Here is a 288,358-nt window from a genome sequence, read left to right as displayed (position 1 = left end):
CTGCTCTGTTTCCCTGAGGAACCCCGGTTCACGTACCTTGCCATGGGACTGTGACTTGGGGGCCCGGCACCATGTTTTCTGCTTAGAGTCACCCAGACAGATCCTCCTCCTAGTCGCTGGGCCCAGGCCAGTCCTTGCTCTGGGCAGCCCTTCTGGTGACAGAATCACCATGTGCCCAGGCTCCCGTGTTCCAGCTCTCAGGGGCACTCTGTCAGCTCCACAATGTGGGAGGAGTCAAGATGAGCCCGTGTGTCTGGACTGGTCCTGCGGGTGGACAGTGGCGTTGCTTACGCAAAGAGGACACCCAGGGCCAGGGGCAGGTGTGGGGAGGAGCAAGTGCTGAGTTCGAGGTGCCAGAGGGAGCCGGGGCGCCTGGTGAAGAGCTGGAGACCAGGGCTTGAGATCGAGCTGACCATTAGGCCTGAGAGCGTGTCGGGGTCACAGAGCCCGCGGGCTGAGCCATCCGAGTGCTGAGGTCCCCAGAGGCAGCTCCCAATCCAGTTCCCAGGGCCCAGGAGCTTACACAGTGTGGGGTGGGGAGGTGCTTCTCAAGAAATGACCGTGAAAACTAAAGTGCAAAGCCGTCCTCGGGCCTGGGAGGGACCCACGCAAGTAAGGACACTGAAATGCGGCTGCGTGATCTTCCCAGGAAATCGGCCCTGAGGAGGGGACGAAGACGCAGGCACGTCACAGCAGATGACTTCGGTCTCCATTGCTGGGGTGAGATGGACTCAAGCTCTGCAATCACGTCAGGGTTGCCTGGGGCCCAGAGCCTTGGACTGCAGGGTACTCGGTGGGGACAGGGGTGCCACAGAATGGCTGGATGAGCTCAGGAGGGGAAATGCAGCTGCTGGGCTTCGGGCCTCAAGGTCCTCCCACCAGTGCTTCGATTCTGAATTCAAGAAACTCTGGGTGATCCCCGCTGGTGGCCCCGCACGGTCACCCTGAGCAGTTAGGTAAAGAGATCCTGCAAAAGCGCTCTCCGAGCCCGCCCGTCAGCCGTCCACAGCACACCTTGTGCTTTCCAAGGTCTCCGGGAGCCGACGCCCCTGCAGAACCCAGCAGCTGGGATACAGGAAGCGCAGTGCTTACCCTCCATCCTCCAAAACCTCGATGCCCAGAACAGGCTCAAGGCAGATCTCCATCTCTGGCTGCATAACAAGCAGCCCCAAGTCCTAGCAGCTAGAAACTCCACCCCGTCATGGCTTCCGGGGTCAGAAATCCAGGCCCAGCTTAGTTCTACCTCACGCCTCTGACTGGATGCCACAAGGTCCTGCTCAGGGGCCATGGTGTTCCTAAGGCTCTGGGAGAGCGGGGTGCACTCACTCAGTGGTGGAGGCAGCCTCGGCTCCTGGTGGCTGTGATGAGGCCTCAGCTCCTCCGGGAGGTTAGCCGTAGTAGGCCCCGTGTCTCCGTGTGGGCCTCCCACACCCCTGGCTTCACCAAAGGGGCCAGCCGTGAGCCTGCCAGGGAGATGGGAGGCTCCGTCTTAGAGCCCACCACAGAGGAGGCGTCCCAGCGTTCCGCCAGGTTTCTGGTTCGGAGTGACCCCTGGGTGCAGTCTCCCAGGGCTATGGTGTCTATGTGGTGAACTCCAGGAGGTGGAGATCGTCGGGGACTTCTCTGGGAGTCACCTACTGCATGTGCTGAGCCAACACTTGGTGGAACCTCAGTGGGAAGGGCAAGGGCAAGAGGAAAGGAGCCTGCTGTCTGTCCAGGGGAACCACCTGCCACCCTCCCTGAACTTCCCGTGGTCACGGATCCTGATGGCATCGCTGGCTGAGTCCCCAGAGGTGGCCAGAGTGTACAGTTGGAGGACAGAAGCGGACCCTTGACTGGATCCCCTGCATGTACTGGGAGTGGAGAGGCAACCACCAGGTGGGCCCCCCGTGTGCGTCAGCTGGGTGGCACGACATCGCTGGTCTCAGTTTGACTCAATTTTGCTTTTGCTCCTCAAGATCTCCCCTGACCTCTTACCCATGCTACAACCTGGGGGTCTCTGTCCTGGGTGGTTGTGACAGAGGCCTGCACTAGGGCCTGCACTAGGCAATGGGAAGAGCCAGGAGGAGCTGAGTGAGCAAGACCCAGCCTGAACCCAAGGCCCCTGGGGCTCTGGTGCCACACGGAGGTTGACCAGAGGAGTGGGGGCCGCAGTCCTGCCCTCCAGCCCAGAGACACCAAAGGGCTTCCACTGTTGAGTCAGAAGAGGGAACAGATACCAGGCAGATGCCCGTGCCTCTCCTCGGGCAAATCGGGGGCCCTGGGGGTGACAGGCAGAAGCAGATCCATGAGATTAGGGAGGGAGCGGCCTTTCCAGGTGAGCACCACTCCAACCTCCCCAAATTTGGATAAAGAACACCAAAGGACTTAAAAGTAACATACTAAGGGGACACAGCCACATCAATGTTTATAGCAGCACAATTCACAGTAGCTAAACTGTGGAACCAACCTAGATGCCCTTCAATAGATAAATGGATAAAAAAAATGTGGCATATTTATACAATGGAATATTACTCAGCAATAAAAGATAATAAAATCATGGCATTTGCAGGTAAATAGATGGAGTTAGAGAAGACAATGCTTAAGTGAAGTTAGCCAATCCCCCAAAAACCAAAAGCCCAAATGTTTTCTCTGATATGTGGATGCTGATCCATAATGGGGTGGGTCCTGGGAGGAATGGAGGAACTTTAGACAGGACAAAGGGAGGGTGGGGAGGGAAGGGAACAGTGGGGTGAAAAGATGGTGGAGTGAGAGGGACTTCATTACCCTAGGTATGTGTGCGAAGACATGAGTGGTGTGACTCTGCTTTGTGTACAACCAGAGACGTGAAAGATTGTGCCCTGTGTGTGTACTCGAATTGAAATGCATTCTGCTGTCATGTATAGCAAATTAGAATAAGTAAACTTTTTAAAAAATAACTCATTTTAGTCTTGGTCTACACTGGGGAAAAGCCGTTAAAAGCAGCTATCCTTAAAGGGCAGACAAGGACGGTGCCTGCGGGCAGGGTCAGGTAGCCTCCTGCCTGCGAACTTGCCTCATGCCATCCTGGAGTCCCAGCCTGTGACCCATGGGCACCCACCCTCCTGAGGAGCCTGCGGTGTGTGTGGGCTGGGTCCCCGCCTGGGGCTGTCCTAGGAGGCTGCCTCCCTCAGGCCTCCCAGAGGCCAGGAGGAAAGAAAGGTGCATGTGAGATTCTGGGGTTCTCCAAGAACCAAGCGCCCCAATCAATTTGTGAGCGACAGGGAGAGAGGTGACTCCTGGCTTGAAAGGAGCCAGGGAGGGGGACATGGGAGAGGACAGAACCCCGAGAGGCCCCAAAGGGGGTGCCTCCAGACGGGAAGCAGCACCACAGGCCACAGAGCCACAGAAACAGGGTCACAAAGCGAAGGATGGAGGCAGGGAAAGGAGACGCGGGGCTGCGGGGGGCCGCCGAGGCGGGGCCGGAGGAGCGGGCACAGGGGACATTCCAGAGAAGGTTCAGGCTTTTCCAGGAGACCCTAGGAGAGAGCCAACCGAGCCGGCCCAGGGGTCCTGGGGCAGCCTGTGTCCTCGCCCGGGGCTGGCTATTTCCCCCCTGTCTCAGGGGGTTCTTCTCTAAAGCCCTGCACCCACCCGTCCAGCCTCGTCCTGGGACAGCTTCCGACAGAGGCGTCATGGCAACTGCTCTTTCATACTTGTTCCAACCGAGACTGAAGTGGAACAGGATGGGGGGAGAGGCCAGACCTGGAGCAGACAGCGTGTCCTCTTAGGGACTGACTCTGTCCCCTAAAACTCAGTTGCAACCCTGACCCCAATGCAAGCGCCTCCAACACAGGCCCTCAGGAGGTCATTACGATTAAATGAGCTCCTAAGGGTGGACCCCCCATCCACAGGACAAGGGGGACTAGGCACCAGGGCTGCTGCGTCCCTGAGGAGAGGACACATGAGGACACATAAGGAGGCGGTCATCTGCAAGCCAGGGCAAGCGCCCTCAGAAGGACTTTGATTGAACTTCCAGCCTCCAGAATTGTGGGACAATAGATTTCTGTTGTTCGAGCCGCCCAGCCCGGCACGTTGCTACGGCAGCCTGAGCTGACCACTACAGGCCCCTCTGCCAGCTCCGCCACTAGCCACTGTGTGACCTTGGACACTTGCTCAACCTCTCTGTGCCTTTGTTTCCTCAAGTGTAAAATGGAGACAGGAACAGCAGCCTCCTTCCTAGGGTCGACGTGAAGCGTCTGAGTTAATACATACAAAGTGTGAGGCGCCCCAGCACGTAGCGAGAGCCGAAAGAGGGTTATTTATTAATTTAGTGACTGGCCCAGGGTCACACAGGGGTCAGCTTATGGAGCAGAAACAAACTTCTAGCCTGTCACAGCAGCACGGCCTCCTGAGCCCAGGTGAGGGTGGTGAGCTAGAGGCGCCAGGTCGCGCTCTGTGCCCCTCCGCCCTGCGCACACTCCTGCCAGCCCGGGAAGGGCCCTGCAGCAGCTGCTCTTCCTTCAGCGGTGACATAAGTGAGTGCACAGAGGGGCAGAGCCACCCGCCCAGCTCAGCGGGGCCCAGCGTGAATCAGAACAGCCACGTGAGCCTGTCCTGAACACGCTGCCCAAGTGACCTGCCCATGAGGAGTCGTTGATACCAACGAGGCCCCGGGCTTTGCTGTGCTCGTTATGCAGCATAATCAGGTGGTGGCTGATGACACAGGACACCAAGTGGCCTTAGAAGTGGCTGCACATCAGCACCCAGGGCTTCCTGTGGCAGTCATCACTCCTGCTGTGGCCCCGGGGGGAAGAAAGCCCCCCACCTTCATGGTTAAACCATAGTAATAAAAAGAATCCAGGTGGCTCGGCAGCTGAAAGCAGATGGCATTCAAATCCACACTTTACCACTCACTCCTGAGTGACCTTGGACAGGTGACCTAACCTCTCTATTCCCCAGTTACTGACTAATATGATAATTTAGGTACAATTATCATCTGGATGATAATTGTACCTGAATCATAGAACTGTGAGGGTTGAGTGAGTTTGTGTGTGCACAGCACTTCCGTAGGAGTTGGTGCATGTTATGAGCTACTGCCATGCATTGAGCACCTCCTGCATACCAGACTTCAGGCTGCGGTCCTCCCTCCATCATTGCCTCGCCTCCCAACAGATCTCCTCTCAGCTGTGCGCCCATCAGCCCCAAATGTTCCTCCATCGGGTTCTCTCTCTGCACTTGACCTACAGGTCGTAATGTGGATGTTCCTCCTCCAGGACCTCTCCCTGGCTTCCCCAGACCTCAGCTCAGCTGTCACATCTTCAAGGCCATCTCCCCAGCTTCCCTGCGCAGCCCATGCCCCTGGCACACCCTGGCACAGCGCCAGGCACCTCCCTATCTGCGCTGCCGTGTCAGCATAGGCCGCATTCTGCTGCAGTAACAAAGCACGCCTAGGGTCCCAGGGGCTCACGGAGGTCTGCTCCCCCCTGCCGTATGTCTGCCGAGCAATGCCGGGAGGAACGTGAGGGGGTGAGTCACTGAGCACTGGGGACCCAGGCCCGGCAGACCTCACCCTGGCACGTGCCTCCCTCTTCCGCAGCAGGGGAGGGAGCGTGGCCACGGTGCTGGCTTGTGCGGCTCCCGCACTTCACGGACACAGATGACCCTCGTGCTCTGTTTCACTGCTGAACAAGTCGTGGCCGCGGCCAACTTTGAGGGAGGTGGGGAGGTGGGACCCAAATGTGTGCCCAACAGGGTGAGGTCAGAACTCCAGAGGACAGGGCTCCTAACCCACACGTACCTGTGTCATGGTTAATGCCAACCTATCTCCTCAGGCTACAGAGCCGGGGAAGGGCCCCTGTTTGTCTCGTCCTCAAGCCATCCTGCGGTAAGATCTGAACCTGAACCACATCACCCAACAGAACCACATCACCAACATCACCCTGTCACTATACCAGTGTGCACGCCGTCGGTTTGGATTATACTGACTATGGCTACACGGGACCTCCTCTTTTGAACTGAGTTTAATTCTGAAAGGGTGAAGGTAGGAATAGGGAAATCAATTCACAACTCCGTGGGAGTTAGTTCAAGCTTATTGGGGGTCTGTCCCTCAAAACCTGGCTTAGCTCTACCTCCGACGCTAAGTCTGGGGCCTAGGAGGTGAGAGAAGGCACAGTTCGAACAAGATCAGGAGGAAGAACGGGGGTGGGGGGGCAGAGTTCGTTTGGGAACCTGAGCCCCTGGCAACATTGGGACATGGGCTGACTATAAAGGACAGTTTTTGAACATGGTCACAAAAAGTATACAGTCCCAGTTGAATACCATGTATATTCCTTTTTTAGAAGGTACTTGCCCAAAGACACTAAGTCATCCATGCAAATTGGGTATACAAGTAAAACAAGGAATGTGCACAAATATAAATTTCTCTTTTCTTAATTGTATAGCCAGAAGTAACTTTGCCAAGAGTTAGCAGGCATTTGGAATGAAGTACTTTTTAAAAAATTCACCCCCTACAACAAACACCCTGTGATTTGGGCATTGGGGTACCACAGCGCCCTCTTGTGTAGAACCTGGGAACTGCAAGTCCACCACGGTCACTGGAAATTACTTGTCTTGCAAAAGGGAGCCCACGTTTGGGGAAAAAGATTTCCTAAAACCTCTTCTTTTGTTATCAGTCTCGAGCACATCAAACTCAACGCTGAATGGTTAATGGGTCCTGAAACCTGGATTTTCATGGGTGTGGGAGAAGTGAATGACAAAGGGCAGCACTGATATTGCTAGAACCTGACCTGGGAATCCTGGAAAAGGTTGGCAAGGCCCTTTCTGGAAAGTTCTGGCTCTTTGTGGGAAGTCCTGAAAATGTCCTGCTGAAGCAGTCTGTAGAGGCTCAGGGGAAGATGTGGACTCCCGGGGGGAATGCTGTCCCCTGTGCCGACAGCGTGTCCATGGTAACGATAGTGACGTTACTATTGTTACTAGCCCTTCCTCTTCGCCAGCCTGGATGGGACAGTGGAAGTCTCTGGGGTGTTTTGTTTCACCTGTTTTCTGGTGTGCTGGATGTCAATCCCAGAGCCTCCTAGGTGAGGTCCTCCGCTGACCTGCGCCCTCAGCCCCTCTCTCTTTAAGAAAAAGAGGTGACACCCTGGGGGAATGAGTGGCTGAGCTAGGGTGGGGTGGGCGTGGGAAGCCTTAATGCAGCACAGGCATTTTTGCCTAAGAATCTAAAAAATTCAGCAGAGACTTTTTCAAAGACCAATAAAGGTTTACTCCTGAAGCTGGAGTAAACTGCAACCTCGTTTTACATCTGGGTCTCCAGATACGGCACACACTGGAATGGCTTTTAAATTTAGCCGGAGAGTTCGACCTCTGAAATCCACTTCTGCAGACTTTACTCTTCATGGCTCAGAAGAACTAATCTCAGTGAAAGAGGGTCTTTAACCAGGAAGACAAGGCCCTTCTAATGATCTCATTTAAATCTGAGGTCATTTAAATCTTGAGTCCCCGGAAGATACCTGCACACAAACCCCAGGGCTTGCTTGCAACCCAGGTTGGGTCGAAGCCCTCTCCTGTAGGGATGTCCTGCTGTCCTGCAGAATGAATGATGCTTCCCAGCTCAAAATGCCAAAGCTCTTATCAAGTCGGAGCTTCACAGTACAGAGAGGAAAGCAAGACAACTGGAAAGACTTAGGACAAACAGAAGCCCATCCATAAAGAATCCATAATTGTCTGGCACAGTGACACGTGCCTATAATCCCAGTGGCTCTGGAGGCTGAGGTGAGAGGATTGTGAGTTCAAAGGCAGCCTCAGCAACTTAGCAAGGCCCTAAGCAACTTAGCAAGACCCTGTCTCTAAATAAATTATAAAAGGGGGGTGTGGGTGTGTAACTCTGTGGTTAAGTGCCCCTGGTTAAATCCCCATACCAAAAAAAAAAAAAATTCCATAATTGCCAGCAATGCAGGACCAAGAAACAAGAGAAAAAGAGTTTTGTTGTTGTTGTTGTTTAAAGAATAAGACATGGAGGAATAAACTTGAGAAGTGTGGGGAAGAGAGAAGGAGGTAAGATGGTAACCAGGGTGGATGAGCCTCAGAACTTTGGCTGTCTGCAGCCCTCTCTCAGGATGCTCCCTGCATGAGGACAGCTGTGACCCTGGCACCCATGCAGACTCATAACCCTAGCTTTGGGAATGAAGTTTGCTCCCAGGAGAAGACAGAACTTAATGGTCCTCTGAGGGTTGAGTTGAGCACCCTCTGGAAAGTTCTGGAAATATTCCCTGAAGCTGACTCTACCCTATGGGATCAGGGGAAGACATGGGCTTTCAGAGGGCAGACACTGGCCTGCCTTGACCCTATCTTCTTTTATCCAAATGCCATATGAAAAGAAAACTGAAATTGCCCAAATTTGGAGGGGGCAGGATATTGAGGATTGAAACCTGGGCCTCTCTTGCTCTTTCGCCACGTTAGATCCCTGACCCCTTCTTTCTCTATGTTATTCTCCGGACAGCATCTTGCTAAACTGCACAGGCTGGCCCTGAACTCGTGATCCTCCTGCCTCAGCATCTGGAGCAGCTGGGATTACAGGAGTGCACCTCCCCACCTGCTTTTTTAGGTCAGAGGGGCCGGAAGAACTGAAATAGCCCCAGCACTCCTGACCACAGAGAGTTCTTCAGCAAGGGAGCACAGGTGGTGGTCAGTAGTGTTCGCTTCCAACGTCTGGGTGCTGGTGGCAATCGACTCCCCGTGGCAGCTGGAAGCCAAAGGCTTGTCCAGAGGTACAAACCCAGGAAGCGTTCCCATCGCTGGCTCTTCCCACGTGCAGCGCTTCCGGCTTGGTCCTAAGCTATCCTCTCTAAGGGCTTCTAGGTGCCCACTGGACTGATACTGAAACTGCCCTCAAAGCAAACAGGGGGCAGCGAGTGCTCATCCATCCATCCACCTGTCCATCCATCCACCATCCTCCACCCAACCGTGGATGGACAGGCGGGTAGATGGCTGAGTGGATGGACAGTTGGGTGGATCCCCAGGCTCCTTGGGATGCACGTCTCAGGGGCTGGAGTTGTTGGGACAGCCCAGCCTCTGGCAGAGTCTGAACTTGTCAGCTTTGGAACATGAACATCCATACTCTATGGCAGGAAACTTTTCTCTTTGTTGTGTTTTTAACTGAGAAACTAGTTTTTAAAAGATCCAATTATCTGTTAAGTCAGTTAGGGGCCTGTTACCTCCAACTTCACCTTGGATACCATTTAGACCTAAAGTGCTTTCTCCCCCCTCCCATTATTTATTTCATTTATTTGAGATGGTGCCTCCTCTTATGCCTACTATAAAGAGACTTCTAGGGAATTCATACAGGTAAATGTTATAGTTGTTTTCTGGTTTTACCATCCGAATGTGCCCATACAATGTACCTATCACTTAAACTTACATTAAAACACACACAACCCCCAAATCTTCCCTTACAAACTCCAAGACAATATGAGAATGCCAGGTCATGCAAAATGAGCTGTCGGTCATTGTACATGACTCCTAATTCTCTTTGCTCCAGACCCAAATGCTATCTGAAAAGGGTGAGAAGCTCAGGATCCCCCTTCTCCAAGCAACACCCTCAAAGCCGTAAGGATCGCAGGCAACATCACCTGCCCAGCACAAACCAAAGCAGAACAGCACACTGGGGGAGTAAAGCTTCACAGTAAAGGTTGAAAGTATTTTCATAACATGGCGCAGACCAGGGCTGAGCAGAGGGAGGCAGTGTGATCTCCACGGAAAAGACAGACTGACTGGACAAACTTCCAAACGCCGGAGCCCTGGGCTGGGGAGCAGGGGGTGACACAGAGATGGACATAAAAACGGAACAAAGTGTTGTGCTGCCGATTAAGAGGATTCCATGGGGACAAAAGGCAGAAACATATTCACAATATGTTAGTCTCTACTATTCTGCTATATTGTAAATTACCTGTGAGTAGCTCCAAGGAGACTGGAACTTGAGATGTAGAAAGAATGGGTGGATGATGTGTGAGTGGATGGATGGATGGATGAATGGATGGAAGGATGGACAGGTGGGTGGATGGATGGATGGATGGATGGATGGACAGGTGGGTGGATGCATGGATGGGTGGACAGGTGGGTGGATGGATGAGTAAATGGACAGTTGGGTGGATGGATGGTGGATGGATGGACAGGTGGGTGGATGAATAGTGGATAGATGGAGTTTGGGGAGTTGGATGGAAGGCTGAGTGGGGATAGACCAGTAGGTGGGTGGGTGAACAGATACATAGGTGAGTGGGCAGGTAGGACAGTGACCAGGTGGATATGAATATGTGACGGTGGACAAAAGGAAGGGTGAGTGAATAAATAGGTAGGTGAATAGATGGATAGGTGAATGGAAAAATGGGTAGGTGGGTGGATAAATAGATGAGTGGATTTGTAGGTAAATAAAATTTTAAAATTCCTGATTTTATTACACATTCCCCCTTCAACAATCACAGGTATTTCATTTTAAAAACTGCTGTCAAGTGATAAACACAGTGAAAATTGGTCTTCATACATCCACTGCCAAGTAGGAATACCATTGGTACAACCTTTCCAGATGTTAAAGTTTATCAAGAATCTTCAAAAATTGGTACACACCACTGTTGACAGCAGCCTTATTCACAATAGCCCAGTGTTTATGGACAGATGAATGGATAAACAAAACACAGTAATGTCATTGTTATTTTTTTTCAGCCTTATTATTCAGCCTTGAATTAGAAGGAAATTCTGGTACATGCTACAACACAAATGACCCTTGAGAACATGATGGTAAGTGAAGTAAGTTAGCCACAAAAAAGGACACATACTGTATGAGTCCACTCCTATGGGGTCCCTAGAATAGCCAGGAGCTGACACAGAGGGTAGATAGTGGTTAATGTCGCAGAGTTTCAGTTTGGGAAGATAAATAAGTTCTGATGCTTACACAGCAATGACAATGTGCTTCATGCCATGCACTGTGCACTGAAAAATGTTAACCTAGTAACTTTTAAAATATATATGCACAATTTTAAAAAAAGACAGATTGATGCTCTCTGACCTCTTGTAATGCTAATTAGAGTGATCCATCCTTACGACATACATCAAAATGCAGAGAGAGCTGGGTGTGGTTGTGCATGCCCTTAATCCCAGCAACTCAGGAGGCTGAGGCAGGAGGATCACGAGTTCAAAGGCAGTCTCAGCGACTTAGCAAGGCCTTAAGCAATTCAGTGAGACTATGTCTCTAAATAAAATATAAAGAGGGCTGGGTTGTGGCTGGCAAAGCACCCCTGGGTTCAATCCCCAGTTCCAAAAAAAAAAAAAAGCAGAAAGAGAATGAAACACAATTATGTTCATTACCCAGTTGCTCACTGAAAACAACCTAAATATTGAAAGTTGGGAACTAGTTAAGAAAAGATGTTCGTCCATACCACAAGCTATTTTGCAACTACTAAAAGTGATATTTACAAAACTGTCTTAAGTGAATGAATAATATGTAAGCTCATTTTAAATTCTAAATTCTAAGTTGCATGTATAAACTATTAATAAACTCATAAAGAAAAATAGACTATTGGAAATAACTTAAAATACAACTCTCATCCTCTGAGTAATGGGATAGTGAATAGTAGCTTTTCTGCCTTTTATAATGTCATGTTCTCTCTAAGTTCCCCACAGTATGACTGTGTTCCTATGATGACGGGTGGAGTGAAGTAATTAGAGGGAAGGAAGACAGTGGGGAATCTGCTGAACAAAGTCATTTTCAAATTAACTTGGTGGGGAGGGAACTTGATCTGAATGGGCACTGGAACTGTTTGTGCAGAGAAATGTGTCATTAGCTGCAACCAGAAAGGAGAGTCCACGCAGCATGTGGGAGCCCCTAAATGGGAGATGAGGTGGGCGTGGTCACAAAGGAAGAATGGCAGTGGCCAGGGAGAAGTGGGCGTGGTCCTGCCGTGTCGACGGAAGGGCATGGTCAGGGGTGGTGGGCGTGGTCCGGAAGATCTCGGCGAGGCCACCAGGAGGGAGGGGTATGGTCCCTCAGACTACTAATCCCTGCTCTACAGGATGGTCCAGCAGCCCTCAGAGCAAGGATGCTCTTACAGATTCCTTCGTCTTGTAATGAACAGGGTGGTGGGAGGTTTATGGAAGGTCAAAGGAAATGACTGGGAGGCTAAGAGCTTTTCAGAACTGAATATGTATTTTAAATAATCCATGGGGTTTTCTGTGCTGAAGAGGCGGGATTGAGTGGGGAGCAGTTGTTCTGGAGGACAGACCCAAGCCTTCTCCTCAAGAAAAGCTGCCAATGGCCAGGCACGGTAGTGCACACCTAATCCCAGCGACTCGGGAGGCTGAGGTAGGAGGATGGCAGTTCAAGGCCAATCTCAGCAATTTGGAAAGGCCCGAAGCAACTCCGCGAGACCCTGTCTCAAAATAAAAAGAAGGGCTGGGGATGTGGCTCAGTACCAAAAAAAAAAAAAAAAAAAAAAGAATTAAAAAAGAAAGCTGCCCATGAGGTACAGCTTTACCCATTAATTGGACAAATAGTTTGAGCACCTCCTATGAAGGCTCTGAGGCTGGATAGGTCCACAAACAGACAATAGCCCCTGCCCTCATGAAGCTTGCATTCTAGTGCGAACAGTAGGCAGTAAGGACAAGAAACATGCCCAAAACAGTGCACGCACTGTGTGCCTGGTGCTATTCTGTGGGCAATGAGGAGCTCAGGGGTGTCTACTGAGTCTGCCTTCCGTCTGCATACCTCACACCAGTGCCTCCCAGTCAAAGAGCAGCATTCAAATGACAAAGAGCCCACGACTTAGAATACTGCCCATGGCCTAAAGCAATGTGCAGTATATGGCAGCTGCACAGTACACTTCCACCAATCAACGGAGGTTTCCAATGGCCAGAGAATGAACGCATGCTTCAATCATCAACTATTGACTGGGAGGGCGGAAAAATGATTCTAGAGAGAAATCTGTACCAGGAAGGAGGGGCGTGCTAGACACTCCCCCTCCACATCAGACAGGTCCAGACAAACCTGAGCAAACCAGTTTTGTGCCCGCCCACTGCCCTCCTGACACCTAGGGAGTCAGAGCTGGAGTCCAGCTCTGCCCACTCCGTCCACCCCTCAGTCACCCAGTTCTCTTCTTGCTCCAAATCACAACTTAGAGAATTCCGAGGAGTCAGAAGTATCTGTGGCCCCGCGACTCGAGTTGGTGCCTGAGATTGGCCCTAGCACATCATTATCTAATAAAGTCAGAGAGTCCCTTCTGACGGGCTTGGTCTGTGGGTGTTCCCCACAGTTTTACAAATTGCTGTCAATAAATTCAGGACCTCATGTAGTCCTGGGGACTGGATGGGTTGAAATTCCATTGCAGAGGACTTTGAAGGAGCAGTTTCAAGTCCTCTGAAGGGGGCTGGAAGGTGCTGGGAGCCCAGCAGACACCTGGCCCGGACCCCCCACCCACAGCGAGCCCTGCGCTCTCCTGGGCTGACAGCAAGAGCTTTTCCATGGACGCGCTGAGCCCTGGAGGTGCTTTTCCGCTCATCGTGACCCTGAGGCTGGCAAACCAAGATGCAGTTTGGAGGAGGCTGTAAATCAGGCCTGGAATGTTTCAGGATAAACATCTTCAGGATTTATTTCTGCAGCTGCTCCCATGAGTGTTGGTTTCAGAGTAACCGTGAGGCCCGGACGAGATGGTCCTGCACGAGGCCTGTGCACTGGGAGCCTAGGAGAGCCACTTCCCCTGCCCTCCCAGAGCCCTTGTAGCCGCAGGCTCCCTCTGAGATGGATGTTTTCACTCCAGGGCGGTGACTGCTCCGGCCCAGGAAGCCTCCCGAGCTCCTGGCGGCCCTGTCAGACTTCTCAGCAAGTCTTTTTCTTCTACGGGTCCTCCTTCGGCACTTAGCTCCAGCAATGTCCAGAGCAGGCAGAGAGCTGGGATGTGGGGCGCTGTGAGGGCACCCAGGGGCCAACTAGGGGTACAGAGCAATTCTGTGTGTCTCTCAGCCTCAAGGCTTCATTTGTACAATGGAAATGAGTGAGTGGGAGATCTCCACGTTCCTGCTGGTGTCTGCACAGGTTTGGTAGCTGTCAAAGCCAAGTCCCTAAAACCACAAAGCTCAAATCCCAGATCCAGGTGAGGCAGCACCAGGTCTTCCCGAGGCCCGGCTCAGAACAGCCTCTGCCCTCTGTGTCCCCAGTGGCCTCTGCGTGTGTGGCATCCTAATCCCTTATGGGGCCGGTCATTCTGGGTTAGGGCCCCTCTTAAAGCCCTCTTTTTACCTTAGCGACCCATGTAAAGGCCTGTACTCAAAACCAGCCACAGGATCTGAGGTGCCGGGTGGGCACTTCAACATGTGGATTTGGGGAGACAGGATTCAGCCCGTAACAGGGTCCCAGCTGCCCTTCCTCAGCAGCAACCCCACTGGACATTGTAAAAGCTACGTTTCCCCAGGAAGGGAAAGACCCAGGCCCCTGAGCACTTCCTGTGTGCCAGACTCTGCCGAGGAACTCTGTTCTTCTGGGGTGGGGTGGGGGCAGCAGAGGGCTCTGGGGCCTTGACTCCTCCCCACCCCACAGAGGAACAGCCTGCCTCCTCCATCCCCCAGCAGGATCCCGGAGGGCTCAATGTGAAATTCAAGGCCGCCTCAGCTGGAGATTTTTGCAAGTGGCTCAATGAAGGCCCCTGACCTGAGTGCAGGCTGTGGCACAAGAAGGTGATGGGCACCTGGGCACTGGCTGGAACCGGAGGACAGCCCAGTCCTCAACGGGCTTCACACATCAGAAAGGGCAAGAGGTGGAACCCAGCCCAGCAGAGCCCTGAGCCCCCAGTTCCGACGCTAGGAACAGGAGGGACGACACTGAAGGAGCAGCTCATGGGGACAAGCCAGCTCTCTGTGTGGACCTCAGTGCCCAGCCAGCTCTTCCAGGCACAGTGTTCCACAAGAGCATCAGGACGCCGTGTGGCTCAGTCAGGAGTGTGAATGTGTTTGAATCCATGGCAGCTACAGTGAGTTGTGGCCCCCAAACCCCCTGTTGCCGTGCTGATCCAGGTACCTCACAGTGTGATCAGATCTGGAGGCGATTAAGTTCTGCTTTAGAAAAAGAGATGAGAGGCCCATGCTTGTGATCCCAGCGACTCCAGAGGCTGAGGCAGGAGGATCTCAAGTTTGAGGCCAGCCCATCAACTTAGTAAGACCCAGAATCAAAATTAAAATGGTCAGAGGTGTGACTCAGTGGTAAGGCACTCCTGGGTTCAATCCCCGGTACAAAGGAGAAGGAGAGGTCAGGGCATGGAGAGAGGACCAGGGAGGACACAGAGAGAGGAAAGCCATGAGCAAGCCGAGGAGAGGCCTCCCTTTGGCCCTGGGCTTCCAGCCTCCAGAACTGTGAGGGCGTTTAACCACCCTGTCTGGGCTACTGCGGTAAGCTCACAGAGTGGCCAGAGTTTGTGAATCAGGAGATTGCACGTAGAAGTTCAGATTTCCATTTTCTCTTTAAAACTGAGAAGTCATAACCTCTCCTGGTCACATTCCCTGCAGGTGGTAGCTGTCCACCTCAGACGCAGTCTCCCCGCCTAGCCTCACCACGATGACAGGCGTGAGGACTGCTCAGCGTTACTTAATCATATGCTCACTAGGAACCCCCCACTGTGCAAATCAGGACATGGAGGCTCAGTGAGCTGAGGCCACTCACCCGAAGTCACACGGCTGATCAGTGGCAGAACCAGGATATTCTTACACCCTTTTAGTGATGGGACCTGAGGCCCAGGACACTAGAGCAGGTTGGCTGAGCCTTTGAGGCTGGGAGGCTGGTCAGAGAGGAAGCCAGGTCCACTGGACCACCACACCCTGGGCTTCTCACTGTTAGGTCCCTGCCTCTCAAATGCAGTCATCGTCACTGCCACACTGAGGGACAGTTCTTCCCTGAAGGCGTCTGCTGTGGCAGAGCTCAGGCCTGGGCCTGGAAGGAGCCAGCACCCGGCTCTGGGTGCCAGATGTCCGGACCAGGGCACCAGCTGGGCAGATGCTGAGTGACACCCACAAGGCCAGGGCAGCTTCCTCCTCTCCTGGGCTCATTCATTCCACCCACAGTGTTTACTGAGTGGCTGCAAAAGAACTGGGCTCTGGGAAGACAGCTAAGAGCAGCCGGCAAGCAGTCCAGCCTCCTGGAGCCTTCGAGGAACTGGGCACTTGGACAACGAAAAGGAAATGGGAGCTCCGCGTGCGGCCAGCGATCAGCTCCACCCAGGAAAAGCCAGGCAGGCCAGGGTCACCTTGGTAAGGTGGTCAGGCAAGGCCTTCTGTGGGAGGGCACTGGGGGAGACCTAAAGGGGGTGAGAAGGGGCAGGTGTGGTGCATTCGGGGCAGAGAGAAGGCAGAGGGAGGGAGGCGTCCGAAGAGGAGCCCTTGAGAGCAGAGAGCACTCCTGTGCGGGAGGAGAGGGCGGGAGCAGCCAATGTGGACAGGACAGCAGCGACACAGGCTTCTCCATGCAGGGGCGTTTGGCGCCCCGACCGCTGGGGGCCCTGAGGGCTCTGGAGAAGGACAGATCTAGAGCGTGTGTGAGCCCAGACGGCTGGTGGAGGACAGCTGTCCACCAGCGCCTGCCTTCGGGGCGGCGAGGTTAGGATGGCTGCTGTGGCTGTGGGCGGGTGACTGACAGGCCCAGCAGACGGGAGGACACCTCCCTCCCCGGGTCTTCAGGAGAGAAACTAATGGGAGCCAAGTCCTCACAACGGCCTAAGATAGTGACAGGTACAGTTCACCTGAGGTCCCATGCAGGTGAGGGGCAGAACCTCAGCCAGGTAGTGACAGAAAGGATGCTTAAAGAACTAGAAGAGAGAAATCCAAAGTTTCCCAGCACACACACACACACACACACAAAGGCTAAATTAGTTCAAGGAGATGGAAATGCAAAGGACCTTGATTTGACGTTGCGCCTGTAACAGGTGTTGAATGATCACACTGCTCTCCACCAATACGTACAATTAAAAACAAAACAATAAATTTGAAAAAGTAAAACGGGATAAAATGTTAACTTTAAGAGCAATAAAGATTAATAATAAAATATCAAAACAACAAAAGGTACCCTTTATTTACATCACTTGCTTATGTTCGATCCTTTTATAGTACTGTGTAGGGTAAATATTAGCATTTCCGCTTTACAGATGGGGAAACAAGCCAAAGAGAGATTAAATAACATGTCCAAGGACACACAGCAGGTAAAGACGCCCTAGAACCTTGTTTATTCAATCCCATAAGAAATGCCTTCTTACACTTTCTCTGTCCGGAGGGGACCTACCTCACCATCCCTTACCTGCAAATAGGTCACTGTCGTGCAATGGAGTAAGTGACCATGCAGAGATGCAAGGTGCAGAAGGGGAACTAGGGGGAAAGGGAGGCTGCCTGGAGGAGGAGGCAACACCAGGGCAGAGCTGAGAAAATGTGCAGGAAAGAGCTCAGAGAACAGGAAACAGGGGCACCTGGGCCAGGAACAGCCAGGTGAGCAGCAGCACTTCAAGCCACGCCTTCTTCTGCCCTGGAACAGACCCTTTCCAGGCCTGGACACGCCAAAATGGCTCTCCTCTCAGGGCCCTGCCTCCCGACTGTGGAGAGAAGAGCAGGTCCGGGGCTGGGATGTGGGGTGAGACTCGGTGCTGAAGTGCCTACCTAATTTGTGCTGGGACCTGGGATCACTAAAAAAAAAAAAAAAGTCAACCCAGGATGGGGTGCTGGCCTTGGTGCTACCACCCTCAAGTCACGTCACTTCAGGAGGGGAAAGTCCTACCAAGCCTCAGGTCCCATGGAGGTGGCTGGTCGATGGTTCTGGATGGTAGTTTTCAAAGGGGAGGGGGAGAAGGAGGAGGAGGAAGAAAATCCCAGAAATCCTACCAAACCAGGAAATTAGTCTCTCTGCTCTATCGTTGAAGCTGGAGGCATGGACATACACGGTTTATGGTATCAGTGTGTCTAAAGCAAAATGTGAGTTTGAATGTGTCCTCCCCAGACCAACAGCATCAGCATGACGGGGGCTTACTAGAGTGCAGATTCCCAGGTCCCACTCCAGACCCGTGGAATCAGGCCCTCTGGGGCTGGGGCCCGGAATCTGCAGCCCTGCACATGGTATTTCCTCCCCCAGGCCAGGTGCCGTCGCTGCCTGAGAGGTTAGAAATACCTGAGCTCAGTCCTCGAGGACCTGCGAGTCGGAATCTGCATCCACCAGCTCCCCAGGGGTCGGTGTGCACATTAACATGTAACAAGCGCAGCCCTCGGGCTGAGTGACATCCAGAGTCTGAGTGACACCTCCCCGGCAGCCATAAAACTCTATCAGGAACTCTTGGGAAAATCAGCCGACCTTTCATTTCTCTTTCTGCGAAAACTCCCAGGCGGGAGGGAAGCCTGTCGGGCTCAATTAGGGCTGCGAGTCCCTTTGATCCATTCCAATCTCCCGATAAGGACGCAGGCCAGGGGCGCTGGGGGCAGGCCTCTCCCTAAAGGGCAAAGCACTGCCCTCCAGGAGGCAGGAAGCTGAGCCGCGCTCTTCTGCCAGCCCAGCCCAGGAATGCCCCCTTCCTGGAGCCTCTGGAATTGGGAAGAAATTCCTCGCGAATTCCGCGGCCATCCCTCGCCAGTGCGAAAACACAAGAGCAGCCCAATGCGGTGGGGCCTCTCCAAACGAGTTCAAAACAATTACCGGGCAACATGTGTTTCCCATGAAGGGCGCAAGTGTTAAAGCAGATTTCATTTTCTTTTGTAAATAAAGAGGCCCATCCAGACTGGCCTGTTTATCTCCCTGGGAGAGATGAAAGTGTTTCATCTGCCAGTAGCCTCTGCCGGCTGCGGAGGTGGGGGGCAGTTATCTGGACCCCATGTGTTCTCTATCTGGGGATCCGAAGGCATCGCGGCCATGTGGAACTGTTTGAGCCCACGAGGTCTCTTCTCAAAGTCTTCCTTTTAGTTATCTGCAAGGCCGAGCCTCTCCGCCCCCGCCCTAAACATATTAGTGATTCATAAACAGTAAAATTAGTCTGCTAGGGGCTAGTGGAGGTATTCATCCTGGTGGCGCCTGCTTTCCTGGGTTAGTAGTTAAAATAAATCATTGCTGTCACAATGGAATTCAGGCCTAAAAATCACCTGTAGGAATCCTTACCCCCCCACACACACCACCTCCTGCAGACCCCAGAGCACCAAGGATCAAAGCCATCTCCTCACTCCAGCTGAGGGGGAGAGGAGGGAGGAGGAGGAGGGCGGAGAGGAGGAGGAGGAGGAGGAGGAGGAGGATCCCAGAAGTTATACCAAACCCGGAAATTAATGTCTCCGCTCTATTGTTGAATCTGGAAGCACAAAAGTAGGAGGCCAATTTATGATATTAGTGTTTCTTAAGCAAAATATGATCAACCACTTCATTATGTAGAGTTGTGTTTCCACTTAACCTCTTTGCACTGCATCCAGAACTCATCTTTTTTTTTTTTTTTCAAACTGCAAATTTAATAAATTCCAACATGCCCAAACTTCCTGCCTTCCACCGTCCACAGCTGCTGTCTTTGGAAACTTCAGTGGCGGGAGATAACGTGCAGTCTGCTCAGCCTACCTTCACGGCGCTCCCGTAATCCGGGATCAGGCAAATAAGCTTTCATCTTCGCGGCACTTAAGTTCATTACATGGAGGCTGGTGGAGGCCCCAGCATCGGTTCTGTGCACAGCCCTCCCAAAGCCAGACATCATAGGATCCAGATGCAAACCCTTGGCAACTTAAGCCCAACAAATTTCCTTTGTCAAGAAATGCAAACAGCCAAACACTGAAGCACAGGCTACCTCAGTGAGTCAGCCTCCTGGGGGCCGGGCAGGGCCCAGACTCACAGCCAGGCCAGAAGCCATTAAAGGCAGGAGTGGTCTGGACTAGCTGGTTCCCAGGGGGACCCGGGGCTGTTCGGTTTTGTTTTGGATGGGTCACCCATCAAAATGTACGGTTGCTTCCTTTCTAGGGACACAAGGTGTGCTGAGACCTCGAGGGGAATTCATCCAGGAGCTAGAACGAGGGGCTCTTCCTACCTGGCTGGGTGCCTGCTGCCGACTTTCTTCCAAGACTTCTGAACTCTTCTCCCCGCTCTGGCACCTGCGGGGAGAATTGTCCCTCTTCTTGGACCCCATGGACCACCCCAGGGGTGATTGGGAGGTCTTTCCCTATTCTCCACCTGCTGCACAGAGCATGCCCACCCTGGCCGTGTGGGATCTTTCCCTTCAGGCACCTTCCTTCCCTGACCTGGCGTTCCCTGTCCCATTAGAATGACGTTCCTGGCTTCTCCATCTCCTCCTGCAAGGCAGGTTGGTGTGGGCTGGGGAGTGATTCTGTCTGATCCTCGGGGACGCCCAGAGGAAACCTGTAGTACAGCGCAAGCCAGACACATCGGCCAACAGTGGCTTTTCTAAACCACAAAGCTCAAGGTTTGAGTCTGCCCACCTGACTTCAGTGGATCTAAAGCTCAAGTGGATTCAGAGAAGAGAATTATATTATTAGCACCCCAATGGTGTTGAGTGGGGTCCTCCAAGAAGGTATGTCGAAGGCTTACCGTGGAAACAGGGCCCCGCAGATGTAGCCAAGGTGGAATGAGGTCGTGTTAGGTTAGGTGGCCCCTAGTTCAATGACTGCTATCTGCAGGAAGAGGGATGTCTGAACCCAGAGACACAGGGAAGCAGGATGTGTGGAGACAGGAGGAAAGAGAGCGTAGGTCTAGCCCGTGGCTCGTGTGAGTCCAGCCAGCTTCACTGACCTGGAGGACCCAGCTAAGGGGTCTTGGCTCCAAGGCCCTGAGAGCATTTCCTGGTTCCCAGGGGGACCAAGGGCCCTCGTCCAGCCTGGCTCAGAGCCACCTGTATCCCCATACCCCTGTCCCTAGCATCTGACACACTGCATATCCTTGTCCATGCATAGCCCAGGGACTTCTGTATCTGCAGGCTCCCTCCCCATGATTCCGCCCACTGCAGGGGACAAATCAGGACATGACACCTGTGTCTGTACTGAACCTGTGCTTTCCTCCCCTTGTCACCATTCCCTAAATGACGCAGTAAAACAATGTCCATCACAGGGTGCCGTGTGTAATCTGGAGGTGATGTCACCCCACAGGAGGCTGCACTCAGGTCTGGGGGGATACCACACATGGTAGACGAGGGGCCTGGGCACCCACAGAGGTTGGTATCTGCAGGAGGCCTGATCCCCCATACTGAGAGACGACTGTGTCACTCACAGCACCTGAGGGCATGAGCCACCGGAGCCACCCCCTCAGGGACAGGCTGTCCGCCAGCTCTTGCAGTGGGCTGTGCATTGACCAAAAGCCTTGCTAAATAAACCAGGGGGTCCCACACTGCCCCAGCATGTGCCCCACAGGAAATTCACCTTCCCAGGAAGACCTGGGCCCCATGCAGGAAGAAAAGTAGGGAGAACCCCAGCATGGCCTGACGGGCCCTAGGAGATAAAGACAGGGGAGACACCCTTGGTCCCCTGAGCTGAGTTCCTAGACCCTCGTCCAGCCTGGCTCAGGGCTCCGAGCCTCCCTTTGGGCATGTGCGTGTTGGTGGATTCTGCTTATTCCAGCTTCCACTCCCCCGCTCCACGGGTCTCCAGCCCCCCATCGGCCCGCACTGCTGACGGTTCCTCTCCTGAGTGAGTGTCCTGGTCGGGGAGTGGAGACACGATGAATTTCCTGGAGGCAATTTAGCTTGAAAGAACCCAGAGACCTCCCTGGAAAACAGTGAGCTGAGAAGAAAATCCCAGAGGTGGGTGGAGTGGAACCTCTGACCACTGAAAGGACGTGGCCAAGTCCAAAGGCGGAGAAAAAGCTCTATAAAGGTCAAGCCGCCAATACCGCCATACTCCCTCTGCAATCCCTGATGCGCTCGGAGTCAGAAGAAGGGAGGTTGGACGGGGGCTGTGTCTACACGGGAAGGCCGCCCCTTCCGTTGAACTTGCCACGCGTGGAATACAGGGCTCTGTGGCTCCCTGCCGCAGGGCCCTCCCCACCTGCTTTGGCCCCTGCAGGTCTTAGGTTAAATGTCATCTCCTCAGGGTCCTGCCGGACCCTCCTGCAGGACCAAGGCTGTGACCACAGGTCCCTAGGAGAGGGTCACCATCTGCCTTGTCCCCGCTGTACCTGGCGTGGATTGGGGTCCACAGCCAGAGGGACCACAGCAAGGCTCCCCCTCACAGCACCTGTTCTAGGGAAGCCACACTCTGCAGAAAGGCAGAAACCAAGGGCCACCAGCCATCGGGGCTCGGCAGCTCTCAGGGACCTGGACTTGAGTAGTTTAACAAGGAAACGACCAGTTTTTCTGAGGCTTCCTTGATCTTCTTGCTTCATCTTATAGGAATCTTCTACCTCGTGGCCCAAGATAGTCCCCCCAGAAACTGCCCTTGCATCCACTTCAGCCAATGAGAAGAAAGGAGGCAGGGGGGACAGGCCTGGAGTCACCTGCAGCACCCTGCTCACAGTTCACCCACCAGAACTTGGTCAGAAGGCCACCCCTGGCTGCAAGGGAGTCTGAGAAGTAGTCGCTGGATGGCCTGTCATGTGCCCAGTGACATCATTACCATGTAGGTAGGACACGTGGAAACAAGGGGACAGGGAGCCCACTCTGCCACCCCCGGTCACCCCAGCAGCTCTTACTTTCCCCACACACATTTCTCTGGCCGTTACCTGTCCTCCTCCTCTGATTTGAACCTGCCATATGCATTTTGCTCTTCCTCCCTTAGGACCTGCCACCAATGCCACAGCCACCTCTGCCTGCCCCTGCTGCTCTCCTCATTGAGTGTCTACCTGGGGCAACCCTGTGGGGGGCAGTCAGAAACACATCAAAATGGCACACCCACAACGCCTAGTGGCAGCGATTCTGTCCCCAGGGCTGCACTCTCCATCCTACCACACTGCTCCAGGCTCGGGTGCCGTGCTGTGGACCACAGCCCTGGCCTAACGGGGAGCTCTGAGGGGACTGTGAGCGCATCTCCTGCACCAGTAACGGAGGCCCTCCCCATTCCCCAAACAACAACAAAGCAGTATCCTATGCTCCCATAAGAAAGACCCTCCAGATACATTCTGAGGACTCAGACCAACGGCAGAATAGAAGGCACCGAAAATCCACACAGATGCAGTCACCTCAACAAAAGTGCCCAAAACCACCGTCACCATCATCACCATCATCATCATCACCATCACTATCATCACCACCATCATCATCACCATGTTCACCACCATCATTACCACCACCACCACCATCATCATCACCACCATCATCACCACTATCACCACCATCATCATCACCATCATCACCATCATCACTATCACGATCATTGTCACCATCACCATCATCACTACCATCATCATCACCATCACCATCATCACCATCATCATCATCACCGTCACTATCACCACCACCATCATCATCACCATCTTCACCACCATTATCACCATTACCACCATCATCATCACCACCATCACCACCTTCATCATCATCACCATCATCATCACCACCATCAACACCATCATCATCACCACCAACACACCATCACCACCATCATATATCACCATCATCACCATCAATATCACCATCATCACTATCATGATCATTGTCACCATCACCATCATCACCACCATCATCACCACCATCATCACCATCATCATCACCATCATCACCATCAATATCACCATTATCACCATCATCACTATCATGATCATTGTCACCATCATCACCATCATCACCACCATCATCACCATCATCACCACCATCACCACCATCATCACCATCATCACCATCAATATCACCATCATCATCACCACCATCAACATCATCACCACCATCATCACCACCATCATCACCAGCATCATCACCATCATCACCATCAATATCACCATCATCACCATCATCACCATCAATATCACCATCATCACCATCAATATCACCATTATCACCATCATCACCATCAATATCACCATTATCACCATCATCACTATCATGATCATTGTCACCATCATCACCATCATCACCACCATCATCACCATCATCACCATCAATATCACCATCATCACCATCAATATCACCATCATCACCATCATCTCTGTACCTTTGCTCCAGCTGTTCCTTCTGCTGAATTGCTGTTCCTGGCATTCTGGGCCGGCTCAGTCTGCAGGACAGCCACAGCCTGGGGAGCTGAGCTCCACGGGTCAGAGTCCAGCTCTACTGCCCGCCAGCTGGGCCATCCTCACTGGGCCTCGGCAAGCCTCATCTTTGCCGTCCACCTGTGTGTGTAGCTGGCACCCGGTCAGGCCCCGTAAAGGGGATAGAGGGAGCCTGGTGGAAAGAGCTCCTCCTTTGTCTCCATTTATTTTGGAGCTAGAAAAAGTCAGTGCTTGTTCCCTTGACCTCCCCGAGGTCAGGCATGGCTACATGACTCGCTCTGGCCAGGGCAGAGGCTCCTTACCTGCCCCTGAGCAGCAACCTGCCCCGTGACCTCAGAGCCTAGGTAAAGCCTTCTGGAATCTTGGGAAGGCTCAGACTTTTCTAGTGGCAGCTTTCAGAAGTTGGTGGTGCTGTCTGCTTGCCCCTTTCTTCCTTGAACAGGGTCGTGATGGCCAGAGCTGCAGTCGCCATCTTGCACCATGAGAGATGGACTGTGAGAAAAGCAGCCATACCGGCCCCATGCCCGTGAACTGCCAAATCAACACCTACCTTCGGGTTTCTTATTCATGAGAAAAATAAAGCCATTTATTCCTAACCAAATCGTATCCAATGCAAGTGGGCGTTTTGGAATAAGACAGAATGGAGGTGAGTCTCCTTTGGGGGCTAGGAATCTGCTCTCTCTACTTTGGGGACAATGACACCCAGGAGGATCACTGAAAGACATGTGTGGGCATTCGTGTGGGTCCCTGACTCCTTCTGTCACACTCCTTCACCTCCTCAACCCGTGGCTTCCAACTTGGTCATCTGGGGCATAGGCGAGCCGTGGAGATCCGGAGGCCACGTCTGCACTCTAGAATGAATGGGGAGGAAGGAAGGAACGGAGGTAGGGAGGATCTCCCCGCTGCCTTAGGGAGGTCCTTCTACAAGTCCCACCCACACTCCCTCTTTCATGTCATCATCACCACCATCACCACCATCATCATCACCACACGATCACAGTGACCTGCACCAGAGCCCCGGAGATAGCCCTTGAGCTGGCCCCTGGCCGCCCTGGGCTCGTCAGGTTCTGTACTGAGGGAAAGTGACCGTGGATGGGGGTGGGCAGCCTCTGCACCAACTGGGCCTCTGCCTACCCTATCTTCCTCCACCTCCCTCTGCTTCCTGCCCTGCAAGTTCCCTGCAAGGGCTGTCCCCTTACTAGCCTGGTTGTGACAAGCTGTGCCTTTTAAGTCCCTTCCCTCCCACAGCCCCAGAGTGTGCTGCTGTTGCTGATAGTGGGCTTCAAGAAGGGAAGAGTGGCAGAAAGGAATGGCGCGTTCCTGCTAAGCCTTCAGTCTTGGCCCAGTTGTGCTGCTGTAACAAAACACCAGAGAGTGGGCCGTTTATGAAGAACAGAAACTCACCTTTCACATTCTGGAGGCTGGAGTCTAAGGTCAAGGCACCAGCAGGTTCCGTGTCTGGAGAGAACTGCTCTCTGCTGCCAAGATGGTGCCGCCTTGTGCTGCATCCTCTGGGGAAAGGAGCATGTGTCCCCATGTGGCATAAGGGATGAGGGCAAAGGGGAAAATGCTGTGTGGAGTGTCATTTATAAGGGTGCCGATGCCATTGGTGAGGGGACCCCTCATGGTCTAGCCTCCCCCGAAAGGCCCCCCCAGCACCATCGTGTTGGCGATGAAGGTTCAACGTAGGAATTCGGGGGCCACGTTTTGACGGCAGCACTTCTAAGGCCAGGTGACAGGTGGTTTCCTTAAAACCCACAATCTCGGCCTCTCTCCTTCCTCCCCTGGGCCTTTGCTGCTACACCCACCCTGCAAAGTCCTTTCCCCCGGGGGCAGGAGGCTTCCGCACACCCCTGCCACGTCCTGCTGTTCCCTGTGCCCCCACGGTTGGTTTTTAAGGTGAGAGTGTCCTCCGCACCCCCTGGGCTCCCGGGAGAGGACTCATTCTCCCACCCCAGGGGCAGAGGACCCACGGGGCAGGCGCACACCAGAGGGACTTTTCTTATGACAGAGGCAACAGCGCGGCAGGACATGCCACCAGCCACTTCCCTACGTGGGTTTCAGTTAGACCTAAAGGAGCCCGGCCACTCTAGCTGGCCTGCTTGACAGAGACAGGGGCCCAGGGCCTCGCCTCACCTCCTCCTCATCACCCCATGGCCCAGGACTAAGGTTTGGGTCCCTCCTGTCAACCCAAGCTGACCGCAGCCTTGGAACTGAGGCTCCAGAAGACAGGATTAATTTAAAGTCAGTTAAGATTCCAAACACGGGGCTGGGCTGGGTCAGTGGTAGAGCTCGCCTGGTACGTGCGAGGGCTGGGTCAGATCCTCAGCACCACCTAAAAATAAATAAATAAAATAAAGGTACTGTGTCCAACTACAACTAAAATAAAAAATTAAAAAGAGATACCCAGACAATTATGGCCACCTACGTATGTCAACAGTGGCAATGCAGTTGACCTGACAGCCTCGTGGGGAAAACCAGAGTGGACTGCACCCCACACCATGCCTAAAAGCCGATCCTAGAAGGAGTGTAGATCTCAATGTGGAAAGTAAACACTAATGGCTCAGAGGAAACAGGAGAACCTCCTCCTCATCTCTGAGAGGAGATTCCTAAACTCAAAAGGCACCAACTATAAGATTTAGAATTAATTAAATGGGATATATTAAAATTAAGAACTCAAGCCACCGAAACTCCTATTAAGAGAGTGCAGCCCACCAAAGGTATTCCCAGACACACACCTGACCAAGGATGAGTGTACAGAATATATGAAGAACTCTTATCAACTAATAAGAAAAGGACCAATGTAACTAAAGTGGGCAAAAGACTTGGACGGAGACATGAAGAGATATTCAAAGAGCTGATAGACATGTCACCTGACATATCCGACTCTCAACTTGATATCAGTCATTAGGGAAGTGCACTGAAATCGCTTCTTGTTATAATCACATCCACCAGCAGAATAAAATGGAAAAAGACACACAGCACCACGCGTGGGCAGGAGGCAGAATCCATGGGTCTGTCACATGCTGTCGTGGAAGTGTAAGTGGCCCCAGCCATTTGGGGACATGTTGAGCAATAATCTAACGTTGAGTGGACACAGAGTCAAAGACCCTGCAATTCCACTCATTAATAGAGCCACCAGATAAAATCCAAGGCATCCGAGTTAAATCAGAATTTCAGATAAACAACAAATACTGTTTTTAGTGAATGTCTCAATTTATCTTTGCTAAATCTGGCATCTCTATTCTAGTACAAAGATGTGTACTAGAATGTTCACGGAAGCAGTATTTATATCAGCGTCCACTGGAGAACCCCCAGATTCCCGCCAACCACAGGGTGAACGGACCCAGACAATGGCCCTCTACGCAGTAAGAATGAGGGACCCACAACCTACAAGACAGGAAGGAGCAGAATCTCACCAACACAATGTGGAGTGAAGAACATTCCTGGTGACTCAAGACACATAAAACATAAAAGGGGGCAAAGCCCTGTGAGTGGACAGAGGAGAGGGTGCGGCCACCCTCGGGAGGGGTGGGGGAACTGCTGTCCTCTGACACGAGCGTCTTCAGTGCACACAGTCAGTCACGGATGTAATGAAGCAGCTGCAAGCCCAGGGAGCTCCACTCAATGCGCACACGAGCGTCGCCGGGCGAGGGGACGGGAGAGCAGGATGGACGGTGCTGGCCGGGAGGGCGTGGGTCTCGTGCTGTTCCTTCAAGGTCCGTTCCTGTCCCAGGTCTCCCCTGTTTTCAGTCTTTGTGAAGCCCCAGGCCTGGAACTCGGCACCTCCTCTCCCACGGCAGCGTGATGGGGGCCAGCGAGGGGTGCTGCTCAGAGGCGGGCGGCTTGGGGTCAGCTGCCCACCTCGGCACTCCCTGCTGCCATCCGTGAGGCTTTGTGAGCTGCTTCACTGACCCAGGAGTCCCTGAGGAACCAGGGGACATCGGGATCCCTGAGGCAGAGTGGCAGGTGGGGCTGCCGGGGTTCCAGCGCAGGGCCACCCAGCCCCCGTAAAGGCACGTTCCCCTGGCCCAGTGCAGCCTGTGCCACCTTGCCAGGCACATGGAAGACAGGGGACATCTGAGGACCACGGAGTCCACCCATCAGCCACACCCACTGGAGGGACGCAGGGCCAGGATCCCTCCTTTGCTCTTCTCCTGATGCGAATCTCGTTCACTCATCAGATGTCTCTTTGACGACCTGCTCCAGGTGCTATTTCAGGGGTGGTGGGTGCAGGGTTGGGCCTGCAACAGGGCCGTGTGCCCAGGAGGCTGCCTTTCTGCTGGAGAGGGGCCCACAGTGAACAGGGAGCATGTGGTGTGGAGTATGATCTGATGGAAAGGGGAGCAGGGCCAAGGGGTGGGGACTCTGGCTGTACCCAGTGGCCAGGAAGGCTGCTCTGAGGCCGGCCAGGGCTTGGATCGCAGTGAGCAGTGAGCATCTCTGGAAATGATCATCCCAGGTAGACAGGCAGCACATGCGAAGGTCCTGAGGTGGAGTGGGTTTGCTGTGTTTAAGGAAGAACAAGAAAACCAAGTGGCCAGAGCAGAGTGGCAGGAGCTAAGCAAAGAGAGATGGCCAGGGTCTCAATCCCATTCTCTGAGACTGTCAGGAAGCCTAGATTTTAGTCAAAGTGAGGTGCAGGCCATGGGGCTTTGAGCTTGGGAGCGGCAGGCGGGGGAGCTTGAAGGGGCCGCCTGAGTTTCGTGGAGCTGCTGTCACAGACAGCTGGGTGGCTTAATGGGACAGAAATGGAGTCTCTCCCAGTGCTGGAAGCCAGCAGCCCAAACCAAGGTGAGCTGGGCTGTTTCCTCCGGAGGCTCTGAGGGCAGACGTGGCTGCTGCTCCTTGGCCTGCAGAGGGTCACTCCGACCTCAGCCTCCTCTTCCCACGGCCTCCCCTCTGAGCCTCTTCCCTTCTCTTGTGAGGACAGTTTCTACTGGATGTGGGCCCCACCTGGGAAATCCAGGGCGTTCTCATTTCAAGGTCCTTAACGTAATGACATCTGTGAAGATCCTTTCACAAATAGGGTCACGGTCACAGGTTGTAGGTGGTGCTCCCCCCACGGGGAGCAGGGAAGGGGACCCCACAGGGAGATCTGTTATCACCCAGGTGTGCGATGTTGGTGGCCTGGACCAGGCGGCAGGAGTCAGCGCTATCAGCAGGTGGAATCAAATCACTTCACCAATGACAAGTGCAGAGTCCAGAGAGAGGGAGAGCACCGGCAGGGTCAGGCTTAAGCAACCAGGTGGATCATGATACAAAAAAAAAAAAAAAAGATCTTCACCTTTTCCAGCTCCGCCCACAGAGTCTATCCCCCTGGTTCCAACCTGCCCAGGGCCCCTCACATCTTGCCAACGGACCCGGCTCTCCACAGAGTTTCTAAGGCAACAGGCTCCAGGAAGCCCCAGCAGCCTGTCCCGTGGTCACTAAGTGATTGCTTTTTGACTCTAAAACTAATTAAGGAATGGCACCAATTTCCCTAAGTGTAATGCCATTAAATCCACTGGCTTGGAAAATCATCTGTGATAAACTGAAGCAATGACAGATCAAGCCCCAGGGAACCGGGCCGCGTCTGGCATGGGGGACGGTGTCTGGGGCCTTTCTCTGCAGGGCTGGCCTCAGTGGGCTGGGTACGGCTGCAGAGGTGGCAGGGATGGAGAGCAGAAGGGCAGCGGCCAGGCTGGATGGCCAGGGCAGGGCAGAGCCTGGGGTGCCACCTGTGGGGACTAGGGCCAAGGGAGGGAGTCCAGCAGCCAGGCAGGTAAATCTTGACCCTGGCCCAGGCGGTCAGAAGCAGCTCGGCCTCGGGTCAAGAGGCAGATAAAGAAGCAGCTTGGCAGCAGGGCTCCAGGGACACAGCTGGCCACCAGCAGAGGCAGCCAAGTCAGCTCCCAGGCAAGAGTGGTGAGCAGAACCCTGGCCTCAGAGTCCAGGAGGGAGACCAGCCAGCAGGAGTCGGGCCCCTTTGACACGTTCTGTGGAGCCGGAGCCTCGGGGACAGGCTGCCTGCTGACCACGGAGACCTGAGACCACCTGTGCTGCTTGTGTGTGACAAAGAGGACCTGAGCCAGAGAGGGGGCTCTGGGCTCCAGTCCTGGCCCTGACATCCTGGACAAGCTGCTGACTCCTCTGAGTCTGTCCCTTCCCGTGGAGGGAGCAACCCCCACTCCCGGCAAGCACCGCGGGGAGGGGTGGGCACCAGGCTCCAGGCACCTGGAGGGCCGCGAGGTGGGCGGAGGCTTCCTTCCCAGGATCCACCCAGCTGCCCTCACGTCCTGGGCCTTCTCCCTCCCTGGACCCCGGCTCCTACTCTTCATGACAACATTAAGCCGCCCTCGTGGGGCCTCAGGGATGAAATTGCTGAGCATGGGCCGGGCGAGGACAGAGCCGGTCGTGGGGACGCTCTAGGCCTGCGGAGGCCCCTCCCGCTGTCACCCCACAGCACAGAAGCAGCACAAACAGGAAAGGGGCAAAAGAAAGAAAGACCCCCCCCCCCCAGCAGGGCCATTGTCCTCCCGGGAGGAACTGACGGCTTTCAACAGGCGCAGTGTTAATTTTTTGAAGTTTCTCTTTGGCTTTCAGGGACTGATCACGGTTCGCACTGGCTGGGGCCCGTCTTTATCCCCTGCTTTACTCTTTCTTGTGCACATCCTTTCCGTGGCTGCCCAACTGCGTGTGGTATTGCCACCACAGTTCAGTGGATCAGCTGCTGCTGGGTGGCTGAGGAGCAGGCTCCCGTCACTCCAGGCTCCTGTCACTCCCACCACCTCGATTCCAGCCCAGGCCTTGGTGGCTGAATGCAGCCCCCAGGATGCTGCTCTCCAGCGGCCCCAGAGCCACAGCCGCGCTGACTTCTCTCGCTGCCCCTCCCAGCTCCCACGGCACTGCTCCACCCCGTCCTACTCCACACCTCGACAGCTCTCCTCGCCGCTGTCCCAGTCTCAGTCCTACCCGTCTTTCAAACACAGCCCAAGTTCATTCCTGGCACCAAACACAACTCTGCTGCTCCCTTGTGTCACTTAGGATCAGATTCAACTGAAACGAAACAAGACCCAGTTACATAACGTGACATAAACATTCTCTCTTGTTGGAAAGATGACCAGAGGTAGATGATCCAGGAGCTGGTGTGGTGGCTCTTCAGTTATCAGGGACCCAGGCTGCTTCTGGCTTTCCTCTGCCATTTGTAGAGTACCTCATAATCTAAGATAGTTGCTGTAGCTCCAGACATTGCATCCACATTTCTGAGAGAAGGTTTTTGAGAGTGAGGGGACTGAGCATAGGTTCTTTCTTTCAGAAGGCCTCCAAGAAGTACTACAGAAGACTTATGTTTACATCTGCTTAGCCGGAACTTGCTCCCTTGGTCACCAAGTTGCAAAAAATGCTGGTAGATGTAGTGATACACCCATCAATAAGAAGGGACAGAATGAGAGATGCTGGGGACAAGCCAGCTTTCCACAGCTGGACGTGATAGCTCCCCCTCCCAGTTCACAGTGCGTCTCCTGGGGTCTCCCATAACACCCAGCTGTTACTCCAGGAGGTGGCAGGGGGCAGGGACAGGCCCAGGCTGCACAGGAAAGCAGACCTGGACCTGGGCCCTGGCCAGGCACTCCCCGCTGGACAGTTTAGGCAAGTTGTTCTGAATCTCTGTTAGGAAGGGGAGGGGAGAGGAGAGGAGGGAAGGAGAGGAGGATATCTGGGGCAGCACCCTACAGGCCTGAAGAGGACCCCAGTGACCACCTCTGTTCGTGTCATGCTGTCTACATCCCTGTGTCCACCCGCTGTAGCACTGGCTGCTGGGAGTCCAGGCACCAGGCAGGGGTGAGGAGTCTCAGTAATATTTGCTGCATTGATTTGAACCCATTCGGCCCCACCCTTCTCCTAGGTTCAGCCTGACCCTACCTGGGCTGGTGGACTCAAGGCCATAGGACCCAGCACATGAGACTCGGCAGCTGGTGCTGCTGCCAGCTGGGCCTCCCGGGCTTTGGCTGGGGCACCGTGGCCTCTCCATGTGGGCTACCTGGGCTTCCCAAAGGCGAGTCGGGTTTGAGATGCAGCCTGGAAGCCACTTTAGATCTCAGCCCTGCAGGTTGCTGGGCCAGACCCTACCTCCTTCCCCCTGATCCCATGAGCTCTGGTCCCAGTGCTGAGCATGTGGCAGCCCTTCAGTCAGTTAGTGCCTGTCACCATGGTGGCCGTGTTCCTCCTAGTTACTGTTGCTGAGTGGCTACGGAGCCCTGAGCCATAGGGCTCCACAGTCGCTTGACCCCATGGGTGGTTCTTGGGCCAGACTGTGAGAAGGGTCCTCCTCTGCTCCTGGCATGGGGGACTCAGCAAGGAGACTGAGGATGGGTGGCCTGGGGTGGCACCATCCACAGGTGCGGATCTCACTCCACGCCGTGCTGCGGTCAGCTGAGACCCAGCTGCACTCTTGGCCCTCCTGGGCTTCCTGGCCACACCGTAAGAACATGTGGCATGGGGGCTACTGTGGCACATCCTCTGCCACAGGGAACAGTCAGCGGCACCTCGTCCAGGTCTTGCTCATCTGGGCCAACACGGCTCCGGCTTTGCCGTCAACAAACCTCAGCTCTCACCAGCCGGTGGCGGTGAATGAGGCCCTTCCCTTTCCTCCGATTCGTGACGTGGGGAGTCTCCTTCCTTCCCGGGGCTGTTGGGAGTCTGAACATGAGACACACAGAAGGTTCCAGGGCCTGACAGGCTCGAGGCACAGGCTCTTCTCGGTCCTGTGTCCGGGGCTCTCTGCAGATATTGCTGCAGCCCCAGGAGGCCTGGGCCAGGGTCAGGGCGGAGGTCTGCCCTGTGTCTTTAGAGGACCATTGCTGGCCCTTCAACCTCAGCTTCCAGAAACATCCCGCGATGCCCTCGGTGGTTGGATCTCTCCCCAGAGTCCCGTGAGATACTGGGTTGGTGAGGTGTCTGGAAAGATCCACAGGAGAGACGTGCACTATCTTCCGAGCCCCGTCCTCCAAGGAGAGGCCATGTTTGGAGTGAAAACAGAGCGGCTTTATCGCCAGGCCTGGTGCGATCTTTCCAAAGCTGAGTAAACAGCTCCAGCCCCTCTGGCCCGGCTCAGCTCAGGAACCCACTGGCCTTATCTGGGGCCTGCCTTTCGCCAGGGCACGTCCCACCCCTTCTCTGAGGCTCACTCTGAGTCCCAGGGTGGCCCCATGGGCTGGGAGGCTCCTCAGGTCTCCCCCCACATGGAGCCTCCATTTCTTCACCTGAAGAGTCGGGGTGACCTTGGCAGCAGCGATCCTGCGACAGCTGACTGCTGCAGAGAGGTGGGTTGACTAGACCAGCACAGCGGGCACTTCAGACCCCAGGCATTTTTTAAATTACAACGGTGTTTGTAACTAATTCATTACATTCACCTAAGGCAGGGATCCTGTTATAAATCGCCTCTCCCCACCTCGTCACAGTCACACAGCGCAGCTACTCAGGTGTTTACAGAGGGAATCCTCTCAGTTTTTTTAGTTCATTTCAATATTTCTTTTTTAGTTATAGGTGGACACAATATCTTTATTTTATTTTTATGTGGAGCTGAGGATCGAACCCAGGGCCTCACGCATTCTAGGCAAGCACTCTACCTCTTGAGCCACAACCCCAGCCCCAGTTCATTGCTACTTTTGATCGGCATTTTTATTGGACTCATGGTAGACCTGTGGGCACTGGAGACCGTCACACAGAGGGGCCTTCTGGACTCTGCCTGCTTCACCCGTGGGAACGTTTTGCAAAACTACAGCGGATGTCACAACAAGCACATGCGCATTGGCACAGCCCGCTGAGGTCTGAGCTTGCTGGGGTCTCCCCATTTGACTTCACTGCTCTGTGCATGTGGGTGGAGACTGAGGTCTGCGTATCTCCTGGCCCTTTGGCCTCATGGATCCACGGTTGAACAGATCCAACACACCGAGCTCCTCACAGTGGACTCCTAGGTTTCTAAAGCCTCGTTTGACTGTGTGTGTGTGTGTGTGTGTGTGTGTGTCTGTGCACAAAAGCATGCATGAGCACTTGCACTAGGGTTGGAACCCAGGACTCCACCACTGAACTACGCCCAGACCCTGTTTGACTTTGAGGGTGGGAAGGGGCTCAGGGTCTGCTCAGCGGGGGTCAGACCCAGCTTGACAGCCCACAGCAGTGGGACAGGCCCTCCGAGGGGTTTCCTTGCTGTCAAGGGGGAACAGTATCCCACTCAATAGCATGTCACAAACTTAAGCTGTAGGTTCTGGGCTGAGACCAACACCTGGAAGTGGTGATTGAGAGGCCGGTGCAGAGGCCAAGACACCTCTGGAGATGGCCTGAGCGCATGGGGGGCTGGGTGCCTAGCGGTCAAGGCCCAGGCCCTGAGGATGCCAGCCGAGAGTCCCCATACTGACTGAGAGTCTCCCTGCCGGGTCTCCTGGGTGGCCAGAGGGAGGGCAGTCAGGCTGCGGTAGGGAGGGAGTGGATGGCGGGACAGAGACGCAGGAGACAATGGGGGAGCCCATTGTCTACTGCAAGCCAGACGCTCCTCCAATGGAGTGTCAGGATCTTAACTGATTTTTTTAAACTAAAAGTTCTGTAGGGAACGCTCTGGGCTGGGTGAAGGGACTGGGTGAAGGGACGTGGGCGTGGGGATCTCCACCTAGAAGAGTGGTGGCCGAAGGTTATCTGGGAATGGAGCTCGCTCTCAGAGGGGACAAACCAACCCAGCAGAGGACCTGAGCAGCACGGGGTCCTCGGCTCTGGGCACAGCTCAGCGCCTCAGTCTCCCTCCTGGCTGGATCAACCAGCTCCTGAAGACTGAACTTGTGATCCCGCCTCAGGGCCTCGTGAGAGCTCATTTCCCAACACACACAACTTGCCATCTCCTCTCCCCCAAGATCAAAGGGAGCATTTGGGCCTTTAAGATAACATTCATTTGCGGAGAGATGGTAATATATAAGATTAATGGAAATTAACATGATCCCTCGGAGTAGAAGAGCCTTTGTTCAGTCGTTTGTCCTGCTGTTAATCATGCGTTAGGTGGTGATAAATGCCTTAAATCAAGCGGTGCCCTGAGAACCATTTAAATGATTTTCACCTAATTAGGTTCCTTGCCTGGTTCTCAGCCGGGGGACCCCTCCCCAGCGAGACCCCTGCTTGTGATAAGAGCAGGGAACCCGGACCCCGAGCCCAGAAGAGCCCCTTCTGGCTCCTTGGCTCTGACCCACCCAACACGCTCTCTGCTGCTTCAATTTTCTTTTCTTTTTTTCCCCTTTTCCCAGAGTGGCTTTGCACGTCTGAGATCAAAGGAAAATTTATCAGTTTCTGTCTCTCTTCAACCAATTCCAGCCAGACTTTGTGACAAGACCCTGTTGGCCTTAAGGTTGAGGAGGCCCCAGCTCGGAGGGGGACAGGGAGAAAGAGAAGCCCCGGTGGACTGTCACTGTCAGATCGGGGTGGAAATTTCTGAGAGACACCCAGCAGGACCAGGAAGAGGGGGTGGGGTGGCAGAGGCTGGGCTGGAGAGGATGCCCACTGGTTTGCGCACCCCAAAGACCTGGGGTGCCAGAGTCACAAAGGCCCCCACTCTGCTGCTCCCTCTGAAGTGGAAATATTATCTGCACATCTTAAACTGCTAAAGGTGACCGACAATCAATCTGGAGGGGACCGGAGGGTTGGGGCGAGTGAGGAACAATGAACCTCCCAGATAGCAGGGCCCCAGGCATGCACAGACCAGAACTCTGGCCATTCAGGTGCAAGTTTAGGAAGCGTGACTCCACCCCCCCCCCCATCCCAGCCTCCAGGATTGGAACTCAGCTCACTCCCACTGGGGGACTTGTCTCTCCAGTCTCCACCAGTCTTTCTTGTCAGGATATTTGGACAGCAGAAGACAACTCCCCGGCTGGGTGGCACTGGTAAGTTGCTCAGCCTCTCTGATCCTCCCCATTCCTAAGACTGTAAGACCATGCAGCCCGAGGCCCAGCATCCAGACCCGATTCTCTGATTCAATGAAGAGTCCCAGGCAAAGCCAGTGTGTCTGTGGGTTCCCCATATTTCTCAGTTTCCATCGGGCCATAGAATCACAAGGGCAGCCTGTGATTGGAATGAAAATCCCTCAGGAGTCAGCCCCAGCCAGGTCCTGCTGGAAGCGGGAGTCGTCCTCAGAACCTCCCTTTCCATCTTTCCATCTCAGGCAATTTGTCCATTTGCAATGGGGAGATCTGCAGAAGCCCCCGAGGTTGTAATTACCCTGACGCTTTGGGAGCATGGTTGGGGTTTGTGTGTTAAGGGTCCCAAGGACTCATTCTGAATCGGTTCCTCTTTTAAAGGGCAGTTTGGATTCCCGTTCGGGGCAGACCCCAATGCCACAGCCTCTGCCTTCACACTAAATGAACTCTTTAGAGGTTCCAGATGATGCTGGAACCAGACGGGGGAAGCCAGCCCGAGAGGTCAGCTCCCAGGGACGGTGCCCTCAGAGGGAAGCATTTCAGAAATGCCTTTGACGCCCCCGGCTGCCCACGGCCTTGCAAGTCTCCGCGGGAGCCCGTGGGATATTGAGTCCCAGAGGCCAGGAGGTCGAGGTCGCAGCTTCTGGCCCTCTGACATGGCCCTCTGCAGCCCGCACACTCCCTGCTCCAGAGGACAGCCCCTGGCCTCCCCGACCCTTCCTCGCTCTCCCCTCCACACGCTCTTTGTGTAGAGAGGTAAAACAAACATAAACCCATCATCTCCACTTGTTTTAAAAGAGCCGCTCTTGGCATTAGGCGCTGCCTCGTTGCCGTGTGAGCCTCACCACGGGCACCCAGAGCGCTTTTATCTTCCGACTGAAGCTCTGCCCCAGGACCTGCCCCGTTGGATCTCCCAGTGCGGTGCGTGTCCTCTGGTATCTGGCTTCTTTCACTGAACGTAATGACCTCGAGGTCCATCCTGCCAGAACACCCTTTCTCCAGGCCGAGCCCTTCCACCTGGGCACTGACAGCGCCCTGTCTATCCATTCATAGCCAGTGGGTGCTCTCGGTCCCTCCTTGTGGGGGTAGAACACTCCTGCTGAGGACAGGGGCTTGCGCACACCTGCTGAGTAGCGGTCCTCACTGTGGGGCACTGGAAGTGGGATCGCTGGATCTCAGGGTGAAGTACTGTTTTCCCCAGCGGCTGCACCTGCTTCGGGGTCCCACCAGAGAGGCATCCTCACCAACACTTGCTGTTGTCTGTTCTTACTCAGGTCCTTTCCCAGGGATGTCACAAATGGCATCTCATCATGGTTTTGACTCTCATTTTCCTGATGCTTGGAGATGTCGGGCATCATTTCGAGTGCTATTGACCGTTTGTATGTTTTCTTTAGAGAAATACCTATGCATGGTCTTTGCCCATTTCTTACTTGGGTTTTGTTGTTGTTGTTGAGTTATATTCTGGATACCAGATCCTTATCAGATACATGATCTGCAGACATTTTCCCTCATCCAGCGGGTTGGGTTGTATTTTTGTTGTGTTCATGGTGTCCTTTGATGGCCAGAAGCATTTAATTTTGATGTAGTGCTGTTTATTTTTTTATTTTGTCACCTATGCTTCTTAATTTTATTTTTTAATTAACTTGTTTATTTTGCCATGTGGGGATTGAACCATGGCCCTTGTGCATGCCAGGCAAGAGCTCTACCAGCTGAGCTACCCCACAGTCCAATTAACCTTGCCTCAATTTTTACCTGTTCCCTCATCCCAAAATGCTCTTCTTTTACCTAGTATCTGGGCTAACTCCTCTTGACTCTCAAGTTTAAGAGCCACCTCCTCTAGGAGGATGTCTCAGATAGTCCTCAGCTGGGATAGGTGCCCTCTCTCTATGTCACCGTGAGTCATTCTGTGGCTCCACATGTTTTTATCAGGAAGACTCAACAGTACCACACACATCTTAACCTGATAGAAAGTGTATTTCCTTATTTATGGAAATCAAGAATATCTATGACAGAAATAGAAAGGTCTTAAGATAACTGTGCTTCGTCATAGTCCCGAGGCATCAGAGTCCTGCCGTCTACAACGATCGAGGTTTGACTGGGATTTTTTTTCTCTTGCACAGGGGATGGAACCAGGGCCTTGTGCCCACTAGGCAAGCAGCCTATCCCTGAGCTCTATCCCCAGCACCGTCGGCCTGGGAATTCCAAGACTCCTGGTGACTTTGCAGTTTCCTTGCCTGCCCTCTTCATAGAATCCCGGGCCCACGGGTTGGAAACAACCACCAATTTTATCAATGGGAAAATCAAGCCTCAAAAGTGACTGCTGATGGAATGTTCCAAAATACCAGCTGCAAGAATCCTGCCCTGTTCTCTCCCAAGCACATCTCGCTTTGTCGGACTCGTGACGACCGTGGCTGGTCGTGGCTGTGGGTCCCTGATCTGAATGTCCCGGGCTCCCTTGCAGGTGGGTTGGGCACTAAAGGGCTGAGTCATGGACAACGTCGTCGAAATAAAGCAGAAGCTGTGTGGGCCACTCACATCCTGGGTCCTTAAAAGGCATCGTGTTGACTCTGGCCTTCCCTTCTCCTTCAGTGTGACCTCAGCAGCCAGGTGTTTAAGACAAGGGTGGCCCAAGGTGGAAGACGCCTGGATCCTAGGTCACCACCTCCAGGAGGGCAGCGTGTGAGGCCAAGGGGGGACGCCCGTTCTGTGGTGCGCTCTGAGGTCTCCAGTCCTCTCACAGCCTCGGGGGCTGCTGCAGCCACTCTGCGATCCAGTGTCACCTGTGGGGGAGGGGCCTCTCGGGCCCCCAGACCCCAGGCTCCCGCCCAGTGCTGTCTGCAGCCCATAATCTCCCTCAGAGTCTGTATAATGGGATGGAGATAGGGTACCTTTCCCTGACCACCCCCCAAAAGGTCCAAGCAAAGACCGCCCAGGGACACACCCTTCAATTCAAGGGAAAGCCAAATCTCCTGGGAGAATTCAGAAGGAGAAAAGACAGACACCCAGTTTCAGAGTCCCACGGGTCTGTTCCTCCCTTGGCCACTGAGTGACTAAGTCCCTGGGCCTCTGTTTCCTCATTTGTAAAGCAGGAAACTAATAATCAGCGATGATAAACACACACCTCTCCCTGCTGGAAGAACTGGCTGAGGGGTGTGACGCTCCGGGGATCCTTGGGTTCTGGGGGCCACCTCTGTAGTCCTGGTCTTCCGTGGCCTCCCAGCCCCAGGATGGAGACCAGAACCACAGGAGGCAAGACGAGAGGTGCTTTGTCCACTGTCTCCACCTTGTACATGAAGCAGCTCAGAAAGGCTCCCTCCACCCGTGAGAGGACAGTTCATGAGGGAGGAGCAGAGACCCAGGCCCAACACTCCTGTCCCCACGTGTGGCTTCTAGGCAGGGATGTCTGAAATCCAATCAGAGGTGCTGGTGGAGATGAGGGAGCCCCCTGTGCCCCTGTCGCTCCCCCAGTACCCAGACGGGGGACTGTCGAGTTCTTCTGGTCCTGGCCACCTCCAGCTTCATCTTGCCCGCTGCCCTCAGTCCTCCCAACCCCAGGTACACGCCTACCTCAGGGCCTTTGGATTGGCTGTGCCCCCTGCCTGGAATGTCCTTGGCCCCAAGCTCACCCTCTTGCCTCATTCCTGGCTCTACTCAAATCCAGAGAGAGGACCGCCCTGTCTCCACTGTACCCTCACCTCCTGCCCTTATCCGCAGTGTTTACCCGTGAGGAGCTCACAGGGTTCTGGCTTGGGTTGGCTTCCCTTCCCTGCCATCTCACCAAGGCACCTTGGCGGCCGGGATTTCTGTTCTGGTAAATTAGCTGCTATTTCCCATCACCTGGAACAGCACCTGGAGCAATGTGCTAGTATCCATTAAAAACTCAGTGAGTGAATAGATGAGAGAAGGAATAGGTGAGCCAACCAGGAAGGCCCCGGCCATCGTACAGCATCTCAGCTGTCTTCCCTCGCGGGCCAGGAGCCAGGAGGCAGGAGGCAGACGTGGCTCAGCCCTGCTGCCTCTGGCTGCTGAGCGGGGTCCTGGGCCCGTGGAGGGCACCCCCAAATGAGGGGCTTAATTGTCAACTTGTGTAGCAAAAAATGGTTCCCTAAAGTTCCGGACTTCAAAGAAGCAGGTGGGCCCTGAGCTTGGCTGTGGGTGTGCTGCAGGTGTCACTTTACAGTCTCTGTAGCTCCTCAGGAGTAAACTAGGTGCAGGGGTCCCACTTGCCCAGAAGATCCCTAGCCGTGGATGCAGGGATTGATTCAGGGCTGGGGAGTCTACTTGCCGTGTAACTGAGCAAGCTACACCTCTTACGAAAACATCTAATAGCTTAATGTGACTGATGAACAAGATCCCAAGGGTGAGGATGACACTCTGGAGACATTTAGAACTCTGTCTTTATGAATGGCGGTGGGAAGGAATTGGCCTGCAAGTTTTGTCCCATCTCAGAAACTAGAGACCAAGGGTTTCTGTGATATTAAATTTAAGCCGACCCCCCCTCCTGTCTAGGCAAGGTCTCTGCACTCCGGGCCCCTGTGGCCACGGAATGTCAACGGTGTCACCTTACCAGCAAGACACCTGGAGATTGGAAAAGGGCTCATTATAATCAAATTCTTCTGTCCCAGGCTGATCTAATTAAGTTGTGACATCTTTTCTTTTCATTTTAACCAAAGTTGAATCCAAGGCTTGGCTTTTATTTCTATTTCAGCCTTTAGAAGATCATTTCCAGGAACAGGAAATTGATGCTTACACAGACTCAAGGGACACTGCTCTGTTGGCCCTGGCACATGGACACAGACTTTTCCTAACGATCACGATCAGCTGCTTTTCCACAGGACTGGGACCAGGGCAAGGAGTGTTCTCCTGTATCCCTGCATCTAACCCTGGGCACTGCTGGACCGGGCAGGAGGCTGCTCGCTCATCTTGCAGGTGTCAGTTCGATATGACCCACATTTACTGGGCCCAGCTACGTGCCAGGTCCCTGCCTCAAGGAGCTGCCGTCTAGTCAGGGAAGGGGCGCATGCACAGACCCTGCTGTCATGGAGAAAAGCTGCCATTTGCTGGCCACTCGCACGTGCACGTACTGTCCCCAGGGCTTCATGTGTCATTCTGACAAGTGGACAAGCCAGGTCCTAGGAGGACCATCCCCATCAGACAGCTGAGGAGGTCCCCCTGGGCCCCAGGAAGCACCTCTCAGCTCTGAGAAGGCCGCTGGCCCAGCGGGGGCCACCAGGAGGCTTCCAGGAGACCGAGCTGAGCTGTGGGGAGGGCAGAGGAGAGAGCCAAGGGAGGGAGGGGTCCTGGGCGGAGGGAGCAGCACACACGGGACAGGGAGAGGAGGACCTAGGATGGACCGCTGTGGTGAACCCTGAGGCTCAGAGACGGGAGGCCGTGGCAGGACCCAAGGACTGGGGTCCACCCATCTGTGTCCACACCCACCCCTTCCACTTCAGCCGTTCCTGCACACCAGGGTCCTCACTCGTCCAGTTGGCAGCCGGAGTCCCTAGTCCCTAAGATCTTACGGGGACAAATGATAAAACAGCAAAAGTGATATTTACACTCGACCTAAGAGGTTCTTGTCAGTGAAGAGGAACCTGTCCCCACCCCAGACTTCCACCTTTTGGTCCTTTCCACCATTCCTACTTGTTGTACTCCAGGTGGTGTTAGGATGGATCAATTCAGAGAGTGGCCACGTAGGAGAAGAGCAAAAGGGGAATCGTCAGGCCGGGAGACATCAAGGGGACTCAGAGAAAATCCAACTGTAATAGTTGGGGTAATGTTGCTCCTGTAATAAATTCACCCCAAATTTCAGTGACTTAAGAAAGTGTTTCTCAGTCCCTGACCGTCCCCTGTAGCTCTACCTGTCTACTGGACATGGGGTCTGCTCTCTTCCACAGGGTCATTCAGGAGCTCAGGCTGGAGGGGACTCTGTCACCTCTCCCACAGCCAACCTGGGCTTTGACCTCTGGCTGGGAGGTCGGAGAAGATGGTGAAGGGTATGTGCCAGAAGGTTTTCAGGACAGGCCTGTGGGTGGCCAGTCACTTCCTTCCGGTCATACTCCAGCGATGCAGGCCTGGGGCCCCGGCTAACTGTGTGGGGAAAAAGAACCAGGTTTGATATCCAGCTCCCTGTCTCTGCCAACTGACTGTGCCCTCCCTCTTCAGTACCATCAAACGAATAAAATACTTAGAAATCAATGTAACCAAAGCAAAAAAATAGATAAGTTGAACGTCACTAGAATTTAAAGCTGTTTCTACATCTAAGGACTCTAAAAAGTAAATGAAATGAATCCCCCAGAATAGGAGGAAACACTTGGAAATCTACATCTGATGAGGGTCTAGAATTCCAGATACATAAGGAGATCTTATACCTTGTTGGACGTGGGGGCAACACCTGTAATCCCAGCTACTCCGGGGCCGAGGCAGGTGGGCAGCCAGCTGGGCAACTTAGCAAGATCCTGTCTCAAAATAAAGAATAAAAAGAGCTAGAGGTGTAGCTCAGTGGTAGTGTTGAATCCCAGTGAAACACGTGTGTGTGTATGCACGCACACACACACACACACACACAGCCTTTGCTCCTTCAAGGGGACCCTCTTTCCCAAGGCCTGCAGGCACAGGGACTCTAACGCAGAGAATAAGCCCCAGACCACCTGCATTTCCAAATGTGGAGGCAGGAACTGAAATTCAAATTAGATGCCTTCCCACCAGGCTCAGATTCCTGTCTCCCCTCCAGCCAATCAGGAGCAACCCCCACTTGTTCATGCAGAACACGTTTCTCCTAAACGAACACCAATCAGCAAACCTTCCAATAAACTTCACCACTCTGCTGTGCTGGCGGGAAGGGCAGGGGCTGTCTCCCTGCTGTCTGTCTCCCTTTTAGAGAGTGGAGGAGAAGGGGCCCAGAAAGACCCCTCCTGCTGATGCTCTGCATAGGCGCTGGGGCCTGCCAGGAGCCGCCTGGAGCCCAGTTGAGCCCAGCTCACTGGGCGGGCTCCCCTGCTCTGGCCCGGAGCTGCAGGGCGGGGTGCAGCAGGGTGCTCAGGGACTCTAGCCTGCTCACAGTGTGTCTCGGGCCCTGAAACAGGGAGCCGGGGCCTGGCCAGACTGGGCTGGGCTTCCTGGACACGGGAGGCTCAGGCACGAGAGTTCAGGGGCTGTGGGTGCAGGTGGCTCCTCAGGGCCGGCAGCACCCTGCAGCTTCTCTTGTCACAGTAGCAGTGACGCTTTCGTGTGTGACACCCTTACACATACTGTCAGTTCTCCCTCCATATATGTGGGTTCCTCGTCCACAGAGCCAAGCAACTGTGGGTGGAAAATATTTGGAAAAAATATTGTGAGTGCACCAAACACGTCGTTATTCCCTGAACCCTGCACCATGACAGCTATTCACAGAGCACTCACGTCACCGCTAGGTCACCAGGTTTTCTAGGTAACCTACAGGTGACTTAAAGGACGGCAGAGAATGTGCACAGTTCTGTGCAAGCACAGTGCCTTTTCTACAAGAGACTTGAGCGGCCACCTGTGGTGCCTGCGGAGGGTGGGGACAGCGGGTACGAGGCACAGCTGCATTTCATGATTTAACCTCTAAAGTGGGTGCTGTTAGTATTCCCACTTTCCAGATGAAGACCCAAGACTGAAGCCACTTGCACCAGGCCCCAAACCCAGTGAGCGGCTGAAAGACTCTAACCGGGTCCCATTAACACCCTATTCCACTGCCTGCTGGGGTGACCTACGGTGCAACGTGCCTGGGGCTGAGGGCTTGTGTTATTTGTATCCCACAGGTAGAGGGAGTTAGGAACTTTGATTCTGCTGCATTGATATGCGGGTTGACACTGGTGCCCAGAAGCCCACCATGTGTGTGGTGAGTCCAAGTAGGAATGAGAGTCCACACCCAGTCTGGGGGACTTGGCCCCGATGGCCACCTACCATCAGCCAGTTCAGCCAAGTGCAGCTACCTGGGTCCAGCAAAGTGAGTTCGCAACTTTGTATTATGTAATTAGTTACAGGAACCCCCACTGGACCCACAGCTGCACAAAATTCCTGCAAAGAAAGGAGGGGCTGAAGTGGAAGATAATACTAAACATGGGAGCCGGAGAGAACAAGAGAACTCAGATCTGCCACTTCTCCAAATATGAGCGCGTTGTCATCCCTTGGGTAAAACCCCGACAACCCCTCAGAGGCAACAACATTCGAGAGAGAGAAGAATTCATCATGAAAAGGAGCAAGCCAGGCACAGTGGCACATGCCTGTAATCCCAGAGACTCAGGAGGCTAAGGCAGGAGGATTGCAAGTTTGAGGTGAGCCTTAGCAACTTAGTGAGTCCCCAAGCAACTTACTGAGTGAGACTCTGTCTCAAAAAAAAAAAAAAAAACCAGGCTGGGGATGTGGCTCAGTGGTTGAGGCCCCCCGGGTTCAATCCCCTGTATCAAAAAAGAAGCAAAATATGGATTTGCACCCAATCATTAGCAACAACCATCTTTATCAACATTTACTTATGGTGCCTGGAGATATAGTTAAAGGTTATGTGAAATAAAATATCCTTTTTAAAAAAGCATACAAAATACTCCTATAGATGGACAAAATACAAATATAAATTTCAAGAATCTTATTTAATATTTTTATAAGTCCTCTTTGGAATTTGTTTTTGCACAGGGTTTGTAACAGTGGTGGTATATTTGTAGTTATTATACATATTGAAGTCATAGATAAATATATGGAATACATGCCAAATTTTTTATTAGGTCAACAATCTTTTTGAAGGCTGGAGACCACAGCAGTCGAGGCTTCGAGACTCAGTGATAAGAAGGCCCAGAGGTTGTGGGCGCCAGCCGAGCGAGGCCCCATCCGTCCTTTACTGAGAGGACTCCGTTCTTCCTGGTGGCGTAACGTGCTGCCGACACTGTCCACTCCCAGCCGTGCTGCAGTCAGAGGTCACCCTGTGGCCCACACCTGACGTGACACACTGTGGCTGTCTGTTACAATGTGACCAGCCAGCCCCGAGCTGGGACTTCAGCAGCAGCCCCTACCTGGTGGCTTCACCAGCTGGATGTGGCAGGGCTCCGGGGCAGGACCAGCTCAGAGCATCTCTGCTCTACAGTGGCACCTGCTGGGGCAGCTCTGCTGGGACCGGCAGCTGTGTCTCCAAGGAGCGTCCCTCACGTGGCTGGCAGCTTGGTGCCAGAGCTGCAGGCGGGTGCTCTGCTCCTCTCCGCGGGGGGACTTGGGTTTCCTTACCGTGGTGACAGAGTTCCGGGAACAAGGGTCCTAAGTGATAAAAAGCAGAAGCTGCTGCTTTCCTGAACCCTTGACCTGGAAGTTGGCAATGAGCATGGAGAGCGTCCCCCAAAAGCCCAGGTGTGAAGGGCTTGTCCCCCGAGAGGTGCTATTGGAACATGTTGTTGACCTTTAAGAGGAAAGGACTAGGGAGAGGTCTTAGGTCACTGAGGCATGCCCTGAAAGGAGATCACAGGACCCCAGGGTCTTTCTCTCGCTTCCCATCTTGTGATATCAGCAGTTAGCTCTGACGCACATCCAGCCCAAAGCAATGGGGCTGCCTGATCTTAGAACTAAAGCCTCCAAAAATGTGAGATAGATAAACCTTTTATCTTCATAAGTTAATTGTCCCAGGTATTTTATTGTAGTAACACGAAGCTGACTACTACAGCCTCCCTTCTGTTGTATTTTATTGGCCAAGCAGTCACAGGGTTCACCACATCCAAGGGGAGAGGACACAGGTCTTACCCCCCTCATTAATGGCGGTTCCCATCTTTGATCTACCATTGCCTGTAAGTAAAGTTTGGTGGGGATCCCTAGGAAAGTAGTTACATCCTTTTTGTTTTATTTTGTTTTGTTTGAGTTTTCGATTTCATCGTCTTTTTTTATTTGTTCTTTTTAGATATATGTGACAGAGTGTATTCTGACATGTCACACATACTTGGAGTATTGCTCCCTATTCTTGTGGTCTTACATGACGAGGTGTTACACTGGGGCAGCCTTCTTTACTGTAGTTTTCTTCTTCCTTTCCCTAGAATTCACGGTGGAGACTGGGGGTTGAGCTCCATTTTATGAGCAGGAAGCAGCCATAGGGCCCAGAGATGGAGGAGCGAAGACAGACCAGCCGAGCTGCAGCACCCCGGGACTGCCCACTTGCAGACTGACTGCTGCAAAAAGCACGTGGTTCAGCCTCATGACCCGCCTGCGCTCCTCGCAGCCACCACAGCCTAACTCCCGCCCAGTGTCGGGTGCTCAAGGGATGAGGGGGCTTCACAGGCGATGCCTGAGCCTGGTCCTGAAGGGGGGACAAGGCATTTCCCACAGGCAAAGGCGCAGGGTGTGCCCTGGGGGTGCGGTGACTGTGCGCCCTAGGACCACACCCCGCCTCACCAGAGACCAAGAGCCTGGACTTTGGCCAACTAAACAAGCCATCAGCGTCCCACACTGTGTCCCCCCCACTGCTACCGGGGCACGCAGCCCTGGCCCATGAGCAGCACACGTATCACACCAGCCTCACGAGGAAAGGGGAAGAGCAGGAATTAGACACTGACCTTTGTGTCCCCCAAACTGCCCCCAGGGTGATGGCACCTGGAGGTGGGGACCTTGGAAGGTGACTAGGTTATGACAAGGGGACCCTCATGGATGGCATTAGTGCCCTTCTAAAGAGGCCTGACAGCCACCTGGCCACTTCCACCAGGAGAGGCCAAGCACAAAGCTGCCCCATGAGCCAGGAAGCAGGACTCACGGACACCCAGTCAGCCAGGGTGCAGCCTTGGATTCCAGCCTCTGGACCAGGAGAAACAGTCCACGGCATCCGCTGCCCAAGGGGACTGACAGCCCCTAAGGAGCTGCTACAACATAGACCTTGGCCAAGAACCTGGCCCTGCTCAGTGCTGCACACCTGTGACCTCACCCAACTCTCACAACCACCCAAGATAAGGACATGTGGCCAAACGTCACAGGGGCAGGGAAGACTGAGGCCCAGAGAGGTCCCCAGCAGTGAGGGAGGTAGCTTGGCACGAGCTCAGGCCACCCATGTCCCTCCCAGGCAGGCTTCCATTCCCGTCCACGTTCTGCTGCAGGAGCCTGGAGTTCAACTCCCAGCTCAGACGCCTGCGCTCTAGGGGGCTTTAATGAACCTATTTTGCCCCTTTGAGCCTTGGTTTATCCATCTCTGTGATGAGATGGTTCTGGGGCTAAGTAGGAGCTCTCAAAGAAGGCTTCCACCCCCAGGATCCTTTGATGCCACGCACATTCAGATACCATCAAGGTTTGTAAAAACAAATCATCATCAAATGAGCCTGTAATAAAATTCCAAAGCAATATGTAGGCGGGATAAGGGCTGTAAATCCACAGGATGTCGATTCCAAGTTGAATACAATTTACAAGAACATGGTTCAAATATCACAAGGTCAAAACAATTTTGAGCTTTCCATTATTTACAAACATACCTCACTTCATAAACCCTCCCAATCTCTGCCGCCCCATGGATACACAGGAGGGCCCATTTTTAAACGATCCTATTTAATTTGATGTGGCTTTAAGCGGGGTCTGTTGGAAATGTGCTACTAATTTTGGACTTTTGTGTTTAGGAGGAAATGCGATTGAAGCTTAATCCAATTTTCTAACACCCCAAAACAGCCACAAGGAAAACAGGCACGGGGGGCCAATGCAGTCTGGCCCCAGGAAGGGCCTCCTGGCCGCTAAGTGGTCCTGCCGGAAAGTTCCAGGCCAGTAAAGTGCTACCCTCCCGCAGGGGGAACGTTCAGGCCCTGAGGAGGGGTCACAGTGGAGCAGGGATCCCAGAGGATCAGTGTAACTCGTCCAGCTGCTCTAAAGAAGCTTTCTGGAAGATTCTCCCTACCTAGCCACATAGAGGGTTCTTGGCGTCTCCACTCAGGCTTAGAAGTCGCTGGCCAGTCACAGCAACGTTGCTCATGCGTTGAGCAGCTCTGGAAGCCGACACCGCAGGCTGCTGCATGCTGCTGCCCATTTCCTCCAGGGCCTTCCCCGTTGCCACTCTGACAAATCCAGAGGGATCCCAGATAAATCTAGCGTTCCCATCATTTTTGTCACCTCCTGTTAGGAGGAAAGCTGTGTGGCAGACTGTACCCTCCAGAAATAGCTGCTCCAGCCTCTCCCCCATCCTGCATGCTCTTCCGTTGAGGGTCCTGTTTATGGCAGTTCAACTTAAAGTGGTTCAACTAACAATTTTCAGCTGCATGATGGTGCAGAAGAGATGAGCACGAGGTGGTTTCTCAGTGAAGTACAATAGCAACTACACTTTGGTTCTGAATTTTGATCTTATCCCAGGCTCCAATATGTCGGTCCTCTCTGGGGCTCCCAGTCGGCCAAGTGATAAGCACCAACAGCCAATGCTCCGAGTATCCTGTGCTGCTGGACGTTTGGTAGGCTAGGTGCACGGGATGTGTGACTGTTTTCATCTTATGACGGGCTTATCAGGACCTAACCCCATCGTAACTGAGGAGCGTCTGTGTATGACTTGGACACTCCTGTTGAGAGGCAAGAGGTCTAGCACCTCCCTTTGAATTTGGGCAATGTGATTTATGGAAACAAAGCAGAGTACAGGTACAGGTACAGAGTACAGGTCACAAAGCAGAGTACAGTTTCCACCCAGTTCTCAGGAGGTGGTGCCACCATATGTGAACAAGTCCAGAGAGCCCATGGAGAGGACCATGGCACACAGCACAGTTCCATCAAGAGTCAGCAACTTGCCAGCCATGTGAATGAGCCATCTTGATATTAGATTTCTAGCTCCCAATTGACCTCCCCACCACACACACACCACTTACACATGGACAAAGTCAAGTTATCCTTGCTAAGTCCTGCCCAAAATGCACATCTATAAGCAAAATAAAATGATTGTTATGGTTACAAGTCACTACATTTTGGGATAACTTGTTATGACACAGTGATACCCAGAACTTGTGAGCAGCTCTCGCAAATGACTTGAGGGAGAGTCTGACGGGGGCCATTCGGGAAGTGTTTTACTCTGCAGAAGAAATGCACAGGAAAGAAATGTCCTTTCTCAGCCTTTGGACATAGTATGAGGTAAGTGGCTGCAGCAGCCATTTTGCAACCATGAGGGGAGCTAGAGAATACAACGAGGATGGCAGAGAGGCAAGATGGAAAGAGCCCAGGCTCTGTCAACGTTGCCGAGCTACTGAGTCAGCCAGTGCTGGGACATCCCCACCTCCCTTCCACTTGAGACAGCAAGGCGGTTGATTACTGGTTTAGCCAGTTGAGGAGAATTGCCTCAAATGCATCCTGATGCTGTAGTGTGTACTACACTGTGTTCTGTTTATTTGTGACAATCCTGAGTGATAAGTATTAATGTTACCAATTTTGGATTGAAGAGACAGACTTAATGAAGTAAAGCAAATTCTCCCAGGGTCACTTATCAGAAATGGGGGAACCAGAATTCACCCTTAGGTCTGACTCCAAAGCCCAGGCTCCCCACACCACCCCAAATCACCCCACGTCTCCTTGACATCACCTAGGGGAACAAGCATTGAACGAGGAATTGGAGTTCTGGAGTTGAAATTGACTTTTCACTAATTTCCTTTGTGACTTTGAGAAGTCACTTCACCTCTATCTATGAGCCCCTGGTCCTTCTTACTTAAGTCCCGTAGGGCTGCTGAGACCCAAGGGATCATTTCACCTACTGTAGCATGAGTGGTATTTGGATTATGATAGATCATTTTTCATCCTCTCTACCTTACTGTAAACCTTGTTGTCTGTGAGCCATTCTGCCTCAGAGCCTCAGCGAGCAGAAGAACAAGAAGAGGTTTGACCTAGGGAAGTCCTTGCTAGACAGGAAAGAGCTAAATACAACCCATCTGGCTCTCTAGAGGAGGGAGAACGAGGTCGGCCAAAAGTGGCCTGCCCGAGACCTTGAGGAAGAAATATCTGAATAATTCGGGGAGAACTGGAGAGCATCATGCTCATGGCCCAGTCACCCAGAAGAACTGCAGGAGGCTACTGGCCTCGGGAGAAGCTGCACACTGACAATGTGCAGCATCCAATATGGCGGCCAAGAGCAGGGCGCGGCTTGAGCAGAGGGACTGTCTGTTTGCAGCCCAGGAGGTGCTGCCCTTTTCCCATGATCAACGAGCATTCAGTCTTCCAAATGCCTTAGCAAACCAAGAGGGGACCAGGGGTCAGCAGGGCCCAAGTCAAAAGCCAGGAGCCCCAGAATGCGTGGGCTCTGAGGACAGCTGCTGATGGCCACAGCTGTTTACAGTGAAGGCCCAGAGCCCAGCTGCCCCTCCCTGGACTCCACATGGACACAGAGACCAGATCACACCAAACTGGGCATGCCAGAAGAGAGCCAAGGAAATGCAGGGACAGCCCAACACCCTGCAGGCCCAGGGGCTGCTCCTCATCTCCTCCTCTGTGGGGCGAGGGGGCCTTGCTTCCCCTCCCCATGGCCGCCGTGTTGCAGAAGAGGAGAGCTCTGCACGTCCGAGCACGTGCCTGAGAGTGACCCTGCACCTTAAGGAGATGTTTCTTTGAGACTGAGGCACCATGACCATGGAATGGTGTCTCTCCACTGTCCAGAGCTGCCCAAGAGCGTGGGTTAGGTCACCTGTGGAAGGCAGAGCTTCATTTCTGCACCTGAGTGTGGAGCGAGGTGAGGTGTGTGACCCCACTTCTACCTGTCACTAGTTCTGCTCTGTCCTGTGACTGCTGTTCTAACTTATCTTCACAGGTTGCCACGCAGCCTGCCCCCACCTCAACTCCCAAGACTTCCCAGCCACATGCAGGCACCCAACACCCAGCAACACCAAGATACTCCAGGTGCAAACTCTACTGTGCTGTCTTGAGGCCACACTCTGCTCTGCCAGTCCCTGTGCTCAGAATGTAAGCCTGCGCCCCATCCCTGCACCCGGTGAAGCCCCTCCTCTCCAAGCCCAGCTTCCTGGTCATCTCCTCCCCGATCCCCTCCCTGACCTCAGTCTCAACAGCATCCCCTCTCTCTGCTCTAGGGTCAGTGAAGGCACAGCTGCAAGCTTCTAGAATTTTCATGGTTCTTCTAGAACCTTCCTGAGCACTCCAGGACCAAGACAGGGCAGCTGCTCGCTCAGAGCTCAGCTAACAAACAGGTGGATGAAGGGATGAAGAGATCAGGAGACTTCCCCCTAAAGCACGGGCCCTGGAGTCAGGGTGAGGCAGGCAGGCAATCGCGGCCATTTAGGGCTGTGGAAGCAAGTTCTGCTTAAGGTGTCAAAGTCTCGCGATGGTTAGGAAGTGGCACCACCACCCTGGTGTTCTTGGCAGCGGCTGCCAAACCCAGTGGCACTGCCCCACCCATCTAGCCGCAGGCTCCCTGTAAGGCCAGGCGACTGAGCGTGGAGTTTGCTGGTCACGTGGCAGGGACTCGGTTCACCGTCCTGGAGGGAGGCAACTGGCAAATGCCTCTCCAGGTCCCACTCATGTGGAGGGGTCGTGGAGACTCCAAGGAGCCCAGTGTGCACAGGAGTATGTCACGGGGTTTGCAGGATGACGGCATCCTCACCGCGAGGACAGATCTGATTCAGAAGTGCATTGATAAGTCCTTCATCCCCGTCCAGAAACAATGAGTTTGCTTTCTCCCCTTTTTTTTTATACAAAAATAAAAATATAACACACACTTAAAACTCCTTTTTCCTAAATACCATTGTGTGATTTATGTTACTGGGCAACTTAGGAGCAGCTTGTTTTACTTAATATGTAAAAGCAGCCCTCCAGATAACTGCCCAGAAATCTCATTTCTAAAAGATACTCCAAAAAAGCGAGTACAACTCATTTAACCTTCCCAGTCCCAACAGACCCTCAGATTGCTTCCAGGTTTTTGCCGCCACAGTGTGGCAATCAACATCCTGTTTCGATGTCCTTGCGTTCTGGGGTTTTCATTTCTGAGGGACGGATTCCCAGAAGCGGGCTTGCTGGATCAAAGGGAATGTGTGTTTTAAATGTTAATAGATACGTGCAGACTCCATTCCCAAGAGGTTTTTGGCAATTCGCAAGGACCCTGAGCCTGGGTCCCACGAGTAAAATGCAGTATCAGAAAGAACACTCCCCGGTGCATAGGTCACAGAGCCAGCCAGCCCTGTGGAGAGGAGGGCTCTGGGGTGGAGGCCAGCGGCTGGATCTCAGGCTCCACTGGGCGCCTGTGAGCGTCCCCCAGCCCTGCAGAGCCTGGTCTCATCCACAGAAGGACCTCCCCGGCCCAGCCTACCATCCCAGCACTTGGCTGGTGAGAGCAGACTCAGGCCAGACATGCTACACACTGGGAATGAGTATTGTGTCAGCTGCAATTGAGACCTGGCCAGACGGTGGAGGGCTGCTGCCCTGGCCACTTGGTGCTGTATGGACCAGGTTCAGCCCGCCCACCCTTCTTCCACACGGGCTCCACACACCCCGCTCTCCACCAGGTCTGCCCTGAGGACTCAAGAATGAGCTCCATTTGTCTTCCCTTCCCCTTTCCCATCCCACCCGTACCCCAACACGGGTCCTCAGACACTCTCTGCCAGACCACAGAGTTGGTGATTCTGCCCCAGATGGCATTTGTTGAATGTTTGCCATGTGCCAGACACTGTTCTTGATGGGCACTTATTCATCTGTTCCTCAAAGTAACCACTGCGGTCCACTTCACAGGTGAGGAGCCCACGCTCGGCAGATGGCACATCATCAGTTAGCACCTGAAGCCTCAGTCAATCTTCTGTGGATTTCCCAAGACCCAGGACCTGCCTGGTCAGGGCATCTATGTGCCCTGAGTGGAGAACTGGGCTCACCCGGGTTCCCCTGGGAGGCCAGATTGCACTGGACCTCATTTTAGACAATCTGGGGGACACCCTTGTTTTGGTCAGCTTTTTTGCTGCTATGACTAAAAGATATGACCAGAATAATTGAAGAGGAGGAAAAATTTATTGGGGGGCTCACGGTTTTAGAGGTCTCAGTCCTTAGACAGCAGGCTCCCTTCCTCGGGGCTCAAGGTGAGACTGGACACCATGGAGGAAGAGTGTGGTGACAGGAAGCAGCCCACATGATGGTCAGCCAGCAGAGAGGGACTCCACTCTCCTGATACAAACGTACTCCCCTGAGGCACATCCCCAATGACCCACCTCCTCAGCCACACCCTACCCACCTCTAACTACCACTCAGTTAATCCCATCAGGGATTCATCCACTGATTGGGTTCAAACTCTCACAGTCAAATAATTTCTCCTCTGAACCTTCTTGCTCTATCTCGCACATGAGCTTTTGGGGGACACCTCATATCAAACCATAACAACCCGGTCTGTTCCAGGCTGGACCCCAAATCCAAGTGGGGTCATTCCACTGCTGCAGGTCCAGCCACACAGGAGGCCCCAGCCAAACACCCGTGAGCTCACGTCTGGAGTCTGCCCTCATCTGGAGCACCAGTTATGTGCTAGGCGCTGGAGAAATGGAGCTAAGCCAGTGCCTGCCTCAGATGGAGTCCAGAGAGGGACAGATGGGGACACCACAATGTGCCCTGGACTTCAGGGCCACTGACAGGCCCTTGAGCCAGCCTGAGCCACATGGGAAGATGCCAGGAAGTGAGAATCAGGGAAGAGGCGAGAGGGACGTGCCAGCCAAGGCCAAGCGAGGGTGAGGCCTGAGCTCCTCCAGAAGAGGCCGTGAACTCATGGCCACTGGGCACTGGACATGCTCCGAGGCCCAAATTTCTGAGACGGTCACTCTGATTCCTCAGAACGGGCCTGGCTTGGGGAGGAGACACTCCTCACTTCTTGAGCCTGGAATTAGAATTACAGTCACGGCTGCCTCTGACATCTGCTCAAACCAATTCGTTATCATTAGGAAATGAATCCCTAATGAATTTCTGCAGCCATTAAGTCTGATTTACAGCAATGGTAATCACCCTTGGAAGCAGACGCTCTTCCCTCTGATTAATAATCTTCACTTATCAGCTGGCCTAATGATCATGGGACAAAAAAATGCAAGGAAACCTCCAAACTCAGCCCGGGCTGCCCCACTTCACCCTTGGGAATGGGGAGAGAAGGGCTGGGTCCTGTGAAAAAGTGGTCAGGGACCTCAGTGGCCAGCTGTGAGGGCAGCTGACCACACTCATCCTCCCCTCGGACCTTCTGCATCAGCAGACAGTTGTGCCCGCAGAGCCCTGGGCAGGCGGGTCATGGACAGCCCCTGCCAGGTCAGGGTCCCTCTAGATTCACCATGTCCTCTCACCTGGTCTCCTTGCCTCCAGACCCACCCACGAGGGCCAGGCGCCTCTCCCTGCTGCAGTCAAGCTGAGCAAGCCGCTGCTGCCAGGAGCTCTCTGCTGCAGTGCCTGAAGGGTGACCTGTACCTCAGGACAAAGACCCCGCGCTCATGTCCCGCTCATCCTAAACCCACCCCTTCTTCCCCACAGCCAGCATCCCTGCCCGCCACCTCCCTCTCCTCCCAGACACCTGGCCCTCCGCAACGCCCACCTCTTTCTGGAACGGCCTTCCGGCCTCCCTCTGCCTGGCACACACCCCTGCCCGTCTCCCTTCTCTGCCAGAAGCCTGAGCAGTTTGGACCATGAGATCTCTGTGCATCTGGGCAGGCAGGTGGGCACATCAGCAAGCCACTTGAGCCCAACAGGAGGAGCCAGCGTCACGTGGGAGACACAGAGAGACCCAGTAGGTAGCCAGGGAGGGCTCTCCTGTTGAGGGTTTACCTGAGCTGGGGACCGAAGGGCAAATTTTATGAGATTAACATGAAAACCCTCCATTTATTCACTAGGTACTGAGCACATTGCCCAGAGGATCTCAAGTGAAGGCCACACCAACGCTAAGAGCTAAGTATCATCACCCCCATCTGGTAACTGAGAAAACTCAGGTCCAGAGAGGTTAACTATGCCCATGAAGGGCAGTGCTGACCCTGAAGGTCTGTCCAAGGCGCACACCGCCCACGTCCACGTGCTGCAGTCTCAGAGCAGCCTTGGTCCTAAAGCAGGACGGAGCACACACAGATCTTATCTAGTGGCTCACCACAGTCACCACGCAGGCTGCTTCAGCCAGAAGCAACTGGCGGCTCGGGTCTCCGCCCACTCCAAGGGCTGTCAGCTCAGCATCTTGACCCAACTCGGCTCTCTCTGCTCAGGTTGCCATAACAAAGCAGGACAGACTTGGAGGCTAAAGCAACAGAGACATTTTCTCAGTCCTGAAGGCCAGACGTCCAAGGCCAGGGTGCCAGTGTGTTCAGGTCCTGGGGGATCTCTCGCTGTTGCAGATGGCCACCTCTCTCTGTGTCCTCCTATGATGTGGAGAGAAGCAAGCTCCCCAGTGTCTCTCTTTATAAGGGCACTAATCTTGTCATGAGAACCCTCCCAAACCTCATCTGAAACTCATCACTTCCCGAGATTTTCACCTGCACACCACCAACACAGGGATTTTGGAAGGATATCATTCAGTAGACAGCACTCACAGGACGGATGGTGGTGTTCCTGAGTGGCACGGCTTGCCCGGGAGCTAGTGATGGACCATCTGTGGGATTCAAATCCTGGCTGTTATGGTTTGTCCCCAGAGAGCTCATGTGTTAGGCAATGTAGCATGGTTCAGTGGTCAAACATTGGGTTGTACCAGATGTGGTGGGGCACGCCTGTAATCCCAGCAGCTCAGAAGGCTGAGACAGGAGGATCACAAGTCCAAGGCCAGCCTCAGACTTAGCAAGGCCCCAAGCAACTTAGTAAGACCCTGTTTCAAAATAAAAATTAAAAAGTGCTGGGAATGTGGCTCAGTGATTAAGCACCTTCTGGGTTCAATCCCTGGGACCCCCACAAAAAAGGTTGGATTTTGAGAGCTATGATCTCATCAGTGGATTAAATCATCTGATGGACTAATAATCTGAATGGACTACTGGGTGATAACCGTAGGCATGTGAGGCAAGGCCAGAGGAAGTGGGCCCTGGGGTGTGGCCTTGGGCTCTATCTTGTCCTCGGCCCATCTCTTTTTCTCTCTGCTTCTAGGCTGCCGAGAGCTGAGCATCTTCCTCGCACCCTGCACGGTAATGTTCTGCCTCACCTCAGGTCCCGAGCAATGATCAGCCCACTGTGGACTGAACCTCCAAAACCATGAGCCCCAAATAAACTCCTCCTGCCCTAGTCATCTTTGTCAAGGATTTTCCAAAAAGTTGACTAACTCACCGGCTCAACCCCTTCCAGTGTTGAGAGACACTGGGGCACCTTAGATTTCCCTATCTAAATATGGGGATGCCAATAGTACCTACCTCGTACAGTTCTGGAAAGGATTAAATGAGTCAAACAACGTAAGATGTTCACAGTGTGTAAGATATTGGAATGCCCATAAGCATTTGGAAATGTTAGCTGAATATTATTATTATTATTATCATCATCATCATTAATTATTATATCAACTGGAAGATCCATCCCGCTCTTAGCAAAAAATCTGGTCAAAAACACACACACACACACACAAAAAAAAAAAGCTCAGAGTTTGGTGCTGAAAGATGAGGTGAATACGAAAATATTTAGAGCATTTAAAGAGAGAGAAAGACAACAGAAAGGATGGAATTTGAGATAATGACCTAAGCTTTTCCAACAGGCTGACTCAACATGCCATTGCCCTCCTAAAACTCCTGGGCTTCAGAGGTTCCAGCCGGCAGCATCCATGCTGTTTCCCAGCACGCTGAGCCCTGCCCACGTGTCTGGATTCATCCCCCCCTCTTCCCCAGTGCCGTGGGATCCAGCAGACCCACACGGAGCACCCTCACACACCTGCACAGAAACCAGCCAGCTCTAGGCTCAGGGGTATGCCCCTGCGTTCCTCCCTCCCTCACCAGCCCCCGCTCTGACTCCCCTTGACGACACTCCAGCCAGAAGCCTCTGCTGGCCTCCCAGGCCACGCGGCAGGTGCCCCTCCCGTGGGCCCCGCCGCCCCTGCCCCCCACTGCAGCACTGAACTTGCCTGCTCGACACACACTGTAAATCTTTAGAGGCTGCCCGGACGGTGCTCGAGGACATGAACTCTGGAACCCAGCTTTCTCCTTGCTGGCTGCACCGTGGTGAGCGGAGTACTTTGACCTCTCCATGCCCCAGCAGTAAACGGGGATACGGAGAGTGGGCCTCCCTCCTGGGACCCCGTTAGGATTATATGGGCTGAGGCATACCGGGGTCTGAGAACAGCCCAGCGGGCGCCCCTTCAAGAGTTCATTATTGTTTACAAAACCATACCCCCCACCAATTTTGTGGGGGTCCTCACTGCCCAGCAGGGTGATTGAGACTTAGTAGGCGCTCAATAAATATTTGTTGAGTTGAATTATCCCCACAAAATGGAAACAGAGCTTGGCTCACAGAGAGAGCCACCACTCATATTACACATTAGGTGGATTTTCCGGAGTGCATCATGCCAAATATTGTACATTCTTTATTATGGCAAGGGCGGTGATATTCATTAAAGGGTAGCGCAGTTTCATTAGAAACCCTTATTTTCGGAATTTTATAACTCAGCCACAAAAATTCACTCCAGGCAAAACACTAACTTACGTCTGGAAGTAAATGGGTTTATTTTATAAATTTTTATGCATTTTCCACACATAAACAAATGGCCAGATAAACCGTTCTTTAATGGAAGGATTGCAGGAGGAAAACTTGATATTCTGGTATATGAGACATAAAGACCCACAGTGGGGTGAGTAGGGGTGGGGCGCCTGGTTCGCGGCACACTTGGCGCCCTCTGAGCCCTTCAGAGAGAACCACCACGCTGGTGAGGGCTTCCCCAGGCCGGCTGCTGTTCTAAGGGTTTTACGTGTTTTAACTAATTCCCCAAGCTGCATTCTCCCTCCTCCTAAAGGGTTGGTGTAGTGGGTTCAGCAAGTGTCCAATGTCCCCAAATTTATTTCTACTTAGACCTCGAAATGTGACCTTATTGGAAACAGGGATTGGCAAGGTGAAGTCACAGGGGATCAGGGTGAACCCTCAATCCAACGGCTGCTGTGTTTGTGAAGGAAAGGAGGAGATCTGGACTACAGAGACACACCAAGGGAAGATAGCCACACAACAAGGGCAGAAACGGGAGTGACCCGCTGCACGCCAAGGGACGTCCACAATGCCCAAGCCCCCGATCTGGAAGCAGAGGGAGGGCCTCCCGGAGCCTCTGCAGGCACGTGCCCTGCTCACATCTTGATTTTGGATCTCTGTTCCACACAACCAGGAGAGAACACATCTCTGTTGTGCTGAGGTCCCTGGTGTGTGACCATGTGTGTAGCAGTCACACGGAACTAATTCAATGAGAAACTGAGGCAACCAGTCAGGGTGTGTTCGGCTGGCAAGCAGAGCTCAGGTTTCCACCCTGGCAGTGGGCTCCCGGGTCTAGACTCTGCCCCAACCCTCTGCCCATCAGCAGATGGACACACGGAGACATCCGGTGAGCCTGCTCCTGGGTGACCACCCCCTGAGTGCTCCCAAAGGCCTCTGGGAATAAGTGGAGGAAAGCCCACCAAGGCAAAGCTCTCCTGGGGATTCCTACGCATCCAGGCCTCTTTCTATCCACTCAACAGCTGTCATATATTCATTCCTACAGCAGCCAGAGTAGGTCCTCACAGAGAACATCTAGAACAGTCAAAAGAAAAAGGGATTCAACGGACTGCTTCAGGGATGGAATTCCACCCTTTGTCCTCAGCCAGGGGAGTCTCTGTCCTTCCCTCCTGCACACCCTAACCTAGATGCCCAGCAACAAGGGAGTGACAGGTAGGAGGTATCCGGGGCAATGAACCCCTGTGCAGCAACTTAAGATTGACGCTGGGCTATATTTAGACATGGAAATGTGTGCCCAATGTGTTCTAAAGTGTAAAGAGAGGCGATAGCCTGGTGTGTGTAGAGTACAAATCATTCTGAATATAAAAACTAACAAGGCACATATGGGTGGATGGGTGGGATGGGCACATAGGAAAGAACGGAAAACCTTGATACAATGTTCAGCATGGTTAGCTACCAAGACACCAAGGTCATTTTGCCCCTTTATGATTTTACTTCTTGTCTGAATCATTTTCAAATAATATGCTTTTATTGTGTCATTAGAAAAATAAATAGCAAACTCCTTACATTCAGGGCAGGCCCGGAGGCCGACAAGCTCAGGGTATTGGCGGGTGGCCTCCTCCTGCTGGGTGGGTCCACACCCTCCCAGGCTGGCCCTCAAAGGGCTGGCCAGTAGCTCACACAGGAAGAACTTCTCTGAGAGCTTCCACAGCACAGGTGGAGTCGGATTTCCACTCTCTGGGCTCCCACAGCCATCCAAGGTCAGCAGGCCTTTCCTATCTAAAGTGCAGGCAGATTCCCCAAGGTGGATCACCCTCCTGTCCCAGGGAGCAAGGAAATAACAAGGGACTCCCTGAAACCCAGGGGGCCCCATGCAGGGTCTGAGCCCTTGCAGTTAAGGGGACCGGCCCTTGAGGGGAGTGGCCCGAGTGCTCCAGGGAGGAAGCAGGGTCAGCAACCCCCTGGAGGGGTAGGACAGCTATCCATAGGAGACGGTGCTAGAGCCCTGTGTCCACTTAGGAGTGACCACCAATTGGGCAGCAAGGAACAGCAGGCGTCTATTCTCTCACAGCTCACGAGTCCAGACACCAAAGTCTAGGTGTTCAAGGCCACAGTCCCTCCAAAGCTGTCCTCAGCAATTCGGGCTTTCGGTGGCTCCAGGTGTCCTTGGCTTGTGGCTGCACGCTCCGGGCTCTGTGGTCATGTTCACATGGCTGTCCTCTGCATATCTGAAGCCATCACTCATTAGGACACCATCCTCAGAGGTAGGGCCCAGCCTAATCCAGGACAATCTCATGTAACCTCTGCCAAGACCTTATTTCCCAATAAGATCATGCTCTGAGGTTCTGGATGGACATGAAGTTTTAGGGTGTGCTACTCATCCTAGAGATATGCCCATGTTTCTGGGACTCTGGTTACTCTCAACCCACCCTGAGATAGTCCATCCCAAATCCCACATCCCAACAGTACCTGATATTCAATAGAACTGTCCCTTTGAGCAGCTGGTCACCAATTTTGCAGCAGGTGACTGTTCACTGAGCATGGCCAAAGGACAGCCACGGCATTAGGATGGACACCCAGGTGTAACTTGACTGGGTCCCAGGCGGCCCAGATATTTGGTCAAACATTGTTTCTGGATGTGTCTATGAGGGTGTTTCTGGGTGAGAAACAAAGCGTCATGTTTGCCTCTGTCTGTATGAAGTACCCAGGACAGGCAAATCCCTAGAGAAGGCAAGCAGGCTAGTGGCCTCAGGAGCCCGAGGAGAGGGAACGGAAGTGACTGCCCAGTGAACTCCCCTGGGGTAACCAAACGAGCCGGAGCTAGATCCGGTATGTGGTGGGGGGGTACTGAACGTGACTGAATCGTCCACTTTGAAACAGTTAATTTTATGCTAAGTTCAGTTTACTTAATCAAGAAAATCTAACAGCAGATACAACTGCAGCTGTCTCCTGGCACCCCTGTGGAGTTGCATTCTAATTAGGGGTGCCTTGTATTGGGGAGTTAGGGGAAGAAAGGGAGAAAATCATTACAATAGGGAGAAAATCACCTTATTAGACGTAAGCCTTTTGTATAGAGCCATGTGTGGTTGTCCAGGCTGTGCACTGCATGACAGGAACCGCTCAGGAGTCTGGAACTCGGTTCATACTCCATGCCCAAACCACATGTCTTTCGGGAGGCTGCAGCAGCCCAGAGTCTCACCTCCCTCATTCTCACTGAAGCCCTACAACTACAGCTACTCTCCTTCCAGCCAGCCGACTGTGGTCAGCCCAAACAACCACCAGTTCTCCCAGGGAGAACCTGGGCTACTCCGCTGCCCTCAGCCTGAGCGCTGAGCCCCTGCCTCTCCTGCCCCTGCTGCTCCAGATGGCCTGCTGCTGCTCCTTTGGACTGGACAATGGCCCACGCCCTTTGGCATGGCCCTTGGCTCCCCTGCACCTGCCCTCAACCCCAGGGTGGCTCCCCGTCCCAGCCAAGCCCGGCTCTCTGCCTGCATCCTGCTTCATGGGACCTGTTGTCTGTCCCAACAAAAGCCATGTGTGTTTGAGTTCAAACCCGGGATGGGGCCTAGAGGATCCTGGGCAAGAGGAGGTGGAAGACAAACCGCCATTTCGCCATCGAGGTCCTCGGCCAGAGTGTGGTCTCCCCCTGGCCCATCCCTCCCAGGCCTGCGCGGCTGCAGCGTCGGTCTCATTCTGCAAGGAGGGAAGGAGGAGGGCCAGAGGCCTGGGACTAGATTTGCAGAAATCATCAGGCACAAAGCAGGTCTCGCCCCAGCTCTGTCACTTTGCCACCTGGGCTCAGAAGTCCCCTGTCACCATGGGTCTCCATCATTTCATCTGCAAAATGAGCATCAATAGGCGAAGTCCTCACCAAGGGCCCTTACAGCAAATGAACACCAGGTTTACAAGATGCTCCTTGACTGATGTGGGGTTCCATCTGGATAAGCCCCTCACAAATATCCTAAGTCGAAAGTGACTACTGACCACCCCTGACCTGCTGCGGGCCACAGCCTCGCTCGCCTGCCTCAAACCCCCAGACCACTCCCGGCAGCCTACGGTGGGGCAAAGTCGTCTAACACAGGCTGCTGCAGGATCCGACGGTGATCACGTAACTCGCTGAATATCTGTATCCGAGCAACCCTGGTGACACGGGACACGGTAGAGTGTGGGTCGTCAGCCCGTCCTTGCTGACCCGGTAAGGAGGATCCCCCCTGGAGAGAAAGAACCTCTGCATAGCACTCCTGGTAAAAGGCCCAACTCTAAATCTGAAGGATGTTTCTGTTGCGTGGACGCTGCTTTGTACCATCCTTGAGCTAAGAACCTGTGAGTGAGGGGAACTGTTAAGGTCTGTAAACAAGTCAGGGTGGCGCCTGGCACTTTGCCAGAGGGAGTGGTTTGTGAAGTAACGCCAGCGAGCCGTTAAGTGTGGAGGTTCCTTATTGGTTGACTGCTGTATCTAGTTTATGCTAATTAGATAAGCTGTGTGGAATGTATATATACCCCTCCTGTCCTTCAATAAACAGCTCCCACTCCTGCTGTATCAACATATACAAGTTGCTCGTCACCCCCCGGTTATTTTGCCCAGCCAGCCGGACTGCGGCAGGGAACCTCGGTCCCTTAGGGAGCCCTGCACCCGTGCCAGGGTAGGAATCTGGTATTTCTCCCAAAAGCTCCTGTGTTGAAGGCATGGCCTGCGTGCAGCCGCGTTCAGAGGTGGAGGAGATTGGATCACGAGGGCTCTGACCTACGCAGTGGATCAGTTCATTGATGGACTCATGACCTGATGAGCTACTGGCCGGCAGTGAGAACGGTAGGAGGAGGGCCCAGACAGAGGAAGTAGGCCCCTGGGGAATGCCTTTGAAGAGTGTATCTTGTCCCCTACCCCCTTCTCTCTCCTCTCTCTCTTTCTGCTTCCTGGCCACCATGAGGTGAGCAGCTTCCTCTACCATGTGCTCCCTGTCCCTCCACAGGCCCAGAAACAATGGGGGCCGAGTGACCACAAACCAAAATCTCCTCCTTGGAGTTGATTTTCTCAGGTATTTTGTTACAGCAACAGAAAGCACACTGACACAGCCTGTGAATGAATGTGGCGTGGTAGACACTTCATAAATGCTAGCCTGAGCATGAGAAGCTAAGGGACCTCATGAGGGTGTATGCATGTTCCCATTGTCCAGGAGGTGTAGTCCCAGGAAAGGAAGCTGACCCCTCACACAGGCAGTTCATGGGACAGTCCACTCTGCCTGCCAATGTACTGTGGCTCAGACAGGTGTGGACATAGGAGTGTGACTGCAAGGTCTCAGGTGAGAAGCACACAGCTGATGTCTGAACAGACCTGTGGAAACCAATCGTGTTCTGTATGTGACATATTTTGGGGAAATTTGTTACGCAGCCACTGATAGCAGCTCTATCAGTTCTCACCTCGTAGGCCAAGTTGTTTACCCTCTGTGCTTTCCTTCTTTTTGTTTTCCTTCCTATGTAGCAACCGATTGAGAATACTCCTTCCCCTCTCACTGCACTTCAGGAAAACTAGGGGAAAGATTTTGTCCATTCTTAGTAAGACATCTACAGGGAAAGACAGGCCATTTTGACATGCTGCAGAGGGGGGTGGGTTCAAAAGCCAGAAATGCAAAGAATTTAGAACAAGGGCTTCTCCTCCATGGCAAACTCTGGCAGAGTCCTGGTTGAATTCACCGAGGCGGGTGGATTCAACTCTTTCTGCTTCCTGGCCACCATGAGGTGAGTGGCTTCCTCCACCACGGGCTCCCTGTCCCTCCGAGGACCAGAAACAATGGGGCCGAGTGACCACAAACCAAAATTCCCTGGGATCTGCACGTTCAGGGCACCAGCAGGAACCGCGTGAGCGTTCAGACTAACTCCACGAGGAGCGTTTCAGTGAGCAGAAGCAGAGCGGGGCTGGAGCCCAGGCACAGCCCTGGCCAAGGAGTCCGCCTGGGAGAGGAGCCAGGAAAGGAAGCAGGAGAAGAGGACAGGAAGTGGGAAGGCCTGGGAGGAAGGCCTCTTTTTTACCAGACCCGGCAGGGGAGCAGGGCTTGTTAATTGGGAAGAGAGAGGGAGACAAGGGTGGAGAGCACCAGCCCCCCAGGGCCCCAGAAGGAAGGAGGCCCTCTGTCCGTCCAGCAGAGGAGGCCTCCAGGCCTGGCCGGTCCGACCGCCTGGACTGCCCGTGAGCTGTGGTGAGGCGCACACCTTCCTCGCGGGGAGCAGCCTCCCCTCGGCTTCCCGTCTCCCCACAAGGCTCATCTCCAGAAGGCCGAGCGCTGGTTTAGCAGGACCACGGCTGTCCCTGCCCACCTTCCCTTCCCAGCTGGTGTGCCTTTGTCTCTGCCCTCTCTGTCTTTGTGGGAACACTGAGGCCGAAAGAGGGATGGCGCGGCCGGGCTCGGAGCGCTGAAATGTCCCCGAGGAAGTGCGCCATCATCTGCAGTGAGTCGAGGACAATGAGGAGGTGTCTCATTACATAATTGAGGAGACAATGTCCTTTATCCTCAGACTGGTTCACTTTTCACACTGAATTAATCTTAATAAGCATCTGCTCCGAGTAAAGGAAGTTCTGTGATAATTCAACCGTAACCTCTGTAGCCGTCCAAACGGTCCCACTCGGGTCCCTCAGCCCCAGTCGCCTGTTGAAATGCTCGTCTTTATTTCATGATCATCAGCGTGTTAACCTGAGCTGATTAATCCCATCAGCCTGACTACACAGATCGGACGCAGCCCAGGGCGACGACATCATTAGCATTGGGACTCAAGCTCACAGGACGGCGGGCTGGGCCGGTCAGCTGGTCCCCCTGGGTCATTTGATCAGCCTCCTTGTTTCTGAGAATTAAAAGCAGATTCTCCCTCTGGCTTGTTCTCTGGTTCCAAAATCCAGGTAAATTGTCCCAACAGTGGCGCCACTCGAGCCACGTGGTCCAGGGGCCTGCTGGGCCGCATCTCCACGGGAGCACTTGTGGCCAGACCCCTGGACACTCAGCCGGCTCTTAGCAACCTGTGGGTCTGATGACCACGGTCCCTGCCAGCTTCTCTCTGGCTTCCTCTGTTATTTCTTTTTTGGTACCAGGGACTGAACTCAGGGACACTGGACCACTGAGCCACATCCCAGCCCTATTTTGTAGTTTATTTAGACACAAGATCTCTCTTTTACAGAGGCTGGCTTTGGACTCATGAGCCTCCTGCCTCAGCCTCCCCCTCTGGAGCTGCTGGGATTATAGGCCTGCCCTACCACACCCAGCTCCCTCTGTTATTTCTGAGTGCACCTTCCTCATGGATGGATTAGGTCTCTACAAACAAATAATATGGCAAATAACTTTTTTTTGGGGGGGGGGGCACTGGGGATTGAACCCAGGGGCACTCTAGCACTGAGCCACACCCCAAGCCCTTTTTATTTTCTATTTGGAGACAGGGTCTTGTTAAGCTGTTGAGTGTCTCACTAGGTTGCTGAGGCTGACTGAACTTGTGATCCTCCTGCCTCAGCCTCCTGAGTCCCTGAGGCTAAAGACACACCCATCACATCCAGCTTTGTGTTGCTGGTGGCAATTTGTCATAGCTGCCACAGGATGCTCACACAGCCACTCTCTCCCTCCCCTGGACTTCTTGAGCAGAAGGATGGTGCACAGGAGAGGAGCTCGGGCCAACTGCGAGTCGCTGTTCTTTGCAGTAGGCACCATTCCTTAGCCTCTTCCTCAGCCTCCCCTCAGTGCCGAGAAGAGTGAAGGTGTCTCCCAAGAGCTTGTCCCTGTGCTGTGTGGGCCAGAGCCAGTGTTGGTTGCTTGTACCCAAGGGCCTCGTCTCCCACCCTTCCAAAGTGCAGGCTTGAGGGCTGACAGGAGCAGTAATAGCTAATACTGAGTCCAGGGCTGACTGTGCCAGGCACCAACCTCTCCGACTTACCAGGGTGCCCGAGCCTGGTTGACCTACCCCACAGCAACACACGGAGGTGGGTGCTACCATGGCCTCACAGAAAAAAGAAAAATGATGATTTTGTTGAACCCTCTCAAGGGTTCAGTTGCAATGACCACAACAGACAGACCCCTATAACAATGACAGACTGACAAGAGGGAAACAGAAGTTTATTCACGTGTATATTCTGTGGGAGACACTAGGGAATCCCCGCTCATGCCGCATCTTCAACAAGAACAACTACTTTTTGGAGAACTAACAAGTCAGAGCGAAAGGTCTGTGAGTCTCTAGGGGCAGGACCTTGTGAGAAGGCAAGTGCGTGGCAGGTAAAGGCTGTGAGTAAGGCCCATAGTGTCAGATGCTCCGGTTGTCCCGTAGCCCAGGAGGGTCTGAAGTTGTCCTCATGGTTGGCTTCTGCTCTCCCCGACAGGGTGGCCTGTCTTTCCCCTCATAAGCCTCTGTCCTGCTTCTAGGTAAACAGTGGGGTGGGGCACAGAGAGCGCCCTGCACCTGCCTCCCTTCATTGCCGTGGGCTCAGCCATCCTTCATATTTTGGGGCGACGCATTCTGGTCTCTCACCCTCCCCTTTACAGACAAGGAAGCAGGTAGAGAGGTGTTCAGGGTCTTGCCCAAGGTCCCACAGCTCTCCTGGCTCAAAGCAGCCCAGGCCAGCGTGGACTCAGGCATGCCTGGTGCTTCCCAGGAGCCCCTGTCCCACCTCCAGCAAGGACCGTGATACCCGGGGGAGGGCGAGCCTGAGCCTGAAAGTCAAAGGCTGCAGTGAGCGTGGCAGGTCGGCAGCAGGGAGCACCAGCCCCTCGTGGGTCCCTCCCCGTGAGAAACCAGCCAGACCAAGCCATGCCCACGGGAGAGCAGGATGGTCTAACCCTACTCTGGAAGCGGAAGAACTTTTTTCTTAACATTGTAAGGAGCATTTCACCTTCATTATTATTCTGAATTCTAACTCGGGTATGAAGGCATGAGCTAATCTGGCCCCCTTGCATGGGGTAGAGGGCTGGAAGATGGTCGCGTCAGCCACAAAAACTGTCGTGAGCCTCCCCAACACACACCCCAGCATCACAAAGGAAGTGGGGTGGAGGACGCAGGAATGCAGGAGGCCCGCAGCCCCAGCCCAGCCCACAGCCTGCCCAGCCCTGCAGATGGCTGTGACTTCTCTTCCTCAGCCGCTGACTCCCTGACTCACAGATCTGCTGCCTTTTCTGGGGTTTTAGCGAGGAGTGAAGGAAGCCACCCAGGGCCCCAGCCCACCCTCACCACCAGCTCACCATGTGGCTATGGTGGCGTCATTGGCTCAGCTGGCCTCCGGTCTTCCATTTAGGGAAGGGAAGAAGTTTATATGGAGAGATGGCCACTAGAGCCCCTGGGTTTACTGTACTCCGTGGGCTATTCACTGAGCCAGTACTATGTAAGCACAGAAGCTGTGGGTGTGAGAGGGCACGTCCTTCCAGACAGGAGCTCGTCCTTGGGGTCAGGAAGGCAGTGAGGGTGTCCCATCTTCAGCCTGAGACTGTCACTAACCAGGATCTTTGACAGCTCTTCTGCTATGGGTTGTGTGGTGTTCCCCCAGAATTCATATGTTGAGCCCTGACGCCCAGAACTTTGGATGTGACTATGATTGGAGACAGTGTTACCGCTGTTGACCGGTGACGAGTCCTTGCTTCCCCAATGTTGAAGAATAACACCAAAGAAGCACGCCGAGGCAAGGTCAGAGTAGAAATTAGAAGTTTATTAAAGGACAGCAGAAAAGACTTCTCCCGGAGGAAGAAGGGGACCCAAGAGGTGGAATCCGTGGAAGGGATGTTGTCTCCCCTTTTTATAGTTCTTTCAGTGATGGAATGTAGGTGGGAAGGCCCCAGGGGTGGGACACAGGTGGGCCAAAGAAGTAATCTGGTCAGGAAGGACTTCTGAGTCAGCACCTTTTTGCTGGGGGCTGTTCATTAACATTTCTTTGAGGTGGACTTTGGCCTAGGGCCTTTTCGGGACTTCCATGAGTTGTCCTGTGTTTTCCCTGAGTCATTCTCCGCCTGGTCTCCTCCATTTTAGATTTCACTCGATATTAGACCCGGATTTATCTAACTACACTGACTACCTAACTTTAAATCTGGCTTCAACAGGACCTCTAAATTGGTAGTGAAGGCCAAATGAGGCCATAAGGGTGGGGACCTAGAATCCAGGAGACACCAGAAAGCTCTCCCCACGTGCACGGAGGAAAGGCCTGTGAGGACACAGGAGGGCAGATGGCACCTCCTCTCGCAGGTGCCTCTGCTGCTCAGGTCACCTCCTCCTTCTCAGCCTTCCTGTCTCAAGGACACTTCAGGTGCCTGCAGACATGTACGTGAAGGCAGAGTCAAACTTTGCTTGCAGTTTTGAGCCATCTGTGAGAGGGTCCTTGAACCCAGCTGGGCTCTGTAGTTCCCATCAGTCTCAGTGTGTCACACCCTGGTCCTAGACAAAAAGCACTTAATGGGGCAGGACAAAGAACTCTCCCCATTTGCTCTCAAGCGGGCGCTTCCTTTGGAGGCAATGAGGACAATCATGTGCCTTAAAAAAAAATGGAGGCTGTAGTTGAATCTTGATTGTCCTCCAAAGGCCGGAGTGTTAGAGACTTGGTCCCCAGCTTGGTGCCATGGCAGGAGGCAGAACCCTGAAGGGCCTCGTGGGAGGTTTTAGGTCACTGGGGTATGTCAGTGGACCCCGTCCCTTTCTCTTCCTCTCTTTTTTTCACTTCCTGGCCATGAGGGGGATGGCTTTTTCACCACGTGCCCCTGCTGTGATGTGCTGCCTTCCCCATCCAACAACAATAGGTGTGCATAGTCACAGACCAAAACCTCTAAATCTGTGAACCAAAATAAACTTCTTATCTCCAATATTTTGTTACAGTAACAGAAAGCTGACTAGTATGGTCCAAGAACACTCGGATCTCTCCCTCACTGTCCAGACAAGTATTGATCTTTCCCATCAGGGAAGAGAACCCACGTGAGCAAGAAATGTTCTAGGTGCCAAGACTCATGCAAAACTGAGCAAGACTTCTGCTTCTGCTAAAGATAAGTAGCTGGAATCAGACTTAACTTTCCACTGAGAATAACTGTGACATGCGAATTTCTTTTTAAGGCTACTGAAGGCTTCAGAGCAAATCTCAAGCAGGCTGAAAGGATCAAGACACAGTATGTGAGCACTGCGTCCCCTGTAGGTTTATGGTCTGCAGGGTTTCAATGCATCCCTCAAAAAGCATGTGTTGGAACTAAATAGCCAGTGCGACAGGGTGGGGTGGGGCCTAGTGGGGGGTGCTTTGGTCGCCAGGGCCCAGCCTCATGCCTGGGTGAGTGCCAGTTATCGAAGCATGGCAGGCTGTGAGGTTGATCTCTTGACTTCCTCCCTCCTCCCTTGGGAAGACACAGCAAGAAGGCCCTCCTCAAGTGCAGGGAAAGCCAGCACCAAGCCCTCCGACTTCCCAGCCTCCAGAACCGTGGGTCAAATAAATCTCTGATTGTTACGAATTATCTCGTCTCAGGTATTCTGTTACAACACTCCGGGAAAGACTAAGACAAAGACTAAGACATATCCCTTGAGGTCTACTTCACAGTGTAGGTCACAGAGGCCAAGCTGAAAGTGATCATCTAGAGCATAAGGAAGCATCTTACTGAGATAAGAATCATCATCTTAGTCTGTGTGGGCTGTTATCACTTAGATGTGAGATGTCCCCCAAAAGTTCATGTGTGAGACAATGCAAGAAAGTTTAGAGGTGAGTGATTGGGTTATAAGAGCCTGAACCCAATCACTGAGTTAAAGCTGATAGGGATTAACTGGGTGGTAACTGTATGCAGGTAGTGAGTCCGAATAAAGCAGGTCCCTAGAGGCATGCCTTTGGGGTTGATTTTCTCTCTCTCTCTCTCTCTCTCTCTCCCCCCACCCCCCTTCCTGGTGCCACGTCCTGAGCTGCCGCAATGTTCAGCCTCACCTTGGGCCCAGAGCCATGGAGTCAGCAATCTATGACCTGAGACCTCTGAAACCTTGAGCCCCAAGTAAACTTTTCCCCCTTTAAAATTGTTCTTGAGTGTCTTTTGGTCACAGCAGCAAAAAACACACAGACAAAAAAAAAAAAAAAAAAAAAAAAACACAACCTGACTAAAACAGGGCACTTTAACAAAAATTCAAGACTAGCTGGCTTCTAGATGCCAACATTTATTTCTCTTTGTTCTGAAAGCGGGAAGATTAAGATCAGAATGCAATGTGGTTGGGCTCTAGGGAGGACCCTCTCTGGGTTGCATATGGTGGGTTTCTTATAGCATCCCGACATGCAGAGAGCTAGTGTGCTCTCTGGCCTCTTCCTACGAGGGCACCGTCTCAAGTTGGGAGAGCTTTACTTCCTGACTGATTACCTCAAAGGCCCCACCTCCAAATGCCAAGCATTGGGATTATGGTTTCAGCATGTGAATTTCAAGGGGACATGAATGTTCACTCCATTACATTCTGTCTCAAACCCCTCAAAATCATGCCCCCTTATCAAATAAATAAAATATTGACTTCATCTTGAAAGTCCCAAGAGTGTTAGTTCATTCCAGCATCAGCTCTAAAGTCTCAAGTCAAAAGTCTGATCTGAATAGCACCTAAATCAGATATGGGTGAGACTCAAGGTGTCATTCCTCCTGAGACAAAACTCCTTTCCAGCTGTGACCCTGTGAAAACAGACAAGTAACGTGCATTGGTGGTGCAGGCACCACAGGAAGAACATTCTATTTCAAAAGGGAGAAATAGAAGAGAAGGAAGGAGTGACAGGTCCCAAGCAAGTCCCAACCTAGCAAGGCAAACGTCATAAGCTCGTAAGACTGGACATAATCTCCTTTGGATCCATGGGTCTGCCCTCCAGGTCCCTGGGGCAATACCTCCTCCTTCTAGATACATGGGGGAGAGATCCTACCTTCCAGATCTACCCAGGAGATAATCTTGGCTCTTCAAGTTCAGCCAGGATAGGCAACACCCCCAGGTGCTGTGCCCCCACAGTTTTATCTGGAGACCGTCTGTGTTGAAAGTAATCAGTGCCCTTGAAACTAAAGAGTTAGCTCTAATGATCTCTGCATTGCCTCTAGGGTAATTCTTCACTTGTCTGGAAGCTGAATAAACCTATAATCACCTCCTATAGAACCCAAGCAGTTCAGCAGTCTTCCTTTACTCCTCCTCAGCTCCCTCCCCTTCAGTTCAAATTGACATCTGATTAAGCCCATGGTTCATGCCCACAGTAACCTTATCAAATGTTCTTTTCTGAACACACTTTCTATTGTTTTGCAGTATGGATAACATGAGAATTTCCATTGTTTTAAGATCTAGCTCCATTTTGCTTCATAATTCCATATTTAAATTGTTTCCTTCTTCTCCTAATTGCTATGGGCCATAGGAACGAAATGAGCCGCCCTCTCGGCACTCTGCCTCAGTAGCTCATCAGCTAAGTCTCTGATTTCATTGCTCACAAGTTCTACCTTCTCCAAAGCACTAGAACACAGCCACAATTCAGCCAGGCTCTTTGCCACTTAATAACAAGGATTTTCCACTGTCAATAACGTGTCCTTCAATGCCATCAGACATCTCACCATGGCCTTCACCATCCATATTGCTAATGACATTCTGTGCATAATCATTTATATATTCTGTAAGATGACAGCTTTCTCTATATCTCTTCTCTTTCCTTTTGGAGCCAACACCACAACAACCCCTGAAAGTCCTCTCAGGACAATCGTAACTTCATCTAACATGTACTTCAAAAGTCTTCCAGCTTCTACCCATTACCCAGATGCTTCCACAGTTTTAGGTATTTGTTATAGCATCACCCCTGCTTCTCACTACCAATTCTGATCTTCATCTGTTAGACTGCTACAACAGAATTCCATAGGCAATTTCTGTGACTTATAAACAATAGAAGTTTTTCTTACTTTTTTCCCCCTCGGTACTGGGTATGGAACCCAGGGACATTCTACTGTAGAGATACATCCCCTGTGCTTTTTATTTTTATTTTGAGACAGGGCCTTTCTAAATTGATGAGGATGTCACTAAGTAGCTGAGGCTGGCCTTGAGCTTGTGATTCTCCTGCCTCTGCTTCTCAAGTTTCTGGGATTATAGGTGTGCATCAGGCAGAAATTTACTGCTCGTGGCTCTAGAGGTCTGGGATCAGTGTACCAGCATGGTTGGATTCTGGTGAGTGCCCTCTTCCCAGTACAGACTGGAAAAGTCACAGCTCAGGGGTAACAAGCAATCATGACTTAGGGGAATAGATAAAAAGGGCGAGAACCACAGAGAAGTGAGTCCTGCCGTCTGTAGACTATTTCTCCACAAGAAACGTACTGCATCCTATAGTACATAGTCACAGGGAGGGGTCCAGGGAACCCGACTAGAAAGCAAAGAAGCTAAAAGCTGAGCAGAGAATCTGGCAGTCTCCTTGGTTTACAAAAACAAAAGCTCTCCAGAGCAAATCAAAGATGAGTACTCTTAATAAGCACCTCCGGTTTTCAATTGAGACTCTCGAAAGGCTAAGAATGAGAGTAACTGTGACACAGCCCAGCTGTGACCAGATGAAGGGGATTGGGCTACTCTCCGCCAATAAGAAGAAAGCTGAACCCTCTCTGAAGGAATAGGATGTCACCCACAAACTCTACAATGTTCAAAATGCAACATTCAGCAAGCACTAAAAAAACAAAAAACAAAAAAACAAAACAAAAAGGCAGTACAAGATCAAGTGCAGGAAGTCAACAGACTGTGAAGCAGACTGCAGAGGAGCCACACACTGCAGGTTCAGTAATGGATTTCAAAGTAACAGAGATTCATACCAAAAATAGAGACATGATAGGGGGAAACCACCAGAAGAGGATGCCTGTTAAAGAATAGTCAATAGGAAATCCTAAATTTGAAAGTTCTTTAAATTTTCAATTGCTAGTTTAGAGGAAACTGGTGAACCAGAAATAGGGTCATAAAAGGTTCAGACTAAAGCAGGTGGGGGGGATTAAAATACAGAAACTTAGATGCTGCTATAGTTGGATATGAGGTATCTCTCCAAACGTTCATGTGACAGTGCAGGAATGTTTAGAAGTGAAATGGTCAGATTATGAAAGAGCTATAATCTAGGCAGCAGGTTAATCCATTTGGTGGATTAATAATTTGAAAAAATTATTTGATGGTAGCTGTAGGCAAGGGAGGCATGGCTGGAGGAATCAGGTCACTGGAGGTATGGCCTTGGGGACTGTATTTTATCTGAGGCTCCTCATTCTCTCTCCACTTCCTGGACACCATGAGCTGAGCAGCTTCCCTCTGCCACCCCTTTCACCATGATATTCTGCCTCATCTCAGGCCTAGAGCAATGGATTATTCAGCAGACCATGAACTGAACCCCTGAAACTGTGTGCCAAAATCAATGTTTTCTCCTCTAAGTTGTTCTCGTTGGGTATCTTGTCACTGATAAAAAGCTGACTAACACAATGTTTATAGCAGCACAATTCACAATAGCAAAATTGTAGAACCAACTCAAATGCCCTTTGGTAGATGAATGGATAGGGAAACTTTGGTGTATATACACAATGGAACATTACTCAGCACTAAAAGAGAAAAAAATCACGGAATTTGCAGGTAAATGGATGGAGTTGGAGAATATAATGCTAAGTGAAGTAAGCCAATCCCCCAAAACTGAAGGCTGAATGTTTTCTCTGATAAATGTATGCTAATCCATAATGGGGTGGGGAGCATGGAATGAGTGGAGGAATTTTGGATAGGGAAAAGGGGAGGGAGGGGAAGGGAGGGAGCAAGTGGGTAGGAATAATGGTGGAATGAGATGGACATCATTACACTAAATACATGTATGGTGTGAAAATACTTTGTGTACAATCAGTGGCTTGAAAAATTGTGCTTTATATGTATAATATGAAATGAAATTCTGCCTTCATGTATAATAAATTAGAATAAATAAATAATTTAATTTTTTAAAAATGCTGACTAACACAGAAGCATCTGGGACCAGATGAAAAATACTTAATCATATACAACTAAAGTTCCAAAAATAGAGGAGAGAAAGGATGGAACATTAGATGGTTAATTTTATGTGTCAACTTGATTTTATGTGTCACCATAATCTTATGGTGACTTTTTATGTGGTGCTATGTTTTGAATGTGTAACACACACACACACACACACATGAAATGCATATATGGAGACTCAATCCCTGAGGTGATGGCATTGGGAGGTGGAGCTCTTGGGAGGTGACTAGACCAGGAGGGTAAAGCCCAGATGTGAGTCAAGAAAAGGAGAAATGGGCACAAAAGCTGTTAGCCTCAAATAGAAAACTATGGAGTCAAAATCTTGATTATACAAACCACAGCCCAACCACTAAAAATGAAGAACAAAGGAAATAATCTTTAAACAGCAATGACAAGACTGACGGCAGACTTCTTAAGAGAAATGACGGAAGCTATACAATGGAATGCATCTTTGAAGCAGCCAATTACAATTACATTCAATGAAAACCATCTTTTTTAAAATGAAGGTTGGAAGAGGGAGGTGGATGTACAAAGGAAAGAGGGTGATCAAATGGTGGAAAGTTTCTGTCAGACAAGAGGAATATGCTGAAGTGAAACTTTGCACAAGTGACCGTAATAAATAACAATGCATTGTGTGTTCCAGGGTTACTGAAAGAGCAGATTTCACCAAAATAAAATGATAAATATGTGAAGTAATGTATTTGTTAACTTGACTTAATTCCACAAATATAAACCTGTATCAGAATATAGCATTGTATCCAATATATAGATATAATTATTTTTTAATTAAAAATCAAATAGAATGAAGATCAAAATATATTAGACAAGATATTTGTTGCCAGCAGACTAGCATTAAAATAAACACTAAAGGAAATTAATTCAAGATAGAAGTATGAAAAAGTAGGAATGTAAATAAACATATGGATGAAGGTAAATCAAACAGTTGGCTTCCTTACCTATGAGTGCTGCATCTACGTATTCAACCAATTGTGGATAGAAAATGTATGCCAAGTGTGTGAAACTGTGTGCCAAAATCAATGTTTTCTCCTCTAAGTTGTTCTCATTGGGTATCTTGGCACTGATAAAAAGCTGACTAACACAATGTTTATAGCAGCACAATTCACAATAGCAAAATTGTGGAACCAACTCAGATGCCCTTCCGTAGATGAATGGATAGGAAAACTTTGATATATACATAATGGAACATTAATCAGCACTAAAAGAGAATAAAATCATGGCATTTTCCAGTAAATGGATGGAGTTGGAGAATATAATGCTAAGTGAAGTTAGCCAATCCCAAAAACCTAAAGGCTGAATAGAAAATGTAGTCAGACCCACAACAGCTGTGTTTGTGCTAAACATGTACTGACCTTTTTTGTCATCATTCCCTAAGCAATACAGTATAACAAGGATTTATATAGCTTTTACATTATATTATATTATATGTAAACTGGAGAAAATTTAAAGTCCATGGGAGAACATGTACAGCTTATAGCAAGTGCTACACCTTTTAATATAAAGGACTTGATGACCATGAATTTTGGGCCACCAGGGTGTCCTGGAAACTATACCTCACATACATCACAGGACTACATAAAATAAAACCAGCATTGTACTCAGGGAGGTGAAACCCGCAGAATTAAACATATGACAATATGGCCCAAAAACAGAAGAGAAAAAACAGTTTAAAGCATTGTTAGAATTTTGCCTTGTGTATGGGGTGGAAACATCCCAAACTAAGGTAGCTGCAGTAAGTCAAAGATGAATTTCTGTTCTCTAGGAGAACCAGCACACGAATAATGACACAATGGATGGCTAACAAGTCAGCAGGGTGGGGGAAATGGGACACTATTTTTTACTTTTATTAATCCAAAAATTGTTACATATTTTGAAAATTCATTTACACCATGATTATAAGAAACATGTACCTTAAATAGAAGAAGCTTGAAACATTAAAATTAAAATAATAGAAAAAGCTGGTGTGATTATATTAACATTGCTATAGTTTGGATCTAGAATGTTCTTCAAAGGTCGGTGTGCTGAAGGGTTGTTCCCCAGCATGGCACTACAGGCCCCAAAGCAACTAACCATGGACTGAAACCTTGAACATTGTGAGCCAAAATAAACTGTTTGAGTCTAAGTTGGTCATCTCAGGTATTTTGCTATAGTAATGGAAATCTGACTAACACAAAGCTATGTAATAACAATATAATTACAACTACACATATAGAATCACAACACATAGTTGTTGTGTTGTTTTTGTGGTTCTGGGGATTGAATCCAGGACCTTATGCATGCTAGATAAGCACTCTATCAGTTCTGTGGGAGAAAATGCCTGTTTATTGAGGCAGCTCTGCATATTTATAGAGCCAGGGGAGGTCTGATGGTTGAAACCGTTTATCAGTTTAACGGTTTTGGCAGCTGGCATGGGGTGCTTTCTGATTGGTGGGTAAGGATCATGTGAGTCAGCAGGACTCACCATTGGATGGCTCTTCTCCAGGGATGGGAGGTTAGTCTTTGGAGCCAGGGTGACTCCCAACATTCCCCCCTCTTTGTTATTAAATGAGAGTGGGTGTCAATTCATTCTGGCTGCTTCCTGCTGAAATGGGGCGGTGTGGGAGAAAGAGAGGAGGGAAGTAAGGAGCCCCCACAGGAGGGCAGAGAAGACCGGTATCAAGGAAGGTTCCTTGCCACCACAGATTCATTCGGCATAGGTCTCAGCCACAGACTGCCACCACAGTCCATTCGGCATAGGTCTTGACTGGAGGTATCATCAGTAGCCAGGAGTTGGTAATTCCTGAGGAGAAGCTGGTTAAAAGCTTGATTAGAAATTTTACCCGCCTGAGTCTGAATGAACTTTATGATACGGGGAAGGAACAGGCACAGGGAGTTTTTATAGCCCAAATCTAATGGGGTCTCTGGGTCTGCAAGCTGCCTTGTTGGCACAAAGGGAGGTTAAGTGTTCAACTTTGAGTGGGGGGTTGAGTGTTCAGCCTTGAGCAGGGCTTGGGCATTTGGGCTTGAAGCAAACAGGTGATAGAACCAGACAAAGGGTTTGAGAGGCCAGATCATCCTGCAGCTAACTTTGTTTGGCATGCCCTACAGGCCTGGCAGACCAACCTGTCCTGCACCTAACACCCTCAATTCCACTCTTCATTCCTAGTACAATCTAGCTCCCTCCCCTCTCTATCAAGGCAGCTTTTCAAACTTTCTCCTACCTGGATGAACCAGCGTGCTTCTCTCTTTGCCTTTCTCGAAGGCGGCCAAGGGAGGACGGTGGCCCATTGTTACCATATTTCCCTTTGAGAGCAGTCATATCTCTCCAGGTTTTATGTGAAACACCTCAACTTTAAATACTGATACTTGAAATTCTTACGAAACTGGGAGGGTAAACAAAACACACGTTTCTCCTTAGGCCCAGAAGGCAACAGGTAAAGTGCTCTCTTATGATCTCACTTATTCAGGGGTCACCATGCTCTGGACACCTAAGTGGTTTGTCAGAAGGACAACACACAACGGTCCCACTACCTGCCAGATTCAAGCAAGTGGGGGTGGGATCTGGCTGGAGGGGGCCCTTAGGGTCACTTGCCTTGAATCTTCAGACATTGGGTGAAGAGAGGACCCAAGAGGGGCCAGAAATGAGGGGGAGCATTGACAAGAGTACTTAATGACAGGTGACAAGATCGTTGGCTCTTCTGATGAAGGTGTAGGAGTGCCAGGCTTAAGCCTGGAAATATGAAATCATGGGGTAAGTTGGTTATTAGGTAGTTTGAGTTTGGCCACCAAGGGAGTGCACATAATCACCTGAGCAGGGCCCTTCCATTTTGGTTTTAGAGGGGGCTTTTCCCCCGGTGGGCAATAGTAAACAAGTTGACCAGGTGTTAAGGAGGTAGGGTTTTGAGAGATACTAGGGTCAGGAAGGAGCCAGTCTTGATAGCACCAGAGTTCAGAGCGTAGATGGAAGAGGAGGGGCAGGGCATAGGTTTCAGAGATGGGTAGGGGTTCTGTAAGCAGTCCAGGAGGAACGAGGGGATGCCCATACATGACTTCGAAAGGTGAGAGATTAGAAGACTTTCTTGGCAAGGCCCTAATGCGCAATAAAGCCAAGGGGAGCACCTTTACCCAGTCCAGGCTTAATTCCATGGTGAACTTTGTGAGGGTCTCTTTAAGGGACCAATTGGTCCTTTCAACCTTTCCGGAAGCCTGGGGGCGGTAAGGGCAATGGAAATGCCAAGGGAGTGATAGCGCCTGAGCCTGTCCCTGAGTTGTCTGTGAGGTGAATTCTGGGCCATTATCTGATTGGATAGAAGTGGGCATCCCAAAATCGGGGATTATGTGAGTAAGCAATAGATCAACTACCATAGAGGCCTGTTTGTTAGAAGTGGGAAAGGCTTCAATCCATCCCGAAAAAGTATCTACCAATACAAGAAGATTTTTTATGTTTTTTACTTGGGGCATGTTGGTGGAATCAATCTGCCAGTCTGCAGCTGGGGTATGACCGAAGGCCTGATGAGAAGGGAAAGGTTTAGGTTTTAATGGAGTATTGGTATTGGTTTTCTGGCAGATCTGACAAGCGGAAGTGATCTGTTGTAGGAGGGACTTATCGCATGGGGAAAGGGTGAAAAAGGAGTGAAGGAAAGTAGTAAGACTCTGTGGACTGGAATAGAAAATGAAGAAACTGGAAGAGTTGCTGGGGATCTTTGGGCTGATCCCTGCTGGTAACGAAAGAGTAGCGGAGAGGAGGTAAAGCTCTGTAGGGCGGCTGATCGGGCCACTTGATCAGCCTTGGAATTCCCCATAGTATTAAGGGAGGAGTCAGTTTGGTGGGCCTTGCAATGGATTATTCCCAGTTGGGAGAGCCTGGAGGCTCATAGTAGGCCAGAAATAAGTGTGGAATTAATGACTGCCATCCCTCTGCTGGTCAATAGCCCCCTTTATTTCCAAATGGCTGAGTGGGAGACCAGGATATGGAAGACGTATTTGGAATCTGTGTATAGGGAGAGGGTTTTTCCCTCCACTAGTTGTTTTCTGTCTACTGTAATGGCCTTTTTCCCTTGAGAGATAGAGAACCCTAGATAGTGACCTCTTTACATGCTATTTGGGCCTTTTGTGGAGAGGCCCGATATCCCTTTAAGGCCAAGAAATTAAGTAGGAGAACTGTGTCATCTTTTGAGTGCCTTTTGGACAGGCTACAGAGGAGAAGATCACCAACATATTGCAAGAGGGTGGATTTGGGGCACTAGGGGTGAAAAGATTGGAGGTCGGAGGCCAAAGTTTGTCCAAAGAGGTGTGGACTATCTCAAAAATCCCTGAGGAAGGACAGTCCAGGTTAGTTGTGGAGAATGTCTGGTGGTAGGATCTGTCCAGGTAAAGGCAAAAAGATCTTGTGATTTGGGGACAAGGGGAAAGGAGAAGAAAGCATCCTTTAAATCTATGGCCGAGAAGTGGGTGGCAGTGTGGGGGATCTGAGACAGCAGGGTGTATGGGTTGGGAACCAAAGGATGTATGGGCCTAACGGAAGTGTTGATGAGTCTAAGCCTGAACTAAGCGATAGGACCCATTGGGCTTTCTTCCGCTAGTATGGGAGTATTGTAAGGGGAATGAGCAGGACGGAGGTATTCTTTGCTAAGAAGGTCCTGAATAATAGATTGTAGGCCCAGAAGAGCTCTCAATACAGGGGGTATTGAGCCTGATTGGGGAAGGTGTTAGGATCTTTGAGATGAATGTTAACTGGTGGGCAGGAAACGGTGGAGGGGGTGTGGGTATCCCATACAATTGGGTCAACCAGGTTCGTAAGCAAGGGGTCCTTTTTCATGTCAGTCTCACAAGTGGAGCAGAATGGCCAGTCTTCTGCCAAAAGGGCCAAAAAAGATGAACAGGCAGATTCTGGGGCCTGACTGATGCCAGGAGCCTGGATGTTGATTATTGTATTAAATTTAGAAAAAATATCTCTGCTGAGCAAAGGAACTGGACATTGGGGCATAACTAGGAATGTCTGAGAGAATGGGAAGTTGTCTATGGAACAGAGTAATAGGGGAGTCTTTTTTGGATAGATGGTCTTTCCTCCTACCCCGACAATAGGAGAGGTGGATGGCACTGTTTGCCCCCAGAATTCTGTCAGGACTGAGAAGGTAGCCCCGGTGTCAAGGAGAAAGTCAACCTTGCCCCCATCCACCTGAACCCGCACCCTGGGTTCTTGTTTATTAATCGTTATGGCTGGGGACAAAGACCCAAGGTTCCGTCAATCTTCAATTGCTATGCCCAGAAGGTCAGAGGGTTCCCTGGCTATAGGCTTCCTATGGAACCTAGGGCAGTCAGAACCCCAATGACCTTGTTGTTAACATTTAGGGCATGGGGTACTGGAGTGCGTGGTGCAGGGCATGCCTTGGCCCAATGTCCCTCCTTGCCACACTTGAAGCAGGCACCTGGGTGGGGTTTTCGGTGATGAGCATTGACCCGAGGAAGCACCCTGCAGCACCTGGGCGAGCATTTGAAATTTATTATGTTCGGCCCTGTGCTTGCGGTGCTCAATTTCCTCATCCCGGTTGTGAAAAACCTTAAAGGCTACCACCAAGATCTCAGTCTAGGGGGTGGCAGGGCCTTGTTCGAGCCTTTTTAGTTTGGCCCGGATGTCAGGGTAGCTCTGCGAGAGGAAATATGTCATAAGGACATGATGGCCATCTGGGGTTTCGGGATCTAGATTAATATACTGCTGAAGGGCTTTCGTAAGCCGATCCAGAAATTCTGATGGGGTCTCCTCTCGCTTTTGAATAATCTCTTGTAATTTTTGGAAATTGACAGCCTTACGTGCTGCTTTTTTGAGCCCAGCAATAATACATGCAGAGAATCGGTCCCTACTCTGTATGCCAGCTTGTGTATTATAATCCCAGTCAGGAGTTTGATCTGGGGCAGCAAGTGGCCCCGGAGGGTGATTGGAATTAACTCGGTGAGTTTCATCTGCATGGGCTCTGGCAAGTTCCCAGTCTCTGGTACGTTCCTCAAGAAGGAGAGTATTAGTCAATAGCATATATATCATGGTGAGTGAGGCTATAAGCCTGGAGGATCCATTGAAACTCTCTAATGTAAGTGGTGGGATCTGTGGTAAATGAGCCCAACCTTCGCTCGAATTGCATGAGCTCATTCATAGAGAACGGGACATGTACCTGGATAATGCCCTCAGGTCAGTAGGGAGGGGGTTCATCTGCTGGATTGAAAGAAGGGTCAGTAGGGTCGTTAAGGTAAGAGCATAGGTCAGGGTAAGAACGAGGAAGAGAAAAAGCCTCAGCATAGGGGAGCTCCTTCCACTTTTTCGAGCGCTTGCAGAAGTTAGACAGATCTCTGAGAATTGCGGGATCTAGGGATCCTCCTGGTGGCCATTGACTTTGATTGTCCAAATTATAGTAAGGCCAATCTTGTGTACAGAATTTTGTGAGAGTCTTGGGATTTATATCAGGAGTGAGGGATAGGCGATCCAGATTAGCCGGGAGGCATTTTAAGGGGGAGTCTGCAGGGAGGGAAGAAGAGGCCCCCATAATGGTCCCTAAGAAGGAAGTGGGAAGGTGGGAAGGTCCCGACCAGAACAGAATTGAATGAGCCTCCTCACAGGCGTTCCCCACAAGGAGAGCTCAACCAATATGGCTCAGGAGAGTCGGGGCTGGGAGGACGGTTGAGTTGTCACCTGAGAGTCCAGCCGGCAGGCCCAGAATGGCTAGAAGTCACAGACCACCTGGCACAAGGCTTTTCGGTTTATTTATGCCAGGAGAGGGACAAGGGTAGTTAAGGGGGGGGGGGCGGTGCCTGTTCTTCCACCCTCAGGACCTCCCGCTCATGAGCCAGGTTCCAGAGAGTCCACTGTGATCCTGAAGGTCGTGATGGGGTGTGTTCTCTCCTCCAGATTGGGCATCAGAGGTTTGCCGGACGACCACGGTCAAAGCCCCTGCGTAGCCCGTCTGAAGTTGGATACCCAATAGGGGAAATCACCTACTGAAGAGCAGCGCTTGAAAGAGTGGACGAGGATGGCAAGCCTTGAGAGAGGGGGCCCTCAAGCAGCAAGGAAATCCCCTTCCCAGGTTTCAGCACCAATGAAAGAACGATCAAGGCTTGCCGTCGGAGAAAATGCCCGTTTATTGAGGCAGCTCTGCGTATTTATAGAGCCGGGGGTGGTCTGACAGTTGGAACAGTTTAATGGTTTTGGCAGCTGGCATGGGGTGCTTTCTGATTAGTGGGTAAGGATCATGTGAGTCAGCAGGACTCACCATTGGACGGTGATGGGGAAGTTCTGATTGGTGGATAATGATCATGTGAGTTAGCAGGGCTCACCATTGGATGGCTCTTCTCAGGGGATGGGGAGGTTAGTCTTTGGAGCCGGGGCAGAAGACTGGCTATTCTGCTCCACTTGTGAGACTGACATGAAAATGGACCCCTACCCTACGAACCTGGTTGACCCAATTGTATGGGATACCCACACCCCCTCCACCATTTCCTGCCCACCAGTTAACATTCATCTCAAAGATCCTAACACCTTCCCCAATCAGGCTGAATACCCCCTGTCCACAAAAGCTCTTCTGGGCCTACAACCTATTATTCAGGACCTTCTTAGCAAGGAGTACCTCTGTCCTGCTCATTCCCCTTACAATACTCCCATACTATATCGCTTAGTTCAGGACTTAAGACTCATCAACACCAGTAACACATAGTATTTACAACATAAAAATACAATACATTTTTAAGGCAAGATGTATTACTGGAGATATTTTGTAATATCAAATCATTTAAGAGATAATATAAAAGTTTTTATGCGGCTAAAAAAACAGCCTCAAAAAATCAGACAAAAAGTAAGAGAAAGGGAAAAATAATCAAATCCAGGATCCTAGTGGAGATTGTAACCTCTCTGTTATTGAAGACAAAGTAGACCACAGTTTAGTAAAGATGTGGAAGATCTGAGTATGATTAACACACTTGAGCCAATGAAAACAGAGAGAGCAATGTAACCAACAGCCCAGGGTGCTGGTCTTTTCAAGGGCATGTGGAATGCTTACAGACCATACGCTGTGTCATAAGGCTCACAGATCTGAAAAGGTTGCTATCACATAGCTATGTCCTCTGAACACAGTGAAATTAAGCTAGAAACAAATAACAACATAACTGGGAAGCCCGAAATGTTGGGATATGATGATAGAACCTAAATAATTCAGGCATCAAAAAAGGAAACCATAATAGAAATTCTAAAACATTTTGAGTTAAAACAAAATATGACACATAAAAACCTGTAAGATACAGCTAATTCAGACTATAAAGAGAAACTTACAAATTCTGGAAAGAAGAAAAGCTAAAAAAGCCTTCCTTAAACCAGGATTATCAAACTGCAGCTGCCAACCTAATCCAGCCACGTCAGAGCCACACCCACAGGTTTTGCATCACCCCTGGCTACTTCTCACTCCTAACCAGATAGGACAGTTGTAAGAGACCACACAGGCTGCAGCCCCAGAAAAAGTCACTAACCATCCTTTACTGAAAAAGCTTGCCAACCCCTGATCTAAGCTTTCAGGTCCAAAACTAGGTTTTATTGTAGAAACTGACGAGTTATAAACTTCTTATGGAAAAACCAATCAATTAGTTAAAAGAAGATCTTGAAAAATAAGAACAAAATCAGACAACTTATGCTATCAGATAACAAGCATTCTCAATGAAACTACCATAACTGAAATATCTTGGTAATTATGCAATGATAAACACAACAATCAGAAGAACAATTTAGAAACAGATTCATGTACATTAGGGCACATGATTTAAAACAAAATTACCACTATAATGCAGTGAGGGCAGATATATATTTTAATGTTGGCACTGATAAATTAAAAAGTCATAGAAAAATAACTGCATGCTTTGATCCCTACCTCACACCATACACAGAAATTCTTTCCAGATGATCATAAATCTAAATGGGAGGGCCAAAACAATATTTTTGGAAGATTGAAAATATATATTTTTATGAGCTTGGGATAGTTAAACATGCATTAATGTCTCTTGGGCATTTGTCCCAGAAAATGAACACTTCATACAACACCTGTGCATGGATGTTCCTAGCAGCATTATTTACAATGGCCAGGGCTGGAAACTCTAATGTCCTCTTGTGGGTGAATGGTTAGTCAAACTTTGGATCTTCCACACCATGGGATACCACTCAGCAACCAACAACCAAATAAACCACTTGTATATGCAATAACTTGAGTAAATCTCAAGGGATTTAGGATGATTAATAAAGCATATATTTTTACATACTTCCATTTGTAGAAATATTCCTTTTTTTTTTTTTTTTGCAGTGCTGTGGTTCAAACTCAGGGCCTCACACATGCCAGGCAAGTGCTCTACCACTGAGTCACTGAGCTACATCCCATACCCTAAAATTTTCTTGAAATGACAAAATTGTAGACAAGTAGAACAGAAGATTTAGTGGTTGCATGGGATGCAGGTGCAGGAAGAGAAGTCGATGTGGTGATAAGGGGCATCAAAAGGGATCCTGAGGGCGATGGAGCTGCTCTGTATCCTGACTGGATCAACACACACACACACACACACACGTACAAGAAAACAAAGAAACCTGAATAAGATGCGTGGATTGTATCAGTGTCCACATCCAGACTGTGATATTGTACTATAGTTTTGCAAGATGTTCCCATAGGAGGAAGTGGGTAGGGGTTGTAAAGCTCTCTCTGTGCTGTGTTCTACAGCTATATGTGAATCAGCGTGATCTCTGATGTGAGTCAGCCAAGGTCAGGTGATGTCCTGACTCCAACACTTACCAACTGGGTGACCTTGGGCAGGTCAACACCCTAAAGTCTGTTTCCTCATCAGTGATGTGCGGATAGCTGTGGTTCCCACCTCCCTGGGGTGATGAGGATGAAATCACAGAGCATAGAGTGCCCTGGTCAACATCAATCCTCCACAAATGTCACTTCAAGAGAAATTGCCATTGTTACAAATGAGAAAAGATGCAGTGATTTGCCCCAGGTTGCCCCAAATGAGCCAAGATTCCGGTCCCTGGAGCTGGGTTCTATTTGATCAGAGAGGAGAGGATCAAAAGTGAGAAATCTGGGGGTGGATACACTGGATTTCTCCCCGGACACTGTGTGTGTGTGTTGGGGGAGGGGAGAATTAGGACAGGGAGAGGGTGCATGAGGAGACAAAGGAGGAAGAGGTCAGAGAGCAGGCATCAAAAAAATACTAAGAAAATCAAAGGGCAGCCGGAAAACAATAGTTTGGGGGCCTATTGTGCTCTGGCCCCATCCTCAGGCTGGGGCTGAATGGATTCCCCAGCCATGTCCTCCTCTCCCACCAGGGTGCCTGTAGGGGTCATCTGGGTTCAAGGATGTGACAGCTGCTCTGGACAGCAAAAAGCACTGGACAAATGTCTGTGGATGACAGTGACAGTGATGGTGACAGTCATGATTTCTGTAACCCGTGGTTGAAAGGAGTCCTCTGGAATCATTTCGCACTCTGAACGGCCCCAGCTGACCCCATCTGGGCAAATCTTTCTTGGTTACTCTCCCTGTGGCCATTGCCAGGTCTCAAAATCCAAAATCAGGGAGGGACCTGAGAAGTCCTCTTGGTGCTGGCCACTCAAAGATGACCCACAAACTGGAGCAAGTGCCTCACCTGTGAGCTCCTTAGAACCGCGCCATCGCTGGCCTCCCCCCACACCTGAATCAGACTCTGGTTTTAACAGGCTCCTCAGAGGGTCTGTGTGAGAATCGCTGCTCTACTCCCGCTTTCTGATTTTCTGGTGAGGACATAAAGGGTCGGAGGGGGTGAGGAACTGGCTCCAAATCTACAGCATGTTTGACTGCAGCTGGGACAAGCTCCCCAGCTCAACTGCGTCAGCCAGAGGCCTGGGGTAAACGGTTTGAGGAGGAACAGTGTGCACTGCAGAAAGTCCTCCACCTCCTGTCCTGTCCTCAGCTCTGGTGGAAAACAGGGCTCGGTGGTGACTCATTCAGCTCATGGTTTGGGTACAAGTAAGGGGAAAGTGAACCAATATGCAGACAGAAAGTCTCTCCTCTTCAGGGAAGGTTGTGCAAAAGCACCTCAGCAGATGGCTGTGTTCGCCACGACACAGAGTCTTTGTGCCTCCCCTTCCTCATCTGGAAAAGCTGTTCCTCTCCACCAACTACACGTTAAGCACAGACTACCTGCCAGTCCGGTGCCTGGTGGTCACCTGGGCCCCAATGGCACAGGCACAGGAAGGCCAAGGCACTGACTGCTAAGGATCCCAGGGCAAGAGCAACAGGAAGACTGTACCAATGACAAGTCACTGCCACTGGACCCCATTTGCCCAAGCAAACCTTTAGGAACTTACTTTCACAATGCTCTCAGGTGAAAACAAACTGCTTCTTTCACAAACCAAATCAGCCAGAAAACAATAGGGCTGAAGGGGCATTAGATGGGGAATCTCCTGTCTATCTTTATTCCCCTGAAAGGGAAGCAGGCCCAAGGAGGGAAAGAGACTTTCTTAAAGACACACAGCATTAGAAGTAGTACCACATTATGGACTGAATCCATGTGTCTCCTGCCAAAAGCATATATTGCTATCCTAACCCTCCACGTGATGGTATTTGAAGTTGGGGGCTTTTGGAGATAACTAGGTTTGGATGAGGTCATGGGGGGGTGGTCCTCATGATGGACCAGAGAGCTGGCTCTCTCTCTGCTATATGAAGACACAGCAGAGAAGACAGCTGTCTGCAAACCAGAATCTGTGTGTACCTGGGCCTTGGTCTTCCCAACCTCCAGAACTGTGAGAAATAAATGTCTGTTGCCTAAGCCACCCAGGCTAGGACGATCTGTGCCAGGAGCCTTATGTGCCGAGGATACACCAGGACTCCTTACCCCTTCTCCTGTACCTTCCCCACTTCCCTACAGGAAAGTCACAATTTAATCCAGATCGACAAGCGTCCTCCCTCTGAGGTGAATTGAGTGACCGGGCCATGGTTACAGTTACAGTCTCTCCGGAAGCAGCTCTTTGGGCGGGAAGGGCGGAGCCAAGAGCTTCTGCTCCCTTAAAGCCAAACAGGGACCACCAGAGGCCCCACCCATGTGGGCGGGGCCTGGAGGGGGCAGGGTAACTAGGCAAAGTGCCTGGGTCTCCCAAGCTGCTAGGAGGACTTTCCAACAAAAATGTTGGAGACCTGGAAAAGTAACTTTTGGCTCCACCAGGAGAAAAGCAAACTGCAAAGTCAAAACTAATAAATGTTTAATTAAATGTCCACAGAAGGTAGCACCGTGTCAACATCATTAAATTGCTCAATTAATTATTCCTGAAAATCTCATTACAGGTGAAAACGACTTAGATTTTCTCACTTTGCAAGAATTTCCCAGTACGCCCAATCATTCCTAAGAAATCACAGCCATTGTGAATTAGTGCCTTGTAGCCAAGTAAAAGCAAAAGCAAAATATAAAAAATCCTTTCAGAAATCTAGTAATAAAAAGCCTATATGTAACGAGTGTGATATTGCTGTGTTTTTAAGAGTTTGCTATTAGGAGGGCTGGGTCTGGAACCTCAAAACAAGGTATCCCAGGGCCTCCAGGATACCACAACTCAAACCCTTAACTAACTCAGAGCTGCTGTCAGGCTAGCTTTCTGGGGATCATCGCAGTCACTGCGTCGGAGATGTAGTTTTTCCCATTTCTAGACATGCAGGGATCAGCAGCCCAAACTGCCTGAGCTTGCTAAGGGGCTGTGAGGATCCAAAGCTCAGATGCCAGGGGAAGGAGGTGGGAAATGGGCAGTGCAACTTTAAAGAGAGCACTCAAAACTCACAAATAAATCAGTCCTGTGTGGCTTACCAACCAGCTAATGTTCTGAGATAATCATCCTGGGAAGACTTGTCACGTGAACATCAGAATGTACTTACACAAACATAGATGATATAGCCTAGTCCGCATCAAGGCTGTAGCCTCTCTCTCTGAGAGAGACTATTATATATTACATGCAGCATATAATGTTTAAAATCCCCAGAGGAGTGAAGCCATCAAGAGACAAGGTCAATGGGACATTTGAGGCTCTTGCCGGCTAACACTGCACGCTTTTGCAGTAAGCATTTATTTTTAAGTACACTCTGAAGTAACAATAGAAGTGTAGTAAATACATAAACACTGTTGTCATCTAGCATTGCTCAGTGCGAGCAACTGTGAGTGCTGTACTTTTGTACGACAAGCAGAGCAGGTCTGTTCACACCAGCCACAACACCTGAGTGTTGCGACAGTACTGACAGCTGCAGCATTACTGGGCAACAGGAAGTTTTCGGCTCCCTTAGAATCTTAGGCGACCACAGTCCTCTGTGCACTTGATGGAAGGTCGTCAAGCGCGCATGACTTTTTTTTTTTTTAATGTAGCTCAGTGGTAGAGCGCTTGCTTTGCATGACTGTTTTAATGCACTGTTTTTTAAAAAATCAAAGATGCAAAATTAAACACACAAACACCACACACACACACACACACACACACACATAAATGAAAGCCAGAAATGAAAGCGGGCTCTGTCTGGGGCTCTTGGGGCTCCGGGGCCACCCGGCCTGGGGGCATAGGTTCTGGTTCTGTGCTCTGGGCCTGGATCTGGGCCTGCTTCCTGCACCTGCATGGTGGGACTTCGCATCGCACCCAGCTCCAACTTCTCATAAGAGAAAAGGCGCGGGAGGAAGCTGATTGGGCTGGGCGAGCGCCCAGCTGGGCTGGAGGCGCTTTAAGACTCTCAGACAACTCTTCTTGTGCAAGAAAATTTTCACACCCAGCGGGAACATCCCACATTGTTGGCGCAAATCGAGGTCACAATGTCATCAAGGAAATTACGTTCGGGGGCGTGGCACTGGCGCATTCCAGGGGTCGCGTGGGAGTCGCCCGCCTCGCGCCCCGCCTCGGGGAGGCTCTCGGGTCCCGGTAAGGCCGCCGGTCCCCGCCGCGCGCCGGCTCTGCCTTTGTCGGCTCCGCGATGCGGGCCGCGCGCCTCCCAGCGCCGCGAGCGCCGCGCCCTTTGTCTGCCCAGCCGCGCGCGGACACTCGATCCGCCGCCCTTCAAAGTGTGCGCGACCAGCAGTCGGTCTCCAAAGGCGATCCCGGCGGGGCGGCGCCAGCGGAGCCACGCAGCCAGGCAGCCGGACCGTGCCAGGGTGCGGTGTCAGTCCCTGCCCTGTGGGTCCCGCACACGGGAGGCGCGGGCGTCGGGGCTCGGGTTCACTTCGGATCCTCTGATGGGGTGGGGAGCGCCTTTACCCAAAGCGACCAATAATGAAACTATTTCTATCTACTTCAAGGTCAAGCCGATTGCGTAATCATCTTTGATTTTTCTTTTCATAGTACTCCGGCCGGTTCTTACAAGCACACGTTCCTACCACTTGAATATTTCTGAGACCCAGGGAACCCTTGAGGCTGACCAGAAGGTATAGGCAGGGATAAAATCACTGCGCAAAAATCTAGGCCTGGCAGGATTGGTTCAGTTTCAGGAGAGAAGGGGTGTGTATGTGTGTCTGTCTGTCTCTCTCTCTGTCCTGGGGGAGGGGAGGTCATTCTCAAGCAGAGACTTTGAGGGGAAAGATGAAAGGCAGGTGCACTAGGAGTCCGCACCAGCGCTCATCAACTTTCTTTTCCACCCTCCTTTCTCTCCTGCCCTGACCACCTCATTTCACCAGGGCTGACACCGTCCCCCTGCCTGGCGTTCCCTCCTTTCTAACTAATGGACTCCTACTCTCCCCTAAGGTCCTGTCCAACTCCCCCTCACTGAGAAGTCTGCTCCACCTCAGCCCCTTTCTCAGCTATGCACAGGGTCTCTGGGCTGGTTGGAATTCTGGACTGAACATATCTGTACCTGCCCAGTGAGCAAGGTGAGGGAAGATAGGTGTCCTGCCAGCAGGGCCCTGCACCAGGTATTGCATCATCCTCAGCTGAGAGTGAGCAAGGGAATCACAAAGGAGATGCCCCCAGGAGGGAGTGTAGGAAACACAGCAGGAAAGGGGAAGAGGCCAGCAAAGGTTCCTGTCAGGAGAAGGTCCAGTCTCAGGGAGCTCCCAAAGTAGAAGGAGCGTGACTGGCTAGCATCCTGGAGCAGGTGCAAGCAAGGAACATCTGGCTCTCACGCCAGTGCAGCAGCCCAGGAGGTCCCTTGAAGAGGCTTCTTACCTTGTCTTAGGAGTGGAACCCACAGAAGCTTGGAGGACAGGCGTCCAGGGGTCTGGGTGGCCTGAACAGACAGTAACCATTCACTGGGTGTGCTAGGTCATGGCCCAGAAAACACTCTTTTCATATATAAGTCAGCCCTACCAGTACACAGCCACCTCCTGGGGGCAAGGACCATGCTTTATTTCCCCTGCTGCCCATATCCCTTGAACACAGCAGGTGCTCAGTCAACAGGCTGAATGGCGCTGAATGAGACCCTGCTGGGAATCTGGATCAGCCAGTCCCTTGTCTTCTGTTGGCCTGCTTCCTCATATGCAAAGGGATGAAACAGAGTACAGTCCACAGTTTCCCCGTAAAGACGTTTCAGAATTCTGCATCTTCCTGATTTCAGAACAAGAAAGCGTGTTTCTCCTCCCTGCACATAGCACCCAGCAGTGACTAGAGCAGCCCCTGCAGCCAACCAAATCGACAATCCTATGACACTGCAGTGAATCAGAGAAGCAAATAGTTACATTAAGTAGAGCAAATACAGGACAATAAATAACCTCACAATACTTTTGTGAGGCTTTACCAATCAAATAAATTTAAACAAATACAGGTCAGGGTAGGTTTTTTGATGATGATGATGATGATGATGATATAGATTCAAATAAATTGTTTTCAGAGCTTCTTGGATTTTGAAATTGGTTAGGCAATTGTGGACCTGTGCTCATCTGAGAGTGTGACTGTGAAGATTATCTGAGGCTAATGACAAACGCTCTAGCCAAGTGTTTGATACATAGTAAATCCTTGGTAAGCATTTTTGGATATTGTTGGTGATAAATTGTTATGATCACTGTCTCTATCACTGTGATCATTAAGGGGAAAAAAAGCTAGCAGGGAGACAAGTACCATATTCTATGCTCTTGCAACACTTGCAAAAGCCAAGAGGTGCAACTTAACAAACTTACAGAACATTCCACCCAACAGCTGAGGATGTACCTCCTTCTCAACCACACAGGGAACATGCTCCAGGGGAGATCATATGTGAGACCACAAAACAGCCTTAACCAATTTAAGTTGAAATCACTTCAAGTATCTTTTCTGACCACAATGTTACAAAACTAGAAATCAACAGCAGGAGGAAATTCAGAAACTTTAAAGTACACAGAAATTAAACAACATCTCCTAACAATTAAAGGGTCAATAAAGAAATCAAAGGGGATATTGAAAAATTTCTTGAAACAAATGAAAATGGAAACACGACATACCAAAACCTTTAGGATACAGTAAAATCAGCTCAGAGGGGAGTTTATTGTAATAAACACAGACATCAAAAGAGAAAGCTCACAAACAACCCAATAATGCACCTCAAAAGAACTAGAAAAACGAACAAACTAAGCCCAGAATTAGTGAAAGGAAGGAAATAAAGATCAGAGCAGGAATAAATGAAATGGAGACTTAGAAACAATACAAGAGATCAATGGAGTGGAAAGCTGATTATTGGAAAAGATAAAATCAACAAACCTTTAGCTAGGCTAAGGGGAAAAAAAAAAGAAGACTTGAATAAAATCAGGTCAAAAGGGAGAGATTACAACCAATAACAGAATACAAAGGATTGTAAGAGACTGTGGTGAACGATTACCTACCAATGGATTCGACAACCTAGAAGAAATGGATGTTTCTGGACACACAACAACCTGCCAAGATTGAATAATGAAGAAATAGAACACAGAACAGACTGATAACAAAAGGAAACTGAATCAGTAAGAAAGTCTCCTGTCCAAGAAAAGCCCGAGGCCTGATGGTTTCACTGCTGAACTCTCTACCCAACAAACGCCAACTCTTCTCAAACTCTTCAAAAAAAAAAAATTGAACACTTCCAAACTCATCATTGCCCTAATACCAAAGCCAGACAAGGACATAACAAAACAGAAAGTTACAGGACATGATCCCTGATGAGCATAAATGCAAAAAAATCCTCATCAAAACACTAGCAACTTAAACACACACTAAAACCATCATTCACTCCAAAAACAACAACAACAACAACAACAACAAAAAAAAAATACAGAAGCCTGAAAGATGCAAGTAAGTCCTGGGAATAGGGTCCAGAGAGCCCCAACATCACAAAGGAACTCGAGGAAAATGAGTGATGAGATGATGTCAGTGAACAATGAAATGTGTGGGTTTCACCCTGTGCCCCAATGTCAGCGGAGCCCATGAAAAGGCCAAGCCACAGTCTATGATCACAGATGCACCTTTCCAGTAGGAGGGGCCTATACTGACCCTGGACAGACCTGGCCCGTGTTGTCCACTTTCGGGTGTCAGTGGGATGAGTGGGGCCTGCAGTGGGATTTCAGAACCCAAGGAGGCCATAAGAGTGGGAGGGCTGCCTGGCTAAAGGAGGAGGAGAAAACCTCCATCCAAAGGGCAGCTCAGCGCAGGGTCTGACCCAAGGTGAGGAAGTGACCCCCGGAGTTGTCGGAGCCAGGCAGAGCAAGCGGGCATCACTCAGGAAGTCTTCACGGGCTGTGGGCCTGGACGGAGTAAGGGCTGCATCCTTGTCAGGGAGGAGCAGAGCGGAGCTGGTGGCTGAGCCGGGCACAGGGGATTGGCCATGTAGGCAGATCTACAAAAGATGAAGGAGGAAGGTAACTCACAGTAGGAGAAGGAAGCTGCAAATGTGGGACAAGAGGAATCTGGAAACCTGAGGGCTGCATTGCAATTGGAGGTGTCGAGGGGACTCACAGAGGCAGGAGTATAAGGGGGTAGAGAAATAAGTGTAGCTGCAAAGTGCAGCTGCAGATGTGGGCCCAAACATGGGTGTCTGTAGACACGTGTACTTCTCGTCATTTCCACTCAAGGAACCCAAGACGGGTACTCCAAATGCCGTGAGCGTCCCTAGTGCCAGAGTTTGGCTTCTAGTTACCAATTCCAACTAAATAAGAAGGGACCCTTGGAGAAGGCAGGCTTCTGTCACAGATGCATGTCCTAAATCTCATACAAATCTAGACTGAGGGACATTCTAGAAATCACTGGCCTGGCCAGGTGTCAAGTGTAATCCCATCTGGAGGCTGAGACTAGAGGATCACAAGTTCAAGGCCAGCCTCAGCAACTGAGCAAGAACCTGTCTCAAAATTTAAAAATAAAAGGCTGGAGACATGGTTCAGTGGTAGAGCACTTGCCTACATGTGTGAGGCCCCGAGTTACATCCTCAGCACTGCAAAACCAGAAAGGAAAAAGAAAATGGCCTACAATCTTCAGAAGGGTCATGAAAATCAAGGCAAGCCTAAGGAACTGTTCCCAGACGGAAGGAAACAGGTAAGGCCTGATACTCAACTGGCTCCTCTTGTGCAAAGGAAACATGAGTGCGGTCTGAGGACAGATGGTAGGAATGCATGGCGTGGACTTCACAGTCCTGATGACAGTCCTCCTTGTTTGTTGGAAATACACACAAGGGATCCAGAGGTGACAGGTATCCTGCTGGCAACCCACTCTCAGATGATTCAGGAACAGAAAATTCTGTGTATTATACCTGCAAGTTTTCTGTGAATTTGGAATCATGTTAAAGGTACACACATATACTTCCCTGCTCAGACCCTATTCTTTCCCATTGTCTTTTAAATAAACATAGAATCCTGACCCTGATCCAGTCTGAACCATGACCTGGCCTCTGTGTTTCAGCCACACTGGCTTTCTGGATGTTTCTGGAATGTGCCCAGCATGCACCTGCCTCTGGGCCTTTGCGCTTGCTGTTTCCTTTGTTTGGAGATTTCCACGTGGTACTGTCCGGGCTGCATCCAGGGTCTCTGCTCAGATGTCTCTGTGCCAGGCCTTTGGGGCCAGCTCCTCGCCCAGGTCAGTCTCCTGTGTTCATTTATCTGAACTAATCTTCTTGCTTGTTAAAAACCTAGGCAGCCAGCCCTTCTGGAATGTGCTCTCGTCCACAGGCTGTTCTTGGATACTTTAATATGGGCTTCCCTGCCTTTTACTTTCCAGAATTCATCTCCTCCAGGCAAGAACTCTGCTTTATTTTTCTCTCTACTCCCAGGGCCTACAAGAGTCCTCGCATGGAGAGGTCAGTCAGTGATTGCTCCTAAGTGAGGCGCACTGGGCACAGGTGGGGACTTTTCCGCACAGTCATGCAGCCAAGTGGGCCCCTGGTTCCCATTTCGGAGATGAGGGAGTTGAGGGTCAGAGAAGAAAAGCGATTGACCCAAGGACACACAGCAAAACTCAAAGGGAGTGGGATTTGAACTGTCAGAAAACAGCACCAGACACTTGTGAAAGGTGTTGAGACAGACTTTCATCCAACTCCTACAGAGGGAGAGAGAGGCCTGGGAGAAACTGAGCTGAAGCCCAACTAATGGAGGAGACTGAGGTTTTAAAAGGGAGGCTGAAAGGGAACCGGAAGGACTGTGGGGAAGGAGAGGGCCTGGGGCTGGCTGGAAATGGACGATTACAGAAAGGGGTGAATACAGAACTACTGAGAATGACTTGACCGCTCCTGTTTTCTTGAGCCAAGGCAGCCTGTGGGCCGTGGTCATCTTCGGAGAGGTGTTTTCATGCGGGTGGAAGCCACGCTGGAGTCTGGTCCAGTCTCTGAGCTCAGTGTTGGGCCGAGTCCTTCAGGCCACATGGATTTCATGCCACATGGGTTCTGGTTTCACAGAGCCCATGTCTGCAATCTCTAAAGCAAGTCACAGATAGGAGGATTTTGCAAATTATTTTTGAGAAGAAGTCTCTGGGGGAGCCTGTCATCCATTAATTCCATAACCCTTCTCTACCCAGTACCTAGCAGAGCTCTCTGCAGAGATTCCTGATGGATGGTTGACAGGGTGGCAGCGCCAACTGGGCATTGCATGAACTTCAATCCAGACAGATCAAGTTCCAATCCCAGAGCTGCCACTTCCCCATCGGGCTCACTTTCTCAAGCCTGAGTTTCTGAATCACAATAGCAATGCCCTCTTGGCACAGGTCACAAGTCCTTTATAAACCAAGATGTGTAAAGTGCCCAGCAGGGTCAGCCAGCAAGAAAATAAATGCAGCTGTGACCAGGCATTGACACTGCATCCCATCCAGGGACCAGAGACTCTGAGAGGTGAAAGGCCAAGAACAGTCTCTCCTGAACAGTCTCGACCTAAAGCCTGGAGTGGCATACTGAGGGACAGAGGCTGGATCCCCACACGGCCATGACCTCTGGGATCTGCCCCTAGTGCCTGTGAACAGAGCCAAATGTCTAGGGAGACTCTTCTCCCGCCTCGTTCAGCATCAACTCTTCTGTTTTGAATGCCTGGGTTCCTCATTTGGCTAAGGCAGCCAATTCTGCTGGAGTGGGATCCAGTCCGCGGCTGTTGGCTCAATGTTAAGAAACACAAAACCATCTTGAAATGCTCTTTTCCATTTTAAATTTTGCTTGTTTACAATGTATAACAAAAGCAAGATACCACCACTTCCAATATAATCCCTTCTCTGACATCTAATTACCTTTCAAGCATTAATATCAACATTAAGATGTTCTTCAGCAAGGCATGGTATTGCACGTCTGTGATCCCAGCAGCCTGGGAGGCTGAGGCAGGAGGATGCCAAATTAGAAGCCAGATTGTGCAACTTAGTCAGACTCAATCTCAAAATAAAGAGGGCTGGGGATGTAGCTCAGTGGTAGAGTGCCCCTGGGCTGAACCCCAATACAGAAAACAGCCCGGTGCTGCAAGTCCTGTCTGGTTACCATCATGCAGTCAATGTCTACCCGGCCGGCCCCTCCCTCATGGCAGGCCGCACTCTACCTGCCCCGCCCCCATGTCAGTGGACACAACTACCACGAGTTTGACCTTGACCTTGGCACAGGTGGTGCCCTCCACCAGGTCCATGTTTTTTCGTGCTCTACCTGGAGAATTTCTACTTATCCCACCAGATTCAGTTCCAACCCACCTCCTCAGGAAAAGCTTCCCCATCCCAGGGAAGCTGGTCGCTGCTTTCTCTCTGCCGTAGTCGTAAGGCTTTGTTCATTCTCTTCTTCAGCCCTCCATTACCTTTATTCTCCAAGTTAATGGATTTACTTTGGGGGCCAACTTCAGCTTTATAGAAAAACTAAGTGGGAAATACAGAGAGCTCCCGTGTACCCTCCAGCTGCCTCTGCGTTCCTTATGTTAATGACTTTATTGGTTTGTTCATTTCAGGAGTATAGATACAGTTTTATTAACAAAGTCCAGAGTTCACGTTGGAGTTCACTCTTCCTGCTGTACATTGGAGAAAGGAAGTGACAAATGTACAATGTCATGTGTCCACCCCTCAGTAATGTACAGAGCCGTTTCACTGCCTAAACACCCTCTGTGCTGCGCCTGTTCATCCCTCCCTCTCCCCCAGGTCCTGCAAACACAGATCTGTTAACTGTGCCCATAGTCTCACCTTTTCCAGAAGGTCAGTAGCCTTTTGGGAGTGGTTTCATTCACTTGAAGACAGATGATGGTGTGACTTACAGAGACCCAGTCTCTATTCTCTTGATACATCATTAGCCGTAGCATTTTAGCATCAAGTTCAAATAATACTCAGAAGTAGAGTCTAACTACAGCTTTCAAATAATTTATATTTTATATCCTTATTCTCTAATTTTGGGTCTTTATTATTTTGGAAACAAACCACCGCATAACAGACCATCACGGGCATGACAATGACACTGATTACCCCTCATCCAGGTGCCACAAAAGGCTCCTAACACAGCACAGTCACAGGCACCTTTTTCCAATCTACTGGGGAAGGCAGAGGACTGAGAGATTTGGACAGTGAAGAATAATGAGATGTAGCAGGGTGTGTGGAGGACCCTGGGAGTCAAGGAAGACTCTCAACCCAGGCTGGGATCAGGAAGGGGCCATGGGTTCCATGCATGTGCTTCCCTCTAGTGGGGACATGATCCTTCCTGCTGGACGTGGCCGTGTGACCTCCCATGGCTGGTGGTACAGACGCTAGCTGGGACCTGAAATGCACTTGCGTAATATATTAGGTGCCCTCCCGACCCACCGTGAAGAGGGCCTCCCCTGTGGAGTCAGGGTTCTCGAATAAGAGACAGGAGCACCCTGCACCCAGTCCTACGCCACAGCCACTCAGCTGACCTCTAGGCTGCAAGCAGCAGAGAATGTTTCTTGCTGTTTGGGGATTGTTTGTTACACAGCATCATCAACAATAATGACTCCTACAGAGAACTTCCCCAGGGGAAAGGAACAACAGGAAACATAATCCAGACAGATAGGGAGAGGTTAGTGCAGGCAACGGGGCAGTACATTCAACAGCATTTATAGCTGGCCTGAGGCTGCAGGATAATGAGCTGCCAACAGGAAGTGGATAGACAGGAAGGTACACTCGGGCTGGCTTGATCGCTATGGCAATCACTGTCTATTCCTCAACCCCTTACTTTTCCTGGCAATGACAGCTCTCTTGTTCTGATGAGGGAATGGCCTGAAGCACTTTAACCCCACCATCTTTGAGCTGCTGAGCAATGACTGCAACCACTTGCCTCTCAGCATCTTCCTGTATGAGTTCCGTGGGCCCTGCTCCCTGGAAGCTTCCAGAAGAGGGCTTTGTCAGGTGCCATGTTTTGTGCTCATTACTTTCCTAGCTAATACAATAGCTAACACTTATAAGCACTTACCCCAGGCCTGGCAAGGTGTTTACATGTCCAGCCATCGTGCCATTTGACTAAGAGTCCTTTGGAAAATGGTATTATAGCCACATTATTTTTTTTTCCAGAGGCTGGATCTGCTTAAGACTCTACTATTCTGTCCCATCAAACTAATTTGGAGTTTTACTCTGCCTAGGTACCATCTGGGCAAGACTTGAAAAGAGATATTTGATCAAGGTCTCCTGCTCCCTCCTGAAAACAAGGGAGAAGGTTTTGAACTGGGCTCAAGGCCTGAGGATCTTGGGGCTCTGAGGTCCCCAGGGCATGTCTGAGCTCGGTGCAGTCCAGCAGAGAGCTGGGACGCACAGACCGTGTTCTAAGCAGCCTCTGGACACTTGGAGCTCTCGGGTTGGCAGCCTCCTCTCAGGGCTCTGTCAGTAGCTGAATGAAGCCATCTACAGCAAGCTCCCTCCCTCCTGGCAGGGCTGTGTGATGCTTCATAATCCATTTAAGAAGCAAACACCCCTGGCTAGTTCAGAAGAGCAAGTGTTTTGTTGGACAATGTTGGATTAGTGTCACAGAAAGAATAAACGTGTGTGTGAATGAGCTACATTCATGAGAGAGTGCACAGAGACCTATGGGTGGCCTCTGAGAGCTGGACCCAGGGGTGTGCATGCAAACACACACGCGCACTTTAAGAGGAAATGTGGTGCTTTGCAGGTCTTCTTGGGTAACAGAAGCAATATTCAAAATGTTCATGAAGTTAGAACAAGGGAACTAATGTAACAAGATCAAGTTTAACAAGGGCAGGTGTTAGACTCTGGACATTTGTTCAAAACTGCCCCACACAGGGAGCCTGTGGAAGAGGCGGGACTTAGCCAGGGCACGTGTGCAAAGATGGGGGTGCCCCAAGCTGACAGCCAGCTCCTGTGCCTCAGAAGGAGGGCCTGGTTGCCAAGATCATAGCAAGCTCCTGTTAACACAGAACAAGGGACCCAACAGGGACATGAGTCAGACCACACCTGGAGTTTGGGGCTCTGTTCTGAAAAGATATGCAGGCAGACTGTGACACCATGAGCAGCCATACGGCAGGAGAACGCATGGGGTGGAAAGGCAGGGCACAAGAGGAGGGGGGGACTCAAAGGCTCAGGGATGCTGGGCACAGCAGGAGGTGGCTAGTGTCTGACCCACCTAGGTGTTCGCAGTGTCTGAGACAAGTTAGAGTTTTTGCTGAACCAACCAGTTGGGGAGTCCTGAGGTAAAGAGAGCCTTCCATAAAGGAGTGAGTTCCCCATCCATGATGGCATTCAAGTACAAAACAGACAACTGCATGTCGGTGGAGTTCTGGGGAGCTTTGAGGACCTAGTGTGGACTTAGGAACAGATGTGAACCTCTGTCCAATCTCAAGGATTTTATTCCATGAAGCTAGAGATTACAGACTTCACCTTGTTCAACTCTCAGGCATCCAGTTTTCTTTTTTGAGTAATTTCCAAAGAAAAGGGAGGTAGGAAGACTGAAGGGAAAGAAAGGTGGACCAGGTAAGGGCCATTCACCCCAGGGCTCGTTTTGCCTTCCCACCTTTGAGGGGGACCTACACTTTGTCACAGCACTCACTGAGGGACATGGTGACTATCTCGGTGCCAGTGTGTTTGTTCTGTGCCATTTTGTGGCTAACACACAGTGTTGGTGACCTGGACCTGTCGATGGACATTTGGGAATGGGTGAAAGGTGATGGATGGACATCGTGGCTGCCGGCTCTGTTGGTGACGGGCTCCCCAGGCTGGCACGTATCTCACCAGGGCGTCACTCTGTGTGTTTGATTCCGTGGCGGGGAAAGACCTGCTGGAGGAGTGAACAGCGCCCTGGGGTTCTGCGCTGCCCGGGGAAGGGGCCTGAAGCCGGAGCATCAGCTCTTATTCACTTTTTCTTTACCTTAATCAGCTTATAGTTTCTGTGAAACACAAGACCTCTGGTTACCTCTGTGTGCTTCCTTTCCACGCGATTTCACCTGTACTTCTGTCCTGAGGTTCTGGGCCTCGACACTTTCGGGTTCACTCTGCTCTCCGACACTGAGCTGTGTGTTGGTCTTGGAGTCCTTGAGGGGTGTCAGTGAGGCCTAGGTTCTCCTGTCCCCTGTCATAGCGCCTGCAGCCAGAGCAGCACTGACATATAGTAGGTGCTCAAAAACCACTTAGAGAATGAATACAATGTTTGCCGTCTGCCTAGTGACAGGTGTCATGTGCTGAGCACGTTCCTGACATCGCTAGCTGGTCCACCCACCCCCCAGTGGTCAAGGGGGATTCTGATCTTCAAGAAAAAGATAAAGACTGAGGAAAGTTGATGGTGGTAGCCGAGTGAGCCAGGACTCAGGACCAGGACTGCCTGACCTGGGGACCCGCGGAGCCCCACCTTTTCCCCTAGACATTCCCGACTCCATGCTCTGGTAACCTGCCTCAGGGGCTTCTCAGAACACGATGGATCAGGTACTAAATGGACGAGGGATAAACCATTAGGAAACCATGGAGGATGACAGGCAGAGAATCGCTGGACGGCTACGTCCCCATACACCAGCTCCTCCCCCACAGGCACCTGCAGGACGAGCCTGGAGCCACACATCCTAAGATGCACACAGGGCTCTTTGCTGATCCCCCCCCTCCCGTCTCCAGGTCCTGAAACTGGAGTCTCCTCCTGAGCTGCAGCCCTGGCCCAGACCTCAGCCATGGGAGGACACCAAGGGCAAGAAGTCCTTACGCGTGGGTTTCCTTTTGCTGTCTCCTCCTTAAGAAATACTTTATGTGGATTATATTTGGCCTCTTTGCATTTCCAGGAGAGCCTCGGCCTGGTGGAAAGGCTGCCTGCCCAGGAGGCGGCCTGGAGATGCTGCAGGTGGAGGTGAGCTTGCGGGACCAGCAGCGACAGAATCATGGCGGTGCAGAAACCTTGGCACCAGGAGTAACTCTGAGGGCAGGAAGCGTGGACCAAGGCTGGAGATGCCTGGGGCAGGATGGTGGCTTAACAGAGGTGACGTGTGGGCCAGAGTGAGTGAAATGGAGGAAAGAGAGGCTGATTCGCCAGGAGGCAGAGCTGGAAGAGTGGCCTGTGGCAAGTCTCGCCAGGGCAGGAGTCCAGAACCAGACATGGTCTCCTAAGCTCTGTCTCAGGCCACCACTGGCCTCGAGGCCAGAATGCCTGCACATACTCTGCGTGGCCACCTGGCAGGCCCTGGCCCTTGCTGATGACCCTTCCTGAGAGGCCTCTCAGACCTTGGACCTGGGCTGCTCAGGAGGAACCCAACCCTCTGTGCGTTGGTGTTCTTCATCTGTAAAAGGGGACAAGAAGAAGCCCACCCGCAGGACTGCTGAAGCCTTCTCTGCCAAGCACTGAATGTGGAGCCCAGCACCCAGTGAGTGTGACGCAGGATTGGCTGCCACCCCCTTCATCGTCACCTCTCTATAATGACCACTGGTTACCAGTCGGAGAGGTCTGTTGATTCTCCTGTAGAGAGTGGCCTTCCACTCCACCCTTCCTCCCTTCCTGGGAAACCACACTCCCCCAGGCCACAACAAATAAGGACAAACCGGAGCAGAGGGAGGAGGCAGGCCTGTCGGGAGCCCGAGCTCCAAGGGGACCGCCAAGGGGAGGAGAGACCCAGGAGGAAGGAGAGAAGGGAAAGGGGGCTGGGGAGAGGAGCCGTGCAAACCGGGTGCCCAGGCCTGGAGGGAGCGGAGGCCTGCGCCAGGACCTGGCTCTAGGGCAGCTGCCTGGTGGGAGGGACCTGGAGTAATGGACTCTGCCCAGTCGGGGACACCACAGCCGTCCTTCTATGGCAGCATCCACAGCAGGGGCAGGGGCGGAGCACCCCCAGCTCCTGTGTAATCACAGGCGTCCTGTGGTCCCCCAGGAGGCAGCAGACACAAGGAGTCCTTTGATCACAATTACGGACTTTATGAATGAAATGACAGTAAATGAGACGTTTTGGAACAACGATTTGGGGCGCACAGGGAGAGACTTGCTATCTGTCAATAAATGGGCTCTTTGTTCAAAGCCTCTTCTACGTGACCACCATTCAACTTTAAAATGACTTCGAAATAAACACCTAAGCCATCATGGGCCACTTTGGTGGTGGTGTGGGGGACCCAAAATCATTTCCTGTGATTCGCACAGCCATACCTTTTGTACTCAAGTTTGAACATAGAGTGGCTGCCGGCCTTTTCGATGGCCCGAAGACTTTCTAAATTAGCCAGTGGAAACACGGTTGCCCTGGGAGGGCGGGAGAACCCAGTGTGTTCAGAGCCTGGTGACGGGTAACCTGTGCAACCCTGGCTGCGCCGGCCTGCCTCTGCCTGCAGAGCAAAGAGGGAGACAGTAATGAAGAAGACCTAAAAATATACCAACACGAATGAGTGTGTTGTGAGGAAATTCCAAGCTTTATTAAACGCACTTTTGGTGAAAGAAGCCCTACAGAGATTTTCTTAATAAATTTCAAAGAGGGGAGATGTTTGGTCTCTGGAGTAGCCTACATAAGCAATTGTGGCATTTGTGGAATGTCAAGCTGCAGATGGCCTGAGGTAATCATCCAACTAGTATTGAGGTCCTTTCTTACCACCAGGGCGCACAGTGGCTTGGGGTGGGCTGAGGCGGGGCTGAGCAGTCCTCCAGGGGAAGGACTGAGAAGAGCTGGAGGGTGAACCATGGCCACCACCGAGAGCCCAGGCTGCCACGCTCCAGGTCTGCAGCCAGGAGACACTGTCCTCTCCTAAACCCCTCGGTAACTCCTTCCAAAGGCCAACAACACCCACGTTCAGGAAATTCTTCTTAATGTTTAGCCTAAATCCTTCACGCTTCCATGTGACTCATTATTTCTCATTCTGTCCAAAACAGAAATAGGGAACAGCTGTTCTCCATCACCAGCTCACACACTTGAGGACGTTTATTTCACCCGTGTCCCAAATCGTCTTTTCTCCAGAATAAATATTCTAAATGTCAACAACATCCTGAGACCCACCCAAACCAAGGAGGCCAATGACGTCCTAAGTGCTTCCTTCCATTCCCAAAGTTAACCCACGCGGTCTCAGTCCTTCATTCTTTCTTTTTAATTAATATATATAATATATATATTAGAAGTAGTTGAATACAATACCTTTATTTTATTTATTTATTTTTATGTGGTGCTGAGGATGGGACCCAGGGCCCTGCACGCGCCAGGCAAGTGCTCTACCCTGAGCCACAACCTCAGCCCAGTCCTTCATTCTTAAACAGCACATGTTGGGGTAACATGGAGGCCTGAAAGTCATCTGCCTCCTTCCAATGTCCGAGGAAGACTCCACCTCCTTCAGCTGCCCCAGCTCCAGCTGAAGTTCAGTGTATCTTCACTCTGGACACCCTTGTGGCCATCAGGGCATGCGGTATCTTATTTCTTGCTCCACAGTGGACGCAGTGTTTCACACTTTGTTCAGACCATCTCATATAACACCTGCAACCTGTCAAACAGATTTTTTTTTTAAATTCAGAGATGAAGAAATAACTCCAGAAGATCCCACCACTAACAGGTGACTGGATTTGAACCCAGAGCCATCGACACAGCCCAGGACCTGCCAGGCTGACACACGGTTCCTGCTCTGCAGAGTCCCATCAAGACGGGGATGACAGAAACAGCCAAAACAGGCCATGAGGAGTTTGTCTATAGTTCCATTTCTGGAGCGACACGTCCTTCCAATTCTTGCCGTCCTTTTGCTAGCCACACAGAGTAGGCTAATGTCACATAAATCATTTTTATTTCATTCTTTAGAGATGTCCTTAAAACAACCAAGTCAGCTTCATGGTGCACACTGGAATCCCAGCGATTTGGGAGACTGAGGTGGAGGATGGCAAGTTCAAGGCCATCCTGGGTAACTTAGTGAGATCCTGCCTCAAAATTAAAAAAAAAAAAAAATTAGCAGTGGCAGTGTGTCGACTCACCGTGCACAAGGCCCTGGGCTTTCCTCCCAGTGCTTCCCCCAGCTGCACAAAACCCAACCAACTTTATGCCGTGGTTTGACTGCCCCACCCAAACCCTCGCTGGAATTTAATCCTCAGTGTGAGGTACTCAGGTGGGGCCCAGTGTGACTGTTAAGAGGTGATTAGCCACAGAGCTCCACCCTCAAGAACGAACATCCTTTCTTAGAGCGCAGGGTTAATGAACTAGGGGTTATCTAGAGAGTGGCTCTGCTACAGCAAAGCCAGCTTGGCTATCTCTTGTGAAAGCCCCCCTCCTCCTGTGAGGCCCCACCCTGCCACAGGACTCTACCAGAGTCCCTGTCAGCAAGAAGGCCATCATCAGAGGTGGCCCTCAGACCCTCCCAGCACCCACAACTGTGAGCTGAGTAAATCATGGTAAGTGTCCAGTCTCAGGTTGTTTTGTTGTTGTTTTGGGGTGCTGGGGAGTGGACCCAGGGCTTGTGCATGCTGGGCCAGTGCTCCACCATGGACCACATCCTAGCCCCTTAGACATGCTACCGTTGAAGGAGAAGAGGGACTGAGACGCCCCCTCATCACCCCTGTGCTTAGCTGTAATGATCTTGTACACATTTGTGGACCCATCATCCTTGACCTGTTCCAAGGTAAGAGTCTCAGCTTTGTTTTGTGTCTTCTGCACCAGCACAGTAACCCAGTAGACACCTACTGAGGGGACACCGGAAACATCTAGAATGTGATTTGCTGGCTGGCCGGCCACATGGACACACTTACTAATGACTCTAATTCTCAAGTTCAAAAGTCCTTGCAGGTCCCTGAGTGTCTTCATGTACAGGCTGGACACCCCACCCCTGCCTCCACCACACACTGGTGCGGGGCACTGGACAGTGGGAGGTGAGACTGCTTTCATTTCCCCACCGACTCAGTGCGTGATCTTGGACAAGTCACCTGTTTTCTCATCTGAAGGATGCAGAGAGTTGGCCTGGATGATATTTAAGGCCCTTTCAGTCCTGAATTTCCATAATTCTATGGCTATCTATAGACTTATCTAAATAATCACAAAAACACTACTTCATGCTGGAGAAACACAGTCATAATAAACTAAGCAAAACCAAATGCCCTTCAATATCCTGTTGTGAACTATAAAATGTCCCCTAAAATCACATTTTCCCCTCGAAACAGGATGTAGGAAAAATATTTTGCTATTAAATCCTTTTAAAGTGCAAGGGAAAGCATTTGTTCTGTGATTTGCTGTCCAACTCAATAAAAAGTAGAGGATTCAGCTGTCTTAATTAGGGAAGATACTGTCAGAAAGCAAAGGTGGTGGAAATTCAAGCTGGAAACCGAGATGAAGGACGACAGAACAGAGCACAGGTTTTCTAGAGGGAGTTTCCAAGTGTGTATCGAGCAGTTTATTTCTGCCATCATGTTGGGGAAACCAGTAAAAGATTTTTTACGAGGTGATTTATGAAACTCCTGGGTGGACGAGGAAAGGGCTGGGAAGAAGTTGCAACAAACTCCCAACCCTGAGGGAGCTGAGGAGGGAGGACTTGAACCCTGGTGACTTGGCGACATTGTCATAAGCTGGGTCCTCGAAGGTGGGTGTGCAAAATGGGGTGATACCCTACCAGGTGGCAAGCTAGAAGATTTCAAAGGAACGGTACCTGTGCCTTGACTGTTCCGGAGTCCGCTAGAGTGGACCCTGCAAGGGCAAAGGTTCTGTTTCCCCTGTTTCTGCAGGGCCTGGAGTGTCGCAGGAAGCAGGCCACGAACCTTGTCTGAGAAATGAAAAGAGCCGGTGATCTACCTCCTGTTCACCCAGGAAGTCAATGAGGGGTATCTGCCCATCCCTTATGTCGGGTTACCTCCCTGTGATAGCAGTAAAATGTCCCCCCCGGTCTGTGATTATGTACACTCCATGTCAAGGGTGACTGAGGTTGGGATGGAATTCAGGTTGTTGATCAGGGCGTGCCTCCGCTGGCTTTCTGTTGCTATAGCACATACCTGAGATAAACAACTTATGAAGAGAAAAGACTTATTTGGCTTCCAGTTTCAGAGCTTTTGGTCCATGATTAGCTGACCCATTGTTCTTGGCCTGTAGTGAGGCAGCACATCATGGTGACAGAAGTAGTAGAGCAAACTGCTCGGCTCATGTCTAGGGAGCAGAGAGAGGACAAGGAGGAGACAGGTGGCACATCCCCTTTGAGGACACACCCCTAGTGACCTGAAGACCACTCAATGGCCAGTCCTCTTAAAGTTTCCACCACCTCCCAACTGTGTCACCTTGGAACCAAGCCTTGAACAAGGGGGACTCTGGGGCACATCCAGATGTGCATACAGTAGCTGACCTTCAGAGAGGGACCCCTCCTGAACTATCTGGTTAGACCTAATGAGTGAGGCAGGTTCTGAAATGTGGAGGAAAGAACTGAGGGGCTGGTGTCCCTGAGGCCAGGTGAGCACTAGCCCCACCGTTCCTGGCCCTGGACAGCAGGGTGGGGACATAAGCCTGGGTATGCAGGTGGTCTCCAGAGCCGGGGAAGAGGAGGAAATGGGCCCAAAGCCTCCAGAACAGAACACAGCCCTACCAGCTCCTTGATTTTAGCCCAGAGAAACCCACATTAGACTTCTGACCTCTGGAACCTTAGGACAACAGATCTGTGCTGTTTTAAGCCACTGAATTGTGGTGATCTGTTAGGGCAGCAAGAGTAAACTCACATCCCAACGCTCCCTGTCTGGACCAGAGAAGGACAGGGGTCAAGCGGCTGCAAGACCTGATTAATGTCCAGACACACAAATATGCTCTGCATGAGACTTGGAATTGATAAATCAAGTTAACTCTGATCAGAAGCACACTATCTCAGCCCAGGAGGTGAGGAGAGCTCAGTCATTGGAGCAGAGAAGAAGAAAAGTTGGTTTGGGGAGATAAAAGCTACACTGAGAGGCAGGGACAGAGTTCCCATAGTGTCTTGATCTATAGTCCTTCTGGGGGGCAAAGTGCAAGTCTGCGGAATATACTCCTCAGTCAGGCGAAGGCAGAAGAGCAAGTGTCCTCAGCTCAGAACTTCTGAAAGGTCCACTTTGACCAACTGAAAAACGCAGACTCCCGGTGTTGCCTGACAACCAAATGACTGCTCCAGGTGGAGATGCCAAGGGTGTCCAGGGAAGGAAGCCCCTGCTCACGGGAATCAGGAGTGTAATCGGCATTGCTGCATTTTTTGGACAGAGACTCCAGGAGATGAAGTCATTTGCCCAAAGTCATGGTGAATAGGAAGGGTGGAATTCAAACCCGAGGCTTTTCATTCCAACTGCTGTGTTTTGTGTGGGTTTGGTCTCATTAGTCATCCTCTAGTAATTGCTTTCTGGTCTTCTGTTTTAATAGAAAGAGCTCAAAGGTCTGATAAATGTCACTTAGATAATCTTTAAACATTTCTCACAGAAGAGAAAAGCCAATGTATGATCCAGTTGAAGCCACAGGGGCCTCAGTGTCCAGAGACTACAGACCAGAAGCAGCTGGCCACGTGGAGCAATGGCTTCCCTTTCTGTCTCCAGAGGGCTTTGGCTTCCCCATGCCCACATCTGCGTGGCTTCTGGGGAGTGGGTGCCAGCAGGCTCTGGATGCTCAACTTCCTTTGGGTCTTGGTCTTTGCCCGCTGTCTAGACTGGCAATTCCTAAGTTGTGACTCTCAGCTTCCACTTTAGTAGAGCCCAGGACCACCCTGCTGGTTGTGAGTGTCACTGCTCAGAGAGAGATGGCTGTCAGAGCTTGACTCTCAGGGAGTGCCAAGCGGTATGCACAGTACCCTGAGCTCCCTGTCCTTGCTGGGCTTGGTGCTCCTGAAGACATGTGGTAGCAGGTGATAATAGGAGTTCCTAGAATTGGAGGAGGGGTTATTTCTCAAGGCCACTGCTGATAACAGGAAATGCTACCTGAAAACAGGTCAGTTCACTCTTGTGTCTCACCACACAGGTCGTGTCTTAAGATAATTTTCTGAACAAGTCAAGCTCCTATGGTGATTACCTGATATGTGATTGGCAGAATTCAAACCATAGATTATGCCTGCCAACTTTGCTCTTTCCATCTCTTGAAATTTAGTCACATCGACTCAGGAAGACAGAAGGAGAATCCTCAAAGCTTGGGATCTGTTTTGTCCCTTTGTGAGACTCTTACTGTCAAGTGGCTCCTTATTCTCTCATCCTGTGCCTTCTTTGGAATTGGCTTGCTTTCTGAGCCACCGGGTTCTGGTGGGACCTTGTCATTCACTGACACCCAGGGTGGCTTTGGCTGTGTGGCAAGCATCTGCTTTCTTTTCCAGCACTTGAACGTCTCAAAGTGGAGCACCTTTCCAGATGGACAAGTTCCCTCCCACCTTTTGCACTTGAATAGCTGCTTATGAGGAAAGCTGGAAACAAGAGCGGAGTACCTCCCCCTTTCTGAGTAACTCCCCCTTTCTGAGTAACAGGGCAGCATTTGCTGCATGGACAGTGGCCACTGGACATCCTTCTTGATGCAGATTTCATTAAAGGAGCTCTTGTTGGCACTCTTTTTGGTCAGTTCCAGCTCATTCTTGTCTCTGGCCTTCTATAGAGCATAAGGGAGATATGCTCTGATATGAGAATCATATCTGGTCAGATATGATTCTCCAAGGATGAAGGATAGTGGGGATACCAAAGAGATGGGGCAGGAAAGAACAAGAGGAAGAGCAGCTGAAGAACTTGATCAACACCCAGAAAGATACAGGCCGTAAAGCTGGCTTTGTGAAGGTAATACGAGCCCATACAGGGATTGAGGACCAACTGAAGGCCCATCTGAGAAGGAAGGATGGGAGGGGAAGGGAATTATGGTGTGCATTAGTTTCCTGCAGTTTCCAGATGACAACGAACTTTGTGAGTTAAAACAACAGAAGTTTATTTCTCACAGTCCTGGAGGGTGAAGTCTGAGATCAAAGTGTTGGCAGGGGTATGTTTCCTTCAGAGGCTCTAGCGGGAGAAATGTCCCTTGCTTCCTCCAGCTTCCGGTGGTTGTCAGCAATATCTGGGTGTCTGCACAGGAACTTCTCTTCTCTGTTCTAAGTGTTACGAGAAGTCCCAGAGAGGGGGACCTTGACTTGGGACAAGTGGGGTCCTTGGCATACAGGAGAAAAGAAGATTTAAGCACATGTCAGTTGGAGACACCGATTTATTTATGAAGACACATTCTAGGGAGAATGTAGGCTAACTCAGGAAAGAGACATTTGGGGGGATAAAGAAATATGCATTCAAGGGCTGGGGCTGGGGCTCAGTGGTAGAGCGCTTGCCTAGCATGTGTGAGGCCCTGGGTTAGATTCTCAGCACCACATTTAAGCAAATAAATAAATAAAGGTACATCAATAACAAATAAAAAATATTTTTAAAAAGAAATACACATTCAAGGGAGAATGACGGCCACCTTGACAGTGAGAAACTTTTGGGGGTAAAGCAAGGAATATAGAGTCAAGAGAGAACATGGGCCATCTCCAAAGGGAGAGCTAGCCACCCCTTGGTGTAGGGTGTTATTTATAGAGGGACAGTTGCTAGGGCTGAACTACAGGAGGAGTCAGGGTGGATCACACAATTTTTTGCCAGTTTTTCCACTTGCTCATTGTTCTCAAGTTACTTTTTTTTTTTGGTACGGGGATTGAATTCAGGGGCACTACCAATGAGCCAAATCCATAACCGTTTTTATTTTGAGACAGGGCCTTGCTAAGCTGAGGCTGGCCTCAAACTTGAGATCCTCTGAGATCCTCCCGCATCAGCCTCCAGAGCTGCTCGGATTACAGGTGTGCACCTCCATAGGCTCACTCATTACTTTATGTGAGCAAGAGCATGGGTCAAGATTTCAGGCCAAGGGCAGGAGCTGGGTGGCTCAGGAACACTTGTTTTGCATTTCAGAGGTTCATAGGCATTTCCTGCATTCCAACACACATGGGTACTTTTCTTGTGAAACTCAATCTACCTTTTTCTATATCCTCAAATTCTTATCTCATAAGGACACTTATTGGATTTAAGGCTCACTTGGGTAATCCTGGATCATCTGCTTATTGCAAGAACCTTGACTGTTACATATGCAAGTATGTTAACATTCACGTGTTCTAGGAACCTAGAGGTTGAAGATCTCTGGAGGGGACAACATCTGGCTCACTGCAGAGCGGGAGAATAGAAAGCAGAGTGGAACAAGCCAGTTGGTCAGGACAAGAGGCCTTTAGTTTGTGCACTTTCTAGGAAATCTTGTGTACTTATGGTCACTTGAAACCTCAAGTAATCTGTAAATTTTATAATCTGCTGTTTTGAGCGCACTTGTGTCTCATTTCTACCATTATCTTCTATGTTTTTATTCACTTAAATATTTGTCCCTACCTTTCTGCCCCAAAATCGTACCACACAATACACTATTCACACAAGGCACCACTCACAAGGCAGGTTTGGTGGAGCTCAGTCTTCCTCCCAAAGTCCCCTCCGATTACCTAGTTTCTACTTTCCTGGCCCACTCTTTGGGTCTGGCTTCCCGGCTTTCCCCTAATTCAATCCCCCTCAGTTTATTATGCAGAGCAATTTAACTCTCTTTCCTTCAACTCTGCCTCAGGCCTACCTTTGCATAGCCAAAGACTCATTAATGTCTCCACAAAACAAAGGGCCATTTATGCAAGACAGAATCCTTGTTGGCAGAGATTTTGTAATTTCTTTCTTACTCTCTCTTTCTCATAGATGGAAGAAAGCCATATGGAAATTTATTTTCTTCATACAGTTAGGACCAAGAGACTGCAATCTGGATTTTAATATTCCTTTTCTTCCTCCTTGCTGGTAAATGTATACTTTCTTGACATCTATTTCTTATAAACTTATTTGTTTAATAGACTGGCTCTCAATGTTTTGATCTCAGAACTCCTTTACATTCAAAAATTATTCAGGGTCCTAAGCAACTTTTGTTTATATGGATTTTATCTATTGATATGTATCATATTGAAATAAAATAAAAAACTTAGGTCTTTATTCATCTAAAATCAATGTCTATTACATATCAACATAAATGATATCTTTTTCTGAAAAAATACATTTTCCAAAACAACAAAAATTGGTAAGAAAAATGGTATTTGTATTTCTGCAAATCTCTCTGAAATCTGGCTTAATAGAAGACAGCTGGTCTGCATTTAGTCTGTTGAAAGATCAAAGTCTGGAAAGCACAGCTACACAACTCCTGAGAAAATGAGAGTGAAAAGGCAAATAGCATCTTAGTATTATTAGGAAAATAACTTAATCTTGTTGACCATTAAAACCAGTTTTAATGCACATTCCAGTTGTGCCTCCTCTTTAAGGCCAAGGAAAACATAAACAATAAACCTTGGACTCAACGAGATCTTGAATTAAAACTGAACCATGAACCAAAAATGCAGGGAAACCTAATTGGCTAAACTGTATTCAATTTTAAACAACGATAACTCAAGATGGTACATTTAAAACCGATATAGCAGGGATGAACACCAGGGAGTTATCACTTTTTTTTTTTTTTGCGTCGGTTAAATTTCTACTCATCCCCAGCTCTCCGCTCAGGGATGCCTTCTGTACAGTCTCTGCCTCACCGTAAGTAATGAGCCTGAGAACAATGACATCACCAACGCGGTGGCTAACGTAGCCGGCCACACTGACTAGGAGTCTAGAAACACTCGACACGCGTCTTCCCATTTTATTCTCAGTAAACTCGGAGGAAGGTGCTGGCTTCGTTTTGCAGAAGCGGCTGGTTCTTGGACACCCGCACGGTCCAAGCTCTCCCTGCAGCCGGATGTCGTCGCTCGCTGCCTCTGTCCTGCTCAGGTGAGTCCCTGAAGTCAAAGGTCAAGGGTGGCGCTCCTCCGCATGCCCGCAACCGAAGCGCCTGGGCTCAGTTTGTCAGTCAGGGGACCACGACAAGGGAGCGGGCCTTTCGGCTCCCCGGTCCTCTCGCTCCCGGGGCACACGGAAGTCTGTGCGCGGCCAGGCCACCCGAGGTTCGCAGGAGGAGGAAGGTGCGCCAGCGCGCGGGCTCAGGCCGAGGCAGGAACCTTTCTTCTCCAGCCGCAGGATCTGGGCGCAGGTCGGAACCTTTCTTCTCGCTTCGCCGTTGCCGGGCGGAAGTGTGCAGAAACGGAACGGTCCTCCCGTGGCCGGGTTGTCGCTGCGGTCGCCGGCTGCTGACGTGGGCCGGCCGGTGTGGGGCCGCGGGTGCGGGTCACCATGGCGGTGGACATCACCCTGCTGTTCCGGGCGAGCGTCAAGACCGTGAAGACGCGGAACAAGGCGTTGGGAGTGGCGGTGGGCGGCGGGCCCGAGGGCAGCCGCGACGAGCTGTTCCGTCGGAGCCCCCGGCCCAAGGGCGACTTCTCCAGCCGCGCCCGCGAAGTGGTGAGCCGGTGGTTACGCCGACGGCGGGCGAGAGCGGGCGGACGGCTACCGGGACCCCGGGCCCGCTGCAGACCCGGCCGCGTGGGCGTGGTGCGAGGACGCGGTCCCGGGGTCAGGGCGGTGGCCCGGAGGGCAGACTTGTTTGAGGAAGGGGAGGCCGGTCTGGGAGCCCTGGGAACCCGCCAGGTTCCCGGGTTCCTCGGTGCGGTGAGCTCGCCATTCCCGGAGACCTGAGCCGCGACACGTCCCACAGCGCTGACTTTCCGTGCGGCCTCTTCGGTCGGCTTGTCTGCCTCCTCCCCGACCCACTCCAGCTGCACTTTCCCTTCCCTTTGCCTCCCTCGGGGCAGGACCAAGCACCTCCTGAGACTAGTTTAGAATGGTGACACTGTTACCCAGTCCTCTAAACTGCTGTCTGTCCCTGGACCCAGCAGGGTTTCGTTCTTCCTGACAGCAGGAACCTCCTCCTTCAGGGCAGGGACGTGTTGGCTTCATCTCAGACACATGACTCATGGCATTGCTTAGGAAACGTTCCTTGAATGAATGAATGGACAAACGGTTGTCTGTTTTCCCCACTAAACCAGAAACTCCGTAAGGGGAAAGATAATGTTTGCCTTATATAGTTTAGTATCTTTGGCACCAAGGTTGGTTCTAGTTTTTGTGGGGTCTAAAGCTTATACAGTTCTGCCTTCCTTCTTTAATAAATAAAAATACAGAATCACACAAAAAGGTCCATAATTTTGCAAGGTACAAGTGAGGGATCTCTGAAGTTTAAGGTTCATTAATTCCACAATATAATTCCACATTCACCTCTGCTTGATACATAGTCCAATGCTTGGCACTTTGGGGCACTCACTTTTTAAAATATATGTTAGCACAAATCAATGGCGTTTTTGAAAGGATGTTCAATGATCACATGGGGGATTGGACCAGGTAAATAAATACTGTCCATCAATAAAAATCTGTTCCACATCTACTTCTGAACTAGACTAGTACCATCTTAGAGTAGTATGATATAAAATGATCAATGGAGGACACAGCCATATAAACAAAACAGGTGCAACAAGCCTTACAGGTGTTGTGGAGGGCACAAAGAAGAAAGTGTCAGTTCTGTCTGAGAACCTGGGAAGTTTTTATAGGGGCAATGATATCTGAAACAAAATCTAGGAGAGGAATTGTTGGTTCCAGTGCAGATAAAGTGGGGAAGGGCATCTTGGGCTAAGAGAGTAGTATGCACAAAGGTGTGAGGTAGGCTAACCTAAGTTAGTTTGATAAACATTTGAATGTGAGTCGAATTTGGCACATTTAGATAAATTGGAGTGGAGTAGCAGGCAGTTGGTGGGGGGGGGGGAAGACATCTTGATGGATCTTGGAGATCACTCTGTGGAGTTTGTGCCTTGTCCTAAGGTCAGTGAGAGTTGTATGGTCCATGTAAGCACAGGAGAAGGCCCAATGGACCAGATTTTTGTCTTAACCCAGCAACTATTAGCTGTAGGATATTATTAAGCAACTTGTATGATCCTAGTTTATTTATCTATAAGATGGTCCCTTCCTATTTTTTCTTCCGCTTTAAACAAAAGACTTACAAAACTGCATTGATTATGTGCAAGAGAGAGAGAGAGAAAGAGAGATAACAATAGACATCTCAAAGGGGAACTTCCCAGGTTGAAATGAGAGGACAGCATTTTGACTCTCAGTTTGGCCCAGGCTGTTCCTGAGTTCCTTTAATGGAACTGTGGTATGAAGATCACAGTTTTGGCTTTTGGAAGGTCCTTTCTGAAAAAAACTGGTTTATTAATACTGCACTGTTTTCGGGTCCTGATCAGGTATAGAACTGGGAACTACAGAGGTGAGAAGCGCAGTTTGCTTGGTGAGCCCTGTGGAGAGCCCTGTGACCTTTTGGACCTTTCCCTGAATGGTGAGAGTGTGCTTGAGATTATTTTGAGTTAACAGGCCTCAGGGATAGTGACATGGTACTGAGTGCTGGAATTCCCTGTCCCTGGAGGAAATTATACAGAAGGATGGCTGCTTGTCAGAAATATTTGAGAATTTTGTACCTGTTCACAGGGTTAGACTGCGTGTCCCTGAAAGTTTCAGTTCTTTTATTTAATGAAGTGGGAGAATGTCAAGGCTTGAGATTCTGTAAGTAGGGACATGGGCTGAATTAAATGCAGCCACATCCCTTTTTGACATGGGAAAAACTTGCATTCTCTTGAGGAATTTCGATTTGATATTGTAGCTGTTTTGGGCATTACTCTTCTTGCAGCTCTTCCCTGTTTTCCTTGTGAAACTTACAGTAGAGAGTCAGTGATGGAGTCCTGTGCTTTCACCACAGTCTGGTGTGTCAAGGTGTGGTTGGCATTTTGTTTGAACTGGATTACCTACACATAAAAGTCTGGTTGGGGGCTGGGGATATAGCTTAGTTGGTAGAGTGCTTGCCTTACATGCGCAAGGCCCTGGGTTCAATCCCTAGTACCACAAACACACACACACACACACACATATACACACATATACACACATATACACACACACAAAGTCTGGTTGGTACTAGGAGGACATACTCTATTTTGGGTTTAGCTTCATTGTCAGACATAAGGAAATGTAGCAAGTTATAATAATGCACTTTGCTAACTGCCTTCCTTGAAGCATTGCTGTTATTTCTAGGATACATTTTACCTACTTCAGTTTCAGTTCTTCTATTCCTCATTTTGGACAAAACATGCCTGATGTCAGATTTCCATCTCACTGAATCCTTGTAGAAAGTATATTAAGTTTAACATATGTGTTGAAATTAGATCTTTTTCCCTCCCTCAGGCTGGTTTCTTCTCCATCATTCCTTTAAATATTTAACTTTTATGTTCAGTTTTGCTAAATTTGCTAATATAAATTTAATTTATGTTTTGCATAATTTATATCAGTAATTGGGACTGAAATGCATGCCAGCCCATTAAATTACAAACCAACAGTAATGGCATTTCAGATTTGGGGGGAGGAACTTATATTATTTGAACAACTCTGTGTAATGATGAATATACCAGTTTGCACTGAGAGTTGATTAGTTAACTCACTCGGAGCATGGGACTGATGAAGACCATGGGATTACAAATAGAATTGGGGCTTAGATTCAAATCTGGATTCTGCTACTTAGATATGGGTGAATTTGGGCTGTACTATCTGAGTCTCACTTCTATAAAAAGGGCTTGATTTTACTGTACTTAAACCACAAGCTCATTATTGGGATCTCATGAGATTATGAATATAAGGAAGGATACTGATTCTTCTTGTTCTCAACACTAACTCCCTCCTCTCATGTAGGATGTGTAGACATATTTTCTTCAGTGGCTCCAAGCTGTAGTCTGCAAAACCACTTAGCTGTCTTGTACTTTCGTTGCTTGCTTGTGAAGGAAAGCCAAGAAAGTGCCTTAAGGAGTGAGTGAATCCTGTGTAGGTGCAGACAGCACCTGTGGTGGAGCAGAAGTACTGGGTGTACTCAGAAAGGCGTTTTTGTGCCATGGTGAAACTCTGTCAGCCTTGGCATGTGTGTGGTGAGGGTGCCATTGTTCCTCTCTCTCCCCCCCAGTGGCCACATAAGTCAGTGCTCATTTCCCAGTGGGTCCTTTGACTTTGTGTCCCAGGAGCCATTACCAACTGTTGGACTTGATATTCAATTGCAATCTGCCTGGCATCTTACTTGACATATGGTTAAAACTTAATTGTATGACTAAAGCAGAACCATGGACTAACAAAACAAAACCTTCAAAAGATCTTAAGGGCTGGGGAGGTAGAGTGGTAGAGTGCTCCCACAGCATGCATGAGGCCCGAGGTTCAATTTCTAGTATAGCACACCCCCCAAAAAAAAAAAATTAAAAAAGGAAGAACCTCGAGTTTATCTTGTCCAGGCTTATCCTTTTATAGATGTGAAGGCTAACACTCAGGTAAGGAAGTAAAATGACTGGCCCAAAGTTACACAGCTGAGGTCCTGGAGCACAGCCAGAAGTTGAAGCCAGGTCCTTTAACCCAGGTTGATGTTATTTCACCCTCCTCCCTTAAATATCCACTATAATTTATAAATAAAAAAGTCCGTTGCTTTTGAGTGGCAATTTCTTCTTGGGCTAATAGGAAATGGGACTTGGAGCAGAGACAGAATTTGAGTACCTCTTACAACTTGTATGAACTTGGTAAGTTACTTAACTTCAATTTCTTCACTTCTAAAATAGAGTAGTAGCAACCTTAGAAGGTGGTTAGGCAGATGGAATGAGAAAAGGTATTCTGTGTGGGTCTGAATTCTTTGAGTTGCAAGTGATAGTTTCTTAATATAAATTAATATAACCGGGAAATCCACACTCTGAGCTGATTTCTCTAGCTCTTGTGCATAAACTCCAGGAATAGACTCTTAATTGGTTCTGTTATGATTCTGAATCCTCTCTTGTAGACCTCTGGCCAGAGGGGTAAGTTCTTTAATTGATCAGATCATCATATGTCCACCTCAATCTGTGGCCAATAGGTGGCTTGAGTACAGTGATTCCAGCCTCACTAGAACTGTGGAAAAGGAGTGCTATTTCTGGGAGTAGGGAGTACAAGACAGAAGGCAGACCAACCAGCAACCGTCTCCCTTCCTGTCCTGCCACAGTGCCCGACATGCTTTTATCTCACCTGCTGGTTGTCTTCAACTCCACGGGGAATGAGAACTTAGATCTGTGGGTTTATAATGACAGGCTTTGGGAGTAGGGAAGGGCCTGAGATGCTGAAGAGTGGCAGCTTTTCTCTTACTGATCTATAAAGGTTTCAGAGGCTAGGGAAAGCTGCCACCCAGGTAACCAGGACCCCTGTAAACAGTCCAGCTGCATTTCCAGAGGCAGCAGGGGCTCTGAACAGGAAGTCAGCCGTGAATTGGGCTGCTGCATAATCTTTTTGGGCTTCAGTCACCATGTTAATAACTAGATAACTGTAGGGATTTCTGGTGAAACAAAGATGTTTTGTAAATAAGATCATAGTGATTCTGAGTTGTTGAGCAGGCTGTGTTCAAATCATGCATACAGATGAGAGTTCTTTGTTTATTATGCCTTGCTTTTGTGAAAACTAAATTTCATTTATTTACTTATTTATTCTTAGGAATTGATCTCTAGTTCCTGGCTGAAATTCAGAGTTCTTAAGGTGGTTCAGAGTCAACATGATTTAGTCCACTCCTTCTCTGACCTCGTTTCCTCTCACCTTCCTCTTGCATTTCTACTTTGACTATCCTGGCTTCTTGGTTGCTTTCACTTGCATAAGGCACGTTCCAACCTCAGGGTCTTTGCAGTATTGCTTCTACCTGGAACTCTTCTCCCGGATTCCACGTGGTTTGATCTCTGTTAACTTCAAGTTTCTTCAATCAAGGCCTTCTTTGACTTCCCTGATACCCCTTTTCTTTCCCTTACGATGTTTTATTTCATTGTAAACCTAACATATGGCTATTTATTTATGGTTTATCTACTAGAATATATGCTTCCTGAAAATGAAGGCTATATGTGGTCTGCACTGAATCTGTGGCTTCTAGAACAGTGCAGGGTGTAGGCACTCAATACATTATTTCTTGAGTTAAGTGCTAATCTACTGTGTCTCTTAGCTTTCTCTTTGAGGACTAGATGATCTCTATCCAAGGCTCCCTTCCAATTGTAAAAATGTACACTCCTACCATGAGCCTGAATGCTACACAATATACATTTTCACTTAGCCCAGTATCTGTGGAGTAGATATTACATAAATAGTAGCTTTAATTTTGTTGCTAAGGTTTAGTTCTTCCCTCAAAGAGTTCACAGTCTGTTGGAGAGAAACTGACCTAGGGAGTGCAGTGAATTAGATGTGACTGACAGATGTAACTCTCCTAGCATTAACTTTCCAGGTCCTCCTAATTTCTTTCTCAGGGCAGTGTTGACTTAATTTGGGGCCCAAAGGGTGAGTTGGTACTGCCTGGATTATTACCTAGGGTAGCTGGAAATGTACATTGTCCAAGGACTGAATGTAATCATAGTAAAATTGGGATTTCAGGTAGGGAACATGATTCAAAGAAGCAGCCCCTGGCAACAGACAGAAAAGATAAGTGAAAAACAGGAAAGGCAAGAGATAGGCCAGATTACAGGAAGAGATTGGGAAGCAATTTAGGTCCAGTGGGCAGTTTGCAAACCAAGCATGAGTGTGTTGAATCATAGATCTTAAAAAAAACATGTGGCAGAAACCTATTTGCAAAGAAGAGAAGTAGCTTTGGTTGAAGCTGGGGTAGAGGGCTTGGGAGAAGGTATTCATGAGCCATCCTCTTCTCCTGCCTTCCACTCTTCTTAAGAAACTAACCACAGGACTCAGAAGCAGAGTATAAAAACTTCCACATTGGTGCTTCCAAAGCCTTTTTAGCTTCATGATGCTGTGTTTTTATGGATTGTAATAGCTGAGTGTATACCATAACCATGCTCAGAGACTTCATGATATAATAGTGAGCCCTTTGTATAGTTTGCACTTCTGAATTTTACCCAGGACTTGTGAGAATTGCAACTTTTGAAATTATATTTATTTAGTAATTGATTCATTCCATTATCCAGTAAGCATTGAACATGGGATGTATATCAGGCACTGTGAGGGCACAAAGAACAATGAGACATATGTCCCAGCCTTTTGAAAGTGCATATAAAGGATAACTAACTCTTTGGGAAGAATTCGTGGAACCCTTGGAGTGAGCAAGAATCCAACTGAGCCATGAAGGCTGTGAACCCTGCCACCAGACCTAGGAAGGATCAGTCACATTCCTGGAGAGGGAAGAGTGATCAAGGACAGTGAAGCACACAGCGGGCTGACTGGGGGAGCAGAGGCAAGACTGGTGTGATGAGAGTCATCTATTAGAGTAGGCCAGGGTGAGAGTTCAGGCGCTGGCTGGGAGATGAGGTGGTTCTGGATTAGGTTAGAGGAAAGGTGCAAACTTTGGGTCTGCAGACCAAATCCAGCCCACTGCCTGTTCCTGTAAATAAAGTTTTATTATAATGTGGTTGTGTTCATTCATTTACATACAGACCATGGATGCTTTTATACTGCAGCAGCAGTGTGGTGGCCTGCAAAGGCCTGCAAAGCCTAAAGTGTGGACTGCAGGACCCTTTAGAGAAAGTTTGCTGGCTCTTGGGTTAGAGCATTTTCAGCAGCATAAGGAGTTTGGGTGTTAGGCTCTGAGTTTTACAAGTGAGGCATTAAAGGATTATTCATGTTTAAAAGTAATCAGTAGCAATATTGATGATCACTTTGGAGTGTGACATAGAGAGCTAATTAGGAGGCTGTTGCATTAAGTCAGGTGAAAGCTGAGGAGCCAGTGATAGTAGGAATAGACAGGAAAGGGAGATGAAGTCAGTGCAGGTCAAGTTTCCCTTCTCTTTAGGGCTTGGGGCCAGAAGTATTTAGGATTTTAGAGTTCTTGGACTTGGGAATAATTGAATATACATAATAAGATATCTTGGGGATGGAACCTAACTCTAAAAACAAAATATGCTTTACGCGCATAGTCAGAAGTCGATTTTTTTAGTACACCTGCATTTTGACTACATCTCATAATATGAAGTCATGTGGAATTTTCTATCTGTGGTGTTATACCTGTATTCAAAAAGTTTCAAATATTGTATTTTTAAAGTTAGGAATGGTTAACCTGTATTTAGTATCTAGTAGTTAGAGTCAGCAAACTCAGTGGATAATTAATGGAGTTAGAGTAAGAGGTAGAAAGACTGGAAAATTAAGTCGTATTAAATTCTAATTGCATTTTTTTTTTCAAAATTATAGTTGGATGCCAGTTGCTCACTTTCTCAATTCTAAACAGGAAAGAATAGGTCTGAGAGCCCAGAGGACTTAGAAGCAGGTGGTAGATGACTGCTCAGTGGCAGTGCTTCCTGGCAAATGTGGTTTGGAGAGCATAACTGGCACCCAGTGGGGTTCTCTAGCATTGCTGTATTTAATACAAAATTGATAACTGGTATGTATGCCTATTGTGGGAGATTGAGACCTGCCTCACAGTCCAGCAACACATTAGACCTGATTTGTTGTGGCAGGAAGTACTAGACAAATCTAACTCCTCTGAACATGGATGGGGATTGAGACTCCTGAGGGCTGTGTGGATGCCAGGTTCTTCCAGTTCTTTTCAGTTGTGCTGGCTTTAAAAGGAAACTCGTCTTGGTGGTGGTGGTTGCATTACGTTGGGGAAGCGTGGTTCTTGGAGATTGTTGGCTGAATTCCTCCTTCATTCCAAATAGAGTCTATGGTGGGTCAAGGAATTCTCCCTTTCCTTACTTCTAGTTGGCAGGTATCAGCAGTTCAGCGTATCAGCTCTTAGGGTAGGGATGCTGAAATAGGTTCCCTCAGTGTGACATTTTTAGTGAAATTCTCCCCATTCATGGTCTGGTTTCATATTGGAATCAGATTTGTGTACATGTTCAGATAGAACCATCCATAAGGGCAGCTGTCAATCAAGCTTACATCAGCTTGTAAGTCAGAAAGCAGTTGACCCTCCATATCTGCCATCTGCATCTGTGAGTTCAACCAACTGAGAACTGAAAAGATTTTTAAAAATCGCATCTGTACAGAACACGTACAGACTTTTTTCCTTGTCATTATTCCCTGAACAATACAACAACTATTTACATAGCATTTATATTAGGAATAAAATATTTAGATTTACAATAGAGGACAATGTGCTTAGGTTGTATGCAGCTACTGTGCCACTTTATATAAAGAATTTGAGGATCTGTTGATTTTGGTATCCACAGGAGTTCAGGAACTGATCCCCTGCAGATATGGAAGAGGGATGACTGTACCAGTTTGTTCATTTATTTTGAACACTATAACCAATACTTAGAAGGTTACAAATTTTGGAAAATCAAATAGTTTTTGAGCTTCTGCAATAAGTTGGAAACTCTATTATACCTGATCTCATTTATTTTTTCCCATTTTGGGGGAATAGAAATATAATATTAAATGATTATATAATATTGATTGATTGTATTATATCAATAATATGATTCTAGAATTCATGTAAATTAGATGTTTAAAGTTTCTTCTGTGGAAATCCACATCTGCTCCCTCTGGTGGGTAAAGTATCAGTGAAGTCTGCAGATGTTCATTACAGCTTAAGGTATAAAAACTGTTTATGTTCAAAACATTAGGTTTAAAATTGACTTTAAAAAGAGGTCTGGCTTGGGCTGGGGCTGTGGCTCAGTGGTAGACTGCTCTCCTGGCATGTGTGAGGCACTGGATTCGATCTTCAGTACCACATAAAAAATAAAGGTATTGTGTCCACCTACAACTAAAAAAAAAAAGGAAAAGAAAAAAGAGGCCCAACTTTCCAGTTCTCAAGTCTGGGAATACTATAATTTGCCACCTCCTACAGATCACAGCTAACATGTTTGTTGAAATGTTCTTATGGAACTCATAAGCCACATTTAACCAAGAGAGTCTTTTCACTTCACAGTGTTAAATACATTTCTACCCAATGTGTAGCCAAATGATAAGAAAGCTAGTAAAATGAACATTCACCTTTTCTTGGATATCTTCACCAGCAACAAATCCTGTAGTCCAAGTAGCAGAGATAGGTGACAGCATATCTTAACTCAGAGCAGTTGATAAAGGAATTAAAGAATGTATATTTTGAATTTAAAGTACTTTTTGCAGCTTGGTACTTTTAATGATGTGATCTTGAAGAACTGCCAGGCCTTTTTGAGCCTCACTGTTCTTGTTTAGTTAGAGGATTTGGCTGGATGGTCCTTAAGACCAGTAGGATCTCTCTGTGATTCAGTACTCTTCTCTCTGCAATTCCTAGAATATCTTTTTAGATGCTTTTTGCAATAATAATGCCCTTTGCCTTGTGATATTCTCCCTGAGGCCCTGTGTACTTAGAATTTTTCATCTAGATAAGAAATTTTTTTTGTTAAAGGTGGCATTTTGTATGATTTTACAAATGTACTTAATACTGTACTTAATACTTAAATATATTTCTTACAAATGGGCAGTTGTCTGCAGGATACATTTTCAAAGTTGACTCTCTTTAAATCTGGTTATAAAAGTAGTTAAATGCTCATTAAACAGAATAAGGAAGGACATAAAGTTCATATTTGGTGCTATAAGCCAGAAATATCCATTGTTACAATTTTAGTGTATAAGTCTCCAAACGTTTTATCTATTAAACAAAAACAAGATTTTTGCAATCCTTCTCTTCTTACTCCATCTTCTTTTCTTGATCATTTAACACTATATTATTGTGGACATTTTTTGGTGTCATTCCATATTACTCTGTATCATCAATTTGTTTGGCTGCCTGGCCATTAAAAATAATATCACATAATTGATTTACCTGAATGCCTGTTGAGAGACATTTAGATTGCTTCCAGTTTGTTGCTGTTTTAAACAAAACTTCATTTTTACCAAATTTGTTTCAAATTTTTCATAATCTCTTAAAAAGACAAAAAATATAAATTCAGTTTGTGTTTATTCTTCAATAGAATAAATAGAAAGTTGAGGGAAATTACCACTTAGTTATTTGAAAGTATTCAATGTGTTACAACTTACTGGATGAGCATAGGAAAGCGGGTGACTGGGGTCAGATTAGTGAGGGACACTTCTGGGGGGAACAGACTAGAGAGCAAGTGCAGTTGCGGGGAGGCCATTTTTTCAAGCCAGAGGATGCGAAGTAAGTCCAGGGAGGCCTGATTACAGAAGGCCTTGAGAGCCTTCAGACAAAACCAAGTGTACATACTTCAGTGGTGATCCTGTATCTGTTTAATGACCACTTAAAATGCAATGGAAACATTTAGAGTAGTAACACAAAGGATTTCTAGTAATAACTTTAAAAGAAATGCTGATGACCCAGTTGAACTGCGAAACTTTGCAAACAGATGCAGAGGACGACTAAGTAGAAACCTATTGTATACCTGGAATAGAAGGAAAAGTGTAGCAAAGGGATCAGCTGTTCCTAAATTAATTTGTAAATTTAATACAGCTTGGATCAGAATTCGAACAGAACTTTTTTGAGTGAATCTGAAAGTAGTTCTGAAATTCATCTAGAAAAAAAGAAATAAGAATATCTAATTGATTTTTTTTAAAAAGAGTGGAGGAGGAGTAGGGACACTAGTCTTATCAGATATAAGAACATTTTAAAGCCAAAATATAGTAAAGATATGCACATATGACTTATTCAGGGAGACCTATTAGGCCTGTGTGTGTGTGTGTGTGTGTGTGTGTGTGAATTTTGTTCATATTAAAGAAAGCATTGTAAATCAGTTTAAAAAGAGGAGTATTCAATGATGGTTTGGGGGTAGTTAGCCCTTTGGGGGGCAAAGTTTGTTTTACATCCTTACCTCATAAGAGATACATATGAAAATAAATTTATAAATGGACTACAGTTTGTAATTATAAAAGCAAGACTGAAGAAAGTGAAAAGGGAATGTTGTCTTACCTTGTAGAAGTGGGAGGTCTCTGAGTAAAAGCAGCAGCAGTTTTCATGATAGTCGTGGTGGTGACTGTGGTGGCAGATAGCAGAGCTGCCACTTTACATAGAGATGCCTAGCATTTTCCCAGGTAGAGAGAAATTATTAGGTAAATATGGCTTACCAAAGAATATGTCATAACACAAAAATAATTGCTTATATTATTATTATAGGTTATAATTAAAACTATGTATACAAAACCAAAAACAAATAATAAAGAAAAAAAGAAGGCTCTAGGTGTAGAAATACTGACTAGAAGGAAATATACCAAAATGTCAAACATGGCTACTTCTGGGTGATTGGTCTATGGGTGATCTTTTCTTCTTCTGTCATCCAGAATTTATTTAATGAACACATACTACTTCTGAAATGAAAACAAAACAGAACAAGTAAAGCTCCCAGCAGACAAGTTTTTACTTGTGGTAGGAATTGGAGAATTAATAGCTTTTGATTAGAAAAATGTCATGAGTAAGCAGTATCTAATTATATTTAAAATGTGCAGTGGAGGAGACCCTATTTAAAGGAAGTCTGTGGTAAAACCTTTTGTAAAGGGAGTAATTTTCCTGTAACTCAACTGGACTTCCAATTTAGACTTTCTTAACTTATACAGGAAAATCATCCACAAATGTTGGGTTAATGTCTTAGCTTTCTGGTTGTCATTCTAAAAATAATAAACGATAATAATAGCTACCACTTGTTGAACATGTACTCTACCTGGCTCTGCTAACAGCTTTATAACTTATTTGACTGTCCTTACAAGTTAGGTTCCATTACTCCTGAAGAAACCGAGGTTCAGAAGGCTAAGTCGCCTTCCCAGGTGATGTCCCTGGTGCTGTAAGATGGTAACAATGTTGAGAGCTTGCCTTGCCCTTGATTGACTGCTATTGCTGCAGGCTCTTGGAAGTGAATGGATTTGCCTGGGCAAGCGCTGCCCCGGCCTGTGGAGCTGCATTCTGCTTGGCATTCTCTGGTGATTTGCTCTTTTGTATGTTATCACATCATTTGCTGTTTTTAATGGCACATTTGGTACATAATCACACACATTGAAAGTTCTTGGCTAGATTTGGGGAAAATATTACTACTATTGAATCAAACATTTCTTTCTTTCTTTTTTTTCCTCCAAACCAAAAATTTTATTTGTTTCTGTCTTCCTATTTTTTCCTGTTTTTTTAATCAATAATTTCCTAGCAATAATACATTTTGCATAGAATGTATTGAGGTATGCTTTTGGGGAAAAGGGGAAATGGTTTGTGATTTAGTTAATAAAATTACTGAGAAGGAAGGAAACCCAATTTGTAGATTATAGTCATTTGAAAAAGTGTAATTCCCTTTTCTGCCTTTGGGATAGTCAGGCCCATGGAGAGCTATGGTGTTGAGATGGCTTTTTAGAATTGTTCAGTCACAGCAAAGGGCCTGGCCTTTTCAATTACTGCACTGGCCAACCTTTCAATACTGGCTTGCCCCAGAGAAGGGCCCTAATGTGGGATGCAACTTCCTTCAGCACAGGACCTTGAGACACACAGGCTATGATCTGTCGTCAGCAGTTAGGTCTAGCAGTCGGTGGAGAAGGCTCTATCCTGAAGGTGTGGTCCTACACTACCTTTTAGCATTGTTGTAAGGATTGAATGAGATACTATCTGTGAAGCTGCCAGTATTGTATTTGGTATATTCTTGATACTCAGGAAACGCAATCACTTTATTATCACCTGTGTGTTGAGTGTCCACCTATGAAAAAGGAAGGCACTTAGATTGGTTTCTCTTTATGATAGAAGGGTCAGTCTGATCATCAATATGCTTAGAGCCCAGAAAGGAGCATCCATTTTGTAAATGTCTATTGAGCATCTAGTATGGGATATGCTTGTTTTGGTTCCTAAAGGGCAGAGCAAAGGTAAAAGACACAGAACCTCTGCTTTCATGGATTTATAGTCTAATGGCAAACTTATAGCAAGCAAAAATACAGAAGCATACTTAGAGAGTGATAATTTCACACTCGTATACTTAGAGAGTGATAATTTCACACTCGTATTAACTCGTATGTCTAAGATATCCCCATAAATAATTATAGAAATCTTCAAAAGAGGAACTTTGGAAATTAAGATGGAGAGATCACTTCTGGGTGAGGTGGAGAGGAGACTGGGAGGAAAGGTGGCATTTGAGTGGTCTCTGAAAACCCATACGTTTTCCACGTGTGGGAATGAAGGGGAGAGGTAAGCCAGGCACACGGGGCAGAGACGCTGAGGGTGGGAAAGCATGGGGGTGCTCAGATGAACGAGGAGCTAGCTTAGTGGGAAGACCACGAGAGGAGGCATGGCGCATGTCATGTTGTGTTCTTTGACCCTTCTGGGTCCACTCTGTCCTCTGGGCTCTGCTCTTGTCGCAGGAGGCAGGTCTTCATGGATTGTATGGTGGGCTTTCATTGCCCTTGGCTTCCCCTGGGGTTCACCAGTGGCAGACTGCAGCAAGAGATCAGAAGATGGGGAGAGAGTTTTTGCATCCATAGCCCATAGTTAAGTGTCCAGGATTTTTTCTTCTTGTATGTCAGTCATCCTGTGGGTTGGGATGAGATAGCCAGTAGGCTGGATCCACCCAGCAGTGGACAGGGCCACATTGCATCCCTCCTCGGGTGACCCTGAAGACAGTGAGAAAGGGAAGTCCTCCCCATGGCCATAACTTTGGACAATTTATCTCTGTCTTTTTATCTAAAGTGGTTTCTGTATGAGGTGTATTTCTCTCCCCTGTTTTCTAGCTCAGCATTGCAGTTGGAAAAGTCAAGTATTTTAAGCTCCAACATACTTTTCCTCAGTGATGTGGCAGTTCGTATTTTTCTTCCAGATATGACCAGAAAGGTTAGAGGTGGTAAGTGGCTCTGTGGCATGTTGACTGTAAATCTGAACTGAAATGGAATCTGTAACCCATTATCAGATTCTGAATCAAGCTGCTATGTCCTTCTCCAGTTTTTGTTTTAGTGGAAATGTGTGTTTTTATTCTGTCCAATAGACAGTGTACATAACTAATATTAAAAGGGAATTACATAAAGAATACTTGATATGAAGGAGACTAGTTAAGTACTTCAACTCCAAGGGATCTCATTAAAGTAATAAGGAAATTATATTTAATTTTAAATGGTAGAAAGATTTTTTAAATGTTATTGCCATTAAGCCTTTATTATCCACGCTCAACCTTATTTTGCAAGTGAATTTCCAAAGGACAATTCATCTTTAAAACAGGTAGAAAAGAAATATCCTTGCAAAATGCATAGTTTTATGTCTTCTTCTTAACTATGGAAAGAAGCATACTTTTCCAAAGAATAGAATGTGATGGTTGATTGGAAACCTTTGGAGTTACAGGCTTTTAGCTCTACCTCTTCTAATAAGAAAATATATATAAGAATGGGTCCCCAAATGAAGGCACGGAGGGATACTTTAGAGCCCTAATTGACTCCAGACACAAGCTGTGATTTGTAAGCAAGCAGTGACAAGGGGAAGTTAAATCAAAATTAAATTAAGGGAAGTAAGGGGAAAAAAGATATCAAGGAGAGGTGATGAATTTTCTGAAAGCTTCTAAAAACTGCCTGTGGGTAAGTGATTGGAAATCTGTGAATATATCTCAGTTATGTCAAAAATGAAATCTGGAAACATTTCAGTACTTGCAAAGATCTTTCCTCATTTTTAGAAGTCTTTCTTAATATTCATTACTTGGTACAGCTCAATCAGCACAGGCATATTTGCTTCTATACTTTTCTATTGATCCATTTGGCAATAAAGTCATTATCTCCCTTGATGTACATGAAATGATACTTTGGCAGGATTGGTTTTTCTGTTTTTATTTTGGCATTTTGATGTTGTAGTTTGTGTAAATAAAATTTCTGGGAATCAGCTCCTTCACGCTTACTGCCGTTTTTGCAATTGTTTCTGTCATTGTCCCTTTTCATGGCCAACCCTGCCAGCTAATGACCAGGCTGAGGGGACAGACGATTTGTCTCACTCCTTTGCAGCATGAAGCACAGTTCAGCACATATATGGAAGTGAGTTAAGTGAGTAAGTGCCTGTGTCCTCTCTCATCCGTTAGTGGAATGAGCTGTGTGGACTCAGTCCCTGATGTCCTGAGCCTGGGCTGTCGCAGCAGTGCCAAGCCCTCCGTCTCTTCCCTGCCAAGCCACAACACAGAGAAGGCTGCTTTCATCACATTATTTTGGCTCAGAAGCCTTCAGTATTGCTCATTTCCCACATAGTGGATCCTCAGATATCTGCTTGGTGTCTAGAGGCTCCCCCCTCTTCCAGGGTTGAACCCCACATTTCTCCTGCCCATCCCCTTCAGCTCTGACGAGACTGCGATAGTCGCAGTACCCTTGGCCTCCTTATCTCCTTGTCTTGCTGCATCTGTTCTTGCCTGGACTGCTGCCCCCTTCGCTTTCTCAAATTCTTACCTTGAAAGGCACATTTTGGCCTATACTAGTCTCCTTCTGAATTCTAACTATTGCTGCCTATATCACTTACTAAATAAGGAACTATATACGGCCTGTGACACCCTTTGTATTGTTTTGTGTTACTTAATGGTTACCATGGCCTGGCTTGCTGCTGTTGGAGTAGTGCTATTGCTATTGCTTCCCACATGATATTGTTTACTTTAGGGCATGGGGGATGGAAAAGGAGAGCAGGATTCCATCCTGCTGTTGGTTTATAGTGCCTGCAGTGGCTTTTATTTCTAGTGGTACTGCCTTTAGACAGGACAGGGTCTGTATCTTTTTCATCTTTGTATGACTTGAGCCTAGCACAGAGCCTGGCCCTTGACCCACTTTCATTACACAGTACTGGAGTAAATGCTTGGGGAACTCCTCAGATCTTGGTTCAGTTGTTTGACCTAAAACTGAAAGAATCGGCAGATATAATTTTCCATCTTTTAAAAGCCATAAAAATCCAGTTTTCTTTTAGCTTTTTTCATCATTAACAGTTCTCCCTCAAGCACTTCTTCTCCTTTGCCTGCCTTCAGCTTCAAACTGAAATTTAAGTCAATTTCCTCTTATTCTTTTCCCTGTGAAATTGGAGAACAACTGTTTAGTCACCTCCTTATAAATAAGCCTTCAACAAGTTAAATTGCCTCTAGGACTTGCTTTCTCCAGATTAAATTATCCCAAAGTCTTTTCTTTTTTCTCATAAAGACCTTTTTAAAAAGAAGCATTCATTATTTTTTAATTTATTTTTCTAGCTCTTTATAAAATTTTATTTCTTTCATAAATGTACCGCAGGATGTCCCTGTAAGTGCCTGATTGATGCTGTCTGGAATGGCAGTCTTCTTTCCACATCTTGAGCTGCATTCTGTTTGGATTTTGAAGTGTGCTGTTAGCTTTTTCCCCTCCCTTCATAGCCTATCCCATTTAACTTAGTACTCACTCCCACTCACCATTTTTCTACCATTTCTTCAAATATGTAGCTTGATTTTTTTTTTTTTCCCCACAAGCATGAACTTGCTTTATTGGGAGTCTCATGGTAACAGGTTAGAGACCCCAGTGCAAATTGGCTGAAATGATCAAAGGACTCGTTGGCTTATCCCTGGCTGGATTGGGTGGACAACACAGTGTTACCATAGGCCTGTTTTTTTTTTGTTCCCCTGGTCTGCTTTCTATAATGCTGCGTCTCTTTGAGCACCTCAAGGCCTTGCTTTGTGATAGCCAAAGAGCTGTGAGGCTGGCAGACCCCACCTTCCAGTATTGCCCTAGCAGAGGGAGAGAGGAGTTTGCTCTTTCCTTGTAGTACTTGCCCATATCTTGGGGGTCTGTGATTTTTACTGACTCAAATTGAATCATATGCCTATCCTGAAATCTACCCCATCTCCAGAGGAAAAGGCTTTTTTGCCTACCTCAGTCTACTTTGGACCCAGTTTTGTAGCTGGAGCAGTGTGTCACTTCCCCTGAGTATGTGTGGCAGGGAATTGAGACAGGATGATTTTCAAAGGAAATTAGGGGGGCTCCTTTCTCAGAAGGATGGGAACAATTTATATGGGTGGCCAACAAGAGATATGCATACATTCAAAGTTGTGCCCCTTCACACTGCTCTAGACAGGTTATTAAAATTGCTATGAACTGAGAATTTCTCTGAAAATAAGTTCCGTATTCTTTTACTCATCATCACTCTGTTTTTTGAGCATCCACTATGTGCTGGGCATGTTAAGTAGCATACAGATGTGAGTGAGATACCACTGACTTTGAGAAACTCAGAGTCTAGTGAAAAGATAGACTTAAAGGCAAACAATTAATCATGTAGTAATAAGTGCTGTTATCAGAGTGTAAGGGGAGGGTGCATTCTCAATTGAATCTTGAAAGGTAAAGAATGCCTCCTCCCGGATGGGAAAGGAATGACATCAGCCTGAAGGCCAGAGTGAACCCCAGAAAGCTTTCACTAGGGGACTGACACAATCAAGTGTGCTCATTCTGCTGGTCACTGGTGGATTCAGCAGGGTGAGAAGTGGATCAGCTGCAAGCAATATAGAAATGGATGGCAGGCAAGGTTTCAGAGCCGGGCCTGTAGACTGGGGAGACCTGGGAGCAAATGGAGGTTGAAACATTGTAGCAAGAGAGGGTGCTCAAGGAGAATTTCAAATGAAAAGAAAAGAAGGCCTTGGAGTGGTTCTTGGGGAAAAACAATGTTTGGAGGGATGACAGGGTAAGAAGCCAGAGGGGTGGCTCCCACCAATTAACAGATTTGTTCTTTCTTTGATAAAGGCAGCACCATCTGGGATGGTTTGTGGCCTGGGCTAAGAGCATGGATTCTGGGCTCTACTCCCTGCTAGCAGGTGATCTGTGGGCAGATTACTTCACCTCATCTCCTCCTCCTAGCAGGGAGAAACTAGTACCTTACTTGGGAGGATTAAAATGAGTAAAGCACCTGCAAGCGCTTCACAGGCAAGCCCACACCTGCAGGTTCTGTGCTGTGTTTCTGCTGGTTTCCCACACTCTCGTGCCCGCTGACCAGTTCATCTGAAATCCAAAATTAGCCTTTTTGGGACTTAAATAATTTGCTCTTCTGAAAACTAGTGGTCCCAGTGCGACAATGCAAGTGTCTGACTCGAAGGTTTTTCAGATGATTTATTGAATTCTGTTTTTCTACTGGCTGACAGTTTTATTCCTGACTTACAGTTTTGTTTCGTCCACATTTTACCTACTTTAAAATTGTTCCTAGTACTTCTTTCTCACTCTTCTTTTTAAAGTTTCTTCCCTAGAATCATTCCTAAAATTGTAGAACACTCAGGTGGTCATCCTGTCAGTTTGTTCAGTCAGTTTCTGGCACGGTACTTTTAATCAGGCTGGTTTCTTTATCCATCTGTAGAAATTGGCAATATTTTCAACCCCTCTCCATTATGGTCAGAAATATGAACTTGCTGTCGTTTCTTCTTCCTCTTCCATTTTCCCAAGTAAATGTCTCGAACCACTGATTAGATCTGTGTGCCCACAATAACATAAGCAAGCACAAAGCTGAAAACTGATTTAAAGGAGAGTACTGTGCAGAGTCTATTACTCACTGTTTTCTAAAGTCTAGATTAAAATAGAACAATATTCAGGATGTGAGTATGTCGCTGAATCTCCAACACTCGTTGAACCAGACGTCGTGTGTGTTCATTTCTAAATAACTGGGTGGGTCACTTTTTTATTTATTATGAACACAAACACTGATGCTAACAACTGACATGTGAAAGAAAAGCAGGCGATAGTGATGAAAACCATTTAATGATTAGTGAGGAAACAAATATTGTTTAATGAAAATAAAAACCATGTCTAAAGGGCCTAATGCTGACTTTTGGAAATATAACCATGTTGTGGTCTTTTGTGTACCCTCTGTCCTGTACAGTAGATATTGTTTAAAATTGCTTGGGAACTGGAGCTTGCAATTGTGAGCCTGGAATGTCCTGCAGATAATTAAGTTGTGGTCAGGCTTTGGAAAAATAAAAAGTTCTCGAACTATGATTTTATAAACATGCTACAATAACATTTCTTTATATTTAACAGTTTCTTATAGAAAGTTGATACTCTCATGAGGCATTGATTAAAGGTAAAACATCAAGAAAGAAAAAATATTAAATTAAAACTTCACTTAGGATGTTGACAGTTGGCTTGTAATATTAAACAGATGTGTATGTTCCTGGGGATATTCTTCTTTCTGAACTGAATTGCTAAGTTGTATTTTTTTTAATGACAACTACAAATTTTTGATCAGTTAATAATTTTAAATACCCTTTCTACAATCTTCTGTATCTAACTTCGTCTGTAGTTTGAGCCTTCTCGATGATATAATGACTGGTGAAGCCTTTGCTGCCTCTTCTAAAGCCTTTCATTTTCTTTCTTCTCTTTTTCCCCCTCTTAAAGCTTAGCTGGGCTCTTCTGATTTCATGATGCATTCTTGGAGACCGATTCCTTGAAATAATTTTGGGATCATTGAGTGGAATTCTACCCGTGCAGATTTATGTCTGTAGTTTCCTTCCATATAAGCTTTGCTTTGGCATTTGAGTGCACAAGTTGACCTACATTGTGGTATTGTGTTTGTGTGGTCACTTGTAAAGGCTTCATAATGTGTCTGTATAGCCAGCCACGCAGATCGCCTGAACCCCACACTGTGGGGCTAAAGAAATGTTAGTAAGGGGACCTGGAGGAAACCAGGCTGTGGAGCAAGAAGAGATTCAAGAAATTCTTTGCTTACAAGGTTTTTGCCATAGGTAGACCTTTGCATTCTCTTAGGCAAAAGTCTAGATCGACTGGAGGCATGGGTTAGGTGGGGCTAGGCTTTGGTAAACCGAGGAGGAGTTAGGTTGGATTTTGTAGCATGAGATGAAAAGTACTTTGTGTCTTCAGAAATTCCTCAAATCAATCTGTAATACTAGATAAGTTGTACATCGTTGTGTTGGGCTGATGAAATGGATAATTTAGAGATCATTTAGCTGTATGTCTTTGACATGTAAATGTCTTATGTTTTCTGAACAATGTATTTCTCTAGGCAGGAGGGTTTGATTAACCTGGACAAACAATTTTGTTGCTTTGGATAGATTTATTGACCTTGGAACAATGTATTATTTGCACAGTTCTCTTTTGGGAATCATTGTTTTTTCTCTGCAGGTCTATTTGGGAAGCTCTGCTTTGGGGCAGAGAGGTATTTGGGGTATATGAGAGGCATTTTCAGTAAACACTCAACTGAACAAATATAACAATGTATTTTGTGTTACAAAACTGTGTGTTTAACCTCAAGAATAATGGACTCATTTTTAATAGCACACTACTTAAATGCGACTATTTGTTCTTTAAATCTAATACCATGAATAGCTTCTTAACATCCACTTTAGAGCAAAAGTATTTAAAGTGCATTTTACATGAAAGGATTTGACTCTTATACTTTTCAACTCTTCAGCTTTTGTTCTCTTGCTCTTTGTTTTAAATTACTCTTATCTTGTGTGTGTGTGTGTGTGTGTGTGTGTGTGTATGAAGAAGGAGAGCAAATTTTTGTGTCTGATGTCTTAGTTTTGGCAGATAAGATGAAATCACCACCATAATCTCTTGGAAATTTGAATTGCTAATTAGTGGCACCCTGTTAGAAAGAGTTGAGAACTTTGAGAGATGTTCAAAAATACTATGTTAAGTTGTTTCCCTATGAGGAGCCATCCATTTTTAATTTAAGAATCTGAAAGACAGTTAAATGTGTCTGTTGTACTTGTATCCATTAGCTGTTTCTCGGTCTTATATCATTTCATTCCATTTCTCTTCTAATGTTTTGCTGAGAAGGAGTGTTGGGGGTATTTTAAATAGTTCTCTCTAACCAGAATTTGTAATTATTAACAGATTCAAGCAGAAAATGCTGTTTCACTTTACCATTATTACTACCCAGTAAATTGTATTGGTTTATAGATATTTTGGCTTGCCTCATAGGTCTTAATTTCAGTATTATGCTTGACCTAGCAATAAGCTGCTGTGATCAGCTACAGGGTAGTGTACTACCTGTATCCGTGTAGTAGAATGGTTTCTTCCATCGCATGGTTTTAGAATTTTTTTTTTTTTAATTTTAATGTTCAGTAATTTTACCACAGGGAGAGGGAATGTAGGAAAGTTTCAGTGTCTCTGATGATTAAACTGTTTGAACCATGGGTTTTGAGTTTTTATAAAATCTCATTTGAAATCTCACTTGATCGTCACTGTTTCTCTGGCTTGTGTTCAGATCCTTTTAGCAGCTCTACAGAGTGAATCCAGTTTATCTGGGGAGAAGGGAATGCATTGCTCCTTCCTTCCTTCCAGGTTTGGGAATGGAAGGCATGTATTGGTCCCTAGTGGTCTGAAATGGGAAATACATCTTTGAAATTGTACTGGAACCTTCCATAAAGCTTCTTATTTGGTTCAAAACAAAAATGTTAATAATTTGAGGTAGGTTGATTGTCTTTCTTAAAGTGTTCTTTGAGTTTCAGTTGAAATTACTTATTTTCTTATTCTTACACTGAAAAGTAAATGAACTACCTATTAAAACATGGGTACTAGATTAGTTCCTGTATGCATTTCTAGCCACTTAGAAAATGGAGGGATATTCTGGAAATACTTGTATGCTAAGTAGATTGAGAAAACTCCATCAGGATTTTTCCTTGTCATCTTTTTGTCAGCTTTATCATGCTTAATTTTCATGAAAATAATGTGTTTGTTACTGTGGTCACACCATGATTTAGCATTGGCTTGTGTATGATATTTTATTGTCCCTGTCCTGGAAAATTATAGCAGCTTTTATGAGGAGTGGTTTGTGGGTTCACACAACCCACTTGGAGTGCCATTTACTATAATTCTCTTCTAAAAGGACCATAAAACATCATGTAAATTGTTTAAAAAGGGAAAGGCCTTTCTGAGAAGGGCTAAAAAGAAGTCTCTCCAGGCTTTCTTTTGTTTCTTATAGCCAGTGTCATGACTTTAGGCTCATAGTTTATTTAGAGCATTACTGTTGTAAAATAAAGCACACATATATGTAAGTAGAGATGGTTGTGAGCTCTACTTACAGTAAGTAGAGAGGCCAAAAATGGGTGTTGGTGAAAACTAATCATCAAGTCCATTATATTATAATTTCTAAGACTTAGGAAATGGAATCAAGGAAGAAAAAGGAAGAAAGAATTAATAGCACATATATCCTTTTTTAAAAAAATTCTTGATATTCTCTCTAAGGTTAATCTACTTTAAGACATAATTTTTGGTAACCAGTCTTGTGAAATCACATTTAAGTTCACAAATAGCTTTATCTGAAGACGCTCTCCTCTCTCGGCAGTTTTACCTGTCAGCTGGCTTGGCACACTGTTTATGTGCCCTACGAGAAAGCATAAAACAGGACAGCAACAGCACCAGAGACCTGTCATGGCTTTCTGTACTAATGCTGTGTTCTGATATTATCTTGGTTTGAGCATGAGCCCTCTGGAGAGCAAGGACGGAAATTGTTAGTGATTTTCTACAGCATTTATATGGTACTCTGTGCTTCTAATCATTTAATACAGGTATGTCTTATGTTGGAAAAATGTTCTAAGAAAATCCATATAAATGTGAAATATAAAATTGGGGCAGTTGTTCATTTTGCATAGATACATTTGTAATAGATTTAATTTTAAAAGCCACTTTCCTAGTCTGTATGAGATCATTATATTTGCAACCACATTTTATAGGAACACTACAAATGAAATGATGATGGCTGATGGTGTAAATAGTGGTAAAACTTTACTTCTGCAAAATGTTGTACTCAAGTTAAAAATTTTAAAACACAAGATAATCTCTGTGTTTAGAAACACAAGTTTTGTGATAAGAAGAGCTTATAAGTAGATCACATTTATGCATCTGTTAAAGACTGCCAGTTGCCAAATTTTCTTGAACATGGCTGTTAAATTAGAAATCTAGTAAATCTGCATTGGATTTATCTAGCATTCTGAAGACATATTCTTTTCAGAGGCTGATAGCTTTTTCTGTTTTAAGTATAAATATTTCTGTATGCATGTGACTTCATGAAGAATATAAACTTAGGTTTTATAACATGACTATAAATTCCTCTTTTCATTATGTGTGAAAACATAATACATACAAAATCAACTTCCTAAAATATGGAAACGTTTGGGGATTATTCCTTATTCTACATTCTTCCACACTCTCTCTGTGATATTAGGATATTTCTATCCAATCAGCGACACAAAATAGTTAACTGAAGTGAATTTTGGGAATAGGAAATGAAGCCATAAAGGGAGAGGAGGGGGTTGGTGAGCAGCACTGAACGCCTTGCCTTGCTGTCGGCAGGAGGTGAAGAGCAGAAGCAGCCTTGCTTGGCTGCCCCATAGCCGGGCTTGTCCAGCACTCCCCGGTTGACCAGTGTTAGCTGAGAACCCACTTTCAGTGGCTAAGCGTACTAAGTGAAGAAGATGTCTTATGGCATTTTAACTAATGTTGTTGAGTATGCTACAGACATTCATAATTAAAAATTTTGTGTAGAGCGCTGTGGAATGGATTGTTTCAATGTGGATGTTTGGAAATAGGATAGGCACTCTATGAAGGGAGCAGGCCCTGAGGTCTCCAAGTTAGATATATTTTTCACTATGAATTTCTTATACACAGCTATGTCATGACATCATTATTATTGTGACAGAGAATGCTATGTTTAGGCTCTTTTTGAGAACTTTTTTGTTTTAGCACCAACAAAATACTTCCTAGTCATTTATAGGTATTAAATAAAAATGCATAGGGTTTTAGTCAAAAATGTTATGCTTTATAAATTATTCAATTGTAAGATAACTAAATTTATTTTGCAAAACTTATAACCAGAATGTTGATGTTTCCTTGTTTCTGTTTTTTACTTGAGTCAGTTATTTTTCTTGGACTTGGAGGGTACTGAATCATTTATTATCAAATAGCCAACATTTTTATGTGAAAATCATCAGAATGGCCAATTCCTGCTGGAAAGAGGAACAGTTTTTCAATTTTTCCCCCCAAAACTGCAACTTCAGAAAATATGTAAGAGATGTAGCAATTAACCTACATGCACATTTATAATACTAGAAAATGGGCAGCTAGTTACATTCAAAGACAGGATCTGATAGACCCAAATTGCTTAAAACATCACAGTTATTGAAGATATACCCCAGGGAATTTGAGAAACCATTTAACAGATGAAAGTACATTTTGAAAAGTCTGACCTTACAGGCAATCATAAAATGAATCAAAACAGTGCTTTTTTCCCCCTGAAATGTACAGAGCCCATCTGTGTCTAATCCAGTAATTATAGACTGTGTTCAATTACCTTTTCAAACTTGGAGCAGACTGGAGACTAGGCAGTGAACAAACATAGGGTTTTGTCTAGACCTCAATTGACCACAGTCTAAAACTTGAATTTATATCTAATTTTATTTTTTGTTTGGTTTGATAGTTCTTAAAGGATTCATTTTGCTACTTGGTGTTTTACCTTCTTGGTTGTAAGATACTGCCTTTTTGTATCACATAAGTTTTTGTATTGGCTATAGCTTATGTTTAATCAGATGTTTGTTTTCTAAATACATACCTTTTCATACAAATCAGTAATTTGTGCTGGAGAAAAAAACTGCATGGGATGGGGGAGTCCTGAGATTTTACTGTGAATAGTAGTTTTTACAAGTAGCCTTTAAAAATGTTGCTGCGGACTGTACTCATTTTTATGTGCTAGGAAAAAATAATTTATTTTCCTTTAGCTTAGAAAACTATAGTTTTGCTAATTATCAGTTGTTTTGTCTGCTTAATAAGATGTTTTAAAAAATATGTGCAAATTGTTAAACCATATTTTTCTCTTTCATCAAATGTGTTACATCTTTTTCCCTATACATTTTTTTTTTTTTGCATTTGCTAATCAGACTGGCATCCAGTATGAGGTAAGTGTATTGTATTCAGAATCCATTTCAAACAATTTCTTAATAAAGTCATTTTATGATTGGATGAATATTTGAATGAGAGTTTACTTGAACTGCCACAGCAATTCCAGATTTTTAAATTTTGTCCAGGAACTGTAGCAATTCAAGTTTTTGTTTGTTTGTTTGTTTTTTACAACACAAAGATGACCACAAGTTTTAAAATAACCTATGAAGCATCAAAGCTCTTTTTCCTCATTATTATTCACAATCATTCACATCCCAATTAACATTGGAAATAATTGTTTAGAGATATTTATTGGAAGTTTCATTACATATTAGACCATGAATTTTTCTAGAAATATTACAGCCATTCCTAGTGTGTTATGTTATTTTTGAATAGTTGTATTCATTCAGGTCTCATCCTGCTTTGAAAGTTTTAAGGACTTTGTTACTGGGGAGAAAAGCAATTTTATAAGTGGTTATATGAATGTACTTTCTGGGAATTGTATACAGAGAAAATGAAACTTAAACAGGGTTACAAGTACCTTATGCTGCATGTTTCCATGAGGCGTTTGCTTAAGAACACTTGGAGAATGTGATTCTTTACCTCTTTCCTGTGCCCATATTTTATGACCTACTGCTATAGTGTCATTGGATGCTCTTAGTATCTTCACCAAGAATGAAAGATAAGCCTTCCTAACTAGTGGTGGGAGAGACTCTTAGGAGCCGCTCTTAGCCAGCCCTTATCTACTCCGTAGAAAGTGCTTTTGATTCTTTGTTCATCCTGTTCCACAGACCAGTGCTCCCTGAGTTCCTGCATTCATTACCTAATATGTGAGTACCTCCCTCAGTGGTTTCATTAAACCTGTCTTTGCCACTCCCGCTGGACTGTAAGCTCCTTCAGATCAAAGCCTGGATAGTTGTTATGTTCTCCCACCATAGTCCAGCTTCACACCCAGTGCTAGCTCGTGGTAGCCACTCCCCTTGTTGACTGAATGGGGACAGAGTGGATCACCCATTCAGAGTTCCAGGTCAAATTGAAGGACCCTTAAAAATTAATAGTCACATCTAAATAACACTTAAGGAATCTTTCTTTTTTCTTTTTTGGCTATAACCACATAACTGAAAGATAGAACTTTATGTTTCCACTCTAATTTTTTTTTTTTTAATGTTTCTAGGGACTGAACCCAGGGTCATTTTATCACTGAGCTACATTCTCAGCTGTTTTTGTATATTTGATTTTGAGACAGGGTCTCACTAAGTTTGCTGAGTCTGTCCTTGTGATCCTCTTGTCTCAGCCTCCCCAGTAGCTGGTCTATAGGCATTACATTCTAAATTTTAAAAAATGAGAATAATAAAATAAATTTTGTTCATGAAGTCTCTGTTTTCCATTGATTCTGCAGTGTCTGTTGCTGTTCTTGACAAAAAGAGTTTATTGCCTAACTTATGACAGTTTTGTGCAACTGCTTTTCCCATCTGCAGTAAGAAGACTGAGAAACATTTCTCCGATTTGTACAATTCTTCCTGATTCATAGTGAGACCTTGCAGAAGTAATCAGTTGATAAACATTTTAGAACTTGCACTGCTTCCTTCACTGCTCCTTGATGCAGTGAAGTCATACAAAGTCCTTGGTGTTGTGAGTTTTGAAGTGAGAGGTTGCCGATCATGTCTCCTTGAGGCTGGATTCTCTTCTGCAATGGGAGGTGGACTCTCAACACTTCTCCCTCCAGTATCAACTCTTACATATTCGCCTGTTTTTCCTCCTCAGGACCTCAGTGTCTTTATCATAGCCCTGCCTTCAGTTGAAAGGGAGAGGAATCATAACATTTATAAGAGCAATGATTGAACATTAGTCTTTTATTGAAAAACAAGAAGTTGGTAGTTGTCTAACCCCATCACCTACCTGCCAGTTCTTATTGTATCAGCAAGGAGGCATTCCAGACCTGTGGCTTTTCCCTGCAGATGGACATGCTTTGTGGGCTAAGAATCTCATTGGCCATTCCCTTTTGTCAGTTATCTATTAAGATGTAGGAATGTGATTTTTACCAACTTGGGGATTTTGGAAATTTTCAGTGTGCCACATTTAAGTAATTGCACTGTGGACTTTGAAAATATTGCTATTCCTGTGACTTGGTCACTGAGGAATGTGGTCCCTGAAACCATAACAAACCATAACAAACCAATGAGGGCTTTGGCCATTATACCAGAGACTTCCACAACGCAGATTGAGATGACAAGGCAGGTTTGAAATCTCCCACTCTCTTTTACTTCTAGGGTTCTTTAAACCTTATTCTATCTTTGGCCTAAGATGGGAGGCAGTGTTTCTGAGGTAAGGTTTCCTTCAGGTCTTGGAGGGTCCTTCTTATGGAAGGTAGCAAATGAATGGGCAACCCCTACACACTGGCTTGCTGAAGGCAAAGCAGAAACTGGAGATCTAAGTCAAAGTCCACTTTCTTTTGAGCCCCACTTGTAAGGTATAGGTGCCTCTTTAATTCACATAGAACATAAGTGCTGGGATTTGATATTGAAAAACCCAGGGAAAGGTTTCCTATTTCCTGTCTTCTGGCGTAGGGAAGTTTAAAAATTTTTAAACTTAGATTGCTTCATTCCTTACAGTATGAATTGAATGCATTCCTGTCTGTTTGATATGTATATCATCATATTCCTGAATTTTATTCTTGAACCCAGTTGGAAAGTTTCAAGGCAAACATTTGGTTTTCTGTTAGCCCACAAATTGGGCAATGGTTGTTCAATTATGGTCTTCTGTTGATTGAGGCATAGTCACGTGTTGAAAGTGTATTTTGTTAGTAGCCCACAAAGCATACCAACTGTCAGTCCTTTGTCATGTCTGACTGTGAGCAATGTATAATAATAATAATCCCAAATTTCATCGGTGGATTGCTTAAATGTGTCATCCAGAAATCACTTTAAAGTCTCTCAGTGAATGAAACCTCCAGCCATAGATTTTATTTACTCTTTTTGCCCACTTATTCAAAAGTTGATGGTGGTCTCCTGGTGGAATCAAATGCATCCTGGAGTACCCAGCCCACAAACTGCATCGGGCATAGAAAGCAGATCAGTTCGTTATGAGGAAGGACTGTTAGTACTGCGATGTTTGCTGGATGTTGTCCTTACTGGTAGTATTAAGTGGTTGTGGTGGGTACCTATTGTTCTTTGTCCCCAAGCCACCCTTCTGTCAACAGTGGCCCTTCCTCCTTTTAGGAACTGATCCTAACTCTGACTTTAACCAGGTGGTTCAAGTAGAAGCCACTGTGTTCCCAAATAACGAGGCCATGGACCTGGTACTGGACTTGAATCAGGCCCTGCAGGATCCTTTCCCTGGATATTTCTGAGCTGGAGTTGAGACAGAGCCGTTCTTTGTCTAGCAGCCTGGATTTTAACAAACAGAGCCCAGGAGCTGTTGGTGGCCATTTATCATTGCTGGGCTGCACTGAGAGAGTTAAAGCTAAAATGCAGAGGAAACAAGGACTAGGATCAAGGGAGACCTAGAGGTCTGAATGTCTGCTTCCATTTGTTTCAGAGACCCAGCTCTATTTTAGCCCTTTACTTGTTTGGATCATTTAAACCAGAGGTTCTGAACTGGGGGCGGTTTTGCCTCCAGGGCCTTTGCCAGCATCTGGAGTCATTTCTGGTTGGCATGGATAGGAACTGCTACTGGCATCTGGGGCGTGGAGGCCAGGGTTGCTCCCAACATAACTATACTGTACAAGATACTTCTCCCACAGCACATTCTCCACCTCCATACAAAGAATTATTCAGCCCAAAGTGTCAATAAGAGTCAAGGTTGGTTTTAATTCATCCTTCACATATTCCGTAGTATCCACTGAAATCTTCCCTAGCCCTTCTTTGGAATGCTAGCTAGAAATAGTTTCTGTGCAGTAGGACCTTAGCTAACCTAGAGGTATACATGAATGAGTTGTGGAGTGTTTGGTGATTGGTATACATTTCTGTCCCATTTTTAAGATTTCTCAACATTTAGCTTTCCTAATATGCAGATCTCCCATCACCCAGGTTTAGGAGGACTATTGATTTGCCTACCATTCAGGTTCAGGTAGATATTTATATATACCCTAAAGTTTAAACCTTTTGGAGTAAAGCCTATTCATAAATTGCTATTAGGATCACATCCAAAATATGCTGCCTGCCATATGATTTCTTTTAAGATCTACATTCAGTTCACATAGAAGGAATTAAATCACCATGTTTAGGAATAACTGATAGAAGTCAAGTGTTCAGCTACATGGAACAGAGTGCATCTCAGTGGCCTCAGTGAAGCATTGCTGCATCAGTATTGCCACCAGGGGCTGCCTCAACATGGGCTGCACAAGTGGAGCTCCTCTTTGAAACTGTCAGCATTCAGGGTACCTTTGATTCACCTTCTGGTTCATGTTCAAGCCATAGCATGGATTTCTTGTTGGACAAATTGATGCAGAGAACGTGAGTGAATGAGTAGACAGCGTAGATCTGAGCCACTGAGCCGGGGTCTGCAGTTAATCCCCTAGAAGGACCAGAGTCAAGGTTACTGACATTTTACACAAAAGCTTTTTAAAATTTTCTGAAAACTGACTAAATTTTTTAAAACCATGAATGCAGATTCTCTCTATTTCTCTTCTCCCTGCCTTCCTTCTTTACTCTGGTTAAACTTAGAATTAAACTAGCAAAGGATTTTGAGAAGTTGGGTTTCCCCCTCTGCCTCTTTCTCCTTGACACATGGTTGACGTACAGTAGGTACTCATTAATTGTTTGTTCATAAAGTGATGAATAATGATTTCATCCAGCCCCATGGCTTTAATATTATCTGTAGTCCAGAAACTCCCAAATTTATATGTCTATTACAGGCTTTTCTTTCAAAGTCTAACTTAGAGACCTGTATCATCTATGAGATCTATGAGGGTCTCTCTACATTCAAGTCTTTGCTTGGACATCTGCTGGAGAGTCTCTGCTGGTCATCACTCATGCAAGGTACACACCTATCTCAGGGCATTTGTACTTGCTGTTCCCACTATATGGAATACTTTCCCCCAGATATCTGCCTAGAGATATGTGCCTGGCTGACTTTACCTGCCCTTTGCGAAGCATTTTCTTGCCTACCATCTTCTTAGTGAGACACCCTGACACTCTCCTTAAAATTGTAATTCTCTTCCTCTCCTGCACTCTGCTTAGGTCTCCCTCACCTTGCTGTTCTTGTGTTCCAACTCTAATAACACACATCACCATCTAGCCTCCAACCAGGGCCTCACCTACACATGGGGCAAGCACTCTACTCCTGAGCCACACTCCCAACCCTTTTTTACTTTTTTATTTTGAGACAGGGTCTCCCTAAGTTACCCAAGCTGGCTTTGAACTTGCAAACTTCTGAGTTGCTGGAATTACAGGCATGGCCCTCATGTCTGGAACCATCTAATATATTTTATTAACCTTCTTCTTCATTACTGTAATTTTTTTTTCATGTAAATGTAATGATGTAGTATGTACCCTTTGCAACTGACTTCTACTCAGTTTGACTAAAAGAATAATGTCCTTTCAGTCCCTTCAAGGTAAGGTGTGTGTGTGCACGCGCGCGAGCGCGCTACGAGTGTAATGGCACATGTCTATAATCCCAGAAGTTCAAGAGGCTGAGGCAGGAGGATTGCAAGTTCAAAGCCAGCCTCAGCAATTTAGCAAGGTCTTAAGCAACTTAGACCTTGTTTCAAAATAATAGCTTAGTTGTAAAGCGCCCTGCTTCAATCCCCAGTACAATAAAAAATATGTCTATCAGCAGTTCCTCCCCCTTTATTACTGAGTAGCACTCCATCATATGGAGGTACTCTAGTTATCTGCCATCACCTCTTGATGGACATTTGGGAGTGTCCAGTTTTTGGCAGCTGAGCTGCTACAAATATTTGAGCATAAGTTTTAATTTCTCTAGGGCAGATACTTAGGAGTGACACTGTCAAGTCATAGTGTAAGTGTATGTTTTAACATAAGAAACTGCCTGTGTACAAATGTTCATAGCAGTATTATTTATAATAATCAAATAGTTCAAAGTCCATTAACTTATGAATAGATAAATAAAATGCATATCCATCCAATGAAATAGAAGCAGGAATTAGATGGTTGCCTAATGCTGGAGCCTTGGGGGAAAATGGGGGGTGACTACTAATGGGTAGAGAGTTTTTTAGGTGGTGAGAAGGTATGAAAATAGATTAGGGTGATGATTGCACAATTTGTGTACTAAAAAACCACCACATTGTACACTATAAATGGGCAAATTGTGTGCTCTATAAATTAAATTTCAGTAAGGGTGTAGTTTTACAAAAAGAACAAACTTGCTAGCTTATTTCCCAAAGTGCATACTATTTTCTATTTCCACCAGCAATGTATGAGAGTTCTAGTTGCTCCACATCCTTACCAATGCTTGATGTTGTCAGGAAAATAAAATTTTAGCTATTTTACTAGATGTGTATTGCAGTTTCTAAATTAGCATTTCTCTAATGGCTAATAATGTTGAACGTCTTTTTTATGTGCTTTTTTTTTTTTTTTTTTTTTTTGGTCCTGGTCATTGAACCCAGGGACACTTTACCACTGAGCCACATCCCCAGCCCCTTTTTATTTTGTATTTTTAGACAGGGTCTTGCTTACTGAGTCACTTAGGGCCTCCCTAAGTTGCCCAGGCTGGCCTCAAACTTGGGATCCTCCTGCCTCAGCCTCCCAAGTCACTGGGATTATAGGTATGCACCACTGTGTCCAGCTTGTTGACCATCTTTTGTGTGCCTGTTTTCCTTTTTTAGTGAAATGTCTGTTTGAGTTTTTTGCCTCCTGTTAAACTGGGTTGTTTCCTTAATTTTAAGTTTAGAGATTTTTTTTATGTATGCTAGATACAAGTCCTTTTTCATGTGAAATATTTTTGGAGGCTCACAATAAGTTTGTCTTTTTATTCTCGTAAAGTAAATAATTCTTCGGCTGGGAATGCAACTCAATGGTAGAACACTTGCCTATTGTATGGAAGGCCCTGGGTTTGATCCCCATCTCTGCCCAAAATAACAAAAGCAAAATAAAACTTCTTCATGGGTTGTGGGTTCTGTTTACCACGTATCCTCAGTGCCTAATAGGGTACCCAGCACAAATCAGATCAGTTAATGTCTGATGGATGGATGGATGAATTCCTTCTTCTGAATGATTAGTAACAGATTTTTTTTTCTGAGAGATAATAAGTACATGAAAAGTGAACCTGAATAGTCACTTCTTTTTTTTTTTTCAAGAGAGAGGAGGGGGGAGAGAGAATTTTTAATATTTATTTTTTCAGTTTTCGGCAGACACAACATCTTTGTTTGTATGTGGTGCTGAGGATCGAACCCGGGCCACACGCATGCCAGGCGAGCGCACTACCGCTTGAGCCACATCCCCAGCCCAATGAATAGTCACTTCTTGATTGAAATGTTTCTTTCCAGTTATCCCTTTAGAAAAAAAAAAAAAACAAGTGAATCCCCAATAGAGTTTATAGAGCATAGCATGAACGAGCCTGATTCCTTGGACATTTCACCTCCACCTCTGAGCCTTTGCAGATGCTGCGCCCTCTGTGAAAGCCCCCTCCCCACCCACACACACTCTGCTGGGCTCGCTCCTTTTAAAATTTTATTTCTCAGCCCAAACATTCCTTTCACTCATTTATTCTAGATCCCAGGACTCTCAGAGTGAACATGACAATCACAGTCCTTCTCTCCTGAGGTTTGCCTCTACTCCTTCCCTAGATTACGTTGGGAGCTTCTCTTTTATGCTCTCCTAGCATCCTGATGATTTCGCGTCACAGAGCTGTATTTGTAAATGTATTCTTAGTGTTTTTCTCCCTACCAGATTATAAGCCAGTGACTTTTAAACATTTTTGTTCTTGTATCTCCCAGAAGAATTCCGAAAAGAAAAAAAAAAAAAAACAGGTAACACTCTGATATCTTTCATTTTTCCCCATAAATTTAAATAGTTGCAAAGAATATAATTTCTAGCATACTATGAAACTTGACATTTTAAAATGAAGCTTTTTTCATTCATTTAAATGTAGCCCATGGAATCCAGATGTCATAATTTGTTAAAACTCTGACAAAGCTTTTATACAGTTGTAAATTTTATCACTTTTTCTCATGAAACCCATATTTCCTTTTTGTTTTCCTTATATAATATCTGTTCTCTGTTTATACTTGGAAATTTTTCATTAATTATTCTATCATACTTCTGTGCAGCAAAAATGGGTATGCAAGTTGAAGCTTAACTTAAAATAAATTCCCAGTGGTGACCAAAGACTCCAAGTGTTCTGTATTGAGTTACCTTTGTGATTATTATTGGTGCACATAAATTAAAACAGAAAATATAAGCCAGGCACAATGGCATGTACCAGTAATCTTAGTGACTCAGGAGGCTGAGACAGGAGAATCTGAAATTCAGGAGTAGCCTCAGCAACCTAGTGAGACCCTCAGGAACTTAGTGAGACCCTGTCTCAAAATAAAAAATTAACGCAAAGGGCTGGGATGTAGCTCGGTAGTAAATCAGCCCTGAGTTCAATCCCTAGTACCAAAAAAATTAAATAAAAAGGAACAAAAAATACATTATTTTGTCAGGAAAACCTCTCAAGGCAATGGATAGACTCATCTTGTTTTTCTAAGTAGAAAACTTAGAAAGTTTTTCTAAGCTGCAGGTGGACAAATATTACCTTTTTCTGGAATGTGAAAGGGGTCAATATCAATTGCACTCTTAGTTTTCTTGTCTTACATTAGAACTAAGAAGCCTTATTTGCATAAATAAGGAGATAAGAATGGAAGTTGGCCACCTAGCTCTGAGAACTTCCTCTGAGTTCCAGGCCAGAACTATCATCAACTCTGTTTTTTCCTTAATGATTGGTCAAATGGCAACTCAGATCTTCCTTTCATTTTGTTGAATGGAATAAATTGGGAGTTCATGGACTTGGGAAAAGATTTGTTGTCAGTCATTAAAGTCATCCACTTTCTCATCTTATCCAGGAGTGTCTTATGTCCCTTTGTCCAAGGTGTTTAGACTAGGATAGTGAGCACAGTAAACCAGGGCTGGTGTACTGTGTTTCTCTCCTGGAGTGGGCCAGGGAGAGAGTGTTGGGTGTGGGAAAGTCACCCTGCAGAGCTACCTTAGTGGAGAGGATGGATGTGGGGCAGGAGGGGAGCTAGACTGCAGTTCCCTTGAAATTATTTGTGCCAGGAACACTTAGCAATGGAGGATCTACTTGCAGGGATGTTTGTCCCCCTACAGAGTGGACTGCTGCTGAAAGCTACACCAGAGCCAAGAGTCGTGTGTGGTGTTGTTGTTGTTGTTGACTACCACAATTTCCTCAACTAAGGTATGGTGCGAGAACTCAGTAAAAAACTTTTTTTTCCTCACTGGTATTATATACAAGAAAAAACTTTCTCTGTAAAATTTGACTCCAAATCTATAAACTTTTCATTTTCTTTTGAAAAGATATAAAAGGAAAAGTATTTTATTCCTGAATAGTCTTTTATGCTACGAGATTAATTTTCAGGAATAAAAATGTTCTTTTACAAGTAAAGTTTTTGTCGATTCTCTAGCTTCTAGCTAACTTCATAGTAAAGCTGTTTTCTCTAAACTTATTTTCTCTGTTTTCCTACCTATTTTGTTTTAGGTGACTTTTACTGTTTTTCAAGTAACAAGATTCTATTCAAATTCTCTATTAAAACAACATTAGGTGTTTTTAGTACTTTTCATACTAATGTGGTTTTTATACAGTTTTAAAAAATCATGTTGTCATTTGTTTTCTTTCGCCTTTGGTACTTTTAAGGTACCAGGTAGGTACGTTTTACCTCATAGAGGTCTCTGTGTGATCAAATAAGTATATTGTTGTTGCTAAGAAATATGTACTGCAAATTGGCAGCTTCATCTTTTTGTTGATGTTCAGATTCTTTATGCTTACTAGTGTCCTGGAGGTTTCTGTTTTCTGTAGAAAATCTAATGCAGATTTTTGATTGCCTTTTAAAATGCTGCCCTTCTCCAGGAAACCTTATCTTCACTATAACATCTGGTTTGCTGTGAAGTCATAATTTTGAATCAGAATTTCCAGCTGTGGCATCTAGTTTTATGGAGCCTGAATTGAGAATCAAAAACTAGGTTATATATTTAAATACCAGAAGTGAATGTTATCTTCTTTTTATGAAAGAGTGTGGCAGTGGTATATAAGTATTTTTAATTTTCAAGGTTATTCTTCATGATCTGCTCCAAGGAAAACAGGTTAAGTGACAGCTGGACAGCTCTAAGTGAGCAGGTCCAGTTTTGTCCTTCTGCTAGTGTCTGTGAACCTAAACATGTGGTGTCTGCACACAAAAGAAGAATCATAAAATGTCAGAACTTCGAACAGCCTGAGAAGTCATTTCATCTGACTTCCCTCATTTTCCAAATGAGAAAACTGAGGTCTTAATTTGCCCTGCATAGATAAAATGGTTATTAGCTTGAGGTAAAAGGAGTTAGATTTTCTCATGGTTGGATAGACACATTTTATACTACCCCCAGGAAAAGACTGTGGTGCAGTTTAAAACAATAAGCACAGTAGTGCATGCCTATAATCCCAGTAGCTCTGGAGGCTGAGGCAGGAGGATCATGAATTCAAAGCCAGCCTCAGCAAAAAGCAAGGCACTAAGCAACTCAGTGAGACCCTGTCTCTAAATAAAATACAAAAAAAAAAAAAAAAAAAGGCTGGGGATGTGGCTCAATAGTTGAGTGCCCCTGAGTTCAATCCCTGGTACCAATAAAATAAAAATAAACTGTACCATCTGAACAGGGGAGGGGAAGCAGGGGCAGCACTATTGTAAGACCATTGCCTTGTGCCCAGGATTGAGGCAAACAGGACAGGAAGCGCTTTGGCAAAATGCATCAGGATTTTAGAATGCTTCTCTCTTACTTTGCAATTGCTCTTTTTAGTCTTTTCCTTAGTGAACTACAAATACCGACAAAGGTTTAATGTACAGAAATACTCTGGCATAGCAAAATAGATATTCTTTATAGCGTATTTAGTCCTTGTGAAAATTTAGAAGAAACAACTTGGTTGTCTAACAACAGAAATAGTTAAATTACAATAAATTTTAAAAATAATAATAAATCTAAAAAATTATTGATTTATTTTTATGTGATGCTGAGGATCAAACCCAGTACCTCACACATGCTAGGCAAGTGCTCTACCACTGAGCTAGAAGAATTTTTAATTACATGGGAAAGTACTCATTATGGCATTAAGAAAATAAGTAGAATATAGAATTGTATACATAAGGTGGTTTCACTTATATAAAGGATATGCATAACCTGGATAATAATACAAGAGCTAATTTCAAGGTGATGTTGTTATGGGTAGTTTTTATTTTCTTTGAATTTTGTGTGTTTTATAAATTCTCCACTGTATGCAGAAAATAAGGTTATAAAAATTTAAAATACAATTGAATAGGTAAGGTTTTATCTTTTCTTTTTTAATAATACAAAGTGACAGAAAAGTAATTTTAAGATCTTACTGAAGATAGCATCATAGATCTGCAGTCCCTGAAGCCTATGCTTAGGATCACTCACACACACACACTCACACACAGCTGCCCCACCTCTACCTGCAGTGCACAGATCCCACTGGTGTGAAACAGTGAGCCATTTGCGGGTTAAAGCCAAGATAACTTATTTAATTAGTAGTCATTTTATTTGAGAAAAAAAAAATTTAAAGCCATTTCCCCCTCTTGAATGAGCACTGCTTTATTCTTTAATTTAACAAAGCATTTTAGAGTGCCTCTAGTTAGTTTTTCTGACTCAAAGGTAATTTTCTGCTGTTGGTGATTCTTTGCCCAGTGATTGTTGAAATTTTCATAAATCTACTTGCCAGAGTATTCTGTTATACAGGTAACTTGACACAGGTCCTATTCTTACCTGGTTTAGGTTTAATAATTAAGTTGGGTTAGTTATTAAATAATGAGTAGTTTTGTAGAAGCCAGTCATGAATACCCATGAACTTGAAAATGCTGCTTTAGTCAGTGCTGAGGTTGGTGAGTCCATACTGCTGTTTCTTTGCAGCACACCATGGTCAAGCAGCTGTGTAAATTAAATGCTGTTTTTCTAAAAGGTAAGCTTTTCCAGAATACGGTGTGGTTTTCTTTGCTTTTGGAATTCTTTGAAAAAATCTACGAATATTTTGAAGTCCTCAATTCCACTTTATAATTTCAAATTAATAACTTCTTACTACTGTAATTTCATACGTTTTATACTACCTCCAGGAAAAAAAAAAGTATTTACTTACTTCAGATTTCTTATATTGATTTCAGTTGGTCTCATTCCACATTACAATTATGGCTTTCCATTCCACAAGGTATGGTTTAGAGTTGTGTTTCAAATTTGAAATGGATCGTACATTAATAAAGCTACTGTTTTTAATTTGAAAGAAAGGATCTTTTAAAGAAAGTTTGTTGGGCACTGGGATAAAATTTTGGAGTGTTTGTCTTGTGTGAGTTCATGATGGCCTCAGAGTGTTACTTTTCTACTACAAAGTGGCACATTAACTTCTTCCTTTGTCTCTTTGGCCCAGTTGTAAATTTTGTTCCCTGTGCACCAAGGGATTCTAGAGCTGGAATGTGCTGTGGAGGTGACCCTCCTGCTGTGTGCAGAACTTCCAGAGGCTTTGTGAACCAAGCCAGGTCTTGTTCTTCAAGGCCTGTGGAGTGGAAAATGCCATTGTCCTCTCAGTGTTTGGCCTCTCTCTGGTCCCCCTCATTGGAAACCTAGATCTTTTTCTTAGAATTCATATTTCTTTCTGTTTGCCTCATATTTGGGGGTATTAATTTATGCCCATATAGAAACTGTTTCTGATCCTACCTCTTAAGGGTCTTGAGTACCTGTATTATATGAGCTGATAATTTTGTTCTGTCAGTGAATTAATACCACAGCACTGTTTTCCTTTGGGAGTTTGTGAAGTTTTTAATTTTGGATTAAACCAATGATTTAGATAGTCCAAACACATGTACTTACTTTTATTTATTCAGTAAATATTTATGGGATATCCTTAAGCTGATGATTGAAGATGTATCGGCAGTAATATTATTATTTCCAAATTTAGGGAAGACCTATACAGATGAGTTGCAAATTTCTGGTGAAAAACAGTATGCATGGAGGGAGGTTCTGGGGAATGAGAATCCCTTTTCTAGAAAAGAGTCATTCATTTTGGGCTTCCTAATGAATATTGTTTTGAAGGTCTTACGTGACTTCCTTTAGTAAGTAGGAAAACATATCTGCCCACTTAGGGTAATTAATAACCCTGCCTCTCTTATACCATGTACCTTCCCATGCAATCACTTGTGAGTACACATTCTCTGGCCCAAAGCCTGGCGTCTTCTGACATTCATATGTATAAGAAGATAAAGTTAATATTTGCTTAATTCCATAAGAACAAGACAAATTTCATTCTAGGTTTAGTTGATGGATCTCAGGAAGGTGTGACAGAGGGAACCAGCGAACAGAGTTCATGGTTTGCTTTCTTAACAGTTGAAACATGAGAGGCAATACAGACAGTACAAAGGAGCAGATTCCACAACCAGGTTAGCTGGGTTATGATCAGCTTCTGGTACTAACCAGCTGAGTCACTTTGGGCAAGGTATTTAACCTTTTTCAGCTTCGGTTTCCTCTGTATAAAATAAGGGATGATGAATTCCCCTATGTGTAAATTAATAGCAACCACAAAAGGTCACTAATGATAATTAAATGAGGTAATATTTGTAGGACTGGATGAAATTGCCTGTGCATAATGCCACAAGAGTGCTATTGATGTTTTTTGGTATTGATTATACCAAATAATAATAAAAAGTAACATTATTGATAGTTCAGGGCCTGATCAGTCAATGCTGATGAATTAAGTGGTGACATTTTCCCCTGAGTTTTTCTTCTCTGATGGTGCATTTTCACATCTTAGAAAATGGAAGTCTGTGCTCCTCAGTGACATATTATCAGTGATTCTGGGAATTTAGCCTTAGCCTAAAATTGGAGGTCAAGCTGTGCTGGGTCCATCCCAAGGAGGCCTTTTTGTACAGGTACTGGGATGGGAGAGTCATCATGCTGTCACAGCTCCCCTGGCTCTGGATTCTGAGGGCAGTCTGGCAGATATGCTCTCTGTGGCCAATCTAGAGCCTAGATTCTGAGCCACTGTCCTCAGAAACTGCTCTGGTTGAGACGCTGGCTTTGTGGAATTCGATTGTGTCAGACATGAAGCAGCTGGTGCTTTTGCTGTGTAGGCACTTGGGTGAGGTCTCCTTTCAGGTTCAGGCTGCTGGTCTTGGCAGTGTGGGAAGGAGTCTCCCCACCTCCTTGAGGACTTCCAAATCAGCTGCTTCCCACACACTGCATCTGGCTCTTTCAAGCATCTGATTTTTTTTTTTTTTTTTTGCATCCTAAGTGCTCAAGCCTTGCAAAATTTTAGTCTCCTCGATGACAGGATGGTATACTGTGACTGGTAGCAGCAGCCCTCCCCCTCCCTGGTTGGGTAGAATAGCATCATAAGTATCTTTGAAATGACACACAGAAGCTACTGATTTTAAAATAGCACAAATATCCCAGACCTCAGCTTTTCCTCCCTAGTACAAGCTTGGGAGGGGCAAGCTCAATGGGACGGTGACTGAGAAAGGGGAGAGACTGCAAGGCTGAGACTGAGGGATGCGCCAGGGGATGTAAATTTAGGAGCCCTTAAAGGTGTGTGATCTGTAGGCCTCTGTGAAGGGTTAGCTGTACCAGTTCAATAGGAGACAGTGGTGAGCTGTGAGGCCTTAGCCTGACTCGCAGACAGGGATGGTCTCCTAGCCAGGACAGCTGGCTAACATGGGGACTCCAGCTGTAGGATTGCACTGGAGTAGCAAGATGGGATGAAGACCGGATAGTCCCCAGTGATTTTTGGATACCCTTTTGCTGCATAGACCCTTCCTCCCCCTTAGCTCACCACGGTTTAAGAAGTCAGTCCCCATCTCAGTTAACAGTGACCTGACCAAGTCTTTCTGAGTCTGTTTCTTCATGTTTAAATGGAGCATGTTATATTACTTGCTTTACCTTTCTTCTTGGAATATGAAGAATAAGTGAAAAAATATTCACTTTTTTGAACATACATATGGTAAAGAGCGCTTGATGAAGAAACGTTATTTAAAGAAATGAAATAAGACCAGAGTATAAAACATTGAATCATCTGATAATCATATAATTTCTCATTTACTTTCCTTACACTTTAGCAGTGGGTGATTTTTAGAGCCCCCGGTATGATGATACTACAGAATTTTGTCACCTACCTTGAATTTTAACTGCTTCCATTTTTTTAATGCTGGGATACTGTAAGAACCTTCTCTTTAAAAGCCAAACTTAACTGTTTTAATTTATTTAGCAAAATTCAGAATTCATTTATCTAAAATTGAATTTCATTGTGTCATTTTTGTTTTTAAAAATTTGGCCTGGAATTGAGAGGCTGGAGATGGACTAACATCAGATTGTCTTTTTGTTTGTTTTTGTGTTTAACCATACAGTTTAAATATATAAGAAGGAAAGTAGAAAAACTTCCTTCTTGTGTCCCAGGATTGTAAGAGGACATTTTCATGCCATGGGCTCACAGAGAGTCCTTCCCTGGGCCTTCCAGCATTTGCACAGCACTTACTCTGTGCCAGACACTTTCCTGGGCCCTTTGCATTTCACATACCTTATGAGGTGTACTCTGCTGTTACCCTCATTTTACAGATGAGGATACTTAGGCCAAGATAGAGTAATTTGGGAATGGCAGTGCAGCTCATGAATGTCAGAACTGGTGGATCCAGACAGCCTGACTGCATGGTCCATGCTTGGCCACATTCCTGTGTCTCCTGCAAGAGTTATTCTCAGCCTGGCTTATGCAGAGAGTCATTTGGAGAGGGATCAGCTGGGAGAGCAATACATTTTACAAGGCTTTGCATGAGACCTTTTCTGCTTTCGAGGTCAAATACTACTCCCTCCATTTTCTAGTTCACCATAATCTCTCCTGTCTCTCATTTCATGGCACTGTGGGGCTCCTGTGGCCCTTTGCAATTAAGGACATATAGCTTATACAGCTTTATAGTTTAGCCCCATAAGGCAGGCACTGGGGAGAAAAGAACAAGCTTCCTACCTGTGCATATCTTGCACAGTGCCCAGTAGAGCACACTCAACATGACTTGATTATTAATTTGTAGTGTGTGATTCCATATGTTGTTGCTTTGCATTCCGGGAGATTCCATAATGTCTGGAAAAAGCATGGAGAGTCAAATGGACATATCTAGGTTTGTTTTTCTTATCCATGATATGAGAAAGGTATTACTATAAGAGGGTTATTGTGAATATTAAATGAGATATGTAGAAGTTTGGAATATGCCTTGTAATATAGTAGGTGGAAAGAAATGTTAATCCTTTCCCTTGCAAATGGAGCATAGTACGCGTAAGATGTGGATTTGAAAACTTACTTGAAAATATCCTGTTGAGTTTTTTGTCAAATGCAAGAAACCATGGAATTTTTGGAGCTAGACTAGACCTTAGGGATCAGGAAATGCAATCCCTTTGTTTTATATGCAAGAATTGAAGCTCAGAGAAGTTACTTGATAAGGTTACACGGTAAGCCAAGATGTAGTCTTTGTGCAGAATACTCATTCAATACTGTGTACAAGTAAATGGTTATAAATGCTTTCTTACTACTGTAACTTATTAGCTTTTATTCACAGTGTTTGCATTATCTGTCACCTCAGTGCACTCTTGTACAACTTTGCAGACTTAGATTACCTGACCCCAGTGTAAGGCTTTGTCTGCAAGAGAAGATTCTAGAGGGGACCACCATGGAATATATGGGGTTAAGAAGGGACAAGGAAAGAATATATGTTTATCTTGTTGGGGTTTTTTGCATGGGAGGAAGAAGATTATAAAAACTTAGTCAAAAACCCATGAAGCGTTTTCCAGATTTCAGTTCCTCATGAGAATAGGGCTCTTGCATCTTTCATAAACTCCTGCATGTGTAGGCTGACCTGGGGGAAGGTGAAGACATTCCAGTGCTACTGCCACTAGCACTGACATTTTGTTGTTGCAGCCATTGTGTGTTAAAAAATTTTAACATGGCATTGTGCTTTGAGATTATTTTAAACTATCACAGATAATATTTTTTATTGGTATGCTAGCATAGACTTTATATTTCTAGCATTGTTGATTAATTGAATTAAAGTGAAAATGTGTGTGTGTGTGTGTGTGTGTGTGTGTGTGTAAATTTGGGAACCAATTGCTGTGGAAATGCACAGACTACAATGAAGATAGTAAAAACTGTCATTTGAATCAAAATTCCTGATTCTTATCCCACTATACAAACAAAAGCCCTTTTGATCATCAAGGAATAGCTTTTTGGACTATCAAAGTGAACATGCTGTAGTGTCCTTAAATACAGTGGAAACAACCTACTCTTGCCGTTTATAAATTCCGCACCATTTTCTGTCCCCTTCTGCAACTCATTATATATACCAAGATGTCTTAATCTTCTTAAGTGCTCAGTAAATTTTTCCTCCGTAGGACTGTGAATTTAGCCATGTGCAATGGAGGAAGGAAATACCCATACTTCTCCCCAAAAGTGGGGTTGCTTACAGAAGGCAATGGATGCTTAGCATTCTTACCAGTGCATAAACTTCTGTGGAGAAATACCTGTTTTGGGCCTCTTTCCTAAAAGCAGAAATATTTGTAGTTTGGACGTTACTTGGTGTGTACAGTGTGTTAAAATGACTACTTCACAGGTATTTAAAATTTGTTTTATGATATGATCAACAATAGATTCATTTCCAAATGGGCAGTTTTAAAAAATATAATGAGAATCAGAATGTGACTAACTTTTAAAATTATTCATTATACAGAGAAAACCCCAAAGCTACAGATTTTAAATCTCATGAAACTTAATTACATTTGGTAGTCTACAGAGTTCCTCAGCATCTGAATTTCATAAACCTTGAAAACTGACGTTTTAAAATGTTTGAGGGGTTTGTCTTTACCATCCCTCACATGCGTATGTTCTTGAAAAGAATGGTGCACTAGAGCGTGGAGAATCCCCCGGGCTTCCTGGCCAGGTTTTAAATCAGAAATAAACTTGTTTTAGCCACTGGGTGATAAGCAGAATTAAGAATATGTCTCCATTTCAGTACATGTGAAACGGAAAGTAACGGTCACCACCAGAATGGCACATGGTTGGATCTTCATGGGAAGGAACACTGAGTGAGACATCCAGTTTCCTAATGAAAACAAAGTCACTTCTGCCATGAGTGCTGCTCCTCATTGTTATTGTTAAGCCATTTTCTTGGCTTTTTCTTTTTCTGCTCTTACTTAGATGATCTACAAATACTACTTGGATCCTGTGTGTTTCACTTTCTTTTCTTATGGAAAGTTTTCAGTGGATATAGTCTCTGAGCAAAATCTTTCCAACAAAATATTTAACTTTGTTTGCACACAAGTTTAAGAGCCAGCTAAACGTGTTTGATTAATTTATCACCGAGTGCTACCTTGAATTTAAAATAATTTTACTTGGTGGAAAATTCTTTCTGTTCAAAAGAAGGTTCTTATTTCTAAGAGCAGAGCTCTGATTTTAATTAAATAAGAACATTTTATGCAATTTTTTCCCCTAAAGCTTAAGACTAATTTCTATGGTTACTAGGGATATAAATCTCTAGATTGCTTTAAAACAAAGATTTTTGTTCAGGGGAGAGTTGACAGCTCCCTTTAAGAGGAGCTATTACTTAATTTTACTTTCCTAAATTTAAACACATAAAAATATTTGTAATGATACCCCAAAGGCATCATAAAAATGTAAAATAATTGTACTCTAAAATATCTGAAATTGCAGGAAATAGACCTCATTTTGAAAATGAACTGGGATTCATGACTGGCAAACTGTGGTGTGATAGACTTCAAACCAGGATCTCTTTTCAGGACACATTTTTTTTTAATGGTAAAAAAAAATATCTTTTTTTTTGTTGTCAGTATTATAGACTTTAAAATGTGTTCATTCTATCAGGAAACATTTCTTTTTAATTTCATTACCTTTAGCTTATTTTACCGTGTGGTTGCCTTAAATCCCCTGTGAGGGACAAGTTTCTGGCTCTAGAGAGGAATTAATTTGTGGATTATCACAGATACTCTTTAGACTGTTTCTAAATATTATTTTAAAAAGTACACAGCCTAGTTTTTTAAGCAGCATAGTTTCCGGATTTTACTTACCCAAAGCGGACTTCCTGTTTGAGTAGATAATGTGAATTAGTAAACTGTTCCCAGGTTAAAGCTTTGTCATATTTTAATAAATATACTACAAAATCTATGGTAGAGTCGGACACTTCAAGGAAAAGCCCTCATCTTTTTCAATAAATGAAATTAATGCTTATCCTTGTTCCCACGTTAATATTTCTTTTGCTTTTTTATTTATTAATTTTTTTTAAAATTGGGCCTTATGTAGTAAAACGTACTCATTAGGAGGAGCCAAATTAGACTTATAAAGTATTCAGACTAAAGTTTTGAAAGAAATGGCATTTATATGTGATATGAATGGCATTGAGACTAGATGTGCTTATTGTTAAAACATGCCTGTCTGACCCAGGAACGCTTTGCATTAAATGAGTTTATATTTTGAGAGCAAAATGGGGGAAAGGAAGGCTACTTTCCCTCCTTTTTTTTTTCTTTATGAAATAAGAAAATTAAGTTGAATGTAGATATTGAAAGTACTGCAAGCTGAATGTTTGACCAACAAAAGTAAACAGTGATTATTGCAAATGTACATTTGGACCAATTTGCTTTTATCTTCCAAGCGAAACATTTCCCACAGTTTTTGTGGGTTTTTATTTAAGTTGGGAAAACTTGGGAAGTGTGTGAAAGTATAAATAAGTTTGGGAAAGTCATGATTAGAGTTTGATAATAAACATGCAAAAGCAAATTGGGAAACTATATTAAAGTCAGATGTAATGTTTAATAATGTTTTCTATAAAACTTATTCTCAGAGTAACAGTGATTTATGTGGATTTGGAACAAAGGCTTTGACTGTAATTTAAAATAAAGGCTAAATATGAAATTTTCAACACGGATGATTTGTTGTTGTTGTTTTTCATTTCAAAGAGCTTTAGTGATTGTTATAGGAGTGTCCAACAATGTTCTTTTCAAAGTTTGAGCACAGAAATCACATATATTTATAGATTCCATTTAAAAAACAAGATATTTAGTTTTCAGTAAAATTTAAACTTTTTTTTTTTTTTAAAACCACAAGCATATATGGGAATTCTGTTTTTGGCATGGAGGAAAAAAATTAGTTTTGTTTAATTAGTAAAATTTACAAACATATAGAATCTAGATAAAAATAAAAATTAAAAACCTTAATCTGTCTTGTTTTTAATGTGAAAGTTGTTGAGATTGGCTTCATATTAGCAAATTGGCATTCAGATGCTTATGCTCCAATTCTTGAGGAAATTTGTCTGTTTTCTGTTTTATAAATTGCTTATAAGTGTAGGAAGATATTGCTTTGTTTACACATAGGCATTTTGAAATAGTAATGTTAACATTTGATCAGATATTGACTGTTGAAAAGCTTCTGAAGAATTTCCTAAAGTTGTAAATTTTGACTTTCTTTTCTTTGGTGTACAACTGTGTGTCCCTTAAAAGTGTTTGGGTATTTGTTGTTTGTGGTGGGGGGCAATTAGTGTTAAATTTTGATGATAATTTTTATTGCATATAAACTGATATGTGATTTTAAATGAAATTCATTACTATGATAATGAATGCTAATTTTTGTATATGTGATGTATCACTTTACCTAATAAATGATCTGAAAAGTTGTTGAAAGGAATTTAAATTACATACACTTAGTTTATTTTCAAAGCTTTCAAACTGAGTTCTAAATATAAATTTCAAATATGGGCCTTAAAATATTTTGTGTCCAGTGAAATAATAATTTTTAAAAGTATAGTGAAAGTGTATAATTTGATTCTCAAATTTAAGGTCTATAATATACTACTCAGGACCTAACAATTGTTTTTCTAGTGGTTTTTATCAATATTTTTTTCTAGCAAGTATTTTATTAGTTACTAATTAATATATGCTATTTTGAACATATAAGCAACAATTTTTTATCAGACAAGCTCTTATTTTGTGAAGTATAGTTGTTAGTAATTTGCTCCAACTTCTTTAAATTCTAGAAACCACTGAGTTTTATATGTTCTTTTTTTTAAGCAAAGAGGATGTTAGAATGTTTTGTAACTTATTCCTTGGAATAACATTTTCTGCATGTGTGTGGGAGGGTACTGAAGTACTTAAAGTTACATGCCTTATTTATTCCATAGGAGACCATAACGGGAGAAAGGAATCTTGTGGATCATTCATGCGTGTGTGCGTGCGTGCGTGTGTGCGTGCCTGTGTGTGTGTGTGTATTCTATAACATATAACCCCCCTTTTTTTTGCAGACTGGGAATGGTGGATTATGCGGGAATCAGAACAGTTGTCGTTGGTCGAGGGGAGCATACTCTGCACTTTATTGCCATTCACTTAGTTGACAGATGACTTTGGAGGCAAGGCTGTATATTTTGTTACCAAATGCTTTTCTTAGAGCTTCATGATAAAATGAACAATCATTCTTTTGCTTTTGTTCTTACTAAAAGAGAAAAGAAATAAGTTTGAATGGAACAGAATTCTTCTGCTTCTGGTTTTGAATGTTATCAAAGCTGTATGCTCTGTTGAGTGTAAATTATTGGCATCTATCAAGCAGTGTACAAGTGGAAGGTCTGTCCTCCCTTTGTACCACTCCCAGTTGCTTTTGCTGTTCTCTTGCTGATGCGAAGCAGAAACTGAACAAGGTAACAGTTTTGATGGTGAGATTAGAGGTAGCCAGGCAGACTGTCTCCTGGCTTTTAGAGACCCTTGTAAGCTCAGGCCACCCCTCCCCTTGTTTAGATATTACTTGCTCTTTTGAGTTTCAGATTACAGGAGCAATTGATCTGCATGACCTATCTTAAGAACTTTAACTTTGCAGTAGAAACTTAAACCAAATGTATATCCTCAAGAGACAAATCATCTTAAAACCAGGCTGTTGTCATTTTGACATACTGTACTACTCTTGGAGGAACGATGTGGTGGAGAGCACCACCTAGTGAATGGGACTTGTACTTGCCGCAGTGGGTAAAAGATTAGAAAATTGGTCTGCACTGGTGTAACTCTTGCTACTTGGCTTGCAAAGAAGCACATTTTTGTGTTGCTCCTAGCACATAATTTTAACCTGGGGTCAGGATTCCACGAGAGCAGTTTTGATATCTTGTCTTTATTTGTGGCTTTCCCACTGCTACTAGGCCTTGCTGTCTTCACAAACATTTCCTCCTTATATCTGATATTATAATTCAAAGAAAAAATATTGTCTGTTGGGGCAGTGTTCGGTCTTTGAGGGCTTCATGTTTTTGAGTGCTGGTGTTTAACTTCAGCGATAGACTACCCACAAACCTCATACTGCCCTGCTAAGCACTCGCCTCAGAGGAGGAGGAGTTAGTGCTGACTGTGAACGGTAGGTCATAAATTGCTGACTGCTTACTAAGAGCATGTGTGCCTTTGCAAAAACCTATGTGAAAAAATGTCATGTATTTTTTAAAATCTTTAAAAATCTTTAACACTTCATAACCACCAGCGTTTAAATATGACAGTTCTTTAATGTTCATTTTAGAGTGACAAATCCCTGATAAAATATATCACTCATTCCTTTGTTGCATGTTCCTAGACATTTGTTGAGCTAGAAACTGTGCCAGTTTTGGGGAATCCAAAATGAGCATTACATAGTTTTTTTTGGACTTGGAATTTTTAAAGAATCTTTTAATTCTTCATCACAAAAGGGAGTGAACGTATTCCTGGAATGTGGAATGCGCTATAATAGATTACTTAGTATTTTCAGCCATGGATTGGAAGAATTTAGAAGACGGTTAGCAAATGCTTTTTTAAAGTTGATGGATTCATTTTTATGAGTTTGGAGTGTGGTAGGTAATAGAAGGCTTTGTAGTAACTCCTCTCTGTTTTAGTCCTTCAACTCAAGTTTGAGCTCCGGAGAGCCAAGTCTGGAGGCACACAGTGAAGAATCTAAGAGCAAGCTCTGGAGTCTATTTGGAAATCTATTCTAGACTGGGACCCTGACTTTCCAACTTATTAGCTATATGACCTTGGATCAGTTTCCTCATCTATTTTCTGATTTGTTGTGAGAATTTAATAAAATAATCAGTGCACAGGCTTAATACAGTGCCTGACACGTTAAACACTAGGTATTTATCATGACCCATGACTCCATCTCTCCCTTCCCTGTGTGCTGTAAGGCAGACGTATGAGTGGCCATCACGTGTACTGTCTTGCTCCCACCCGTCCCTGAGAGTGGCTGGTCAGTGTTGTTTCACAGACAGACTCGGCCAGCTGCCCTCAGGGCTGCACTGCAGAGTCCGTCCTTGTGAGCGGTGTGTTACAGAAAGCTTGCATGTGTGCTGGCACATTTGTAATCAGAGTTTCTTAACCTGAGCCCGAGTGAGCCAAGTGCCTCTGAAGCTCAGAACGATGCGTAGAAAGTGTCTTGTGTGTGTGGATGTCCTTTTTTTCTTTTTTCTTTTTTTAAGGGGAGAGATCAGATTCATAACTCTATCAGTCTTAGAGGCATCCGCGCCCTATGAAAAGGTCAAGAACTCTACTTTGGATGTTCAGGACTTCCTATAACGCCATTTGAGAAATTATAAATATAACCCCTTCTAGAGAGTGAGACTTGGGTTTGAATATTTTTTAAAGATATATATTTTTATAGATATATAAGTAAGTTTTAGGAATAGAATTGAGATTTTAAATGGACAAGCCCAAATATAAGTGAAATGGTTTCTTCCTCTCACCCCTGTTGTCAAGGTTCTGAAGAGCAAGGAAAAGTAAAGCGCGCAGGCTCTGAGAGTAGACTCTGATGCCTGCATGGCACTGCTACTTACTAGTGAGGCATTGGGCCAGCTGCTTTGCTTCTCATGTCTGTCAAATGGGAACAATAAGGTCATAACAGGACTGTTCAGTGGAGTGCTGGTTAAAAACTCCCCCTGGCACTTAGTGAGCGCTGCCGTCAATTCAGTTGCACATTCACCCAGCAGACATTTATGGTATTTCCAAATCAGTTCCCTTTTATGAGTTGTATAGGTGAATATCTTGTTGTCTGTTTATCATACTCCTTATCAACATGTGAACAACTGTAAATACTTATTTCCTTTTTTTAATATTTATTTTTTAGGTGTAGTTGGACGCAGCACCTTTATTTTATTTTATTTTTTTTGTGGTGCTGAGGATCGAACCCATGTCTCACACGTGCTAGGTAAGCGCTCTACCGCTGAGCCACAACCCCAGCCCCGGAAAATACTTATTTCTTCTGATCAAACTTTCATATGAGTGGTCATCACATGTACTTGCCCCCACCCATCCCTGAGAGTGGCTGGTCAGTGTTGTTTCACAGACAGATTCTGCCGGCTGCCTTCAGGGCTGCACTGAATTGCTGTGAGTCAGAGAGCCTTGACAATTGAGAATCTTAAGTACACGGGGGCCTTAGAATCATGCTGAAAACTTGGGAAGCATAAACAGGAGTAAAAAGAAGCCAACAGAGTTTCCCTGTAGGAGCTTTCAAGTTGAAACATCAAACATTATCTTGGAATTCCTGAGCTGAAAAGCATCTCAGAGATCTTCCCCATCTGACCTTCGCAGCATGAGAATGAGAAAGCTCAGCACAGCCAGAGAACAGCTCGGAGTCACCCTGGGCCTAGAGGTGGCATTCTTGCTTCCTGCCTATCTACCACTATAATTTCAAGAGAGAAAAAGGCCTCCTGTGGAGTTCAAGTAGGAGCAGCCATCCCAGAATAAGCATGTAGTAATGAGTAGGGGGTACAGCTGGGAGCCATCTGGGTCAGTTGGGCTGGGCAGTTCATCCCTTGTGTGTGCACCCTCCACACAACAGTCTCGAAATCAGACAGGACCTGGACTAGACCTGTACAGCAGTGTGAAGCCACGGCAGACCCGCCCTGAGCTACCTACCCTGCTCTGACTCATCCCCTTCCCTGTTCCCCAGTACCCTCTTAGTGCACCTGGCCCATACTGGGCCTGGTATAGTCATCAAATGGACAAATGAAAGGAAGGCATCCAAACACACAGAAGAGATGGGAGTGATTGTTGACCAGCATGGATCTGCAAAGCCCCATACTCCCGCCTCATTGTGTGCTTTTAGGCCAGTAGGGGTGGAGAGTGTTTGATTCCAGTAGGCAGTAGTTATTAAAGACTCTCTCATGATATTTTTGTGGAGGAAACATTTTAAAAATGGACTGCTAGGGTATCTAACTAGTTGATTTTCCACTGGAAGGGGTCTGGAGAACCAAGGCAGGGGGATAGCCAGTCACTTGCTTTATAGTCTATGCACCTTACAGCCTTTGTTAGGCAAATAGAAAGGGCAGATAAACACTAGGAGTAGACAGAACTCTGGAAATACAGGGAATGCATTGAGCAATGCCAAATAAATGCAGTTTGGGGAATGCAAATACATAATTAGATTATAATATTTAGAGAAAGTTGGGGCTGGAAGAATAGAGGAGAGGGGTTGAATGTGTGGTAAGCAGTTGATTTTTCTTCAGGTTGAAGAACCCTACACCAGTTTTAAAAAGGAAGCTGTACTGAGCTTCATGAGAAATGCAAGCACTGTCTTGGACTGCTCTGCTCTTAAGACTGAATCTTGAGTTCTTTCATCTCATCATTCACACTAAGAATCCAGGATTTAATTTTTCTTTTTTTTTAAATTTTTATTTATTTATTTATTTATTGATATCAGGGATTTAACCCAGGGAGTACTTAACCAGTGAGCCACATCCTCAGCCCTCTTTTATATTTTATTTAGAGACAGGGTCTCACTAAGTTGCTGAGACTGGCTTTGAACTCGCGATTCTCCTACCTCAGCTTCCAAAGATGCTGGGATTACAGGAGTGTGCCACTGTCCCCAGCCTCTAATTTTTCTAATTTTTAAATTTCTTTAAAGAGGATAGGAGCTTAGCATTAGAAAGACAGCAGTACTTCTCAAGGTTTTTAGAAAGTTGCTAATATCAGAATTAGACTACCACATCCATCTACCTCACGTTACTCACCCTTGTCCCCTGGGTTTAACCAGCCCTATTGCCTGCTACTCAGCACTCTGTGAAGTTAGAACAAAGGGGTGGAATTCAAAAAATTGACTTTCTTTCATGTACATAGTTTTTCTTTGTGTTTCTTTAAAAAACATGCTATAGTCTTGGACTTGCAGTCCAATAAGATTAGTACAGATTTTCCACAAAATTGCGGAACAGGTTATTTAGCTATTTATTACAGTTCTCCTTGGATCAAGGTAGCCTTGTGTTATTTCTAATAAGATTTCCAGACTGATGGGATAAGGTACTTTATGTATTCAGCTAACATTTAGCAGACATTTAGAGCATGCCCTGGAAGACTGCATGCAGGCAGGGTAGGAATTAACCAGAAGCCTGCATTTTAGAATCTCCCTGGGCCCTGCACCTTGGAGTAGAAGTTGGAAGTCAGAAAGAAGGCACTCAGGCAGAGAAGCGGGTACCAGAGTGCAGGGGCAGACAGGAGGCGGCTTGCTGTGCTGTGGTGCACAGGCAGGCTCACGCCACAAGTCCAGGAGGAGGAGCCTTTGTGAGGCCTGGAGCAGATGTTTAACAGGAAGAGTGGGTAGCACTGGTGGACCAGCTTCACTTGTGGGTGAAAAAAGAAGGAAGAGTCGAAACATTTGATTTTCTGACTTGGGGAATTTGGAAAGAGAGGATCAAGGGTTTGTCTTTGGGGCAATGGGTACAGGAGGGACGGAGGACACCAGAGAGTGGAGTGTGAGCAGTTGTGTTAATATCCCACTGGGACATGCTGCTTTCAGAACACCAGAGAGATCCACAATGGTATGTCCAGCACGCTGAGCTGGAGCATGGGAGAGAGCTGGGGGCTGGGTGGCTATTTATGGACCTGGCAAACAAAGCTGTGGGTTGGAATGAGGGGAGCAGCAAGGAAGCATCAAGGAAAGAGCCAAGGGCTAAGTAAGGAAAAAAAGCCAAGTGTCAAGGAAAGACTCTGCCAAGGAAAGGTCAGAGGTTAGCATAGGAGAGAAACCTATGAAGGAAGGCAGAGGCTGAAGAGAGAAGCTGCCGAGGGTGGTGTTCTGGAAGACAAGGGGGCTGGTGCTTCAGGAGGGGGTGGAAGAGCTGCAGAGGCTTGTGATCACGGAAAGCAGGCCGGCCAGAGCCCCTGCCACTGCCACCCCTCCTGGCTCCACAGTCACTGAGGGCCCAGCCCTTAGAACTTGCTTGCTAAACAATTGTTGAAAGAAAAGAAGAACAAGAAAGGAATGGTTCATATATTAGTTCCTAACAAACTGGCTGCTCACAGCACAGTGGAATGTCTGTGACCGTGCCAGGCTCTCTGTGGGTGACTGGTCCCGGGGAGTCCTCTTGCATAGGGACAGGACTCATCCCCGCAGTGTGACTTCAGCAGGGTCTAGAGGTATGCTAGTCTGAACTTCTAATTCAGACTTTTAGTAATTGGTATTGATGCATTTTTCAATTAAGGCTGAAGGGAGTGGATTTGGAATGTAGTTAGTGGACTCCAAATTAAACTTGGGAACACGATCCTTGTGAAAAATCATTCAGCTTATCAGTAGTTGGCAAACGTTTGTACAGCAGCGGTTGTTCTGGCTGCGCCTTTGGCTGCATACTAAACTGAGCAGCAAGCTGTGTCCACTGATTGAATGAAAAAATAATGATTTTGTGTTACAGGGAACTTTTTACAATATGCCAGAGGGACCTACTGGAGTCTCTTTAATCTTGAACAATGCTCGCTTCTTGCAGAGGCAAATTATGCAAATCATACTTAGTGTTTCATGATCAATCAGGTCTTTGTTGGAAGTGTTGTGAGTGCCAGCAGAACAGAATTCCTATCCTCTCTGGAAGGGGAGGGGGTGCAAGTCAGACCACTGCTGTGATCAGCAAAGGACACTTGTCAACTGCTTTGAACTCGCCCTACAGTTAAAATGCAGCCATTCTTTGTGAAGAATCCCACCGTTTTGCACAGGCTTTTGTTTTACAGTTTATCTTGCTTATAATTTACAAAGTCCCCCTGAAGGAGCAGCTAGCCAAGCTGTTGTGTGGGTGACACACATAAACAGAGCTGGGCCTGCCGCCTGGGATGGCAGATGGCATCCTTGCTCTGGAGCTCCCTTTGTGTGGACTCTGCCTAGAGTGCAAGGTTTTAAATCTTCCTGGACCCATCCAGAGTGCACAAGGATGTGTAAAACTAGGTCATTTCTGCCTCAGCATGTGCACAACAGTTAACCTTGATTAATCCTTGATTCTAGACCAAAAAGAAAGAGCCAGAGAAATGTTGAAACCTTGGGGAGGGGGGAATGGTGACGTTTCTGAGCAAGCTTATATTATTGATCCCTGCTGCTCGAATTCTTGCGTTGCCACCTAGTGGAGCGTGGGAGGAATGCAGCTGATTTGCCGGGCTTGTAAGTCTGTCTCCCATCTTAGTAGTTCTTGAAGGAGCTAGAAAAATCAAATCCATCTGGAGCATTAAATAATTATTGAGGAGCCAGGTGTGGCAGCACATGCAGTCTCAGCTACCAGGGAGGCTGAGGCCGGAAGATCTCCAGTTTGAGGCCACCCTGGGCAACTTAGTGAGACCCTGTCTCAAAAAACAAAAATTTAGGAGTCACTTTGGGCGCATGCTTGAACAACAATATCAGACATGAAAACAATTCAGATAAGATTGTGACACCTCTGGAATCAGTACACTTGCAGGAGGGTCCTAAACTGGCCTAGAAATGGTGAAGGCTTTCCGAGTGTGATCTCTGAGCAGAATATTATGAGCAGGAGCAAATCAGAAGCCTAGGGTCAGACAGTGGCAAGGGCTTTGCGCCTGGAGAATGCAGCAGGAATTAGATCCTGGGGGCACTGAGAAGTATGTGGGAAGATTTTAAAACATTTCTGTTTACAAATATTATAAATACTAATGTAGGAAAATCTCAAAGTGCAAAAAATATTAAGAAAGCATTGTCCATGTCATACCCAGAGAGCCATTAGTGTTTCAACAAGCAGTCCTGTGGATTCCTGTGTTTCCATTTTAGTTAGGCACGGCATGTAGTGTACACAGTGGATCACATGGCCCATGCTTTGGGCAAGAGCTTTGGCCAGCCTCCTTTCTGCCTGGGTTTATCCTCACCAAACAACGTATTTGTGGGAAACTGCCTGTGTCATAAGTCCCTGGTGCTGAGTCCTTGTCAACAGCAGATGCACCTATGTGACCAGATGTCTCATATATACACTTTGGGGTGTTTGTTTCTGTTTGGACCCTCCTACTAGAACCTCTCTGTGTGTGAGGACAGGGACATGAGAGTCTTTTTTTTTTTTTTTCTCCCTGCCAAATGCCTCCAATAAAGGGCCCACATTGCTGCTGTTTTATAGTCAATTTGCTTGTATTTTATAATCAATTTGTGGAGAATTTCAGTGTCTTGATGTTTTGGGGAATTAGCCTTTTTTAAATGTAGCCATTTAAATTCTGTGAATTTGAAAAGTGAATTTGATTTATCTTCAGAGAAAGAAGGGGGTGAAAAACCTGTCGTCGTAGAGTTTAACTTGCTTAGAGTGGCGTCAATTCTGTGCTGCCCTGTGGCTGAGTATGCTGCCTTTCACCTGAATCAGTTTGATCTCAGTACATCCTGCCTACACTTCTGGTAAAACCAGCCCTTAGAGATGTGATCATGCTAAGGCTAAATGGCAAAGTCACCTCCACGGGTAGACCTGTGGAGGTTGGAGGCACTCAGACACTGTGGGAGTCAGGCAGTCTTCCATTTATTTTGAACAATTTGTACTGTAATGCGTTAGTTACCTCAGTGTATTCTCATCCAAAATGGAGTGAGCATGGGACCTACTTTCTGTGGTTGTTTGAAGAAGTACATGAGGGAATAGATGCCTAACATTTAAATTGATGCATGCTGCAGAGGAGATGTGCAGGGAATTAACATTAACTTGTGCTGCTACTACTTTTTTTAAAAAACAATTTTTACCCCCTTCCTTTAGTAGTGAAACCCAGGGAGACTAAGCAATTTGCTCAAAATTATAGTTGTCAAAACTTAGGGGCGCTTATAAAATATAGCCCTTTCCTCTCAGCCTAGTGTTGGAATTACCTGAAAGAAAAATACAGAAGTAAGAGAAAAAAGCCAAATAGAGAACCTGGCTTTAGATTTTTGGCCAACTCTGGGTGGACTGCAGGCCGGAGTACATCCTCTCTGCTGTGGGCTGATCTGAGAACGGGGTGGGGGCGTGGGTGGGGGCCAGTGCAGCAGCTCATTTTTTTCTCCAAATGTCCTTTGGCTCCTTTCTCTGGAAGAAAAAGAGCAAGGAAAGGTTGGGAGATGGGCCAAGAACCAGACTAGCCCAGGTCCCTCCACATAGGGCATCAGGACTCCTTCCACTGGGGGTGGCCCAGCAGGGATCCCACCCTGAATCCTGGCCAACCCTCTATATTTCTTATTTATTTCTCTTCCTGGCCCGCAGTGTCCCAAGCCCCACACAGTCTTTTACCCAGGATTTCTTTTCTGCCCTATACTCAATCCCAGGTTAAAGGACAGATATAGAGGAGCTGTAGCAGGAAAGCCAATTCTGTACATTTCTTTCCTTACATGTTGAAATCATCTTTTGAAGTGTCTTAATGATTGATATTCAAAATGAACTGCTCACGTTGTCCTACCAGTTTTTCTGGCCATCCTGTTTTTGTGTGGACCTTCTTAGCATCCATGTGACCTTGCCAATTCTGAGTCTTGTGTTGCAAACACAGGGAACAGTAAGTAGCCAGTTTGGGAGAAGATGGCTTTGGTTAGGAAGTCATACCTTTATTGCAGATCCTTCTGTATCCATTATAGTTTAAATTTTTTTCCTTTGTTGTGGATTGAACCCAGAGTCTTGCTCACACTAAGCAAGCAAAGAATTTTTTTTTTTAAATCAGCATACAGAAATACTCCCACATGAAACCCAGTATATATTTCTATGAAAAAACTCTCAAATTTAGATAGGTAAAATATTAGTAATATATTAATCTTTTGATAGCATAGTATAGAATAAGTAACATTGCCCTTAAGTCACTAAGACCTATAGTCCCAGTTCTGCCCACTTAATGACCTTGTGACCATGCGTGGGCCTCAGTTTTTTAAGCAGTATGGTAGGTAATGTCTCAGCCATGAGATTATTACGAGGGATGGGAGTGGGAGTGACTGTGTGTGTGTGGAGCAATTTATGCATTGTCTAGCATACTTGTGGCTGGTTCTTGGTGAGCACTGATCTCTGTGGGTAAATCAAGTGTGTAAGGTATGGCTGGCTGTAGTTGCTGGAGGAAGAAAGCAGCCTGAAATTGCTCATGTTGACTGCTTTTCCCAGGTCCTAGTCATGTTCCTTGTGAATATAGCACTAGAGAACTCAAGCCTGGTACTTAGACTGCCTGGCTTCAATCCAGACTTCAACCCAGGGTGCCCAAGCAAGGGACTCCTCTTTGACTCAGTTTTCTCATGTGTGGAATAGATACAATAACATTACCACCTCCCTGGGGTTGCAGGAAGAAGTAGATGAACTAATGCATACAGAGCTCCAGAAACTGTCAGCCTCAGAGTAAACTCACCAAAGGTTTTGTTGTCATTGATTTTTTAAAGTGACATTGATCCTATTTCATAGAATGTAAGTGAAGATTGCAAGTATGTAGAAATAAAAAATTAGAGGTTGTTGGAATTTAGTTGTTGGTTTAAGTATGGATTATTACTGTTTGGTAGCAGAAAATATATGCCTCAAAATGACTAAAAGTGTTAAAAGTAAGAAGGTTCTACATGGATGATTTTGAAAACTATTTGTGTTTTGTTATGGAAAATTTCAAGTGTTTATTAGAGTAGACAGAATAGTAGAAGGAACCTCTAGGTACACGTGTGCCCATCTGCAGTGACCTCACTGCTGAAACCGCTGATCCCGTTCCATCTGTTGCATTCCCATCTTATGTTGAAGCAAATCTCAGTTATTATATGATTTCATTTATAAATTGTTCAGTACTTATCTCAAAGAGAGAAGGAATTTAAAGCTAAAAAAGATAAATAAAAACATAGTCATAATATATAATGCCTTTTTTATACCTAAATGAAAATTCATAATTTCTTAATATCATTAAATATTAAGTGGGAAATTATTTGACCAGTGAAATGACGACAACAATACCCAGCAGGCATTAAAATGACTTTAACACCAAAGGAAACTAGAAAACACCAGCATGTCATTAATGCTGGCACTAAGAGAGCCCACGCCAGCTCAGCACTGGTAGGGGCCAGTTCCAGCTCTGTCATTCCTCTTACCTCTCAGAGTTTGGGTTCCTTCCCACTAAGAAAATCATCTGTTTCCACAGGTCATGGTCAGAATGAAATGAAACAACCCACTCAGCAGTGACTGGCACAGGAGATATAAAATAAATATTCATTCCCTTTCCTTTTTACTTTTCTCTTTTAGCTACAGTTTGAATTTTTATCTTAAACTACAGTTTGTGTTAGAAATACAGGATTCTCTAGTCTTTGTCCATACCCATCCTCTGTTGGTGACATAGTTAATATCAAGGGGCAGTGCCATCAAACCATATCTGTGATAAAAACTCTTTTCCACAACAGACTGTCAGTCAGGTGGAAAATGGTCCACTTCGTGGGGCACATGATCATTTTGTGAAGCACATCAGACCGCAGTCTCAGTAGATTGTACATGGTCTGGCAGTACCTTATGAATACCCCTTGCAATTTGGAGAAAGCTATTTATTTGCACAAATAGGTGTCGTGTCCCTCTTCAATTGCTTGTTCACTCAGATATCTGGGTGTAGAATGTGCAATACCTTTCAGATCTTTTTGATCCCATCAGTGTATCAGGATCCATCAGATCGTGAGGCCTTTTTTGTTGGGTTTCTTTCCTCCCCACCCCTCCCCTTTTCTCTCATTTCCTTGTTTTTAAACACTTAAGAACTGTAGGGGATTAAAAAAAAAATGTATAGACAGAGATTCTGACCTCAGGAGCTGAACTAAAGTTTGCTAGGGGTCACAGATGAAAAATATTTCTGACCAAATAATCTATACAGAATAAACATTAAGCATACAAGCAGTGAGAAGAAAGCCACATAAGCAAATTTCTTTTTGAGCAAAGAAGCAGCAGCAAAGTATGTCATATCAATACTTGTCATGTAATCTGGACAGTGCAAACAGGTGTCAAAAAGGGAGGTGTTCAGGAAGCTTTTAGGAGGAGGTGGCAATTAAGTGAACCTGGAAGAATGAGCAGAGTTTCTCCTGAAGCAGTGGGGTCAGCTCTCCAAGCAGAGGGAGGTACACAGCAGTGACTATGGGTGTCCCTTTGCTACGAGCACTCCCTATACTTAGCCCTGGCATCTTGTCAGCTGCCTGGTCCCACCGAGGGTTCACCAATGGTGCTTTCCTTTTTCTCCGTCTCTGGCATCTCAATTGTAAGAACACTAATTTTAAAGGGAAAATGTACTTTCTTTTTCTCTGATCCCCTTCCCAAACTTCACACTGGAATGTTTTTTTCTCCTTTTAAAAGAGGCATTCTCTTAAGTGTACGAATATTCCTACTTTATCATGTGACTCGAAACTAGCACTGTATGTAGAATCATTAAAAAATCAAAGCATACAAGTGTTCAGCTGCTCTAAAGATTTGAAAATTGTAAGGGGCTTATCAGAATTGTGTGAAATATAATGTGGTATCTTCAGCAGTTAATTCTAAAAAGTAGGTCTAAGCCTAATAGTAAACAGATCAGAACTTGGCCAAAAATCTCTGTAAAGATGATGGTAGTGTGCGATTAAACTGTCATATCCTGTTTTGTAAAGATGACCCTGTTATAGGATGCTTTTTTCTTTGTCATTGATTTGTTACGATTTTTTTGGTACACGATTTTAGGAATTTAATAGAAATTCAGAGCTCTCAAATGTCTAAAGAAATCTTAATGCTCCTATGTTTCTTTTCATTCTTGGCATTAAAATGTTATTTTATACGGCATACTTTTAAGTTTGAGTTACTGTACTGATGAATTATTAAGTCAGTAATTACTTAATACCTCTTAATTTACCAAGAATTCCATGTAATCCTAAACAGCCTTCACTCTATTTTAATAAACTCATTTTATCAAAATCTGCCATTACAGAGCACCTGAAGCTGGGATCACATTTTGTTACACTGTAACTGAAACCGCTTGCGACTGTGTTTTTATCAGATGCCCTGGGCCTTCTTGTTCCTGGCGCTCATCCCTTCACCATTTGGTCTGCTAGTTTGCAGACCCAAACTAACTAAAAATGGGTAGCAGGGGCAAAGGACGGCTGATCCAGCCATGTAGTAGATTCCTTGGACCTTTTAAAACATTTTATGCAAAGTTTTATGATTCGTAAAAATACTGTTATGGTGATTAAGGCTCTAAGTAGATGTATTTGTTTCTTATTTCCACTGCAACAAATTATCATAAACTTGTGGCTTAAAACAATGCAGAGTTATTATCTTGTACTTCTGTAGTTCAGATGTCCAAAAGGTGACTCCCTGGACTAAAATCTGGTTTTCAAAAGGTCTGTGTTCTCTTCTGAGGGCTCTGGGGAGGATCGATCCCCTTGCCCTCCCCGCAACTGGAGGCACGCACGTTATTCTGACTCTCTTCTGCCTCCTTCTTCCACATTTAAGGGCCCTTGTGACTACCTTGCTACCTGGATAATCCAAGATAATCATCTTATTTTAAGATCAGCTGACCAACAGCCTTAATTCATCTGCTACTTGATTCTCTTTGCCATGTAATATATTCAGTTTCCAGGAATTAGGAGTTGGACATCTTTCAGGAGAAGGGAAGGCCAAAAAAGCATTATTCTGCCTTTCACAGTACGTATAATCCTCCTGAGATTATTCAGTATCCAGTGTTTATTCAACATTTAGTAAATGTTTCCGAGGCTCTGCTTTGTACCAGGAACTCAGTCTGACAATGTCTAGGGAGAGAGAGGACTGTTTTCTCTCTAGGAGCTTTTAGGTGCTGAGACAGATGCTTGGCAGTGCTTTATCATGGATGGGATCTGGCTGTAGCTGGGAGTGGCATGGGTGTGGAGAGGAAACAGGAGTTTTGAAGGGGAGGGGTTTGCCCTGGAGAGAATGGCGCATGGGTTATCCCAGGGAGGAGAACCACTTAAGCGTGATAGAGTCAGGAGCCCTAGGTCTTGGACTCTGGAGTCTGGCAGGGAGCGTGGCAGGGCCAATACAACTGGGGATTTTGGGACCCAACTGTGAAGGACCTTTAAAAGGGATGACAGCCAGTGTCTCATGGGGCGGGCGGGGGGTGGGGGTTCTTCTTCCTGCTAAGGAGGGTGTAAGCTGCCTGAAAATTTAAAAGTCTGAAATAATTAGTGAAGAACAAAACATAAAAAGCCAGAAATATATTTACAAAAGCAGAGCCCCTGATACATCCAGTCCACACAAGAGCTGGAACTAGACAAAGGAAAGATGGCTCTGGTGGTTTATTTAAGTGGGTACATCAAAGGCAGGGATAATGTTTCAAGGGCGGATTCTTGCTTGGTGATGTCTTGTAGTCAGCAGGTTGATTGGCATCTTGGCAGGTCACACCCATCTCAGGTGCTGTGTGGGATCTTTGGCAGAGCTTGTGGGGGAAGTTCACCTGAATCAGATGGTCTGTCCCTGTGGGGATGTCATGGGAAGTTCCCAGTGCCAGACTATCCCGTCACTGGGCTATGATGCACAACATAGTCCCACACAGCCCAGGGGCAGCTCTCCACAGGCCTTAGGTGCCAGGGCTGGGAGTGGACTTGCTGCCATTAGTTAAGCCTTGAGGTTAGGCCTCAGCGGCCCTTTAGCCAATCAGCCAGCAGAGTTGCTTCTTTGGTTGCTGTGTATTTGGAAAGCAGACCTCACCCCATGTATCCTATCTACCTGCTTCCCTTGCTCAATCCTTTATGTGGTTTACCTGGTCCCTAATAGAGGCCCCCAAAGAATTTTTGGCCCCTGGTAGCAGGGGTTGCAGGAAAGGGGATGGAAACCATTGAAGAAGAGTCACTTGATGGAAGCTTGTATGTAGTGTAGTCAGACATTGCTTGCACATCTCTTAAATTTTTTTCCAGACAAACTTATAAAGTCAGATTCCATGATGCAGCTTAAGTGGAAAATAGGAGCAGGACTGTGTAGAAGGCAGCTTGGACTGTCCTGTGCTTGAATTCAAGCTCTGCCACTGAGTGTATGAGTTTGGATGAGTCAATTAGCTTCTGTGAGGCTGGCCTTCCCACACTGGCTAGTGAGACCAGGATAATCAGGACACGCAGCAGGGCTCTTGGGAAGAAAAAGAAGACGACGTGTTGTTTATCTGTGAAATAAGCACAAAATATCTTAGCCATGTTTTTCTTTGGTCCATATTTGTAAGTGTTTTAGGGCATCTGTCTGAACCACATTTATAATAAATAGTCTAGACCATGCAGGAAATTTAACTAAACCCCTGCAAGTTCAGCCTATCTCCAGAACTGAGAATGCTTCTTTTATGACAAGTACTATTTGATATTTAGACATATCCTCATTCCATGAATATTTAGTGATCACCTTTTGTTCTTGTGCCTAGAATTGCAGGGAACACTGTGCAACCCCTCCTTGCAGAGTTCATAATGTCCCAAGAGAGGCACGTGTGTAAAAGTGAAGTCAGAATATGTGGATGTATGTAATTGAGTGTGCCAAGTGGGTGGTGTGTAGAAGTCCTTTTAAGTTGAAAGCAAAGTGAAAATTGGCTTGAGTTAGCCTTGACAGGAAAACTTTATGTGTGGAAGAAATGAAAATTCAGTAGACCTTTCAAGGCTAGAGCACAAGTGTTTGGCGGGAGTACAGAGAATGTGAGTGGGGACTGGATCAGTGGCCAGAGGAAAGAGCAGACCTCCAGTTCATCACCCTCTCCTTCTGGAAACACTTCTGTCCCTGGCAGCTCTGATTCCAGTTTCTCCCTGCCTCTACTTAATTTTGAATTCTGAGCTCCACACACAGTATGGAACATGGTAGAGGCTCCAGAGTGGGTTTCTGTTGCAGCAGGAGTTGGCCAGCACGAGCACAAAGCTTTGTACCTGTACTTGGTATCTTGTTGTTCATCCATAGAAGCAAATCAGAGGGAAAACAGAGATTTGCTGCACAGGGATAATCATTCCCCCAGATCCTTTTTTAACCCTGTAGCATCATGGGCCCTACTTACACACCTAACTTCACCCTTAGAATCCATCTCCTGCAACACATGAGAGAAGAAATGCTTACTTGTAGATAGAAGACACACAGTTCCTGCTGTCTGGTTTCTAGACAGGAGTTGTCTCAGCTAGTCTCTGTATTCCTTAGAGATCACCTGTTCCTAGTGTCATAGATCACAGCAATGAGAGGTAGAAGGAAGGAACTTTTCCTAAGAGAGGAGACCAGGCCCAGGAATGTTAGCAAGTCAGTAACTGCATGACTAAAACCTCAAGTTGCTCAGTTCATAGCTTCCCATTCTCTGCAGGCTACATTCCATTCTCTGTTAATTTGATTTTCATGGCATTAGTGTAATCTATCTAATCTAATGAACTCCTTTCTTTTTTAATTCTAGATTTCTCATATTGGCAAACTGAGAGATTTTCTTCTGGAACACAGGAAAGATTACATTAATGCTTACAGGTAAGTGCATTTGCCGGGGGGCGGTGGGGGGGACTTGGATTTGGACGGCTGTGTTCTTTTCTGTTCCTATGTTCCTTTTGAGCTTAATTTTTTTTTTTTTTTGGTTGGGGGGGGAGGTTCAGGGGAGTACTGGAGATTAAACTCAGGGGCACTCAACCACTGAGCCATATCCCCAGCCTTATTTTGTATTTTATTTAGAGACAGGGTCTCACTGAGTTGCTTAGTGCCTTGCTTTTGCTGAGGTTGGCTTTGAACTCACAATTTTCCTGCCTCAGCCTCCCGAGCCGCTAGGATTACAAGCATGCGCCATCATGCCTGGCCCTCTTAAGCTTTTTGTCCTCACTTCTTACTTGACAACTCAGAGCTGTAATGAGGAAGATCAGTATAGCAGTGGAAGAACATGTGCAGAACAGAAGAAAACTCAACAGCTGCTGTGGCTGTGTTCTCACAGCAATGTGATATCGCAACTTCTGGTCTCTATCTCCATGGGTGCCATTACATCCTAGCGTATGATACTCTGATTTCTTACCAGAGCAGTACATAAAACTGAGAGTATGTGTATTTGTATCACCTGAACCTTGAGGAGGGACAAGTTTTCAAGGCTCTTGCTTGGCTCTCTTTGCCTGTATTTTGCTGTCCCAGCCTGTGACACTGGCCTTGCTGTTTGGGTGGTGCCCTTGTGAGCATGTTTTCATCTCGCGCCTTCACTTCACTGTGTCAGGCTTTTCTTGACCTTCCCAGTCTCAGTCCTCATGACCTCTTTCCTTGTCCTTCTCCCAGGCTTCTGACACTTGCTAGAGACATCAACAAGCTCACTTTGACTTGGCCTTCATTTTGGGGGGCTTATAAGTACTTTTATTCAGCCTCTAATGTAACTCATGATCACATTCCTCCTCTGGCTAGGTCCCCTTTCTACTTGGCAGCCATCACCTTTTGGAGTATTCCCTGGATTAGTCACCCCTAAGGAGACCCAGCATGAATGCCCCACTGCTCTCTGTCAGCAGCAGCCTCCACACCTGGCCTTGCCTGTTCTCATCTCTTTCACACCCTGCTCCTGCCATGGTGCCGAGCGTGCCAGCCTTCCTGGAAGTCTCCCTGCCCGTTCCTGATGCTGGCACAGGCAGCTGGTATTGTTCCTCCTCTTCCCATGGTGGTCTTTTTTCAAAAGTTAGTGCTCAGCTTTAATGCTGTGTCTTCTGGGAGGCCATCTTGGGCCACTGTTTATAAAATAGACCTGGGAGTTTTTGTTTGTTTCTGTACCTTATTTTTTTCATGACAAAGCATGGTTTGTTATTATTCAATAATAATAACATAGTTTACTATTTATCTTTGTGAATAATTTTTAAGTTTTATGAGACTGGAGACCTTGTCAGCTTTTTATTCTTGTTTCCATAGTGCCTCACCCATACTTGGTACTAGCTAAATATATGTCAGTGAATGAATGAATGAATGAACTCCTCATGGTCCTACTAAAGTCCATGATGAGCCCGATGTGGTGGTGCATGCCTGTAATCCCAGTGCCTCAGGAGGCTGAAGCAGGAGGATCACAAGTTCAAAACCAGCCTCAGCAACTTAGTGAGAACCTGTCTCAAAATAAAAAATTGGCTGGGGATGTGACTCACTGATTAAGCCCCACTGGATTCAATCCCTGGTGCCAAATACGTAAAGTCCTTGATGAGCCCATTGGTTCTCAACCACAGCTGATTTGTGGGGGACACTTGGCAATGTCTGAGAACAAAGAAGGAATTATCTGGCCCACAGTGTCAGTTGTGTTGATGTTCTCAGTGTCTTCCCATCTCAATCTATGCAAATTAACTAATTCATGCACCAAATATTTGTTGAATACATGCTCAGTGCCTGGTACTATTCTAGATTCTTAGGGCACATAATGGAATAAAAAAGGCAAATATTGCTTCTCTGCAGCTTGCATTCTAGGGATTAACAAAGACAAGCACTTAGGTCCTGTGGAACGGACACAGTAGAGTCAGGTTATGGGACCTAGGGTTGCTGAGGAAGGTGGTGGTTTATATCCAGAGTGGTCGGGATTGCCCCCGCTGAGGCCGCCTGCTCCTCTGAGGTTTGGAGTGTTGGTAGGACTTCTCGCTCCTGCCTCTCTGCCTCCTCCCTTCTTTTCACCTGCTGTACCTATTTCTCCTCCGCTGTCCTACTGTCCAACTTGGGTTCCTCATCTCATCATTCCTACTGCTTCTGGATCATTCCTGCATTCCTGATTCCCCTCTAGTTTTGATGATCACACTCTTTTCTCTTCTTCCCTTTAGCTCATGCACTTAACCTTGTTCCTCTTGAAGCCATGTGCACTGTCACTTTGTTTCAATCCAATGCCAGACTTGGGGAGAAAGTCTGCATCAGGGAATAGCCGACCTTCTGTAAAAGGCCAGATAGGAAGTGGATTAGGCTTGGTGGGTCATATATGCTGTCACACATTCATCTTGGTTTTCTTTTATTGGTTTTGCTTATTGTTTTTATACAGCCTTGGAAACATGTAAAAAGTGCTTCTTAGCTCTGGCTGTATAGAACCAAGCCTGTGGGTTGGATCTGGCCTGTTGGCTATAGGTCACTGACACCTGGTACCTGATCCTTTGCTTCCTCACGATTCACTCCTCCCTGATCCTAATGGTGGAGCTTGGTTTTCATCACTTTCTGAGACTTTTTCTCCCAGAGCTCATCTATGCTTTTTAATTAGTAAAGCTGGTGGCTTTTTCTCAAATTTAGTATAAGTGGAGTCATATAGTACACTCTTGGTGTATCTACTTTCTTTCACACAATATGCTGCTGAGAATATCACTAGTTGTTCCTTTTTATTAGTTATTTTTTGAAATATTCTGTTGTGTGAAATTGCCACAATTTGCTTATTCATTTACTAACAGGGAAAATTGGATTGTTTCTAGTTTCAGGCTATTATGAATAAGCTGCTATGTGTGAGCAGCTTCTACAAGGCTTTTTGTGCATATATGTGTACATTTCCCTAGAATAAATACCTAGGAGTGAAAGTGCCGGGTCACACACACAGCAGGCGTGTTCTTAACTTTGAGATAAATTACCAGTTGCGAAGTGGTGTTGCTGCCTCATTAGCAGTGCATAGGGCTGCAGAGCAACTGGCATATGGTGTTGGATGGTCTCTTCTTTTTAACCACTGTAGAGAAATAAAGTATGAATTAGTGTTTTAAATATGCGGCTCTCTAATGATAATGACGGTGCAGACCTTAACAGCCCTTTTCATCTCTCCACTTTGCTACAGCCTTTGATCCTGCTGACCACCATCAGTTTTGAGAAATTCCTTATTCCCTTTACTGCCATTACTTAATAGCTTGTCCATCTGTATTAGCAAGGGATTGCTTCTAGGACCCCTCAAGGAAACCTGAACATGGGTGTTCTAGGCCCTCACGTAGAATAGCATAGAATTTGCCTATAAACTACCCACATTCTCCTGTTTACTTTGGATCGTCTCTGGATTATGGATGATGCCTCATACAGTGTAAATGATATATAAATAGTTGTTACAGTGTGTTGTGTAGGGAATGACAGAAAGTAAGCCAGTGCATGTTCACTACAGCTGCACTTATTTTTATCTGAATATTTTCAGTGCATAGTTGGTGGAATCCTGTGTGAATGCATAGATAAATATGGAGGAGGACCCACTGTATTTGGGGGCTCCTCTGACTACTCCATTTTTTTGCCTCTTTGTTCTTCCATCTTTTCCTAAAAGAACTCCAGAGCTCTGATTGACCCTTTTGTCCTGTCTCTATTTTGCATTACAAAAATTGACCCTGTCCTTGTCTGTGTATATATCTACCTCCAGCACACTCAGCCCCTCTCTGCCTCTCCTGAGTGCTTACTGTGTGTGAGATACTGTGCTGAGCACTATTAGTATTTCATCTCATTTGGTCCTCACATCAGCCCTGTGAGGGAGACATTGTCATTGAGCCTGTTTGACAGGAAGGAAACTGAGACACAGGCGTGAAGGGACCTGCTGAAGACCATGCACCTGGCAGCTGCTGAGCCAGGGCTTAGTGGTCTGGCAGAGCCAGGCCCTTCACCACTGCTCTCTTACCCTTCATAGTGTCCTCTCACCACTGTGCCTTCCAGCATGGCATAGCCACAGGCTCCTTCAGTTCCACTTGCCACTGACTTACCTACAAGCCACGTGGGCAGTCCCACCTCCACGTGTGGCTCTGTCCACTTCCTTCCATTCCCTCTAGGTGCTTTAGTGCAGTCTTGGCTACTGGCCTCATCTGTTTCTTCTGAACCCCTGCTCCTTGTCCCTCCCTCCCTGTTTGTCCTGAAGGCACAGCTACAGTCATCATCACAGATGTGATCATTCAGTTCTCCTTCTTAGATCCCTTCTCTTTGCCTGCAGACATGTCCATACTTCTTCGTGACCTCACCACACCTCACCACACGTCCATCCGCTCCTCCTGTGGCTGCATTCAGAGGCACTTTGGTGCCTCCAGGCCTTCACTCACCCGTTTGTCTGCCTTTTGTTCTTTGATTCATTACGTGCATCTCACGCATCCACCTGTTCCCCTGAAAGCCTCACTTCTAACCACCACCTTCTCCCAGAGCTTTCCGGGCCCGCCCCTCCTATCTGAAAGTCATCTCCCCTGCCTCTGAAGTCTGGTACCTCTTTTTCTGTACTTTTGTTAGGCTGCTTCTCACATGAGCCTGGTAAAAGAGTTATTTCTCCATGTTCTCTTCTACCACACTTCTTGGGTGAGGTACTCTTATACTGTGTGTTTGACAGTGCCAAGGTTTGATTAATTGATTGATTCATTATTTCATTCATTCTACAGATCTTTACTATCTACCCTATGCCTTACACTGTGCCAGGCATGGAATATAAAATAGTGAGCACAGACAAACATGGTGCTCCTTTATCTTCACAGAGCTGTGAAAGGATTCATACATACGGGCAGCATTGCAGATAGGATAGGTACTGCAAAAATAGAGGAGAGGAATGACTTTGAGGAATTCGGCCTTGTCAGGGAAAGAGTCCTTGGAGAAGCCATAGCATGAGCTGAGATATGGAAGAGTGGGGGTTAGCCCAGTAACCAAAGGAAGGAGGGAATGGAGTTCAAGGTAGCCCTCACACAGTCCTATGGAGACAGCATCTGCCCTCTTGTGAAATACAGAGATGCAAAAGACAGTTTGCCACTCGGTGACTATTTATTGAACAGGTGGAGAAAACACCATTTGGAAAGACGAAGTTGATTTTAAAAGAGAAAGCCTTTTGACCATCGCTTCCACAGTGGCTTCTGGGGTAGAGTCCAGGCCCGTGTGTGCACTATAGCGTTGCAGTGAGGGGCCCTATCCCAGCCATCCCCTTCGCCACCTTCCTCCTGGTTGCTCTGCAGCGTCTCACCATGGGAACTTCTTTCCAGATGTGTCATGTACTAGTGGAAGAGTGGGTTTGACACAGGAGATGACATCATTAGGAGCATCTCTTTAGGATTTCATCTTTGTGAAACAAAGTGTATTTTCTACTTCATAACCCTTTCTCTCAGGGCTGAGGTCGTGGCTCGGTGGCAGAGCATTTGCCTAACACATGTGAAGCACTGGGTTTGATCCTGAGCACCGAAAAGTAAAAAAAAAAAGGAAGGAAAGAAAAACCTTTCTCTCACAAAATTTGAAAATATAAAAAAATCCTCTGCATTTTCTTAATTCCATCAGTAAATGCAAACATGGAAGTGCTTCATATAAATACTCCAACAGAGAAAATAATATATCCCAGGTGAATTTTATCTTTTATTTTTATTGTTTTGCAGTACTGGGAGTCAGGCCCAGAGCCTCGTACATGACAGGCAACCGGCCTACCACTGAGCTACATCCCCAGTCCCCAGATGAATTTAAAATAAGCCTTGATACTTTGTCTACTTAAACTTCATATAGGCAAATTTCATTTTTATTATTTTGGAACACATTAAAATAATTATTCTGATTCATAGAACAAAGAAAATCTTATGTTTAGCTTCTTAGTTAGAAGATTTGTTTAACGCTAGATGGCAGTGTAAATGTTTAATTTCTTTTGTTAGAATTAAATACTAATTTAGTAGGTCACTGAAATGGAAGCTACAGCGACTTGTGGAAGCTTTACAGAATTGGTATAAAGCTGTCAGTTTACAATTCCTTTTTTTAGTACCTGACAACTTAGGTTAAAGATGCAGTCATAGAGACCTTTTATACAAGTCCATTGTTAACTTCCCTTTGCCTTGAAAAGGCATCGAGCAGGGTGAATGCTGTGAACGCTGGCTTAGCTCGAGGCACCCCTTGAAAGCCATATGAATCTGGGAGAACCGTTTTATCTTCCAACAGCAGTGTCTCCCTCTAGGCAGAGGTCAGCAAGGGTCAGCCACACCAGGCCTAGCCCTGCCTGTGTCCTCTCATTCTATCAGCTGAGAATAGCCTCATATTGTAAATTGGTTGGAAAAAAATAATACTCTGACTTTACCACACAGAAATTGTATGAAATTCAAATTTCAGTATCCATGTAGAGTTTTATTGGCATATAACCAGCCCATTCGTTTGCATATTGTCTGTTACTGCTTTGGGCCACAACTGTACAGCTGAGTAGCTGTGCAGACATAAGGCTCACAAAGTGTGACATATTTATATCTGGCCAACAATGGGGGTGATAATCACTAGGAGTGCTTAAGAGGTTCAGAGGAGTCAATATAATTGAAATTTAGAGGAAAAAATAGTGTAATTATATCAGGGTGTGATTCTGCAACTGTGCTAGTTGTTTGTTGGTTTTGTGGTGCCAGGGATTGAACCTAACAGCACTTAACCACTAAACCACACCCCCAGCCCTTTTTTTATTTTTATTTTTATTTTTTATTTTGAGACAAGGCCTCTCTAAGTTGCTGAGGCTGACTTTGCATTTAAACCACTGGAATTATGGACATGTACCACTATGCCTTCATAACTGCAGTAGTGTTGAGGCAGGCATCCTCAAACCCAGAGCTCTGCTCCTCCACACTGTTTTTCCCTTTCCCAGATGCAGTTGCAACAACTGTGGGTCTGGACCAGTTCTGCCACTCCTTGCTGTGTGGCTTAAGCATGTCACTTACCCATCTTTGAGTATCACATAGAACTCTTAATTCCTAAAGCCTTCTTCCTCTTGAGCAGTCTGTGGCCATGTTATAGAAACTCAGTTTTTGCACTTTTTTTTTTTCTTTTTTGGTGCTACAGTTCATTAACAACCCATGCACTCTGAGATCCACATCTATTCTGGCTTTGGTCCCTTTTAAAGAGTCACACCTTAAGTTCCAGTCTCATTTCTGTCATGTGTTAGTCATATGAGTGAATATAGCTCCACACCTTTGTGCTTGTTTTCTTTCTGATGAAACGTGGATAGTGTGAGGATTGGATTTGTATGTGAGAGCTCCTGGCACACGGAATTGCCTTGATGAATGGAAATAGAGCTGGAACCCCATCTGACTACCATGTACTTGAGGAGGGGAGTTATTGAACAAAACAAAACCCACCCATTTCCTGTAGGGTGGGGTGATGGAGAGAAAGAGAGGAGGGAGGAGGGAAAGACTGAGGATGCGAGAGTCACATCAGTGATATCAGCTTTATCAGAGACGATGGAGAACAGCATCTTTATCAGCTTCAACATTGGTTGGTTGACATCTGAGGTCTGCAGGTAGGTGGCCTTGTGATCCTCACTTCTTAACCAGGGACAGACCCGCTCAGCTCTTGGTGCCACTGAACAGTGTAGTTCCTGGAACCCAGAAAGCAGGGCCAGGCCCCTGTGTAGCATCTTGAGAGAGGAATAGGGCACAATCCCTGCTGCCTACAGGTGGCAGCAAAGAGAAAGGAGTGGTGGCTAGGTGTGTGTCCAGTTCCTCTGCCCTGAGCACCACTTCTAGAAGTTCCTGCTTCTCCCACCGGGGAGAGGTGAGGAGAGAGGACGTATCATCTGGACAAGCTGATCCATGCAAAAACACCAGAAACATCCCACTGCCGACCTGTCCCCTCCAGAGGGAGAGAGGCCACCCATCACCTCCCATCAGGCTCTCCCTCCTGCAGGTGGCAGGCTGTCTGCAGCCTTTCTTTTTCAGTGTCTTTCCCTCCCAATACAGTGTGCTGGCCTTGACCTGCTTCTGGGTACATCTTAGATGGAGTATTGAAAGAATATGCATAGAAATATTGCTTTCAGACCTGTGAGCCTTTGGTAGTTTGACATAATTAGGAAGCTATGATTTTTTTTCCAGAATATAGAGCTCAGACTTCATTGACCCATTTAATTTTTTTTAATAATGACATTTTACTAGAGCAGAACAGCATGCAACCAGGGTAGCCTCTGGCTGGATCTCTGAATGATCTTAATTAAAAATAGTTTTTCCAATTCTAGTAGAAGTACCTTTTCTAAAATATCCTGGCAACAGAACATACCAATTAGTGAAAACTTTCTTTGTTTCTGTTGTTGCCACTGAATGAGAAGAATTCTGTCATTTTAAAGGTTAGTGCATGTGTGTATAAACAATGTATCCTAAATGAACATCACCTTTTAATTGAATAAGGAACTTTATCAAATTAACCTTTAGACCTTTTCAAATTCACTGAGCTGGGTTTGCATTAAATCAAAATAATAGAGTAGGAGGATGTTAATCTAATGTCCTTGGAATCAGTCATATATAGGTCTGCTCTGTCCACAGGGGTATAACTTGGAAGTGAGTACCCTTCTGGTTATGACACCCTGATACCTTTAGCCTCTATTCCCAATGAGCTGGCTTCTAGCAGGGATAAGTGCCAGGCTCTGGGTGCTTCTGCTCACCACTCTGATTCCTCTTAGAAGAATGGCCAGTTGTGGCTTCACCATGTTCAGCCAGACAGGTGGATAGATCAGGGTGCTAAGGAACATTGGGATGGGGAAATGCTTATCCCTCACCCTTCAGTTTCACTGAGAAGAGGAACATTAATTTTCCAAGAGGCTGTGGGCTTCCCCGCTTCTTCTAGTTCTCCCCCAAAAATGTGAAAGTGGAGTAGGAATGGGAAAGGGTCCATGCCAAGGAGGAGAGGATGCCAATCTTATGATGGGGGCTGGGAAGAGGAGCCCCGTGCTTCACTCATCCCTTTCTCCTTTAGACGGCCCTGTCCTCAGGCTGAGCGTGGTCCCTGCTATGTGTGTCTTAAGTTTTTTTTAGAGTAGGATGATGCCAATAGGTGTTGGGGTTGAAGGTGGGGAATACGCTCAGGAGAGTCCTAACTAGAGCACAGTTGAAGCCACACATCAACCACATTCTCTAGTTTAGCCTTATCTTTTTATTTAGTTCATTCAGAAAATATTTGATTGTTGATTTTTCAGCCTGCTAAATGCTAAGCATTATTTTTGGTGATACAGATACATCAGTGAATAGGCAGAAAATAGTCCTTGCCTTTGTGGAACTTAAGTTTTGATGTGGGGTGAGGGGACCCGGATAAGAAACAAAATAATAAGTAAAATGTAAGATGTTGAACAGAATAAATATCAATGTCGGGAGAAGAGAAGGGAAGGGGCATATGAAAGATCAGAAAGGATACAGTTTTATAAAGGTGAATTAGGGAGGGCCTCATTAAAATGGTGACATTGACAATGCCTAAAAGAAGTGAGGAATTTGTTTGTGGGGTATCTGGGGAAAGAGCATCCCAGAAGGAGGAGACAGCCAGCAAGACTGAGGTCCTGAGATGGAGTGTGCCTGCAAGGTTGAGGCGCTGGAGGGGACTGGTATAACTGGAGCCAGAGCTGGGAGTAGAGGCGAAGATGAGGCCAGAGACACAGCAGGGTGCCAGGTCTTATCCTTTTAAGGATCTTGTAAGGACCTTGGATTTTTATTCTTTGGTGAGAAGCCGCTGGGAGGTCTGTGCAAAGGATTAACAGGATTCAGCTTAGTCTCTAACAGAATCAGCGTGGTCCGTTGTCCGTGGTCTGTGGTCTGTGGTCCATGGTCCATGTGTTGGAGCAGACCCTGTAGGAGGCGTCAACTGTAGTCCACGTGGGAGGCATTGGTGGCAGGCCCTAAGAGGCAGCCGGTGGATGCGACCGTAGATAAGAACAGGCAGGTCCTGGGAATGTTTCAAAGGTAGAGCCAATAAGATATGCTGATGGATTAGATGTGAGCTGGGTAGGAAAAAAAAAAAGAGCTACAGATGATACCAAGGTTTGAGTCTTGAGCAACTGGAAAGATTGGAATTGCCACCAGCACAGAAGGGGAGGGCTGCTGGAGGAGTGTTTGAGGAGGGGCTCAGTTCTGAACATACTTGCAGTGCAGGTTGTACATCTGAATGGAAATGTTGGACAGGCAGTTGGATATATGTGTCTCAAGGTCAAGAAGAGGTCTAGATTGAAAATAGAAACTTGGGACTTGTCAGCTTGAAGCCATGGGACTAGTGAACTCACCAAGGTAACAAGTATAGGTAGACAGTGAAGAGATTCAGGAACCAGGTCATGAACTGCCCATTGTAAAGTGGTTGGCAGTTAAGAGGTGTCAAGAAGGGCTGAAAACAAGTAGCTAGGGAGGGAAGGGGATGGGACCCTGTGTTATCATGGAGGTCAGTGCAGCCAAAGAGGAGGAGGAGGGATGAGTGCCATCAAATCTACGGGAAATAAGAAAGTAAGGTATGTACTGAGCACCATGACAGTTGCTGGTGATTACTGCTGACGCCAGAATGAGGAGGGTTAAAAGCGTGATTGTATCAGGTCCAAGAGAGAATGGCCAGGAAAGCGGGCACCCAGAATGGAAGCATTGCTGAGAGAAGTTTTACTGAAAAGGGGTGACATTGAGCAGTACCTGGCAGGGGAGATGGAATGGGATTTGAGGTTTGGTTTAAAGTTGTTTTTGTTTTAAAATTGGGGAAAATAACACCATGTTTGTATGTAGGTAGGAAATATCCAGCATGCAGGAATATTTTGATATTAATAAGTAATAAATTCATATAGTGTTCACTCTGTGTCAAAGTCCAAGTATTGGATGCATACATTACATCATCCAAGCTTAGTGGTGCAGGAGAAATGAGAACTGCCAAGGTCATTCTAGTGCCCAGGTGGAAGGAGTTACTGTCACCAGGAGATGCTTCCACAGAAGCAGAAGAGCAGGTGTCTATGGGCCCAGAGGAGAAGCGGGGAGGAGGAGCTTATAGGAATTCTCAGAAAACTGAAAGCAGAGTGGTCACTGACACTGAAGATGAGGAAGGAGGCAAGGGCAAGTTGAGGAGACTAGAGATGTGGAATGGTCATTCAGGAGAGGGGCAAGCAAAGACACCAGCATTATTGCCAGGTGCCATTAGGGGGCCACTTAGGAGAGTGATCCGGTAAGGCAGTATCTCGATCTATCTGTCTGAGTCCCACTTGATCCTAGGCTCACCTACCTGGAAAGCCGTTCAGTACTGGTTCTTTTTCTGCTATTGGCCACATCAGGCCCTGACTCCCAAGTGTTTCTTTCTCATGGCCTCTACTCCTTACTTCCCGCCACATCAGCCCCTGACTCCCAAGTATTTCTTCTCTCATGGCCTCTACTCCTTACTTCCTATAGGCCAGGCCTGCCTGGTAGCCCTGAGATTAGAACACACAAAACCAGATAAATTAAACAAGACCCAAGCAGACAAGTTGCTCTGAGTGCCCAATATATGAAGGCTGTCTGCTGTGCAGTCTTTGCCGACAAAGGTTTTTCTCACTTCAGCTTATTAAGCCCTAGCGAGCATTTACTGGCATCAGAGCTATCCTCAGCTCAGGCTCAGGTTTGTGGCCCTTGCATTGTATGTCATAGTAACTTTTCCCTTTCCCCTTAATAAATTGTAGAACTTTAGAATCTCCTTTAGTTTCTCAATATTTTAACAGGAAATGGTTGAAAGACCATTTGCCACACTTTCTTCTTTCAGAACAAAGAATCGGTTATGGAACATTTGGTCTCAAGAGCATTATTTCTTATCTTTCTAAAATTGTATCATAAGGACAAATGCTAGTATTAGTTCCTTCCTTTCCGTTTCCAGTGCTTTCTTCTATTCCTTCTGGGTCTGTGTCTTTACTCTGCCTCTCGCTCAACTACACCCTACATCTCATGTTCTGTTAATACTTCACCTCCAATGTCTGTTTAATTACTGAAAGTTTTACATCTTGGATCCTTCTCCTCTTTCCAATCACTCACCGCCCTTTTCCCTTTCTTAAATTTCATTTGAACAAAAATTTATTGAGCCCATACCTATCACATGATGCTAGGAATACAAACATAAATAGGACAAGATTCTGTGCTTAACCTCATCAACCCAGGACTGGATCTTCCCCATGGTTCCTCCAGCATGGTATTCCCACAGTTATCTTTACCAAGCTCAGCTTTTCCATTGGCCACAGAATAAAACTCTGACTCACTGAAGGCCACCAAGGATACATCCCTTCCACCTGTCTTATGTCCAGCCAGTTTGAACCACTCACGGTTCTTCAAACTCAGGGCTCTACTCTTGCCTCTCATGGCCACACCTGCCTTTCAAGATCAGTTTATAGGTGTCCTCATTCCCAGTTAATCAGGAGAGTAAGTGCACACTCTTCTGAACTCTTCTGCCTTTTATGGCATGAGAGATGCCTTAGAGAGAGTTGTAACATCTGAGATCAGAGTAGCTGCCCAGGGTCACACCCCAGCTCTGCTGATGACTGCTGGATAGCCTTGCAAGTTGTGTAACCTCTCTGTGCCTCAGTTGCTGCATGTGTAAAATGGGAATTTATAGTAGTACCTACCTCGTAGAGTTTGGGGAAGTTAGTAAGCAAATATATGTGAAGCCCAGAACAGTGGTTAGTGTTGGTGATGAGAAGTGTCCACAGCCTCAGCCTTTGTTTATGCTGTATGAACACATACATCAGCCTTAGGTGTTACCTGTTGTAGTACAGTGTATTGAAAACAGGGTCTATATTTTGTTTCTATGTCTTAGAGAGTAACTTTAATTTCATAAATCATATTGGGTAGATTCATTTCATAATATACATAGTACATGCCCAATATGCATTATAAAATTAATCTGTTGATTTAGTATTTATAGCAAAAATCAGGTTGTAGTATATGACTTCCCACCCATACCTTTTCAGGAACCTTTACAACAGTGTCTTAAACATTCTCTTCTTCTCTATCCTCAGGAATGGTCTAGTTGTATAATAAATTAATAGACAGGGCTGGGGTTGTGGCACAAGTGGTAGAGTGCTCGCCTAGTATGCGTGTGGCACTGGGTTCAATTCTCAGTATCACATAAAAATAAAATAAAGATATTGTGTCCACTTAAAAAAACTAAAAAATAAATATTTAAAAAAATAATAGAAGAACTTCATGGTATTTGGTTATTTTGAACTTGCCCTTTCTTACAATACTAATCAACAAAATAACAAAAATAAATGTACCTTTAAATTTCTGAACTATGGAATAAACTTACCACCCAGTTTTTTCCCTCCTCTCTCCCTAAAGTAATTGCCTAATCTAAACTGATATCCAACATAGTTCCCTTTAATTGAGTCTAATATTTAGAGAAATTGAGATCTCTAATAAAATTATCTCTCTGTACATAATAAAGGAAATAAAATTAAACTTTGATAAATTTATATGTGCATATCCTATGAGGATATATTTCTGGAAATATTTGACTGATATTTAACCTTTTTAAAAAAGTAGTAATTTTGTTAGAACCTAATTTGAAGCTGCATCATCAGCAACCTTCATTATTTTGATGACTGTTTTCAAGTGCCCACCATAGACCTACTGCTATTCTTAAAATATCATGGGAACATTGAGTTAGAATCCCTTTTCCAGCCAGTCTGTCTCCTGTGTGAGTCCCTGTATGTGGCCCAGCACCTTAACACTTCCAAACCTGTGCCCTCTTCTGTTTCCATGGCTTGCATGCCCTCAGGCAAACCCAGAACTCCCTCTAACTGCTCCTTATCTGCCTTTGTACCCAGGCAATCTAGGTCTCAGATTTGTCCTCACCCCCATAGACACTGCCTGGCTTAGGTTTTTTTTAGCAGTGGTCTCTTAACCATAGCTGAGGGCGCGCGGTTTCATCTGCCTCCAGGCCACCCACACAGAGGAACCATGCAAATAGCAAATTCCCCTGTGTAAAATCCTCCAGTGGCTATTTCCATCAAATACACCCTTGATCCCAGCTTTGGTATTGCAGGGACCCTGATTCAACTGACGGTGGACTATTTGTATTTTGTATGACCACTGTGTTTTTGGAAAACCTTTTGATATTGGAGAAACAGCTATTACAGAGTAACAATTTTAAATACATATATACATACTCATCATAATACCATCCATATTTATTTAAAAAATAGTGTAGACATAATGCTAGACACATTCGATGTAGAGATACTGACCACATGTGTATGATGTGCTGCCCCTTTGAAGTGACTCTCGGTGCCCCAGAGGTCCATCACCATTGCTTGGTTTCCATTGGAACCAGCCTGTTTTCTCCTTTCCCCCTTCGCTCAGATGTGCTCTGGTGTGGAGCAAAGGTGACATGGTTACTCTGAGCACCATCTGAAGATTGGGAAACTTGAAGCTGGTCCTCCCTGCTGTGTTCTGTGTGGGTACTTTCCTTTCCCTGTATGAACTGACCACTATCACTTTGGATTCCACATCCACCCCCACACCAGCACCATTCACTACAGTTCCTTGTACTCCCTGTTTCTGTGTCAATCACTCCTATAGTTCAGTACCCTTTGTAGGGGTTGATACTGAGACTTGCTCAATTTTGAGCCCCCAGCCCCTGGCCTAGTGCATGACATATGTAGGTTCAGTATACAAGGCAGTGAATGAATGCATTGTGAGGACTAAATATGTACATAGGGTACCTGTAAGACACTGAGAATAGCATGTGGCGTATAGTAAGTGCTCAGCTCATATTAGGGCACCCACACTGTGCCAGCTGCCATTCTGGGTGCTAGGGAAACAAAACCAGACGAGACACACACAGTCCTTAACTTTCGTGAAGCTTGCATTCTGCTGATAGCAGAGAGACATAAATATTTACTTTTTCAGGGAATAATAAATACAATAAAGAAAAATAAAGCAGGATAAGGAACAGATGGCAGTAAAGTGGGTTTGGGAGTCCTAGCTTGCTTCCGTGTCACAAAGCAGAAAGGGCAGAGGGCAGCTTTGACACTGAGAGACAATAATCTAACCAGCACAGGTGGGAAGATGTTGTTAGACAAGTGCTGTGGGGAACCTTGGGGGGACAGGTGTTGTGGGGAACGGTCAGGAAAGGTGACCCAGGGCAGTCATCCAAGCAGAGGCCCAGACTGAGAGGAGGTAGGAGCCTGCTTGGTCCGCTGCTGCTCAGTATGTGGCCAATGTGAAGTGCCTGAGGGGTGAGCCACAGGAAGCGATGCTATGGGTAGGCATGGGATGACCAGGACTTGGCGTTTTGTCCTCAGTGAGAATTGGTGGCTAGGACCGACACATTTGTAAGGTCCCTTTAACTTGCTGTATTGTGATTCTGAATTTCATGTGGAGTCCAGAGTGTTGAATTGGACTGAGCAGCATCACCATAAGTAATGATGCTGCTGCTCCTGCCCGGCTCTTAACAATCATGAGCGCTGTAATAAAACTACCATATTTTGGGCTTCAAGCTGCTGTGTAACTAAAAGTGGTAATTTTAGGATGGTATAATTTAATATCAAGGGAAATTATGTTTTTTCTTGAAGCACCTTTGTTGTGAGTTGTGAAGACTGCTTGTCAACATCAAAGGACTGCATCCCAAACCAGTTTCTCACAGATATTTCAAGAACCCCAAATCCATTCCCTGTCCTATTCTCCAGGCAGCACCTAGGATGAACTGCCAGTCATTGGGTTGCACAAAGCCATTTTGGAGCCCCCCATTGTTCTCAAGTCAAGTCCTCTGTTCTTTCCAAGCCCTGCAGGCTTCTGCCTAAACCATCTGTCTCTCCCTCCCTTAACTGACCTGCAGTTGGGGCTATTTGGGAAGCTTTTTCTGCCTCATACCTTCATGTGCCACCCTCTAGGTCTTTCTCCCACTTCTCAGCCCAGCCGGTTCCTCCTTCTCCTCCAGGTCTCAGCCTTGGTGTCAGTGGATCAGGGAAGCTGTTCCCTTCCCCCTGCCCACACTCCCCTGGGTCATCATTTGCTGCTGCCCGCTTATTTTCTTCCTCTGTCCTTATTTAGCCATATCATGTCTGAATATGGGAGGATGACAGATGCAGAACGTGACCAGATAGACCAGGATGCTCAGATATTCATGAGGACCTGTTCAGAAGCAATCCAGCAACTCAGAACAGAAGGTAAAGTGCTCTGAAAGATGCAAACAGCCAGCCACGGATGTATCAAGTAGTTCAACAGGATTCATGAAGAGCAACCACCCACAGTCCCTCTTAGGTTCTTACTGAGAGTCAGAGTTTAAAACTTCAAAATCTTTCCTGATCCATGTTTTAACAAACTAAGCCAGTCAGAATCACAAATAGGCCACCACTCAAGTTAAACAGATGGGAGGAAGGAGATGGATGGACCTCATCAAACAGAACCAGAAATTTACTAAGGGGCCAAGGTCAGAAAAGGCAAATTATATGTGTGCATACGTGTGTGTGTGTGATGTCCACAAGTGCCTGCAGTGTGTGGCAATTAGTGGGGCAGGTTGGCTGGCATGTGGATAATAAAGTAAGAAGGCAGCTTATGCTCCACCTGCCCTAGCAATAGTAAACTGGTGTCACCCCCCTTGCAGTCAAGAGGAAGGATCTGAGCTGTTGCTGCTGAGAGAGGCATCCCCACTCTGCCATATTTGATCTCTGTGGCCTGAGACAAGTTACTGAATCTTCCTGGGCCTGTTTCTTCCTCTGTAAAATGCAAGTGATTATAGAAAGCATCTCAGCATTACTATGAAAACTGAGCTAGATTCCTAGAGCCGACCCTGGCACCAGAGGGCCATTGTCACCTCATTCTTGCCCAGTCTCATTCTGGTTGAAGCACTGGGATGCCTTCCCAAGCTATGTGTCTTCCCCACATCTTTTTAAATGTGTTTAGACAGGTAGAGCACATGAAATGATCTAGCATTCCAAGTGTGCGGGTGCCGTGTGTTCAAGACACAGACTTCTCCTGGGGAAGCTTCCGTGAGAGCTGATGGGCCATCAAGAGAGTCTGGTGAAAGCTGTAGACATTCTAGAAAACACGAAACACTGCGCAGTCTCACAGAATCCCTGAGTCCCTCGTGGGATCTCGGCTCTGCAGCCCTACAGTTTGGTTATACTCTTCAGCTCTGCGTTTATTGAGATGCCTAGAAAGTGTATGTGAACATTAATAAAACCAGCCATTAAGTATCAAACCACAGAACCTGAGGCTCCTTTTGGCCTCTGAACCTGAGTTTCTTCATTTGAAAGTGGATATAATCAGAATCGCCACCTGGCCCCTTCAAAGGGTGGCTGTGTGGGATGTGAGCTCAGTGTCCGCATACAGCAGGCACTTGTCCCCTCCATGAGTGGTAGTTGTCTTACCAGACTAAGGGGTACAGACTTCAGTCTGCTAAGTTCTATCAGACTTCTGTGTGAGTCCACACAGGAAAGGCACCTCTGTGACTGGGCATCATGGAAGGTTCCTAGAGTGGAGAGTTCACCTCAGTGTTGAGGGGTCCTGGGAGTGTGAGACTGGGAAGAGGTGGGGCTTTCCAAGCCAAAGCACAGTGCAGGCCCAGAGGGGGTGTTAGGACCTAGGCTTGATTTCAGCATGTTATTAAAGGTCAGCGTGGGCACTGATGCTGCCAGTACACATGGGGTCAGTCCTCAAGAAGGGACTGCATCAAGGACTGTCCCTGAGTGCTATAATAAACCATGAATTATTTGACTAGTTTTCCTCTGGCTTTAATCTTTCATCTGGCAGAGTCTTATCTTACTTTTAAAAACAGTTTCACTTACATAAGACTTGCTCTGTGGTTGTGTTTTTAAAAATACCTTTAATAAAGAAAGGGAATCTGATGCATTGTTTTTAGGCTCATTGAATACAGAAGCCTGAGTGTTGTCTTTTCTGTTACAGCCCACAAGGAGATACATTCCCAGCAAGTGAAGGAGCACAGGACTGCTGTTCTGGATTTCATTCAAGATTACTTAAAAAGTATTTCATCTTCCCTTAAAGGTCAAATGTGGCCTTTCACAATAGATGAATTCAGAATTCAGCTTTGCTAGCTGAAGATGGTAGTGTCTCATTATATTTAATGATACCTTTGCCTGAGAAGCCATTTTAAATGGTCTCTGTTCTGCTATTTTCCTTTCGACAGGAGTGTGTAAACTTTACTCAGAACAGAGAGCCATCCGAGTTAAACGAGTGGTGGATAAGAAGAGATTGTAAGTATGGCCTCTGTTGGTATTTCTCAATTAATAATAATAATAGTGGTAACTCAAGTTCACAGAGCACTTCCTCTGTGATGTATATTGAGATTGAATTTCTTCATAAAGTGCCTTAGCTAGTGCCTACTGTGGGCTGTGTGCCAGGTGCTATGCTCAGCCCTCTTGGCTCACAGGTACTGTTACTCTCCTCAGCTGAGGCTGAGCAGGTTGGGCGACTCACCCACAACCCCACAGTCTGGAGGTAGCTGAGCTGGGATTGATTTGAAATTTGTGCTCTTACCCATGTTGCTTCTTAATTATTCTATGAAGCCATTTTACCCCAATCTCTGTCCCCCACATACTTCTTGTTATCTTTGAAAGAGTTTTCCTGAGGGAGGAGCTTGGCACAGTGACCAATGCACCATGAGGCCAGTGTGACCCATGTACTTGTGAGATGCCACATGCTCTGAGCACACACCTGTTTTCAAGCCCAGCACCCATTTCACACAGGCACTGTTCTGACTTGTCCAAGGCCACACGGCCAAGTAGTAGCAAACCAGACACCAGTATTTCCTGTGGCACCTCTGTGTGCCTCTGTCCACCTTCCCATCTGGGCTCACACAGCCTCCTGCAATGCAGGAGTTGGGCACAGTGCACAGTGGCAGCCATCTCAGCAGCCCAGCCCATCATGGAGACTGAAAAGCATCAGTGGGCTGGATGTGGTAACACACGCCTATAATCCCAGTGGCTAGGGAGGCTGACACAAGAGGATCACAGGTTCAAAGCCCGTCTCAGTAACTTAGCAAGACTCTACCTCCAAAAAAAAAAAAAAAAAGACTGGGAATGTAGCTCAATGGTTGAACACCCAGGTTCAATCTCTGGTACAAAAAACAAACAAACAAAGAAAAACACCTCAGTGAGTATTGTATCCATACTCTGAATCTTGAGCACTTCTCAACTAACTTTGGAAATATTCTGGAACATTATGAGAAGATAGCATGACATAATATTGTGAGACAGGTTTCCTTATATCATGTCAGGTGCCCCTGATAGTGCTCTCAGGCCCAGGACTTGGCCTCAGCTCTGCTCATGACTGGTTTCTCATACTGAACAGATACAGAGAGGAACATCAAATGGGGGGGGGGGGGGCTATGGGACAAAATCTTTATGAGACTAGGACACTTAGGAGCTCCCAGGACACTTTCTGGGGGAGTCGCACAGCATGTGACTCGTGACAGTGGGTGAAGTGTGGTCTACCAGGGAAGCTCAGGAGTGACTCACTACCCAGGGATTTTACTGGCACCTGGTCACATGGCACCTTCTCTCTGGCAATATCAGAACTCCAGATGCCAGCAGGAAAGCAGGGTTGGGCGTCACAGCCCTTCAGCTCACATTGTTTACACCCAGCTTAGTCACGGGGAGCTGCTCCTCTCAGCTAGATGGCTCAACTCCCTGAAAGTCCAGGTTCTCAGATGCACCAAGAGCTAGCCTTGCAAGCAGGCCCTTCTAAGGATGGCAGTCTGAGTCCTTCCGTGTGAGCTTCTCTCTGCACACTTGTCAAATAGATTTGAAACAGTAAATGCCAATGGGTAGAAGCATTTGGGGATGATAATAAGTAGATCAGGCAAGTTATCTGTCAGCAGATAGTTACTATTATATAATGTACCAAGAGGGTAATTTGAGAGAAGCAAAAAATAAAGTCTTTGTCCTCAGGGAACTTAGAGGCAGACTGGGCTGCTATAAAAACTTGAAAAACTAACCAATTTAATCAGGACATAATATTTTGGGACAGGTTTCCTTATATCATGTCAGGTGCCCCTGATAGTGCTCTCAGGTCGGAATCAGTGAGGCCACCAGGAAGTCCAAAGAGAGAAGCGGCTTGGTGGAGGGTGAGCACAGAGCCCGGGCCCCAGTGGCCAGATAGCCTGTGCTGGAGTTCTGGCCGCACTTGCCAGCTGTGTGACTTGGAGCAGATTGCTTTATTTTTCTGTGCCTTAGTTTCCTTGCCTGTACCATGGAAGAATTAATAGTATCTATCTTCATAACTATAGTGTTGTGGGAAGAAAATGAGTGGATACATAAAATACTTGGAGTAATAAATGTTAACTTATCATCTACCATCAAGCACCTACCACATGTCAGGCAGTATATTAATTTATTTCCTTTAAGCCTTGCAACCACCTTATTAGTAAATATTAGTATCTCGTTTTATAAATGAGGAAACAGGGGCTCGGCAAATTTGAGTTTGCTGCCCACTGAACTGCAGTCTGAACCTGAGTGATTGGGCAGATTTTCAAGTAGTGGATCCATGTTGGCTTTAAAAAATTCCAGGAAGCGGGCAGTCCAGGTTTGGGGAACCGGTGAGCAGAATGTCCCAGGCAGAGACCAGTTTGTCTAAGCAGGTCCTGGGAAGTAGTTCAGACTCCGATGGCATGTGATGGACCCTGAAGGTGGGAAGGTGGCCACTAGACTCACACTACTACCAAGGAGGAGCAGCAGATGTCACTGCACAATGCCAGGTGGAGACCCAACAGGTATAGGAGGAAAAGTAAGAGGCTTTTGCTGCTTCCTCCTCCATCTGCCCTTGGCAGAGGTTTCAACTAAAATACAAATTAAAATCAGTCAGATAGGAAGTCCTCTGTAGACAGTGAAATGCAGCACCGTTTCCTGCCAGCTAGCTGCCTTGTACCAGTTACTTTGCGCACAGACCTGGAGGGAAGGGGGGAGCTGTGTGTCCCTCCACAGTGTAGTCCAGCCCTCTACTCCTGGCTCCTCACCTTGGGCAGTGGGCTCTGTCTGAAGGAGGTGAGCTCACTCCCTTGCTTGCTGTGTCTCACAGAGCCCGGACACAGCAGGCGTTCAGAGCCACAGCAACTGCACCCCAGCCTTGTTTCTTAGGCAGTCCCCAGTGACACATGCTCGGCCAGGCCCTACCACAGTTTTGCCCTAAAGAGGCCTTGCTCTTTGAGGCTCTTGGGCCTTAATGCTTGCTAGTTTCTCCACCCAAGAATGCCTTTCACGTATGCTTATGTTCTGTTTCCCCAACCCAATTCATCTGGTGAACAAAGTTCTGCTCATCCTTCCTGCCCCAGTGAAAATTGCCTACTCTGTAAAGTCTCTTCCAGCTCCTTCAGGCAGTGCTATGGCTCTCCTCATGGGTGCCCTGTGTGCTGTTCACGGTCAGGTGCAGCACATTGTCTCTTCAAGATGCCACTGGCTTATTTGTCCCTGTGCCACCTCAGCTCATTATACAGCATAATGCCTGTCCTCGGGGGAAGCCAGTAGTGGATTAATCTACCATACCAAAGGGCTCTCGTACCAAACTGGATGAAAGTACTTTTGTTCATTAAGCCATAAACAGTGTCAGTTGACCTTTCTGCATTTTTCTGACCATGAGTCTGTTTTTTAAAATGTGAGTGCCATTAGATGGAGGTTCTTTACCCATCCTCGAGGCGTTTCACTTCTGGCGTGGCAGTGGTACCCGCCAAGCTGGACAGAGGGACAGTGATCACTGTTATTGGGGTCTTATGTCTGCTCTTCTGGCCCATCCTCCAAACACTTACCTTTCACTAGTACACTGATATTCTTAGAAGTGGAAACTTTGGGCTGCTTTCCCTGTCTCAAGGGAGAGCTGAGAAGAGTGAAATCCATTAGTGGGAGGTGAGGGTTTCTCCCACCACCGAGCAGGTTGCACACCAGCAGCTTGGGAGGCCAGAGCTCTGCAGCTGCTGCGAGGTCCTCATGTGGCGCCAAGCTGGTGCTGAGCACATGGACTATGAATTCTGGAAGACAAGAGCTCTGGGGAAACCCTGGTGACTTCAGTGAGGTGTACTTATCTGATCTCACCTAAAACTTATGTAGATTTATTTATTTCCATTGTCAGACAGGTTAGAGAAGCACTTAGTGTTCAGAGTTCTCAGAGTCTATGCAACCTCCTACCCCAAGCCTGTCTGCCTGGAGCCACGACTGTGCGGACAGCTGGCCAGTGCGCCTTGGAAAAGGCTGTGTTGATCCATGGCCAGGCAGGACATCTTGAGTTATTATTAATTGCTTCCTAATATTGATACAAAAGATCAACATTCTACTGCATTTCATTTCTTCTCCTCCTTTTATAGTACATAATATCACAGTACTTACCTGGTAATTGAAGAAGGCACTTTATATTATAATTTAGCCCTCTCACCCCTTCCGGATTCTAAGACTGGTAAGGAGAGGATTGCATCTTTTACCTCTTTGTATCCATCACCTCTAACCCAGGGCCCTATACTTCGTAAGAGCGCATAAGTTTTGCCAGTAATTGGGGATGATGATAGTGGCAGTGATCAAGATGAAGAAAGAACAAAAAGAAGCTTTGCCCTGTGACAGCAGACCCATGACAGAAATGTTGCACTGTTTACTCTATAACAGGGCCTTAATCATTGCCTAGAAGAGAGATCAACAAACTACTGCCTATGGGCCAATCTAGACCTTGGCTTTGTTTGTACAGCCCTCCAACTGAAAGTGTTTTTATATTTTTTAAAGGTAAAATAATAAGAAGAAAGGCTATGAGACAGACACTACATATAATCTACAGAGTCCAAAATATTCACCCTGTAGCTCTTTACAGAAAGTCTGTGTAGACTTGGCTCAGAGCAGAGTCCCTCAGAACCATTTCTTTGCTTCAGTATTTCGCTGTCTATTGTGGACGCGGTGTGTGTTCTACAGCATGTGACAGGTTCTGAGGTTATGCCACAAGTGACTAACCCAGCAGGCAGATGACACTTGAGCTGATGTGTAGTCTGCTTAATGACGTGAAACAAATGATTGGAGGGCAAAGTCAGAGGGCTGCAGGTGCTTGCTCTTGTTTTCTGTGCTTGTCCCATGACAGGCCATCGTGAGCAGTGTGTGACTGGTCCTATCTGTGGCCCATTGCGCCTTTGCTGTGTGAGGGACAACTTGGTCCAGGCAGCAGGAGCCATCGCCCTTTGCCTGGAAGCCATGTTGGGTGCTGCAGACGATCCTGTGACAGACCGAAAACACTCTTCCACCCAGAGCCTTTGTTGGGGACAGGAAAACAGCATAAGAGCAGTCCTTAAATCTGGAAAAAGAGCCATTTCTCTCTAAGATTTATATGGGCCTTATTTAAGGTTTGCAAAGAATTTCTCCCATGTTTTCTTATTTTAAAGCCCCAAAATCTCTCTCCCTCCCTCCCTACACCTCCCCTTTTATGTCTCTTTTTGTTCTTTTAAAATTTTAAACAGAATCCTAAGGTCCTCAAGGTGGGACCTGGAAGCCTGCTGGGCAGGGGTGGGCCTAGCCAGGTCAGTGTCCATCAGAATGGGGTAGATGCTGATCCTCCCGAGAACTCTTAAAATGGCTGTTTTCAAATTTCTTTCAACTAGTTAATTTGTAATTTCCCTGAGGATCTCAGTAGATACTCTGTGTATAATTAGAATCTGTTTTTATCAGTTAAAAAAGAAAAAGGCACTCCCCTTTGTCTCAGTCCACTGCACTGCAGGCTTTCATTCATTTAAATTGAAAACTGGTACATTGCCATCCTCTGGATACAGAGATGGCAGATATTAAAGGAACCTTCATTCAAAAGTCAGTTATGCCCTTCCCCTTTCAAGACAGTTCAATTCTGGAGCCATGAAGTGAGGTGGGGTAAGAGGGGTGCAGTGTGGGCAGCTGAGGTTTCCCAGTGGAAGGTCAAGCTGAGCAGCACGGTCAACACAGCAGTCAGAGCCCCAACAAGAGCTGTGGTGCATCCCCACCAGGAGGAGTGGCGGGCAGCAGGATGAGGGTGAGTGCCTGTAAGGGGTTGATCAAGGAAGAAATAGAGGAGGATAGGCAGGTTTCTCGCTATAGAAATGAAAGAGAAGAAGCCAGAATGAGGCCTGTAGTCATGGGACAGAAGGAAAGGTACTAGTGTGAACTCATAGTATCTTATTTCCACAGGCAGCATGGAAATGAATGTGGTTGTGGGCATGTATGTATGCATATATATGAAAATGCATGCATGTGTCTTTTGATTCTGTCCCCTGGGAGGGCCTGGATGCAGTGACACCCCAGTAGCAAAAAGCAGATCTTGGTTTCTGAGTTTCAGTGTCAAGAAACCACCCTTCTTGCAGAAATGACTGGTTCTTAGGCTGGGGCAGGGAGAGCACAAAATGAGCCTGGAACTTTTGATTGTATCAGAAAGCAAGGAAGGACTCTAGTGATAGGGACATGTCTAAAGTGTAAAAGGGTTTCTCCTGGCCCACTTGGAGATCACCAGAGCCAAAAGAAGTGACAGCAGAGTACAAAATATTTCATGAAATAAGACATCATGGGTCCATTGGAATATGAATAATTAATTAATTAAAAGTTTGAAATATATAATGTGAAAGCACCCTCCCCTCAATGCTTGTTAATTACAAAGGGGAAAAGATTAATTTTTGTGGTGGGGTGCCCGGCAATTGCCACCTTGATCAGTGGGCATAGTGAGAGCACACCGCCTGATGGGCTGCCGTGAGGTTTCAGCAGCGCTTGTGATGTCTGCCCAGCCTGACTCCTGTCACCAGGAAACATCACACTCAAATTCAGAGACATCTTGCTGAATAACTGGCATATTATTATGTGTCAAAATCATGGACTCAAGAGACACTGAAGGAACTGTTCAAATGAAGGAGATTGAAGAGAAATGACATGTGATTCTGAACTGGATCCTTTGTTATAAAGGAGATTATTGAGTTGGTCAGAAATGAACCGGGGTATAAGGAAAAGATGGAAGTCATGTATTGATATGCCTTTTCTGATTTTGATGGCTGTACTCTGGTTATATCAAAGAATACATTCAATAGTCAAAGGTAATTCAGTGGTACATGCCTATAATCCCAGTGACTCAGGAGGCTAAGTCAGGAGGATCTCAAGTTCAAGACCAGCCTGGACTACTTAAGACTCTGTCTCAAAATTTAAAAAAAGAAAGAAAAAAAAGAAATGGGGACCATGCTTGTATAATTTTATCAAAATGGATTCTACTGTTACATATAACTAAAAAGAACCAATAAAACTTTTAAATAAAAAGAGAAGGGGGAAAAAAGGAATGGTAATACAGTGGTAATACACCCATGGGTTCGGTTCCCAGTACTGGGGGAAAAATAGCCAGAAGTAAAGAAGCATCAGTTTGGCAACCTACTCCCTGATGGTTCAGGAAAAAGGGTTCTTTGTACGATACCTCCTTGCTGCATATAGTTGTTTCATAGTGAATTTTTTAAAAACCACAAAATACCATTTCATACATTAGAATGAATGAATTTAAAATGATATATGAAGGGGAGGGCACGGAGCAACTGGAACTCTCATACGTGGCTAATGCAAATATGAAGTTATTCTGTCTGTACTATAAAGAGCCATATAATTATCCAAAGTTAAATGCCATCCTGTGACCCAGAAGCTCGACCTAGATTCTCTATGCCTAGAAGATCCTTTCTCCCCTATGCCTGGCAAAATCTTAACCTTTTCAAGATCTTATCTAATTGACACCTACCCTGTGAAGCTCCCAATAATTTCTGTGCTCTAAAATAGTAGTAGTAAGAGTTTATAAAGCCTTTATATTTTGCATGGCACCTTTGGAATCTGTGTTAGTCTTTGCATCCACTCTGAATGGCCAATGTGAAAGTGGAAAAAGCAGGTCTCTCACCGTCAGGAGTTGAGAGTGAGAAAGCCTCAGTGAGACACTTCACCAATGAGGGAAGGAGGCTGACAGTTCAAGAGGCGGCCCAGGAATGCGCCTGCTGCGGACCGGGCTCCACGCTAGGCCCCTTCTCATTTCATCTTCGCCACATCCCTTTGAGGAGGGTGGCGTTTTCTCAGTTTTACAGATGAAGAAAACTCAGAGCGAGAGGATTGAAGCAAGGTCACGCAGCAGATAAATGGCAGGCTAGGACCAAGCCCTCTGTTTTCTCCAGACCCTCTTCTAAATCTGTCTTTCTCTGCCAATGGCTTAAGGATCCAGCCTCCAGATGTGGGGGTCTGTGGAACTGCTGGAGGAACCTGATGACCAAGGCAGTCTGCAAGGCAGCAGGTCATCTGCTGAGCACCGGGGCCAAGGAAAAGGCTGCCTACGCCTCTCCCCTGCCAGTCTGTCAAGACTCCTCCTGACCTTCTGCTGGTGTGCCAGCCGAGGAATCTGCCGCGAGTGCGCCAGCGCTGGAAGACCCTGCTGAGTCACTTGTGCAGATCACTCAGTGCACCCACTTCTCAGCTCTGAGTCATGAATGGATTTCATCACTTCTTTTCCTCTGATGGCCTGCACCTTGCCGGTGGCCATGTGTGCTGGACGCGTATTACTTCAGAAGAAATTTTCTTTACCAAACCACTGCCATTTCTTCTTCCACAGTAATGATGGCAGCTGCAACCACAGAACAGTTGCAGTAATAGCTCGTACTGTGGCTGTTGGCTGTGCTAAGGAAGCACTTGCAAATAAACAAGGAATTCGACAGGAAAGATACCCTCACAGCCCCATTTTATAGATGGGAAAACAGGCTAGGAACGGTTAGGCCATTTGTCATTTAGTAACTGTAAAAAAACCTGAAAATTCTGGTTGATACATGTCTTATTTTAAGCTAGTTTCAAAATTGGCTAATGTGTCAGGTTGCTAAATTATCTTTAGCAATATTTGAGGTAAATTGTTAAGTAGCAAATGTTAAATTTTATAATTATATACAAAATCAAATGTGGAATGTTTATTCTTAAATAGATTCGTCTTTGGAGCTGTTTGTGTGGTCTCTTTGCGTACTGCATCTTTTAGGTCTGTCCCTGCTGCCCTTGTCAGGAACTCCCTCTTCGCTGCCAGTGGTGCTGCATCGCAGGCGTGTACCACAGCTGGCTTGTCGGGTCTCACGTAGGCAACTTCAGGTTGCTTCCATTTCTTGACTAAGGCTGTTGTGAGCATGCATTTGCAGACCTTCATGTGGATACCTCTTTTCATTTCTTTGGGATGAATACCTAAGTGTGGGTTGCTCTGCCATGGTGGAGATGTTTCTTAAACTTAGTAAGAAATTGCCGTAAGTTTTTCAAAATAGTAACACTGTTTTACATACCTTCTAGCAGTGTGTGCTTACATACATTTCAGGTCCCCACTACGATCAGGGGCTGATTGTTTCCTAAGCTGTCCCAGTGAGTGCTTGGGGGTTTCTCATTGTCCCACCTTTTCGTGTGTTATCGACCATTTGTATATTTTTTCCTGAAGCATCTATTCAAGTATCTTACCCACTTGCCTCCCCCTTTTTTCTTTTTCTTCTTGGTTTTTTTTTTTTTGTTTTATTTTGGTTTGGTTTTGTAGTAGTGGGAATTGAACCCACGTGTGCTTTACCACTGAACCACATCCCCAGTCTTGTTTGTTTTTAAACTTTGAGTATCTCCCTAAGTTGCTGGGGCTGGCCTCAAACTTGCAATCCCCCTGCCTTAGCTTCCTGAGTCACTGGGAATAATAGACATGCCCTATGTCTAGCAATATGTTGCCCATTTCTTGTTGAATTATCTGTCCTTTTGTTGGTTTGTATAGGAGTTCTTTATCTATTGTATATACAATTCCTTGGTCAGATACGTGCTACAAATAATTTTTCCTGTTCTGTGGTTTGTCTCTTTATTTTCCTAATCATATCTTGGATGAATAGAAACATGATTTTGAGAAAGCCAGATTTTTGAAATTTTTGCTTTCTCTGTCCAAAGGTCACTAAAATATTCTTTTATGTTTTCTTCTAGAGTCTTTTTGACTTGGTGGTTTGTTTAGGTCTACTGTGTATGTCAGATTAACTTTTTGATGGAGTGAAATGGGGTTGGAGTTTATTTATTCTTTATAAATATCTACTCATTCCATCAATGTTTGTTAAACAGACGTTCTTTTCCTCGTTGAATTGACATAGTGTGGACTCCAGAGCTAGGTCCCTAAGGTCCTGTCCCAAACCAGCCGTGTGTTGTATGACCCTTATGAGTGTCCAAATTTCCTCAGGCCTCGGTTTCCTTCTTTATAAAAAGGTCATTACTACTAGTGCCTTCTTTCGATTGTTTTGGAATTGAATACATTTATCCATGTAAGTGCTTATTAGAAAAATGGCCAGTATATAATCAGCCCCCAGTAAACATTAGCTGGCATTAATAAGTCACTCTCACATGTTTCCATTGTTCCCTTACTTACAGCCTGCCTGGCAACATGGATTTTATCACAGACCCTCCTAGCACTCTGCCTGGGATTTTCACAGTGTCATATAAAGCTGTTACAAGGCCTGTTGTTTCATAAAGGGGCCTGTTGTTTGATATGGCTGTGTCACCGTAGTAAAGCATAAGAAGTAAAATCGAGAATCAGTAAATGGGATGGATTCAAACTAAAAAGCTTCTTCTCAGCAAAGGAAGCAAAGTTTTTCTCTCTCATTAGCCGTTTACTGGTATTTGTAAAGCATCCATTTATTCAGTGTATACTTACTGAACACTATCAGTTTTCCATTACTGTGACAAAATACTTAAGATAACCAACTTAAAAGAAGAAAATGTCTATTTTGGCTCATGGTTTCAGAGGTATTGGTCACTTAGCCCTCTTGCATTGGGCCTGGGGTGGCAAAGGCGGTCTGTTCACTTCATGGCAGCCTGGAAGTGAAGACAAACAGGAAGGGGCCAAGGTCCCAATATCCCCTTCAAGTGCATATCAGTGACCTGAGTACTTCCCACTAGGACTCACCTTTAAAGGTGCTATGGGCTGGGGACTAGGCCTTCGACACATAGGCCTTTGGGGAACCCTTATCTAGACCATCAGCAAGCACTGAATGCCAGGGCTAAGCAGCAAACATGACTCATGAAGGCAAAGAGCTGCTCTCACAGACGACAGATAAAAGACAGTGCATGACAGACCCATCACTGCTGCGGAGGAAGCAAGCAGGTGCAGAGGAGTGGCAGGGTCCTTGGGTAGCAGGGAGGGCCTCTCTGAATAGGTGTAGCTACACCCCCTGGGTGGAAAAGGGGACCCCTTGTGGGAAGAAGTTCAGGAAGGAAGTGCAGAGATGGTTCCACCTCGGAGGTATTAAAGACTTATGCTTTTATAGTTAAACTAAGTATTACTTATATGTGGGTATATAATACGGGTCAAAATTATGTGTCTACTGTGTATATATGTACACACACACACATATTCAGCAAGACTTTTGAATTAGTGTAAAACTAGTGGATTAATGAATATCCAGCTTTGGGTTTGTTGAAGGTAGGGCCTTCACTGCCCATTCACTAAGTGTGGTGTCCATCGGGGGCATTTCAGACTGCAGCATTCTACTGATGCTGTTCCCGTGCTGTGGCTGGGGACACAGAGGGTGCACAGCCCCTGCCTGAGGCAGCAATGCCTATACCTCTTTTCAGGTGCCCTGTGGAGGTGTGTCCAGGTAGCCACTGGTCCATGAGGCAGTGACTCTCCTCTGTTGTCAAAAAGAGTAGCATAGGTTTTACAGCAAACAATTGTTTGGTTTTAGATCTAAGCTGGAACCTGAGCCAAGTACAAAGACAAGAGAATCCACATCCTCTGAGAAAGTTTCACAGAATCCTTCAAAAGACTCTGAAGAAACACTTGCCACTGAAGAGCATCCAGGTATGAGTTAAAGTTCAAGCCTTGCCCTGCATTCCTTCCTCACAGTGCTGGCCAGAGTGCAGAGGAGGACAGAAGCAGCAGCCCAGCCCCTGCCAGCTGCGTGTGTGGTTGCTTGAGCCAAGGCTGGCGGGAGGTGGCCGTGGTTTTGTCTGTCCACAGTTGGCTGAGAAGAGCCGTCCAGTCACCTGGGAGCTGGGATCCAGATGAAAGGGCCTGCTTGAGCTGTATACTGCCCGGGGATTGGGCTCTGCTGAAGGGCCGAGGGAGGCAGTGCTACCCTCCAGGCAGAACCCTGTGCTCTCGGCACCATCCTGCCAGTCCTGCCAGGGCGAGCGTGTGATCTCGGTGGCTTTCGTAGCCGGTCAAGCCAGCAGGACAAGGTGCAAGAGTGGGTTTATGTGCTGCCTGTCGCTGTGGATACCAGGTACCCCATGACTTTTTAGTCTTTATATCCTATTGTCATGGACATCTTCATTCTGTGTGCACCCAATGCAGAGGACACCTGTTAGTGCACGTAGCATAGAGGTTTCCATACTACGTGACTCGCAGCCAGGGACGCACTGGGGCCAGGAGAAGCTGGGCACCTTTGCTTCCTCTGTTGTGGTCTGTCTTGGGGTGTGGGGCTCAGGCCCGCGTGCTCACAGGCGTGGTTGTCACCCTCACAGCAGCCCCCTGCAGGTACGTTCCACGAGCCTCTCTTTTTTCAGAGAAACCCCCTGAAAGGCTCACAAAGACTCACAAAACCTGGGTGACTTGTCCAGGATGGGTGACTTACAACTGGCAGCTGCAGAATTCATGCACAGTTCTGTTTTCTGAAAAGTCCTGTTACTCAGGCTGCCTCCTGTCTCTCCATCTCATTTATCCCTTGCTTCTCACAAGCAAGAGCATTCACTACACACCGTGGCTTCCTAAGCCTGGCCCATGCCACAGTTCCTTTCTAAAGTTCAGAACAGCTTTCAGGAGGGACTGGCAAGGAGATGAGCATTTATGGAGCCCTCCACTGGTACCAGGCACATACTGGGCATGTTAAAGATGTGATGTATACTGGGCCTTGTGAGGCGTGTGTTATTGTCAGTGTTTCATATGTGAGAAAATGAGTTGAGTGAGATTACGTAACCCATGCACAGTCCAGCACCAAGAAGGACAGCACCGGCTTCGATGTGGGCCATGCTGTTTGCAAACCTGAGCCCATTCCTGGTGACAGCTGCCCTGACTCCACAGGCAGGGGCTCAGTGTACTTCCTGTTCCTACCCACCCTACCATCACCCACGAAATCATGGGCTTCTCAGAAGATAATGTGTACATGCGTCATTACTAAATTCACTCAGTCCACACAGCATCCACATCTGCTCAATTCATGCATGTATTCAGGAAATGCCAGATGAGAGTGGGAAAGCCAGTGCAGACTTGGGGCTCCGAATCTCCTATGCAGAACTGGAGCCCATCTGCTCTGCTGGGCCCCAGGCCCAAGCTGTATCTTGTGCCAGGTGCCAATTCATTCATGGGTCTAGGGGCATGGGAGTGAGCAGTGTGGCTGTTAGGGATACGGCAAGGAGCAGAAAATCAGCACCTCTCCTTCAGCCCAGTGGGAAGCAGATGCTAGCTGCTCTCAGTTATGGTGTGTGCTGTGGAGACAGGTGTGTGCCGTGGCTTGTCCCAGAGGTGCAGACCTTGATATTTCAGTTAAGACCTGAGGAATTAAAACCCTGTGGCCCCTGGGAGGATTGTTGCAGGCAGAGGCCCAGGACACGAGTGTGTCTTGTGTGGCTGCTGAGCACCCAGGGCTGGAGATGGGGAGAGAGCAGAGGGGCATGGACTGGGAAGGTGCTGGGAACTTGGTCCTGGGGGCCTGTAGGCCACAGGGAGACTGTGCCTTTACTGAGTAAGACAGGAAGCTATGAGCAGATCTGCCCAGAGGACTGTCTCACTTGACTACGTCTCAGCAGGATCCCTCTGGTCATCCTGTTGGAATGGAATGTTAGGAAGCAAGGACAGAAACGAGTGGCTGGGAGGCTTCTAGAGCCACCAGCAGCAAGGCAGGGGCGGACTGCACCAAGCACGGCAGCAGTGGTAGAATGCCGGATGTCTTCTGAAATAGAGTCACAGAGTTTGCCTTCTGGGTGTGGGGCATGAGGAGGCACCAAAAGAGCCACTGTGTCTTAGGCACCTGGAAGGAAAGAGCTGCCCTTCACTGAGCTGTGGAGGACGATGGAAGAGCAAGCTTGGTCAGGAACGTGGGTGGCACATGTGGATGTGAGATTCCTAGGGGAGATGTTGAGTAAGAAACTGGGTTCACAAGTCTAGAGGTCAGGGATGGAGTGTAGACAGTCTTGATCCCTTGAGACAGGCTGGATTCACAAGGAGTGAAGGTTAGTAGGAAGAGAAGGAAGGACTTCCTCCTTCTGGTACTTCCTGTCTGACTGTCCCTCCCCTCCTCCCAGTAGTCCTCTCTGTTTTCTTATTACCTGTCTTCCCTGCTAACCAGAAGTCCCACAAGTGCAGGAGTGTCTACGTCTTGCTCATTCCTGTACCCCCAGTACTGGAGCCAGACTCAACCCACAGGAGGCTTCAGCAAATATGGCTTGGAAAACTGCACACATGCATGAGTCTCTCTCTGGAACCCAGTTGCTCTTCCTTACTGTGGAGAGGAATCAGTTGCCTCTGCAGGGTAGGAAATAAGTGGTCAGAGTGAAAGAATGCTGCTCTTCATGGTTAAAGTCCATGTAGGCACGAGGCCTTCTCCTGTCTAACCCAGCTCTCTTGGCCTTCAGGAGAGCACTGACTAGCATGTTGGAGACAGAGGGCATATGAAGAGTGCCCCTTTGAAGGTGTCTGGAGCCCAGCTCCAGCACTGACAGCACTCGGAGCATCAGTTTGCCCATTTTTAAAATGGGGATGATAGTACCCACCTTTCAGGGATGTGGGGAGATTAGTGGTAGTCACTGGGGCTAAAAACTTTCATGCTTCAAAGGACCTCATCAAAAAAGTGAAGACAACCCACAGAATGGGAAGAAGTGTTTGCAAATTATATATCTGATAAGGTGCTTGTATCTAGAATATAGAAAGAACTCTTTACAACTCAGTACTACAAAGACAAACTAGTTAAAAATCAGCGAAAGATCTTAAGTTTCTTAAAAGAAATACCAGATGGCCAGTAAGCACATGAAGAGGTGCTCCGCATCCTTAGTAATCAGGGAAATGCAAATGACAGTCCCAGTAAAGAACCAGCTCACACCTGCTAGGACTATGGGAGAGTGCAAGAGCAGGTAGCATCGAAGATGTCCCCAAGGGTGCAGAGAAGCAGTGCTGGGCAGAAGACTGTGTTTTGTGGCAAAATTAGGCTTTGAATTGAAGCACGGTAAGAAGCCACTGGTGGGTTTGAAGCTAGAGCATGATGTGGTCTGGGTTAGGTCCTAAAAGCCCTGAGACTGCTGTGAGGGACTAGCACAGAGGCAGACAGATGGGCCAGGAATCTTGCAACAGCCCAGGCACAAGGTAGCGTAGGCCTTTGGGGAGGCCATGGTAGAGGGGTGAGAGAAGCACTTGCTGCATTTCGGAGCCTGAGCTTATCTGGTAAGTGGAATATGAGATGTGAAGGATGAGAACAGGCGGGGGTGAACAGCCTGCAGGCTTGGGGTTGGAGCAATAGGTAGACGGTGGACAGGGAATGGTGGCCTTGTTGCCTGAGGCGAGCACAGCTAGAGGTGGGGTTTGGCACTAAGGCTCAGGAGAGTGGGAAGGAATCAATACAGTGCCCTGCAGGCCTTCTAAGATGCCCTTTGGATGTACAGAGTACGTGTTGGAGTGAGCAGGGAGAGCTTAGAGCTGGGGTGGGGGTGGGGGGTTCCTGAGAAATAGGCAGTTTGCAGCCATTGGCCTGGATGCATCCGAGAGAAAGAAGGGATGAGGAGAACCCAAAAGTAATGGGAGTTAACTGTGGGCTGGGCCAAAGCACAGAAGGCCTTGAACACTAGACCAAGCATCTGAACTCGACACCACTTTGGGTGCAGCATGCAGTGAGCTACAGGGTTCAGGACAAGGCTTCAGATGGCCACGGAATCGAAAGTGCTATAAAGACCTAGACTGCTTGGTTCAGACATGAACAAGGTTTATGTGTTTAAAAAAATTGAAATGGGCACCGTAATGAAAACAGACAGGAGACAGCAAGCTCTTAGGGATGGAGTAGGATGGATGGAAAGTGCAACTCCCCTGCCCAAAGGATGTCATCTCAGTGAAATGGTAGCTTGGTTTGTAAGGATGCGTTCAGCCAGGCCTTATAAATATATTTTTCCTGTGATGACAGTTGTGGTGAAAATGGTTTTCCTGCACTGTTGTGTTGGAAGTGGAGGATTTTTGTGAAGATTTCTTTCCAGTGACAATCACATCTTTCATGCCTGGTCTGCTATCTCCAGCCTGCTGCTGTCATGAGTCCTTTTCATGTCAGAAGACCCTGGACTTGTGCTCATCTCCTAGGACTGAGATCAACTACAGGAAATTTACTGAGGTTGAGGAAGAAAGGGAAAAGAAATGGTATTGTCTTTTGAGTTGATGGCAAGCTCAGAGGTACTGCTGAGATTCACACAGGCACCTTTGGAGGCAGAGACTTTGTTACAGTCCTCCTGGAGGAGTAGTCCCTGCCCTTTCGCTGCTGTCCTCAAGCCCTGGGTACAACCCATGCAGATCTCTCCAGCATTGTGCTGAGAGAAGGCCTTTCTAGGAGCCTGCCTTCTCAATAAACTTCATCAAGGAGCCATCACTTGACCAACCATGATCAAAAAGTTCTCTAGATTAAACTCTGCACACCCTTCTGTTCAGCAGTTCCGTGGCCAGGCACCCGTCTTGCAGAAATACTCCACAGGGGCATACAGTATTAGACTAGTGAACACTGACCTAACTGAAGGTTTACTAGTGGAGTTACAGTGACCTAAACTGTATCCGGTCAGACACCTATGCCTGTAACCCCAGCTACTCAAGAGGTTGAGGTAGGAGGATCTCAAGTAGGAGGCCAGCCTGGGCAATTTAGTGAGACCCTGTTTCAAAATAAAAAGGGATAGGGGTGTAGCTGAGTGGTAGATCATTTGCCTAGCATGTGAAAGGCCCTGGATTCCTTCTCCAGTACTTCAAAAACAAACAACAACCAAAACCAAACCAAAGAAAACCTTGTATCCTTACAATGGAATATTAAGCAGCAGTTTAAAGAATGAAGTCAAGCTATTTGAACTGATGCAAAATGATCTCCAAGGTAGATTGATAAATCTGAAAAGCAAGTTTGAGGACAGTATGTTATCATTGATATCTGTGAAGAATGAGCCACTGCACTCACAAGACTGTATTATTTCTGGGTGTGGGAGATATTCAAGGAATTGCATATCTATATGTGAATATGCTTGGATAAAGTCAAGGAGGCTACATCAAAGCAGTGACTCTCAAGAAAAGGAATGAGATGGGGGAACAGAATTTCATATATATATATTTTATTTTCCCAGTGAAAGCATTCATATGTTGTAACCTTTTAAAAGTGGAGGGAGGATGTTAGCGTGAGAGTGTGTTGTAAAATGAAATGTACTTAAAAAAAAAAACTGGTTCTGAAGAATGTCCATTTAGTCTGCAGCCACTGTTGAATTCAGTGCAATATTGAAACTGTCCCTATCTGCCCCACCCTCACACATATACACATGCACACGTCCACACAATTTAAGGCCTAAATATTGCTGCATATTGACCAACGGATAAATAGAGACAGAGCTGCAAAAAAACATTCAGTCTCTTGTTTGTAACACACCTGTATCCTGAGTGATGCTATGCTAAAATGACTATTTATTTGGCCTTCTATTTTCATTTTTTTGTTATTTTGTTTTGCTTTTTTAACAGAAAAGATTTTGACCGAAGCACAGCCTGAATTAGGAACCTGGGGAGATGGCAAAGGTGAAGATGAATTATCCCCAGAAGAAATACAAATGGTAATGCCATTCTCTGCCTCATTATTTATTTTTAATGAGTTATCCTAAGACCATTTCATTGAGTAGTAGCCATCTTAAATGCCCTTCCCTGATATTTGTACCAAAGTTTTAAAAATATAAATATATATTTTATACATTCCCACTTGATTTCCTAATTCCTGATATGCTTTTCATGTGTTTTAAATTTGCAATAGCATAATTAAAAAAGAAATTGCCTTGGGATAACTTCACTAATAATAGATGTTTTTTCACCAGCATTAAAATCATCTTTAGATTAAATGGGTCTTTTGTAATTGCCACAATGGCACTTTGTAATTGTTGAAGTGTCTGATGCTATGGTAATGAGGGGAAAGCTAAGTAGCACCTCATTGCTGAGATCACCTCCGTGTGGTTACCGTTCCCCTGTGGCTGGCTGCTCTCCTTTGTCATCTCTGGGTGGGTTTAGAAGGACACTAAGAGGTTGGGCCAGTGCTCTGCAGCTCATCCTCAGCACTGTCTGCCTGCAGCTCCTCTCCCTGTGCTAGCAGCTGCTTCCTGGAGTTGCCCTGATGTCATAGTGTCCTTGTCCAGCTTGGAGAACACAGTTCCCACACAGCATGCTCCAGTAGCAGGGCCTGCCAGTCAGAGCCCCTTCATGATTTCTGAGCTTTCTAGTGTCTATTTTCCTCTTAGTGCTCTTGATAGTGGCATGAAGAGGTGGTGGGGTGTCACCTTCTCCTCCTGCCTTTGGCAAAAATTCGGAAGGGTCTTCCCAAAGTGCCCTAACAAGTAGGGAGTAAGTCTGGATTTCTAGCCTCTGTGCAGAGGAGGAGCAGTGCAGCCAAAGCCTGTCCAGCGAGGATGGCCGGGCCTCCACCCAGCCTGGACCCCACAGGTTGCTCCACCTGAAGGCCCTTTTCTCTCACTCCTGTCATGTCTGAGGTCTCCGAGGTTATCTCTTCAGAGAGCCTCCCTGGCCTGGCTCCCAGCCCCATCCCAGTGCTCTACTTTATTTCCCCTCCTCTCCACATGCAGGTGCCACGCAGGCAGCATCTTGGGAATCATTTGTTGACACATAAGTGACTCTATTGAGCACAGTGTAAAAGCCATGGTCTGTTCTAACAGGTAAAACAGGCTCCTCAGTAGTAACTACTGGCATGCTGTCTTCTCGTGTAAAGTTATTATTCATATCTGTGAATGCCCATCTGCCAGGCCTTTCACACATTGTCTCGTTCAGTCTTCACTATGATCAATGAAGTAGGAATGGCCACTATAATACAGATGAAGAAAAGGAGGCACGAGAGCTCCTGAGCCCTGCCCAGGGTCACGGCCAGCAGAGCAGCAGAGCTAAGCTCTGGGCCGTAAGTTTCACCTCCAAACCTGGCGCTCTCTGTACTGTGTCCCTGGTGGGTTCTGTGGCCTAGGTGCATGGGGCCGCACACGGCTAGCACAGCAGAGTGCCGTGGGTGGCTGCCAGAGGAGTCCATACAGCCCCTGGGGCCCCCGACATGCTGAGACCCAGGGGATGGCCAGTCCGTGTCTGCCTCTTGAACACTTGGATATGGGACAGCTGGACCTCAGTTGAGTTGGAGCACCTTTCATACAGGTGTGGACTGATACACTCTTATCCACCTCACCTTGGAAGAATGAAACTGATCCCAGTGATCGTTAACAGTGACCTTCCCGGGGCTTGCCTGAGCTACTTTCTTTGCAGTTATAAGCAGCTGTCTTTGACCTGTACAGACAGAAATAATTGTGAGCTAAGGAAGTAGCCCAGACGCCTTGAGGCCATGAGACTCCCATCTTCCTCTCCAGCAACACTAGAGGTCCAGAGTCTACCCTCTGACTTTCTTTACATGCCTAACTCACCGCATCCAGTAGGACACGTGCCCTGGGAGCCTTGTGGCATGCAAGGTGTAGAGGTGGCTAGAGACTACTGCAGCGAGGACTCACTGAGGCAGCGCATGCATGTGAGCTGGCATGGGGGCTCCAGGGAGCAGCACTGAAGGGAGAGAATGGAGACAGACACCTTAGTGATTGTGGGGCACGAGAGAGGAAGGAGGAGCCTGAACTTTCTCACAAAGACAATCAGGAGAAAGGGGACACAGACAGTGGGCCGACAGGGAGTTGATGGGTTTCACATCAGAAAAGTTCAGGCTGCCTGTGGACAGGGAGGGGGTGCTCTGGTGCACCGAGGGATCAGGGCACAGGCTGTAGACATCTTAGGGCTGGAGTGTGAAGGGAGGATTGGAGGAGGTTCTCTAGAAACAGCATACATGGGAGAAAGGAGGAGGAACCCCGGGTGTCACCCTGGAACACTGCATTGGAGGCAGGCTGCGGTGAGGAGTTGGCACGGGGGTACGTTCCCTTCTTATAGATAAACAATGGCAAAGTTTCTTAAAATCTCGTAGTTTTTCATCAATTTACATAAAATGATTTAATTAGTGGAAATGATGAGATGTGTTCCCCCAGACATCATGCTCTTACCACATCCCTTTCCTGGAGACAAAGGTGTGCAGCCCTGGCTCTTCATTAAGAAAGAACACATTGTTCGGGTGGCTGTAAGTTCTGGGCTGGACTGTCTTTGCACACACCGCTGTTCTTTGTGAAGGAAAGAGCCAGGTACACATAGTTGGCTGTGAGAGGACTTTGCGTTGGCCCCGTAGGCAGCAGTGAGCAGCATGGGTGGGAAAGCCCCCGGGGGTGTGCTGCGTCTGGCTGTGTGGAAGGATACAAGGAAGGCTGGCAGTGAGGCCATCTGCCCTCACCTGATGCCACAGTCCCACAGAGACAAGAGAACGTGGGCTCTGATGACAGGGTCTATTAGGAATCCCCCCCTGTCACTTGCAATCTTGTAATCTGGGGAAGAAAATCAGCCTTCAGCCCAATCAGAGTGGATACCCCATAGCATCGTGGCAAGTGCAGGGTGCAGTGGCACCTGGAAGAGCCTATGGCAGGAGCAGGCACTGAGCCTCGGCTCAGCACACACCCGCCTCACATCAGATACACGTGGGAAGACAGAGGCATGTTACTCAGGCTCCGCGTGTGCCGCACACCCAGGGCAGCATGGCCCTTCCTCCCTTGTGACTGGGAGTTCCTCCTTCCACTCCTTTCTGTCCTGAGTCATCAACTAAACACGTGGCCTGGGACCCTTCCCACTAGCCCTGAGTGTTTCAGTGTCATGGCATCAGTGACTAAAGCCACCAGGACTTGGTAACGTTTGTGTCACTATAAGTGGATAGGCAGTGCTCCTGAGATAGGCTAAGGTCTAAGTAACGTCTGTCTCATTGGGACTCGTAGCTAAGTACCATTTTTTACAGTGTGACTAACTCAAATCCTATCAAAAAACTTAACTCTGAAAATGAAGAGAAAGCCATGCATTACTGTTGGTTTCTAAATTGGAAAGTGGTGCAGCAAACTGGTCATAATTCATAGTCACTCTTTCAGAGTTTTTCCTCAGGGTAAAAGAATGAATTAAACCCAATACTATATTAAAATAATTCATTATTTCACTCAGAGGAGCAGTGGTTACATGTTGCAGAACGGTTTGTATGATTTGCACTGTGCATTTTCATTTCTGCCTCTTGATACAGGTATACAAAAGCTTGTTAGTTAGCAGGTGTTCTGTGGTCAGGCTGAGTGGAACTAAATTGTTTTCTAATGTTATATCAAGAAGTCCTCCTTCTTTGTCATTTAACTCAAGCAAAACCACCTACATTTATTGATATACATGAGAAGTGTCCCTAGTGAGTGTCGCCTGTGTTGTCCCATGAAACCCCAGGCAGCCAGCTGGCAGGGCTTGCCATGCATGGCCAGGCTCCGTTCATGCATCAGGGACATAGGAGTTGTACAGCTCACAGACCCCAGGCCGGCTCCAGGCTCAGAGTGGCACCAAGGAGCATTAAGGAGAGGGTCGCAGAGTGGGACATGTTGAAGGGCTTGTCATAGAGAAACATCCTGGCCGTGAGCCTCTGAGCAGAGGGGCCAGACAGCCATCTAGGAGGCCCAGCGCACTCACTTGGCTACTCTTGCTCTTTTCCATGCAGATTCTTCTCAAGCCTCATTTTATACCCAAAGCCTTTGAAGAAGAGATTTATCTTTTTAAAACTATAGTGACAAGGATTAGATTAGAAAAGGATTTCTATAATGATATATCCACAGTGTGGAGCTGTGGACTTGAAGCCAGATTAGAACCCCTTCAGCAGAGCCCTGCTGAGAGGGCTGGCCGGCCCTGAGCGAAACGCAGTGGCTGTCACAGTGCCAGGTGCTGCTGTGTGCACATGTTCCAGGTGAATTTATGCAGCCACATGAGAGAGGGGGTATTGCTAGCCCTGTCTTACAGAGAGCCTAGGCCATCTGCCCAAGGTCGCCTAGCTCCCTAGACCCTGAAGCGGAATGCTGCCTCACTACTTAGAAGGCAGAGGTGGGAAGGGGGTCTGGCTGGAGGAAAGCACGTTTGACTAAGAGACCTGAACAGTCTGGAGCAGGCGGGCCCTGGCAGGAGCCCAGAACAGCAGCTGCCACTGTCTCCTGCTGGAGGGCCTTACTTGTCCCCACAACCCATTTAGGCCTCTCGTCCTCCTTTTATTTACTTTCATACTGAAATAAGTATTCCTGAGACTGTAGCCAAATTCGTCTTCTGGGGCATATACACAGCCTGCCTGTGGTGCTGACTGGGCCTTTCATTCAGCACTGCACTGGCGAAGTCCCCACTTGTGTGGAGAGAGGACATGGCCACATGGTCGGAGAGGGACAGTAGAAGAGGGTGTATGTGTGCATGTTTCCCAGTGCCTGAGTGAAAGGGCCATAGCAGCCTCTAGAACTTGAGACCAGACAGGTGGAGGGGCTTTGAAGTGTCTAGCCCCTCACCGTGCACGTCTAGAATCTGCCTCCCGTGGTTACGCTTCCTGAGAGCTTACGGTGTGCCTTGCACTGTGGTAAACTACTCACTTTGGTTTAACTCGTTTTCCTCCTGATGGCCCTGCTGCTCAAGTACCACCATTCTCTCCATTTTGACAAAGACTGAGGTTCAGAGGAGATTCAGTTACCTGTCCAGGGTCATATAGCTTGGAAGGTGAAGGAGCTGGAATTCCACAGCTATTGACCCTGGACAGGTAACAGGAGCAGGCAGGGGAGTGTAGCACTCACCACCTATCCACAAAGAAGCTGGTAGGCACCCAGAAGCCAGTGGCTGGCCCAGGGTCACCTAAGCGTTCCCATGAGACCATAGGACTGGCTTCCACATTCACCTGGCCCCTGCCCCCAGCTGGAGGTGAGTCATACAGGTGTGCCATGCAGATAGCACTGAAAACTACCCTGAAGCCTTGTGCGGGGGACTGATGTAATAGCACCTGGCTATTACCTGGCCTGAGCCTGCCCACCTGGTAATGATGACCTTGTACCTGTTTGTGAGGAGCAGGCTTTTTGAAAGCTTCTTTCATTGTGACCTGCTCTCTGAATGGAGCTGCTTTCCACCAGAAGATCCTGGTCTTCGGCAGACCTCCCTTCAGCCCTGTCACCTCAGAGGCATCTGTTCCTCTTGCTCAGGTAGCATTGAGAACCCATGGGGTCACAGGGAATGAGAGCCAGAATGTGCTCCCAGGCCTGGCCGAGCTGAGGCTGCTATGAAGCTTTCAGCAGTGGCCGCTTCTGAGGGGTTTGGGAAGGGCAGCCTGTGCCACATGCTCTGGGCTTGGGAGGAAACAAACAGGCTTTGTTCCCAGGGAACATTCCAGTAATAAATCACCTCAGACCACTAGTTAATTTTATTAAGGAACAGTTTCAAAGCATAAAAGGACTGTGGATTTAAAAGGGCAGAGCCATATTTTATCGTTAGAAAATTTCAAAGAAAATGCCTTCCCCCAAAATCCTGAGTGACACCTGAGAGAATTAAGTCAAAGTAAATAAGCGCCTGCAAGCTGAAGTAATTACATGTTTTCCTTAAATACTGGACTCTCAAGTCACTGCGAGTTGACAGTTAACAGAGCTCATACTTTCAAAGTCAGAAGTGAAATTTTTACTCTCTGATGTCTAATTAAAAGGGACCTAAATAGCACCTACCAACAGCCAGTAAGGCGGCCTGCTGTGGTGAGGCGGCTCTTCAGGGGACTGCCCCACACTTCCTCCCTTCCAAAAGCATTGCCAACCCACCCATTTCCTGACCTGGCAGGTCAGAGGTGGAGCAGGGGCCTCCCTGTGTTTCACTGAGGTGCAGGACTAAGAGGCCCAACACAGGGCTCAGGCTTTAGGCTCCAGAGGAGAAAGACAGCCCTCCTGGCCCCAGACAGCATAGAGGAGCTGCAGGGAAAGAGGCTCGGCCAGCCATGACGTGTTGGACCACAGAAGAGGTGCCTGTGTGAGGTTTTGAAGGACCCTTTGGGGCTCCCTGGCCACACAGAGCTACCCCATACAGAGAAAGGCAGGAGATGTGATGTGTCGCTCGTGCCCCGTGCAAACTGCAATACAGAGGTGGGCAGTGGCCAGATCATGGAGAACAGTGAGACCTGCCCTTTAAGGTGGAGGGACGGGGCCAGCCGGGAGCAGTTTGCTGTGAATGGCATTTGACCAGGGAGTAGAAGGCAGATGGGAGCAGGCTGCAGACAGCTCACCAGGCTAGCCATGAACCAGGTCCTGGTGGATTCTGGAGTCTGGGAGACTGAGGGCCTCACCTCCAGGTGTGCCCTGCAATCCTGCTCAGTGCCAGGCACAGAGCCCCAGAATCTAACATTTGTGGATTTGGTGGCAGCTTTAACAATGTAAAAGAACGAACAACTGGAATGCTTTTTCAAAGGTGGGTTCACATGCTTCCTGCCCTCCGTTAGGTCATAGTCCCTGGGGAGCTTCAGACATGCCCAAAATTGTGCATCTTCTCCGACAAGGCAGAACATAATCAGTGTCCTATGGTATTTGCAAACAAATGTTCAGCCAAGGATAGAAAAATGAGAAATAACTTGGAGTCAGGACAGGTCTGCTGGAGAAGTGGGCCCAGGGACCCATGGCTCAGCCTCCAGGAACCCGACAGCGCACTCTGGTGCCCCTCACATGTTCACCTCCTTTCCTTTGGCCAATTACAAGTTTTAAAGAATGACCAGGAGAGAAGCTGCTAGTTCTGCTGAGTTAACTCTGCTTTGAGAGGTACTCCCAGTGTCCCTAGGTGTTCCTGTGACCCTCCCTTCCAGCCTGAGCCCTGGGACATATGGCTCTTCAGGCTCATGGGCCTCTGCTCTGTTGAGCATAGCCAGAAGTCAGATGGCCCAGGTCAGCCTCTCCCCCTTGCTTCTCTCCTCCTTCCCCAATCCTCCCCACTCCAGAGCTATCTCCCTTCAAAAATACTGCTACCTGAGACAGGCAGCAGGCTGTGGGTACCAGGTTTGGGGTGGTTGTGGAGCCTGGGAAGCTGGAGATGGGTATGGTTACAGGGCAGCCCACGAGTGCCTGTGCAGTCTGACATGCCAGCTGTGTACTTGGAGTTCGGATGATGGGATGGAGATGCTGAGCCACAGCCCACACAGCAGCTCTTTCGGGTGTGTGTCACTTGCTTCCCAAAGCAGGGGTGTTTTTCACACTGGAGCTCACAGTCCTCTGGCAGCCTGGTGTGGCACCGTGCTGGGAGGAGGGACTGGGCAGGGAGGAGGCAGCACAGGTTGCAGTCACCTCAGCTCAGCAGGATGTCATCATGAGTGTTTGTCTCCTCACAGTTTGAACAAGAAAATCAGCGGTTAATTGGGGAAATGAACAACTTATTTGATGAAGTAAGGTATGTATGTGGTTCTTGTGGGAGCCGAGGGTCTGTGTGCCACCTTTCCAAGAACTTGGAAGTTTATTTGTTTTGGTGCCCAGGCTTCCACATTGGCCCTGGAGCTGCTTACATGCAGCCTACCTGACAATGGTGACAGGGTCTTGGGCCTGTGGGAGGTGACTGACTGCCTCTGCCACCAGGCTCCCAGATGCTACCCCATCCAGAGAAGAGCAGATAGTGGCTGCAGGTCACCCTGAATGCATGACACCAGCTGCAGCATAAGGCTGTTTACATGCAGTCATTCTAAAATGACATGAGGCCCCTGAAGGACCTCTCCCTCGCAGAGGTCTGTCTCCTAGTGGCCAAGCACACGCCTTCCTTGGCCCTTCAGTGAGAGCACCCAGGCCTCAGTTGCCATGGGCATGTGTAGAGAGTGCAGAACAGTGAAGCCTGAGTCTGCGTGGCCTTGTTGCCTTGTAGGCACACCCTCAAAATAGAGCCCTCGGGTGGGACCCACACTAGGTGCAGACTTCCTCAGTGCAAGGTGTTGGCCCCCAGGGCCTGCCTCTGCCCAGCCTCGCACTTCATCCCAGCCCTGGTCCCACCTCCTGATTCTTCTCCCAATCTAACACCTGCTTCCCTGGACTGGAGGGAGGTGCGGCTCCCTCTAGACACACATAGGCACCTATGCTGCTGCAGAACAGGGAAGGGGCTCACAGATGGCTCGAGTCTGGCACTTACTTGCCAAACCCAGGTAGGATGTTTTCAAAGCGAGTTGGAGTTTTTTTTCCTACAAGAGGGAGCTGGCTTGAGTGGGAAACACCTTTTTTAAGTTGGGTCCTCAAAACATTCTGACATGAGTACACAGCACATGTGACTAGGTGGCCAAGCCAGACACCAAGCTTACCAGAGACTTTGTGTTTTGTGTCTAAGGCATAACTCCACACTCCCCAGTCCCCAAGAACTAGCCCAGAATGTAGGGGGCACTTCACATGCCCACCTTCAGGACTGAGGGACAGTTTACACAGTTGAGTCCAGTGTACTGGACCAAATGCCATCTCCTCTTCCCCACTTGACAAGGCCTGTCCTTTTCTTTCTTTCACCTAGCAAAGATGGTTTCTTTAGAAATGTATGGAATTACCAAGTGCTGAGAATTCATATGTAACCTATGGATTCTTGTTTCTCTGAAGGCAAATCGAAGGGAGAGTGGTTGAAATCTCCAGACTCCAAGAGATATTCACGGAAAAGGTTTTGCAACAGGTAAACAAAAAACAGAACATGGCAGTTCTCAGTTTTAGCTTAGAAAAGAAATGCACTGAGCCCTGGGAGCACCTCCCACAGGTATCCGAGCCCGGCATCTGTTACAGCATTGGCTGCTGTAAGCCATGGGCACCCAGAGCTCTTTGAGTAAAATCCTGGTGGCCCCACAGCAGCCTCTCAGGACCAAGTGACTGTCTCCTGGAGCACATGGTACATGGGAGAAGGCAGACCAGACCTAGTTGTCAGACAACTTCTGGCTGTAGCTGCCCTGGGGTGAGCTGGGGAGCTCCCCTGCACTGCAATTCCCTGTCCATCAAATGAGGTGACCTGCAGGGTTGCCATAAGTTTCAGAGGCACCCACACAGTGCCTGATAGGGCATAGATATTTCTGTCACCAGTGTTACAGGAGCTCAGACATGGCCCTCTCAAAATGCCGGGCCCACACCCTCAGGAGTATTCTTGTGGGAATAGGATTGTTTTCTTACAGGAAGTTTCATGCCATATCTACCATTCCAAACTTTTTCCAGCCAGTTACTGGCAAAATTTTTAAAGTCCAATGAATTTTCCCTTTTGGGTTTTAGCACCCACAGACTATGGGTTTGAAAGACAAAATCTGTTTGCTCTGGCGTGTTAGACTGGGCTAACACAGCCACAGTCAGATCATTATGAAGGAGGTAAACTGGATCTAATCCCACTTTGGAAGTCCAGGGTCACAGGAGTTGCCCTTTGAGTAGCTCCTTACAGGGTCTGCTCGGTCTGTGTGCGGTGCCGGGATGGAAGCCTCCCTCTGCGGTGACCTCACTTCCATGGCCATCACTTCAGCTTCGCAGAGCACACCAGCCCGTTCCTGGAAGAGCTTGCCCAGCTTGCCACACATGTGTGGCAGGGACTGTTTCTCCCAGGTCCTGTCCTTGCCTGTAAGATGGGGCTGATGTCACTTGCCTCACTCAAGTGCCTGACACACCTGGTCCATCACAGGCTCTTAGTAAGTGGTGACTGACATTATTTCCAGAGTTAGCCACCACAAATCTGGGTTGTGTCCTATTTTCTGGGCATGGCTGTTAGCCACCGGCAAAGGGAATATTCCTGGAGTGTGTCTTAGGCACAGTGGGAGGCAATGAGGTTGGCCCGGATGCAGAAGAGGTGAGGTCTGCGCTCCTTCTCAGGCTCCTGTACTCAGCCCAGCTACTGAGGAGCCCCCTTGCTGGGAATGCAGTGACCCTCCCTTATCAGTGGCTGCCTCAGAGCCCTGAGCCAGATGGGTTACTCTTAACAAGAGGAGAGCTGCTGTCCTGCTTCCCCCAGCTCCTTCCTGCGCTCTGCCTGGGGAGGTAGCAGATGGAGCTCCAGCCTGAGCCTTGCCTTGGTGGCTCAGGTCTTGGAGACCTAGGACACTGCATTCGTCTTCTCTTACATCGTGTTGCTGCTTACCTATAACAAGTCCCTCATAGGAACGGAGGTGAGGTTCAGGTAGCTCCTCCTAAAAGGCACAGCTACAGAGCAATACTGGCCCTTATGCTTTTGTGTAATGGCCATCACAGGGAATCAGGTGGCCAAAGCCTGCAGCTGTGGCTTCTGCACAACCCATGCCAGCACACACTCGCCACCCTGGCAAGGGAGACAAACTGACACCACTGCTCAAAAGGCTAGCAGGCATGGTCCCCTCTGCCAGTGGTGGGTGCAGGAGCAGTGTTCACATGAGACCAGGGTCCCTTACTACTGAGTTTTCCAGGTGTTTGGAGGGAACACTTCCTACAAGTATCACATCCCATTTGAGTTTCAGCCTGCCTGATAGAGCTGAGGGGAAGACATAAAGCACTTTTTTTGGAGCCAGAGGGTTTATTTAGAAGCACCTGAGTTTTGAAGCTCATTTCTCTGGACCTTGGAAAGAATAAATGAGGGATTGAAGGGAATGCCCCCCCCCCCTGGCATGTAGTGCCGTTCCACAAACAGCAGCTCTTAGGTTTCTGTCCTTGTTATCAGCAAGTGGCTTGGGAGAGACGGAAGGTGGGGAGCAGCACCAGCTCTGGGGTCCAGCAAGGTGAGTCTTATCCCAGCCCTGCCACTGGCTTGCTGGATGACTCGGGCTCAGTTACCTCAGAGCTCCAAGTTTCCCTTTCACAAAGCTGGGTGCCAGCTTTCATAAAGTTCAGGATGCCATGAAGATTCATGGGCCAACAAGTAAAGTCTCTGTCCGTTGGCAAGCGGAGGCTGCTGTTTCCAGCACAATGTCTGCTCGTGGGAGGAGGCGGTGGCTATATTTACCCGACACCCTTTCCTTCCACAGGAAGCCGAGATTGATAGCATTCACCAGTTAGTGGTAGGAGCAACTGAAAACATCAAGGAGGGCAATGAGGACATACGAGAGGTGGGTGCTCTTGGGTCCCCTGGGTGTGATCTGGGCAAGGCTATGCAGGGGCTTTGGGGCCAACCATGGTTAGTGCCAGCAAGCCACGTGTTCATGAGCCCCACTGGCTGACTCTAGCTCGTTGTCAAGACAGTGGCTCCCACCCTCCAAAGCAGCAGTCTGAGGTGAGGTGGACCAGGAGTGGCTAGGTAACTTCTTGAATGGAGGGGTGAGCGTCAGGGAGTGGGCAGTGCCTGGTTGCTATTTGGGGATGACCTTCCAGGTGCTTGCTATTGAGTGGACATTGTTTTCTGAGCTGTCCTTAGGGTCAGGTTGTTACAGGGCTGACACTGAGTCACCTACTGACTGGGGAACACGAGCTAGGATTGAGACTGCTGTGTACCTTGAACCCGGAGACAAATGTGATTCCTGGGTGTCGTGTTTTTTGGGTGAATGGGCTGTACTGCCAGGCCAAAGCAGGATTGGAAAGGACAATCCCCTTGTCTTCTGTGGGATTCACCACATTTGTTGACTTTACTTCATAATTAAGCCACCCATCCAAGGTGACCGAGCAGCACCCAGTCCCTGCTGAGCAGGAACGCATGGGAACAGTAGGGCACTGCAGGGCTCTGAACCCCAGTCCTGAGGTCCTGTGCTCTCGCCCCGCCCAGGCCATTAAAAACAACGCTGGTTTCCGAGTGTGGATCCTCTTCTTCCTGGTGATGTGCTCCTTCTCCCTCCTCTTCCTGGACTGGTACGACAGCTAGCTGCCACAAGGTCTGCGGCCTTGGCCAAGGTATGCAGGACGAGCATCTGCAGGGGCACCTCTGACATACCAAGCGTGTACTCTCAGGTGTCTGGCATCGGAGGAGCTGTGATCAGGTTTTATCACGAAGTCATTTGAGGGACAAAGGGGTTGAGACAGACATGTACATCACAAAAGGGGTACCCAGGCCAGTGGGCCTGTGCCTGTTCAGCAGCTGAAGAGCAGTGCACAACTTGGGAGTGGTATGCCCACAGCCCTAAGGCACAAGTCAGCATGAGCGAGAGGTCGTGGACTGCACCTCCGCTTGAGCCGCCCTGGCAGGGACAGCTCCCCCATGAACTGCAGGCCACACTCCCAGTGTTGTCTCAGGGCTCATCCCAGCAGCTGCAGGACAGAACTTGGCTAAGGATGACATGACAAAGGATTGGTGCCTCAATTTCTTGTAGCTTCTGGTTGCCCGAGTCAGCTGACAGTCACAGTGATGCAGAAGAGTTTCATTTGCCTCGCAGACCTATTAAATACAGTTGTGGCCCCTCGCTGCATTGCCAGTAGGAACAGTGCAGTCCAGTGGTTGCCCACCTACCTGGTGGGCAAGCTCCGAGGTGCTCCAAGGGCTGCCTGCCTGGCTCCAGCTGCCGCCCCCAACACTCTTAATGGCAGGGCAGGAACTGGGGCCCCTAAGTCCTGGCTTCCTGCTTCAGGGTTCAAGTATTATGTGTTTAAAGGAAGAAGTGGGCCACAGAAGAGCAGGGCCTGATACCCCATGCCTGCACACCTGCCTGCAGGAAGAGTCTCCAGGATCACCTGTTCGTAACTGAAAGCCTGCTCCATGTGGACCATGTCTGCATACTGCGTCCAGTATCCTGGCATCCTGTGGGGATGAGCCAGTTCACACCACTCCTCCTCACAAAACACGTGCATGGACAGTCGTTGGGTGGCACAGGTACCTTTGAGTTCTTTATTTGCACCAAGTGAAATGTAGGAAATTATTGTAGTCAATTTACAGTCAATAAAGTACATGTCTACTAGAATACCTGGGGGTGCGCCTGTGTGCTTTGCTTATGTGGGCACTTTGCAGGGGTCGGGGGAGGGTGCACAGGACAAGTTTGGCACGCGTTTAGTGCTTGCATGTATTGCTCGCAGCTTGGGCCACTGTGCTGCATTCTGTCCACACCTAGGTCAGGATCTTTGTTTCGAAACACCCTTGATAATAAAACACGCGTTTGTCTTGGAAGCACATCTCAGGGAGAGCAGTGGAGCCGACCGTCCTCACCATGCTTGTTTGCAACAGGTCTCGCACTATTTGCCATTTATTTCTGCTCTTCTAAAAACCAGTGAAACTTGACACACCCACCAGAATCAACACACTCAATAACATGCAAGCAACATCTGTGGATATCTTTTTTTTCTATTTAATTGTCTTACACACGTAGTTTATCTAACTGGCAATTTTGTAAAGATATACTTTAATGTCAAGATTCAAATTGAAACAATTTTCTTACAAAGATTGTGGATTGAAATGTCAGGTTTGCAGGGTGCCACACCAGTGCCCCCAGCTGTTTGCTACATCAAGGAATAATATCTGTCCGAGAATAAAGCTTAAAGTAGCCCTGGCTTACGAGCAATTAAATTTTCACTTTTCCTACCCAGCAAACTTGTAAAACTTAACTTGCATACAGGACTGTACGTGCAAATTGATCATAATAGAAATGAACAAAAGAGCATTTCTTTCCTATTTAGCACATCACCAGCAGACAGCCCACCCATGGGAAGGCAGTTCTGCAGCCCCCGACCCCAGGACCAGCTCCTCCCGCCCCCCTTCTCTGCCCAGCCCATGCACTCTGAAGAGAACCTCACATGTCCACTCAGTGGTCCCTCTTTATCAAGATGCCAGAGCCAGAGGGGACCCAGCCGTACTAAGAACCACCTGGTGCAGATCTGCCACCTGGTGCTCTTGTCCTCAGTGGCACCATCAGCTGGGGGGTGAGGAAACTGAAGTAGCACTTGCTCTTAGCAAGAGATCACTCTAGATATGGCTATGGGGTAAGGTGTGCACACAGCAAGGTGGCTTTGAAAATAAACTCCACAAAATGCATTATGTATCTGAAGGCCAACGCCCTTGCACATCCAGGTTAAATTTGTTTTTTGACAGCATCCAGTAAATCCCAGTGATGGAGCTAAACTAAGAACCCTTAGCATAAAAAGTGGCGCCAGAGCTCTTTAAGCAACTCTGATATGCTCTTGGTTTTATGCCCATGGGTGGTCGGCAGCAAGTTTTATTTGCAAAGCAGCATTAGCAAACAGAAGCAATTGCACCGTAAATGAGTAACCTCTAAATTATCAGTAATTACATTTAATGAAATGTCCCTCAAAGTCCCTTTGTTATCTTCAAGTGACACATTGGAAGGAACTTGCCCGTCTCGCTAAGCTGACTTCTCAGCTGCTTCAGTCTCCTGTTCTGACAGCTTCTCTTCTGAAAGCACTGACATCCAGGGTGACACGGAGCGGGTGATGCTCTGCTTGGCCAGGTTGTAGTGGTTTATGACTGTGTAAAATTTCTCCCGGGCGCTGGAATCTTGCTCCGCGTAGTAGCTTTCCAAGCCTTCTGGGATGCACTGGGTATTCTGCAAGACAAGAGGCCACTGAGACCAGACGTGGGTGCAAGAGAGGTGCCAGTATCCCCCAGTCGATGCCCCACAGTTGTGACGGCACCTTCTCTGAACCTGGAGGGATAAGTACCAGGATGGGCCACAACAGACACAAGTCCTGCCCTGGGAGCACGACCACACAGAAGCCTGGCATTAACTGGTGGGTGCCACGCCAGACTGGCACTTGAGCTTCTGTCACAGGCTTTACTTCTCCAGAGATCTCACACTGTGTGCTCTGCTTACGTGGGCACTTTGCAGGGGTGGGGGGAGGGTGCACAGGACACCTACTAGAAAACAATGACCCTTCTGACATGTCCAGAAGTAACCAATTCAAGTAAGGAAGGGAGGGAAGTGGGAAAGGTTTCCCTGGGCACTGGGCTAGGTCCTCAGGAGGTCTTGCTCAGGTGATGGGCAGGCAAGTACTTGAGGCAGAGAACAGAGCACACGTAGAAGAGGCCCTGGGGCGGGAGACTGCAGGAAGACCAGGCCAGCACAGAGTGAGCAGGGGCCTGCAGAAGGGCCAGGGCCAGCCTCTCAGCTGTCAAGGTCCCAGTAGGAGATGTGGGTGGGCCTTGTGACCCCAAGGGAAGCAGGAATGCATGGAGCAGTTTCAGAGGGGTGGAGGCTGGAAGCTGCCCCCTATAAGTCACAAAACTGGGACATCCAAGACTGGGTTTCAGAATAGCTGAAAACCCCTGTGGTGCTGTGTGGCATTTTGGAAGAAGACAGTGTATAGCAGTCATCAAACTGTCAGGAGTGTAGAGCCCTGAAGGCTTCAGATCCTGCACATGAGTTGGCTGCTTCTCAGGACAGAAGCCAACTAACCACTGCCCCAGTCACAACTGATGCTGGATGACTTGGCCGGGAGGGGTTGCAGGTAGCATGTGCACACAGCACAGACCCCTGGGGAAGGTGCACTGACGTTGCTAATTGTCTTCCACCACACATTGTCCCCAAAGCTGACCGGGGCAGGGAGCATCCCGACCAACAACTACATTTCCCCGCCTGCCATGTAGCCAGGTAAGGCTCTGAGACTAACTTCAGGCCAGTGGGATTTGAATGGATGTGACAGGTGCAAGTTCTGGGCTGGGTGGGCCCTAAAGGGAAGCTGCATGCCCTCCATTTTTCATGTATCTCCTGCCACCCCAAGGACAAAATCCAGGGGGCCAGGGACAGCAAGAGGTAGGGAAGTCCGACGACTACAAATCCATCACTGCTTTCCAGCCTGGACTTTGGGTGAGAGTAACAAATCTAACAAATCTTATAAACCAAGTCAAAGCAACCAAAGCATGGATGCCTCTATCACACAGGAAAGTAAGACCAACAGTGCGTCTGGAGCCTTGGGCCTTGTGGTACGCTCCACCCAGAGGTCAGCCCTGGGTTTTTTGTTTTTTGTTGTCCAGAACTGACCACCGGCAATCCTTTCAATTCAGCCAATGCTCTCAGGCCACAGGAACGTACCCCTGACCACCTGTACTCACTGCCAGGAGGCTTTGCTCCCCTCTGCTGCTGGCTCACCCTGTGTCCTCAAGGGGGAAGATGGGGTGCTCGTTTAGACAAGAATGTGAGCTGGGACCTTCCCTGGAAGTCAGCTGCAAGGGAACCACCGCCAGAGCCGTGGTCTCCACAATGAGCTTTTCCCAGCCAGGGCCTCCTGCTGTAACGTCACCTTCCAGGTGTGGGTTCATTTGACATGGCTCGGCTGTGCTTGCTGTCACAGGGCTGAGCACGGAACATGTTGAGGGATGGATACATGGTGGTCATGAAAAGCGCCCACCTAAGCAGACCTGGAGGCCCAGTGAGCCTGAAGGGGTGGGCTCCCGCTCTCGCATGCAGTGGCCACCGTGCCTAGGGTGTGCAGCAGGGAGAGCGCAGCAGGTGGGCAACATCAGGCCCCGATGCAGGCTCGGCTGGCTGTGCTGGGCATCGAGAACACCAGGAGGACAGAACACCCAGCCAGGAGGCACTGCTGACCCCAGCCCTGCTGGTCCCCTTGCCTGGCTGGGGCCTTCATTCAGAAAGTCTGAGCTGAGGCCACTCCAGAAGTGGCAGCTGTGTTGTCCTTTGCAGAGGCTGGGTGCTACCTGCTTTGCCTGCTCACAGACGGGCAGGCAGAGCTCAAGGGCCACCACGGGATCTGGGGAGGTGGTGGTGGCGAGGGTGGGACGGCAGTACACCCTCATGCCCGCAGCTCCAGGGGTGCTGCAGTGTGCCCCCTGTTTGGGCTACTGTAGCTACTGCCTCTCCTCAGATGGACAGAGTCCACTGCCACCAGTTAGGTGACAATGTAAAGATCAGATGCCACCCTGCTGCTCCTTGGAGAACAGGGACTCTACCAGCTCACTGGACACTGAAGAATAAAGATCAGAAATCCCAGCAAGTCCCCTATATAGGTGAAGAGCTAGTTTCAGAAGAGAAATGACAAGGAAATGGAATGTGCACAGAGACCCAGCCGCCCTGCAGCCACCTGAAGACCAACCGGGGCCAGGAGGGCTGGTGTACACCCAGGTGACCTGGGCGGGGCCTCTCCCCTCTTTCCTGTAGCCAACCTTCTCTCCACCAGTCCCAGTGCAAGACACAGGAGGGAAACGTCACCCTGAGCACTTCCTACTGGTCCAGCTATGCCCTCTGGCCACCTGCCAACTCTCCAGGCTTTCACCGTCGTGGGTATGGAGCACAAGGCCTCGGCTGCTCTGGGGCCTGTTCTGGCAAGGTCATCGGGAGAAGAGGCACACTGGTATCCTGCAGCCTCTGGGCGGAAGTGGAGCCTTACCTTGAGGACGAAGCCATCAGGGCAGGCGCGGTCGTACTTGTACACCTTGTAGACGACCAGGAAGACGACGCAGGTGAGGAAGGCCAGAGCGAAGAGGACCAGCACGGAGACCTGCGGGTGGGCGGGCAGAGGCGGGAGGTCAGGGTAGCTGGGAAGATGGTGACAGAGTGCCAAGGGATACTCGGGGGAGGAACCTGAGGAAGTGCAGCTGGGGGGCGGGGTCCAAGAACCAGGTCTCCCTGGACGACATTTTGTTCCATTTCAATTTTTCACAATATCCCTGTGCCACCTTTAGTTTTTTTTTTTTCTTTATTGTATTTAATTTTATGTGGATCAAACCCAGGGCCTCACATATGCTAGGAGAGCGCTCTACTGCTGAGCCACAACCCAGCCCCACCTTTAGGTTTAGTTAGCTGTTTTTAGTATCTGAGGCTCTGCACTGAGAGCTATGGGTACAGATATGACAAAGCCTTCAAATCACTCAAATGGCTCAGAGGCAAGTGAGACCCATGACCAAGAAGTGGGCCAGGACGCTGTGCCCACTGCCCCCAGCGGTAACACGCTGGGGCATCTGCCACTGGCAAAGCATCTGCTCCATAGATGTTGCCTGAGCCCTGAGCTCAGTGCTGGGGCACTGTCACTTGGACACCAAGCTGCCCTTGTACTGGGACCAGCTAAGCAGGAAAGTCAAAACCTCCATGGCCCGTCACCTCTGGCCTCTAGTCTCCTGCGGTTCAGTCAGTGTCCATGAGGACAGGGATTTGGCTTTCTCACTGCTGCTGCTGCTGAATCCTAGACTGGCTTGGCCTGACACACAGTAGGTGCTCATCTAGCGTTACCAACAAACACGACAGTGGGCAGACGGGGGACACAGAGGTGGGACACCTGCCCCAGATGGAGGGCGTGGGGCAAGATATCACAAGATGGGATTGCATCTGGAGCTGAAAGGTGCTCACATGGGTGCCAGCAAGCCTAGCAACTTGAGGGCATGACGTGGCCTTTCCCCAGCCTGGGTAAGCAAAGGGGCAGCTGTCTCCCAGGTTCCCTGGACAGGCAGGAAGGAAGCCAAGGTACGGGCCCGGGGAGCCAACGTGCGGTCAGGGCGCCGGAAACACTGGTCTAATGTGCACGGAGCACGGGCTTCCCACCTCCAGTGCTGGTGGCCAGGAGCTGCCACATTGCTGGCACTCCTCCTGCTGGCAACACACAGAGCCCCACAGCCCCCAGGTCCAGGGAACTGAGGGACCCTGCTTATCCTGAGGCTGCACAAGGGACCCAAGTGCAACCCCAGCTCCTCCGGGTAGACCCTCAGCAGAGCACCCTGCCAGCTCAGGAAGTGGCCTTGGGTCCACTTGATACTGTGGCATCCTGGGGTCACAGGAGAAGAGATGTGTGGAAAGGAGCGTTATAAACCAGCAGCACGTTCACCTGCCCGGCCATGAACTCAAGTCCCTGTGGTAACACCTGTGCTCCCTGCAAGCCGCCTTACACCCACCAGGGCACGATTCCTGCACTGCTCCAGAAACCCTGGGATTCTCTGAGCCAGTCTCCTCACCTGTGAAATGGACACCAGTTCTCCCACCTTCCAGTCACTTGAGGCTATAAACGCCCATGACGAGCTGAAATGGTTACTGTGGGACCCCTGCCTCCACTTCCCGGGGCTCTTAATCTCTGGAGTTCAGACCGACTGGGGCCTGCATCTGGCTGCAGGCATCTCTGGCTGGGGCCCTGGCTTCTGCACAGCTGGCTCTGCACAGGAGCCCACAGTGGACGGGCTTCCTGTCCAGCTTCCTGTCCATGCTGGTGCTAGATTCAGCCACCTCCACGCACCTCACCACTCCCCAGGGCCGAATAGGCAGCGCCGAGACTCCTGGGACCCCAGGCTTCTCCCTACACAGCCACCTGTCACACCCATGACTGCCAAATCCCACTCCGACCCCCACCACTCTCCCAGGTCACACCCACTGCAACTTGAGTAAGATATGTCCCCTCTGTGTCCTCCCACCTAGGAATTAGCCCCTCAGACCCCCGGGAAGCAGGAAATCTCCACTCTAAGGAGGCCCTTCCTTCTCTAGTCCTGCCGATTCCCAGTCTTTCTCCCACTAAACCCACCTCTGTGACTCCTCCCTGGGTCTGTCACGTTCCCCGAGGGCCCAGAGACTCCAGTCAGTCTGGACAAGGTACACTGCATATGGAGCCCATGCCTGGCACAGGGACACAGACAGAATGCAGCCAGGCTGCTTTCAAGGCCCACAAGGCCCACAATACCCGTGGGGGATGGCACTAGCCGGGGTCTGACGATGGCTGCAGGCCACAGACAAGCATGTGACAGGCCAGGGGGCTGGGAGCAGAGCCTGCTGAGGAACGGTCAGAGTGTGCTAGAGGAGGAAGGACCACTGGCTAGAGCACTCGGCAGGCCGGTGAGTGACAGCCCCCCGCTGGCCACGCTGGGGCTTGTGGAGCACACCCTTCAGCTCTAGCTCACGGCTGCTGCCTGGGCCCCTGTCCTGCCTGGAAACAGATGGTTTCCCACGACAGTAGGAAGGTGAAGGAGTGGACACTGTACCAGGACACTGAGGACAATGTCGGGCAGGCTGGACAAGAAGGAACTGTGTTCTTACTGATGTTCCTGTCACCACTGTCATCCCCTGAAGTCTCACAGATGGCAGAGTGGGCTCTCCACCCAGGCGGCCCTCCACACCCCAAGTCCACCCTGCCAGGGACTGGGTCACCTGCCCCCTCCACAGTCCCCACCAGCAGAGCTGTGTCACTCAAGGTGGGCTATGGGGAGAACTGGTTTTCCATACAACTGGCCTCTTTATGGCCTTTCATGTTCTATTTTATCTTGTGCAACTGAAAGTAGGTGGAGAGAAGAGGCCATACCCACCCTGGCCACTGCCAGCCTGCCCCCTTGATCTGGAAGCCACATGGGAGTCAGCTTCACAGTCTGTTTAGGTTTTAAAATGACCCCAGCCCCCTGCAGGGCTGTGTGGACGGCTTCCGCCCGCTCACAGAGCAAGAAACATGACAGAGCCTGGGGGAGAGGACAGAGGGCATGGAAACCAAGCTGCTCCAGCCAGCTCTGCAGATCCTGAGGCAGGGAGGCCCTCCCTTCCCCTGGGGTCTATAAATTCACCAGTGGCAGGGGACTCCTGTGGTTATCACGGCCTAAGAAAGGGGAGTGAGTCAGGGGCCTTTCCAGAATCACGGTCAACCACTCCAAGCTGAATCTGGCTCTGCAAGCTGCTGACCATGACTCTAGCAGGGGCCTGGCCTCTCAGGCCACAGCGCATCTGTGGAACGAAGAGGAAACAATGCCTCACACCTGTAGGCGTTTATCAGAGGATGACAAGGGTTGGCAGGCTTTGAGAGCACCTGGACCCCTCTTACGGGCTAAAATGTGTTCCCCAAAAAGAGCTACAGTCTACTCCAAGTACCTGCAAACGTGACTTTATTTGCAAATGGGGCCTCTGCAGATGCAGTCTAGCTAAGACAAGGCCATTAAGGGCACAAATCCAATCTGACTGGCGTCCTTCCACTACAGGGAATGTGGACACAGAGACAACACACTGCGAAGACCAAAGACCAAAGGGATGCACCCACATGCCGAGAAAATAGCCAGCACCCCCAGAAGCTAGGGGAGGCAAGAAGGGTCCTCCCTGCAGGGTTCAGGAGGAGCAACGCCCCCAACACCTTGATTCCAGACTGCCAGCCTCGAGGACCATGAGAGAATGCAATTCCATTGTTCTAAGCACCCCCACTTTGTGGAGCCTTGTAGTGGCATCCACAGGACTGAGAGCTACTTTAGTGGGTACAGGACTGGCTTACCTCCCTGAAGATGACTCCTGTCGCTGTCATCCTGTCCTGTCCCTGCATACCAGGCTGGGCTGCCTTCTCCTTCCTCATCCTTCAAAGCCCTAACTAGGTCAGCAGCCTCCAGAAGGCCCTGGAACATGCCATCCTCTCGGTGGTCACCAATTACACATGCAGGCATTTGTGAACCTCCCTCCCTTCTCCCATGAGAATGAGGGGTATTCTGGAACCCAGGGCAAAATGACTGAGCCTGACATCCAGGATTCCCCAGGCCTGGAGCTCAGAGGCTGTCTCCACATGACACACCATGACCTCTGTGAGTCTGAGAGCCCCAGCTCAGACACTGCATCTCTCAACCAACTTCAGAAGACTACCCCCAGAGAACAAGAGCAGGGCGGCCCTGGGCTAGAGGCCCACTCAGCCACACCATGACCTAGGGAGGCCACTGTCCCAACCCCAGGCTCCCCATCCCATGAAGGGGGCGCTGGCCTAGCGCCTGTGTGCATGTTGGGACAAGCAGTAGACCTGTCAGGCATACAGTGGGGCACAGCAGGCCCTGCTCCCACACAGTGCTGCAGCCTCAGAAAGGGCAGGTGGAGGCCATAATCCAACACTTCCCTGCCTGCTGCAGGCCCCGTCACTGAAAAGGAGGCACCTTCACACCAGCCAGCAGGACACCCAGGCGGGCCCCAGGCCATGCAAATGAGAAATGGCTGGCACAAAACGGGGCTCAACTGACTATGCATGAGAAAGCCCAAACCCCTAGGGGCCTGGAAATGCTACTGTGTTGGGAGATGGAGCCTAGAGAGGCTCAGGGCTCCCATCTGAGGGCACTCATCCCTGCAGGAGTGGTTCACCAGGAAGGGCCTGCTCCTCCCCTTTCCCTTGCTCTCTCTGGCCTCTGCCTCCCTTGTGGGATGACACAGCAAGCAGGCCTTGGACAGAGACAGCCCCCTGTTCCAGGGGCAGGAGCCAATAAACCTCCTTTCCTTCTGAGTTCCTTTATGAGTGTCCCAGTCTCAAAGATCCTGTTTAGCAGCAGGAGACGGACAGAGACACCTGGAACCTGCCAATGTGATCAGGCTGGATCTCACAATGGGGACACTCCCGATTACCCAGATGAGTTCTCCATGCTATGTCCTCTCAGAAGGAGATGATCCTACAAAGGGGCAGGGATGCAAGGACAGAAGCTAGAAGATGCGGCACTGCAGATCTGAAGGTGGAGAAAAGCACCACAAGCCAAGGAGTGAAGGAGTCCAGAAGACAGGAAATGGCAAGAAACACACCCCTTGAGCCCTGGCTGAGCGGCCCCAGGATGCTTGAATCTGACCCGGTGGAACTTTCCAGAGTCCTGGGAGAAGTCCTGCATGCCATCTGAAGCGCCACCCTGGTGGTGATTTGTTATAGCAGCTCCAAGAAGTGCACACCTCTCTGTCAAGTCCCCCCATGAGCAGAGGGCAGGGCAGGGCCAGGCCTCACACGTCTAGCACAGAAGCAGGTCCTCCTGAAGATGCAGTGAGGAATGAGAAGGAATGGGGACAGCAGGCAATCCGCCTCCCAGTGAGTACTCCCAAGCATCCCCTGCCACCTGGCCCAACCCAGAACGCTGGGACCCAGCTCCACACAGACATATGGAACAGAAGCTAATCCTTGTCTGCAGAAGGTGCTGGTCAGCTTGGTTTTGTTAAGTAAATGATCTTGTATGGGAAAGAGCGGACCCAGGGCAGCTCCTCCCTCCATGCTCCAGGGAGCCTGGAGTGGCCCCACTCCCTCAAAACACATACTCTGGGTGGACTGGACTGCGAAGGGCAGGAGGTCCTTTGCCTGTGAGAGGGCATTTCCCCAAAAGCAGGCCCTTCCCTCCAACCTGTGCCTCTTAGGTATGAGAGGCAGGCCCTGGGCCCACCATGCTACAGGGACTCAAGAACTGTTCTGCTTTTCATCTTGTTTCAAATGTAGACGAAAAACATGGTCCTAATAATAATGGTTATACAAGAAGGAATCAGGCGATACAGTCACCTGTAGACCAAGGTAGTGACATGGCCTTTCTTTTCTCTTTCCTGTGGAGGAAGAACCTGGAGCAGGGGGCCGGTGCAGGGCTCACTGCGTTCCCGCACTTACCTCTCGGGCAGGCGGTGAGTCCACAAGTCCTTCTCAGCATGTTTCCTAGGCCTAACACACTCACAAACACTTAAAGAAAACGCCTTTTCTTCAAACACTGTTATCAAAATATTGCAATAAAAATTTATGCTATGCGTGTCCTTTGTTTTTAACACACTAAACAAGATCTTGTAAATACCTGATTTCAAAGGACAGAGGACAAAACCCCTATCCAAGGTCTTGATGACAGTGTGGGTGACATGAAAGCCTCTGTGATGTGCACTGGCAGGAAGGCTCAGTTGCCACTCATCCCTCCGTAGTCTGCTGCCTGCATGAACAAGCAAAGGGACCTTACACGGGAAAGGACCCAACATGGCTGGAGGGAAGGAGGAGGACCAGGCAAATGGTGTCGAAAGGCTTCCTATTCTCCTTGGAACACTGCCCCCCGAGCCAGGAGTCGGAGCAATCCCCTGCAAAACTCCGACAGCCTTGGTTTTCTTTTTCTTTTTCTTTTGTTTAAGCAATGGATCTGAAACACTAACAGTCTTGAAATCAGAGAAGAAAACTGTGAAACTCAATTTCAAAACTTACTACTAAGATACAGTCATCAAAATAGCATGGTTCAGACATAAGCACACACACACAGATGGGCTGGAGCTGGAAATCCAGACAGAAACTACAGTGTCCGTGGTCCACTGCTTTTCAATAAGGACACCAAGACCATTTAATAGGGTTAAAAAAGTCTCTTCAACAATGATGCTGGGAAAACTGGATATCCACATGCAAAAGGATGAACCGAGACCCTTATGCCATATGCCATATGCAAAAATCAACTCAAAAGTAACAAAAACCTATATAGAAGCCAAGCCATAAATTTCTTAGAAGAAAGTACAGGAGATAACTCTTCATGACCCTGTGTTCGGAAGGGTGTCTTAGATATGAAAGCAAAAGCACAAGCAGCCAAAGGAAAAAATGTACTCAGAAAATTTTTACACTTTGTGATTCAAAGGATCTAGCAAAACTATGAAAAAAGAACTCACAGAATGGCAGAAAATATTTGCAAAACTTTTAGTATCCAGACTCTAAACAACTCAACAACAAAAGGCAACCCAATTAAACTGAGAAAGGACTTGGACAGACATGTCTCTGAAGAAGACCCACAGATGGCGGACAGGCATGAAAGGCAAGCAGCACCGTCAGGCCTCAGGGAAGGGCAAATCCAGACCATGAGACCCAACTTCACATCCGCCATGATGGCTGGAAGGAAGAATAATCCAACATGTGTGGTGAGGGCGTGGAGAAACCACAGCCCTCGTTCACAGCCCACAGACTGTGTGGGGAACCGTGTGGCAGCTCCACAACATGCCGATTATAAAATCACCACAAGATCCCCATCCTATCCCTGGGTAAATACCCAAAAGAACTGAAAATAGGTGTTCAAACAAAAATTTGTACATGAATGTTCACAGTAGCCTCCTCACAACAGCCAAAAGGTGGAAAATACTCAGATATTCAAAAACCAATGAGAATAAACAAATTGGGTTCCATCCATACAACAGAATATTACTCAGCCAAAGAAAGGAATGATGTACTGAAACCTGCTACAACACAGAGGGACCCTGAAACACCATGCCAAGGGAAAGAGGCCAGACCCGAGGGGTCGCCATAGGATACAACTCCAACTATGGGACAAGTCCAGAACAGGGAAACTGACAGGGACAGAAAACAGGCGTGGCTGTCAGGGGCTTGGTGGGGTGGGGACAACAGCTTCACGGAACAGGATCCTCTTGGGGAGAGGAAATGTTCTGGAAGCAGATGGTACGATGGTCAGGTAACACGGAATGCACTGAACGTCCTAAACTGTACACTTGAAAGTGGTGACTTTTACAGAAGGGACACTGTACACAATTTTTTTAAGTGGGCTGGAGGAAGCAGGAAGGAAGCTGGGGTGACAGGAGCTGCGGGGGTCCTGATGACCTGGGATTGTCCTGATGAGCTGCGGGGGTCCCTGATGAGCAGGCACGCCCAGGCCAGAGCAGCGAGAACAGGAGGGCTCTGTGGGGGCTTCCCGGCCACAGCAGCGAGGATACCTGCCAGGAGCCTGTGGGCCTGAAGGAGACACCATCCCAGCTGCTCACTCTCCAGTCCATGGCCACTGCCATCATCAGTGCTCCTCCACGGTCATTCACAGAAGGACTGGCTACAGCGTGACACAGCCGCTCGGCTGGCAAGGCACAGCCACGGCCAACACAGCAAAGCCCGCTCTGCAGAACAGACACTGCAGCCCTGGGCTTCCCTGCCTCCTCTGCTCCGGGCCTCCTCAGCTGCTGGGGGCCTCCCAAGGCCGTGTCCGTCTGGGGGATTAGGGAGACCAGGACACTGCAGCAGGAGAGCCACTCACAGTCCCACTGACGTCAAACGCACATGGGCCTGGACCCCATCTTGACTCCTGGTTACTGGGTGGCTGGGCCCTCCTCAACCTCTCGGGTCTTCACTCTCCACTCACAAAACTGGGACAGCAAGGGCAGCCCGAAGTGAGCCACACCGCGAAGCTCTGAGCCTGCGCGGGCGCTGGGTCGATGGCACCAGCGGCTCCTCCTTGGCTCTCTGTCCCCCCTCCCTTGGGGGAGGGAGCAAGGAGCGCTTCTGCTGAGTAAGGTGGCACCAACAACAATCCTGAAAAAGGAAGACGAATCCTGCCATCGTCAAGCGTTTACAGCAACCCACATAGAAGTGAACGAGGCCCAGACAGCTCGACGCCATCACCCGGCTCTGGAGGAAGCCCTCACTCCACGCTGGACCGGGAGCCCAGGGGCTCTGCAAGTGCAGATGTGGGCAGCCACATCCCGCAAGATGTGTGCCCCCCCCACTGAAGGTCGGGGGGCTGGGGTCTGCAGGGCCCACACCTCCCCACACACCGCTGAGTGCCAAGGAAACCGTGTCATCCTTCATAAATATTTAACAAGTGCACGTCGGAACGCCCCAGGGGATTACTGGAGAGTGTGGAAAACAAACTGGCACCCGAGAAGCTGAAGGTCAGCAAGGACAGGAGAAGATGCAAACTGCCCATGGGATCATTTGAGACAGGATGCAGAGGGACATCCCCACTGGGGCCCTGATCGTCAACTCCAGGACCATCAGACCTGGCCTCTCCTGACTCCCCGACACCGGCCCCACACCAACCCTTGGGCGTGGGAGCTGTTTGCTCAGGTGCAAGGCTGACCTTGGACTCTCTTAAAGCCCAGAAGGTGGCTTCATGACCCAAACCCTTAACCCACAGGCACAGGGATCCAGTACAGAGTCCCCACTCTGCATCCCAGCATCCCCAACAGAGCCTCCCCCGGGCCTGCCCAATTAGGGCCCCTCTGCCCTCCCAGATGGAGGGAGGGCCCTGAGAAGTGCCCCACCCTCCAGTGCGTGCCACACCGCTCTGCATCAGCAAGAAGGAAAGAACCTTAGAAAAATGTTGAGGCTGAAGAAACACCTCGGGCTGTGTTGCTTCTCACTGTAAACATCCCTCCATTAATTAAATGACTGCCTTCTTCCCTGACGCCAGCCACTTGGAGCCTCGACTTTGGGCGGCCTTGGGGTGATTCATCCTGCCGTCCCTGTGTGGCCGAGTCTTTCCAAGCTCTTCCCCACTAGCTGTTACCTAGCAACCAGCCTAGCAACCTTGTAGCCAAGAGATTAATCCCTGAATGATAATCATAAAGTAACATCCAAAAAGACATTTCGTTTCAAGGATGCAATCCAAAGGTATATAAAGACAGGCACGTCTGAACCACACAAATGAGAGACAAAGGGGACGCGCTGTTTACTTGTTGCTTAAACATCTGAAAGGCAGGATCTCCTTCTGGCCATTCACACACACGGATGAAAAGAACCAAGCCAATGGCTGAGCTGAGCAGCCACACAGAAACCTCCGGGGGCACCAACAGAATGAGGACCATGTTCCAACCTGCCCCAGCTGGGACTGACCCAGTGAGACAAACACAGAGGCCAGGGTGGGTGGAGCTCTGTGCTGCGCGCGTGCACACACACACACACACACACACACCCAATTTTCAGAAACCAGCTGAAGCCTCACACAGCAGTCACCTGCCTCACTTGCATTCAGGAATAACAGAAGTAGAGCTGGGCAATAAAAGGCAGGGAGAATGTTCTAGAAGGGTAGGCGCTCCTAGCATTTCTGGTGATCCTTCCCCATCTAGTGCCACTGGAAGGATGTAAGTTCAAACCCAGTGAACACGAGCGTGGCTTGGAGAGCAGGTTAAAATGCACATACCCAGGGCTGGACTCCAGGTGACTCACAGACGGGCAGCCTCAGCACACTCAGGGAAATAGGCTTTGGAGGTGGCCCTTGTGCTTCAGCCATTGTAGGTTGCAATGAACAGGGACAATCTCCTTCCCAATTCAAAAGGGCCTCAGGAGCAGGCAAAGGCAAGAGGGGCCCTTAAGGAAGCTGGACATTAGGCTGATGAAGCCCAGCTAGGGTGTCCCAGGAAGCAGGCCAGGCAAATAAGCCCCCAGAAAGCTCCTGGCCCAGATTCTGTCCCTTACGATGAAGCCTTGGGTAGGTCACCTGCCCTGCTGTGAGAACTTGGAGGGGGCTGGCTAAACAGGGCTGGCTCAGAAAGCTGCCCAACACTGATCACTCAACACACAAGGGGCCCCGTGGGGAGACCCTGGACCTCACCAAGGCCCCCCTTCACATGAGCCAGCAGCACCGTGAGGCACCCACTTTCCTATCAAGCTGTTACTGAGCGTGTGCAGAGATGGCAGCAAGTGATGCCGGCATGGGCGCTCTGAGCAAGTCTGTCCCCAAGAAGTCCCTGCGCCTTCAGCGACTGGCTGACATTCTGTCCCAGGGGGTTGCTATGGCCTGGTTCCCTTCCCAAGGTCACCAACTCCAGTTGAGGGAACTTTTCCTTAAAAGACCACCCCTAGACCTGGCCAGGACACCAGATCACAGGGCCCACACCCAAAGAGAGACATGGGCCATCCCGGTCCTCCAGAGAAGGGGACCTGGAACCCATGAGAGAAGCAGAGACAAGAGGGCAACAGTGGGCAGCCCAGCAGAGCCCAGGCCACAGGGGTGCCCGCAGGGGTGCAGAGGGAGGGAGGGAGACCTGCGTTCAGTGGATCAAGGAAGCAACTCCAAGACCACAGGCGACAGTGCCCAGGAAGGCTGGTTTTTTGCTGGGGTGGGGGTAGGGTGGGGGGTGTTTGTTGCAGTACTGGGTACTGAACAGAGGGATGCTCTACCACTGAGCCACAACCCCAGACTTTTAAAATTTTGAGACAGAATCTCACTAAGTTGCCGAGCCTTGCCTTAAATTTGCAATCCTCCTGCCTCAGCTTCCCAAGTCCAGGAAGAGTTTCGCATCTACAAAGGAAAGGGATGTAGAGAACAACCTCAGCACAATAGTGACCTGGGGCCGAGACCCCCTAGAAACCAGCCACAGGAAAAGCCAGGTGCCCTCTTCTGCCACAGCCTAGAGCAGGCTGCCTGGGGGCAAGCACTCTGCCTTGGTCTCCCCTCAGCTTAAAACAGAAATGACAGTGGTGCCTACCTCATGAGGTAGATGATAACAGATAATGAGCAGAATGACCTTGAACTAGAGGCTTGTTCATGGGAGCACGCGGGCACGGTCAACTGCTGGCACAGCCTCGCTACAAAGGGCAGTGGGACAGGAAGAGGCGGGAGGGACCCGGGACACCGGCACTGGAAGGAGATGGAAAGGGACAGGTCTGGGATGCAGGGCGCTTCCTGCCGGGGCTGGAGTAAGGCCATCATGGAGGTCATGATGAAAGGCACTGACTTCAGAACCAGCATCATGGGGCACCCTGACCTCCCTTCAACAAGCTGGGACTTGACCCCTATCTGTAAAGGGCAAGCAGTGCAGTGTGAGCCATGAAGCAGGCCGCAAAGGCAAGACAGCCAGCCACCCTCGGTGCGAAACCAGGCACGGGGCTCATGGGAGAGCAGCGTGCTGGGCACCCACCCCACGGCACCTTCCAGCAGCCCGGGAGGCGGGAGCAGTGGCAAGGCAGGACTTCTGCCACAGGAGCCAGTCCACGGGGACAGGGACCAACCATGTGAGGTCTTCTGAGTCCTCAGGTTCTGGGCAACAGGAGCCAAGTAACCACACAGAGTCCCAGCTGTGGCTGCCGAGAGCCCTGGTGGCAGATGTGCGTCACCCACACCTTAGACAAGGGACCTAGGGACTTGCTGCAGGTGAGCTTGTGGGAAAAGCACAAGCCAAGGACAACAGAGGGGCCATGGCCTGGCACATATGGACACTCAACAGAAGGAGCAGCCGTTCAGATGCCACACTGCTCCAGGCCTTCAGGGACCTACAATGACAAGGCTGCGGGGAATGGTTGAATGGGGCAGGAGAAACCCGCTCAGACATCCAGATACCATGACCTTAACACTGAGGTCATTCCTGCCTCAAGTAGCAGTGGGAACCAATCCCAAGATGGGGACGGGGCATAGGGGCAAGTGCCCACTGACAGGGCACATGCTAATCCCCCAGGCCAAAAAGAGAAAGGGATGACCTTGGTCAGCCCATCCTGATCCTGGCCATGAACCTCTGGCTTGTCGACTGCTGAGCCAGCAACATCTCAGCACATACGACACCCTGTCACCCCAGCAGGTCCTGCAGACACAGACCCCTGTGCCTTGACTCCCCATCTGCAGAGAGGGCCATCAGAATAGAGCCCACCATTAGGAGGTAAGAGCACTGCTGGGAGGACTTGATAAACTGACCCAAGCAAACACCACCAGAGGCCAGAAGAGGGCAATGCCAGGAGCCCGTGCCAGGCAGGCCCTGAGAGGCAGGCAGGTTCAGAGAAGCCACCCGCCTCTGCTGCCCTTCATCCATTAACCAGGGACAGTCCTGAGGCTGCCTTTTGCAGTTCACATCATCAAGTTCAAACCTGAAGATGTGCAAAGAGGGCCCGGAACCTGTGTCCAGCCTGAGCAAACTGCTCACACATCCACAAGGGGTAATCAGGGCACCCACAGGACCTGGGTCAGGGCCTGGGGACCCCTGTGTCTCCCAGTCCACCCCTTCACACCTGGGTGAGTGCCTCCATCCCACCTTCTCTTGCAGGCTTCCAGCTCCCAGAACATCAGTATCCCAACTTGTTCCTCAACCAGTGCTGCCTTCGAAGCCACCAGACTGTCGGGAAGGTCCCTCCTCACCCCACCCAGCCGGAACCCCGACTCTTGGGACAGGCATCCCCATCATGTCTGGAGGTGGAGAAGGCTGGAAGATGGACATGTGGGCTCTGCAGCCAGGTGGGCCCCGGATCCTGGCTCTGCCTCCCCATCTGTGAAATGGGTGACAAGGTCAGTACCAGCCTCCTGTGGACCAGGGCTCAGATGAGCTCACACAGGCCAGGGCTTAGTACACGGTCTGGCACATGACAGGGCTGCACGCTTCCTTCCTGCAACTGTTAGGTCAATATTTTAATGTTGGGAATTGATTTTTTATAGGTTTATAACCTTTATCAAAAGAAAGCTCACGGGTGGGTTTTCCCCTGTTATAAAAATAAACAATACATGTTCATTTTGAAAGAAGAAGAAAAGATTTTAAAAGCCACAAGGATACTATCTTGGTGGGCTGCCAGCAGCTGCTGAGTTTGCGCAGCTGGGATCAGTCCAGGTAAAGGGTGTCATGCCAGGTCACTGTCCCCCTGCAGTCATCTCTGCAGCTGGGCACACTCACCTTAAACCTCTCGGAGACCCCTTCACTGATGCTGACAGTGAACTCCGCGATCTTGGGAGGACGAGCTCTTCCTTTTTTGCGGTCAGGTTCATATTCAGTCTTGGTTTTCACCACCACCTTATCCGGGAAGCAGAGAAGCAAGTGGTCAGTGGTGGCCTGATGCACTCAGACACGGCTGCCCTGAGAAGGTATGTCTGGGAACTGTCATGTTCAAAGTCACCCTTTCTCCACAAAATAGAATGAGAACAGCCACCACCTACTGGAACTCTCCTCTGTGCCAGCATGTCAGAGGAACTCCCATTCACAACCGAGGGGCAGAGGAGTTAAGCTCATTGGTCAAGGTCAGGTGGCTGACAGGTGACTGGATAGGGCAGCAAGACACCCGACTCCTACTCCAGGGCTCCTTCCTCCACCCCCGGAGAGCAGGAGGCATCTGCTTTTCCAAGGGCCTTTATGTACCCCACGCCCCAGGCAGCGCACAGGAGGACTGGATCACAGATTCGACTGAGGGGCAGGCAGCAAGCCCAGGGGACACAGGCCTCAGGCTGGCTCCTGGTCTCCACTCATCAACCCCTGCCCGCTGCCCTGCATGGCCCCTCCCCCTGCATCCCCCAGCTTCATGTCAGGGTGACCCAGGCTCCCCGTGCCTCCTCCCTGGGACCTCCCAGCCCTGGCCTCCCTGGCTTTGTCTTCCTCACACCTCCACACTGGACCCCTGGAGAGAGGTTCAAGATGGGACCGGGGTTACAGGTCTCTAGTCCACAAACCCCACTCCCCAGAGCAGGTTCCTGGCAGTGGCTGTGGACTGCAAAGAACCAGCTGCCCCATGCTCCCACCGAGGGAACATGCCCCTTCATTGGGTGGTCCATACTTTGGGGGAGACACCCTGCTCTGCATGGCAGTCGAGCAGAACAAGGGGAATCCAGCAATTCAGGATGGCCAATCCCAGGTGAGCAGCTGGAGGGACTCAGCCTGAGCTGTGGACCCCGGAAAGCCAGCCAAGGAGAGAAGGGACAGGGAGAAAGTGGCCAGTGCCGGCGTGATCCCAGATCTGGGGGCCACCCAGCCCCACTGCTGCCCCACTCACTCCTTTGCACGCAGCTCACCCAGGAGCACCAGAGAGGGCACACCAGCCTGTGTTGGCCAAAGTGCCCACCCCTTAAAGCTCTGCTGCCCATCTCCTGAATCAGCATGTGAGTGTCACCCTGCCATCCTCACATCGCAGTCACACCTGACTAGCCCTGTGACCCTGAACATGCACTTGCTACTTGAAGCTGCTTCATCGGCCCATAAGCCAAGAACAAGGCTATCTCTCTGGGAGGCTATGCAGACCAGGAAGTCCGTGGAACTCCAGTCCAGCGCGGATACCTGTCAATGTTTGCTAACCTGGATCTGCATCCGCACCAATCTACACCCGTCGTAACAGGCTAGGTGACCTTGGGCAGGTCCCCTACACCCGGTGCCTTCATTTCCTTATCTGTAAACTGCAGCACTGATGGTAGTTACCTCATAGTGTGGTCAAGACATGAAAGGAATTTCACCCTATAACATATGCACAACAGGCATCCAGCAAAGTCAGGTGAGGCTGTCCCTGACACGCCAGCAGCCAGCCCTGGGACTACCACTGCTGTTGTAACTGCTGTGCCTCTACTTAGTGCACCTCCTCAGGATAGATTCTGTGTGTAATCTGGCCCTCAGATGCCATGTCACCAGGAGTAGATGACATCACCTCCCTGAACCTAACTGTGAGCAACACCTTGCAGTTGTTTTGAGTTGAGAAAGGTCAAGAGCAGGACATCGCACTATAAGTGGAGTGGAACAAGAGGCGCTGCCAGAAACCTGTGTACCAGGGGACTGTGGCCTTCCCCCGAGTGACCCTGGGTGTATCCCATAAACTCTCCCAGCCTCAGTCTCCTCTGGGACTTTGGAAGCCTCCTTACCCACTCTTGGTCCCTGCTGGAACTCCCTTCTCTGGAGCTCCTCTGCCAGGTGCCCCTCTGTTTGAACACTCGCAGGCACAACAGAGCACCTTTCAGCGCTGCGTAGGCCACGCCTGGGCAACCATTTGGGTTGCTCAGAATTTCATACCTGCCTGAAACCCTGCTCCCTGTAATAAGCCAACTGTGCCAGACAGTTCTAGAGTGGAGCAAACTGAGGGCGCAAGAGGAGGTCAGGCCAAGTGGGGGGAGTCACCCCACAGAGGTACTGCTTGGACACAGTTCCTGACACAGGCCACCGTGGGGCTTGAGGCCAGGCTCTGCTAAGTAGATCCCTGGATAGGGAGGGGTAGTCGAAGCCGAGGCCTCAGGCAGCCCTACCCTTCCTGCAAAGCCCAACCTGGACCATGAGTCCCCCAGAGTGGCCCCACTGTGGTCGGGGGTAAACAGCTGATCCCTATCGGGAACTGAAGCACCTGCTGCCCACACCGCCTAATGGAGAATAGTCAGGGAGGCAAAGCCACTCTGGGAAGCTGAGCAAGCTTCTCAGGGTCTGCTGTGGGAATAAAGGAAGCCTCTACCAGGAGGGCCACTGCAGGGCCCTCCCCAGCCACCCCACCCCTGCCGGTGGCCAGAAATCACCATCCTGCCAGAATGAACGGGAAGCCCTGAGTCAGAGCCTCCTCACCAGGGAGATAATAAACGTAAAAGCACTTCAGGGAATAGGAGAAAGCTCCTGGTGGTGGTGGGTGGGGTGTGAGCAGCACCACAGTTGAAAAAGACACTGTGTTTATGATTTTAGGCTTGAGTTTTGCAATGCAATTGTCTAGACTTAAAAACTCTATTAACCTTTAAGTGTTAACTCATCAAAATATTATCCTTACTGGATAAAGAGCTACTAGAGACTGGATGCTGCACTCAAGAAAGGAGGGCATTCTTTAAATTCAGCAACAACGCCCTAGGGAAAGGTGCATGAATGACGGTTCCCAGCTACACCAACAAGGAGTGAGCCTGGGCACCAATTTGGAGATTTCACAAAAGGAACAAAGAGGGAGAAGGCTCAGTGTGAGCGCACACGCCCTCCCGCAGCCCCGCAGCCTGGTAGAGATGGGCAAAACCAACAAGCAGAGGAAGCAGGCCTCTAGGGAGGGCACATCTGGCAATTCCCCACCTCAGAGGGCCAAGCCGGGTGAAACCGCTTCATGCAGGAAGGCACAGGCAGCAGCCACCGCCCCTGATCTCACCCCAGACCCAGAGCTGGGTAGTACTGTGGGACCAGGGGCATTTCCCCCTGGAGAAGACGCCCACAAAACTCATCAAGAAGGGACCTTTCCCTGGCCGAGTTCCACGTCAGGACAGAGGTGTCCTCTAAGACAGGACTCAACATTACCGGATCCAGAATTGCATGCGGGTGCAGCGTCCTGGCCCGGCCTTGCCTGCCTGCGCAAGCCCGCCCCTACTTCGAGTCCCCAGCGCACGTGGCGTTTCTTTTGTTGCAGCGGATGGGGGCGAATTAGGGGTGCTCACCCGGCAGTGCGGGGGATACCGGCGGCGGGGCGGGAGGGGGGGCTTACCTTATCCGGGGGCGGGAACTGCAGCTGATTGACATCGAGGGGCGTCATCAGGGGAATGGTGTCGAAGCCATCCTCCAGCAGCGGCTGCTTGGTGCCCTTCTCCGCGAAATTGTTCCCCAACTTAACCATCGTTCCGAAGACCTAAAGCTGCCGCCTGCAGAGGGAAGGCCGCGCTGGAGTCACGGAGGGCAGGAGCCGAAGCGAGCGGAGGGAGGCGGGCCCCGCACGCCCACCTGCCGTCCCGTCCCGGGCACGGCAGCCTCCGCCTCGCCCCCAGGGAGGGATCGCGAGGACGCCGCGGTCACCGCCTGATTTGAGGCGGCAGGCGAGGGTACTAATAGTCTCACCTCACCAGCCCCGACCCCTACGCCCGGCGCACCCCGGCCGGGGGCGCCGCCCCTGCCCAGCCCCTCTGGAAGCGTCGTCCCTCGTCTGGGCCACGGAGCCCGGTCGACCCGCCCGCCCACCAGGTCGCTCCTCCGGCAGGTGAACGGCCACCCCGGTCCCCGGCGGGCAGGGTCCCGCCTCGGCGTGGCGGGGCCCGCACTCACCCACGCCCGGCTCCGCAGGTCTGGCCTCCGAGCGGCTCCGAGCTCCGCGTCGCCCGCTCCCGCGCGCAGCAATGGCGGAGGCGGCGCGGCCGGCGGGCGGGGGAGCGAGCGATTGGGTCGGCGGCTCCCTCCTCCGCGCCGCCTTCCGCCGCCCCCGGGGGCTGGCGCGTGAGTGTGCGTGTGGCCGCGGCCGCGCCTCCGCCCTGACGCAGCGCCCGCCGCACAAAGGAACGCGGGGCTAGGCGCGGAGCCTCCCCCGGGACCCCGCCGCCCCCAGCCGGGGAGGCCGGCTGCAAGCGCCCGAAGGGGAGGCTCTGCCTGGGCGCGCAGCGCTGGGGGAGCGGCTGCGGGCTGCGCAACCCCGGGCGGCGGCCGGAGCCAGGCGATCGGGAAGGAGAAAAGGGAGGGGAATAGGGATGGAGCGAGCCCCCAAAAGAGGGGAGATGGACCGAGGGTGCCGGCTGCAGCCGCGCCGGACTGCGGGGCCTCTAGGATCAGGAAGGGTGGCGCGGAGGGATGGGATGGGGGCGTCCAGGAGGCGGAGGGCGGTGGCAGAGACCCTGCGTTCCTTAATGATTCTAGTTGGGGAGGGGTGGAAAATGAGAGCGCTCCCCTGTATAAAGGGGGCACGATGGGAAAGGAGGAGCATATTCCCCGCGGTGCGGGATGCGAAGTGTGGCTCACCCAGGGCTGGGCTCGTGTGCCTGGGATGGGGACTGCCCTCCGGAGCAGGAAAGCAGTTATTCGGAACAGTGAGCTTAGTGCGACCGTTGGAGCCCTGCAGAAAGGTTTCTTTGGTCTTGTCGAAAGACAAGGCATAGGTCCCCCCACTGCTGCCGCCGCTGCCGGCCCGAGCATCCGAGGCTCAGAGGAGAGATCCGGACCGAGATGGAGGTGGTTGTCACTTGACCCGCACCCCTCACTCCCTGAGCGGGGCGCTGTCGCGGCTGCCCAGACTCACCCGGCCGATGAAAAACTGCAGGGATGTAGGAAAGAGGCCAGAATGGGAGTGGGGCCCGAGCTGGTGACTGCAGCTGCGGAGGATTCGTTCTTATCCGCACCTGTGACCGCGGGCTGGACACTGTTAGGACGCAGGGGAGGCATCCCCCAAGTCGTTACTGAGGATCCGAGGCCCTGAGAAACACCAGCCAATCGAGAGAATAAACCTAGATCAAAGAAAGAGTCTCTCTGGGCCTTGAGCCCCAGGCCCAGTCTAGGAACCGGCCATGGGCACATATTTCAAAATCCCCAGGAGGACGTGCCCTATCCTATGCAGGGGAGCTGTGGCTCCTTCTAGCTACTCTGGCTTCCAGCAGGGGGGAAGCTGACTTTGAGCACAGCGTTGGAGGACCCAGGCTCTTAGCAGACTCCCCCAGACCAGCCCAGGGAGGTCAGGGATCTTCCGGTTGCCTCTGCCACAGACCCCAGGAAGCACAAAGCTTCCTGTTGGATGCCTTCCTGAGCAGGTGAGGAAGAGTCTTTTGAAATATGTCCTGGCACTTCCTAGGTGTGTCCCGGTACACCCCAGCATCTCTGGGACCAGAGACAACCTGTGGCTTGTGCAAGGGAAGACCTTGTCCCCATCTCGGACCTAAATGCTTTACAGAACACACACACACACACACACTGTGGTCAGAATCCCACACAGAAAGCAACAAAGTGGGGTTCTTCCCTCTCCCTCCAAGACTGTTGAGAAGGACCCATGTTGTTTCTGATTGTCACTCGCTCTCCGGTGCTGTGAGTTTTGCGGTGCCAGTTGCTATGTCTCTTTCTGTGTGCCTTCCTTCTGCTGAAGGACACGGGCAACACAAGGTGCACAGGATGCACTGCCACCCACAAGAGGCTCACGGACAAGGGGCAGCAAATTGCAAGCCTTTGGGAGGGAAGGTGCCAGGAGGTGGGTAAATTTGCAGTTCCCAGGGGAGGCCCCAGAGTGAGGTGGACCAGGGAGGGTGTGTCCCGGGAGGAAGGCAGCCCCAGCTTCCAGTGGCTGCTGGAACAAAGGAGCACAAATTGGGAGGCTTGAAACAACAGAAATGTAACTGAGATACTAATTTTTACATATTTTGTTTGTTAGATAATCATAAAATTAAAAAAAAAACACAACATTTTATTAAGACTAAGGTTCTCCAAATTAAAGTTATATTAATTTTAAACAATAAAGGCTACAAACTTAAAAAAATTCATTGATATTATATAAGTTCTCTGACTAGATCTATTGTCCATAAAAAATACAGTAAGATTTATATACTGCTCCCTACACAGGAAATAACCTTAATCATATTTTTAAAGGCAATTAAGAGATACCTATTTAAAGGATAATATTCTAAAATATAGATTTTGGGATCGCCTTAACCATGCATTATTTGCCCTTAATTTTCTTACCCTAGACAGTGAAGGCCATTCGGCTGCAGACAGACACTGGCATCCCTCGTCCAATTCTGTTCTCCCACCTGTAATGTGGCGCCATCCCCTTACAAATAAATGGAAAGGCCCAGATCCTGTCCTCATCTGGGGACTAGGCTCAGCTTGTGTTTTGGACCAAGAGCAAGCAGCCCCAAGATGGTTACCAGAACGCCTGGTTAAACAGGTTAATGACTTACCTCAACCCAGGGACGGAGGCCCTCCCCCTGAGGACAAATTTTCCTCTTTTGCAGATGCAGCCAAAATCCCCTCTGGACTGGGCTTAATGGATTTTTACCCTACCTTCTTCCCTTATTAGGCCCTTTGTTGGGTTTGCTTTTAATGGTGTCCATAGGACCCTGCATTATAAACAGGCTGGTAAAATTTATTAAAGAACAGATTAATATTTTGGCCTCTAAGCCCATACAGGTCCACTATCATCTTCTGGAGATGGAAGACCGCGCTGCCAACATTTAAAAGGATGCTCTACCCTTCTCTCAGGCTTATTTCTTAAGTTTACATCCCCACAGATCTCTCTTTCTTATATAAAAGTATAAGTGACAGCTCTGACCAACCATCTTCTGCCCTTGCCATAAGGGTTCGCTCCTCCATGGGCCCCTCCGCTTGGGGGAGGACTCACCCATGGAGTGAGGACATTAGGCCATAATGACAGAGGGTGCAGGAAGGACTGCAGGAGGATGGATCCACGGATCCCAAAACCCAAGACCTCTGAGTGACACGCTCTGGTGCATGGCGGTTGGCATGCTCCCCCCTCAAAGCTGTCTCCTCCAAAAACATGCCAAGGCCACCACGAAATCTCCTAGTGAAGACGCTTGCTCGGATCAGGAGATATTCTAAGGCCTTCTAGAGGAACAGAGCCTCTATCACCCCCTAAAAACATGGCCAATAAGGTATGGTCAAATATTTTATATAAGAAAGGGGGAAGATGTCAGGGACTAGAAGGAAATTCTCCTTCAAAGATTAGCCTGACAGCCCCCTGGGAGACATCCTGCCTGGGAGGCATCCTGCAGCTACTTATCTCACCTGAGACATCCTGCGGCCACCTATCTTCCTGAAACCTATCTTCCTGAAACATCCTGCGGTTATCTCACCTTGTGCAGACATCCAGCAACTACCGATAAGAGAGCTTCCCCATCCCCAGCATATAAATACCCCTGTGTGAACAATAAAAGTTTGCAGCTTGATCAGAACTTTTGTCTTGCTGTCATCCTTCTGTGTCTCTTGTCCCTTCATTCCTCCCCATCTAGGTTCGCTGCCCATGTTGACGTGTCCTGCCGGACGGGACAATGTAAATGTACTCCTCACCACTCTGGAGGCAGGAAGTCCAAGATCAAGGCGTCAGCAGGACCGCTCCCTCTGGAGGCGGCAGGGGAGAAGCTGTTCCTAGTTCTATGTGGAGGCCCCAGGCATTCCTTGACTGGTGGCCTGGTCACTCCAGGCTCTGTATTCTCCTTAATCACTCCAGCCATAGGCCTCTGTCTTGTGTGTGTCTCCCTTGTCTCTCACGTTGGACTTAGGGCCTGCTCTGATGATCCAAGATGAATGAGGTCCTCCTCTCAGTGTCCCCAGCTGAGTCCCATCTATTGCCATGTAAGTGACCACTGCTCTTACCTACTTCCAGGCACCCAGGATGAGAACATGGACAGACTCTTGAGGGACCACTGTTCAGGACATTAAGGCATTAATCCTGCAAACGTGCAGTGACGTGGGGATCCCAAGTCCAAGTAATTTACAGGGGGCTGAGGTGGCTCTTGCTTGGGCAGGGACTTGACAAGAGATCAGGTTGAAGAGGCCATGATCACAGAAGTGGGGATGGTTGAAGCTATAATGGTGGTTGAAGGTCAACCAAAAATAAATGATACCAACAGGGCTTGATCTCCCCTCTGGACCCCAGCTTCATCTTAGCACCAACCATGTAATTCCAAGTGCCACAAAGAATTTTTAACACATTTGGTTTTTCTAAACGACTCTTGGCTGGCTGTACTTCATGGTTGCTGATCAGAGGGATATACCCACTGTTTAAATGTCTGAAGTAACCCCTGGCTGTCCTCCCCAGGACAGCCAGATCCTGCTCCTCAACACTCAGAGCCAACCTGCTATTTCTACCAAGTCCAAGGCTGATGGAGACTTCCCTTGTCCCACTAGTTGAAGTTCATATCCTCACTGCAACAGGCAGTGTGACACAGTCGCTAGGCCACATGAATTGGTCTGTTTCCCATTACTATAAGGAAATACTTGAGGCTGGAACTGTATAAATAGGTTCATGTGGCTCACAGTTCTGGAGGTGCAAGGGCATGGTGTCAGCATCAGCTCAGCTCTGGTGAGGACCTTTGGTGAATTGGCATCATGGTAGGAGGAAGTGTGAGAAGAAGATAGGAAGCCAGAGTGAGCAGGTAAAAAGTAACTCAGAACTACCTGAGTCCCAGGGGAAGTGCCCCAGGACCTCTCACCAGGCCCCACCTCTTAAAGGCCCCACCACTTAACATTACCACCCTGGGGACTAAACTTCCAACACATGAACCTTGGGGGGAAATCCCAGCCAAACCCTAGCACCATGCCCTGATCTGGAACCTCGTCCCTTCTTACTCCAAACCGTGTCACTCTGGGTAAGTAGATTACTCTCTCTGTGCCTCGGTTTCCTTATCTGTATAGATAATATCTCCATCATGGGTAAGAATCAAATGGGCTATTAGTTGAAAAAAAAACAGTTCTTGCTTTAGCTATTATTGCTTTGCCTTCTAATTCTGCACCCTTAGGCAGTTGTATATGCTGGAGTCAGGGCGAAGTGGTGGGCATTTTTTATGGTTGTGGACAGTCCAGAATGGCTGAGAATCTCCATCCCCACAGTCCTGTGAGCTTACTAGCTCAGAGGAGGCAAGACTGGTTCCAGGCCCTTGGGTTCCTGCACGGGGGACAGGCTGCAGGCTCTGGGCTTCCCACCTCCAGCCTGATCCCAGGACGGGTGCACGCTGCGCTGTGAGGGAGGCCGCCCAGCACCAGCTCAAGTGGAAGCTTGGTGCTGCCTGTGTTGATCAGAGAAGGCTCTGGCCATCCCACAGCCTGGAGACGCAGGTCCAGAGACGCTTCATTCACATGTCTTTTAACGACTGAGAGACAGCTCAGGTGCCCGAGACAGCTCCATTTTAAAGTGTCCACTTCCCTGGCTTTAGTATATTCTCAAGGCTGTGCCACTGACCCCGCTCCTTCCTGGACACTTAATCACCCCACAAGGAGACCCTGAGGCACTAAGGAGCACACTCCCTATCCTCCCCCTCCCTCCCAACCCTGGCAGCTCCCAGTCTGCTTTCTGAATTCACCTCTTCTACAAAGCTGATGGCTTCACCGTTCTCTGGTCCAGTTCCTAGCTCACGAAGTCAGCCGGCACACTGCCGTGGCCTGGGGGGACCCAGGCTCGGGGTCTTTCTGCAAAGCACAGAATCCACTGGCCTGGTGAAGCATCAGCCACCCTGGTGGAGTCCTCGCTGTCCCTCCTCCCCCTGAGCTGCTGCCACACTCCACCCCTCCCCAGAGCCCACAGGCGGAAACACTTTTTGCTTTGCCCCCGGTCCACTTGGCAAACTCCCACTCACCCTTCAAGCCCGGGTTCAGTGTCGCCTCCTCTTTGAATCTGGCCTGTCTTTATGCTAGTCTGGGTCTGGTATTCACATCTCTTTCTAGACCGCAAGCAAATCCAGGAAGAATTGCTTCATCTTTCATTTCCCTGTCTCCCGAGTGGCACTGAGGAGTCGGGCAGATTGGCACCAACTTACTGCCCACTCACAGGAAACGTGTTTAACCATCGCTGGGGAAGGCGTGTTCCAGTGTGCAGTAAGAAAACACGTGGCCTGGTTCAACCTGGAGGCAGGGTCGTCCACCATGTCATTGTGACATCCTCTCTCCTAAATGTTACCTATTACAAATGCTCATTTCTGGAAAACTCAAAATATTTAAAAATATACAAATAGACAAAAACATACAGTTGCTGGTGGTCCCCAGGGTTTTACTTACCTCTGTATTTCTCAGCACTTGGCCATTTAAAGCAATCTGTAATAGTTAGCGGCACATGGGCTGTTTTGTTTCTTTGTTCATATTCACAGGGACTGAGTCAATACTGTCATGGCGCTCAGAGGCACTTGGGGACCTAGTACGTATTTAAAAGGAACTGTGTGCATGCGTTTTGTTTTAGGTTTGGGGAGGTTGTTGTTTATTGTTGTTTTGCCTTATTGTCTTAGTGAACTACTCAGTCATTCCTGATTTTCCCAAATTATTTCTAAGATCCATTTTGCCCTGGTGCTGAGGCCCTTGACCTTGGTAGTGTGTGAGCAAGAAAATAATAGCCAAAGGCTCTGGTGAGTGGCCCTCTCTGGACCACAGTTTCCTTTCTATACATTGATAGGATATTCACCAAATCATTTTTATTTTTTTTAACTCCAAGATTTGGTATATAAGACAAGATGATTTTCAAACGTTCCCTATTTCGATTCCCATTTTGAGTGCAGAGCATTTCAATTTTGCATCATCAGTGGGCATAAAATAGTAGAAGCTGACTTCTTTCCATCTGGGTGCCCACCTCTAAGGTTCTGGGAGCTAATTCCTGTTACCTGTCCACCTTGTTCTCTTATAAGCCGGGCTATTTTCAAATGTTCAAATCTGCCCAACCTTGAAGAGGAGGACATTAAAATGGGAAAATACTTAGGACAAGAAGTATTGTCCCTGTCCAGCTAGAAAGAACCTGAAAGGACTACTAGTGGCCCCAGGTTCCCCGACAGTGGAGGCAGGGGAAGAGGGAGGAGAAGCAGCCCCCCCCCACCCCAAACAGAGGACAGTAGGGGAGGGAACCCACAGGGACTTCTAAAGGGCATGTCACATCGAATACACTTTATTTTTAGGGGTGGGAGTCAAATTCAGAAGCCAAGCTCCACAAAGTTTGCTTGAGGCAGCGCAGATCCAGGGGCAGATCCAGGGAAGCAGTCTCCTAGGGGCAAGGGTCTTACAGAGGACGAGCAGTCTGTAGTTCCACACCTCCGTTTCACATCTGGGCCAGCAAGGGACAGATTGTCACTGGCCACCCAGCAGAGAGGCAGAGCCTGCCCTAGGACTCCCAGAGAGCAGATGAGCTCACAGACTGTCAGGTCAGGGTTCTCCAGAAATGGAACCAGTAGGAGACATAGTTAAATCTGTGTGAGACGGAAAGAAGTGGAGTTGGCTCAGGTGATTGTGGAGGCAGAGAAGTCCCCTGACAGGCCAGTTGAAGCGTAGCTCAGTCCAAGATCAGAGGGCTCACAACTGGGGAAGCTGACAGCATAACTCTCAGTCTGAGACCCAGGGTGCGACTGGTGCAGGTCCCGAAGTCCAAGATCAGACAGGCTGGAGCTCTGAGGTCCAGAGGCAGGAGAAGCAGAGGGTCCCAGCTCCAGGAAAGATGGCGGGGGGGGGGGGGCAGGGGGATCCTCCTCTCCTTTCTGGATCCAGTCTGGGCCTCAGCAGAGGATATATATTCCCCACTCAGTCCCTGAACTCACAGGTCAGTCTCCTCAGACACTCCCAGAAGTGACACTTTACCAGTCCCTAGGTGTTCCTTAATGCAACCAGGCTGACACCCGAAGTCACCCGTCACAGATCAAGCCAGCTTCCCTCTGCCCACTGCTTCCCTCCCTGCCCTGAGAGCCCAGATGGTGCTGTGCAGGGCACCTGCCCTTGGCCCTCAACCCTCCCCCTAGGACACAAGATGCCCTTGTGGACTAGAGCCTGCTTCAGCGGATCCCATGCCCTCTGGCCAAGCAGGCTGGCCCTGTTCTGGGGGTCCCCATGCCCCAGGGCAGCCCAGTTCTTCCAGGCTTTTCTCTCCCCTCACCTCCTGCACCCTGATATGGGCTCTGGCCACTGAAGCCTCCTCCGTGCTCTGCGCCCTGGCCACACCTTTGCAAATGATGCTTTGGAACCCAGTCTCTTCCAAGGACCCCTCTCAGCTTGCAGCCCCCTCTTGGCATGGAGAGACACCAGTGCCAAGACCTGGGAAGTCCCTACCTCCTGGAGCAGGAGACCCCTCCTCCGCCCTCCTCCAGGGAAGAAGAGATGGTGATGGCCGCAGGGAAGTACTTTCCCTTCCATTGCCCTTGATTGCTTTTTATTTTCATTTTTTTTTTGTTAGCTTCACAAAAATCCTGCAGGGAAAGGGCAGATACTGTCATCCCCATTTTGCAGATAAAGGGACAACAAGGGGCTGACATGGTGGCTAAGGACAGCTACCACACCGTGTGCTGACAGTGATGCACACCTTCTGGGCAAAGCACAGTCCACACTGCAGATGGGCTCTGTAAGGACACCATGTCCAGGTGAGGCCACCAAGGCCTGGGAGACACATGGTCATTAAGACGATGCTGGCAGAGGTGTTAGCAGAGGGGAGACAAGCACACACTGTCCCTATGGGTTCCCAACCAGAGATGCCGCCCAGCCCCTCTCCAGCCCCCGCCTGCCCTTATGCTCAGGTAGTTGGCCCCTTCTTCACTCCATTTAGGACTCCAATGGAGGAGGCAGGTCCCCTTAACCTGGACACAAGCCTGGTTTTCCTTCCGTAACAGGGGGGTTGGGGCTGAAAGAACTGGATTCCCCTGCAGCCAAGAGCCACTTCTCTGTGTTGTGCTCTGGCACCTTGAACCATGGCCCCTGAGACATCAGAGCCACCACGCCCGAGGTCTCACCATGCCCGAGGGCACACTGAGGTCCCACAGCTCTTGCCCACGCCTGGGCATGAGTAGTAAAGACCATAGGATTGGATTTCCCTGGGCTCCTTCCTGCCTTTCTCATAAGCATTCCAACATCACCCTCAGCAGCTAAGAACCAGGCTTCTAGCTTGTTGCAATAACTTGATTTAAATTATTTAGCCGGTAAATGATTATAAAGGCACTTTACCAAAGTAAAGAACCACAGAAAGGCCAAATTCTAGTAACAATGGTACCGCCATACGCTTGGATTAATTATGGAATTTTTAAAGGCCCGAGGATGGATGATGCAATTCATTCCATGCTTTGTGGAGCCAGTATCCCTGGAGAATGTGGAGAACATGGGCTCCCCACATTGACCTGGAGATTCACGGCCAAGGCCAGGTGGCTCAGAATGACCTAATGGGGCTTGTCCATCCCCACCGTCTCCGCTTGGCAGCTGGGGCTGGGGCTTTGGTAGTTGCCGCAGAGGGAAATTATCACTCCTTCACCCCCGGAGCAGCCCTGATCTGAAGGTCCTGAGCTGTCCTTGGACTTCTGGCATGATTATTTTTCTAGCGTCCACAATGCACAACCTTCTTCTGTCAGCAGGCACACCCCCTTTCTCAGGCCCAGCTGAGGAATGGAGTTGATTCCTTGTGAGCAGATTTTCCGGCAATTGCATTTTGATCCATCTCGTCTACTTTTCCTCCTTGTAGAGCAGAGTCATTCTAAAATGCAAGGCACATTGTCCTGCCTTCCGAGACAGAGGACCTTGAAAAGAATTTAAGCACCTCTTAGAGAATTGGGTCAGCTTCATGAATACCCATCTTCCAAGCTGGGCAACATGGGGGCTAGGGCCCCCACACCACCCTGAATGTTCCCAGGCTGTGGGGCCTGGTTACCATTTGGGCCTGCTCCTGTGACCTCTGCCCTGACAGGGGTCTGCACAAGGTCTTCACTACTCCACGCCACTGCTTCCCGAGGTGTATTCTCTAATTTGCTACATGCATAGATGCCAGGCTGTCAGGCTTACTAGAAGCACATCTGAGTAAGGCGGTTACAGTGGGTTGAATAGCATCCCTCCAAAAATTGTGGCACCTGGAACCTCAGAATGTGAGCTCATGTTAAAATAGGTCTCTGCAGGCATGAAAGGTGAGGATCTTGAGATGAGATCATCCTGGATGTAGGGTGGGCCCTGAACCCAACGACTGGTGTCCTTCTAAGAAGGGATAGAGGAGGACACATCACGCAGAAGGCCATGGGAGGACAGAGGCAGAGACTGGAGTGACACCTCCATAAACCAAGGACTGCCAAGGGTTTCTGGGAGCCACCAGAAGCTGGGAAAGGGGCATGGAGCAGATTCCCCAGAGCCCGCTGAGAGCATGGCCTGTGGACGCCTTGACTTTGGACCCGAGCTTCCGGAGCGGCGGGAGAGCACATTGGTGTTGATTTAAACTGCACGGCTCATGGCAACTTGTTACGATAGTCCCAGGAGACAGTCAGAGGCTCTGAGGCCCAAATAGCTTTCACACTGTCAATGCTTTTGCGCTATATTTTAATATATCACATATTTCAGCAGCTTCTGCATTGTTTTGAGTTCTACAAGCACTTTGCACATGTGTGAGTTTCCATGATTAAAGCTCAGGAGAAAGAGGAGATATGGCCGCTCAGTAATGCTGTTCTTGGCTACTGCCTGCACAGGCCAGGAACTAGGCTAGCTGTCCCCTGGTCCCCAGTCTTTCCTGGAGGGATGCTGCTTCTCCATGGGCACAGTCCTCAGCTTTGGATTTTCGAATCATCCACTGTGTTAGAACGGGGACGGAACTTACTGAGCATTATCAGTCCAAGGCTGTGGTTCTCCAAATGTGGTCCCTGGACCAGCAGCAGCCTTAACTTTGAGAAATGCAGATTCTCAGGCCCCATCCCCAGACCTGCTCCATCAGAACCTTTATCTTTGAATAAGTCCTCTGGGTGATTCTGATGCACACTTGAGTTTCAGAATCACTGGTCCCAGATTTGCAACTGGAATTCTGCAGGTCAAGCCGTACTTGTTTGGAGTCTTTACAATTGCCTTTACAGGAAAAAAAAAATTTTTTTATATTGAGAAGTCTGACAGCAAACATTGCCGTGTGGCAAACTGCCTAAGCATGATGGCGCCCACCCCACCCCTTCCTGCCTCGGATGGGCCTCTGCCCCACTCACCAGGCTTCCTAACCGCCTGGCCCTGCAGGCACGTGAGTGTGAGACCACATCTCCTCAGTTACCTCATTTGACAGTGGGAAATGGAGGGGCCCACGAGGGCATGAGCCTGTGTCTGGTCCACGGCAGGCTCATCCGCAGGTTACTCCTACAGCTCCGAAACCTTAGCAGCAACTCAAGGAAAGGACAAGAAGTTCATCCTTGGGGGGACCTGGTAACCGGGGTCCTGAGGCGCCAGGCTCTGGAATTAGATGCCTTGATGGCCCCATGGTCTCAGGAGGAGAAGTGGAGCACAGAATGGGGCAAGGCCACGAGAGGGACAGGAGGGAAAGGTGCAGAGCTTCAGATGATGACCACGAAAAACCATCTGGGAAGTAAGTGTGAATAAAGCCCTGTGGACCCTGGAACTCTCACGTCCTCTGTGGGCTGTGTAACAGCAGCCCGTGTGCACACCAGCATGGCGGCCGTTCTTCACAGCACTGGGCAGAGACTTGACATGTGACCCAGAAGTTCTGCTCCCAGGTGTGTGCGCAAGAGGATTAAAGCATCTATTCACACACAACATTCAGATAAACACAGAGCTCAGAGCACCACTAAATTCTAATAGCCCCCAAATGGAAATAACTCAATGTCCACCAACAAATGGGTGGATACACAATGTGGCCTGTCTGGGCAATGGGACTCTTTTCAGCTACAAAAAGTAAGGGAACACCACCACCTGCCCCAGCAGGACGCTCTGGAAAGAAGCCAGACATGAAGGACCATGTTGTTAATCCCATTTATAGGAAATGTCCAGAAAAAGACAAATCCGTAGAGACAGAAGTGGGGTTGGGGTTACCAAGGGCTGGGGACAGGGGATGGGAGGTCACTACCGATGAGGCTGAGCTTCCCTGGGGGTGGTGAAGAGTCTAGGGTTAGTGGTGCTAGTTGTACAACCCTGAATGGATGAAAAACCATTGAACTGGATGCTTTTGAATGCTGCATTTCAGGGTGTGTGAATCATTAAACTTCAATGTTTTAAAAAGGTGGTGACAGGTAAAATGAGCAGAGCCCTCTCTGTGGTGGGAGATGAGAGAAAGGCAGGGACAAGAATGACCGGACAGCTCCGGAAACCTCCAGACACTGCGCCTACGGTGGTCCTGTGTGGGGGGCGCTGCACACCATCTCCTGTGGTCCCCCTGCCCTGGAAGGCAGGGCAACCCCCAGCTCGGTGCATGTGACTTTTGGGGAAACTGAGGCTCGGGGTGCTTGCTCAAGACCCCACAGCAGGGAGCTGGGCTGGGCCGTCGGTCCTCCTCGGGTCGTGGTGCTGCTTGTCCACTCCGCCCCAGGAGCTTCAGGAGGGCAGAAGCGGGGCTGGTTCCTGTTGAGAGCCACAACCAAGTCAAGAGCTGGGCAGGTTCCTGGGACGCTCCCCGTAAAGCAGCTGCCGTGGCATTGAAGCCCTTGAAACAGGAAGGACATGGAGGGGCTGGGCACCAAGCCTTCCATTTTGTTCTCTGGGTCATTCTGGCTTCTGAAGTCTGTTTTTAAAACTCCAATAATAACCCTTGAATGTGAAATGAAAATGTTTTCCCAGCAAAAGCTGCGTCCGTCCATCCATTCACGTGAAGGGGAGTCTGGGCCGCAGCAGCCGGGCTCATGCCGCTGCCCGCGTCTGCCCAGCCAGGGAGATGAGATTTATAAATGATACAGCTAATTGTGTTTTTCTACAAGATTAATTTTATTGTCCCATTATCTGCTCCTTCTGAGCCTGCTCAGGAGGATTATGTCTCAGCTCTCGGGAGCTTTCATTAATAATTAGGTCACCTTTAGCCAAGAGCCCTGTGTGCCTGGGGCGGCAGCCGCACAGCGTCCCCTCTGCTGATGTCCATGCCTCCGGTGGGGAGGTGGCCTGTCTTACCTCTGACAGTGAGAGAGCCAGCATTTTCCTGGGGTCCCCTGTGCACCAGGCATTGTGCTGGGGTGTTTTTTTGTGAAACTTCACAACAGCCCATCAGTTCCCATTTTACAGATGAGGAGGCTGAGGGTCACCTTTGTAGTATGGTAGGACACAAAGCCACCTAGCCACAGATTTGAACCCAAAGCCAGAGCAGCCCTTCCCTCTCACCTGGCCACTCTCACCCAGTTCAGAGTTGGAGGGCAGATTCTACTCCCCTGAGGTCTACAGGTGCACTGATCAGAAGCCCCCTGAAAAGGTGAAGCCCCACTGAACATGGCACTGGTCAGTTTTCATTGGTGGTGGAAGACAGGGTGGGTGTGGAGGAAGGGCTGGACACTCCCGAGTTCCCAGTGGCTGGGTGTCAGCTCTGGGCCACCCTGGCTCTCTTCCTTGCCTCTGGCCTTCACCATCAGCCTGGAGTGTGAGTCGAATTCCCTTCTCTTTTCCAGATGACAGACTGAGGGTCTGGGACCAACCCTGAATGACTGGCACCTCCCCTGGGATCCAAACAACACCTGCTGTCACTGGGGCGTCTGTGCCTTTCACAGGGGAGACAGCACGGGGTGAGCATCCTAGGTGGGTACAGTGACTGCAGGTGTTTGATAGCAACTGTGGTGGAGGAATTCTCAGAAACTGAACCAGTGTCATGGAATCTGCAATCTAATGGGGTGAGTCTCTATTGTCTAATAGTCCGTGAAGCTAAACACTAGACTTTCCAGCCCCCGTCACAGATATGGGGACCAGCCAGTCTAAAAGACTTAGATAGTACAGATAGAGTACTATATAAGTCTTTTGGGGTGTCTATAGGAGACCTCAGGACTTGGAGAACTCTTCACGCTTCTTTCTATGTTAAATACAAAAGTGATGTTTGGAGCCACAGCAGCCTTCTTCAGTCCATGAGTCTACAACATAAGGGTGAAAACCAGCTAATTGTGGTCATCTGATAGGCATGATAACACCTGCCTATAATCCCAGTGACTCAGGAGGCTGAGACAGGAAGATTGCAAGTTCAAGGTCAGCCTGGGCAACTTAGACCCTCAGCAACTTAGGGAGCCACCCTTAAAAAGTACTGGGGATGTATCTCAGTGGTAAAGCACCCCTGATTTCAATCCCTAGTACCAAAAAATAAATATCAAAACAAAACAACAAATTGTGGTCATCTTTGAGCAATTGCCCTGTGCCGGCAACCACCCATGTCTTGCTCCATGAGAAAAGCAAAGCCTTCCTTCCTTAATCCCTGCTGGACAGGATTCCTGTCCCTTGAAGCTGAGCACCTGTCTGCTGACCCAGGCTTAGACATATTATTGTGGTAGAGACGCACATTGGCCCCATCTTCTATTCTCTCCTTCTTCCATAGAGTAAAAATTTCTGGGAAGGGAGGGGGACGGGCATGAGAAAGACGGGAATGAAAGGGACATCACTCTCCTATGTTCAGATACGGATATGCCACCAATGGGACTCCACATCATGTTCAACCACAAGAACGGGAAGTCCTACTCCATGTGTGAACGACGTGTCAGAATACACTCTGCTGCCACGTGTAACCAAAAACAAATAGAAAACTGGGGGAAATCCCTCCAGGCCCGTGTCTGACAGTAAAAACTCCTCAGCAAGAAGGGGAAGAGCAGAGCGTGTGAGGGCCCCCGATCCTCCCCAGGGGACAGTCGGTGCAGAGTCCAGCCGTCTTTTCTGTTCCCTCTCCCCTCCTGCCACCTGTCACATGGGTGCTAGTGGACCATGAGGAGAGGGCCCCACCTAGGAGAGTGCGGCTGGGAGCTGGAAGCACTTCCTGGGTAGACCCAGACTTCGCATCCAACTCTTATTTGGTTTTCATTTTTTGTTTTGTTTTAATATTTTTTTAGTTGTAGTTGACACAGTACCTTTATTTTATTTATTTATTTTTATGTGGTGCTGAGGATCCAACCCAGCGCCTTGCACGTGCTAGGTGAGTGCTCTACCACTGAGCCACACCCCAGCTCTTGTTTAAGCCATTGTTATTGGGAATTTTCTGTCCTCACAGTTATAGCCAGTCCCCTGAGTTGGTTTCCTATGGCAGCTGTAACAAATTACCACACACTGAGTGGCTCAGGACAGCCGGGCACAGTGGCACACGCCTGTAATCCCAGCAGCTCGGGAGGCTGAGGCAGAAGGATTGAGAGTTCAAAGCCAGCCCTCAGCAACAGTGAGGCCCTAAGCAACTCAGCGAGACCTGTCTCTAAATCAAATACAACAGAGGGCTAGGGCTGGGGCTGGGGCTCAGTGGCAAGTGCCCCTGAGTTCAATCCCCAGTACCCACCCCCGCAGAAAAAAAACCCCAAAACCGAGTGGCTCAGGGCAGCCAGATCTACTCTATGGTGGTCTCAGAGCTGGGAAACCTGAAGTCCGCTCCTCTGGGCCAAGGGCAGAGTGTGGGCAGGGCTGGCCCCTCTGGAGACTCCTTTCACCTCTGGAGGCCGCCGCGTTCCTTAGTTTGTGGCCCCTTCTCCGCCTGCAGAACCCAGCACCTCGCCCTTCCCTCTGCCAACCTTGAGGCTCTTTCTCATAGTGACACCAGGCACATGGCACAATCCTGAACCACCTCCCAGCTCAAGCCCCTCTCCTGCTGAGGTGCGGAGGCAGGAGCAGGGGTGGGCGCAATCCAGCCTTCCCCGTGTGGCAGAGTGCACGTCTGAGCCCTCCCAAAGCCTCACCCCCAGCATGATGTATATGGGGATGGGGCTGTGAGGAGGTGAGCAAGAGGAAGTGAGGTCATAGAGGGGGCCCTGGCACTGCGCCAGGCTAGGAAGAGGAGGACACGGCAGCTTACCCCCAGGGGAGGACACAGTGAGAAGGTGGCTGCAAGCCAGGAAGCCAGGCCTCCCTGCATCCACCCGGAGGCATCTGGATCTGCCTTCCTGGCCTCCAGAGCTCCTGTTGTGACCTGCTTTGTCTGGGGCACTTCCTGAGGACACCCCTGGCCAGCTCACACAGTGGCCTGTTAAAATTAGCAGTAGTTGTAAGTTTAATAGACGTGTAACAGACTTGGATGTTTCTATGAGTTGAATGACTTGAGTTCTGCAGAAGCTGGGACCCGATTTGGAAGTCGATGAACTGCCCTGCGGTGTGGGAGGGGTGGTGGGAATCAGGCCTGAACCGGATCTCAGTTTCCTGGTGCTGAGCTGGCGGTCCGCAGCCCTTGCCCTCCAAGTCCGTCTCTCATCTGTAAAGAGGATACTGATGTCCACAGAGGTTCCCTGTAGTCCCTTGCCCTGATGCTTCCTGTGCCCGTGCCTGGCTCAGCTTGGAGCAGGGAAAACTAGGCACTCACCTCCCTTTCCTCACCACCAGCCCCGGCACCAGCCTGGCCCAGCCGCCTCCAGCCTTCACCAAGCCTACCTCAGAAGTCCTAGATGCGAATTTCAGGCTGCCATTCGCCTGCGGCTTGCAGACAGATTGCTAGGGTTCAGTGCCTGGGTGCTTCTTAGAACCTGATCTTATCGGAGCGAACACCGAGCGCGGGGCGGCCGAGTTCTGGCTCCCAGAACCGCCCTGGCCCAGGGCTGCGGAGCCTGCGGAGGCTGCTTCTTGGACCCTGCTACTATCAGAGCATACACCAAGCACTAAGCGGCCGAATTCCGGCTCCCGGAACTGAGCCCGCGGGGACTGCTTCTTGGAGCTTACACTTATAGGAGCTTACACCGAGTACGGAGCGGCCGAGTTCCGGCTCCCGGAACTTCCCTGGCCCAGGGCTAGGAGCCCGCGGAAACTGCTTCTCGGTCCGGGTCCTGCTGAGGGCCGGTCAGGACTCACCCGTTGCTTGGGTTGCCCGGCAAGGGGAACGAAATGCTGCCATTCGCATAGGATACCAACATGGCAGAGATCTGATGTCAGCAGAAAGCGGTGGAGGAGAGATCTTCATCAATACCAGCGGTGACATAAGCAGTTGGTCTCCTGGTAGGGGGGGTGAGGCACAGACACCCGAGTCTCCTCAGTTTGTCCTCGAGCCAGAGGGGAGGAGCCGGGCCGCCGCCAGCGCCCGGAGCAGGCCCAGCGGCTCGCCAGCGTGGTGACCGCGTGACCCCAATTGGAGAGGGGGCGGAGCGGAGCCGACACCAGCACCCGCAAGGTGGGCAGACCCGAGACCCAGTGGTACATGGGCGTGGTAGGAGGGGCAGGGGAGAGCCGCCGCCCGCGCTTGCAAGGTAAACAGACCTGTGACAGCCTGGCAGGTCAGGCCCAGTGGCCTGCCAGTGTGGTACACACGTCACCCCAACTGGAGTAGGGGCAGAGCAGATCCTTCTCCCACACCCGGATCAGGCCCTGCCGGTGTGGTGGCCACGTGACCCCACTTGGAGTGGGGGCGGAGTGGAACCGCCACCCGTGCCCGCAGGGTGAGCAGACCTGTGACCAACCTGCAGATCAGGCCCAGGGGTCCGCAGGCGTGGTAGGAGGGGCAGGGCAGATCCGCTGCCCGCGCCTCCAAGGTAGGTAGACCTGCAACAGACCGGCGGATCAGGCCCAGGAGCCTGCCGGCGTGGTACACACACCACCCTAATTGGAGTAGGGGCAGAGCAGAGTCGCCGCCCGTGCCAGGAACAGGCCCAGCGTCCTGCAGGCGGGGTAGTCACGACACCCCAATTGGAGTAGGGGCAGAGCAGAGCCTCCACCTGTGCCCGAAAGGTGGGCAGATCTGCGACCGACCAGCGGGACAGGCCCAGTGGCCTGCCGGTATGATAGACACGTCACCTCATTTGGAGTAGGGGCAGAGTAGAGCCGCCGCCCACGCCTGCAGGGTAGGCAAACCTGCAACTGACCGGCGGATCAGGCCCGGTGGCCTGCCGGCGTGGTACACTCGTCACCCCAATTGGAGTAGGGGCAGAACAGAGCCGCCGCCAGCGCCCAGAACAGGCCCAGTGACCTGCCGGCGTGGTAGCCACGACACCCCAATTGGAATAAGGAGAGAGCAGAGCCGCCGCCTGCGCCTGCAGGAAAGATACGCAAGCAGCATGAAAAGACAAGGAAAGAAAGGACCACAAGCAATGCAGGTCAACGCAACTTTAGAAGAGGTAACAGCTGCAGCAGATGGAATGTCAGATAAAGAATTCAGGATATACATGCTTCAGATGATCTGGGGTATCAAGGAAGACATTAAACAGCAAAATCAGACAATGAAAGATCACTTCGACAATGAATTACGCAAACAAATCCAGGAAGCAAAGGATCAACTATACAGGGAGATAGAGGTTATAAAAAACAAACAAACAGAAATCCTAGAAATGCAGGAAGCAATAAACCAAATTAAAAACTCAATGGAGAATACTACCAGCAGAGTAGAACACTTAGAAGATAGAACATCAGACAATGAAGATAAAGTATTTCAACTGGAAAAGAACATAGACAGCTCAGCAAGACTGTTAAGAAACCATGAGCAGAACATCCAAGAAATATGGGATAACATTAGGAGACCAAACTTAAGAGTCATTGGGATACAGGAAGGTACAGAGCTCCAAACCAAAGGAATGAGCAGTCTATTCAATGAAATAATACGAGAAAACTTCCCAGACTTGAAGAATGAGACAGAATCCCAAATCCTAGAAGCCTACAGGACGCCGAATGTGCAAAATCATAAGAGATCCACACCTAGACACATTATAATGAAGATGCCCAACATACAGAATAAGGAGAGAATTTTAAAAGCTACAAGAGAAAGGAAGCAGATTACATTTAGGGGTAAGCCAATCAGGATAACAGCTGATCTTTCAACACAGACTCTGAAAGCTAGAAGATCCTGGAATAACATATTTCAAACACTGAAAGAAAATGGGTTCCAACCAAGAATTGTGTATCCAGCGAAATTAAGCTTCAGGATGGAAGATGAAATTAAACCCTTCCAGGATAAACAAAAGTTTAAAGAATTCGCAGCTAGAAAACCATCTCTTCAAAACATCCTCGCCAAAGCATTACAGGAAGAGGAAATGGAAAATAACAATGAAAACCAACAGTGGGAGGTAGGACAGTAAAGGGGGGGAAAATAATCAAAGAGGAAAACAAACCATGTTTAGTAACAGAAATAAACAAATATGGCTGGAAGAACAACCCATATCTCAATAATAACCCTAAATGTTAATGGCTTAAACTCACCAATTAAGAGACACAGGCTAGTAGAATGGATCACAAAACAAGACCCAACAATATGCTGCCTACAGGAGACGCATTTGATAGGAAAAGACATACATAGGCTGAAGGTGAAAGGTTGGGAAAAATCATATCACTCATATGGACTTCGGAAACAAGCAGGAGTGTCCATACTCATATCAAATAAAATAGATTTCAAGCCAAAGTTAATCAAAAGGGATAAAGAGGGACACTACATACTGCTTAAGGGAACCATACACCAACAAGACATAACAATCATAAATATTTATGCCCCAAACAATGGTGGAGCTATGTTCGTCAAACAAACTCTTCTCAAGTTCAAGAGTCTAATAGACCACCATACCATAATCATGGGAGACTTCAACACACCTCTCTCGCCACTGGACAGATCTTCCAAACAAAAGTTGAATAAGGAAACTATAGAACTCAATAACACAATTAATAACCTAGACCTAATTGACATATATAGAGTATACCACCCAACATCAAGCAGTTACACTTTTTTCTCAGCAGCACATGGATCCTTCTCAAAAATAGATCATATATTATGTCACAGGGCAACTCTTAGACAATATAAAGGAGTAGAGATAATACCATGCATCTTATCTGATCATAATGGAATGAAACTGAAAATCAACGATAAAAGAAGGAAGGAAAAAGCATACATCACTTGGAGAATGAACAATAGGTTACTGAATGATCAATGGGTTATAGAAGACATCAAGGAGGAAATTAAAAAATTCTTAGAGATAAATGAAAACACAGACACAACATATCGGAATCTATGGGACACATTGAAAGCAGTTCTAAGAGGAAAATTCATTGCTTGGAGTTCATTCCTTAAAAAAAGAAAAAACCAACAAATAAATGATCTCATACTTCATCTCAAAATCCTTGAAAAAGAAGAGCAAAACAACAGCAAAAGAAGTAGAAGGCAAGAAATAATTAAAATCAGAGCTGAAATTAATGAAATCGAAACAAAAGAAACAATTGAAAAAATTGACAAAACTAAAAGTTGGTTCTTTGAAAAAATAAACAAAATTGACAGACCCTTAGCGATGCTAGCGAAGAGAAGAAGAGAGAGAACTCAAATTACTAGCATACGGGATGAAAAAGGCAATATCACAACAGACACTTCAGAAATACAGAAGATAATCAAAAACTATTTTGAATCCTTATACTCCAATAAATTAGAAGATAGTGAAGGCATAGATAAATTTCTTAAGTCATATGATCTGCCCAGATTGAGTCAGGAGGATATAGAAAACCTAAACAGACCAATATCAATTGAGGAAATAGAAGAAACCATAAAAAGACTACCAACTAAGAAAAGCCCAGGACCGGATGGGTATACAGCAGAATTTTACAAAACCTTTAAAGAAGAACTAATACCAATACTTTTCAAGCTACTTCAGGAAATAGAAAAAGAGGGAGAACTTCCAAATTCATTCTATGAGGCCAACATCATCCTGATACCTAAACCAGACAAAGACACTTCAAAGAAAGAAAACTACAGACCAATATCTCTAATGAACCTAGATGCAAAAATCCTCAATAAAATTCTGGCGAATCGGATACAAAAACATATCAAAAAAATTGTACACCACGATCAAGTAGGATTCATCCCTGGGATGCAAGGCTGGTTCAATATACAGAAATCAATAAATGTTATTCACCACATCAATAGACTTAAAAATAAGAACCATATGATCATCTCGATAGATGCGGAAAAAGCATTTGACAAAGTACAGCATCCCTTTATGTTCAAAACTCTAGAAAAACTAGGGATAACAGGAACATATCTCAATATTGTAAAAGCAATCTATGCTAAGCCTCAGGCTAGCATCATTCTGAATGAAGAAAAACTGAAGGCATTCCCTCTAAAATCTGGAACAAGACAGGGATGCCCTCTCTCTCCACTTCTGTTCAACATAGTTCTCGAAACACTGGCCAGAGCAATTAGACAGACGAAAGAAATTAAAGGCATAAAAATAGGAAAAGAAGAACTTAAATTATCACTATTTGCAGATGATATGATTCTATACCTAGCAGACCCAAAAGGCTCTACAAAAGAAACTATTAGAGCTAATAAATGAATTCAGCAAAGTGGCAGGATATAAAATCAACACGCATAAATCAAAGGCATTCCTGTATATCAGCGACAAATCCTCTGAAATGGAAATGAGGACAACCACTCCATTCACAATACCTTCAAAAAAAATAAAATACTTGGGAATCAACCTAACAAAAGAGGTGAAAGACTTATACAATGAAAACTACAGAACCCTAAAGAGAGAAATAGAAGAAGATCTTAGAAGATGGAAAAATATACCCTGTTCATGGATAGGCAGAACTAACATCATCAAAATGGCGATATTACCAAAAGTTCTCTATAGGTTTAATGCAATGCCAATCAAAATCCCAACGGCATTTCTTGTAGAAATAGAGAAAGCAATCATGAAATTCATATGGAAAAATAAAAGACCCAGAATAGCAAAAACAATTCTAAGCAGGAAGTGTGAATCAGGCGGTATAGCGATACCAGACTTCAAACTATACTACATAGCAATAGTAACAAAAACAGCATGGTACTGGTACCAAAACAGGCTGGTGGACCAATGGTACAGAATACGGGACACAGAAACCAATCCACAAAACTACAACTATCTTATATTTGATAAAGGGGCTAAAAGCATGCAATGGAGGAAGGATAGCATCTTCAACAAATGGTGCTGGGAAAACTGGAAATCCATATGCAACAAAATGAAACTGAATCCCTTTCTCTCGCCATGCACAAAAGTGAATTCAAAATGGATCAAGGAGCTTGATATCAAATCAGAGACACGCCGTCTGATAGAAGAAAAAGTTGGCTACGATCTACATTCGGTGGGGTCGGGCTCCAAATTCCTCAATAGGACACCCATAGCACAAAAGTTAATAACTAGAATCAACAAATGGGACTTACTCAAACTAAAAAGTTTTTTCTCAGCAAAAGAAACAATAAGAGAGGTAAATAGAGAGCCTACACCCTGGGAACAAATCTTTACTCCTCACACTTCAGATAGAGCCCTAATATCCAGAGTATACAAAGAACTCAAAAAATTAGACAATAAGAGAACAAACAACCCAATCAACAAATGGGCCAAGGACCTGAACAGACACTTCTCAGAGGAGGACATACAGTCAATCAACAAGTACATGAAAAAATGCTCAACATCTCTAGCTGTCAGAGAAATGCAAATCAAAACCACCCTAAGATACCATCTCACTCCAGTAAGATTGGCAGCCATTATGAAGTCAAACAACAACAAGTGCTGGCGAGGATGTGGGGAAAAGGGTACACTTGTACATTGCTGGTGGGACTGCAGATTGGTGCAGCCAATTTGGAAAGCAGTATGGAGATTTCTTGGAAAGCTGGGAATGGAGCCACCATTTGACCCAGCTATTCCCCTTCTTGGTCTATTCCCTAAAGACCTAAAAAGAGCATGCTACAGGGACACTGCTACATCGATGTTCATAGCAGCACAGTTCACAATAGCAAGACTGTGGAACCAACCTAGATGCCCTTCAATAGACGAATGGATAAAAAAAATGTGGCATTTATACACAATGGAGTATTACTCTGCATTAAAAAATGACAAAATCATAGAATTTACAGGGAAATGGATGGCATTAGAGCAGATTATGCTAAGTGAAGCTAGCCAATCCCTAAAAAACAAATGCCAAATGTCTTCTTTGATATAAGGAGAGTAACTAAGATCAGAGTAGGGACGAAGAGCAGGAGAAGAAGATTAACATTTAACAGGGATGAGAGGTGGGAGGGAAAGGGAGAGAGAAGGGAAATTGCATGGTAATGGAAGGAGACCCTCAGGGTTATACAGTGGAGGGGGTTGAGAGAGAGGAGGGGAGGGGAGGGGAGAGGTGGGGAGGGGGGAGGGGGGAGGATGGGAAAGGCAGCGGAGCACAACAGACACTAGTATGGCAATATGTAAATCAATGGATGTGTAACTGATGTGATTCTGCAATCTGTGTATGGGGTGAAGGTGGGAGTTCATAACCCACTTGAATCAAAGTGTGGAATATGATATGTCAAGAAATTTGTAATGTTTTGAACAACCCACAATAAAAAAATAAAAATAAAATATTCATTAGATACCAAAAAAAAAAAAGAAGTCCTAGATGCCCCTTCAGGGCTGGCCAGTGCCTCCCTGGAGGAGTGTGGGAGGACCTCGGGCTTTGGAGCAGGAGCCGGGCTTGAGGTGCGTGTGGTGGTGTGTGGGGGGGGGCAGTGCTGCCTCCTTACCCATGAACCAGAGGCCTCAGAGGCCTTCCTGCTCCTGGACTGCCCTTGGGGCTCCCTGCCCAGCTGGAATGAAAGGGTAAGGAACCAGCACTGTCAAACCTGAAAGCACCGGGGACACGGGAGGAAGTGTCCCATTTCCCTAAGCTGCAGCGAGGCCTCCGAGCCTGCACTGAGCACTGATGGACAGGCACTGTCCTTGGTGCTGGCTGGATCATCTCCAGGATTCTCACCACATCCTCTGAGGCTATTAGGGTGTCCATTCTACAGATGAGGATACTGATGTCCAGAGAGATTCCCTGCAGTCCAATGCCAGCCCTCAAGGACAGTGCCTTTTCAAGTCTAGGGGCCAGTGGTTGATAATGGCCTCACCCCTGTCAGGGAGGCTGGATGGGAAAGGTCAGTGATGGAAGTAGTGAACTAAAGCCCAATCCTGCGAGTGGGGAGGGGGTGTGTGGATTCTACACTAAAGAAAGAAGGCGGGGTGCTTAGGAATTGAAAAAAGAGGATTCACGCCCTTGCACTCTGAGCCAGTGACGAAGAAAGGAAAACAACCCTGGAATTCCCAGAGCATCCAGCCGGAGGCATTCACCGTCGTCCACCTGGGGACCTGGGAACCTATAGCACGTGGGCTCAGGAAGCAAGCCGTGCCCAGTGCTTACTGATCTCAACCCCAGGGACACGCGTGCCAGGCCCTCAGAGATGCATGGCAGCCCAGAGCAGGTAGTCACGGGTCATGAGGTGTGTCCATGCCAAATGCGGGGGCACTGCCCACCTCTGCTGCGGTGGGATCCAGGATCTGCTAGCAGAACCGCAGGAGGCAGAGGGGCCAGAACCGAAGACCAGAGCACTGATTGCTCTGGCAAGGGAGTGGCAGCCTGTCGGGCCCACGGCTCAGCACAGGCTGGTTGGGATGATTTTTCCTGACTTTGGAGCTTAGGACCATCTTCAGTTGTCGAGCTTGTAGCCTGGGTGATTTGGGCAGGTGCATAGGGGCCCTGAGTATGGGAACCCAATAAAGGAAGCAGTGGTTTCTGGATCGATTGGTTTGTGTTTGCCAAGTGTGCCCACCAGGTTGGGGTGATGGGAGGCAGCGGGTGTCACCGGGCAGTCCAGGCCAAGGCAGAATGGTGCACGCAGGCGCAGGGGTGCTAGGTGCGCAGGGGTGCTGGGTGCGCAAGGGTGCTGGGTGACACTGCCAACATCCTGTCATCTCTGACCTACAGACAGGCCGTTTCATGTGGTTCAGGTACTCCTTAAGTCAGGTGCCCCTCAAGTGAGTGAACGGATACCTCACGGATGGGCGTCCACTAAGTCATGAAGCTCATGTCGTCCTGCCCTGTGGCTGCCACAGCAAATACCACAAACCGGGTGCTTTAAAGCATCAGAAGTTTATCGTAGTTCAGAAGGCAGGAATCCAAGGTCAAGGTGTGGGCAGGGCCGTGTCCTCCTCCTGCTCTGGGAGCCCTCCCTGCCTCTTCCAGCTTCTGATAGCCTTGGCAAGACTGGGCTCCTCGGCTCATGGCCGCAGGGCTCCTGTCCCCGCCTGTCTTCACAGCTTGCGGCTCATCTTCTGTGCGAGGGCACTTGTCACTGTGTTGGGGCCCTGCCTGGTGATCCAGGATCATCTCACCTGGAGGGCCTCAGCCAGGTCTCCGAGGACCCTTCTGCCAGATAAGGTCACATTCGAAGGCTCCAGGATTAGCTTGAGGACAGGCCTCCTCAGGGGCCACCAGCCAACCCACTGCAGCTCCTCCAGAGGTCCACTTCCTGTGCCTGCCTCACCGCCACTGAGCTGGGGCTGGACAGCCCTGACCATCCTAATGTCCCCACCCGAGACTGGTGCCAGCCCCGCCGGCCCCATGTGTGCGCCAAGCTGTGGTCCCATCCTGGTCCCAGCCCTGGAGCTGCGGCTGCCCTCCCTCCCTTCACTCAGGGCCTCACCCGGCTCCTGCCGGCCACCCAGCCCGTGCGACGCGCACGCCAGGGTCTTCCTGCGTCTGGACCTTCCTGGCCTACAACTGGTCTTCCATGTCACTGCTTCTGGCTGAAGGATTGTGACAACTACGCACAGGAAGACGTGAGAGTCTCTGGGGCAGCTACTTCCTAGTGGGCGTTGACTGGGCAGCTCGTGTGGGTACCCTGGGGTCTCCTCTGCAAGAGGTGGGTGAGCAGCTCATGTTCATTGGTGAGGTCCTGAGGCTGTGGGCGAGAGACCCAGGAGGAACCAGCACTGATTCCTCCTGAGTGCACCAAATGCAGTGTCCCTCTGCAGAAAGTGGTATCATTCCCAATCTAACAAGAAGAAAGTGGCTCAGAGAGGTAACAGCCAAGGTCACACAGCAGCAAGCAGTAAAAGTGAATTTTGACCTGGTGTCCCTTTGCCTCTTCAAGCTGGGGTGGGGTGCTATAAGGGGAGTGGACAGAGATGTGTCGTGGAGAAGGTGACAACTGTACAGAGCTAAAAGTTCTGGGCTGCAGGGGAGGTGGATCTTGGTGGAGGGGAGGAGGGCGTGGTGAGTGTGGCTGGTGAGTCCCTGGTCAGAGCCTGGCCTCCGTTCGGCCTCCCTCCCCTGCGGTTCCCTGCCCCCTCTTCCAGGCAGGTCCTCCCCCTCTGCAGTGTCCTGCAGCGTTACTGCCTCACACACAATAAATTAGGGTCTTTAAACCGTAAAAATCAGCATTTGGACTCTAGTCACGAGCGAGGTGCTCAGCCTGCTCCTGGCGCCGTGAGATAGAGCGACCTTGGCTATGAGGAGCCGAGGTCATTCCCCTGCCTGATGGGGAGGGCGACAGGGACTTGGGGGGGGCAGTCCTCAGCAGGCCAGAAAGGTCCCCTAGGAAGGGCGGGGCTGGGGCACTAGAGCACAGGGCCTGTGGCCATCTGCTGGGCAGCGCTCTGGCAGAGCTGCCTCCAGCCAGGTGCCCTGCGTGCTTCGAGTCACGGTGATCACCTGTCCTCTGCCCCGGGGGAGGAGCCATGGTGGCCTGTGTTACTGCGGAGCAACCAGGCCCACAGAGGCTGTCTGCCCAAGGTGGACAGCAGGGGTTCAGCGGGGGCCCTGTCGCTACCCTGCAGTCCTCGCCCTTCTTGCTGCTGGGCGGCCTCCGTGCCTCCTATGTGGAGCATGGCGGCTGCTCCTCCTCCCCTGCGCCCTGCTGTGTGTGTGGCACTTCAGTCCCAGCCTGCACTGTCCTTCAGTGGGAGACTGAGGCTCACGGGTCTGGTGGCGATCCTCTAGCCTGCAGGGGGTGAGCAGCAGAGCCGCAGAGCAGGGCACCAGGCACAGTGCAGGGCGCCCCTGGGCCTCTACTTGCTCACCCACCATGTGTTCAGCCCCACATCCTCCAGCGCCCAGCGTTTCCAGGTGCTGATCTGGTAGTGGGGACACAGAGGTTAGCAGATGAGGTCAAGCACTGTTTCCCAGGGGGTCAGAGTGAGGGGGTGGCGGGTGCCAAGCAAGGGATCAGATCTCAAGTATGTGTCATCAGAGGGCACAATGGACACTGCTTGGTGTGCCAGGGAGGTTTCCAGAGCAGAAGCGTGCCCGGGAGGGCAGAGGAGATGGATGAGGCTCTGCGGGCTCGTTAGGGCGTAAGACTGGGCAGAACAGCAGGCGGGATCAAGGAAGTAGAGCAAATGGAGAGTGGAGGTGCTGGAGTCCAGGGACTCCTGGTGCGGGGCACTGGAGTCGGTCCCAGAGAGCTTCCAGATCCGCCCCCCTGAGCTCAGAACTTGCTCTGTGGCTGGGGTGGCTCTGCAGGGCTTGGGGCAGGGTGCGCATGCTCCCTGGGGCATCTATGGGCCTCCTGGTCAAGTCCCAGCAGGTGGCTTTCCGATCTGCAGTGTGCCATGTGTTCCAGGAGAGACAGGGAGCGTTTGGGCTTAAAATGATCATTAACCTAAATGTTTGGGAAAGCACTTTTGCAAGTATGCAGTCATAGATTTCACAGCAACTTGGAAACTGCAAAACCAGCCAAAGAGCTGAGGCCTGCTCTGCTGCATCCAGCAAGATGGCTCCTGACTGCACATGCCCACGCATGCCAATCTCCCTGGGCATGGGAAGCCTGGGAGGGCTCTGCACACGGCCCAAGAATGGGCCAGCTGCAGGCGGCAGGTCCCACTTAGGGAAATGCATATTTATTCCAAGGAGTCCAGAAAACTGGGTGCACCCTCCAGTAAGCACCCAACCCTGATACTTTACTAGCTGCCTATGGCCCTAACTTCTCCACAGGAGACACAGAGGCTGACCCAGCACTGCCAGGCGCTGACCGGCCAGCCCCATGCGACCTCGGCAGCAGTGAGTCCTGGGCTGCCTGGAATACCATGCTCCCAGCCCCCAGCACTGCAGGGAGCTCTTCACAGACCCTGGGAAGGAAGAACAAGGTTCTCCCTGCTGGGCGTGGACCTGGGGAGCATGTGGCTTGGAAAGCCTTTGGGGAAGAGGTGGGGGCGGTTGGGGGCTGACCCACCTGCTCTGATGTGTTTAAAGGCCCTGACATGCCGGCTGCTATGGTGTGCATCTGGAATGTCCCCAAAGGCTCCTGTGCGGAGGCCTGGCCCCACTGCAGCAGTGCCAAGGTGGGGCTCTGGGAAGTGATTGGATCCCGAGTACTCTGACCTCAACGGTGGACTGACCCATCGAGAGAGCCACATGTGATGGCATTACTCAGAGGGGGTGGACACTGTAGGTGGGGGGCCTGGTTGGAGAAAGGTGGTCCTGGGGAATGTTCTGGAAGGGCACATCTGGCCCAGCCTTTTCCTGCCCCTCTCTGCTTCCCAGCCACCATGAGGAGGAGCTTGCTCTGCCAGGCCCCTCCGCCATCACGCTCTGCTTTGACATCGACCCAGCACCATGGAGCCAGCTGTCCATGGACTGGGACGTCTGGGACAGTGCGCCACAGTGCATCTCTCCCCCTCTAGGCTGGTTTTTACTGGGCAGGGTGCGCATGCTCCCTGGGGCATCTATGGGCACAGCACAGAAAGCCAACCAACCCACCAGCCTTCTGCACGCACAGGTGATGCAGACCCATGCAGGCACAGGCACAGGCACAGGCACAGGCAAGGCCGCCCACCCCAGACACGTGCATCTTTTTCCTCTGCTCCCCACTGTCAACAGCTAATCTTCCTGCTCGTCTCTCAACTAGGGAAAGTCAAATTATGTGCTCCACAAGGCAGTGATGATGACGTGGGTCGGTGACATGTAGACGCCTAGCATCCCATGTGACAGGTATTGGAAATCAGGAAAGGTGAGCACTGGCTGCCCCACCTGGTGCGGACTTGACCCCCTCAAGCTAGTGCGCTGGACTTGGGCCTGAAGGAACTGGGCAGCTGCCACCCCCAGCAGTGCTGGGTAGTGTGGACTCACGGATTCAGAATCTTTCTTTTTTTTTTTTTTTTTGAATTCTGGGTTTCATGTGGATGGTGTTCTCTGGGTCAGTGAGGGGTGCTTTTACCCTCTGTTTGGAGGGGGCAGAGCTGAGAGGGACCTGCCTTGCTCCTATGGTTGTGGAGAGTGGCCCCCAGGCTGCCTGCCCCTCTGGGTGCTCCATGGTGACATGGTGACAGTCCCAGCATGGCCAAGAGACTCGTGGCTCTGGGCACCTCCCAGACTGGAGGTCACCTGAGAGAGTCTGAGGCCCTGCAGCTGTGGCTGGTGCTGAGGCTCTGGGAGGGCCGGCCTCCTTCCCAAAGTTCCAGAGCTGGCCCTCCACAAAGTGGGGGCCCAATAAACCTTTCTTCAGAGACCCTCTGGCTTCAGGAGTCCTGGTTCAATACGTGTGATTCGACTCTCCCGCGGGACGCTGGGAGTGGCGGTGCAGCCGCTGGGCCCACTTCCCTGAAGCCTTTCAAACGGTGGAGCTGGAGTCGCTGTAGGATCAGAAAGTCCACGCTGGGCACGCGCCCCACGCACAGAAAGCACGGGCCACTCCCCAGGGCCAAGTGAGCAGGCGAGAAGGCAGAGGTCTCCTGGGCCTTGAAGAGGAAGGAATCCTGCACCTGCTGCAGCAGGGATGGGCTTGAGGACACGATGCCCAGTGACACCAGAGGGCTAATGGCTGTGATTTCACTCACACGTGGCACCCGGCAGCCAGAGTCACAGCAGGTGGGTTAGAGGTTACAGAGGTGGGGAGAAGACGGGACCGACGGCCCACTGCCCATGCTGGACCGACTTCCAGCATGGGCAGTGGGAAGGTGCTGGGTTGCGGGTGATCCCCAGCATCGCGAGAGCAGCAGAGGCTGGTGGGCTGCACCCTGCAAGCGGTCAGAGGGCATATTTTATTATATATATATATATATATATATATATATATATATATATATATATATATATATATATATATATATATATATATTGCCGCAGTCTGGCTGGGCACAAATCACGAGCCACTCAAGCAGGAACAAACTTTATTTCTGAAATCCACCAGCACACTCCACACACGCTCCCCGGGAACTCTCCCGAACGCCACGCAGCTCCTCCTCGAGCTACCAACTGGAAATCCCTCCTCTGGCACTTCCCCAACCAATGGGAACTCTTCAGGAATCCCTGTGAGAGCTCAACCGGAACTCAACGGGAACTCCGCGAGAACTCAAAAGTCATCATCTTAATGGCTTGCTGGCGTCACCTCTCAACCACTACTTCTGGCAAAAATGCCATGCGTCATCCCGACTTGGCTGTGGCCCTCAACAATATATAAAATATGTATTAACCGAATGGAGTAAAAGCAATTGCTATGGCCATTTTACAGCTGTGCACAGGGAGGTACAGAAGGGGAGGCATGCCCAAGGTCACACAGTGTGTGCAGAGCTCACTGTCTCAGTTAGGAAGGCCTCTGCAGCTCCAGAGGGGACCCAGGGGACCTGAAGTGTGCAAAGCCCCCAGGCTGCTTCCTGGCCGGGCCGGCATGCATTAGGTCCCAGTGCTCAGTGTGGTGGGGTGTGGGGACATGGGGACCATGAGCTGGGCTCTTCAGGGAAGGTGTTCCAGGTAGGAGGAGGACAGATTGGGAGGGCGTTGGGAGGGCATTTGTGTTCCCCTGGACCTTTTCTGAACCTCAGAGGCTCAGGGAGGGAGAAGAGTGGAGAGCAGGAAGCACATTCAAAGCCCACCGTTCATCTCCTTCATGCAGGCCAGCACCAGTGGCCAGAGTCCTCAACTGTGACCAGAGTCCAGCCTTGGCCACCCCTGGGTAGGCCCCAAAGCTGTCAATAAGCAGCCACTTCACAGAGTCCAGCTTCCAGCAGCCTGGGGGCTGCACCTCCCTATCTGGGCCTCTCCAGCTTCTCTCCCAGCATCCTCCACTCCAGGCTCACTGCACTGCATGGGCTGACCGTCCACCGAGCCATGCTGGTGGCAGGCTGGTCCTTTGGCTTCCTGAAGGTGGCCCCTCCTCACCCACCACCCTCCGTGAGCTCCTGTATCACCTTTCTGGAAACTCTGCCGCAGGCCCACAGGGGGCACCAGCTCCTCCCCCTCGGCACCCTCATTCCAGCGAACCCTCTACCAGCAGCACCCATGTCACTTATCTCTGGAACCTCGTCAGGCCTGGTACACAGCAGGTGTAAAATCAATATTGATTGAAGTAAATTGAATTAAAATGAAATACAATGAATAGCAATGAAGTGACTTGAAAAGAATTATGAATACAGCCACTACGGGTGTATGCATCGAGGACCAAGGTGACCTCCAAACGGAGCTGCCCACCCCAACCCCTCTCGACTTGCGAACGTGACTTTATTTGGAATACGTGTTTCTACAGATATTAGTAAGGATCTCTGGGTGAGATCATCCTGGATGACCCACAGGGACTCTGTACCCAATGTCAGTGTCCCGAGAAGAGACACAGAAGGCACACAGGTAGGAGAGAAGGCCCCGTGACGTGACGTGAGGCAGAGGCAGAGGCGGGAACCATCAGTTACCAGCAGGGAAAGGCCTGGAACCAGCAGGAGTTGGAGGAGGCAAAGCAGCTCCCCACCAGGAGCCCACGGGGCCCAGCCCTCCGGCAGACCCTCGTTTCTGGTTTCTGGCCTCAGAATATGTCGTAGAGTAAATTTCTGTTGTCTCGGGCCACAGGTCTGTGATGACTTGTAGGGCAGCCAGAGGGGACTAATGCAGTGGGAAACCCAGACCCAGCTGCACCCCGGCTCCTTGGCCTGCTTCCCCGCATCGCCTGGGCCTTCTGGTTCCTGCCTCGGACGGTCATTCTGAAGAGCAGGTCGTGGGACTGCGCGCAGCCAAAGGTGTCATCTCAGATCCACAAACAGCAAAGGGGTCCTTAGTATGGGCTGGCTCCTGTCTGGGAGCTCAAGGTGAAGAAGGCACAGTGCAGAATACACAGCCCAGAGGAGGAGACAGGCTGCGAAGAACCGAAACTGTGTAAGCAGGTGATAGCTGGGGTGGGCAATAAGAGGAAGCAGAAGAGGCGGCCTCCACCCACTTGGGGGCAGTCAGGGAAAGTCTGGCTGAGGACATGGCCGCCAAACTGGGCTTTTAAGGATGCATAGGGGTTTGTTATGAGGAAACGAAAAGGAAGTGGATTTGGGGCCAAGGAGGAGCATCAGCGAAGTCTTGGGGCTGGGGGACAGGTTGGGGGACAGGTTGTAGCTGGCTGGGAGAGGCCTGGACTTCCGCTCTGGGTCCGGACTGACACCAGAGCTACTGAAGAACTGTGGCGTGGGAGGGAGCCAGCTTGTCTTCTGGAAAGATCTCTCTGCCTGCAGTGTGGACAGAGATGAGGGGGACAGGGGACAGGGGGAGATGTCAGGGATTGGGCTGCACCACCTGTCCCCCAACTCTCCGAACCTCAGGTACATCCAAGCACTTTTGCTGAAGGTGGTTTCTAGTTTGTGACCTCCCATCACACCTGGCCTAGAAAGGACAAAGAAACTTTGGCTTTACACACCACAGAACACGGAACATCCCAGGGGCCCGGCACACCACACAATTCTCCACAGATGCCACCAACCAGGTGTCCTATAGTTCAGTCCTGGAGACAGTTCAGGTCCCACAGGCTAAGGGCTCAGTCCCACATCTGCCTCCATTTCAGACCCCAGCTGCAAGCCTCAGATGGTGACCTGTCCTTCTGACCAGCTGGCTATGAATTGGAATGCCCCAAGCCCCTTGCCTGGGTGGGATCATTTACTAGGATTGGTCACAGAACCAGGGAAGCATTTTGCCTGTGTGTACCAGTTTATTATAAAGAATGTTATAAAGGGTACAGAGGCCAGCCTACATGACAACACAAGAGACCTCCATAGAAGAATGGGTTTATCCAGTGATGAGCAGTGAGTTGGCTTCTCCCTGCTGTGACACAACACCTGGGGGAAATCAGCTTGGAGGGCAAGCATGTGTGGGCTCTTGGCTTCAATGGCTTCCGTCCATGATCACCTGGCTCTGTTGCTGGGGACAAGATATAGTAACTGAGGGCTCACCCCCAAGGACCAACTCCCTTCAACTAGGTCCTTCCTCCTGCAGTTCCCACCATCTCCTGGTAATGCACTCAAAGTATGACCCATCAATGGGTTAATCCACTGATGGCATCAGAGCCCCCATGTCCAGTCATTTCCTAAAATCTCCACCTGTGAATATTGCTGCATTGGGGACCCAGTCTTCAGCCCATGAGCCTTTGGGGGATGCTCCAGATCCCAACCATAATAAGCAGGGATTATAATCCAGGACATATGTGCTATGATGAACCACAGGCTTTCAGTGAGGTTGAGGTGAGGGAAGAGTTTCAGAGGAAAAAAAAAAGGTAAGTCCATACGTATTACTCAGCTTTTTGTTGCTGTGATCAAATTTCCTGACATAAACAACATGAAGGAGAAAAGATGCATTTTGGGCTCAAGATTTCAGAGGTTCAGTCCCTGGTCAGCTGAATCCATTGCTCTGGGCCTGAGGTGAGGTGGAAGGGTGTGGCAGAAGGAAGCTGCTCAGCTTATGGCAGCTGGGGAGCAGAGAGAGGAAGGAAGGGGTTGGAACAAGTCAGACCTTCCCAAGGCACACTCCTAGTGACTGACGTCTTCCAGCAAGGCCACACCTCCTACGGTGTCCACCACCTCCCAATAAAGCTATGTAATTGTGAATCCCTCAATGGGTTAGTCCACAGATGACGTCAGAGACCTCATGACCCAGTTGCCTCCCCAGACCCCACCTCTGAACACTGCTGCATTAGGAACCAAGCTTTCCACATGTGGCAGCACTCTAGATCCCAACCGTAACACCACATCAGCTCTTGGGAAACAAAATGCATTGTCCCAGAAGCCCATTGCAGATCTGGTGCTTGCTGGCTGATGGTGCTGGCTGTTCCTAAGGAGATGTCTACATGGAAATGGCTTCAGCTGATCAAAAGAGCAAGCCTGCCCCACCAGGTGCTCTCTAGCTTCTTGTTCTGAGATGTGATCTCTCACACATGCACTGACCATGACATGTTGCAGCCAAGGGAGCCCTCTTCAGACCTGAGTCAATGCCAGTACCATGCCTTGAACCTAAAATCTAATCTAAATAAACATCTTTTCTTTATAAAGTTAGCCTGACTCAGTATTTTGTTACAATAATGCAAAATGGACTAATACAGAAAATTAGTACCAGGAGTGGGGCCACTACTGTACTTGAAAATATAGAGGCAGCTTTAAAATTGGCGAATGGGCAGAGTTTGGAAGAGTTTGGAGGCTAGAAAAAGACTAGAGTATGATAAATGGAGCACTATAGGAGGTGCTGGTGATGGCTCAGACAAGGGGACTAGGGGGGACCTGGAGCATCTTAAACAGTGGCTAAGTGATCATTAGCAGAGTGCTACTAGGAAAGTGGACAGTAAGAACCATGCTGATGAGGACTTTATGGGAAACTGGACTGAAGGCTACTCTGTTATACCATGGTAAAGAATTTGTCTGACTTGTGGTTATACCAGAAAACATCACCGAAGGCCACACTTAAACGTGAGGAGACTAATTTATCTGGCATGAAAAATTTCAAAACAACAAAGCATTCAGGCTGCAGCATGTATGATATCAGCTGTTTTTGTTCAGATTTGCAATGAGCCTCTGGAGCAGAAGGAAACAGAGATCAAAGATTTGGAAAATTCCTGGCCTGGTCAGGGAAGGAAAAAGAAAGTGTATGTTTGGAACAGGAGGCTGAGTGACCCCTTGCTAATGGTCTGGACAATTGTAAAAAGAAAGGGTCTCTCAGAAATCTTAGAGGCTACAATTCCCATCAGAGGCCAAGAGACCTAGAAGTACAGATTCGTTTCAAAGGTCAAGCAGGCCTCTCTCCACAGGATCCCTGTCCAGGGGCCACCTCAAGATTCTGATTCCAGCAAAGTGCTCTGTGGTGGTGCAAGTAGGTCAGGAACGTGTCCTGCCCCCAGCAGGGACAGCAGGCACAGAAGGGAGAGTCATGGGCATGGCAGCTGTCGCCCAGGCCAGGGAGCAGCTTGCTGCTGGGCTGGAGCCCCTTTAGGAAGCCCCTGAAATGAGACGCCTGGTGGGGCTGTGGGAGTGGAGTGGCCGTGGGACCCCAGAAAGGCAGAAAGAGCAGGGACACAACGCATCTGGGAAAGCTGCCAATATCTGCGTGCAGTCCCCAAGATTAGCCATATGTCCCCAGCAGAGCCAAGGAGACCAGATGCCTGAGTCCCAGGCCCATTCCTTGCTGCAGTGTGTGTGGGCCACAGAGCTCAAGTGCCCCGCGAGGCTGTGGTCTTCCATGGCACCCATTCTCCTTTCTACTCATCTGTGTGTCCCTTTGGGAATGGAGTGTCCCCTGTACCTGTCTCACTATGGTTCGTGCCAGTGTGCAGCTTGTTTTTGGTTTTGGAGGTGGGTGCTCACGGCTGGAGGAGTTTACCTGGAGTTTCAGAGGAGACTTTGGACTTGGACTTTTGGGCAGTACTGGGAGGGATAAAGACTCTGGGCCTCTTGGGCGTGGGAGAGGCAATTGCATTGTGAGATGGACAGGACCTTGGTGCTCCAGGGGCAGAATACTAGGCTTTGAGTGTTGGAGGCTTGGTCTCCAGTGTGGGAGATGTGGGGCCTTCAGGAGGTGGGACCTAGCAAGACTTCCAGAGGGAGCTGTCCTCTGAAGGGATTCCAGTGGTCCCTGTGGGACCCTGAATTAGTTCTCCTGAGTTTTGAAGGGGCGTCGTGAGCCTCCTGTTAACAGAGCCCAGACACATTTGTTTCTTTTCACAATGTCAAAATTTATTGAATAACAATAAACTCAAAAATTACATACATTTCTTTGGCTTTAATTCACTGGGTAATGGTCCACTTGAGCAAGGCCACCACAAGTTCTTTCATTCCAATATCTGTGATTCCAAAATCACACATGGTACTGCTCACAGAGGCTCCACAGAAAGGCTAACGAGAAGTTAGGGTGGCCACAGGTTCCCAGAGGCCAGGTTAAGAGCAAAGATAGAAATGCAGAGTCGCCGTGATGGTCAGATAAGGCTTTAATGAACCAAGCCCAAGAACGTGTTCAAGGTGGAGCACTTCAAGGCAAGAACTATTGATGGAGGGGGTCTGGGTGGCAGGCCACTTCAAAGTGTCAGCCTGAAGTGGGCTGTGCATCCTAGGCAGGAGGAGACGTGCTGAGCTGAAGCCCAGGGCCAGAGGGGACAGGCTGGGAAGTTCATCACCTGGTGACGGTCCTGGGCAAGGCCCACCAGGTGATGGGTCAGCATGCTTCCTTGCCCAATGTTTGGGGGATCCTCCTTTTATGGGCCTTAGGTGAGGGGGTTACATGGGGTTACATTGCACGTCCCCACCAAAACCCATGTTGCAATTCCTGCCCATTGTCAGGCAGTTGAGGGGTACAGCCAGGTGGGCACTGGCTTTGCCCTCATGGGTGGATTAATCCATGGATCAGGGGCTGGTGGGCTAGTGGGTTTCCATGAGACTGGGTCTGTTAGAAAAGCCAGTTTGTCTGTCACTCACACGCTGCCCCTGCTGTGTGACACCCTGTGCTACCTCAGGACTCTACAGAGTCCCCACCAGCAAGAAGACCTAGCAGATGTGACCCCTGGACCCGAATCCCCAACTTCCAGAGCAATGTGGTGGCGACACCTTCATTCCTGTTAAAGTCTGTCCTATTCAGAGACTGCAACGGACGTCAGGTGCAGATCCGAGTCCACATGCAAGGCCGTGGCCAGGACTGGCTGTTGCCAGCTCTGGGTCGGGCAGAGTCTGCGGGATAGTTCCTGTTAGCAGGCACATGTGCCATGGACTCCCGGCTCCTTTAGTTTGGCTTTGACACTAGTGACCCCATTTTGATACTGGACGCTCTCACACAGATGGGGAGACAGGTGAAGAGACACACTGACGAGGCCTGGGGCAGGGCCAGGCGCCCAGGTCCTCTCTGGGCTTGCCAGCCACCCTCCAGCCCCACCCACCATGCGTTCAGCACCTGGGAAGCGTATGAACTCCCACTGCTCAGGAGAGCCCTGCAGAGAAGCTCCTCCATCAGTGGGTGGGAGCAAGCCCCCACCCACTGACCACTTGGTCTTTCTGGGCACAGTCCCATGCTGAGGCTCTCTGGGGACTCTGCCCAACATCGCCCCATTAGCACAACCAGGTGTGAGTGAAGGGTCATTATGGACTATAGTCACCTTCGTCACTCAGGGAATCCCAGGGGCTTAGAAGCCATGTGACAGGAGCCAGGGACAAGGAACAGGAGACTCCATGCTGCATCACCGCCCGTGTTGCTTCCAGAGACAGTCTTCCTGCCGTCTCGTCTTCTCTCCTCTTCTGCAGGGAGAGGCGTGCTCTCTGGTGAGGTTCGGGACAACGAGCACCTTGAGTCCTCCTGTCTGCATGGCTCCATCCACACTGCGGCCCTGTGGGTTTACAGTGGTTTCCTTTTTCACAGCATAAGCTCTCCTCTAAGTTGGCACAACTCTGTGAATATCTTTCTTCCAGGCCTTTGTTTATTTAAGCAATCCCTTATGGTTAGACACCGAAACTATTCCTCATTTGTTTTTACCACTATTTTAAAAAATGTCGTAATGACATCTTCATACAGAAAGGTTGACCGCATCTCTGATTATTTCTCTGGAGAGATTTTTAGAAGTGGAATCACAGAATCAAATGGAATGAGTCTTTGGCAATTGTTGGGAAACATGATCAAGTTACTTCCCAAATGAGACCGCGAGCAGTGTGTGTGGGGGGGTTCAACATAGTGGCCAGCATTGCTGATTACCATTTTATAAAAAAAAATTAATGAAAGCTTATCTAATTTAAAAGGAAGAATGGTTTGTGTTTGTTTGATCACCAGGGAGCAAACATTTCCCAGGCTGGTTACCTAGTCACACCTCGTCCCCAGGGCACCTCTTTATAGTCTCTGCTCCAAGAAAGGGCAACCTGCCAACCAGAGCGAACCCCGTCTTGTCAGGATGGCGGAGCACAGCTGGCCCCACTCGGCACAGAGCACAGACACCGTGGGGGTCCAGGGACTTGCAGGGCCTCCTCATCTTCTTGTTTTATAAACAGAGCTGATGAGGCAGATGAAGGGCTCGTCCTGGGCTGAGTGGTGACCTCCCAAACTCTGAACCTCAGAATGTGACCTTATTTGGGTCAGGGTCACTGAAGATGTCATGAATTCAGTTGAGGTCACGCTGGACTCAGGCGGGCCCTGTATCCAGGATGACTGGTGTCCTTATGAGAAGGAAAGAGACGAAGAGGCAGACAAGGTGGAAGGAGGCCCTGTGACGTGGACGATGGAGGCGGGGCTGGTGTGATGTACGAGCAGGAGTCTAAGGAGTGTGGCAGAGACAGAGAAGGTCCTGCCTGGGGCCATGGGGAGGAGAGCAGCCCTGAGCCAGCACCTCAATTTTGACTTTCCGGCCTCCAGAACCTTGAGAGAATGACCTTTTGTTGTTTTAAGCCACTCATTTGTGCCCCTTTGTTCTGGAAGTCATAGGAAACTAGTCCAGGGCTACAGCTGTCATAGGGACAGCTGGCAGCACGAGTAGGCCAGCAGAGGACAGGTCACCGGGAGACGCCAGCCCTCTCCTCTGTGCACAAGAATGGCTCAGTCCCAGCTCTGCCGCTCGCCACCCACGGGCTGCGGGCCAGTGAGGTCACCTCTCCGTGCCTCAGTTTCCTCTTCTGAAAGGGAGCAAGGGGGGTGTGCACCCCCAGGATGTCGTGAGGACCGAGGGGATGGTGGACGCTGGCGCTGGCCTGGCGCCCACGGCACCGAGTATGCGATCCCTTCCTCTCTCTGTGGCTGCTTTACGGGTGGCCCCGCATCTGCACCTGGGTTCCAGGCCAGCTCCGCAAGCCTCACTGACTTCCTAAGCCTCAGACTCCTCATCTGCAAATCGGGAATATGAAGAGATCAAATGGGACGGATGGAACTTGACAGTGTTAACGTGAAATAAGCCAGACTCAGGAAGGCCAGGGGGCATGTCTTCTCTTAGGTGGAAGCCGGCGAGGAAAAGGGACAGCAAGGTAGACTGGTGACAGCAGATGGGAGACCCACAGGGTAGAGAGGGGACAGGGCAGGGGTGCTGAGGATTATGTTGTCACACTGTGCGCACACATGCACATATGGAACAGTGATCTGCGTTATTATGTATAACTAAATGCACTAATAAAAACCAAAGTTACAGACAAAAATAGAGATGGGTGAGATATCACTGCGACACCTTTAGCATGTCCCCCGGCTCCAGGTGACAGTTGGATTTAGGATAAAAAGAGGGACGCATACGGAGTCTCAGAGGAATCGTCGGCCCACGGAGATGCAGACAGCACAGCTGTGAATCTTGAGCAACGGGCCCTGGCCTGCGCCCTCGTAAAATGGGAGAGAGGCGAAGCACAGGGAAAAGAAGCACAAAAGGTGGCTCCCCCTGCAGCCTCCCCTGGCCCACCTCCAGTCGAGCCCCTGACTACGGCTCCTCCACAGACACTGGGGCCCCCGCCCGAGGCGGGCTGCTCACTCTGGAGACAGCCCGCATTCTCCTTGAATGAGTGGCTGCTTATGCTGAAGTTCTTTTCCATCTCGAATGCCAAGAGCCCCCCCCCCACCCCCCCACCCCCAGTCCTGAGTTAACACCCCCCACCCCGAGTTCCCCGGACGCTTCAAGACACCTCTTCTCGCGTGACAGGAGGAAGGGCTTCAGCGCATCAGAACCGCGTAGGCCATGAGCACAGGCCCGTGGGCCTCCTCCTCACAGCCCAGGCGTGAAGGTGGCGTGGGCTCCACCTAGGAGCTGTCCAGGGAAGCAGAGCTGCCAGCCCCAGCGCGGCCTCAGGCTGCATGGAGTAGGACCCCGGGGAAGTCGCACGCCCAGTGAGGTGCTGGCTGCTCGGCTGTAAAGAGCACAGCCCAAACTTTTCCTCCCCCCAGCTGACTCAGGAAATGTGCTGTGTGCCTGTGCCCAGGCCCACGGGGGCATCTGGGAAACACCTGCTGTAGACCGAGCTGCGTTCCCGCAGGGGGGACCTGGGTAGCCGGGCCCGGGATGGCGCAGGCCGGCACTTGGCTGATCACAGAAGTCCTGCCAGCTGGGTGGCCTGTGGGGCGGGGTGGGGCAAAGGGCTCGAATGAGCAGACGGAGGGCAACGGCCTACCACAGAAGAGGTTTTGGATGCATGAATGAGTGAATTGATGAACTACGGCAACGGGACCCTGGAAAGGCCAGGAAGCCACCAGGATTCCTGCAAGAGTGTCCCAGCCCTTTGGTGGGAGAGGCCTGTCCAGCCGGCTCCCTCCTGGCTGCCTGCCTGCGTCCCGCCTGATGAGGCTCCCAGTCATGTAGGTACCTAAACACCGGGCTCCGAACTAGGCGCAGGCCCTGGGTCCTCTCTGGTGCTCCTCAGGCCCTCCTGTGCCACCCTCACTGAGGCACTGACCGGGTCCTGGCCGGCACGAGGCCATCTCCAGCCACCTGCCTGGTGACCATGCTCTGACCCCCCACCGTTATCTGTTGCTGTTGGAATGCAAGATCCAGGAGATCAGTGTCCTGGTCTCAGAGTCCTGGTGTCCTGACGTTCCCTGCCATTGTTGTCACATGCCTGTGAAGGGAGCACGAGTGTGTCACCCCCAGGGGCCTCCTTGACATCGACATCAGTAGTTTTGAACTAAAGACAATTAGGAAACAGCAACAGAGAAGGGTCCTTCTGTTCCCTGACCCCTGCCTCATGCCGACACCCCAGGGGGCTGCCAGCTAGTCCATGAGAGCTTCCCATTGCTCCCTTCCGGCCCCACTCGTCTCCACGGGGACACGCACCCCTTAATGAACCCGCTTGCTTTTCTCTTGTTAACCTGCTTTCTGATGCACAGGTCTGTTCCTGCTGTGAACTTCGAGGACTGTTTGAATTAACTTTGTGCTGCTGTGACCCAGAGACCCAAAGACAACTTTGAGGACCAAGTTGATTTGGGGTCACTCTTTCAGAGGTTCAGTCCGTGGTCAGCCGACTCCATAGCTCTGGGCCCGAGGGGCGCAGAACACCCGTGGTGGAAGGGCATGGAGGAGAGAATAGCTCAGAACCTGACAATCGGGAAGCAGAGACCTCCGTTCATCCGAGACAAAATATAGACCCCAAACTCACACCCAGTGACCGCCTCCTCCAGCCACACCCCACCCGCCTGCAGTTACCCCCAGTTAATCCCTATCAGTGGTCAGTCCACTGGTCGGGTTACGCCTCTCACAGTGTCATCACTGTACTCTGAACATTCCCGCACTGTCCCACTCGTGAGCTCCACGGGACACCTCTTACCTAAACCACAGCAAGAGTTGAGGAAAATTGTATTCCCCCCACTTTCTTTGTATCAAACCTCCCGTGCTCCTCGTTTATCAGGACCCTGTGATCACATTCAGGACTCACCCGGGTAATCCAGAACCGACCTACCTCAGGATCCTTAACTTGATCTCATCTCTAAAGTCTCCTTTGCCATACAAGATGCCTCCACAGGGGCTAGCGACCAGGACCCCGGCAGCCCTGGTCCACTTGACCACAGGACCTCACAGAGGCCTCTGCGCAGGATAGCCGCAGGAAGCCCGGACCAAGCAGGGGTGGTCAGCAGCCCGGCCTGCGCCAGGAGATGCCAGGGGATCTCCAGTGACTGGGCAGCAGGGAGGGGGCAGGCTGCAAATAACCCATGGAAGGACAGCAGGCTGAGGTGACACAGCCAAGAGCAAATGTCACCCTGGGGGGGTTGCACTGTGTCTCCTTTTAGCACCCATGATCTGCCATGGCATGCACAACGGAGACCCACACTGCCCAGGCCTTAGGAGAGACCACGGGGGGTGGGGTGGGCAGGAGAGAGGGACAGTCCAGCCCAGCCCCCACCTCATGCCCGGGAACTGGGGCCAGGAGAGGTTTAAATCAGGGTTGGGACTGAAGCCCAGACAGCAGACTGGACCCGACTTCCATGCCTGGATCACGGCACACTCCATGGTGTCCGAGTGTGACTAGAGGAACTAGAGGACCTGCCAGGCCCTCATCCGGGGCCAGGTTTTAAGGGGTAGAGATGAGAAAGAGTGGCCCTTCCCCACGGCCACCAGTTCAACCCTCTGGCTTCACAGCCTCCCACCCTCCAGGGAGGGCCCAGGCAGGCCTGGCCTTAGGACAACCTTCATCCCAGGAGAGAGCAGTTTCTTCTCTCTGGAAGGTTCTCTGGCTGGCATCAGGGGCAGTGGTGGCTGCAGCCGTGGTTAATGGACAACCCGCCAGGCCCTTGATCTCACCAACCTTGGCCAGGAGGCTTTTCCACCTGGGCCACAGGGAGCAGCGCTGGCCTGGGGCAGGTGGGTCAGCTTCTGGAGCCTCTCCCAGGTGTTCTGGCCACACCTGGGCTGGCGGGCTCCTGC

At 48.5% G+C, this 288,358-nt stretch overlaps 2 protein-coding genes across 7 annotated transcripts; one reads left to right on the top strand and one right to left on the bottom strand.

Moving 5' to 3' along the window:
• The first annotated feature begins 111,373 nt into the window (after nucleotides 1–111,373).
• Stx18 (syntaxin 18) lies at nucleotides 111,374–241,551 on the top strand. Of its 6 annotated transcripts, none has more exons than XM_046423457.2 (12): nucleotides 111,374–111,626; nucleotides 174,704–174,771; nucleotides 190,929–191,044; nucleotides 192,783–192,881; nucleotides 193,024–193,090; nucleotides 204,547–204,662; nucleotides 210,534–210,622; nucleotides 218,299–218,357; nucleotides 219,530–219,599; nucleotides 221,887–221,967; nucleotides 222,618–222,742; nucleotides 223,159–223,431. In XM_046423457.2, the coding sequence occupies exons 1-11, from the start codon at nucleotides 111,459–111,461 to the stop codon at nucleotides 222,711–222,713; spliced, it is 1,029 nt and encodes a 342-aa protein (XP_046279413.1). In that variant the 5' UTR covers nucleotides 111,374–111,458; the 3' UTR covers nucleotides 222,714–222,742; nucleotides 223,159–223,431. The 6 variants fall into 6 exon arrangements, with proteins under 6 accessions (XP_046279413.1, XP_046279412.1, XP_046279411.1 ...); XM_046423456.2 differs by lacking the exon at nucleotides 223,159–223,431 and adding an exon at nucleotides 241,165–241,551 and having other exon boundaries at nucleotides 111,375–111,626; XM_046423455.2 differs by lacking the exon at nucleotides 223,159–223,431 and adding an exon at nucleotides 223,498–223,743 and having other exon boundaries at nucleotides 111,375–111,626.
• Nucleotides 224,109–245,949, bottom strand: Nsg1 (neuronal vesicle trafficking associated 1). The gene is made up of 5 exons (XM_046423460.2): nucleotides 245,845–245,949; nucleotides 245,294–245,447; nucleotides 241,783–241,899; nucleotides 228,134–228,244; nucleotides 224,109–225,336 (listed from the first exon to the last, which is right to left on the bottom strand). The coding sequence occupies exons 2-5, from the start codon at nucleotides 245,420–245,422 to the stop codon at nucleotides 225,136–225,138; spliced, it is 558 nt and encodes a 185-aa protein (XP_046279416.1). The 5' UTR covers nucleotides 245,423–245,447; nucleotides 245,845–245,949; the 3' UTR covers nucleotides 224,109–225,135.
• Nucleotides 245,950–288,358: the final 42,409 nt, after the last annotated feature.

The sequence above is a fragment of the Marmota monax genome, unplaced genomic scaffold, assembly GCF_021218885.2.
Source record: "Marmota monax isolate L192 unplaced genomic scaffold, Marmota_monax_Labrador192_F-V1.1 WCK01_AAM20220418_F8-fsc00009, whole genome shotgun sequence".
Classification (NCBI taxonomy): Eukaryota; Metazoa; Chordata; class Mammalia; order Rodentia; family Sciuridae; genus Marmota; species Marmota monax.
This window is presented reverse-complemented; position numbering and strand designations above follow the sequence as displayed.

Coding starts and splice junctions, on each gene's coding strand:
- Stx18 (XM_046423456.2), top strand. CDS start 111,459: ATGGCGGTGGACATCACCCTGCTGTTCCGGGCGAGCGTCAAGACCGTG. Junction 111,627..174,703: donor CCAGCCGCGCCCGCGAAGTG/GTGAGCCGGTGG, acceptor TTTTAATTCTAG/ATTTCTCATATTGGCAAACT. Junction 174,772..190,928: donor GATTACATTAATGCTTACAG/GTAAGTGCATTT, acceptor GTCCTTATTTAG/CCATATCATGTCTGAATATG.
- Nsg1 (XM_046423460.2), bottom strand. CDS start 245,422: ATGGTTAAGTTGGGGAACAATTTCGCGGAGAAGGGCACCAAGCAGCCG. Junction 228,245..241,782: donor GGGTCTCCGAGAGGTTTAAG/GTGAGTGTGCCC, acceptor GCCCACCCGCAG/GTCTCCGTGCTGGTCCTCTT. Junction 225,337..228,133: donor CTGATGGCTTCGTCCTCAAG/GTAAGGCTCCAC, acceptor CTTGTCTTGCAG/AATACCCAGTGCATCCCAGA.